Source organism: Adiantum capillus-veneris, chromosome 4, assembly GCF_014529385.1.
Source record: "Adiantum capillus-veneris isolate H3 chromosome 4, ASM1452938v2, whole genome shotgun sequence".
Taxonomy (NCBI): Eukaryota; Viridiplantae; Streptophyta; class Polypodiopsida; order Polypodiales; family Pteridaceae; genus Adiantum; species Adiantum capillus-veneris.
Window position 1 is genome coordinate 40,571,189 of NC_140934.1, and position 288,358 is coordinate 40,859,546.

General features: G+C 40.9%; 1 pseudogene; it reads left to right on the forward strand.

Moving 5' to 3' along the window:
• The first annotated feature begins 71,511 nt into the window (after positions 1-71,511).
• LOC147459020 (uncharacterized) lies at positions 71,512-73,352 on the forward strand (annotated as a pseudogene).
• Positions 73,353-288,358: the final 215,006 nt, after the last annotated feature.

The following is a 288,358-nucleotide window of genomic DNA, read 5'->3' on the forward strand; positions in this document are numbered from 1 at the left end:
GCCAATCTGATGTTCTGGATGTGCAGTGCTTGAATTATCGAGCTTGTCAATCTTTTCATATCATCAATTGGAGCTTGAGTGTGAAAGATATGACCCGTCAAAGTTTTTAGGGGGCTAGTTGTGTGCCAGATTGATCACCTTTGTCGATGTTCTATATAGTGTTTTTGGAATCCTGGAAAGGTTTACAGAGGTAGTGGATGATGTATGAATCGAGTCGAAAGTCACTATACATCAAAGACAGTCTAGATGGGCAAGTTTTAGCACTTTAAAATTCAGAACGGTTGCTAGCCTAGAGGGACTATAATGGGCGTACATCGCTCAAGGGCCTAGCAAAGTCAAAAAGTGCCGAGACAAACACGGGTGAAAGCCGAGAACCGGTAGTTTTGGTGGCAGCTGACAGCTCGGCAACCGGGCTTATGAGCACAAAGTAGTAGGGAATTAAAAGGGGTGGGAAAAAAATTACTTGGGGATTTTTTGAAGGTTTTTTGGAACTCAAGAGCTTGGACCCCTGTGGAGTCACCACGTAGTAGTAGAACTATGCCACATGGATTCTAATGGTAAGAAATTGATGGTAAATAGCTTGCATTGATGCCCCATTTAGGGGATGATGCATGTGGTACTTTGGCCTCAAGGCAAAGTAGGGGCCCTACATGCGATGGATTGGAGTGGAGGTCAAGGAAGATGAAAATACCATGGTTGTAAAAAATTAGAAGGGGATCTCACCCACGCCGATAAGGACTGAACAATTTTGGGCTTGGAGAGGTTGTCCTTTTGGAGTAGAGAGACGCCACCAAAGGAAGCTCGAGAGAGCCCTTGGTGGAGTTCTTTTTTGACAAGATTTTGGAGAAAAACTCTTGCCAACATTGGAGAAGGAGAAGTTGGGGATTTTTTTTGCACCAACGAGGGCAACAACACACAGATTTTTTCTTTCCCACTCTCAGCAAGGAGAGCTGTGCAACGGTGAACCAAAAATTGCCTCAATTTCGTTGCTCAATGTTGTTATGCCAAGTGGATCGTAGAAGAAAGTTTCAAGGTTATTGTAGTAGGTGTTTTTTTCCATAATTGAAGCAAACCATATTAGAATTTGGTGCCGTTTCTTTCCCCCCTTCTTCCCTTTGCTCTATTCCAATTCTTTGATTCTGGTGTTTGAGATGTGCATGCCTCCCTGGGCCTGTGTGTGTGTGTGTGTGTGTGTGTGTGTGTGTGTGTGTGTGTGTGTGTGTGAGAGAGAGAGAGACAGAGAGAGAGAGAGAGAGAATGGTGTGTTTTTTTTTCCATAATTGAAGCAAACCATATCAGAATTTGGTGCCATTTCTTTCCCCCTTCTTCCCTTTGCTCTATTCCAATCCTTTGATTCTGGTGTTTGAGATGTTCGTGCATCCTTGAGTCTCTGTGTGTGAGTGAGAGAGAGAGAGAGACAGAATGGTGTGTGTTGTGGAACGATTGTAAACATGCAAAATTTGGTGTGATGTGCTATCATTTGTGTGCATTTTGAAGGTTAACTCTAGTGGACTAGGGTACAGTGATTATCCTGGGCTATAGAGAGGCAGACTGTTTGGGTTTTGGATGTGTTCCCCTTCCCCCTATCCAATTTCTCTTCTCCCTCTAATGTTGCAAGTTGTACGGTACCACTTGATGATATATCGTTAATAAAAAATGGGCCATTGCCTTTCTTTTTCAACTTTTTTGAGTGTTTTTTTAATGTCTAAATTAATACATAGTCACCCTTTTCAAACTCTTTGTTGATCACATGTTGATCATGAAACTCCATGCATTGTTTTTTTTCATAGATGCTTGCAATAGCTCTTAAGTATATTTCATTTAGCTTTTCTAACTTGTTTACACTTTTTGACAGCTCATGGCCTATCCACTCTAAGTTCTTGGCTACTCAAAGTATAGGAATCAAGAATTCCATGGGCAGTATGGCATTGAGCCCAAACACCATTTTAAAAGGTTGTATCAATTTTTGTTTTGTAAGCAACTCAATATGCGCAAAGATCTAAATGTAGCTTTTGTTCCAAGTCTGCTCTTCACTCATTCACTATCTTTTGAGCACTGTACATAATTTTTGTTCATGAATCAAGATATTTTCTTGTCCATTATCTTGAGAGTGATATGGTGCTAATTTGCAATGAATTACCATGAATTCATCAAGAAGGAATTCAACCACTTTTTTTAGTAAGTGAGTCCCTCTATCACTCGCTATCTCAATCGGTATCTCATATCTTGTTAAGACATTTTTATACAAAAAAATTGTTGTCATTTTGCATCCGTTTTGTATGTCACTTTGGATTCAACCCATTTGGTTATATAGTCTATGGCCACTATAATATATGTGAGAAAGTGTGCAATATGTGGGAGGTGCTATAGGTTTGACAAAGTCTATGTCCCACTTCGCAAAAGCTCTTGTCCCCATCATAGGATGTAAACACATTTTTTCTATCTGCATCGGTACTCTTTTTCATCGTTGACATTTGTCACATATTTTCAAATATGCTTCAGCATCCATGAACAAGGTTTGGCCACCAAATTCCTGCAACGAGGATTGCTTTTCTGGTTTTATTTGTAGGAAAAATGTCCGCCTGCTTGTCTAGCATGAGCTTGCTCAAGAATTAGAATGTATTCATCTTGCATGGCACACATCTGCAATTGATTGTCCTTTCCTCTCTTGTAAAGGTGACCCTCACTCAGCACGTAACTTTCCTCTTTGGTTTGAATGGATTTTTTTCCGCAAAATATGTCGAGAAATTTGCGGTCTTGCCAGGAAAGCACCGGGCTTATGACTGTGAGAGTTTGTGAGAGAACTCAACAAAAACTATATGAAGGAGTTAAACCATAGATGCCATGAAGACTAGGGTTTGGAAAGAAGTGCAATCAAAGAAGACTCACTCTTTCTCTCTTGCACTCACACACACAAAGAAAGAACACAAAAGAGAATGTCAAAACAATACGAAAATGAAAACATCAAGGCTATGGTCATATCGTATCATGGGTAATATGAAAGGGTTAATAGATGAGTTAATGGCATTCAATCTTGGCTGACCAAATAGGCTACGAATTGTTCTTTGGAATTGTAGTTTTGTGCTTACCATAATATATATATTTTGTCTAGTGATTGGGATTAATTGTGTGTACAAATCCTCTTGGTTCATAGAAAGATAACTACGCTTACGTCAAAAGAAAAGTTATAGTCTATGAGAGGTAGTATGATGGGATCCGGTGATAGAAGTATCTCATTAAGCCTTTCTGGGCCAAAGAGAAACACTATACGTTGTTGAAAGTGTATTTTTTGGCTAATCCATACGTTAATTCTAATAGATCGTACAGAGTGAAAGCGATAGAAATGATCATCATGTGGGTTATTCATCTAAGATAGTATGTGAGATATGTAGATATGAGAGAAGTGAAGAGATGAGAAGTTTCCTTCCCAAGCCCTATTCTTGCCCGTAGGCAATAAGGATACTACGGGGAGAGATGTACCTGTAGCAAAGAGAACCTAGAGAGGATGAATTAGTAAGAATGAGAGAGATAGGTTTGGTTAAGGAGATGAGATTAGATACATATATATATGTTGGATTAGAGATGAAAATGAAAACAACAAGAAATCAAGAAAACATCAATGTAGAACACATCTTACTTGAAACCCTTCGACACCATTATTGATGGGAGAGAGAAGAAGAGGAGAGAATTCAACGTTGATTGATACGCCAAGTACAACACCTTCTTTGATAAGAGTTGATCTTCCAAGGATAGCGTGCAAGAATGGCTAGTCTTCCTCTAGGAGAAAGTGTAGGCTTGGGCTTATGTTAATGGAGCTAAGTACAATTAGGCATTACTACTCACTCCCTCAAGAATTCCTCTCATCAATGGCTTGAATGCTTGAGTTCCTTTTCAAAGAAGAAGTGGTCCCCTTTTATAGGTGAAGGGAACCTCCAAGGGTTTACACAAGAAGAGAGGAGCCAGTGTGAATAGGAATTGGAAAAGTTGGAAATGAGTTGTCCCTGCATGATGTGGGCAGACTGGGGTCCAGTATTTTGATCATATCTCCTAAACCGTGGCTCCAAATAAAAAAGTAAAAATATGGGCAGAAACTTCATCTCATTAGCTACGATTTTAATTTTAAAATCATTTTCCAATTCGGATTGGAACCTTGTGTAAAACATTCATCAAAATAGGGTCCATTTCTGGCAGCAAAAGTCTTCCCGTGTTCCCCTTAGCTTAGACTTTCATTTAATTCCAAAGGACACCTCATTCCATATGAAAGCATGACGTTGCTCCTTGATAAATTTTTGTAATCATGCTTGCAATAATGCATTAAAATAAGTGTATCTTTGAAATCATGCCACCTAGTGTCCCACTAGGATTTGATTCCCTCCTAGTAGCTATTTAAAAAGAAATATAAGAAAAGTATAAAAAATACATAGAATATATATATATAGGAGTTTACCCTAGATATAGGATCTAGCTAGGGTGTGAGATGATAATGAGATAGTAGAAATAAAGAATCAATGCTTTTTGCCCCAAGTTAAAGAGCCGGAGCTATTGAGCTTTTCTCATAGTATTTTCTGATGGTAAAGTAAGGATAGGTTACCCTTGAGAAAAATAATAGGATGAGATAGAAGGCTTATTATTATACTTAAATATGCATATGTACATTATAGGAAAGATAATTATGTATCTAAAAAGTTACAAGATAGATCTTGTAGCATGCGTTCCCGCTATGTACGTATCACAGTACGACATCCACCCCCTCTAAACCTGCACATCCTCCGGTATGTGCCACATTATTTCTTTGTAAGATCAGCCCTCTTGTACATCTTCCTTGATTTCTTCTTCACTGGATGATTCCAAATCGTCACTTTGATCTTTACCTGTGGTTTTCCCTTCTTCCTCATCAACATCTTCTGGATCATTGTCTCCTCTTCTGTTAAACATTTTGATCCTTTTTCCTGCAATGGGAATCTTTACTTTTGTACCATCTAGTTCAGACAAGTTGTAAGTAGCATTTTCTTGCACATGCTTTACAACATACGGTCCAAACCATCTTTTTGAAAACTTACGCATGACTGTGTGCTGGTTATCAAGGCTACTATCATACACTAAAACCCAATCACCTTTGTCAATTGCTTTGCCCCTGAGTTGATGTCGCTTATCAAAGTAGTCCTTGTTTTTCAACCTTGCATTTTTGAGTCGTTCTTTTGCAGCTTCAATGTCTCCTGGTCTTCTCTGTAGTTGCCTTATACGCAGTGCAAGGAGATCTTCCCTGTTAAGCCCCTCTTGCCAAGGTAGTACATTCCATGTGGGAATTGTATATTCAATCGGCATCACTGGCTTTTGACCATACATTATCTCCGCAGGCATGTAGCCAGTTACTGAACTATGTGTTGTACGATCAGCCCATAAAGCATATGGTAACAGTTTTGGCCACTCACCAACTCTTCCTTCACAAGCCTTGGCCAAAGCTTTGATGATAGGAGGATGCCCTCTTTCACTCTTTCCATTGCCTTCAGAGTTGTAAACTGTGGTAAGAGAAAGCATGATTCCTAATCTAGAAAAGAACTCCCTTGCTTCTTTGGCATCCATCTCACCTCCATCTGCAGTGATCTTTCCCACACAACCATAACGGCAAATCACCTCATCAAGAAGGAATCTACACACAGCTTCTGTGGTTTTAGCTCTTAATGCTCTTTCTTCAACCTGATTAGTTAGGTCTTCTCGTGCAAGAACCAAGTATCTCATCTGCCAAAGTCCTAAAGGCATTGTGACTAGATCCACAACCCATTTATAGTGCATGGCTAGTGGATATGTAGGGTGCAATCCATCACGATCTCGAACATTTGAATACATTTGACAAGTTACACATGACTCTACAAACTGAGATACATCTTTATACATACCCTTCCACCAGTATTTCTCTTTCAACTTGGAGAAGGTTGCCCACACACCCCTGTGTCCAGCCCATAGACTCTCATGAAACTCTTGCATGAGCTTTCCTTGAGTCTCTTTTTTGCATATAACCCGTTGTGGTGTAGCACCCTTTTGTTTAGGATGCTTCCACAAGTAACCATCCCTCAAAAAGTACCCATATTCTTTCCCGCGTATCCTCTTGAATTCTTGTTCAGTCCAATCATCTTGTTTTGTTAGAGTACTCAAGTAGCTTCCAATAAGAAGCCAATCACCTTCATAAAGCTCTTTCAAGAATGATTCAAGTAGATTAGTCATGCAGACATTGTTACCTTTGACATGAGAGATAGAATAGAACTTTGTACCTACATCATCTCCCTCATCAATCATTTGTGACTCATCTTCATACCTTGCCCTTGATAGCATATCTGCCACTGTATTGTCTTTACCTGCAATGTGCTTAAACTCGGGATTTAAGGACTTAATGTAGGCAATCCACCGCAACATAGCAATGTCTGGTGTTGAGCAGCTTGTAATCATCCCAAGAAGTGGTAGACAATCTGTTTCTACAACCACACATGCACCAATTAGGTACTCTTTCCCACTTTTCAAGGCTGTAACCATACCCCATAACTCTCTCTTTATCTGTGGATAGTTTCTTTGGCGAGCACTTAGTACCTTTGCTCCAAATCTTACCACATACCTGTGTCCTTCTTTGCCATCTTGCCCTATTGCCCATCCAATCCCTGTAGGACTGGTATCTACTGTCACAATCACTGGCCTTTGACACTCATAGTCTACCTTTCTCAAAGTCGTTGTTGACTGGAGTAACTCCTTTAGCTTTTTCATGGATTTTACATGTGCTTCTGTCCATTTAAACTTCTGATTCTTTCTAAGCAGCTGATAAAGAGGATCAGCTACATGTGCATAATGTGGAATCCAAATAACATAGAAGACACATGCTCCCAGAAACCTTCTAACCTCAGTGATGCTAGTGCACGTTTCTTTCATTCTTTGGATGGCATCTACCTTTGTTGGACAAGGTTTCCTACCATATGGCCCGCACATGGGCCCCACAATAAGCACTTCATTGACACCAAACATAGACTTTTTCCCTGACAATGTAAGATTCACTTCTTCCAACCTAGAAATTTTTTTTCACAATCATTTATGTGATTTACCACAAACCTGCGACATCCCTTGAGATCCAAAGCTTCATCTTTGTCACTTTCTTCACATCCTTTGATAGGCAAATCATCAATGAAAGGCATTGTGATTTGAGGAATAAAGTCACATAAGACCTTATTCATCCCATTCATCATATGTGCAACCGAGTTGGTTGCTCCCTGTGGCAAGGTACACATCCTTACCAAACCCAAAGGTGTCCTCATGGTTGTCAAGTCTCTGCTTTCGATTGCAAGCTGAAATTGATCATACCCTGAGTAGAGATCCCCCATTGAGTAGATTGCCCTCCCTGCAAATGCCTCTGCAAACTCATCCACAATTGGACCTGTACCTACATTTCTAATTATCACCTTGTTCACTGGTTGCATATCTTGGATGAAGCATAGAGAACCATTCTTCTTCGGAACTGTGAACCACATGTTTGAGTATGGAGCACAAGAAGGCTCCAAGATTCCCATTTTGATTTTCTCATTCAGTAGCTCTACTAACTTTGGCAAATGAGCCTTTGGAACCGGAATAGGCCGCAGATTCCAAGGCACATGAGGTATTGTGAAAATTACCATAGGAGCTACAATAGAAGGATCAACACATCCTATCTCATGTGGCTCAAATGCAAAAGCCTTACCATGCTTTGAAAGCATTTCTTTGAAGCACTTTGTCTCCTTCTGTGTTAGAAACTCCTTGCGACCGATCTGCAAGTCTTGGAAAGACTCCTTTGTGAAGGTATGCCCAATCTTTTTAGGATTCCTCAACCTTGGTTGTAAAGAAGCCTGCTCAATCTTTTCCCTGTTGTTGGGTGGTAAGGGTGAAGCTACTGGTTTCACCTTCTTTGCTACACTCTTGTATTTAGTTTCAACATGGACTTCTGGGCCAACTGTTTGGCTTTCTTTAAAGGCTTCTATTACTTGATACATTTCCATAGAGCAAACTTCCACAACTTCATTTTCAAGATGCAAATTAGACCCCATTATAGCATCAAGCTCACCCATAGTATCTAGAAAAGAAACTTGTTCACACAAACCCAAAACATTTTCAGTGGGCTCTAACAACCCACTCTTTTTCATGCCTATTTGTACATTATGCACATATTTCCTCTCACATCTCTTCAAATCTTCAAGTTTTGTAAAACATACTGATCCATTCTTTGTTGCCAAGGAGCTCGTTGAAAACGCTTCACCTATTTTTGGATCAGGCGAGACCCTTTTTCTTTTTGTACCACTGCAATCCCGCTTTACAATGGTACTTGGCCAAAACCCATCATTTCTCTATGATCATGAAACTCTTTGCTCACCTTTGGTAGAGGATGTTCTCTGAGGTTGTCACGATTTCTTTCATGGTTCACACAAACTGTGAGAAATTGGACAGCTCGTTTACCATCTTTGCTACGTATCCTAGCATATGCTGAACCATCATCCATTACCTTTGTTTCCATTAGAACTCCCACAATGTAGGGCTGTCCAAGGATGAGATGATATGAAGATGTGTCCTATACAAAGAAGTTTTGGTCAATATTTACATCACCTATCGTTACCTTCACACCTGGACATGTTGCATACAATTCACCGGATGAATTGTTTTCCACTTTTACCATCCAGCCATGATCTGTGTCCATCGGCCATTTGCACTTGTTGTAGAGACTCTTTGACATTATGTTTATTTCTGAACCATGGTCAATCAAGGCAAAAAATTGCTCTTCAAGATCACCTACCTTGACCAAAGTTTCTGTAGTAGCCCTTGCCCAGTGACTTCGTGAATAGTAGCTCCTAGGAATATCTTCAACTTCTTCATCATCATTTGAGAAATGCACTTGCTTCACTCTCCCACTAGATTGGTAGCATCCTACCACAGCTCCATCATTCTCCTTATTTTGCAGTTGCATCCCTTGTGTCTTTGAGGTTTCCCCTTCAACCTGTGGACGAGAAACTTCAGCAAGGGTTTGCCTCTTCCTCTTGATGATGTCAATGATCTCCTCATGGAATTCACGCTTTGCAATGCAAAGAACTTCTCCCAGAGTAAACTCAATCTTGCTATTCAAGATCCTTTCCTCCAAGACTTTCTTTAAATCTGTAGCAACCTCAATATCAGATTGTAGTTTATAAGTTGGGCCTTTTGTCTTACCTTTTGTTGGCTCTTTCTTCTTTCCTGTTGTAGACTCCTCCATGAGTACTTCAGGTGGAGATGCTCCTTGTGTTGAGTGTGTTTGAGAAGTCATTGAGTCGCTTCTTCCCCCACTTCTAGAAGCTCTTTTTGATGGTCCTTCATCAGCATTCTCACGTCTGCGCTTCTCTTCTATAATTGCCTCATTTTGTTGGCATTTTGTAATGTAGGCATGCACTGACAATGAGTCCACTGGATCATTCCATCTTGTTTCTAGACGTATGCAATCACCTCCTTCATGTAGAATATCTTTTGTAAGCTTTCCCTTTTTAGCTAATTGCATGAAATTTGGCCAAATTTGACCATGATGGTCACTCACCTCTTCATCACAAAAATGTTCAATTTTTACTCCATAAGTAGCTGCCTCAACTGAAGAGGTGGCATGCTTGGTTTCCATATCTTCAACTAAGGTTTGCATTCCCCCCTTCCCAAAGTTAGTTCTCAAGGGTAGACCTGTCTCTCTTAAGTGGATTTTACCATCCTTAAAAAAGATAACATCTTTTGACAAAGCATCACTAAAATCATCACAATCCCTTCTTACATGGTCTGTACTATCACACCAAATACATCTATTAACAAACCCTTCTTTGGGCTGTTGTCTTTGCCTAGGAAGTGGCCCTGATGGTTGGCCTTTTTCTTCAAGCTTTGCAAACTTCACCTTCAAGTCACGCATTCCCTTCACAAGCTCATCTAGCATGGACTCATCAAACTTAGGAGCGATAAAAGTAGGCTTTACCATTTTGTCAGAAGTTGAGGTGGAAGGACTTGTAGTGTTTACTACCATCTTGTCCCTTCTTCTTTGTCGTTTGGCAAGCAGTGAGACAGCACCTTCAACCTCATTCTAGTCGGTCTTTAGTCCTTGCTCAGCATCTTTATCTTCAAGAAGAAGCTCCAAATTTTCTTGAAACTCTTTACCTGTAGCTTGTAAGAAAAGATATGTCTTCTCTGCATCTAGTGTGGCCCTTTCTGTCCTGGTGAGTTGTGCATAGCGCCGCTCAAATTCCCTAAGTAGCTCTGTTATTGATAGTCCTTGCTTTGGATTGACTACCCATTCTAAGAATGTCCTTTTGGTCACTCTCTCAGAGTCCTCCATGAAATATTCCTCCTTTAAAGCTACTTTGAGTTCTTCCCAATTTCTCCCATGCCCATCTTTAATTACCCTAACATGCTCTCTAATTTCTGGAGCAACAACTAGCTCAAAGCTTTGAATCATCTCACCTTCTGACACGCGATGCGTAAGTACTTGGTTACATCTTTGCCATTGAACTGATCCATTCTATTGACGACTACTTGTATGGCCTTCGTTGCTGAAATCTACCTTCTTTCAGTGGCATGTTGTTGTTGCATGAACATTGCAAATTCTTGAAACATTTGCATTGTTGCTGGGTCAAAATGCGTACTCTATTGCTCAACATGATCACCCATGGTTACCCACAAAATCTCACCCTGGCAGTTTCGCGTCGGGTTCACCAAAAATATGTCGAGAAATTTGCAGTCTTGCCAGGAAAGCACCGGGCTTATGACTGTGAGAGTTTGTGAGAGAACTCAACAAAAACTATATGAAGGAGTTAAACCATAGATGCCATGAAGACTAGGGTTTGGAAAGAAGTGCAATCAAAGAAGACTCACTCTTTCTCTCTTGCACTCACACACACAAAGAAAGAACACAAAAGAGAATGTCAAAACAATACGAAAATGAAAACATCAAGGCTATGGTCATATCGTATCATGGGTAATATGAAAGGGTTAATAGATGAGTTAATGGCATTCAATCTTGGCTGACCAAATAGGCTACGAATTGTTCTTTGGAATTGTAGTTTTGTGCTTACCATAATATATATATTTTGTCTAGTGATTGGGATTAATTGTGTGTACAAATCCTCTTGGTTCATAGCAAGATAACTACGCTTACGTCAAAAGAAAAGTTATAGTCTATGAGAGGTAGTATGATGGGATCCGGTGATAGTGTATTTTTCGGCTAATCCATACGTTAATTCTAATAGATCGTACAAAGTGAAAGCGATAGAAATGATCATCATGTGGGTTATTCATCTAGGATAGTATGTGAGAAATGTAGATATGAGAGAAGTAAAGAGATGAGAAGTTTCCCTCCCAAGCCCTATTATTGCCCGTAGGCAATAAGGATACTACGGGGAGAGATGTACCTGTAGCAAAGAGAACCTAGAGAGGATGAATTAGTAAGAATGAGAGAGATAGGTTTGGTTAAGGAGATGAGATTAGATACATATATATATGTTGGATTAGAGATGAAAATGAAAACAACAAGAAATCAAGAAAACATCAATGTAGAACACATCTTACTTGAAACCCTTTGACACCATTATTGATGGGAAGGAGAAGAAGAGTGGAGAATTGAACGTTGATTGATACGCCAAGTACAACACCTTCTTTGATTAGAGTTGATCTTCCAAGGATAGCGTGCAAGAATGGCTAGTCTTCCTCTAGGAGAAAGTGTAGGCATTACTACTCTCTCCCTCAAGAATTCCTCTCATCAATGGCTTGAATGCTTGAGTTCCTTTTCAAGGAAGAAGTGGTCCCCTTTTATAGGTGAAGGGAACCCCCAAGGGTTTACACAAGAAGAGAGGAGCCAGTGTGAATAGGAATTGGAAAAGTTTGAAATGAGCTGTCCCTGCATGATGTGGGCAGACTAGGGTCCAGTATTTTGATCATATCTCCTCAGCCGTGGCTCCAAATAAAAAAGTAAAAATATGGGCAAAAACGTCAGCTCATTATCTACGATTTTCATTTTAAAATCATTTTTCAATTCAGATTGGAACCTTGTGTAAAAAATTCATCAAAATAGGGTCCATTTCTAACAGCAAAAGTCTTCCCGTGGTCCTCTTAGCCTAGACTTTCATTTAATTCCAAAGGACACCTCATGCCATATGAAAGCATGACATTGCTCCTTGATAAATTTTTGTAATCATGCTTGCAATAATGCATTAAAATAAGTGTATCTTTGAAATCATGCCACCTAGTGTCCCACTAGGATTTGATTCCCTCCTAGTAGCTATTTAAAAATAAATATAAGAAAAGTATAAAAAATACATAGAATATATATATATATATAGGAGTTTACCCTAGATATAGGATCTATTTAGGGTGTTCCTGATCTTGAACCATTTTGAACTGACGCATGAATGGTCTGCCCATAATGATGTCGAAATTGCTGCTCTCATCGAAATTCATAATAGCGAAGGTGTGTTCATATGCAATTCCACAAGAGGTTACTACAATCTGCTCCAAGATGCCAATAGGTCTCTCCAGGTACCCATCCGCTAGTTGAAGTTTCATTCTAGTTTTTCTTAGAGCAGGTTTTCCCCATTTTTCCACATTGCTTTGGTGGCTATGGCAATTCCGGCTCCACTATCCAATATCGCTACCAATTTTACATCCTTGTACTCTACTAGTAGGGTAGTATTTCCTTCTTCACCTTCACATTAGTACCCTACCTTGTTTACTGGCACTGGCTCATGTTTAGTTTGCTTTGAGGGTTGTGTCTTTAGCGTGTTTTGAGAGGCTTCGGGTGAAGGAATTACAAGCCCTATTTTTTCCAATTTTTTTGCGACCTCATCCCAAAGATGCGGTCTAACATTCAGCAATTCTGACAAAGTCAGTGTACAACAAATAGATGATGACATCAGCTCGTGAAGAGTTTTAGTATCCATCATCTTAGGATTGGCTTTCCATTGAGATGGAACTTTCCTTACCTCAGATTGAGTTTCAGGGTTACCAATAAATGAAGGTAAAGTCTTCAACGACTGTTGTGGTTTATTGTCTTCCGATATTGATGTGCCTGCATCTCCATACAATGATTGGATGTCATTTGGGTAGAGCTCAGGCTCCAGGTGGATTTTTGGGGTAGGAGCTGACACAAGTGTGGCACTTCCATCTTTCCTATTCCCAATCTGTTCCCATAGCTCTTTAGGCCATTGTTCTTCTACCTCTGGAATTGGTAGTGGCACCTGAGAATGCGTTCCATCTGTTGTATTGGCTACAAACCTCGTGTCCAAAGGTGTTTTGTCGACCACATTGGGTAGGTTATTCACTTCAATTCCCCTCTCATCTAACTCCTGAGTCTTCTCTCATATGAGTGCCTCGGTTTTTGGGGTTGTAGGAACTGATGGTTCCATAAGCGCTTGAGCGGCTTGGATGAGCTCCTTGCATATCTTTAGCCTCTCTTTCTCATAGCCTGGATGAGGTACGTTAACCACCTATCCTCTTGGGTTTGGTTAGGCTTTAGCCTTGCCTTGTAAGCTTTCAGAATTGCATCCAAAGGTTCAACCACCTTGTCTACTAAGACTGACCCTCCTGATGGCAGTTTTGGCAGTTTCTTTGTCTCGTTGTTGCTCTTAAGGTCTCTTTCCCTTTGTAGTTGTTCCTCTGTTTTCTGCAATTTGGTTTCCAATGCCGTTTTTTCCTTTTCTCTTTTGGCTTTCATCTTGTTTCATTTAGCCTTCCAGGATTTCCTAGGGGTTCGCACGGACAAGTTGTCTATCTCTGTTTGACTGGCCGGGACATTCTTTGCTACCTCATTTACTTGAGCTCTAGTGAACGCTTTTATTGGAATGTTCCGTTATGTTTCTGATCCACTTGAGCTTGGTACAATCCCTATTTTGTTCATGGTTGCTTTTCCTTTGTTTTTGGGGTTTTTGGGCACTGTGGAATAAGATGGTCGGTTGTGCATCCATCACAGAATCCAAAAATTTCACCCTCCCTCCTTTGTTTGGACACACTCTAGCCCAGTGATCACCGCCACATTCATAGCATGGTCCTACAGGTGGTGGAGAAGCTTGTGGAGCTCCCATCGGTTGTCCTGTTCTAGGAGGATAGCCTCTAGGTTTGTAGCCCTGATTTTCCATAAACATGAGCATATTCTCATCGACCAAGTAATGATTTCTGGTTGGTTGTGCTATGTATGAGGGCTCGGGCATTTTTTCTGGAATTATCCATGGATTATATACCTCTGGAGAATATGCATTCCTATCAATTTCACTTTCGTAAGTATTGTTTGAATCTTCTCGGTATGAGACTACCTGGGTCATACTCTGATAAGAAGGTGGTTCAATGGGTTGTGAGATCCTTACCATAGCCCTATTTTCCTAGGGTAAAGGAGGTTGATGTCCCAATAGTGGCGACTGAGCTTTTTCCTGACCCAAGATTGCGTTATTTGGCCCCACTTGGTACCTTGGAGGGGGCGGAAGTGGTTGTCCCCCATGTGGTCCATATTTTCTCTCTCTAACATAGTTCGTAGAAACATTCATGATTTTCCTGGTTTGTCCATTTTTGTTCTGTAGCACACCACTTCAATATCCATTGTGAGTTCACGTCTGGCCTTGGTTGAAGGTTGCACCACTGGGTTAGATGGTCACCTCCACAAGTATCGCATTTTCGGTTGGCGGTTGTCGTGTGTTTGGGTTTGTCTTGTTTCCTTGGTTCATCTTCCTAATCACTTCATCTATCATTGGATCAACGTTCAGCAAAATAGTGTTTTGCCCTCCCAATTTTGTCGTGGACTCACTCGTGGTTGAAGAGGTGCTACTAGTCCCCTGATCTGTGTCTTCAGTCACCTCCCCATATGCTTTGCAGTTATCTACAAGATACAACGTCTCTTTTTTCGTGGACTCACTCGTGGTTGAAGAGGTGCTACTAGTCCCCTAATCTGTGTCTTCAGTCACCTCCCCATATGCTTTGCAGTTATCTACAAGATACAACGTCTCTTTTGTCACTTGCTCAAAGGTTACACACGCTTTCAGGTGCAAGTCCTTTTTGAGCGTGTCATTTCGTAGTCCCTCTATGAAGAGGACTGATAGTATTTCATCCTGAGGTAGTTCTCGAGCAGGGCATCTTTCTATGTATTGCTTGAAATGAAGCGATGCTTCCTTCACTTTTTCATTTTTCTTTTGTCTAAATGCATAGACCTGGGAGACAGTGTTATGCTTGATCCCTCTTTTTGAGAACTCCTCAACGAATTCTCGGAGAAGTTTCTCAATACTTGGGAATTCTAAGCTGTTTAATGGTTGAAACCAAGTCAGGGCAGTGCCTTCCAATGTCAACCCAAATCCTTCATATTGAGTGTGGAAATCAGTTACCTGTTCTGCTCTCAATACTTGATTGAAGATTGAAACATAGGCATACAGATCACTAGATCCATTATTCTTTTTGGGTAAGCATTTTGCCACCTAAGATGGTCTCATACGCCTAGCCTCTGCAACCATTCTAACAACTCCTGGTCCCCCTGGGATGGCTTCTCTTGGTTCATAATCTCCTCTTGGTACTAGAAATGGTATCCTATCCGCTCTTCATTCATCAAGGCGATCTCGTGTGATATGGTAGGAGGGATTCTAGTGGTGTAAGTGAATTCAGGAATAGAGCTGCCCCTATGTGTGTTCATGGAAACCCTAGTTGTCCTCAACCCTAAGGGTTCTGTTCTCGAAACTCTTTCATGTCCATAAGAATCCTCCACTATGGTTCTCAAGGGACTCTCACTTACACCACTCTGATTCTAGTGGTGTAAGTGAATTCAGGAACAGAGCTGCCCCTATGTGTGTTCATGGAAACCCTAGTCATCATCGACCCTAAGGGTTCTGTTCTCGGAACTCTTTCATGTCCATAAGAATCCTCCACTCTGGTTCTCAAGGGACTCTCAAGTACAATCTCATGTCCGATGTGAGTAGTCGTGGTTTTTTCAGCTTCCGGATTTACATAGTATTGGTGGAGTGGTCCTCCAAAATATGTATATCTCTCTAACTCCTTCTGATCCATTGGGGAGTACTTTCAGCCATACTTGTCCATGATGACCACCTAAATACTTCTACCCTCCGTGTACGTATAAACATACAAGTTTTTTCGGTCTGTTAATTCTTTGATGCGGGACTCGTCACATTTGTAATAGAGTGTTTGGTCTCTATTATTGAACTTATAAAGCCCCACATATGTGTTGTCCGTGTTAAGGCGCTCTGTCTCATTGGTGTGTCTGAGTACCGCATTTTGTTTCTCCATTTTGGGTGGTGTATCGGCCGGTTCATTATCTACCTTGTCCTTGGTGCCAGTCATTCCCCATTTATCCACAATATAAGGGTTATGAACCACTAGGTACATCATTCCCTCTTGGTCAAAATATCTATCCCCATCATAATCAACATCTACAAGGTCTCTGAACTCGCTCAGTTTATTTTCCAACTTAACATAGTAGCGGTCCATTCCATCCTTATAGATTTTGGCTTTAAGCACATTTTCAAATTGAAACTTCAAATACAAAAACATCACATCAGATGTAAGTTGAGAAGGACCTGCACCCATCGAAGGTGTTCCCTTAGGGTTTGACTTGTTAAAATCTTCACTCATGAGTCCGTATGATCTCTCAGACGAAGTGTTAGAGAAACTCTCCTCTAAAATGGGTTCCAAAGGCGATAGTGGTCTCTGATTCACACTTTATTTCGTTGAGTGATTACTCCCTTGATCAAAGATGTTGTGGTTCCTATTCTGGTACAATCTTCTTGATCGTAGATTCATGAAGAATTGGTAACAAGAAAAATCCAAACCGTATTACCTCATTAAATAGTTTGAATCTCCCGTTTGCTCTTGCTTGTTGGGTAGTATCTTCTGGTACCTGCAATCTGTCGAAAATGTGCTTGATAGCTATAAGCTTACAGTTGCTCTTGTTAGTTATTTCTTTTGTTCGACAAAACTTAGCACACACTTCCCTACACAACCTCAACAATTTTGATCCAAATTCAATTTTGAAAGAAGCACCTGGTTGTTATGGCCTAGCTCCTTGTGTGGTAAGTTTCTATCTCTGTTCTGGCTCAGAGATACATGGATCGCGATCCATGTTGAAAAGCCATTTTAACTTTTGGTGATACCATCAACTTCAGCATGATTAAGGGATCTTATGGTATCAAAAATTTTAGAAAGGAATCTCTGGATTGGAGGCTAAGTTGAGTTTGTCACTTTGCCTGAGCTTCTATAAGTTCTAAGCTGTTGGAAGGGTTTCTTGCATCCAATTTCTACTTTGGAAGGACCACTAGACTCTATGTGATACCCTCTAGCTATGGTACTAGTTTGGTGTCAATTTGTGTCAGGGGAACATGGATCGCGATCCATGTTCCTTTGTGTCAAAATACACTGAATTTTGTCCCACAGCTAGTCCTTGGCCTAGTGATGCTGACTATATGGTTTTTCAATGCTTTAAAGCTTTTTAGGACAGAAAAAAGTCAGTTTTAGGGTTTATGTCGGTGGTTTCCCCCCTTGACTAGATTTTTGCCACCTTTTGCCCTCTTTTGAAATTTCTTGATAAGGGTCCTTTAGGAGAAAGTGCTCCAATTGTCATCAATTCCATGCTTGTCTTTTATCAGCTCAAACTTCCAAAAAGGTATATGGATTGCGATCCATGTTTGGAAAGATTTTGGAATGACACTTTGTGAGCTGATCACACAAGGTATGATGATGCTATTCCCCAAGTCTTTTTGGATTTGGTCAATTTTTTCCAAGTGAGAAGCAGAGTTTTGTGTCTGTTTTGCGGTTTTTTACAAACCACTTTTTTTCTGGTATTTTGACCAGCTTTTTTCACTTTTTTTCTATGGATTCTTTTGGAAAAGTTGTTCAACTAGTAATCAGGAGTACACTGGTAAAATCTTGATTTCAGATGTCTACCTGGAACATGGATCGCGATCCATGTTGGAAAGCACCTGGGCATGAAATTTGGTTCTATGGAATCCTCGCTTCTAGTTTGTCCCAATTCCCATCTCTTTTTGGATTTGGGCAATTAAAAGTTAAATTTTTCCTTTTTTCCAAGGTTTTGGTATGCTCACTCCAATCTTTTGACTTTTATGATATTCTAGCCCTCTTTTTCTTACCAAACTCAAGGTTCTGATGCTTGAGAGCCTGTTCTAAGCAAAGGAAATAATTTTAGCACATTTTGCCAAAAAGGTACACGGATCGCGATCCATGTTTGGCAAGATTTTTGACAAGTTTTTGCACAGTCCTTTTCAACAAGTGTTTTTATCCCCTTCTTGAAATTTTTACTAGGTTTGGTCTAGTTTTGAAGCTCTGACCATCACTTCTTCAATTATTCCGAGTTATGGTCTTCAATACCAAAATAGGTTTTTGACAGTTTTTCCCTCGATCCTTTTGGCCATAAATGATGGTGTAATTTGTTACCTAACCTACCCTACAACTGAAATGAATATGCAAACACAACTGAACTTAACAGTACATGCAGAAATAATAATAATGTGTGTGGTGGAACAACCCTTCCAAGCATGTGAAAAAGTCAAAGAACGAAATGCTATCTTGTATTCACTCACAACTTTCTTTGCTCTTAAGGAATAGCATTGGCTAGTCTCGGAATCCAGTCTCTATTAAGCACTAAACCTATGTCTAGTTGCTTCACTGTCTATGGGTAAGCAGAATGGGTATCAAAAGCTTGAAGGGAGATTTTTTTTTTTTTTTTTACACTGAGTCACTCACCACCTAACAATCGGTTTCCCCGGCAGCGGCGCCAATGTTAGCGGGTCGTCGTGTGATAGACGTCTGCAGCATAGCTCTTTTGTATTAACATAATGTCAATATGCAAGGAAGCAACTCGGGGTGGGGCACGGAGACTTAATGAGAGTGTCAATCTCACCAAAGTGAACTCAAGGACTACCCGTTCTTACGACAAAAGCAAATCAACCACTTCCTAGTCAGACAATCAATATGCGTCCATTCTCAACACTCAACGTAATCACACCTTTTCGGTATCCAAACGAATCCGGAATGTCACAAAACTTAAGGAGAGGTATCACAACACTTATGAGCTTAATCCTATCAAGTTCTGTCACCATCTGGCAAGGTCCATAAATCACGATCCATCACAAAAAGTGTGCAGAAAACTGAAACAGAAGTACTTGGAAAGATCCACCTTAAGCATAGAAACAGTTATCCTTGGTCAAAACATCAAAAAACAACCATTTTAACTCCCAAATCAATGCATTTAGCTCACAAACGATACGTCGCAAACCACAACAGAATTGGAAATGATTACACTTAGATTGTAGAGCAAGAGATAAGAAACGCAATGTGCTAGTCGGAATAGAATTCTGATTACCCGTTTAGGAGAAAAGATGATTACAAGTTGTAGTCACAAGAAGCCTCCACACTGCACGTTTTCTTCTTCTAGCTACTGATAATCTCCCCTTTAAAACTAAGGGTTTTTGACTTTAAAATTTAGGGGGCTTTCCCATGGCCATCCAGCCTCTTACAAGGGGTAGACTCAGAGAAAATAAAAAAGGGTATGGTCTAATCTCATCATGATTACAACTCATCTTAGGCTGAATTACAGGGTTTTTTTCGAAAAAATAGAGTGTCCACCGGGTTTGGTGTGCATACACCTGTATGCGCCCGTATCCCCCAAACACACACACACACACACACACACACACACACACACACACACACACACACACACACACACACACACAATGGGGCACCACTCCGCCTACACAACCCACCTGGCCGAGACAGGGAACACACCGATAGAGTGAGAGGAGAGAGACTATCCATTTGCCCACTCAACACAGAGACACACACAAACACACGCACCCAAAAAATGCAGCTCAAAAGAGGAATATTTTTTATGTTTAGATACAATTGAGCTTGAGCCAACACCAATGGGGCAAATAGCTCACACAATATGGAGGAAGTATTCCAGATACAATTACAAATTTGAGCATGAGAACTCACAAGAGAAAATTACACAACCAAAACAGAAAAAAAATAGTGAAGAATTTGGCAAAATAGACAGTACCATTGCGTCCGGAACTGCCTAAAACCCTAGTCTACAACATCAAAGTGGTCAAATTCGACTTCAGATGAGCAGTTTATGGCCAAAACAGGCTCCAAAAATAGTAAAAATTGAGTTGCAGTTGTTCCTCCTCTTCTCTCGATGTTTTTCTAGTTGTTTTCTTAGGTTTTTCAATGTCCACACTTCACTTTATCCCTTGGGCACCTTTGGCCTTTTGATTGATCTCAAACAAACCCCGAATAGGCCAAAAAATGGCCACGTAGTGCGTTTTTGTTACCCTTCTACATCCATCCGCACACCTAGCACTCGACTTTTTCCAATAATGCATCCTGTAATCACGTGAAGTGATCCCCAAATATAGTTCTCATGATGATAATTCTGCATAATTCATCACAAGAAAACACTCCCATTATGTCCGTACTTATCCATGTGCAAGTCTTGATCCCATTCATCCTCCTGACGCCACTGGATGCCATCTGACGCACCTGCTTACCTCATGGTGTCATCCCATTGATAGCTTCCTCAAGAAGTTCTACGCTCCATCAACTCCTCATTATTGTAGAAAAACACACTGACACTGGTGATAATGAAAATCGATGTACTATGTATACGTTGTCCTAATTGTACACATGTGGGCCCCATATAACCACCTGGCTCTGGAAAATGGGCAATTCTTTATTTGATGCACCATGCATGTGTATGTACATATATGCAATCACTTCTTCCAAGAAACTCCTAACATCGTCTTTGATTTACCTTTTTTCTTTGGCGGCTCTTGTTCAATGTCTTTTGAAACCGTCTCGAGCTTTTGCTTTATCGAGTTGTAATTGCAGGGGCTATAGCCGCAGGGAGCTCCTCTTCTACATCTTCAATCTTAACCATTCATTTTGAGATGGTGGTTTTGGCCACCTTCCATGTGCACCAATCACTTTGTATGCAATTTGTTTTAGAATTTCTCCACCTCCAATGTACTTCGGGTTGTCGATCCCCATTCCGACCACTTGTTCATGCAGATATTGAGCGTAGTTCACTTCTTTGGGTACATCCTCTTGAATGCCCAGCTGATGGTGGTGGCTACTGCATGTGGTGGGGTGGTGTACTTTTGAGGCCACTTACTGCACACATGCAAGTATTGATTGTAGAGTCTATAGATCTTAGTTACTCTCAGATCAGCTAAGTCCTCAAATGTCTTATTAATCTTCTTTTGAAAATAAACCTTGACTTTGTCTCTTCTCTCTCTGACTGAGATGCCTTCATTTCATGGCAATGATTTCAGGGGTAATGACCACCTCTATCTTCTGTCCATCAAGAGCTGTAATCAGAGCTTTGCCATTTTTCTCAATGGAATTCGCTATTTCATATATTCTTTGAGTATCCACTCCTCTTGGAGGAGCCGTGAAGAAGTTGTATAGATCAGATCTTTCAAGGTGTTTAAGGATGTCCTCCTTGCTGGCATATTCATTAAGTTCTTTGGGGATCATGGGCACATCAACTGTATTGCCTTGATGATCTTTGAAAGTGCCCTGATATAATGTGATCCCTTCTGCTTCCAGTGTGGAATCATCCATCCACATCTTAGTGGGATTTAGGGTTTTTGGTGGGATGGTGAATGGCTTTGTTGCAGCTATGATGTCCTTAAGGGCATGCCTCTTCTTCTTTGTTGGAGATTTTCTGGTATCCATTGATCATGAGTGTACTACAAGTTCAAAGTTAGTGTCGTTCCCAAAATCTGACTTTTACTTAGCTTCTAGCTACCCTAATGATTCAAAGTTGAACCACAAGCTAATTAGGACATACATTTGCTTTTCACAAGAACAAAATTGCATTTTGGTGCTTATTTCATGCTGTGAGACATCATACATGTATGATGTCTATGTGCTCAGATTGAGGTAAAACTTGTCCTGTGCATAGCCCATAGCTTGTACATCACATATATATGCCTGGTTTGAGATTTGAATCAGAGTTGAGGTAAATTTTCTCTTATAAGCTCCATAAAGGTTCTACATCCGGAAATTGGGTGTATTTAGACGATATGAGATTCAAATGGTTTGGCACTTAGTAAATGAGCTCATTGGCACATAGTTAAAACATAGTAAATGAGCTCATTGGCACATAGTTAAAACATGGGTTTGGACAAAATCTTTGTTGATGATCAATTTGGCACTAGAGACATCATAAGTGTAGATGTCTTTTATCAACAAATGACTCCAGATTCATTGAGTATGATGTCTATAGCATATACATAGTGTTTGTGGCTTTGAATTGAACTTGAGATTGAATCTGGGTGTGAAAGGCCAAGAATGTGAGTTTTGTGTGTCTTCTTTTCGTGCTTGGGCAAAAATAGGTCAAATGAGGTTCAATGAGATGAAAATTGGTAGGAAGTCTTATGGGGATTGATAAATGTGTTGGTTACTTCAAAATCTCAGCCGTAAGTCAATTTATGAAGTAGACATCAAGTATGATGTTGATAGCCGTTTTTTCGGCTCTCTGTAATTGCCATAGTGAGTTATCTCACCCTATCAAATCACTCAAACACTGTGGTTACCCTCACCCTTTCACTGTATATAGGTGCGTGTGAGTTAGGGGACTTTTCCCATATCTCCTTACTGAAATAAAAAACCCTCAATTAGCTACTCATTGGGCTAGTTGAGCCAAAAAAATAAAAAATATAAGTATATTATGGCCCATGCGTATGTAAATATTTATTTGTATATAGGGTCTAAATAAAAGATTTTTTCATAATTATTTTGGTATTTATTTAAATATTTCTACCTAGGTGTGTGTTATTTATGCTCTGTACATTGCCTCACCATTACCACAATTTTTCTTACCATTTTTCATACTCTTTATTCCATATAGAAATATTTTCATGTAAGCTTCTCTTATATTTGGTGTAACTCCACCCCCACAAAAATCCAAAAAAACTAGTTTTATTTATGTGTATATTTTTTCACTATTGTGATTTTTCCCTTCCTGCATCTATTTTGTTTTTTTTCTAAAAAATTAGAACACCAAAAATATTTATCTTTTTATGGTAGCCTCATAATGAGAGAGATTTCTTTTGACCCCTTTATATTTTTTCCACTTATATTATTTATATTTGACATGTACATATTTTTTAGACCCTCAATATTTGATTTTCTTAGTTGTACTATTCACTTATATCATGATCTCAACAATATCTTCAATTATAGACCTACCAAATAAGGTCAAGGGTAGGTGGCATGCATACATGCACTATGGAGGGCTCACTCTTGGAGGTATTCAAAAGAATCATCCAAAGAAGGACCCCACAAGGACTTGTGCAGTGGAAACAAATTGTCAGTTTTGCTGAATTTTAAAGTTCACTTGCTCTCCGAATTTGAAAAGGTGATACAAACAAAAGTTGTAGCTCGTGGGCTGAACTTTGGCCTCAAATTTTTTCATATTTTTTTGAGCTACGAGCCGTGAGCTATGATTTTATTAGTGGACCCCAGTTTTCCCATGCTATGCAGCCACACTCTCTCTTCCACTTTATCATTTTCCTCTTTCACACACACTTCTCCACTCATCATCCCCACCTCTCTCCACCCTACTCACCTTCTCCTCAACCTTGAAGAATAAGAGAAACCATGGTGAACTCATACCTCCCACACACAATTCCATTCCAAAATTGACCACCTAGTCTCATTTTTCCTCCTTCAAATTACCCATATCTATCAAAAAAACCACAAAATTCAGCCTCTTCTCTTAAAAGACAGCATCATGGTGGTTGATTACTCAGCTTCAATTACCTTGTCTCTCAAGGAAGGTCAAGAGTGGATAAAAAATGTAACGTCAAAGCTAGTGGACTGTCAACAAGCGTCAAAATTGTCCCTACTCAAGACATTTGGAACATCAACCTTGTAAGAAATCCACCTTTTCTTACCTCTTAAGAGTATTTCTTCCTTATTTGTATCCTACATTAATACTCCCATTGTAAATATCCAATTCCATTTGTAAATTAATACTAACTCTACTAACACTAACCCACTATGAAAAGTCCTATCACCTCCATTTCTCTCCTCTCTCTTTCCCCACCAACTTCTTGATAATTCCAAGCAAAAGAAATTAGATAAATTGCTGAAAATCTAACCCAACCATGGTTAGAGGAGTAACCCTAGCCTTCAAAATTGCTATAAAAGGAGGGTGTAGCTAGCACAAAAAGGGGGGAGAAGAAAGAGCACTATGCTATAGCTTGAGAAGCCAAGCTCAACCTCTTGAGAAGAAGCTCTTGAGTGGAATCTCATTGGCATTAGGCATATGTATGTGTTGTATTAGGGGTGATTAGCAAGGGAACTCTATGCCATTGTAAGAGAGAGTGATCATTAAATTGAGAGTAGGAAATCTATCATTTCTCCTACTAGAGTAAGCCCAACATTTGCTGAATCAAGGAGGGTGAATTTAGACTAAGAATGTATACCTTGTCTCCCTTCCAACGTGAAGTCATGGACAATAATGATGTGTAAGTGTCTTGGTGTTTTATTTAAGTTCTTGATAGCTTGTCTACGGGTATTGTTATCAATTTAGCCATAAATCCACATGCTGTAAGAGGGCGACAGGGTGGAGAGGACTCCCCTGGCCTTAAGACAGTGATTGGGGTGGCTTTTTTCTTGTGATGTGTTGTGGTGTAATTTATTCAGGCTATGTTGAACAAATACTAATCTCACTTTGATTGGTCATGACAAATTTGTAAGAAGGCATTAGTGCAACAAGCACCCCCTTCCCCCTTCTCTCTCTTTCTTACATATATATATTTATGTTTGCTTGATCATTAACGATACACTTCAAAGCAGCCCGAGCACCATCTCTCTCTCTCTCTCTCTCTCTCTCTCTCTCTCTCTCTCTCTCTCTCTCTCTCTCTCTCTCTCTCGTGTTTTAGTGTGTGAGAGTATTCCATTGGTGTTAGGGTTAGTGTAAATTCCTTGCTTGTTTGTGGGTTGCTCTAACGATTCTCCTCTTTTGTGTCCTAGTGAAGCGGTCCGGGGCGGGCAACAAGAAGAGCAACCTCTAGACACCCTTCAAGGCTCTCGTGCTGCTCTATGGGGCTGGGGCACAACACAACACAAACCAAAACAACAAACCCACAGCCAAATCCCAACTACACAAGGGGCACCAACTAGTTTAAGAGTGAACTAGGACGCAAAAGAGGAGAATCGTTAGAGCAACCCACAAACAAGCAAGGAATTTACACTAACCCTAACACCAATGGAACACTCTCACACACTAAAACACGAGAGAGAGAGAGAGGGAGAGAGAGAGAGAGAGAGAGAGAGAGAGAGAGAGAGAGAGAGAGAGAGAGATGGTGCTCGGGCTGCTTTGAAGTGTATCGTTAATGATCAAGCAAACATAAATATATATATGTAAGAAAGAGAGAGAAGGGGGAAGGGGGTGCTTGTTGCACTAATGCATTCTTACAAATCTGTCATGACCAATCAAAGTGAGATTAGTATTTGTTCAACATAGCCTGAGTAAATTACACCACAACACATCACAAGAAAAAAGCCACCCCAATCACTGTCTTAAGGCCAGGGGAGTCCTCTCCACCCTGCCGCCCTCTTACAGCATGTGGGATTTATGGCTAAATTGATAACAATATCCGCAGACAAGCTATCAAGAACTTAAATAAAACACCACTTACACATCATTATTGTCCATGACTTCACGTTGGAAGGGAGACAAGGTATCCATGCTTAGTCCAAATTCACCCTCCTTGATTCAGCAAATGTTGGGCTTACACTAGTAGGAGAAATGATAGATTTCCTACTTTGAATTTAATGATCACTCTCTCTTACAATGGCATAGAGTTCCCTTGCTAATTACCCCTAATACAATACATACATATGCCTAATGCCAATGAGATTCCACTCAAGAGCTCCTTCTCAAGAGGTTGAGCTTGGCTTCTCAAGCTATAGCATAGTGCTCTTTCTTCTCCCCTCCTTTTTGTGCTAGCTACACCCTCCTTTTATAGCAATTTTTAAGGCTAGGGTTACTCCTCTAACCATGGTTGGGTTAGATTTTCAGCAATTTATCTAATTTCTTTTGCTTGGAATTATCAAGAAGTTGGTGGGGAAAGAGAGAGGAGAGAAATGGAGGTGATAGGACTTTTCATAGTGGGTTAGTGTTAGTAGAGTTAGTATTAATTTACAAATGGAATTGGATATTTACAATGGGAGTATCCATGTAGGATAGAAATAAGGAAGAAAAAATCTTAAGAGGTAAGAAAAGGTGGATTTCTTACAAGGTTGATGCTCCAAGTGTCTTGAGTAGGGCCAATTTTGACGCTTGTTGACGGTCCACTAGCTTTGACGGTACATTTTTTCTCCACTCTTGACCTTCCTTGAGAGACAAGGTAATTGAAGCTGAGTAATCAACCACCATGATGCTGTCTTTTAAGAGAAGAGTCTGAATTTTGTGGTTTTTTTGATAGATATGGGTAATTTGGAGGAGGAAAAATGAGACTAGGTGGTCAATTTTGGAATGGAATTGTGTGTGGGAGGTATGAGTTCACCATGGTTTCTCTTATTCTTCAAGGTTGAGGAGAAGGTGAGTAGGGTGCAGAGAGGTGGGATGATGAGTGGAGAAGTGTGTGTGAAAGAGGAAAATGATAAAGTGGAAGAGAGAGTGTGGCTGCATAGCATGGGAAAACTGGGTCCACTAATAAAATCATAGCTCACAGCTCGTAGCTCAAAAAATATGAAAAAATTTGAGGCAAAAGTTCAGCCCACGAGCTACAACTTTTGTTTGTATCACCTTTTCAAATTCGGAGAGCAAGTGAACTTTAAAAAATTCAGCAAAACCGACCGTTTTTTTCCACTGCACAAGGTCCTTGTGGGGTCCTTCTTTGGATGATTCTTTTGAATACCTCCAAGAGTGAGCCCTCCATAGTGCATGTATGCATGCCACCTACCCTTGACCTTATTTGGTAGGTCTTTAATTGAAGATATTGTTGAGATCATGATATAAGTGAATAATACAACTAAGAAAATCAAATATTGAGGGGTCTAAAAAATATGTACATGTCAAATATAAATAATATAAGTGGAAAAAATATAAAGGGGTCAAAAGAAATCTCTCTCATTATGAGGCTACCATAAAAAGATAAATATTTTTGGTGTTCTAATTTTTTAGAAAAAAACAAAATAGATGTAGGAAGGGAAAAATCACAATAGTGAAAAAATTATACACATAAATAAAACTAGTTTTTTTGGATTTTTGTTGGGGTGGAGTTACACCAAATATAAGAGAAGCTTACATGAAAATATTTCTATATGGAATAAAGAGTATGAAAAATGGTAAGAAAAATTGTGGTAATGGTGAGGCAATGTACAGAGCATAAATAACACACACCTAGGTAGAAATATTTAAATAAATACCAAAATAATTATGAAAAAATCTTTTATTTAGGCCCTATATACAAATAAATATTTACATACGCATGGGCCATAATATACTTATATTTTTTATTTTTTTGGCTCAACTAGCCCAATGAGTAGCTAATTGAGGGTTTTTTATTTCAGTAAGGAGATATGGGAAAAGTCCCCTAACTCACACGCACCTATATACAGTGAAAGGGTGAGGGTAACCACAGTGTTTGAGTGATTTGATAGGGTGAGATAACTCACTATGGCAATTACCGAGAGGCGAAAAACGGTTATCATTAGCCCTCCCCTAGGATGATGGTATATTCATGTACCATCATAAAGAATCTTTTCCAAAGAGAGTGCTTCAGAGTCTTTGACAAGATCTTCATTGTTTGGCCCCTTGGAATTTTGGTTTGTGTTACACTCATGCTTCATGGAACAATACTTACATGGGATAGTTGCCTTTTGCTCTGGTAGATCCTTTGGTAGAAGGCGACTCAAGTTAGGCTTCAAGCGATAGCCATTTACCTTCCTGGAGTGCTCTTTCCCATTCAAGTCCATAAGTTGATAGTAACTTGAATTGAAAGCCTTCTTGACTATGTATGGCCCCTATCATCTTGTTTCAAATTTGGCATCAAAACGATTATCGAGTCGATTGTCATACCTTAGCACAAGATCTCCTTCATTGATGCCTTTGTCCTTCAGTTTCTTGTCAAGCTTCTCCTTTGTCTGTGTGGCTTTCCTCTTATAGCACTCGTATGCTGCTTCTCTTTTCCACTCAAGCTCAGCTAAGGTAAGAAGTCAATCCATCCATGCTTCTTGATCATCTTGTGCTGATTTGCCATGAAGTCGCATTGTTGGAATGTTTAGCTCAATTGGCTGTAAAGCCTCTTGACCATAGAACAAGTGAAATGGTGTGAACTCCGTGGCTTCCCTATATGTGATTCGATACGCCCACAAGGCACCATCCAAGAAGTCATCCCACAACTTTGTCTTGTTTTTCACCATCTTTCTAATGATGCCTGCAATGACACCATTAGCTTTTTCTACCAAACCATTTGATTGGGGATAGTAGGGTATACTGTGACGATGTAGAATGTGAAGTTCTTCACAGACTTCTGTGAGCAATCCTTTTCTAAACCCTAGACCATTATCAGAAACAATCTCCAAAGGTGTGCCAAATCTACAACAAATGTGAGTGTAGACGAATTTGCTCACTGTCCTCTCATTTACCTTTGCCACACTTTGTGCTTCCACCCACCTAGTCATATAGTCTACAGCCACTAGACGACACAAATTACGTTAAGGCTAGAGGTGTTTATAGATTAAGGATACAGGGCTAGAGTTCAGGCTTTATGGTCTACTTAGTAAGAAAGCTTCTAGCAGCAGGTTTCATTTATCCAGTGGAGAATTCAGAGTGGGTCTCTCCTGTTGTTGTCACTCCTAAGAAAAATGGCAAGTGGAGGGTGTGTGTGGATTACCGTCCCCACATTAGAGGCTAGAAAGAGGATCACTTTCCTATTCCAGGAGAGAGCAGGTTTCATTTATCCAGTGGAGAATTCAGAGTGGGTCTCTCCTGTTGTTGTCACTCCTAAGAAAAATGGCAAGTGGAGGGTGTGTGTGGATTACCGTCCCCTCAATGAGGCAACAAAGAGAGATCACTTTCCCCTCCCATTCCAGGATGAGATACTAAATGAGGTAGCTGGTCATGAGAAGTACACTGTGTGCGATGGTTACTCAGGTTACTTTCAAATAGGGATTGCATTGGAGGATCAATTGAAAACAACCTTTATCACTCCTTGGGGTTGTTATGCTTTTAGAGTCATGCCATTTGGTCTGACAAATGCTCCTGCAACATTCCAACGTTTCATGAATATGGTGTTTCAAGCATTCTTTGGAAAGTCAATTAGGGTGTTCATTGATGAATTCTGTATTTATAGCTCAAAATCATTGCATCTACAAAGGGTAGAAGAAGGTTTAAAGAAGCTCTACGACATGGGAGGTCAACTCAACCCCGACAAGTGCCATATAGGTGAGGATGAAGTAATCTTGCTTGGTCATAAAGTTTCTTACAAAGGCATTGAAGTGGATCCTTCAAAGGCAAAGGCTTTTATTGAGCTACCATCACCCAAGAGTCTTAAGGAGGTCATCTCATTCATTCAAAAGGTGAAGTATATGTCACGCTTCATTCACTTAGCCTCGGAGTTACTTCACCCTTTGCAAAAGTTGACACAACAAGTAGAATTTTCATGGTCTGATGAGCTTGAAGAGTACTTTTGTAACATTAAAGCCATTTTGTCAGAGCTACCAACACTCATGCCTCCTTGTTGGGAGTACACATTCTTTGTTAGCTCTAGTGCTGGGAAAGAAACAATTGGTGCAGTTTTGTTACAACAAGATCCCTATAGTACCAGGATGCGTCCCATCTACTTTGCTAGTAGGGTCATGAATGCTTTAGAGAGAGGCTACACGGAGGCAGAACTCATGATGCTTTCTCTCATGTTTGCGATAAGGAAGTTTAGATCCTACTTGCTCCCAAAACCTTTTGTAATCCTCACCGCAGAGAATTTGTTCCCTTGGGTGTCATCTCAAATGAATCTTAGTACTAGGATCTCAAAGTGGATTATGGAGTTGCAAGAGTTTCAATACTCTTTCAAGGTAGAAGAAAGTGTGCGTGCACAATTGGCAGGGATTCTCACTTATAGGGTGCATGAAAAGGAGATTAAGGTGCCTGAAGTAAAGACCCTACCATTGCCACCACCAAAAAGTATTCCTAATGCTTTTACCTTGTTCTTTGATGGAGCTTTTCATCGAGCCATAGGAAAAGCAGGGGGAGGGCTTTTGTTGCTCAACCCAAGTGGAGAGGTGGTCATGAAAGAGAAGTTCAATCTACCAAGTTCGGCTAGCAACAATGAAGCAGAATATGACACACTACTTCATGGTTTAAAAATATGCATTGGCCATGTTATACAACATCTCATGGTAAAAGGGGATGCACTTCTCATTGTGAAGCAGATTTTAGGCATCTGGGCATGCAAAAATGAAAGACTAAGGTCCAAAGTTCATACCATCCGTAGGCTATTTAATCAATTTGAGGAGGTGCAATTATATCATATTCCTAGGAAACAAAATGAAGATGCTGATTTACTTGCACAACAAGCCGTTGCATGTGTAAAGAAAGAAGTGCAGGTCATCATGGTGGCGGCTGCTGTGAAGCAACCGAGGTACCAGGGATTGGAGCCATTGGCTCCCATCATTGGCTACATTTTGGAGGGTGATTTTCCACCAGACTTCACAAAAGCTCAGAAGAGGAGACTCATGAAGAAGGCAAGCATGTATCTCTTCCTAGAAGGCTCCCTCTATCAAAGAGGGAAGGATAAAGTGTGCAGAAGAGTACCAACTATCGCGGAAATTCCAGCCATTCTAAAAGGTTTGCATGAAGAGGCATGTGGTGGTCATTTTTCCCAAGAATTAACTGTGAAGAAGATTTTGCTTGCGGGGTATGTTTGGCCAAGTCTGCATGTGGATGTCCAACATTGGTGTAAAAGTTGTCACAATTGTCAGGTAAATGGGAATAGAAGATTGATTTATGGTCTAAGGCAAATCGTGCTTGCAAATGGACCCTTTGAAAACTGGGGCATTGATGCTATGGGTCCTCTGCCTAGTACAAAAAATGGTAAACTCTGCATTCTAGTGGCTGTAGACTATATGACTAGGTGGGTGGAAGCACAAAGTGTGGCAAAGGTAAATGAGAGGACAGTCACTCACATTTGTTGTAGATTTGGCACACCTTTGGAGATTGTTTCTGATAATGGTCCAGGGTTTAGAAAGGGATTGCTCACAGAAGTCTGTGAAGAACTTCGCATTCTACATCGTCACAGTACACCCTACTATCCCCAATCAAATGGTTTGGTAGAAAAAGCTAATGGTGTCATTGCAAGCATCATTAGAAAGATGGTGAAAAACAAGACAAAGTTGTGGGATGACTTCTTGGATGGTGCCTTGTGGGCGTATCGAACCACATATAGGGAAGCCACGGAGTTCACACCATTTCACTTGGTCTATGGTCAAGAGGCTTTACAGCCAATTGAACTAAACATTCCAACAATGCGACTTCATGGCAAATCAGCACAAGATGATCAAGAAGCATGGATGGATCGACTTCTTACCTTAGCTGAGCTTAAGTGGAAAAGAGAAGCAGCATACGAGTGCTATAAGAGGAAAGCCACACAGACAAAGGAGAAGCTTGACAAGAAACTGAAGGACAAAGGCATCAATGAAGGAGATCTTGTGCTAAGGTATGACAATCGACTCGATAATCGTTTTGATGCCAAATTTGACACAAGATGGCAGGGGGCATACATAGTCAAGAAGGCTTTCAATTCAAGTTACTATCAACTTATGGACTTGAATGGGAAAGAGCACTCCAGGAAGGTAAATGGCTATCGCTTCAAGCCTTACTTGAGTCGCCTTCTACCAAAGGATCTACCAGAGCAAAAGGCAACTATCCCATGGAAGAATTGTTCCATGAAGCATGAGTGTAACACAAACCAAAATTCCAAGGGGCCAAACAATGAAGATCTTGTCAAGGAATCTGAAGCACTCTCTTTGGAAAAGATTCTTTATGATGGTACATGAATATACCATCATCCTGGGGGAGAGCTAATGATAGCCGTTTTTTTGGCTCTCTGTAATTTCCATAGTGAGTTATCTCACCCTATCAAATCACTCAAACACTGTGGTTACCCTCACCCTTTCACTGTATATAGGTGCGTGTGAGTTAGGGGACTTTTCCCATATTTCCTTACTGAACTAAAACCCCTCAATTAGCTAGTCATTGGGCTAGTTGAGCCAAAAAAATAAAAAATATAAAAAATATAATTATATTATGGCCCATGCGTATGTAAATATTTCTTTGTATATAGGGTCTAAATAAAAGATTTTTTCATAATTATTTTGGTATTTATTTAAATATTTCTACGTAGGTGTGTGTTATTTATGCTCTGTACATTGCCTCACAATTACCACAATTTTTCTTACCATTTTTCATACTCTTTATTCCATATAGAAATATTTTCATGTAAGCTTCTCTTATATTTGGTGTAACTCCACCCCAACAAAAATCCAAAAACACTAGTTTTATTTATGTGTATATTTTTTCACTATTGTGATTTTTCCCTTCCTACATCTATTTTGTTTTTTTTCTAAAACATTAGAACACCAAAAATATTTATCTTTTTATGGTAGCCTCATAATGAGAGAGATTTCTTTTGACCCCTTTATATTTTTTCCACTTATATTATTTATATTTGACATGTACATATTTTTTAGACCCCTCAATATTTGATTTTCTTAGTTGTACTATTCACTTATATCATGATCTCAACAATATCCTCAATTAAAGACCTACCAAATAAGGTCAAGGGTAGGTGGCATGCATACATGCACTATGGAGGGCTCACTCTTGGAGGTATTCAAAAGAATCATCCAAAGAAGGACCCCACAAGGACCTTGTTCAGTGGAAAAAAATGGTCGGTTTTGCTGAATTTTTAAAGTTCACTTGCTCTCCGAATTTGAAAAGGTGATACAAACAAAAGTTGTAGCTATGAGCTATGATTTTATTAGTGGACCCCAGTTTTCCCATGCTATGCAGCCACACTCTCTCTTCCACTTTATCATTTTCCTCTTTCACACACACTTCTCCACTCATCATCCCCACCTCTCTCACCACTCCTCTCTGCACCCTACTCACCTTCTCCTCAACCTTGAAGAATAAGAGAAACCATGGTGAACTCATACCTCCCACACACAATTCCATTCCAAAATTGACCACCTAGTCTCATTTTTCCTCCTCCAAATTACCCATATCTATCAAAAAAACCACAAAATTCAGCCTCTTCTCTCAAAAGACAGCATCATGGTGGTTGATTACTCAGCTTCAATTACCTTGTCTCTCAAGGAAGGTCAAGAGTGGAGAAAAAATGTACCGTCAAAGCTAGTGGACCGTCAACAAGCATCAAAATTGGCCCTACTCAAGCCACTTGGAGCATCAACCTTGTAAGAAATCCACCTTTTCTTACCTCTTAAGAGTTTTTCTTCCTTATTTGTATCCTACATGGATACTCCCATTGTAAATATCCAATTCCATTTGTAAATTAATACTAACTCTACTAACACTAACCCACTATGAAAAGTCCTATCACCTCCATTTCTCTCCTCTCTCTTTTCCCACCAACTTCTTGATAATTCCAAGCAAAAGAAATTAGATAAATTGTTGAAAATCTAACCTAACCATGGTTAGAGGAGTAACCCTAGCCTTCAAAATTGCTATAAAAGGAGGGTGTAGCTAGCACAAAAAGGGGGGAGAAGAAAGAGCACTATGCTATAGCTTCAGAAGCCAAGCTCAACCTCTTGAGAAGGAGCTCTTGAGTGGAATCTCATTTGCATTAGGCATATGTATGTGTTGTATTAGGGGTGATTATCAAGGGAACTCTATGCCATTGTAAGAGAGAGTGATCATTAAATTGAGAGTAGGAAATCTATCATTTTTCCTACTAGAGTAAGCCCAACATTTGCTGAATCAAGGAGGGTGTATTTGGACTAAGCATGGATACCTTGTCTCCCTTCCAACGTGAAGTAATGGACAATAATGATGTGTAAGTGTCTTGGTGTTTTATTTAAGTTCTTGATAGCTTGTCTCCGGGTATTGTTATCAATTTAGCCATAAATCCCACATGCTGTAAGAGGGCGACAGGGTGGAGAGGACTCCCCTGGCCTTAAGACAATGATTGGGGTGGATTTTTTCTTGTGATGTGTTGTGGTGTAATTTATTCAGGCTATGTTGAACAAATACTAATCTCACTTTGATTGGTCATGACAGATTTGTAAGAAGGCATTAGTGCAACAAGCACCCCCTTCCCCCTTCTCTCTCTTTCTTACATATATATATTTATGTTTGCTTGATCATTAACAATACACTTCAAAGCAGCCCGAGCACCATCTCTCTCTCTCTCTCTCTCTCTCTCTCTCTCTCTCTCTCTCTCTCTCTCTCTCTCTCTCTCTCTCTCTCTCTCTCTCTCTCTCTCTCTCGTGTTTTAGTGTGTGAGAGTGTTCCATTGGTGTTAGGGTTAGTGTAAATTCCTTGCTTGTTTGTGGGTTTCTCTAACGATTCTCCTCTTTTGTGTCCTAGTTCGCTCTTAAACTAGGTGGTACCCCTTGTGTAGTTGAGATTTGGCTGGGGGTTTGTTGTTTTGGTTTGTGTTGTTATGTGCCCCAGCCCCATTGAGCAGCACGGGAGCTTTGAAGGGTGTCTAGAGGTTGCTCTTCTTGTTGCCCGCCTCGGACCGCCTCAATGTCTACTGTGACTTTTTTGTCCCACGCTGGGTGAGTAGTTTCCCCATGGTATGTGTAATGCTCTAATGTGCTTAAAAGTGGGATTGGTTGAGAGTGCATGTGTCCAAGATCAAAGATGGTGTTTTTGACTGAAAGTTTTGAAAAATGATATGGATTCTGTGCATATTTTGAGCAAATGTATCCAAACTTGGTGAGGTGGCCTTTCATGAGGTGCACAACAGATCTGGATGCTCAATATGTTGAAAACACTCTATTTTGACAGGTTTAGACATCATATGCGTATGATGTCTACTGTGAGAAAATGTGCTTTTAAGCATTTTGATATGAAGTAGATGCTTTGGACATGCCATACGTGAATTGTCTTTGGGTTTGGAGTCCATTTCCTATAGGTGAGGCCAAGTCTTGCCAGGAGGCTCTAATTGTGCGTTTTTGCTCCATCGAGTGTCTTCAAATAATCCAAATTGCATGAAACTTGATGTATGAGATGTAATGAGCATTTTGGAACAGCTAGTATGGTCAAGAGGTGAAAAACTTGTGTAAATGTGGCTGCCAGACATCATACGTGTATGATGTCTAGAATGCAAAAAATGACAATGTGAGGCCTTGGGGGGGGTGTTAGTGCAGAAGCTTATCTAGCTCTGGTTCAACCTTAAAACACGTATGTGTTGGAATTAGGGTTGCAGCGAAACGCACACAGCTTGGAGAAGATGAAGGAAGCTCGAGGCACACAATAAAGAGTGTGTTACTTAGTGTGCAATGGAAAGATAGATAGCCCTAGAGTGATGGGCGTATATACAATGCATGGGGGGAAAAACCTCCTAAAGAGGGAAAAAATGCCCCAGCGGTCCTAGTGTGTTCACACACATCACTACCACATGTATATGGTAACAAATCCCCCCTGGAGTGATGCGGTGAACGAGAGCTAGCACATGATTAAAGGGAAGTGCCATGCCCTGAGGACATGATCAGTCCACAAAGGGGAGTAAGCCCAAATCTTCGCGGAAAGCTTAGAGCTTCTCACGAGAGAATGCCTTTGTGAAAAGATCTGAAAGGTTGTCCTGTGTTGGCACATAAGCCAAGCTGAGCTCACCTGCTGACAGCCTCTCCCTCACATAGTGGTAATGCACCTCAATGTTCTTTGTGTGAGCATGAAAAACTAGGTTCCTTGCAACTGCCAATGCACTCTGACTGTCATTGTAGATAGTGTTGGCGGTGTCTTGTCCAACAGACAAATCAGCCATAAGGCGTCTGAGCCATACACACTCAACCGTAGTTGTGAAGACTGCCCTGTACTCAGCCTCACAACTCAAAGTGGCCATAATAGGTTGCTTCTTGCTCAACCATGATATACATGAACTGCCAAGCATGAAACAAAAACCAGTTGTGGACACTCGCGTGTCAAAACAACCAGCCCAATGTGAGTCCAAAAAAGCATGTAAATCTGGCGGCAATGATCCCCCCTTGGGATAAAACAAGCCAAGATGTAAAGTGCCACTAAGGTAGCGAAAAATCCTCTTGACACCCTGCCGATGCTTAGAGCCTGGGCTATGCATAAATCTGCTGACCTGTCAGACTGCAAACTGAATATCTGGCCTCGTGTTGCATACATAAATGAGGCAGCCAATAGCAGTTTGGTAAAGAGTGACATCAGTAGGATCGCCAGCATCATGTAGACTCAACTTCAAACCTCTTTCCATGGGAGTGGCAATAGGTTTGCAATCCTCAAGTCCAAACTTACATAGCAATGTCTTTATGTAACTTTTCTGACACAAGGCAATACCACCATCACACTGCTTAAACTGTATACCCAAGTAATGATGCAATAGCCCCAAATCTTTTATCTTAAAAGTAGCATTCAAGTCAACCTTAAATTCAGCAATATGTCTCTCATTTGGTCCAGTGATTAGCAAATCATCGACATAAAGGACCACAATGAGAAGTACATCACCCTCACGCTTTACATACAATGTGCTTTCTGTTGGACTGTTATGAAAGCCTCGTTTGACCAAATGAGTGTCAGCTTTCTCATACCAAGCATGATCAGATTGCTTCAACCCATACAAAGCCTTCTTACATCTGCACACTTTGTCCTCCTGTCCTTTTATGACAAAACCGTGAGGGTGTGTTAGATAAACTTCCTAAAATATGTCACCATTCAAGAAAGTAGGAACAATGTCTGATTGATGTACATCCCAACCAAAATGAGCTGCCAATGCACATAGAAAACGCACAGTAGTCATACGACAAGTGGGAGAAAAAGTCTCTTCATAATCTATGCCTTTTTGCTATGCATAACCCTTTGCAACAAGTCGAGACTTATGGCGATCGATCTCACCATCCAGCTTGCATTTCAAACTTGTAAACCCACTTCATACCAATGGCCTTTTTACCAGGAGGCAAATCACATAAAGTCCATGTGTCATTTTCTATAAGTGCATCATATTTTGATTGCATGGCAGCCATCCAATTTTCTGAATTCTATGCTTCATCAAAAGATAGAGGCTCCTCAACATCATGTAAGGTAGACACAACCAAAGCATAACAATCTGATGCATAAGATGCATGGCGAGCCTGAACGAGTTCGACTAGACAAAGGTGCATCCAATTTACTGTCACCCAAAGTGTGCACCAGCCATTTTGGCATACCTCTAGCCTTCTCATTTTCATTCCTTTCCTCATCAAGTACATCATGTACATTTGCATCAGTAATAGGCTGATCTGTAACATTTTTAAAAACCCCCATAGGCTGTACATTTGCCTCATTGGAACTTACATTCATATTTCCACCACCAAAAAGAGGCAACAAAGTGTCATAAATGTCATGTGAGCTTACATTACTGCCTTTAGTACTTGACATCAAGAGCTGAACAAAATCTTCCACAAACACTACATCCCGTGACACCAGAATATGTTTTGTTTGCGGATGATACAACTTGTAACCTTTGCTTTCAGCACTATAACCAACAAAAATACATTTGACAGCCTTATCATCCAATTTTCTGCGCTGTGTTTGTGGCACCAAAGCATATGCCAAACAGCCAAAAACACGCATGTGCTCAATAGAAGGCTTTCTATCATGCCATACTTCATATGGAGTAATAAACTGCAAAGCTTTTGTAGGACACTTGTTTAGTACATAAGTGGCACACATGATGGCCTCAAGCCAAAAAGAATGCGGCAAAGCTTGACTTTTGACCATACATCATGCCATTTCCGTAAGAGACCTATTTTTCCTCTCAGCAACACCATTTTGCTGAGGTGTATACGGCACTATACATTGGTGTTTTATCCCACGACTAGCTAGAATTGCATTAAATTCATGAGACATATACTCCCCTCCTCGATCGGAATGGAGGGTGCCCATAGTACATTTTGATACATTTTCAGCCATAGCCAAAAATTGTTTGAAGCACATAAAAACTTCGTACTTCGCTTTAAGAAAAAATATCCATGCATGTCTGGAGTAATCATCAATGAAAGTCACAAAGTACAGGTAATTGCCCAAGGACGGAGTTTGCATGGGCCTACAAACATCACTATGCACAAGCTGCAACCTGCATGTGGCCCTAATTGAACCATCCTTTGGAAACTTAGAACGCTGCATTTTACCCAAAATACAGCCTTCACAAACATGTTTGATAGGTGCTTCAAGAGGCGGCAAAGAAGCAACCCATATCAAATTTCTGCAAACGCAGCAAACTGGCAAAATTCAGATGACCAAAACGTGCATGCCAAAGTTTTGCATCTGAAATAGACCTTGAATGTGCAACTGCATTTGCAAAATTTTGTCCACACTTGTCATACAAAGTGATCTTATGCAGCCCACGACACAAAAGGCCAGATGCAACAATTTCCTCACCAAAATTGAGATCATGAACTGTACATCTGTCATCCACAAATTTGACTACAAGTCCAAGTCTAGCAAGTGCGGATATAGACAAGAGATTCTTCTTGATCCTAGGTACATAAAGTGCATCAACAAGTGTGAAAGAACTGCCATTTTGTAGCAGTAAGCACAATCTTTCCAACTCCCTGAACCGGAGAAGAGGCATTGTTGGCACAAGTGACTGAATTCCCATGAGGGACAAACTTGAGAGAGGTGAACAATTCACGATGTGAGGTAATGTGCTTTGTAGCACCAGTGTCAAAATACCACACATGTGAATCTGCAGCAACTAACAAGCATGCATCATGGACAGTAGGATTGTAAGTGCACTCTGCACTAAAAGCCCATTCTGTATCAACATCAGCATCACAGTCTCCTTTTACAGAAGACTCAACAATGGCTGCATTTGTAGTGGAACCAATATTTGCAGTGGAACCATCCTCTTTCTTCTTAGCCTCTTTCGCCTTCAACTTAGGACACGACTTAATCAAGTGATCATTAACTTTACAATAATGGCAACGCATTTTCTTTTTTCCCTTATCACCAAAATTTCTAGACGAATTGCTGCCAGCAGAAGCATTAGGAACAGAATTTTTGTGACTCACAGCAGAACCATAAGAAGTGGCTGCATTGCTGCTACCACCCTTTCTTTGAGAAGCAATAAAAGCATGTTCAACTGCACGCTGCCTAGTCCTGTTTTTTTTGGAAAGTGACTCCTACAATAGCAATGTGCATAATGCATCAAACTTGACAACTTCGGGATTTCGTTCGGTCATAAGTCTCCAAGTACTAGCAAAAGTCTGGTAAGAATCTGGTAAGGCATCAAGAACAGTCTGCACAAGGGAATTGTCTGATATGACTTCACCTGCAGAAATAAGCTGCTCATTGATATCCTTGGCACCAGAAAAAAAAGTTTCCATATCATCTTCCTCATGCATAATCTTCGACTCCAGCTCTTTACGCAACAAAGCAATTTTAGCCTCATTGCGGCTTGCATACAGACCTGCTAGAATATCCCAAGCCTGTTTTGCTGATTTTGTTGAACGAATGTGAGGAACAATGGTGCACTTCAAAGACAACGCAATCAATGCATGAGCCTGTGCATCCTTTACATCCCAACGAGCTTGTTCTACCATAGGCAAAACAACTCTAATAGCAGAAATCCTTGTAGGAAGACCTGCAACATCCTCAACATCGCCTACATCCTCAGAACCAGGACGTACATCAATGCCGTGCACAATGTTCCAGACACCCTTTGACACAAGAACATGTTGCATCATATAAACCCACATAGGGTAATTGTCCCCATCCAACCTATCCTCAGCAGCAAACATCTTAAACACATTTGTGTTGTTGTCAGCCATGGTAAATGCTGCACTTGATGTGAAAACTGCCCCAAAATAGGAGAAATGAAGCGGGAACAACACGTGCTATATAGCACAAACCGTAGAAGGCACTGCCGTAAGGCATCTGTTATGCAAAAAACGGCATTGACAAAAAATTTGCACAAAATGACGAAATTGCCTATGCAGACCTGCCTGTAGTGCAAATAGAGGCCAAAATGAGCCCGAATCAAAAATTTGAGTAGATTATGCTCTACGAGCTTACCCAAAATATTTTTCAACCTGCGGACGCTGGCCAAACCTCACTGAAATAGAAGAAAGTGAGCACGCGTGTGCTGGAGCAGCTGGCGACTAAGCCCGGGAGGATGTAACCTGCTCTGATACCAATTGTTGGAATTAGGGTTGCAGAGAAATGCACACAGCTTGGAGAAGATGAAGGAAGCTCAAGGCACACAATAGAGAGTGTTCTACTTAGTGTGCAATGGAAAGATAGATAGCCCAAGAGTGATGGGCATATATACAATGCACGGGGGAAAAAACATCCTAAAGAGCAAAAAATTGCCCCAGCAATCCTAGTGTGTTCACACACATCACTACCACATGTATATGGTAACAAATATGTTTAGCATAAAAACTCCCTGATTAGCATTTCAGTCCCCAAATTTTGATTTTGGTCTTTGGAGATGACTTTCCCCGATGATTCTTCTTGAGATCATTCTACCAAGCTTGTAGTTGCAGTAGAGCACCTTCCCATGGCTTCTATGTAACCTTTGGCTTTATGGATAGTACTGTGTTTGGTGATTTGTCACTCAATTCAAGTCTTTTTGTTAGGAGAAGGTCAGAGAAGATTTCCTTTGAGGTTTGACCATAAGTTCTGGTTGTTGATGATATGTCAATGATGATTGTGAAGTTTGGTGGCAAATGAATGCCTCGCTTGGCTGTGAAGGCCAAATGACGCTTTGTGTGTTCGAAGCTTAACTCGATGTTTTGGTCCACTTTTTGATGATAGATCTATGATGAGGTTACATGGGCTTGTAGATATACTTGAGACATAACTTCTCATGAAGTTTTGTGCCGTTTTGGCGATCCGTTCCCGATCAACTTCTGTAGTTCCCGGAGAGGTTATGTTTTTTATTGTTGACCTAAACCCGCATTGGAGGTCAAAGAGGTATTATCCTAGGTTAGGGTTAATCCCCTGTCAAGTCTTGTAGCTATCAGGTTAGTGTTTGAAGCGTTACGGGTCCGTTTCGATTTCTTTCCCACGATGCCACATTGCCGTTTTTTGAGTTTTTCATGACAAAGGGAGTATAGAACAAGAAGAGCATATGGTAATGAGTCTACCTCTCATCTCTGGCATTGGTCAATGTGTTGTGTGCATTGTACAATGGCATAGAAAGCCCATGAGCTCTAGGTCTCTCAAGTTCTCTGTCACTTGATAGTGAAAATGAGCTAATAAGTGGGCCCAATTTAACTTATACCGAGGTTCCCTAGACCACTTGTTACTAAACTTGACAAGTGCTCCTATCTTGTTGCAAAATACACTTTAGGCTCAAAAATTTCTTCATTTGGACTCCTGTTTGCTCTATTTTTGGAAAATTTATTATTTCGTCCAAAAATTGGCCAAATCGGGCTTTTCGTAACTTTCTTTTAATTGCACCTTGTCTTCGCCGTAAACTGTCGTTGACTTACTGATCACTCCCATATTTTTCTTTTTTCACTATGTTGCCATTTCACCTGCTTATTCTATTTTTCTTTATTTTCACTCGCATATTTTTCTTTTGTCACTATGTCACCATTCCACCTACTTTTTCTATTTTTCTCTAAATAATTAGTAAAAAATAAAGAAAAAAAGCTAGCTTGATTCAAAAAATATCCATAATTAAAAATAATTAGAAAATAAACCAATATATACATCCATCTAAAGTACTTTTGACCGGATTGCTCCATTTTCTTACTTTATTAGCATGAAAATTGCGACTTTTACATATATACACACACCTAGAGGCTCATCTTTTTTGTTTGTCCTCTATTTCCTATTGTACTACATTAATTAAGGGCATATATACTTGGGTTTACCAAAATCCTCACAATCAAACCCAAGAAACCCCAAAATAATGGAAAACAATGCCCTTTTTCATGCTTGTAAGCCTGTCAGTTCCGCATTGAGAATGCCTCCCCCCTTCCTAGTTGGAGTCCTCATGGACGATGTGTGTATCACCCTAGGGTATGTGCTTTGCACCAGAGTCAACTATGTACTAATGTTGGCCATGTAATGCGGCCTTATATGCATACTCAAAGAATGCATGGAAAAATTGATATTGTGCATGAGGAAGATATAAGCACAATGCTTATTGGCATTCGATGTTGAGGTGTCCTATGGAAGTATGACTGTGATGACCGCGGTGAGGCAATAAGCTCTCCAATTTGACTGATCTGTCTTTGATAGACATTAGAGCCGATAAAACCATGTGGCTGTGGGTCACCTCTGTAGTTGTGTCTAGGCTTCGTTTAGGTATCCAAATCGGAGTTTGGCATACACTCTTATGAACCCAAATTTGCTTAACTTTGCATATGGTCGGACTGGGACATGCTTGTGGTTGTCTTTTCAAATCTTGTACTGAAGGAATATCCTTGGGTTGCTGATTTGGAATCCAGATTTATGCAAGCTTACTTTGGGCCATAAGGTATCGCTTTGGTACCCATATTTGCCTCCTATGCAGAAACTATGGTTTCAGCTTGCCGATTGTAGTGGAGTTCGGTGGTGAGATATATTTGAATCAACTTTTTTGAAACCTTGGAACTTGATCCTTTTTTATCCATATCTGCTTGGTATCTTTGGTAGGTAGAGTAGGTGGGGTTTGTCGTGGTATGTGTTGTGAATTCCCATTGATTGTTTCTTATCGGTTGAACTCCTTCCTAGGGAAGAGTAGTTGTTATAATCACTTGCTTTGCTTTCATTGTTGGCCTCTTTGGAATCCATTGTTGGACAATGGTTGTTTGTAAGGGTTGCTTACCTTTATCTATCGAGTGCATCACTAATGGTTTTTCTGTAGCTATAGTAGCAAAAGGGTAGAAGCATGTTAACATGTCACTAAATATGTTGTCTCGGACAATGCTAGTTACTTGTGCTTGTTAGCATATACTGAATACGGTTGGGCAAGTCCTTTGAGTTTCAATTGTTCCATAAAAAATTATTTTCCCTCCTCATGTGCTTTTGTTTTTAGTTACTGAAGACAACATGGGGAGTCTGTGTGTGTGTGTGTGTGTGTGTGTGTGTGTGTGTGTGTGTGTGTTAGACTAGCAGGCAATTTGCTGAATCTTACTCTGTGTGTGTGCACGCGCACGCATGTGCTCTCTCTCTCTCTATGTGTGTGTGTGTGTTAGACTAGCAGGTAGTTTACTCTCTCTCTCTCTCTCTCTCTCTCTCTCTCTCTCTCTCTCTTGCTCGTTCGTTCGTTCCTTTCACCGGGCATCCTGCCTCAGAGATGAGTTGTCAAAGCTGAGCTCTTTCTCTCATTCTGACACAGACCTACAGAAAGGGAGAACCAGCAGCCAATTGCCACTAGTTCCAATGCTGGAAATGAAGTCGTACTATAATGTGACGGTAAGCAGATCTTATGTGTAGCCCACCCACTCCAAATGAAGTCATTGGTTTTGTTGGTCACATCTATAGTTTTGTGAGGGAATTTGTTCATAGTATGTGTGTGTATTACAACATCAAGTGTTTACAACTATACATTTAAGTGATTTTAAGTAAGTAACATATTATGCACGTCTACAGTTCTCAGGAAAAAGCAAAAGAGAGCCACTACAGGCTATGAATTACAACTCCCAAGATCCAGCTCTTTCTGTAATCAGGGAATATGAGAGAGTAAGAAAGAGGAAACAACGGGAGCAGAAACAAAGGAAATTTGAGCGACAACATCATGCCCTCAACGATGAGGAGAAAAAGAAAATCTCCTCCAAGATTGTGAGATCTTTCAAGAGTAGGACTGAAGGTTTTAGTACAAAATCAAAGTGGGAAATATGGAATCTTGTTTCTCAACATCTGCATGTTTGGGTGATCCATGATGAGTCTTTCGAGGAGGAGGCTGTTGTACAGATCGCAATTGTCTCCAATGTCCGTAGCACACTGGCTATCGTCAAGTAGCCACGTTCGAATGAGGAGTTGTTTTTGAAAGCCAGGTTCCAATGAGGAGTTGTTTTTTAAGAATGCAGCATTGCAGATGATATTGAATTCAAAGGAAAACATGCCTATTGCAAAAATTGCCAGGGTCCTAAATGTCAATCGTTGCACCTTGTACAAGGTGAGATCACGACAGGCGAAGCCTAATGTTGATGGTCGATTGTTTTCATTGGTTTCATGTCACAGGAAACACCGTGATAGGCTGAGCCTGCGTTGCATTTATACGCCCATATAACAAAAATTATACGTATAAAACGTCAATATACGTCGTATTTCCGAATAATACCCGAATACCCGTATAAAACAGTTTTCGATCGAGATATTTTTCGATTGAAAAAATTTTAGATCGAAAAATATCTCGATCGAAAAAGTCTATATATATACAACCATCGCCGTATTCGATCGAAAGCATTTTGGACTTTTTGGGAGTTTGCAGAGCTTGGAGCTTTTGAGAGATTAGCAGATAGCGACAGCCCCTTCAGTTTACAACGGTTTTCAGGTATATTTTTTAAATTTTCAGTAAATACTAACTTTTTTTTGTGTTGTGCCAGACTTGTGTGGTGCAGTAGTTTCGACTCTCACCACAAAGTTGGCTTGCAGCTCGTAGGCCATTTGGTGTGTAGCCATATGGCTCACTCCAGAAGTGTGTAGAATATAGTCTCCTTTCCCGTGGTGTGTAGTCATATGACTCACTCCTGGAAAGGTTTAGGGTAAATTTAGATTCTCACTCATATGGTGTAGTAGTATATCTTTCACCATAGAGATGAGTTAGGATTAGAGGTCGACTCGTGGAGTGTAGTAGGCATGATGCTACACCTCTCACTTCAGAGTGTCCTATAAAATTTACAATCTTAAATGAAATCATGGTTGATTATTCTACATAGAAGCACAAAGATTAACTTTCGTCATTTTAAGAGTGCAGAGATGCATGCTTTATGCCCTCTTCATCTTAATGTGACTTTCGTTATTTTTGTGCTTCTATTTATGTAGTAACATCATTGTTCATCAGCAGATGACTTGGTGTTACTCTGAACGTAGATATATACAACAATTGACTTACATTTGATATTTTTTGATATTTTTGAGCTGTTTGTTTGCTGATGGTTGTGTTGTGCGTTCCACACACTCCATTAGAAATAGCTTATAAAATTTACAATTTTAGATTAAGTTTTTCTATCATATGTGTTACATAGAAACACAAGCGTTACCACTCATAGAGTGAAGAGATGCATATTTTCATGCCCTCTTCATCTTAATGTGACATGCTGGTTACTCGTGTGTTTCATATTCCAAAGAAGCATCATTTTTCATCATTAAATGACTTGGTGTTGTTTTGGACGTAAACACATACGATAGGTAACTTACATCTGCAATTGTTAATTTATCCGGTGATAGTTGTGTTGTGAGTTCCACACACTTTATCAGGGATTAGATTGATACAAATTATCAATCTATTTTACAACAGCATCTAGGACTTGTGCTGAGAATATCTCACACTAGCTGAGCTGTTCACATGTACGATTTTCCAATCCTTTAGATGTGATTTCTTTCATCATCTCACACTTCTGCACATAGCAGGGTCCAGTTCTTGTGTTTAGAGCATCTCACACTCCTGGCCTGTTTCTCTCTCTCTCTCTCTCTCTCTCTCTCTCTCTCTCTCTCTCTCTCTCTCTCTCTCTCTCTAATTTAATTTTTATGATCGATTTGCACAATGTGGTTTGTAATCATAAGATTTTCTCTTTAATTTGAAATAATTTAATATTGCTTAATAAATTTGTATCATCATGTAATATATATAGTGTTAACACTCATTATATAATAACTATGTTACTATGGTGTACAATCTTTTCGTAAGATTCTTAATGTATAATTTTGTCATACAAATATGGCATACACGAAGCTAGCGAAACATCAACGAAAGTTCATCTCCAAAGTGATTGTGAGACACTTTCATTACATGTCAGAGGCAGAGATTAGGCGTTGTTTAAACCCTATCGCTCCGGAGCATTTTTATCAGCTTAGAGAGACTCTGACCAAGTCTGTGTTTGAGCAGCTCTAGGCAGAGTTTGCACCAGCTATTTTTGACACAGCCCTCCTGACATCAGGTGCTTTAGTAAACATGGTCAAACAAACCATTGTACAGATCATGAAAACCTTTCAAGAACTAAAAAATCCTGCAATTACTTCCTTGCCAAACATAGCTGAGCGCATACATCTTGTGCAACAGCTTTATACGGAGTTCAAGAGCAAGGAAAAGTTAGAAAGAGCAGCAAAGCATACAAGAGTGAAAGCCAACTCTTTCGAAGCTACTGTTGAACCAGAAATCCTTCTTAGAACAGAGCCTATAGCATCATCCATTGCTGCATTAGACCTCTCTCAGCTACCACCTATTTTACACCTTTTACCCGACATAGCCGTCTTCAATATCCAAAGGCTCCACAGCTAGGAGAGGGAAGATGGACAGATGTGAAGGGTGTGGGTGTCACACATCTCGCTTTCAAAGATCAAGTGTATGCTGCAAAAGTGCTGAAAGTACACTTACATGGGCCCACCATGGAGCAGCAGGTCAAAGACGAAGCAACAATTTTGGATATTTCACATCGTGATATTATCTACCCTCTTGGCATGGTGCGCCACATGGAGCAACCTATGCTCATTTCACGATTTTGGAATGGCGGCCATGTGGAGAAATGGATAAAAGAATGCACTGCAGATGGCAACCAGCATGTCATTCGCGATTACGTACTCACTATAGGAACAGTAGAGCTATTCCAGGAGAATATTTTGCAGATCATCAATGCTCTCCTCCAAACTCTGAAGTATATACATACGCATAACTACCTCCACAATGATCTACACTCTCGCAATATGATGCTTAATTTTGGCGAAAAAGGTGTTTACGCCAGCATTGTGGATTGGCGTTCATGCACCAAAACAAATACGACAACCAATTTTCCTCCTCTACGCGATATGCAGATAGAAACTAGAAAACAATATGAGAGAGATTATCCATGGGCAGCCCCCAAATGTATATCTATTAATCCTCCCTCCTGTACCAAAGCTATGGATATTTATTCCATGTGTCATACATGTAAACGCATTTTGAAGTGCTTACCAGAGCCCCAAGAACAAAGCAAGAGACATTTTTTGAGTAATGTACTTGCTCATCTTGAAAGTGGCAAGCGCGTTCACCCCAAAACCCGGCCTAATGATTTTGATCTCTCCTTATGTTTAAATGGTGCCCATAGAGTGGGTTACAACATTGTAATGACATCTGGCTTACGACCAGTTGATGATTAATGAAGAACGCAGTCTCATGATTTCATCATTGTTTTACTTTTGGTGTCAGATTTGATTGTATGTCTAATTGAGCAAAAATTCTATGTTTTTCATTTGATATACTGTCCAGTATCAAATTAATTGAATGGGTATTTAAAAGTAATGACATGTTCACCTGATATGCAGATATGGAAGAAGAACTCAACCACGCTGAAGCTCGGGCAATTTTTAAAGAAGAACAAGTTAGATGTGGACAAGCAGATCTTTCTACTATTGCCAACATTGAAGAAGATGAATCTAAGCTGCAGGGCGAACCATTAACCCTTAAAGAGTGTAAAAAGCTTTGCCCTAATCACTTTGTACGCCATCAACTATTTCAAATAAGTGGCAATGCAAAAGATACAGCTCCGTTAAAGCTCTCTGATTTGCAACATAAAGGACTGGCACGTGTATTGCTGCAAAGGTTTATACGACAAGAGAGATGCCTACCAAACAACAACCAAGTAGCAATTTACTTTATCCAGCAATGCTATGTTCGATATGTTTTGCTGAAGAGAGTGGATTGGTCAGATCGTCCAAGCACCACTGGCGGTGGACGTGGACGCATTGCAGAAAAGGTGGCATCACACAATGAAAATAATCCAATGCCTCCTCGCAAGCGTCCTATTGTTTTACTTCTTGAAGAGTCATAAACACTGACTGAATTAGCCAGCCAAGGACAAGACCTTGCCAGCCAAGGAGAAACACCAGACATGCTTCGTGACTGGATTCTTGAGCTTGAAATAGAGTTAAGTGATGCACAAGAAAAGCTTCAACGATATGAATCATTGTATGGACCTTTGCCAGATGATACTACCACTTCACATAAAGATGTTGTTGAACCATCCCCTGAGCTAGGAATTACAGATTTTACCATAGACGAACTTATAGCAAATCTATCAAACTCATAAGTCACTCAAAAGCTTTTTGTAATCTCAAAATTATATCAAACTCTTTTCGATTGAGTAAGTTCCCATAACCTTGTTGTAATTTCAAACCTACATCGACTTTATGTAATTTTTATTCGACAAGATATTATCGGCAATTTATTATTTTCAACTGAAGAAACCACATCTCTTAATTGTGTATATATTTGAGTGTGAGTGAATATGTGTGTCTGAGAGAGAGAGAGGTTTTGATGTGAACGACAATGAGATAACACTTTCTTTCATCATATACAAAAACTTGTTGAGTAAGTATTACAATGGTACTCTCACAAATCATCTCCATCTTCAAAAACTTCAACCATATCATCTACTTCGTCCATATCTGAGCATTCTAAAACTATCTCCCATTCCATATCATCATCATCATCAACTTCTGTAGAAATAGCTTCATGCGTTTGGAAGACTCCATATCTCTTTTGAGCGGCTCTAGTTGCAATGTTTTGAGGCTTATGAATAAGTCTCATATTGCAAAAAACATACACCAAATCAGCGGCCCGTTTAGTATGAAGTCTGTTTCGCTTTTTAGTGTGCACAAAGTCGAATGCTGACCAGTTTCGCTCACAAATTCCACTTGACGCAGCTACTGACCGACTCCTTCTACCTCCCGTTCCTCAAAAACTCCAACTACTTCTACTTCGTCTCCTCACTTATTTGGTCTATGTTAGTGTATGTATGCTACTATTATGTTAACTAGTTTTATCGATATATTTATTTGATATGCTTATCAAATAAAATATTGTTACTTCTGCTATCTAATCAAATCTCTAATATTAATCACAAATTAATGAAAGCTTAATGTTAAAGGCTTCAAAGATTTTGCCAGAATCAAAGAAAGATCAAATAACAAAATTTAATGGAGTAGAAAGAATTATGAAAAGAACTTATCCGTAGTGCAAAATTTTCAAGAATCTATTTCCTGGGAAGCAAATCATAGAACTTTGCTCGGATATCCAGTTGTGGATTTCTTTGATTTGTTTACCTAGAGCGTGGCCTTGTGCTCTGATACCAGTTGTGGATTCCTTTGATTTGTTTGTTACCTAGAGAACACAAAGCCCTAAAAAATACTCAAAATAGCACATAGCAAGCCATAAATCGACAAAACTGTATACTTGGCAACCATCATTGCACATACTCCAAGCCGTACGCAATACGAGAGAGACAGAGAGTGGGAGAGGGCAAGAGAGTGCATGCAGGCACACATCCTAGAGTGGAGTGCTATGTCGGCACGACGAGAGAGAAGAGTGGAGAGGAGAGAGAGGAAGACACTGGGTGCAATCTCCCCCCGTGAAAGAGTGACCATTTACTTCTTGCACGTATTTCATTTATAGATTTCTTGAATGGTCAAATTGAGTACAAACTGGCCGGCTAGGCATAAATGGCCAAAGCTCATAAAGAGCACTTGAATAATCAAATATTCATAAAATATAATATCCTTTTCCAATAGCCTAGCTCGGTCAAGCCTTTTCCCCCTGTTAGCTGCAATAAATAGTAAAATATCAATTCCATAACAGTGACCTTATGGCCATAGAGTTTCTAGCTAATACAAAGAGCACCCTATAACCGTAGGGCTATACGGTTTATAGCTAACACAAAGAGAACCCTGTGGACTTAGGGACATTAGGTTTCTAGCTAGCAAAAAGAGCACCATGTGGTCTTAGCACCATAGGGCTTCTAGCTTACAGAAAGAGCTCCCTATGGCCTTAGGGAAATAGGGTTACTAGACATCACAAAGAGCATCTGTGGCCTTAGGGCCAGGGGTTTCTAGAAATCACAAAGAGCATCCTATGGGCTTAGGGTCATAGGTGCTCTTTGTGATTTTTAGAAACCCTATGGCCCTAAGGCCACATTGTGCTCTTTGTGATGGAAGGGTTCTCTAGCCATCACAAAGATCACCCTGTGGCCTTAGGTTCTCTAGCCATCACAAAGAGCACCTTGTGGCCTTAGGGCCATAGGGTCTCTAGCCATCACAAAGAGCACCGTGTGGCCTTAGGTCCATAAGGTTTATAGCCTACAAAAACAACACCCTGTGGCTTTAGGACCATATGGCGTGTAGCTAGCACAAAGAGCACCATGTGGCTTTATGTACGTAGTGTTTCTAGCTAACAAAAAGAGCACCCTGTGGCTTTAGGGTCATAGAGTTTCTAGCTAATAGAAAGAGCACCATGTGGCCTTAGGGCCATAGGATTTCTAGCTAACAAATAGACCACCATGTGGCCTTAATCCATAGTGTTTGTATCTAAAAAAAAGAGCACCATGTGGACCATTGGGTTTTTAGCTTACACAAAGAGATCGGTATGGCCTGAAGGCCATACAATTCTAGCTTACACAAAGAGATCCCTATGGACTTAGGGCCTACTAGCCATCACAATGAACATAGTGTGGAATTAGGGCCATAGGGTTTCTAGAAGTCACAAAGAGCACCCTATGGCCCTAAGGTCATAGGGTTCTCTTTGTGATGGCTAGAAAACCTATGGCTCTAAGGCCACAAGAGCACAAAGAGTCTACTAACCACCACAAAGAGCACCCTATGGCCTTAGGGCATCCTTTGGCATTAAGGCCATAGGGTGCTCTTTGTGGTGGTTAGTAACCTCTCTGTGCTCTTATGGACTTAGGAACATAGGGTTACTAGCTATCACAAAGAGCACCATATGGCCTTAGGGCCATAGGGTTTCTAGGGCCATATGGTGTTCTTTGTGATCACTAGAAATCCTATGGATCTAAGGACACATGGTGCTCTTTGTGATCGCTAGTGTTTCTAGACATCACAAAGAGGACCTTGTGGCCTTAGGGCCATAGGGTCTCTAGCCATCACAAAGAGTACCCTATGGCCTTAGGGCCATAGGGTTTCTAGCTTACACAAAGAGCACCCTGTGGTCTTAGGACTAAAAGGTTTTTAGCTATAAAAAAAATCACCATGTGGTGTTAGGACCATAGGGTTTCTAGATAACACAAAGAGCACCTTGTGGCGTTATAGCCATAGTGTTTCTAGCCTGTGGCCTTAGGGTTTCTAGCCATCACAAAGTGCACCATGTGGCCTTTGGGACATAGGGTTTCTAGCTTACACAAAGAGAACCATGTGGTCTTAGGGCCATAGAGTTTCTAGAAATCACAATGAGCACCATGTGGCATTAGGGCCATAGGAATTCTAGCTTAAACAAAGAGCTCTATGTGGCCTTAGGGCCATAGGGTTACTCGCAATCACAAAGAGCACCCTGTGGCTTTAGGGAACAACGATTTATAACCATAAAAAAGAGCACCCTATGGACTTAGGGAACCCTGTGACCTTAGGATCATAGGATTTCTAGCTAACAAAAAGAGAGCCCGATGGCCTTAGAACCATAGGGGTTCTAGCTAACAAAAAGACCATCGTGTGACAAATAGCACCCCGTGGCCTTAGGTCCATAGGGTCTCTTGCTAACACAAAGAGAATCCTATGGCCTTAGGGCTATGTAAATCTCTTTGCGATGGTTAGAGACCCAATGGCCCTAAGTCCACGGATGCTCTTTCTGATGGTTAGGACTTCTAGCTATCACAAAGAACATCCTATGGGCTTAGGGCCATAGGGTCTCTTGCTAACACAAAGAGAATCCTATGGCCTTAAGTCCATAGGGGTTTTAGCCATTAGAAAGAGCACCATGTGGCCTTAGGAACTCTAATTAGATTAGAGGGCACCCTATGGACCTAGGACCCAGTGACTATAGATTAGTATGTCTAGGCTTATGAAAGAGGACACATCTTAGAAATAAACCCGAAGGCAAAGGGGTTTTCCCACTACATGCATTGTCATGTAGACATGGGGGTGCACTTACGTGACACCCATGAATATAGGCACTAACCAATAAAGATGAGATTATAACCCGGTGGTCCTCACCTCTATGCACCTCTAGATTAAGGTGTGCAGGGGTCGAGCATGGTTAGAGAATGTGAGGTAGTTTACAATGTGATAATGTAGAAGCTCTAAGAGACATTTATGCTACTCAATGGCACCTACATGGGAACCATGTACACAAGAACTCTCAGTAGATTAGAGTGCACCGCACCCTGTGGCCCTAGTTCCATAGGATGCCAATGTGAAATCTTTAAAGGGCATTTAGGCCACCCAAGAACACCCAAATGAGCACCATGAACATAAAAACTTTGATTTGATTAGAGGGAACCCTATGGACCATCTTCGTGCCCTAAGAGTTGGGAGCACACTGTTTTGAAGTCGTACATAACTTCTTTGTTGGCAGATTACTGATGCATTTGAAAATTAGGATCCAATACAAAAGCTGCACAATGCAATGGCGTATTCAACTGCACCCAATGCTTGTTAACAATTGTAATCATGGTAGCTTTATCCTTTGCACCAAAACTGACATTTTCTCTTATCTTGCGTATAGCCTCTGACATATACCAGTAGACCCGACCAAAAATAAAATAATCTGTGTCAACTGCTCTCAAAAGATCTACCAATGGCTTTGACACAGTTACTATTCTTTCTACATTACTCCAAAAGACTGGTGAGTTTACTATTTGCGCACATCGACCATCTGCTTCCTGATAACTTGGATACTTGCTGAGCCATCCATCCCATCTTCTGTCTGCTAAGGTTTCCATCAATGCAGGCTTCAACTATTGTAAAGTAGCAAGAACATAGTATGCCGTAGCAAACCTTGTCGCGCAAAATATTTGCAAAGCTTTATTTGGTGACTTGGTTCGAAAAAGAGCATACGAAAATTGATGCTCTCTAATGAAAATCACCACATGATTTGCATCCAATAAATTTTGCTTCACACATGCCATTTTACCAATATCTTTTAAAAGCAAATTTAAAGTGTGAGCTGCACATGGTACCCAAGAAATCTCCGGATACTTGACTTGAATAGCTCTTCTTGCTCCTTTGTAGTTGGCCGCATTATCTGTTACAATAGCAGTCACATTCTTTGGTCCACCTGCCTTTGCAATTGCACGCTCATACACCCTTGCTAGGTAGGTGATAGTCTTATCTTTCAATGAGCTGTCCATTGCTTCCACGAACATAGCTCCTCTAGGGTTAATAAGCATTACATTGATTAAAGTTTTTTTCTGACAGTTAGTCCATCCATCCAATGCTATGGTGCATCCATATGCTGGAAAAAACTCTAGCACTGTGCATTTGAGAATGGCTTCAGTACTGTCTTTGACTTTATCAAGATATTTACTTCGCATCTTATTATAGTCAGAAAGCACAAATCCTTTTTTTGTTGTACTCATCAAAGCATGTTGAAATATTGGATTTTGCATAGCATTGAACGATATGCCACACGCAGAAAATTCTTGTGTCCATTTTAAATGCAAATCAAGCAACCATTTTTTACCAAATGCTTCAGGAATTGTATGTCCATTGGATGACGCTCTGTCGGATTTTCTTGTGCTAGGAACTGCTCCTGATGTAGAAGCATGTCCATGAAGAGGGTTCAATTGAGAACTGTGATCGTTTACTTGAGTGGTACACACCTCTTCTGTTGCCTCATTGCACACAGATGGTTCAATATTCGCATGAATATCTTTAGAAACATCACCTTTATGTTTAGCTGCAAGAATCAACTTTACTTTGCGAGAATACATGGCAAATTTTTCATGAATATCTTTTGGTGGTGCCCCGCACTTTTCAACATTGCCAGGGACTTTAAATAAATGCTCTTTAGTTCTAGTTGCATTACCACTGAACTCGTGGCCACAAGATTTACATTTAAGTCAAGATGTATTTCTCCCAGCTTTCAACTCATGCACATAACTCCACTCTTGTCCTTTCACCATGATGCACAAAAGTAATTTGCTAGTAAAAACAAAGTCAATGATCATTTTCATAATCAAAATCAATTTAAACATTAAATTAATTTAACTAACAATGATTGAATGAAATTAAAATAATTAAAAACAATGATTGAACAAAAATACAATAATAAAAAACAATACCATTGGATTACATATAAATTGCATCGATTTATCTAAAGTGCAAGCTTGTACCTTTAACACATTACGATAATCAATAATTACAATTAAATCAAGTATTAAAATGATTATCATTATAAATTGTTATACCTACAAGAGCTATAAGTGACATTTTTAAATGTCAATACGATAATCACTTACAATACTTGATAATTATCGTATCTATGTAAAGTGCGAACAAAAAGTTCTCACACTTTACCATAGATTTTTAAGCGATTATCTATCTACAATGCGAGCATGTGTATGCTCTCACACAGTACGGTAGATTTTACATTCCAAATAAAGATAAGAGAATATCAATATTTTTGGACATGTTTTTCCTAAATTTTTACTCTAGTGAGAGCATAGCAGTGTGAATAGCTCTACACAAAACGTAAAATTATAATTTTGTTTCATTATATTCATTTTGAAGTGAGAGAAAATCTCTACACATCAAAATCGAACTTTGAATTAAATAAAGTTAATTTTTATGTAATTATATTTTTAAACTAATTATCTCATGTGAGAGTACACTCTACACACAATGATAATATCCTAATTTTTTTAATTAGTCACTTTCAAGTGTCAATTAATTGAACACATTAACAAGTGATTCTTATAATTACATTTTGTATCAGGTGAGAGATTAAACTCTTCACAAAATACAAACTTTCAACTATTATTCAAAACAAATTTATAAATTTGAATCACAAAACTTAAAATCCATTGAATTTTAATTTTTATCTAATTCAAATTGTTTTATTTTTTTACATATTACTCTTTTGATTGTTTGGTGAGAATACTCACATGGAAAACATTGACTGTGAATGATGGTGTGAAAATTGGCTGTCGCGTGTTGCTATATATACTAACATGTTTGATCGTTATTATTTTAGATCAAAAATAATTTTCTTCGAAAATAATTTCGGTCGAAAAGTTTTTCGATCGAAAAACCAAGAAGTTATACATTTGGCCGTGTATGATGATGTGGCAGCGTATAATACGGCCGTATAATTTAAATAAACGAATAATACACCCATTATTCGCGTATTATACGTCTCCCGAATAACGAATAATGTAACGCCCTATTAGATGAAATTAAGGAATTGGTCTACACATTTTGGAAAGTGGAGACTGATGTTTCACCAAACAAGAAGGATGTTTGTCGAAAGAGGATGGGGAGGAATAGGTACATAGAAGACCATGTGCACATCCTAGACGAGCCTCAGGTGATCAATTAAATACTTGTACCATAACTTATGCATTTTATGCATTGCATCTCTAGTGCATAGTAACTTGTATATACTGATCAATAGCATACTGATCTTTAGACTTTTGCTAGCTAGCATATGGACTGTGCTAGTTAGCCTATTGATTGTGCTAGTTAGCATATGGAGTATGCTAGCTAGAATTTATTGGGTTCTAAATAGAATACATAGCCAGTTGGTTAACACAATATGTATGCTAGTTAACATACCTGATATGCTAGTTACATACCTAGTATGCTCAATTGCATGATAAGTATGTTGTCTAACAGAAAGTGATTATGCTAGTTAGCATATGGAGTTTGCCAGGTAGCATACGGAGTATGCTAGTTAGCAGTCCTTGAGTTCTAAATAGCATACAGAGTTAGTTGGTCAACACAAAAGGTATGCAAGTTAACACCACTTATGCTAGTTAACACCTAGTATGCTCACTAATAGCATGATGGGTATGCTATTTAAGACAAGGGTTATGCTAGTTAGAACTAGCAGTTAGGCTGGGTATTCTAGTTAGCATATGGAGTATGTTTATTGGCATGTGGAGTATGGTAGTTAGCATGCCTTGTGTTCTACCTAGCATATAAAGTTAGCTAGTCAACATAAGTTGTATGCTAGTTAACATCATTTATGCTAGTTAGCAGCTAGTATGCTCAATAGCATGATGGGTGTCCTAATGCATATACTAGTTAGCATAGTGAGTATGATAGTTAGCATATGGAGTATGCTAGTTAGCATATAGATTGTGCTAGTTAGCATATGGACTGTGCTAGTTAGCATATGGACAGTGCTAGTTAGCATATGTAGTATGCTAGTTAGCATGCCTTTGGTCCTAAATAGCATACATAGCTAGTTGGTTAACACAATATGTATGCTAATTAACATACCTGGTACTAGTATGCTAGTTACATACCTAGCCTATGCTCAATTGCATGATAAGTACGTTGTCTAACAGAAAGTGATTATGCTAGTTAGCACATGGAGTTTGCTAGGTAGCATATGGAGTATGTTAGTTACTAGGCCTTGAGTTCTAAATAGCATACAGAGTTAGTTGTTCAACAAAAAAAGTATGCAAGTTAACACCACTTATGCTAGTTAACAACTAGTATGCTCACTAGCATGATGGGTATGCTATTTAAGACAAGGGTTATGCTAGTTAGAACTAGCAGCTGGGCTGGGTATGCTAGTTAGCGTATGGAGTATGCTGGTTAGCATGCCTTGTGTTCTACCTAGCGTACAGAGTTAGCTAGTCAGCACAAGATGTATTCTAATTAACATAATTTTTCCTAGCTAGCACCTAGTATGCTCAACAGCATGATGGTTGTCCTAATGAGTATGCTAGTTAGCATATGGTCTGTGCTAGTTAGCATGCCTTGTGCTCTACCTAACATATAGAGTTACCTGGTAAACACAAGAAATATGCTAACTAGCAGTCTTTATGCTAGTTAACATACGCTACTGCATGCACATTAGGATGTTGATTGTGCTATTTAACACTATGATTTGTTTTCATGAAGTTGTTGGATATCCTAGTCATAAATCTGAATACTAATCATCATTTGGATGTTGCAGGTTGAGTTTTTTTGTAGATTCAAGGAAAAACATCTAGATTGCAAGATTGGCATGAGAATTTTTGAGATGCTGAAGCCATTCTTTTGTAGGCGGCTGAAGGATAAATACGCATGTTGTTGCGAATACCATGTGAAAATGTCTTTTTTGAAGGACACACTGAACCACATGTGCTCTCGTGCTTTTGGGCTGCATAGAGCACGTTGTGACTGTATATGCAATATCTATGCCCTAGGTGAGAACATGAGCAAGGGTTGCTTGGCTTCACATCACACATTCAAAGGTGTCACACATATGTGGGAGTGTGTTCTCTGTCCAAGGCCCACAGATGCAGTTTTCCATAGAAGAGAATGCCTGATGGGAGAGTGTTTGACATGTGGAGTGAATAGGTTGGAATTATGCTGCTTGGAGACAGTAAAGCCAGGTAATAGTATTAATGTGAAAGTATTTTCATATGTACAAGCTCAAGACAAGCATGGAAATAGTAACAAACGAAAAGATCTTTTGCACAAAGAAATGCAGTTCTGGGAGTTTCTTCAACTCTTGAAGACCGAGTTGGGAGCTCTTTATCACTCATAACTATATGGCTCCATGGCAACAATTCAAGGATTGCCTTATTCAGTTTCCGCATGATGTCGTCGTGTCAGTTGTTGATTTTGCAGAGAATTATGCCTTCAAGGAACAAAATGAGATTCAATCAATGCATTGGCACTCTAGTCAAGTAACCATTTTTGTACACATAACGTACTACCGTAGGCCAAGGGAGGTAGTCAGAACCATCCATCATATCAAATGACAAGGTGCATGACACGTTGTTCGTGCAACACTGCTTCATGCTACACCGTGATTGGTTACAACAAGAGGGTGTCACTCCTAAGAAAAATTGGGTGTGGTCTGATGGTGCGGCCTCACAGTTCAAGGGAGCGAGGCCTTTTTACTTCATTGCAAGATATGGTGGATTCACAGAGATGGGGATGAGCTAGTTCTTATTTGGATTAGGGCACGGCAAGGGAGAGCATGATGGTGCAAGAGAAGTTGTGAAAAGAACCTTGACCCATGAATAGCTAAAACCTAATGGAGCTATTGTGCAGTGTGCAGCTGATGTGGTTGCTTATTGCCAATCCAACCTGTCACGCAGGGAGCACGTTCACACTATCCTTCAAAAGAAAGGGAATGTGCTCGTGTGTTTTGGGAGGTTAAAGAGGAGGAAGTGAACAGGGAGGTGAAGTGGAATTGTGCCAATGTGCAAAAACTTGCTCTTTGCATGCTTTTCGTGGTCACAACCCTGGGGATCCAACTGCCCTTGCAACAAGATCCTTGGCATGATTCTATGATGCATGCATGCACGGAAGATGGAATCGCTGCGTCAATAAATCTCATGTGCAACCTTGGGATTATCATACTCTACTACCATTACCTGATGAGGCTGTGTCAGATTTTGAGCCGAAAGATGAAGCAGCCACCTACAATGACTTCACGTATGAAGGTCATCATGATGTGTTGAGTAGCACTCTATGTGCTGGTGACACATTTGCTGTAAATCCAGATGCTTCAACCAATGTTGAGGATGTGGATTTCTACCTGGTCAAGTGTGTTGCAGCAACAAAGGAGAAGGTGGAGAAGGGGTACCTCGATGAGTGGGGCAATGCAATTGATAGAGGCTCATATGTTGTGCAAGGTCTGTACTACGAGCAATTGGATGCACACACCTTCAAGCTAGACCACAAGCAGCCCATCGTCCACATACTTTCACATCTGGTACGATGTATCAAAAAACCCATGGATCACATATCAAGGAGATGGCAGTTGTACACAATCAACCCAGAAAGCTATGTAGCAATCTGTAATAGCATGCCCTTCAGCATTTAAGTTGTAATCACTGCATCTTCAATATACTTCTTGCTCGTAGATAATGGAGTTTTATCAAAAACTTGGGTATCTTCTATCTCTTGTGTGCTTTGTGTATACATGGCTTCGGTGTCTATCATAGAAGGGTCTCAATTTAAGAAATATCATTTGTACAACCTATCTCGTTAAACATAGAGGATCTGAGCTCATCAAGAAAATGTAGAAATCTAGATAGGTGATCAAACAAGCTCAAAGTCCACCTCCTTTGGTGTCTTACAATTTACGCTTTTTACAGCAAGACTCCATATGGTTTGGGTAGGTAGCCCACAAATATAAATAGAAACTGTAAAAGAAGGCACACCCAGCTTATAAGAAAGGCATCAGGATTTGGAAATATGTGTACAAAGAAGGCCAATGGCTTGCACAATATGATAATAAGAAGATAAGATAATTGTGTTTTATGGGTATGCTAGTTAACATAAATGGTATGCTAATTAGCATATTGTTAATGCTAGTTAGCATACACAATGTTCTGATTAGCATACCTTTTGCTGGTTTTCAAGGAGAAGAGATGGCAGCTTCCTGTATATTGTGTATGCTAATGCTAATTAGCATACTATTTATGCTAATTAGCATAAACTTATATATGCTAACTAGCATAAACAGTATGCTAATAAGCATAACTTTACTGGTTTTCAAGGAGAAGAGATGGCAGCTTTCTGTATACTATGTATGCTGATTAGTATACTATGCTGTGAGTGGAATGCTAATTAGCATATTGTTTGTGCCAACTGGCATAAACAGTATGCTAATTAGCATACCCTTGCTGGTTTAGGGAAGGGGAGATGGCAGCTTTCTATATACTGTGTATGCTAATTAGCATACCTTTGCTAGTTTCAAGGAGAAGAGATGGTATCTTTCAGTTCACTGTGTATTCTAATTAGCATATTGTTTATGTCAGTTGTCATAAACAGTATGCTAATTAGCATACCTTTTCTCGTTTTAAGGAGAAGAGATGATGACAGATTTTTGTATACTGTGTGGTCTAATTAGCATACTATGCTGTGAGTGAAAGTTAGCAAAAACAAAAATGCACAGTATGCGAATTGAAGGTATTCCAATTAGCATACTATGTATGCTAATAAGCATACTATTTTTGCCAGTTGGCATAAATAGTATGCTAATAAGCATATCTTTGCTGGTTTCAAGGACATCAGGTGACAGGTATTTGCATCCTATGTATGATAATTAGCATATTGTTTATGCTAGTTGGCATTCTGTGGGTATGCTAATTAGCATAGTTAACTGGCATAAACAATATGCTAATTAGCATAGTTCTACTAGTTTCAAGGAGAAGGGATGGCAACTTTTTGTATACTGTTTATGCTAATTAACATACTATACTGAGTGGAAGTTAGCACAAAAAGAAATGTACAGTATTCCAATTGAAGGTATGGTAATTAGAATATGTCTATGCCAGTAGGCATAGAAAGTATGCCCATTAGCATACCTTTGTTGGTTTTAAGGAGAAGAGATAACAGCTCTCTGTATATTGTGTATGGTAATAAGCATATCATGTATGCTAATTAGCATAGTGTATGTTGGTTTCAAGAAGGGATGGCAGCTTTCTATATATTGTGTATGCTAATTAGCATACTATGCTGTGAGTGGAAGTTAGCAAAAACAAAAATCCACAGTATGCTAATTGAAGGAATGCTAATGTGTTCCTCTTACTTTGCTCTTCCATTCAAGTGTAATCATTCAAGATTCGGTGTAGGTTTTTAACTACGAGTTTGAGTCTTTAAATCGTTTTTTTGAGTGTCTATATACATATTTTATGTTGTTTTGACCTAAGGAGAGGCTTTAGGGACCCTAAAAAGACCCATTAGGATCACATGTTCGCTGTTTTTGCTGACTTTGGGACGAACGATCGCGATCTTTGTACCTCTCCAGAATGCTGTGACAGTGATAGGATATGATCCTAATAGTCCCCTGAAGCTTCCCTTCAAGTTTCGTGTGATTCCAAATAGATTTGCATGGTAAACGGGCGTGACGACTGTAGAGCTGTATAGAAGGACATAGTCAGATTACTTGGCAATAGTGCGTTTGATTTTCTTGTAGAGTTAGTAGATGCATCTCATTGAGTTGACTTCATTAGGATTGACACCCTAGTGAGTTTCCATGCCTCATCCTGGTCGCTTCCCTTGTATTGATAAATATGTTGATGCTTGAGAGCTATGCTATGGACGTCCGTCGCGACGACCCGCAAACATTGGCGCCTTGCCGGGGAATGCACCTTAGGTGATGAGTGACCGAGTACGCAGTTAGATTCTTTAAAAAGAAGAACAATCCACAAATCCATTTTACACCTCAGTTAGGCTGCTAGACAAGGGTTTAGAGCTTAGTGGAGTCTAGAGTCAGTGGACCGGTTAGATCCTCTCTTAGGAGATTTAGGGAACTGTGAGTGAGAGTGTTCAAAGCATTTTTGCTCTTCAATTTCTCTAATTCGATTGAGTACTGAAATCTCACCCGAAATCCGTCGTGTTTGTTTTGTTTGATTCATTTCCTTATGTTCTTTCATTTCTGTACTTAGGAGTAGGATAAGCAAATCACATTCCAATCAGATTTGGAGCAAAAGTTAGAGTCAAGAAACCAAAAAAACATAACTTCGGCAAAAAGGCCATAAGACTCTGAAATTTTGATAATCTGACCAAACAGAGATGAAATTGATTCAAATCACAAAGTGGTAGCACCAAACACTCGGAAATACATGTCAGAGGGAGCAGACCAAATTTCATCAGATTTGGCCCAGGTACTACGATCGCGATCGGTGTACCATATTTTGACCATATTTGTTGTGCGCCTTCCTGATAAGATTCTAAACAAGTTTGTCTAAAGCAACAACACCCAAAAACATCAAAAATCAAGGAAATCAGGCCACTTATGTAAAACTATCCAGCCAGACCCAGAAAGTGAAAAATCTTGGCTTTTGATGATCCAAATGCAAAAAGACTTGGGGGATAGCTCTAAAACACCATTGTCTACAAGCATGCCAAATTTGGTCTAATTTGGGCTCAGAACTACGATCGCGATCGGTGTACCTAATTGCCAGATTTTGACCAGATTTCATCTGTGGGATCCTCAAGTATATACAAACATAAAATTCTAAAGGACCTAGAGCCAGAAACCTCAAAATACCTGTCAAACCATTTGAATACAGATCCAAGTCAAAAACTGCTAAACTAGCATAGAAATTGACTTTCAATAGACCAAAACACATCAAAACTGGGAAGAAACCATACAGAGGGATAGACTGTACACAGGACAACCCTCGATAGCTTCCAAATCCCTAATCAAGCACCAAAATCAGATTAAACTGACAGATTCTAGAAAACAGACACTTCCAACCAAGAACTGGTAAAAGCTTGACTTTTTAGAGTCTGAATACAAAAGTATCAGAGAGGTAGCCTTAAAATAGCCCAGTGAACAAGCTGGTGAAGTTTGGTCAAATTTGGGCTCAAAAGTACGATGGCGATCGGTGTACCTCTGGCCCAGATCTGACTCATTTTTGACGCGTTCATAGACCTAGACTATTTAACATACCAGGAGTTGTCAAAACCCAAATTGGACATACTGTCAATAATTTGCAAGCAAAATTTTGTTGAAGTCATTGTGAAAGTGTTGAATATGCTGACAGTTGGAATGATACAATGATCTCATAGCCATCAAGTGTATTCATTTGCAGAGACCGGTCAAGTAACAATCCATGCAGTCGCGGGAGTTGGAAGATCACTCCATCTCCAGGTAAGAGGTTTGGATTCAGTCAATAAATCCCACTTTCTTCATGTTTTTGAGATCGGGAAAACAAATCAACATCCAACACCAAAATTTAGCGGATCAAGCAAGTGTTTTATCAATGGAGGAGAGTGTAAACCATGGTGTAGTACGACCGTTAGAGCCGATCATAGAAGAAGGCATCTCCGATACTTCTTCAGAGAGATCTTACGAGTATTTCACAAAACACTTTGGACAATTAAAACTAAACGGAAGAGAAAACATGGCAGCAGGACCATCAGACCCTTCAGCCACAATGAAGCTATTGTTCATCAAGTATCAATATGACAACAAGCAAGGTGCCAAGATATACAAAGATAGTATGGACAGCTACTATGTGAAAATAGAAGATAGACCAAGTGAGTTCAGGGACTTAGTGCCTGTGAGCTATAGCGGAGATAGGTACCTAGATGACGAGGGTATCATGTACTTGGTAGTCCTGAATCCTAACATTGTAGACAAGTGGGTATTGATGGGCACGAAAGCCAAAATAGATGAGGAACATGAGGAGAAGGCACCAACAATGAGCTTCCCTAATGCCAGGTTAAGGCGAGAGAACGAAACTTTGAGAGTCAACACGGATAATGTCTACTTGGGGTTATACAAGTATAATAATGGAGATCAAGATCTCTATTATAGATGCGAGGAACCCTACGTCGGAGAGATGACTGAGCGGAAAAGACTTTATGTCTTCACCTACACAGAGGGAGCAAAAACGAGAATCGCCGCATACGACAAGTATGGAAGACGATACACAGCAATCGATAAAAAGGAGTTGGAAGGATATACGTACTTTGGGGGACCACTCCATCAGTATTATGTCACTCCAAGTCCACTAAGACCAGCACCTACAACTATCGTGCCAGACCCGATGGCAGCAGGTGGAGAGAGGACTCATGTAGCTGATTCTTCAGCCGACCTCAATATTCTATGCCAAGCCCCATGGGAACGTTAGATCCTAGAGAATCAATGGCTACGAATCGAGGTAGTGCGGTTCCTATCTCTACACATACTACAGCAGTAGGTCTGACATTTGCAGCCACACCATCACATTTGCCTCCGAGTAGTAGATTCGAGGCAAGGGAGCCAACGAGAGCAACCCACGACATCCATGATGCACGAGAACGATTAAGTCGAGACACGGGAGCAATGAGACTGGTTGCATATCATAGACGGATTAGGCTATCCCAAGTAACGGAGTGCATGCCAAAGAAGTATAGCGGATCAGGGGATCCATATGCCCATGTATCGCTCTTCAAGAAAGTCTTAAGACCAGAGCAGATCACTGATTTCCATACTCAATACGAGGAATTCAGGCTGACCTTGGAAGGGATGGCCTTAACATGGTTTCAACCATTGAACCCTAAAATTTGTCTGAATATTGAACATGTATTGCGAGAATTTGCGGAATAATTCTCAAAACGGGGTATAAAGCATAATACTGTATCACAGATATATGCTTTTAAACACAGGGAGAACGAAAAGGTGAAGGAAGCATCCTTGAGATTCAAGCAATACATTGAGAGGTGCCCAAAGAGAGAATTACCGTAGGACGAGATATTGTATGTGCTCTTCAAAGGACTTAGGAACGAAACCTTGAAAAAGGACCTTCATTTGAAGGCCTGTAGCACATTTCAAAGTAGTTCCTACGAATTTTTTCAAGAGAAATTCTCTTTCAAGGTGCAATGGAGGAAATCAAACTTTGGATCAGTGTAATCATAGCAATGTTTCTTGATCGAGTTAGGGCTTGGCAAAAACAATTTTCCTAACTAAAGAAAATAAGGGCACACCTAAAGCTCTTTTGTTTTTTTAGGTCAAAATTCAAAGCATTTTCATGTTTTCACACTAAAACTTGTAAAACTTTGTCATTTTACTTGAAGGAAAGCTTGGAATCTATTCAATTTTTTGCAATTTTATCTAGTTTGAATAACACTGGTGAAATTTTACACGTTGAGTATAAATACCGATAGAGGCTTCAAATTTTAACCCAAACCCTTACTAACTCGAATCCTAATCCATGACGTTATTTTCCATAGCACGATATCTACAAGAAAGTAGCATTGTATTATGACTTCTAAATGCTTCTTAGTGGCTATGACAAATGTATTAATGCTATCCCCAAAGCTATTGTAGCACTCCTGTAGTAGTATGTGATATCTCCCATGGACATGGGAGATGGGATCCAAGGCCTCCATTAATCTAGGAACCTGACCTTAAATGAGCGTTTTAGACCTTGTTTTTGCGAATGTACTCTTGGTCTACTTACTTTTGTCACAACATTTGTACACAAACTTTTCTTACATATATTGCTTAACAGTTTAATTTCTAGGTGTATTTTAAGGGTATATATATATATCATGCCTAAGTACTTGAATATATATATCTAACACGAGTATTTCAAATTTCTATAACACAATCCCCCGGTCTCATTTTCTCATTTGATAAATGCTCCATTAACTTTCCTTTCTTATGAATGCTCTCTTTATCTGTGACTAAAGTTGATCTATGCTATTAAGTTGAACTGTAGCGTTTTTCTTCCCGCTCAGTTGTCTCACATTTCAGTTTCAACAAGGCTATGGATCACTTTTTGTTTGTGTTCCACCATAATTTATTTTTGACTATGTAATTTGCGAGTCCAGGTGCCCAGACTGTACGTTCTCAATGTGACATCTATTTGCCTATAATTTTCTTGCGACAACAATCAGTGGTTTAAAACTTGCTCCCATATACAGTCCACCTCGCCGATATATCACACCCTCCTCTCACACAAACCCTTGGTCAGATTACCCCAGCACACTAGTTGAGACAATGTACATTATTGTGGCAAGGATCTTTAAGGGTTGAACTGAATTGGAATGGAAAACTTTTTACACATGTTAGATCTCCTACGCCTAAAGAGGGCAGGACTCTCCGCTCCACAATTATGGAAACTTATGGTTATTGACACATGTCTTAGAGTGCCTACACCTTGTGAGACAAGCCTCTCCACTTTGCAATATTGTTAAGGAAGTTTATGGATGTCAATACATGTGTACTAGAGTGCCTGTGCCTGGTCAGGAAGGACTCCTCGTTGTTACATTATATGTGGAACTGGCCCAACGCATTTTGTATGGATTGATATGAAAGGATATAATGGATTGGTATGGCAAGGTGGAAGGGTAACCGTGGTGGTCTATTTGGAACAACATTCTTGACCAATGTTGCAATCTGCACCTATGCACATTTACTTCATTTATATGCACTTCCATCACACCATACACACAAGTGTTCACTTTTAAATTTCTTCCTACTAATCATTATTTCTCTTTTGAATTTTAGTTACTCATTGTGCTCTGCAGGCATGTACATAGCGTCTTGTACCTCGCACTTGACACCACCACTTACGTACCTCGCAACTGAGAGATCTTGCTTTTTCAACCCCAAAGTATGTTATGGATAAGGGATATGTACATTTATTACTCAAGTGCTCATTATGAGCTATGGTCATTTGAGCATTAAAGAATCTATAAAACAAATACGTGCAGAGAGGGAAATGCTCACTCTTGCACGGGGGGAGATTGCACCCATTGTCTTCCTTATTCTTCTCTCCTCTCCACTCTTCTCTATCGTCTTGTCCGCATAGCACTATTCTCTAGGAGGAGCACCTATACGTGATCTCTCGCTCTCTATCTCTATTTATTTGCATGCAGTCTTGATTATGTGCAATGTGACTCGTCTGATTTGCAAATTTGTGGTTTTATCGCTTGTAGCATGTCGTCCTTTTGATATTTTGCAAGAGTCTCCACGCTCCCATCTGTAGCAGAGACGTCATCAAAGAACTAGAAAAATATCCATAGAGCTACATGCACCTAAGAGGGCGTCATCAAAGCACAAAGTAAAGCTTCACTCACCCACGCAACACACACACTCACTGAAGCATAAACTAGCATGAAAAAGAAAGACAAACATCCAAACACACACACACACACACACACACACCAAAGCATGAAATAGCATGCAAGAAAAACAAACATCCAATTGTGTAAACCTTTGGTCACCCCAATATTTCTCTACGAGCTTATTCAACAACACAAAAGCCACCATATCTTGCTACTTATTGGCACATATCCTTGACCGCATTCTTGACTGCTGCAAGAATGTGAAGGCTTTCCAAAGGTGGTGCTACCACACCAGAAGACTTGGATATGTCTTTGGGTTGTGGCAATGTTTCCTAAGCAGCATGGGAGAAAGTGGAAAAAAACCAGAGCTTGCATAGCAAACATAGGCTTCAAAAGAAAAGGAAACCTTGCAGTGGAAATCACCCCAATGTAACATCAAAGAACAAGGTTTTCCGACACAAAAGAGGGTAGTCGGGTACTCCGTAGTAGGTTAGAGAAGGAAGAAAAGAATTGTTGAAGATGATAACCCACCAACGGAGGTCGGTATAAGGGCTTCTCACAAAACAAACACACACACACACACACACACACACACACACACATATATATATATATATATATATATATATATATATATATATATATATATATATATATATATATATATATATATATATATATCAAAAGTAGTACCATGGGTTGAGACTGTTATCCAACAAATCTGATAGAGGAAATTATTTTGCCTCATGACAGCCTTTCCTAGATCATATTTAATCATTATGCTCTTAAGAACTTCGTTAGGAGGCGTCCATTGATCATCTTAGTGAAACTTATCAAGATCAAGTGTGTGTGTGTGTGTGTGTGTGTGTGTGTGTGTGTGTGTATATACATATATATATATATATATATATATATATATATATATATATATATATATATATATATATATATATATATATATATATATATATATAGAGAGAGAGAGAGAGAGAGAGAGAGAGAGAGAGAGTTCACTATTGGAGATTTGGTACAGTTCTTGGTTTTCTCTCATCCTCACAGTGGCTTGTTTTTGCTTCAAATCTGTGCTAATTTCTTCCCTCACTCCTCTGCTCCTAGCTGTTCTTGTATTGAGGCGGTCCGGGGCGGGCAACAAGAAGAGTGGCCTCTAAACACCCTTCGAGGCTCCCGTGCTGCTCAATTGGGGCTGGGGCAAGCACAATTAGAGACAACAACAACCCACAGCCCAAAACCAAACAAGAAAAGGGGCACCACCTAGTTGTAGATGCGAACTAGGACGCACGTGATATCTCCTTATACTCAAACGCACAAAGAGAGGGGAATGCAAGATAGCCACACACACCAAACACAAACATTCACCACGCCAGAGAGAGGTAAAGAGCACAAATCAACTTGAGCAACTCAGTCTTAGCCTTAAAGACTAGATGCACACAAAGCTTGATCAGAAATAGAGAGACAACATAAAACTTGACCTTGTTGCCAATACAAAAATTGTCTTAGGGTCACGGGAGCCCTCTCACTGATCACCCTCTTACAATTGACCTTTTAGGCAAACAATTCAACAAGCCCTCAAACCACCAAGCATGAAATGGCACAACAAACTTCAAGGACAATATACCTTCAACCACCTAATGAGCCAACTTATCAAGTCAATTTGGAGAGAAGAGTCGTAGTTGCAGCATACAATTGCACCCAAAACTATAAATCTTATTTATGCACAAGAGTAGGCTACAAGTGTGGTGAAGAGTATGGCATACACTCCACTCCTCTAGATGGCATAACTAACTTCAAGCTTCTCCATGCACCTATGTGTAATGATGGAATAGAGCACTCACGATGCACACATTCTACACAACTAGGCTTGAAGAGTGGTGTGTTATGTGTTGAGAATGGTGTGGTGTAGTGTGATCATGTGATGATTTACAAGGGAGAGAAGGGCTCTATTTATAGGTTTTAGAAGCCCCGATTTGGATTAGGCCTAATCAAGTTTATTTGAAGGAATAAAAGATTATGCATATTTTTATTTTTTTTAATGAGGGTGGGTCTCTTTTGTCCTTTGAGTCACATGAATGTGGGCTCAAGGGAAGAGAATTATTGAGGATGAAAGGAGAGAGGGATTGAGTGAATAATTTGGGAGGGCCTACTCTAGTAGAGGGTGCATTTTACAATAAGGTTAGTGGTTAGTAGTTAGTAATTATCACTAAAAAATATTTACAAAATCATTCACCAAATGGTGAGATATATGATGAGAAAAGTTAGAGAAGGGATAAGCTTGTAAAAAGAGGTTGAAGATTTGGAGAAGTTGACATTCACCTCTTTACAGCACTGGTAGAAGAAGCGGTCAGCATGGCGAAGTAACGCCTGTCGATGAAGCTATGTTATCTTCACACCTTGGAAAATTCATGATAAAGCCTTCATTTGCAGAGGTTAACCTTGGACTTTTGCTAATTTTTTGAAGTTCTTTACAAAGCTGAAGAGAGTATGGTAATATGGACATAATGTAGAGAGAAAGGGGGACACCTAGGGTGTAGAAATGGAGGATGAAGGCCATGGAGGTGTGAGAGAAGTGGCAATGGTGAAGAGGGTGAATTAGGACATGGGAGTTGTAGGTTTGGGAGTGAGAAGGAGAGGGAGGAGTGTGTATAAAAGAGGAAAATGATAAAGTGGAAGAGGGAGTGTGGCTGCATAGCATGGGCAAATTGGGGTCCACCAATAAAATCATAGCTCACAGCTCGTAGCTCAAAAAAATATAAAAACATTTGAGGTAAAAGTTCAGCTCACGAGCTATAACTTTTGTTTGTATCACCTTTTCAAATTCGGGGAGCATGTGATCTTTAAAAATTCAGCAAAACCGACTGTGTTTTCCACTGCACAAGGTCCTTGTGAGGTCCTTCTTTGGATGATTCTTTTGAATACCTCCAAGAGTGAGCTCCCCATGGTGCATGCATGCATTCCATATACCCTTGACCTTATTTGGTAGGTTTATAATTGAAGATATTGTTGAGATCATGATATAAGTGAATAATATAACTAAGAAAATCAAATATTGAGGGGTCTAAAAAAATATGTACATGTATAATATAGGTGGAAAAAATATAAAGGGGTCAAAATAAATCTCTCTCATTATAAGTCTACCATAAAAAGATGAATATTTTTTGTGGTCTAATTTATGAGAGTAATAGAGAATAGATGTAGGAAGGAAAAAATCACAATAGTGAAAAAATATACACATAAATAGAACTAGTTTTTTTGGATTTTTGTTGGGATGGAGTTACACCAAAAATAAGAGAAGCTTGCATTAAATTATTTTTATATGGAATAAAGAGTATGCAAAATGGTAAGAAAAAATATGGTAATGGTGAGTCAATGTACATAGCATAAATAACACACGCCTAAGTATAAATATTTAAATAAATACCAAAATAATTATGAAAAATCCTTATATTTAGGCTCTATATACAATGAAATATTTACACACAAATGGGCCATAATATAATTATATTTTTTATTTTTTTGGCTCAACTAGCCCAGTGACTAGCTAATTGAGGGTTTTTAAGAAGATATGGGAAAAGTCACCTAACTCACACACGCCTATGTACAGTGAAATGGTAGGGATAACCAAAATGTTTGAGTGATTTGATAGGGTGAGGTAGCTTACTATGGCAATTATGGAAAGCCAAAAAATGGCTATCAGTATCATCATCTTTTGTAACTCTGCAGCACCAATAGTTTTTCCATATGGTTTGTAATCATTGAATATCTCAAGGGGGGGTTTCACTTTCAAATTTTTCATCATTGTATTCCTATAGACTAATGTAATGCCTTGGAGAGAACATCTCAAGGGATTTTTATATACTTGATAATGCAAAACTAGTTTCCTCACAAACCACATGCACGCATGTCTATGTATGTATGCTTGTAGTAAGTATCACTATGTGTATGTATGTATGTGGATACAAATGCATCTAGGCACAAAACCACATGCATGCATGCACATGTGCATTTGAGTGCACATGGATGCCTGAGTGTATGTATGTTAAGTACTTCCATCGAGCTCATGATAACTCTAGGATCTTAATATGATTAACCAAGTTTTTAAGCCTCACATGATGGAGGAGAGATTCTTGAGTGTGGTAGAGCAGCATTAAAAGGCATTCTTGCATTTGTCCAAGATGACTGACTACAAAGTCTTTTGGTTCCTAATTATGACATAGACTTAGTGTGGCATGCTCATCAACTGAACCCAAAGGTGGACTCAGAAGATTTAACATGATGACACTGACACAGATAGAAGTAGTAGTTGAAGCTTCTAAAAGGTGACTGCAATGTTATGGTAGCGTATATGAACATTCAAGTGCCATGTACAGAGGTAAACCACCAACTCTAGTTTACTCATCTTCTCAAGTTGTTGCTATTGGAAATCCCTCCAACTTCACTCCAATAGCTCCAGAAGAAACCATGCAAGCCTATCTGATTCTATTTTTATGCTCAATTGATCAAGGTGGATTGGTATGATAAGTACGATATGGAAAAAAGAGAAAAAACATTGTGTAGTATGGGTAATTACTACCAATACAAAAAATTCATTAGGTATTGAATACAAATAGATGTACATGTCTACTTATGCATACTTGCATACATGCAAATGCATGTATTTATCATATGTACACAACCCTAGATGCATGCATGCATACAGTGAGGTACTAGGATACACATCTCTTTCCTAGGAGTCTCTATTGAGAACACCTACCCTTTCCTACAATGGATGGCTTTCTTTGATGCCCTCAGTTAGTGGGCCAAAGGGTATGTGTTTGTGTCTTTGACTACTCCACAACCCGCGCCATAGTGTTCAGCATCATCAACTCCATTCCAATAGATGATAAAGGCTGCATGGACATGGGTGACTTATTCAACAGGCCTGGATGCCCGAATTGTTCTTGATCATGCCAACAAACAGTTTTTCATTATTCATGCTAGGTTTATATCATCTTAACGATTGCATTGTTTGTTCAATTCAAACATGTGTGCACCCACATCGACATGATCCTCAACTTTGGTGCACAGGTATTTTGATGGCTTTACCTGTACATCAGAAGATTGAAAGTGCATCCACATCCATCAAGGTGGTTGGGAGTATTGAAGCAGACACTGCAAGAGAGGGACTACTCCAGGTACTTAATAGTAGCATGATGGACTTGTGTACAAAGAGATTATGAGCATATCGGACTTTTTTTCCAGTGTGACCATGTAGTGATCATTGTTGTTGTCACAAATGAAGTAGTAACGGACCAAGAAGTTAAACATTCCTTATCACTAATGAGGTGCTGGAATTTCTTGGAAAAAAGTAGCGAGCATATCGTAAGGGAATCCATAATAGATTCAAAATGGAACCTCCGACCACATCTAGAGCTAAATGGAAATCTGAAGTATTTAGAGACCATAACCATGTTTCTGTGAGCAAAAGTGTTCGTCGGTTTCTCTTGAATGGCTAGATTTAGATTGAGTAAGTTTTAAAGAGGAGCTTTTTGTGGTAAGGGTCATGAATGGTTGCACAAAGTCACGTGTAGTAGTAGGCATCCTTCATGGGCATCATTTATGGATCACATAATAGCAACATCAATGGCCTTTCCACTCCAGGTATGTCTCCTGTGTGGATGGAAACTAGACTATGAAGTGAAAGATGCTAATGAAGATGAGGAAGGAGGATTTAATGTGACTCTTTTACAATCTTGTTGATTCATCCATGGGGAAGGCAACCACTCTGTTCAATTGGGGGACCGGCGCTATGGAGGTACTAAAATTTTGTTGGTTTCTTCTTTACCATGCCATAGATATGGTCTCTCCCTCTCTCTCTCTCTCTCTCTCTCTCTCTCTCTCTCTCTCTCTCTCTCTCTCTCTCTCTCTCTCTCTCACACACACACACACACACACACACACAAATATGAATGTGGGAATTACTCTCTATAGGTCTCACCTCAAGAAAGTGTTGTTTTTGTCCTTCTACTATTGAGCACTATTTCAAAGTGTATGATGGATATGGAAGGAGTCAAAGTCACATTTAATGAGCAATGGAACCTCCAAATCGATCAATAGGGACAACCAATGAGTGGGGTATGGTCTTCATCACTACCACCACCACGATCATAAGCTTATTCACACACTTTGTTGCTCTTTTGTGAGAAACTATTCTGCTTGTTCTTTTGTACTCTTGACATTGCTATTGGCACTTAGAGCTTCTCTTGTTGTTTGCCTTTTGTAGGTTCCTGTTGTTTTAGAGACAAAAGATGAAAGAGATATATCAAGAAGAAAATCCATGACTTTATTTTATTGATGGTGGGGTATGTCCCCCATTGTATGCTCCTCTACATTATATACACCAAGAAATTCAATGTTTGGGGCATGGGGATGTGGACCCGCAAGGTCATGTGGAGCTGGTGGCGGTGGAGGGGGTTGTGGCGGTGGTGCTGGAGGGGGCTATGGAGATGGCGGTGGAGGCGGAGGGAGTGGGGGTGTGGGTTTCTAGTCATTTCTTGGTGTATATCTACAAGACATGAGTGTGTATAAGGTTACATGATCTCTCTCTCTCTCTCTCTCTCTCTCTCTCTCTCTCTCTGCGTGCACACACATATAGTCAAATTCAAAAAGAAAAGATGTAAAATATATATACAATTTCTTGTATCAAAGATCTATCAACTATGTAAATAATATATGCAAATGTTTTTGTTGAAGACGCGAGCCTCAATTTGTAATGGATGTTAAGAATGACCAAATGTTTTTTTTTTTGCATAACTCACAATTGTGAGTGGATGTATTAAACTCTCCAAAAGAAATGTATAGAGCAACTTCAAGCTTGTGTGTCAAGCCTTGAGGGACAATGTGATACATCAAGTAGCTATAAGGCAACAGAGACGAACCACTACCCATGATCTCGTACCTTTGTTATTAGCAATTTGCAATCATAACAGCGCTATCTGCCCTATTCCACTTGTCCAAGTTCTTCGTTCTCCCAATCGCAATGGTCTTCTTTGTTTTTTGGATAAGCTCTGTGAAGCTAGCTATTGATAGAAAATTTTCAAAAGCTTGATGGTTCCTTGCCTTCCATACTTCTTGGAGTAACAGAATCTACACTCTGTGTACATATTATAAGCGCTTGGTCTTTCATCACCTTTCCTCCTAAAAACATAGCGTTCTTAAAGAAACCTATCTTTTGGGTTTTTTGAATCCATTTGAAAATCTTTCCTGCTAGGCCGGAGATCGTCAGGCACTCCTCGAATAAGTGTGAGAGGTCCTCAATTACTATTTTGCACCTTGAGCATCCATCTAAGCCAATACCTCTCATTAGAATCTTTGCACTTGTTGGCAAGGCCCCCCATAGTACCTTCCACACAAAAATCTTCATTGGAAAGTGGCCATTATGGAAACCAAATGTTATTCACTATGACCATCCATCTAGGTTCTGACCATTGCTTTCCCCATTGCTTGTTAAGGGGGATAATGAATCAATCATAAGAGTGTGGTAGACATCTTTGGTTTGCGATTTAAGAAAATGCCTGCTCTTGGCCACCGCCGGGCTTTTCACTCAAATTTCAACTCGCATATTGGCAACAAGAAGCTTTCAAGCCCTTCAACAACTCTATTAATCAACAGTCTTCTGGTACCATTAAGGTAGAAATGGACATCCAATTGGTTTGTTCCTTTCCAGCTCTTGCTGTTGCTTTCCCAAAAATGGGTGAGTCTTCTAAGTCCTTTGTTATTGACCTTCCTATATTATTCTCTCCAAAATAGGTTTAATAAGATGCTTCTTAATTGTCAAGGGGTAGTGAGTAATGGAGTTTTGAAAATACCTTGTTAGCTCTCCTAACTCCAAAGTCTCCATAGCCCTAGTACACTTTCCTATCAGCTCTCTCGTTGTGCCACCTAGTTTCAAGATGGCCCACTGAGGGGTTTTCTTGTGCACCTATAGTTCTTTTCACTGGCCAACTTGAAAGAAGAGTTTTGCCTTGTCAATCATGTCTTTTTCCATAATAGCGCATGCTCGGTCTTGCTTTGCGATTGAGGTCACAGCATATTGGGCCTCTGTATGGATAGCAGGGTTGAAGATTCTAACCAATACCACCTTGCTCCACTGGTCTACTCCAGGACCTTGAGTCTTTTCTTTTGTTTCTTTATAGAAATATTTTCACCCATTTTAAGAAGTCTTTCCAATTGAATTTGGCTAACCTGAGGAGCGGAACAGTGAAGGCTATATATGGAAGCATAAACGAATTAATCACTTTGACCCTACTTAAAAAGGGAAGCAACACATACTCCCACCTTTACATCTTGTTCCTTATCTGATCAGAAACCCATTGGAATATTTGCTTATGCATTACGTCAACTCCCAACAGGGCTCCTAGATGACACAATATCTTTTCGTTTGAGACCGTCTTTCCAATCCACAAAGATGGATTGAATGAATCGTTTTCTAAGAGTGAGATTAGTTTTGATTTTTCAATATTGCACTTCGATCTCTAGGCTATGGCAAACATTTCCAAAATCTCTATTAATTATCTGAAGGAAAGCTTTCGGGAAGAGAATGGAGTCATCTGCAAATAGATTTGCTAGACGTTGGTCATTGTTTGGCAAGGTTGGCCCTTAAATCTCCCCCCTCGTAGCATTGGCTTGGAGAATGGCAACCAGAGGATGAGAGCCAATGGTAAACAACAATAGGGCAAGCGGGAAGCCTTGCTTGTTTGATATTTTGACTTCGAATGCATGCACAATTCAAGAAGGTATCGTGCTTCAACCTTTGGAAGAATGTGCATCTTTATATATGCAACATGGTTACTAGTTAGTAATTATTTTTTAAACAAGGAAAAATCACAAAGACCATTGCATAACCTCCACACTAAATCACACAAGTTCTGAATGATGCCAGAGAAGTGGGATAAACAACCATGGGGGGTGGAGCATGGGGATCTCGAGGTGGGTGAATGAAAAAAAAAAAAGCTGAAATCAATGCCCGAGAGGTGAATCGAACCCATGACATGCCCGTTGGAAGGTAGACGCCCTAACCACATAGATGCATGGATTTTGATGGCATCCATACCACTATATGGTAAACAAAAACAAGCAAAAGTAAACTCGGCCAACAAAAGTAAACTTGGATAGCATTTGACGATGCATGCCGATCTTGAATCACGTGCCCTAGTTGCCCACCATTGATCCCACGTCTCCGTCTTCATTCAAGGCCTCATGTGATAGTCATGGTGAGGATTGCATAGAGTATATGATCATGTGACTACTGATGGATAACGAAGTAATAATCATAGAACCATTAGGGTAGAAAGACCTTTATTTTTTACTTACACTAGTATAGCCAGCGGCCTTCGGCCGCCTCTTGTGCATTCTTCGTGTTGTCCTTTTCTCCCTCTCAGTGTGCGTTGAACGTTGGGTTTGCAGGGCACACTAGCGAATCTGGTTGTATCAACGTGCTTTCGGCACTTGTCAAGGGGGTCAGAATTCCTCCCCCTTTTATTATAGTATAGATAACAAGCACTAATAAAGGTTCCATTTTCTACACCAAAAATGTGCGCACGGTTAAGTGATAAACCTCAAGTTGCGGATTTTACCCTTAATGATATGGTATGTTTATGTGCATTTACGCGCATGCGCACACACACACGTTCATTTTCCAACTTGCATGCATCACTAAAATGACACATGGTTTAAAAAACGATTTTCAAGCTAAAATATATTTTATTGAGAATAAAAACCACCATCAAATTTTTTACTCCCAAACGATAAAAATGACATGTCTCCTGAACCGGAACGATGGAAAATGGCTGATTCGTTTCTTGAGGAAATAAACGGTGTTTCTTGTTACTATGGTTACTATGAGTTCACTTTAACACAAAAATTGTATATAAAGTTGTGCTTACAAATATGTTTTATTTGGGAAATTTAGAAATAGGTCTTTGATGTTGATCGATTGTGTTTAGATTGTTAAAGTTATAACATCTCAAGTGAATATATTTTGGCTTTAGGTCTTTATTTTAGATTGTTCCAGTATTTATTTTGGCTTTAGGTCTTTATTTTACTTATTTGTCAAAGTTTGGGTTGGGCAATTTGTTGAGGGGGGTACTTAAGACCCTCAAGCTAGTATATAAGTAGCACATAGCTTCCATTGTAATATTAACTAATTCATTACCTAGTTGGTTGGTTCATTTACTCTCTTTCTTTCTCTCTCGTGTATTCTCTCCATTGCTCTACGCTTTTGCATCGTTGACTTTGAGAGTGAACATAAGCATGTTTTTGAGCTCAAAGTTATGTACCACATAAATACAATAGCATCACCTACAACCTATGAATGATGCTGTGCAAAACTATTCGATGGCTTGAACAACAATTATGTTGACCTTTGAGCTAATACTCCTTTAGATGTTGATTTCCCCTTTACTTTCCAACCATTTTCATAATTCTTTCTTGTTGGTCAAGGTGTGCTTCTTCTTTGATTCCGGTTCAGATGAACCCTCATGATTCTCTGTTCTCTTATGAGATAATGTAACAACTTTGGTATGAGCTGGTTCAAATGTTTACCGCTACTTACAAAAACCGCCAACTATATCTGGTCTTAAATAAATTTTGATGCTTTAAATTTTCTCTTTGTGACATAACATTCTAGTACTAAATGATACTGAGATCACTTGGGCAAGATTTATCCTTGACCTATGCAAGAAATATACATAAGACTTTCTCAGATGCATACCTCGGGTTGTTTTTCATATTGAGAGGACCGAAGGGTGATTGCTGTTCAGAGACTCATGGAAGGCAACCAGTGAACAAGTTGCTGCACCAGAGCAACGAGTAGGGAGGAGCCATGATCCCCCCCTCCCCGCCCCTCCCCCCCCAACACACACACACACACACCCTACGTGGTTGCAAGGGAAGAGCCAAACGCCCCCACACAACAGTTGCACTTGCGTCGAGCAAGCTTCTATCATTAGCGTCTCGTTCCAATGATGACGCACATCATTTTCTTCTCTCTCCCGCTTCCTCTCGCTCCTCCTTCGCTTACCACGCGTGCATCTGTGTCCTTTTTTTTTTTGATGCTCAATTTAACATCTGTTTTGATGCTACAAAGCTTAAAAGGTAAAAACTTAAGTGATGCCTTGAGAAGGACTCCCTTTTCCTTCTCCAATGCCCAAGGGATCTCTTTGGATTCCATTTAATCCAAACGTTTGGACTACCTAGTATGTCCCCCCGATTCTGCAAAGCTGGTGAATTAATGGGAATCTTCAGAGATCCATTCCATGGCTTCGAAATGAAAAGGTTGGGGCCTGCCACGCGGAGGGGAGAGAAAAAGGGATGCCATCTGTCTCGGCCAAGACGCAGGAGAGAGAGAGAGAGAGAGAGAGAGAGAGAGAGAGAGAGAGATCTTTGACGTCGCTGCAGGTATTGGTTTGTTGAGCCAGAGAGCGATAACAAATGGAGCAGATGATGCCGTCGTCGTGAGTGATGGCGGCTTTGAGTGCGAGCCCAAAGGGAGCAGGAGAGGGGATATGCAGGACCTCTCTCTCTCTCTCTCTCTCTCTCTCTCTCTCTCTCTCTTGCAGAGCAGGCTACGGCTGGGGTGTATCCCCTCTCTCTCGCTCTTGGCTATAGCAGGGCAGCCTCCTTGCTACCTTGTGGGTTAGATTCACCATTAGAATACCTTGTTCACCAGCCTTTCTCTTTTGCTTCATATCTAAAGTCTCTTGCAAAAAGTTACTAATTTCTCGAGGAGTTAAAGTTTTAGGCATTGAATCATGAGGTAACATATATATTCATTTTTCTCATTCAGTGCCAGCAACATCTTAACAAAGTAAGGGAATAATATCAGAACTATTTGATTACTTGATCACCAGCTTTGTTGACCCTTGAGCTGATACTCCTTTGTACGCCAGCTTCATTTGCAACCAAGGCTGCCGGTGTGCCTTTAGTTCGTGTCCTAGTTTGTGATACTGACACTCTCCTAAAGGTGCTCGTTCTACCTAGAGTGAGTGGGGGATGGTTACGCCAGAGGGTGAAGTATTTGGGACTCTTGAACTAGTGCTTCCTTTGCAGACAGATGGACCACTTAGCAAGGCCTATCCTTGCAGGAGATCTTGACCCACAACACATGCGTAGCCTCCCAAGGTTGCGCATGCCCAGTAGACAAGTACCCAGGACACTCATGCTAGTACCTCAACAGAGGCCAATGATTAGCCAGCTAATAGCCCAGCAAATGGTCAGTAGTAGGTGCTCGATAGTCGTCGACAGAGACAGGCTCGCCACACTCCCCACCCTGGTGGTCGTCCTTCTGCATCTCAACACCATTGGGTTTCGATAGGGAACTATTTTGACCCCCTCAACACAAGTCCCCCCTCCACTCCATCTCCCCCACCTCCATCTCCTCCCCGCCCTTCACCTGCAGACTCCTACCCTCCTCCTCCTCCTCCTCCTCTCCCACCCTCACCTCGTCCTCCCCCTCGTCCTTTCTCTCGGGTGGGGCCCTCAATCTCATCTCATGACCCATCCCACACTCCTCCTCAAACGCAGGGGACTCGTGGACACACATCCGCAATGAGATGTTATATTGGTAGTGCTTTTGCTACGAGTTGCACGGATCGATAGAAATAGCCCCACCTAAGGATGCCTCTCCTGGTCTAACCTATCCTTTTGTAGCAGCCTCGTGGTTTTGACATTCATAGACAATGGGAATACTTTTACTACAACTTCACACCCTTCCTTGTTGAACCTTCTTTTGACCTGGAGGAAGCTTGCTTTTGAGTTGACGTCCTCTTCTTAGCAGCCCAAGGCACAGATATTCTAGATACATCGGTAGGTTTCTCCTTTTTGTTGTGCGACATGGACCATATAGAGTGTACCTTGCACACAGTTCTGGACTGGCTCCAGGTCCAGGCTATTGAATTCTCACACAACACAACAACCTGGGAGTGGCAGATCTGTTGTAGTCACTTTGGCCTTTAGCCAAGTAATGTGTGACACCGTCAAATGCAGTAGGCTGTAGGCACATTGTGGTACACTATTTTGCTGACACTCAAACCCCCCTTGCTATGTATTTGTACATGAGGATTCTTGGATAGAGGATATAGCCTTATGGACTGCATGCTCGGCGTGGACCTAGGTGGGATAGTCACTTTAGCAAGCGTTTTTCTAGAGTTTGCTTGGATGCGAATTACTCCCCCGGGGCGGTCACTTTTTAGAATGTGTATGCTATCACCTGAGTTAACCGGAGAGGATTATTAAAAGATCAAAATGTATCAAAATGTATACATACAGAGGGGGGTGGCGGTTTTTTAAATAGGCATGCAGTGTAAATATAGTATGTATATTGAGGTATTATTAATAACCTCTTGAACGCACGTGATATAGGAAGCTTTTGATAAGTGACCGCCCCGGGATTACTCCCCATCCAAGCTGCCCTCTAAGATAGGGAGACTCGCTACTAGCAGATCATCTGTTTTTTTCTCTCCATGAGGACCGTCTCATGGAATGTGTGGGGAATTAGGAGGGATCCAGTTTCAGCGTCAAAGGGGTTGGTTGTGTCAGGAGATTCAATGATTCCTTGTGGGTGGTGAGATCAATATTCTTATGCTATGAGAGCATCATCTCTGTGAGAGTCGCACTAGACGATGTGGTTAGATTTTGCATGTTAGCTACGATACACTTTGGTCAGCTGCATTTGAACCTATAGGTATCCAAGGAGGGGTATGTATTACTATTGTGGACTCATGATAACACGCCATTGTGGGTAGATGTATTATTGTGCCAAGCAGGGCTTAGTGGATTACTATGCAGGTTCAGGGTTGCGTCATGGGCTTTCTAAACATATATGCGCCCAATGTGGCAAGTGCACAACAAAGTTCTGGTCTCATATTATAGAGTCTCTGCCGAATTTAGAGCACTAGTGTGCTGGGAGAGACTTCAACATGTTGCAGGATTCCTTTGACAGGATTGGAGGTAGTCAAGCTATTGTACACCAGGTTGAGTTTGCAACTTGGGAGCGCCTATGTATGACTTTGAGGGTTTTTTATTTTTGACAACACTCGGGCTTTGTGAGGCCCTAGCCAACTTGCCTTTCTCTCTCTTTGACAGTAGAGTAGGAGGAGTGAATCTATCTCGAATAGATTGCTTCTACACTAGTGACCACATTTGTGACATGGGGGGATCTGTTTGCATCGTGGCAGGGACTACGTTTTTTGACCATGCACCAGTGATTCTCACCATGACAAATAGACACAAGAGGAGAGGAGGTGAAATGCTACAAATCCCTTATGTGACCTCTAGCATAGATGAGCTTAGTCGCTTCTTCCTCTAGGAGTCTGCAACTCGCTTAGCTACAGCTAGGGAGGAGGAGTAGCATCTGCGACGACAGGGAATAGTTTCCTTGTAGAGGATACAGAAGAAGAATCTAGGTAGTCCTTGGATGGAGGAGTAGATGCAACAGGCTAGATAGAAGGTGGTTAGCATTGAGAAGCAGTAGCATGAGTTTTCCTTTCATCGACAGGCATCTCAGTGGACCCAAGTGGGTGACAAAGTTACAGGGAGTTTTTTTGAGACGGTGGAGTTGCGCCGTGCACACACCAGTGTCAGCCAGTTCAGGAGACCCAAAAAGTTATTTTCTTTAGACTTTGAGGATATGCATGCAATTGCTACTGACTTTTATCATGTTTGCTTGTCAGCAGGTGAGCCTCGGTTGGAGTGTCAGTATGCATGCAAAGAGAAAATATAGGCATAGATGCCTTGCCTTGTTACTGAGGAGACACGACAGAGACTTGAGCTCCTCTCCAGCTAGAGGAGCTCCATGAGGCCCTCAAAGCACTCCCCCGTGGTAATTGTCCACGGGAGGATGGTTTTACTCCCAGCTTCTTTTTAGAGTACTGAGCCTACTTGCTTAGTTCAGATCTTTGCAGTGCATTCCAGTACATTTTGTACACTGGCTGGCTTCGTCTACCCGGTCAATTTCACGTCGGGTTCACATGGCTAGCACCGGGCCTCTAGTTGTAGACAAGAGCTTAGCAGACATTCAAACGCAGATAAACGAGTGCAGATAGAATTAAATAGGGTTTAATACATGTAATACTGACAATGAAAGAGAGTTTGAGCGAGGAGACTGCAAGTAAGAGCATTATTAATTGATACGACAATAAGAAACATGGATTCAAGACTCAAGAGTGCGATTCAATTGACAAGTGATACAACTTCAATTTTTTTGATTGTCCTTTTCACAATCCGGTTGCATACGCTGCATCGGTACGCCTTCTGAACTACAATCCTTCAACCAAAAACCCCCCGACAATTGAACCATTGTCGAGTCTTTCATGCTCTTGATGCTCTTCCCGACCTTCCCTTGTCTTCTCCAAATGTTCTCAAGAACAAGAATTTCTTTCTGCTGCAAACGACTCCAAAAAAAAACCCTCCCAATAACCCCCAAAAATGACCAAAAAAGAGAACCCTCCAAAATTTTGTGCTTCCCCTTTTGTAGAAGTGGCCCCGCCAAAAAGAAAAAATTGGGTTTTTATCTCCTTGTACAATCAACTTGAGCTCCTTTTTTTTTTTTTGCATTGCTTACACTTGCTCTGCTCGTTTTAGAAACCCTTGCATGGTGGACACCTCCCCTTGTTCTTGTCCGCTTTGAACTGCCCTCTCTCTTTCACTCCCTTTTGGTCCTTCTGCTCTATTTGCCTGGCTTGGCTTGGTCTTGGAGTTCCCTATTGATTGGTCTGACCTTGAAGCCTCTCTCTCTCTCTCTCTCTCTCTCTCTCTCTCTCTCTCTCTCTCATGCCCACATGACACCTCCCCTTTGTTTTTGTCCACCCGGAGTGGCTCTCCATTGATCGGCCATTCCCTCCGTCTCCTCTGACTGTGACTCATGCCCTACCCCTAGCACCTCGCTAGTGGGGGGGGGGGGGGGGGGGTTCGCTTTGACTTTACTCCAAAAGAGCCTTACGGGTGTGAGCAAAGGCTCCTGGGAAGGTGCCACGTCATCAATTGTTGAGTCTGCCACAGGCCACAGGCCTTAAACAACCGGTGCATGTCGCCGTCATCGCTGCTTGCACCAACCAAAACCGCCGTCCTGCATCGGACGGGCCACCATGCCTGCCTGCAAAGCGCCCGCACTAGCGACCTCGCTAGTGGTTGGGGGGGGTCGCTTTGACTATAGTCCAAAAGAGGGCCTTACGGGCGTGAGCACAGGCTCCTGGGAAGGCGCCACGTCATCAATTGCCAAGTCTACCGCACAGGCCTTTGACGACCGGTGCGGGGCGCCGTCGTCGCTGCTTGCACCAACCAAAACCACCATCGTGCGTCTGACGAGCCACCACGCCTGCCTGCAAAGCACCCACAGTGCCGCCTATGGGGCATCACCATAGCCACAAGCTTCCAAGGAGCTCCGCTTTTCATGCTCTCCAGCTTATTCACCCCGGCTCTCGATCTCCTGTCAATTCATGTGATGTGGCAACTTGTGAAATCTCCTCCCGAAGCCTCCCAAAATTTCCTTAAATCTCCATAAAACAACCTTCTCTCTTGCCCCGATTGCAATTGCCCACCGATTTTGGCTCACAAGCTTGATGACCGAGCCGTAGAGACATGCCAAACCCCATTTTCTGGACTCCAAACCCCCTCATCCTTGCTCCATTCCAAGACTCTGAAGACCACGGACCAAGGCCGCCAAAATGCGAACAAACCATCTGTAGCCAACTTTGAGCAACTGCACCCTATCTTTGATTGGTCATAGCTTGCAGTGCATACCTCCGTTTGGTGAGTAGCCAGTTCTTGCTAGCTTCACTTGATGCATACCACCCTCTAGAACCCTGTCAAGGCCAAAGAAATTCCAAGTGGCACGCTTTTCCAAGCAGTTGAATTGTCACACACCTTGCCCTCAGCACAACTTTGAAGCTCCATATGTTGATACTCGTGACTCGGATTGTCAATCTGAAAAGACGAGCATGCTCCATAAATCAAGCACTATGCATCTATACATTGAAACTGTCTCAGACAACCTAGCATCACCTACCCCATCCGTCTCAGATCTGCAATGCACTACACCTTCAAAGTCAAATATTTTGGGCTTTGTAGCTCGGTTTGACGAGCCATTTGGACCAATTTACTTAGCACTTCAAGCTCTACGTTTGTATGTAGAGTACCAGCCTCCCATACAATCTTCAATTATCAACCCAATTGGTTCACTTTAGTCTACAAAAAACCACAAAATGCATACATTTCTACTAATCCGATGCCATAAATAGTTATAACATAGATCGTAGATTTGTCAAAGTTCATAGATACAAACAAAAGTTTGTTTTTCATCTTGTGCATGCAAAGCGGCACGACAACGTGTATGATGTCTACTGATGGGTTTTTGTCCAGATTTTACTCACAGGATTCCACAAGTTCTTAGAAATGATTTTCAACACTTTTACAATTTTTATGACAACAAAAGTGCTCAAAATCACCAGTTCTCTCATTTTTTGTTTTTTATTTTTTTGGCTCTTGTCTTTTGGGTAGCTAGGGTTGGTCAAAGCCTAGCTCTCAATTTGCACTTAGGGTAAAATACCCCTCTACAACACTCTGGTGTAGTCTATTTGCAAAATCTGTCTCCTGTCATGCCCTACTGAAAATTTGTAGTTTTTTTCACATAGATCTCTTGTAGATGTATTGTTTTATGCCCAGCAACATCCAACCATGTTCAATCAACCACTGATGCTTGTTTATTGAAATTCTCTTCCTAAATTCACTTCTTAAGATTGATTGCAAATGCAAACAAGCAAAAAAGAAAATCTATTCTATGATAGTCAGCTCTAGATTTCAATCACAGGTTCTACTTACCCTACTCCTACACATCCTATGGGATTTTTGTATTCATGAGTAGAAAAACGCTTTACTGCCATACACAAACTAGTTTATGCTTTTAACATGTCACAAATGACTCACTCCCTAACTACACTAACTACAACAAAACTGTCAAACGTCGATGACTTGGCAAGCCGTATGCCCACTCAAACCACTCTACGATCTCAAAAGTCCTACCATCGGATTCTACCTAAAGTAAAGTAATAAAATTTTGGCAAACCAAAGAGACTTTTACCTCATAGGATTGGTCTAAGGTCACCTACCAAGGGCTATCGTCCTCGGCAGTGGCACCAATGTTGGCGGATACACCGCAAGCAGACGCTAGCATAGCGAGAACAAAACCAACAACTTTATGTCAGCCAAGGATGAAGCTTACCTTGTAGGCGCATGGAAACAAGGATATGGATGTCAATCACCTTCTCGACCTTCTAAGACAATCTCTACTCAAGGAAATCAAATATAAACGTTCTATGAACTAGTGAATATAGCTCAACCTACGATCATGCTATCCGAAACTAGACCAAACACATTTGAAAAGTCACAAAACTCATAGCAAACACTCTCCTCATCAAGAGGTCATTACTCTATGGACTGAAACTTGATATCCTACCTCAAACCACCTCGTGCGACAATCATGTATAAAGACATGTAGCAAAATGCAGGTCACCGCTTTTTGATTTGTATTATCCTAATTCGTAGCTCTACTTGCCGCGAACCCACAGGTATACATAAATCACCAAACGGACACACGTTTTGCAAGAAAACTCACGCAGAAGCTTGTAAGAGCTCACTTCAACGACACCGGAGTCGTGCAAGCTTGGTGTTGGATTGAAGCCCCTGGTTGTTGCTAACACATTGGTGGTGTCGCTTTTGCAATGGAGGCTCCGTAGACCACGTAGGGAAGAGAAGAAATCTCTCTCTCTCTCTCTCTCTCTCTCTCTCTCTCTCTCTCTCTCTCAACGCACAATAAAGGTAATATTAGATTAATTCAAAAGTTTTCTTAGGGTTATAAAAATTGGCTTATATACAATTCCTCATTAGAGGCTCACTCCCACAAAGAATATTGGCAGCTTAAACCATTACAATATGTCATTTTGTTTTTAAAAATAGTGATACAAAGAGTTGAAAAAATTTTCTTTTGTGTTTGGCCATCAATAGCTTACTAGAATAGTCTGGTTGTGTGCTTGCATCCATTCGTGGCTCACACACAGTGTTTGGCAAGTCCCCAGACTCTAACACGTGCAGTAGAAGCACACACGATCCTCAAGTTGTAGGTAGTTCTCTCTTCATAATCTTGTCTTCCTTACCTCTTCCAACTACTGTTGCACAAGAGTTGTTTTTGCTTCAAGCCACCTCTTGTGTTCTACTGCTTCCGAGGACATCCCATTTTGAATATTTCTTCTTGCCAAGTGAATGGAGTGCAAGTGAGCATTTTTCTTTGGTGAAGGCCTTCTCTAGTAGGTCTACTTGTGAGGGTGTTATAGTTCTATTGACAATGTTGAGAAGTGTCGCTCTTGCTTCTCCCATTTTTTTGGATCAAGCTTCTGGATGTCTTATAGTTAATTGAGCAGTAATAGTGCCAGACCATCCAGGTCTTGCACTACATGCTCTTCATCATCCGTGAGTGTGTTGATGGTTTTTCAACATCTTTTAAATTTGAGTGCTTTCAAGAAATGTGCTTGATTGACATCCTCAGGGGTACGTAGGTCTCTCTTCAAAATTTTGTCTTCCTTGCCTCTTCCAACTACTATTTTACAAGAGTTGTTTTTGCTTCAAGCCGGCTCTTGTGTTCTGCTTTTGAGGCCGTCCCTTCACTTTTGTTATGTTAGAATTTCTACTTTCTCTTTACCTTGCTTATTGTTTACTCACAACCTTCTTCACCCTTGGGCTTGATCTTTTAACTGCTATATGTATGCTCTGAGCAAAAATGTTATTTTCTATTGTCATCCACCTTGTCTCCACCCCATTGCTTTTCCCACTGATTGTTGAGGGGGATGACCAATCAATTGAGATCATTAGAGTATGGTAGATCTCCTTGGCTTTCAATTTACAAAGTGTCTGTTCTTGGGCCATCACTAGGCTTTCCACTCAAACATGGACTTGCACACCTGCATATAGTAATTATCAAGCTTATGCAAAACTCTATTGACTAGCCTCCTTTTAGCTCCATTGACGTGAAATTAGGCAGCCAATTGGTCTGCCCCTTTCCAGCTCTTGTTGCTGTTGTCCTGAAAATGGTCTTGTTGTTTGAATCCTTTATTATTGATCTCTTTAGCTATTTCTCTCTAGAAAGGGTTGAACTTGATTCTTTCCACTTTGAAGTGCCAATGTGACTATGTGGGTAATGGAGTTTTGAAAATACCTTGCTACCTCTTCCCATTCGAGCGCCTCCAAAGCTCTAGTACACTTAAGTACTACCTTGCCTGTTGTGTCTCCCAATTTTAGGCTAGACCACCTAGGAGTAAGTAGCTTGTCGTGTACCTCTAAGCCTTTTCATTGGCCACCTTTAGCGAAGAATTTTGCCTTGGCAATCATGTCATTTTTCATGATAGCCCATGCCTAGTCTTGCATTGTGATGGGCCTCTGCATTAATAATAGGGTTGAGAATCCCAATGCCTCCTTGCTCCACTGGCCTTGTGAAAGTCTCCCATTTAGCCCACTTCCATGACATCAAGTCTTTGGGTGTTATTTTTTTCAAAAGAATCTTTTCACCGGTTTTAAGAAATCCTTCTTGTACACTTTGGCTAGTTTGAGAAGCAGACTAGTGAAGGCTATGATGGGAGCATAAACAAATTAATCACTTTTAGCTTGCTCGGGGAAGGAAGTAACACATACTCCCACCTTGTAATATTTCTTCTTATGTTGTCCATGACCCATTGGAATCTTTGCTTGTGCATTACATCAATCTCCAATGAAGCATCAAGGTGACATAAAATCTTTCCTTTTGAGAATATCTCTCTGGTCCACATAGATGGATCGAAAGAGTCGTTTTTTGACAGTAAAATCAATCTTGATTTTTCAATACTACTTTTTGATCCAGAGGCTATGGAAAATGTTTGCACAATCTCCATAGCCTTTTGAACTCCTAGGTTAGATCAAATCTTTTCTTTTTTTTGCAAAACTCACAATTGTGAGTGAATTATATTAATCAACCCATAGAATTACAATGTCTTTGTCATGCTCGTGTTGAGCCATGACATCATCCAGGGACCGTAATTACATCTGCTATCAGGGCAGACATCCCAACCAACTCGCCCCCTTATCCTTGATACATAAGGTCCATTATCATGTTCTTTTGAGAACTTTTAATTACCGATAGCCAAGATTTTCCCCCACCCTAGGCATACCCTCTGCTGACAACAAGGCACAAGTAGTCCTAGACCAATCCTCCAAGTGTTGCTTGTGCCCGAACGTCCAAATTAGCACTTTGTTTTCTTGTATAATTTCTATGAATCTTGCCACCTCAAGACCTCCTTCATACACACGGCGGTTCCTTGTCTGCCATACATTATGCAAGAAGAAGTACCTGACAATTTGAGTGTTGATGAGGATGGTAGGACCCCCTGACTTATTCCCTCCAAGGAATAGATCAGTCTTGTAAAAGCCAATTTTCCATGTTCTTTGGACCCACTTGCATATTTTCCCTGTGAGGCCTTTGATAGTTGGGCAATCCATGAAGAGGGGGGGCCAGATCTTCACTAGCCAACCTGCACCCTAAGCATTGATCTGACCCAATCCCTCTTTCTTGAATCTTCACCCCCGTCGGTAGAGCACCCCAAATTACCTTCCATAAAAAAACCTTCACGTACTGCGGAACCTTTGGCTTCCAGATGTTCTCCATTACTTGCTCCCACCTTTCCTCCGGCCGTTGTTTTTTCCATATCTTGCTAAGGGGGCTAGACCAATTCTTCTTTTGCATCATTGTATGGTAAATGTCTTTAGGATGGGGTTTGCCTAAGAGACTGCTTCCGAGCCATTTCTAGGCGTTCCAGTCAAACTCCGACTCACAGATAGGCATCACTATATTGTCAAGCTCTTTCCTCACTTTGTGGACCAGCAAGACCTCCAAGCTATTCAGTTGGAGCTGGGTAACCAGAAGATCAATGGTTTTCCAACTCTTGTTGTCATTGTCCCAGAAGTGCCCTAGTCAATTCAGACCCTTATTATTCAGCTTCCTGGTTGACTCTATTTAATAGGGAATTGGTGGCGGATCTGCAACTTTGGAGAGCCAAGGGGACCAATGCAAAATGGAGTTCTTGAAGTACCTGGTTTTCCCCCCCCCACACTTTAAGACTCCTGCTACTCTATTGCATTTTCTTACCAATTCTCCTGAGCGGCTCCCAGTCTTCAGGTAGTCCACGTTGGGGCTAACAGCTTGTCATGAACCTCCACCCTCTCCACTTTCCACCCTTCGAGCCAAGTTGAGCTGCTTCTATCATATCTTTGATCATGACAGCCCAAACTTGATCCTGTTTAGCCAAGGACACAACAAATTTGGTGTAGCAAGCTTTTGCATGGGCCACAGGATTCATGATTACAAGGCCTCCTTGATTCTTCGGCCGAGCAACAGATTCCCAACGGGCCCATTACCATGGCCTGGAGGATTTCATGTTGTTTTTCCATAAAAACCTCTTCACTGGTTTTAAGAACTCTTTCCAATGACACTTCGCCATCTTGAGAAGCGGGCTAGTGAAGGCAATTTAAGGAAGCATAAAGGCATTTATCACTTTTATCCGACTTGGGAATGGTAGAAGAGAATACTATTCATTTTTGTTTTGATTTTTTCAAGCACCCACTCAAATATTTGCTTGTGAGTTACGTCCATCCCCAAGGGGGCTCCCAGATGTCTGAAGATATTCCCTTTTGTGACAATCTCCCCCGACCAGTCAAAAGGGTCAAATGAGTCATTTTCCGATAGGGAGGTCAGCCTTGACTTCTCTATATTACAATGGGACCCCGAAGCTACTGAGAATATTTGTACAATCTCCAGAGCTTTCTTGATGACCTGAGGGCATGCCTTCAAAAAGAGGAGAGAGTCATTTGCAAAAAGTTTTGCTAGGAGTTGGCTGTTTCCTGGCAAATCCAGGCCGTACAGCTCCCCTCGTTCTGCACTAGCTTCGAGCTTTGTGATTAAAGGATGTGATCCTATGGCGAACAACAGGGGGGCTAGAGGGAATCCCTGTTTAATAGACCTTTTGACCTCAAAAGAGCCCACAATTCTATCGTTGAATAGGAGCTTTGACTGGCTTCCAGCTCCCAGTACACTTACCTGACGACAAAGGTGCGGCCCAAAGCCCAAAGCTTCCATTACGGCTTCTATATATGTCCATGTTATTCTATCATAAGCCTTATCCAGATCCAATTGTAACAGTACACACTCTTGCTTTGTGACAGTTGCATACTCGATGCCCACCATTGTTGCCAAGATGTTATCATAAATGGACCTTCCGTTGATGAACCCATGCTGATGGGGAGAGATGATCTTGGTTAGTAAGGGGGCTAGTATGAGGGCTACAGCTTTAACAATAATTTTGTAGGCCACCGGCATCATTGTTATAGGGCGTCGGTGTTTCAGTTGAGAACAACACATCTGTTTGGGGATGGGTTTGATAAGCCCTCTCTTTACACTTATCTCCAACGACCCTTCGACAATTGATTTATTGGCCAACCTTGTGATTGGGACCTTGAGATTGTGCCAAATTTTTGGCTTCTTCCACTTCTTGGGACTGGATCTCTGGCCGTCCAATGATCTGACTAAGATAGCTCAGCATTAGACCAGCCATCTCATCTTGGTTATGAACTGCTCTCCCTTTCTTATCATCAAGCTGAAGGAGTACGAGCGGAAGTGCGACGCGAGAGAGAGTGCGAGAAGAAGAGCACGAAGATATGGTGAACTCGCTCTACTGTAATGTGTAGAGCATAGTGAGTTCTTATGAGGTTTTAACAAAATAATATGTGTACATACCTGGCGGCCCGCCCACTTACCTGGGCGACCACATTGGGCTTTATACCCCAACAACCTCCCACTTAAAGTCCAATGTGGTACTTTAAGTGTGACAGAAGCTACTATACAAGCTAATATACAAGAGATGTAGAGAAGTGATGTACTACCCTACACCTAACTGCTTGCGAAAATGCGCAAATCTCTCTAAGGGAAGTCCTTTTGTAAGTAGATCAGTAGGATTTTCTGTTATGTGAACTTTGACAAGCTGAAGTTGCTTATCCTCGAGCCTTTCCCTGATGAAATGATACTTTACATCCACATGCTTTGTCTTTGAGTGATAAACTAGATTGCGAGCCAATTGTATAGCACTTTGACTATCACAATATAACACAGGCATCTCTTCTTTGATTCCCAAATCTGTTACTAGTCGATTAAGCCAAATTGATTCTTTGCATGCCTCTGATGCTGCAACATATTCAGCCTCTGTAGTAGACTGAGTAACACAATCTTGTAATCTAGAACGCCATGATACTGCTCCACCAGCCAATGTAAAGACATACCCTGACGTAGACCTTTGGTTGTCTGAGTCACCTGCATAATTTGAGTCTGTAAAACCCTTTACACTTAGCTCCTGACTCCCATAGCATATACGCATACTCTTTGTAGCTTTCAGGTATCTCAATATTCCTTTCACTGCCTCCCAATGTTTCTTGCCTGGGTTTGACATGTATCGACTTACTACTCCCACTGCAAATGCAATGTCTGGGCGAGTAGCAAGCATTGCATACATCAAACTACCCACTGCACACGCATATGGAATCTTATCTATTTCAGCCTGTTCTTCCTCAGACACAGGACAATCTTGTTTGCTAAGTTTCACATATGGTGGCAATGGAACACTCAATGCCTTTCCCTTCTCCATATTGAAACGTTGCAAAACCTTGTCAATATACTCTCTTTGAGATAACCAAATCAACTTCTTTGATCTGTCTCTCTCAATGCGCATACCAAGTATATGACTTGCCTCACCCATGTCTTTCATGTCAAACGATTTTGCCATCTTTGACTTCAAAGCTGAAATTTCTTCCAAGTGCTTGCCAGCAATCAACATGTCATCCACATACAAAATAAGGATCAGCCAACTGCCATCCTTAGCCTTCTTTGTATATAGACAGTGATCGAACTCACTACGTTTGTAGCCTTGAGAAAGCATAAACTTGTGGAATTTATGGTACCATGCCCTCGGTGATTGTTTTAAGCCATAAAGACTCTTTAACAACTGGCATACCCAATCTTCCTTGCCTTTCTCAACAAACCCTTCTGGCTGCTGCATGTAAATTTCCACATCTAAATCACCATGCAAGAACGCTGTCTTGACATCCATTTGGTGCAACACCAAATCTAATATTGAAACCAATGCAAGAAAGCATCTCAATGTAGTCATCTTGACCACCGGAGAGAAGACTTCATCAAAGTCAATGCCTTGTTCTTGCTTAAAGCTCTTGGCAACAAGCCGTGCTTTGTACTTTGGCTGACTATCATGAGCGGTGATCTTATACCTGTAAACCCATTTACAGGGTAGAGCCTTTTTGCCCCGTGGTAATTTAACTAGCTTCCATGTTTGGTTTTTATGCAGAGCTGGCCAATTGCCAATTCCCGGAGTCCTTCATTTGCACTGCTTCCTTGTAACATGAAGGCTCATTGCAATTAGTCAACATGACATAGTTCATAGATGGAATAAACCTATCAGGAGGTCGCGTGACACGTCCAGATCTATGCACAATACGTGGCTCAGGCTCAGCCACAACCTATGGTTCCACTCTATCCTGTCCTTGCTCCTCTTGAGCCCTAACATTTTGTCTTGCACGTGCAGGTCCATCTTCTTGGAAGACAACTCTTCTAATCTCCTCAACCCTCTCTGGTTTAGAATGATATTTGGATTCATTAAAGTGAACATCATTGCTGCGGACAACCTTTCTGGATTCGGGATCCCAAAGTCTGTACCCCATCTCACCAGAATTACCATAGCCTAGAAAGATGCACTTTCTACTCTTTGGATCAAGTTTGTTCCTAAATTCCTTTGGAACGTGAGTATATGCCTCACATCCAAAGACTCTGAGATGCTTGTATGAGGGCATTTTGCCTGACCATACCATCTCTGGCACTGAATCCTTCTTCAAAACCTTGCTAGGAGATCTATTTACAAGATGAACAGCTGTTGATACAGCTTCACCCCAAAACCCATTTGGCAGTTGTGCATTAGACAACATACTTCTGACCTTCTCTTGTATGGTCCTATTCATCCTCTCAGAAACACCATTTTGAGGAGGATTGTAAGGAGCAGTAAGTTCACGTTTTATACCTTTTGACTCACAAAAGTCTTGAAAGGCCTTTGAAACATACTCTCCACTATTGTCAGTGCGTAAGCATTTAAGCTTCTTGCCACTCTGATTCTCCACAAGTGTCACAAACGTTTTGAAAACACTAAACGCTTCATCCTTGTGCTTGAGAAAGTAAACCCATACTTTCCTCGAGTAATCATCTATAAATGTCATAAAGTAAGAAGCTCCCCCTAGAGATAGGTTAGGCATAGGTCCACACAAATCACTATGAACAAGTGCCAACGGTGTATCTCTTCTACTGCTTCTATGCTTATGTGGCTGCTGTGTTTGCTTACCATACAGACAATGTTCACAGAATTCAAAATCATTAAATGAAAATCCAGGAAAATAACCAGAACGAGACAAGATTTCCATTCCCTTCTTGGACATATGTCCTAACCGGTTATGCCACAAAGAAACGTTCGGCTGCTCGGTTACATTGATTACATTTTTAGAGATATTTGATACATAAATCATGTAAAGTCCTCCAGACTTTACTCCATGTGCTACTGTCATAGAACCCTTGGATATCTTCCACATGTTCATTCCAAAAATGGTGACGTAGCCAGCATCATCAAGTAAACCTGTGCTGATCAAGCTCTTTGTAATTGCGGGAACATGTCTCACATTCTTCAGCATGAAAGAAGAGCCATTCTGAAACTTCAATTGAACATCTCCAACACCTAAGATCTCACATGTCTGCCCATTGCCTAGCAGAACATGATCTTTAGTGGTCACATAAGAGGTAAACCACTCCTTGTTTGGAGACACATGAAGTGATGCCCCTGAGTCTATAATCCAGTCACTCAGTGCATTTCCATCAGATGCTGTAAGAAGAGCTGAGTCCATTGTATTCTTCAACAAGTAGATGTCTCCTGACACTAGACTGTCATCCTCTGCAACAGTGTTTGTCACATTTATTTCTTGAATCTTCACTGAGGACTTGTTCTTCTCACCATGGTCTTCAGCTTTCTCTTTGCCTTTTTCTGCTTTCCATTCTCTGCAGTCTCTTTTCATGTGACCCTTCTTGCCACAATGGTAGCATTCTATGTCACTCTTGCCTTTAGCACTGCGTGACTTGCTACGAGACTGATTCCTCTTTCCACCTTTGTACTTTTCTTTGGTCCTTCCCCTGACAACTAAGACTGTTCCTTTGCCTTTTTCCATTGTCTTTCTATTGGTTTCTTCAGTAAGCAGACTTCCTTCTACACCTGCTATGTTCAAACCATCTGGAGGTGCAGAATTACTCAAAGCTGTGCGAAAAGTGTCCCACCTTTCCGGCAATGTGATCAACAGGAACATAGCTCTAACAAGTTCATCAAACTTGACACCTTGAGCTGACAACTGACTATAGATGGTGTTGAATTCATTCAGATGATTGGACATAGGTGTCCCTTCTTTCATCTTCAAGTCAACAAGCTTCTTAAGCCAGTATACCTGTGAAGCTGCACTCTGCTTCTCATAAAGATCACTCAGCTTTAACCATGCTTGATAAGCCGACATCTCGTCTGCTACATTGAAGTAAACGCTTTCTGCCAAAGTCAGCATAATGGTATAAAGTGCCAATTCATCCATTTTGCTCCATTCATCTTCGTCCATATCTTCTGTTTTTATCCCTTTGAGCTTTATAGGTTTTATCTGCTTCTTTTGTACCAACACGTGCCAAATATGCTTCTTCCACAATGGGAAATTGGTTCCATCCAGCTTCTTGATATTGTAAAGAGTAGTGTCCTGTGATCCAGCCATAGCTACGCTTCACAGTAGTTTACTTTCCTAGGAAAAATTCGGCAGAGTTTCCCCTGTAAACTGACCTCTGAACCAATATCAACCTGTCAAATGAACCAAGAAAGTTTCAGATTCTGCATAAATTTCGGTAGAGTCTCCTTTGTAAAATGGCTCTGGTGTACTGAAAAACAGACCAAAAAACAGCTCAAAAACACTGTCTCTCTGACATTGTAAGCTGTGGGTAAACCTGTCTTGCACCTTTACTGTCTCTCACTGTCCTGTCACTGTCCTGTAAGCATAGACTGTGACAATGCCTCAATGGCAGTAAAGCAAAGATGCAATCCCAACTGTCTAACTCACAGTCAATACATCCTAGCTGCCTATCTAAGGGTGCTCGAGGGATCGCTCCAAGACCTGTATCACTGAAAGGATCTCAACATTCGAGAACCCCCCAGCTCAATAAAACCTCACTCGATCCTCAACAAAGGCTACAGTAAATCTGACAGTACATAGACTTCCCACAAAGTCATACATCCACAAATTTCCCACTGTATGCTGTAACCGCTGCGGCGGTTGTTTTCTGCGTGACTCACAGCCAGCAAACCCTCAACAGACATACATCATCTCTGACAATACATCCCATGTGGAAGTACCTGCAATGTCAGGATGAAATCTGGAATATCAAGCAGCAAACACAAGCTACCTGATGAACTAGTGGATGTCGCCTACAGTCTGTGTACTATAGATGCGCCAGTGTCATATGTGACGCGCCTCCAAGAACTGTGAGCCGTCCTTCGATGTGTAGACAGCCATAAATCAACACTCTGGGAGTGTCGATATCCTTAGCACCTGCAGTCGTAGGCCGAAAAACCCCAAATTTGCAGAGTCGGATCTGCACCCGTCGAGACCACGTAGTCGAAAATGGCCTGCGCAGACCTTTGTCGAAGCCGAACGGTGGCCGAGATGACCTCAGAATGAAATTCTGAGAACACCAAGCCCTTCGGGATTTCCCACGAGATTTGGGGCCGTGTCTTCGCCTGTCGAATTTCACTCCAATCTGAGTTGGTGACTCTAGCCTCCTGCAGTGCTGCCCCGAGCCTCGATCTGAGCTCTGATACTAATTGAAGGAGTACGAGCGGAAGTGCGACGCGAGAGAGAGAGAGAGAGTGCGAGAAGAAGAGCACGACGATATGGTGAACTCTCTCTACTGTAATAATGTGTAGAGCATAGTGAGTTCTTATTAGGTTTTAACAAAAGAATATGTGTACATACCTGGCGGCCCGCCCACTTACCTGGGCGACCACATTGGGCTTTATACCCCAACACAAGCGAGTGGACCTGGCCTCGGCTCTTCTTGATTTTTAAAGCCCTAAAGAAATGCGCTTGATTAGAGGCTTCCGGTTGAAGGTCAGTCTCCCTGGAGAGAAGCCTTGCCTTTCTCATATCTTCTAACTGCTCATCAACAAGGTTAGATTTGGCTTCGAGCCATCATTTGTGCTCATCCTCAGTAGCCAGCCCCTTGGATTTTTTGGAAGTATGCAATTGTACCTCCGCTGTAAGATACAGAAGGTGTGCCTCCCTAACTTTCTTGATTCTAGGGCTTGAGGTTTTGACTGCTTTTTGGATGCTCCGAGCAAAGAGGTCCCACGCATTGTGTTTGTTGAGGTCGACATCTTTTTTGAGCTTACCTAGTGCTTTCTTGGTTAGATTCCTGAAAAGAGGGTTTTTGAATAGGTGTGCCCCTGTTACTGACAGTTTTTTCCCACCTCTTGGGGTCTGCTCCTCACCTGTATTCTTCTTAAAATGAATGTGCAGAGGTATGTGATCCGAAAGGATTTTTGTTGGAACTAACTTCATCTCCATCAACGACAGTATCCATTCAGCTTGGTGTGAGCAATAGCATCTGTCCAGCCTGGAGGCAATGCGGGCATACTGGAGGCTTGTGTATGTGAACCCAGGCGTGCTGTTCTATGGGCCGATTTCCCATAGGTCGATCATCACCCATTTTTCGCACAAACTTTTCCATTTAGACCTTTCCGAGCCAGCCAGCATACTAGAGGATCCTGTTCTATCCCTGCTCTTTTCTACCATATTGAAGTCGCCAACCAACAACCACTCACCTTCAATGGGAGTATCTCTAAGATGCATCCATAGTCTAGCTTTGTCTTTTGCATTGAAAGGGCCGTACACATTCACAATGGTGAGGGGATGTCCTTCCCATCTGATTCTAATACCCAGGATTCTGTCGGATGGGTGGTTTAGAATCAACTTCGGCTCCAATTATCTCTCCACAATGCTGAGGACGCCACTTAAACCTGTTACTTCCTTCTCCATAGAATATTAGTTTCTTTCCTAGCGCCTGCTTTCTCTTGCTATGGGCATCTAAGTGGTGTTCCTAGATGGCCTAGCAGTTGATTGCCTTCTCCTTTTTAATTTCCTCCCCGAATAGGGTACTCTTCTTACTGGTTTTCAACCTTTTTACGGGTTAGATCAACTCTTATAAACAACCATCTAAACCTAATTAATCATTAATTTGAGTTGAGTAGAATCTCAAAAGATATTATATCATACTGTTATACACACAAATAAGAGAAGAGTCAAACTCGTATCAAAAGAATCATTACCTTAAGACAACCATCATCATTTGGGACCCAGCCAAATAAGGTAAGGAGGCATTAAGGCCTACTAAGTTAAGGGGAGATGAGGGAGAGTGAGTTTAAATACGTGCCCATAATCACATGGAATTTATGTTGTGTTTTAATATGAAGTTGTATGATTTATTTTACATATAAAGTCACAAGTTGTTAATATAATATAGGAGCCCCACTTAAATAATGTGAAAGGTGCTCATTGAGTATCAACATATTGAAATAAGAGATCATGTCTTTCTATTCACAAGACTTTCAAGGCCCCTTGGGACACTTGTCAAGCAATAAAAATCAAAAGACCTTCACCCATAGCGCACTCAGGTCTTTAGCATGCCAAAAAAGGTTCAAACAATCTTGACACACTCTCCTCTTAAAAAATACATGCCCACACGCAGTGCGTGCATGCACACACACACAGTCCTTCCTTAGAGAGGTCAAAAAGTTAGATGACACTTTTAGATAGACCTTTTTTTTTCCAAAACACACAATTTGTGATTGAATTGTATTAATCACATCATAAAAATTACAAAACAACCTCAAGCTTAGGCCAAGCCTTGATATGTTGAAGATTATAATCTGAATGTCGAACGCCTCTCACCGAGGCTAATCATAACCATCTAAACAAAGTAGGTGAACTATAGTTCTAAGCTTTTACTTATTGCAAATTGACAACACCGCATGTGTAGCCCTAGACCAATCTCCTGAGTCTTGCTTGTTTTCAAGCGTATAGATCATCACTCTGATTTCTTGTATAATCTCTAAGAAGCTTGCCACATCAAGATCTCCTTTAAACACATGGTGGTTCCTCGCTTGCCATATATGGTGGAAGAAGAAGTACCTGATAGCCTGAGTGTAGATAAGAAGAGCAAGACTACCCAACTTCTTGCCACCAAGGATTAGATTAGTCTTGAAGAACTTGATCTGCCATGTCCTTAGGATACACTTGCAAATTCTCCTCGTGAAGCCTCTGATTGCCTAGCATTCCATGAATAGGTGGGCTAGATCTTCACTAGCTATCTTTTGCACCTCAAGCATCAATTGGACCCAATTCCTCTTTCCTTGATCTTTACATCCTACGATAGATGTTCTCCATGACTTTGTCCCACCGTTCCTCCAACCATTTTCTCTTCCATAATTTGTTGAGGGGGCTATACCAGTTATTCTTACGTATTAATGTTGTTATATGCCTTTAGAATGGGGTTTCCAGAAACGACTACTTCTGGGCCATATCCAACCATTACACTCAATCCCAGATTCACAGATTGGCACTACAACATTGTCATTCTCTTTTATCACTCTGGTGACTAACAATATCTCATAGCCATTTAGTTGATACTGGGTTGCTAGAGAGCCAATGGTCTTCCAAATCTTACTGTTACCATCCCAAAAGTGAACAAGCCGATTCAATCCCTTATTATTCACTTTCCTAGCAGTTTCTATCCAGTAGGGCCTTTTTAGTGGTCCTAAAACTTTAGAAATACAGGGGGACCAATGCAAGATGGAGTTCTTGAAGTACCTGGTTTCTTCCCCCCACTCCAAAACCTCAGCTACTCTTTTGCACTTCCTTATCACCTCCCATGAGATGCCCCCCTTGACCAAGGCTAGACCACATCGGGGCTAAGAGTTTGTCGTCAAACTCTACTCCTTTCCACTTGCCACCTTTCAAACCAAGTTTAGCTCCATCTAGCATATCCTTGGTCATGATAGCCCAGTCTTGGTCTTGTTTTTCCAAAGAGACTATAAATTTGGTGCACTATGTCTCAGCATGGGCAACTAGGTTAAGAATTCCAAGGCCTCCTTGGTCGAGCTGTCAAGCGACTAACCCGAGGCCACGACAAACATTTGCACAATCTCTAGAGTTTTTTTGACAACTTGTGGACACGCCTTCAAGAAGAGGAGTGAATCGTCTACGAGTAGTTTTGCGAGGAGCTGGTCATTGCCCAGTAAATTCAAGCCTTGTAACTCCCCTCGCGCAACACTGGCTTCAAGCATCATGATGAGAGGATGCAAATCGATGGTAAAAAGTAAGAGGGCCAGGGGATAACCCTTCTTAATATACATTTTGACCTTGAAGGAGCCCACAATTCTATCATTAAACAGGATCTCTAACTAGTTGTGAGTGCCCAATGTGCGAATGAGATGACAAAGGCAAGGCCCAAATCCCATCTTCTATATATGACCATGTTATTCCGTCATAAGCCTTGTCAAGGTCAAGTTGTAGTAGAATGCACTCTTTCTTGGTGGGAGCTACATGTTCAATGCCACCATTTCTACCAAGATGTTTTCATAAATGGATCTTTCTTTAATGAACCCATGCTGATGGGGAGAGATGATCCTATTCAGTAGGGGGCTAGTTTGAAGAAGGCAACAACCTTGGCAATACTTTTGTAAGCTATTGACATCATAGTAGTGGGACACCAATATTTTAGTTGAGAGCAGTAGACCTGTTTGGGGATGGGTTTCATTAGCCATCTCTTCGCATTTGTGTCCAACGACCCTTTGGTAATGGCTTGGTTAGCCAACCGCATGATAGGGACCTTGAGATCATCCCAAAATTCTCTAAAGAATTCAACCACCATCCCATCCCAGTCGGGGGACTTTTCCTTGCCAAGAGCTATCAATGCTAGTGAACATTTGTCTCCGAAGAATGCCACTTCCAAGCGGTTGGCTTCCAACCGAGGAACCTTCTTCTTGACACTCTCAAGCAAAGTCACTCTAGCTTCATCCACTTCCTCGGACCGGGTCTCTTGCTGGCCAATAATCTGGCTTAGGTAGTTCAACATTAGACCACCCATCTCATCTTGGTTCTAAACTGCATTCCCATTCTCATCATAGAGCGAGTGGATGCGGCCCCGGCTCGTGTCGACTTTCAAAGCCTTAAAAAAATATGCTTATGACTCGAATAGTGAGCTTGACATTTAGCTAGACACAACAAATGATTGACAAAATTACGTATGACATTTGGCATTTGGCTTAGTATGTCTGTTCAATTATAGATTCATGATGCTTAATGGAAAAGTAAAAGAAGAGGGGGAGGGGGGGTAGGTGGCGAGCATGGAGATATTCCGACACACGGAGCTAATTCAAGGGGGAGGGGGGGCAGGTGGCGGGCATGGAGATATTCCGACACACGGAGCTGATTCAAGGGTCACGGGGTAGGTACCTGAGAAAAATTATCCTGGGAAGGCATGCAGACCTGGCTGCCAAGAATGGCAGACACAAGTGTGGAGGGAACTGAGTGTGTGCAAGGGAGCAGGAGGGCACATCGTGCAAATGGGAGACGGCCTCGAGCGCAGGGGTAGGGAGGGAGTTGTGATGGAGCAGGGTACATGAAATTTTTTTTAAATGTGTATGAGTTACATGGGAGACATCAACACTGTTGGCAGCGGATCAGCTAGGCGCAATGACTTGCTTTCTTGTTGATGGTTGTGAGCTTTAGTGTTTAGGGTTTAGGGTTTAGAGTTGTGGTTGCATTGTCACCTTCGTAGAGGGAGGGGAGGAATCTGATGAGATTACGCCTAATGTAATAAGAGTAGAGCCATTACGTCTCCCCAATCTCGAAAAATAAAGTCTTTAAAAACATATTAAGTGCTTAAGTGAAGGGTAAGTTTAGGAAATAAACTAACATATCAAGATGGAAAGTCAAAAGACATATGTAGATAAAAAGTCAAATGACATGTGAAGGTGGAAAATCAAAAAACCATTTGTGTCCATATAAAGAAGTGGTCTACTTCACATTGTATATTTGTGTTTCTGTTCTCCTTTACTTTTCCTTTATAGTTTTCTTCTCTTTAAAGTGTCCTCTCTCTCTCTCTCACACACACACACATACACACACGCGCGCACACACACACACACACACAATCTCAGTTGTATCTGTCCTTCTTACGTCTAGTTGATATTGTTATCCGTTACAACATGCTATAAAGTAGCAAATTTTTGTTGTTGTTGTAGAGGGAATCTTTGAATTAGGAATACCTTTTAATATTTAAGAATACCATTAGGAATACCTTTTAATTTTTAAGAATACCATTATGAATACCTTTTAATGAGAGTAGAGACAATATAAGTATAATATTTAAATTAGGGACATACTGGGTAGTTTCACATTTCATTAATTTATTAGTCGCCAAGATTCCTTCTGTCTGGCCTTTGCAAAAGAAAAACTTGACTCGTTGTTGGTTCCCACCTCGCCCCTCCCGCTCTCGAACCAGTGCCTGCGTCGATAGAACCCGTGCACCATTTTCCCATGCACCACCCCCTTCCCCTAGCATCTGGTGTTGTCTCCCCACGTTTTGCGCACCCATCAGAATATGCTACCCACTTGGAGGATTTCGCCATAACAGAGAAAGAGAGAGAGACTACCCTGCTCGTCCCCTTGCTCGTCCCATGCCTGGACATCAGCACAACTCCCTCTGTGTGTGTTTGTGTGTCTGTGTGTGCGCGCGCATGCGCGCATAGGTGATTGCATCTGAATAGAGGCCCCTGCTTTGGATCCGCTAAAAACAGCCAACAACTTCTTGTCCCTGCTCCTTGGCTTCCACCCTTGTCCTCGTTGCCATGCCCATGCACCGCTTCTCGCCTGCCAGAACGCACAACAATCGCGCACAGAGAACAAAAATATATATATATATATATCTCTGTCTCCTGCATCTTCGCCAACACACACAAACCCTTTTTTCTTTGTCCTCCACGTTAAAAATCTTCTTCTTCTTCTTCTCTCTCGCTTGCCAGATGGCGTCGCCTCCGTTTTCCTATTTGACTAACAAGTGAGCATCTTGCAAGATTCGCAGTAATTTAGTAATTTGACCTGGTGCCAAAATGGTAGCAACATACTTGACAACTAAGTTTGGTATTTGACGAGGCATAGCACAGTTTTGACATGTCCACCACAAAAGGCAAATAAGTTGTTTGCCCATCTGTTTCTTGTGAGGTCTGAGCGCGCGGGGAGGCCCATGTCTACATACGGGAGGGTGCTTGTGTGTTAGGGCGAGCTAATGGTGACATCGGGTGTGGCAACTTGAGTGCAAAGCGGGAATGGGTGTCCTTAATGACAGGGCCCGGTAGTCCCGGCCATGCTGTCTGTGATCCTACTCCCTCTCTTTTTTGCTATGGTGGAGGTCGTCCTTCCATCCCCCCCCCTGTGGGCTGAAACGACAACCAGCTTCTTCTTTGCCTGCGGAGCTATGGCGGAGTGGGGAAAGGTTCCATGCTTCTAGTGGCAATCATGGTCGCCTTGGCTTTGTGGAGACGCCTTGAATAGCATGAAGTTTGGTGATCGGTTTGGTGCATGGCGGTGGCATGTTCTTCTTTTTTGGATATTGGCCCTGGGGTCCGGTGATGGAGACCCACGAGCTCCACCCTTCTTCGACTTTACTGCTCCGAGCTATTGGTTTTGAGTATCTTCCTTGATGGGGATCTAGTGGGTGGCAGATGCTAGCCTTCCTACAACATCTGTGGAATTTCGACTAGGTTTCTCCCTATTCCTCTTGCTTCTAGTTTCTCTTTCGTATATTTGATGGGATGACTCCCATGTTTGCCATGGTTATTTGGTTTGAGGGCTCCCTGTAAAAGCCCTCGGAACGTTGTCTGATTTCTGTTATGCTAGTGTGTGAGGAATGTGAGAGAGAATTGTGTGGAAATGCTAGCGCCTTCTAGTTTCTCTTTCGTATATTTGGTGGGATGGGTCCCATGTTTTTGGTTTGAGGGCTCCCTCTAAAAGCCCTCGAAACGCTGTCTGATTTTTTTTTTGCTAGTGTGTCAGCAATGTGAGAGAGAATTGTGTGGAAATGCTAGTGCCTTCTAGGTTCTCTTCTGTATATTTGGTGGGGTGGCTCCCATGTTTGCCATGGTTGAGGGCTCCCTGTAAAAGCCCTCGGAACGCTGTCTGTTTTCTGTTATGCTAGTGTGTGAGGAATGTGAGAGAGAATTGTGTGGAAATGCTAGCGCCTTAGTTGTAGAATGTAAAGTTAAAATTAAATGGAGAATTATATTTTGTGGTAGATGCTTATGTAATAGACGGTGATTTCTTTTTTTTTTCCGCAAAACTCACAAATTGTGAGTAGATTATATTTTCATAGCCAAAAAATTACATAATCTTGCCATGCTTGTGACAAGTCATGACAGCTTCAAAGGGGGTCATGGTTACATTGGGCAACAGGGGAGTCACCTTATGACACGTAATGAGCCTCCACCTTTATCCATGCAAAAGACGGTGATTTCTAACCAAAATTTTCTTTTTTTTCCAATCGATCTCACTTGGAATGGAGCTCAAGTCTTTGTTTTTTTCAAAAATAACAATGGTGAATATAATATATTAATAAAGTCAAAAAATTACATCGACAAGCCATGCTCAAAAGGAGCCATGACATCACAATCAATCCTTAAATACAATGGTTTTCATGAAAACATTCATTGATACAAAACCCACATCACAAAGCCACCCATCAAAGAAGGACCAGCCCTTGCATGAGTGCCACAAGAAGAATACCCACTGCAACCAGATAATCCCTTCTCAAGAAGGATCGTAACCCAAAAAGGCTTACATAAACGTACCGACACGGATTTTGCACACCATTGGGTGAAGACTCAGAAACAATTTACAATGAGATCAAGTCTTTACAATGTACATGCTGCCTCCAAAATTTTTAAAACTCACCATTAAAAACTAGTATGTGATCCGCGTGTTGCTGTGGTCATAAAATTTTAAAAGAAGAGTCGCAAAACCATGGGTTCTCCAAGGGCTTTGTGGTTCTAAAAGCAAAGGCAAGGCCCCATGGCTTAGGTGTCCCTAACATCGGGGGATTAGCAACAACTATAGAAAGCCAACTTTAGGGCGTGGTCACACGAGGCTAGCTATAAGTAAGTTCGGCGGATAACTAAGCCTCATAAGTGTTAGCAGCGGCTATCACAGGCTACATCGAATATGCATCAAGCCAGAGATATCTATGGATGTCAGAATATTTTCCACTCATTTTGTATAAGTTTTGGACTCATTTGGAGTTCCAAAGTTGTATATGGTAGTTGGAGGGCTCAAGCTTAAACCCATAGTAGAAGGGATTGTGGTGAAAGCCCTTAAAAGAAAGCCTTTATGCAAAGAGGTTTCATTCTTGAGTATCCACTCTTGAGGATCCACTTTTGAGAGCTCTCTCTCTCTAAAGTGTTCACTCTTTGGCCTATCCTTGAGCTTAATGTCCATGCTTAAGAGGTTAGTGCTAACCATTGTAATTAGAGTAAGCTCTTCTTGATTAATCTAATTCTTATTTTCTCATTAGTCTATTTCTTTTTTACATTTCATCTTGTCATTAGTAGTATTACACTTTCATTATTCTAGATTTGAGAGATGTATGTACTTCTTGCTAGTAACCACTCTTATCTCTCTACGAGCAATTGATTTGCGATATTTAGCATCACAAATTAAGTTGATTAATTTGGGTTTTAATTTTGTAATTTGTGTGTGTCCTATTCTTTGCTTGTGTGTAGATAGGTTTTATGAAGCTTTAGCATCATTCACCTCCTATAGTAGCTATTGATGAAGTGTCGTAATTGACATGTGGTAATTAGTGTGTGCTTATCATTAGTGTGCTTGGGATTTTTAGTCTATGGAAGTTGGGCTTTGGTGGGCTTGATGTGTGTAGGAGTTGTTTGATTAGTGATTAGAGTAGGTTTAGAGTTAGTCTTGCCATGGCTAATCTCTACTTGCAATGGAAATGTGATCTCTTGAATCCTCTATTCCATTCATCCGATGTTCATGCTTTCATGCCCTAGTCGGGTTGTCGATCCAGGGATTTGATAATTTTGTGTGAGTTGCGATTAGGTCGTGCTACGCCTCCCAACATTTTGCGTCGTTGTTGGGGAACGATAACCTAAGCTAGTGAGTTTAAGATATGTAGAATAGAGTAATTTCACGACTAGTTTTGTTGGTTTTTGAGTGTGTGTGTGTGTGTGTGTGTGTGTGTGTGTGTGTGTGTGTGTGTGTGTGTGTGTGTGTGTAACTCAATTTTGGTGAACCTCATTAATCAATCAAGAATTGACATAACATTGACATGACAAAAAATTCACTTTGCATGATTGTTCTATGTACTTCATGACAAGATGAAATGTAGAGAAGGAGTAGACTAATGAGAAAATAAGAATTAGATTAATTAAGAAGAGCTTACTCTAATTACAATGGTTAGCACTAGTCTCTTAAGCATGGGCATTAAGCTCAAGGCTAGGTCAAAGAGTGAATACTCTAGAGAGAGGGAGCTCTCAGAAGTGGATACTCAAGAATGAAGCCTTCTTTCATAAAGGATTTCTTTTAAGGGATTTCACCACAGTCCCTTCTACTATGGGTTTAAGCTTGAGCTCTCAAACTACCATATACAACTTTGAAACTCCAAGTGAGCCCAAAACTTATACAGAATGAGTGGGAAATATTGTGACATCCATAGATATCTCTGGCTTGATACATATTCGGTGTAGCCTGTACTAGTCGCTGCTAACATTTTTCCCTTCCTAATTTGGCGCACGTCCTCGTGTGCCGGTGAAGCAAGACATTGTGACATGGTAGAAAGCAAGTCCATGGAAGAAATGTTGAGCTGCAAAACATAAGAACAAGTAATGAGCATCAAAGGTCACCAAGAATGAATAAAACATGAAGCACAATGAACAATCATGCAAAGTGAATTTTCTGCTTCCAAAAGATGGATGAATCATAGTAAAAAACTAGACAACATAAATCAAAAAAGACGCCTATACTATTGTGAAGATTAAACCACTTGAAATTTCAGTTGAAGATTAAACTAAACAACCTTATTAATCAATCAAGTTCAATGTTATGTAAAAAATTGACATAACATTGAATTTGATTGATTAATGAGGTTCAACAAAATTGAGTTACACATACACACACTAAAAAACCAACAAAATTAGTAGTGAAATTACTCTATTCTACACATCCTAAACTCACTAGCTTAAGTTATCGTTCCCTGACAACGGCGCCAAATGTTGGGAGGCGTTGTAGCACGATCTAATCGCAACCCACACAAAATTATCAAATCCATGGATTGACAACCCGGCTAGGGCATGGAAGCACGAGCATCGGATGAATGGAATAGAGGATTCAAGAGATCACCTCTCCATTGCAAGTAGAGATTAGCCATGGCAAGACTAAATCTAAACCTACTCTAATCACTAACCAAACAACTCCTACACACATCAAGCCCACCAAAGTTCGACTTTCCATAGACTAGAAACCCCAAGCACACTAATGATAAGCACACACTAATTACCACATGTCAATCACGGCACTTCATCAATAGCTACACACCCGAGGTGAATGGTGCTAGAGTTTCATAAAACCTATCTATACACAAGCAAAGAATAGGACACACACACAAATTACAATATTAAAACCCAACTTAATCAACCTAATTTTTGATGCTCAATATCACAAATCAATTGCTCGTAGAGAGATAAGAGTGGTTACTAGCAAGAAGTACATACATCTCTCAAATCTAGAATAATGAAAGTGTAATACTACTTCATGACAAGACGAAATGTAGAGAATAAGTAAACTAATGAGAAAATAAGAATTAGATTAATAAAAAAAAGCTTACTCTAATTACAATGGTTAGCACTGGCCTCTTACGCATGGGCATTAAGCTCAAGGTTAGACCAAAGAGTGAACACTTTAGAGAGAGGGAGCTCTCAAAAGTGGATCCTCAAGAGTGGATACTCAAGAATGAAACCTCCTTGCATAAAGGCTTCCTTTTAAGGGCTTTCACCACAATCCCTTCTACTAGGGGTTTAAGCTTGAGCCCTCAAACTACCATATACAACTTTGGAACTCCGAGTGAGCCCAAGACTTATACAAAATGAGTGAAAAATATTGTGACATCCATAGATATCTCTGGCTTGATGCATATTCGGTGTAGCCTGTGTTAGCCGTTGCTAATAATAAGTGAAGCAGCTCAGTTCTACTATGCCAAGGCTCTTGTAACTATGCCAAAATCGGCATAGTTGCAAAGGCCTATCACATGTACCTTTTATTTTGATTTTTTTAAAGCTTGCGCATGTTGAGGATGTTGTATTCACAGCCATGACATCTGCAGCACATGCAGAGCAGACGTTTTGTCGTGAGGTGTATCCAAGGCCAACTATCGGCTCGTGGCTGGAGCTCAAGCGCCGGGTGGTAGCAGCGCAAGTTCAATTTTGGCTCAGTCTTTTTGCACAACCATGGAATAGGCTTAGTAATCATTGAATTTCTCAAAATAAAGCATAGTAGGCACAATTATCAATTACTGATAGTTGTGCCTTGCGTGACCACGACCTTAAAGGTGTGGCTGACTCTATGTAATGTTTATGTAGTTTGTACAATGAGTTTGGGCCAGCCAAGGAGTGTTTTGTATGTTGACCACATTCCGTGTGTGTGTGTGTGTGTGTGTGTGTGTGTGTGTGTGTGTGTGTGTGTGTGTGTGTGTGTGTGTGTGTGTGTGTGAGAGAGAGAGAGAGAGAGAAAGAGAGAGAGAGAGAGAGAGAGAGAGAGAGAGAGAGAGAACTCACACACACATACATGGAATGTGATCAACATATAAAACACTCCTTGCTGGCCCAAACTCATTGTACACGCTACATAAAATTACATAGAGGAAGCCACACCTTTAAGGTGGTGGTCACGCGAGGCACAACTATTGGTAATTGATACTAAGTTCAATGCAATGGGTAATGCAAGAAAAAGAAAAACATGTCTCCGTGTTTTTATAAGAAACACTATGAAATTTGTCAACTATGCTATTTAATAGCAAAGAAAAAAGATAAGCAAGAGAAAAGGGTATTTTTAGAGGGTTGCATGCTTTTACTATATTGTTAATATCTATGAACAACATATTGTTTTATATGATTCATATCTCAATGGTAGAGTTTAGTGTTCTACTATTTTTTAGGCATGCAATAAGTCACAACCTACGATCCTTCATGAAATATCCAGATCCCAAATTTCCATTAGCTTATCTGATTCACGCATGTTATTGCAATGCCAAGAATATTCTACATCTTATTCACACTATGTACATCTCTATCTTAACATAGTAGCTTTGATAAGCAACAAACACAAAATTTATTAGCTTGCCACCATTTCTCCTTTGTGAATTTGTCTTTGTCAGGACAAGGGTCCTGTACCCTAAGAACTAGGATAGTCATGGACTACGGCCAAGGGTCGGGCTAGGCAGTGTGGACAGGGGATCCTTCTAGGGCAAGGGGCTAGGAGCCCGCCCATATATAGGGAGGTTGGAGGAGGATCTCGGAGTCTCAGTTCCCTAGTTCTTACACTGGTATCAGAGCTTAGGAGTCTCTCTTCCACTCTCTCTTGGCGTGATCTCTTTAGGTCCCTAAAATCAAGCTCTTTAGGTGAGAACCGTGGCTTTTTGGGGGCTTTTCCAAAAATAGCCTTTTCTGTTTTGGAACAGGGTGTGTGGTGCATGAAATCGCGAGGAGCTGGGCTTGGAAGGAGCGCCATGGGGAGGTAGGTTGTTTGCAACCAACTCTCGGCCGCTACCGGCTTGGGCAAGCACACACACAGTCCATTCGACTGAGCGCTGTGAAGGTCATGCTGCTGCTCGTTTTTTTTCCTTCATAAAACTCGTTATTTTCACATTGTGAGGCCTTTTGGCCATTAGCCTTAAGCCTTGGCCATTGCTAGTGGCCTTTCCCACAAGCAAGGAGGAGATTCACGGCAGCACAAGCAAGGCGAAGCAAACACTCGGGTTCCCATCGAATCTCACGAAGTCGGACTACGCTCAGTAATTGCAGGAAATTCCAAAACCTGCGTATTTTTCCGATTGCGACGAATTCCAAAGGTGTTGAAGCAGCATAATAGCCGAAGCTTCCAACAATTACGATTCTTTTCAAAGGAGAAGCTTCAACCATCTACACGGAACGCATTTGGTCATCTTTTGAACCACGGGAGATAGTGCAGAGTTCGATTTGTACGCCGTCGGTGCAAATTATTGTTTATTTGACGATTAAGTGCTACGACGCACAAAGGGGAGGTCGCTATACTTTGCAAGTGCTACCAAAATCATTTATTTTTTTTGAGCACTTCTTTCAATGCACTGTGTAGTCATGGATTCGGATATCAACATGACATTCGATTTTGAGCAAATTACTCCCGACCCTTCCAATGACGGCTCGCGGCCGGATCCTCTCAAGGAGAGTATCTGCGACACTACGGCAGGAGAAGATACTTATGAATTACTCGATATTCAAGAATTTTGTGCACTTCACACACGCATGACAGTCATGGATGAAAATTTTAAGGCTTTAAATGAAAATGTTACTAAACTTTCCACATTAGTCATTCAATTGATGCAACAGCAGACTAAGAGTCCAGCTGACACCCACATGCATGAGCATGTTGGAACACAAGGGCAAGGCCCAATTAATGAAACACTGCATACTCTCACTGCCAAAGAGGTAGATGATTTATTGAAGAATTTTAAACCACCAGTTTTCAAAGGCGAAGACCGGGACCGCAATAAGGATGCAGTGAACATCTTTCTCAGTAAATGGGATGGAATTCACGCCTTACGGCAAACTCCGGATGCAGTAAGAGCTCTGCAAACGAGCTTAACTCTGGAAGGCAAGGCCTACAAATGGTGGATGTCTCTCAAGGAGAAGAACATCATAACACAGAGTTGGGAAGCCTTTGAATCAATGTTTAGCAAGGAATTTTTGCCTACAAACGAGGCCGATCAGAATTGGACCGCTTGAGACACGTGTTCCATGCGCCAATATCCGTCACTCTTTGAATATATCTCGCACTATAGGGATGTCATCCTCAAGTTGGAAGGCTTGGATACCTTTCAACAAGTACGAGGGTTCATACGAGGTCTGACTCCAGAACTTAAGAAGTATGTCAAATCCCAGGGCCCTAAAATACTTGAGGAAGCCATAGTGAAAGCACATATTCATGATGATCCTGATGATAAGAAAACACATAACAGTAATGTGCCTGCTAGTACACATAGTACCACACGCACTCAGTACGGACACAATAAAAGAAAATTTATAGTTGCTAATTCAGATGCATCTAAAAAACCCAAGGGATCCAGGGGTCCACTCTCCCCTGAGGATTTTGATAAGGCCAAGAAAGAGAAGCTATGTTTTCAATGCTTAGGAAGAGGCCATGGCAAAAAGGATTGTCACAAGGGGAAATCTGCTGCCCAGGAGAAGGAGAAAGCAGTGCACACAGTGCAACTACTACCTCTCGAGTCTTCCTCCAAGTTCTCTACAGTGGAAGTAACACACACTGAGGTGGTGCATGAATGTTGTCTCACAGCTTCCATGTGGCAACAAACCTTTGGACCACATGAGTTAGTACGTATGCACGAATATCTACAAGGGCACAAGGTGCGCATCTTGGTAGATGACGGTGCTACGCACAATTTCATCAATTACGGATTGGTGAAAAAGCTCAAACTGCCTCAAACTCCGAGTACCCACCGCTACAAGGTAGCAATGATGAATGGACATGATAGTGAAATATGGGATACTCAATGCCGAGCTATTCCATTGGAAGTACAAAGGTACTCTACTTGTTTGGATTTTCAAGTTATGAACATGGAAAGGGCTGATGTGGTTCTTGGTAAGGAGTGGTTTCATAGCCTAGGACCATCACTGATGCCTAGCTATGAGCAAAACAGTTTGATGTTTGATTCCCATGGCACACATGTGTTGTTGTTAGGAGAAAAGGATATACCATCATAACCACTGATTTGTACTACCGAGCTTATGCAGCTCATTTCTGATAATAAAATAGAACAGGTTTTCTTGTGTTACTCACTGTCTCATTTTCTTTCTAACATTGAGTCTGTTGAACATTCCTCAACACCGCATGCTTCTCTCTCCTCTATTCCCCCAATTTCTAATTCTACACAAGCAAACGTTGCTAATCAGTTACAAAAATTGTTAAAGGAATTTCAAGATGTCTTTCCTAATGATTTGCCATCAGGTTTACCGCCGACACGCTCATTGCAACATGGCATTGACGTGGCTGCAGACTGTAAACCTGTTAGTAAACCACCTTACTGTATGAGTTACTCAGAGGCTGTTGAGGTGGAACGCCAGCTTGCTGACTACCTTAGCAGAGGGTTTATACAACCCAGTTCTTCACCATGGGCTTCGCATATCCTTTTGGTGAAGAAAAAGGATGGCAGTATGCGCATGTGCGTAGACTACCGGGGTTTAAATGAGGTTACAGTTAAGAACAAATACCCATTGCCAAGGGTAGATGAGTTATTTGATAAGCTAACTCATGCTCGTATTTTTATGAAAATCGACTTGCGGTCAGGATATCACCAAGTCCGTATTCGGCTTGCCGATATACCTAAGACTGCATTCCGCACATGTTTTGGACATTACAAGTTTTTGGTGATGCCCTTTGGGTTAACCAATGCGCCCGCGACATTCATGACACTTATGGATAGTGTCTTGAAACCATATTTAGGCAAATTTGTCATTGTGTTCCTCGATGACATTCTAGTTTATAGTGCTTCTGAAGAAGATCACTTACAACATCTCAGGCAGGTGTTTGAGTTGTTACGTGCACACAAGTTATATGCTAAGGAATCTAAATGTGATTTTCTCAAGGAAGAAATTCATTATTTAGGGCATGTGATCTCAGCTAATGGCCTATACATGGATAAATCCAAAGTGGATACCATCCGAAAATGACCACCTCCTAAAAATCTGGAAGAATTACAGATCTTTTTAGGCTTTGCAGGTTTTTACCGAAGGTTCGTTAAAAACTATGCTCGCATTGTTGTACCTATGACGGACCAACTAAAAGGCAAAGGTAAGGCTTTTCAGTGGGGTTCCTCTCAACAACACAGTTTTGAAACACTCAAAGATGCATTAGCTACAGCTCCTATACTGGCTATTGTAGATCCTTTGAAACCATTCGTTTTGGAAACGGATGCCAGTGACCGTGCTATTGGAACAGTCCTGTTACAAGATGGACGGCCAATTGCATTTGAAAGTAAGAAGCTGGATGCAGCTCAACAGAATTATTCTGCTTACAAACGTGAACTCTATGCAATAGCATCTGCCTTAAAGACATGGTATCACTATCTGTATGGTTCTCAATTCGAGATTGTGTTCGACCATGAAAGCATCAAATGGTTTACACAACAAACAAATTTAAAGGGTTGAAAAGCCAGGTGGGCTGAGATCCTTCAGGAATATGACACCAAGTTAAGGTATCGCAAAGGCCGATACAATATAGTGGCAGACGCTCTCAATCGAATGCCAGAGATCAATTCGCTCTTGTTCACGGAACTTCATAGTGAATTTTTAGAATCTCTCAAGGGCAAATATGAGCAAGATGAAACATATTCCAAAGTGTGGAGCCATGTTCAAAAGAGGGATCCTTCTCACTCCAATGCAGGTAGTGTACAGTTAACCTCCACACCTAGTTCTCCTTTATCAAGTGATGAACTACATCGATGGAAGCATTTTACCATCGACAATGGGTACCTACTCCACAAGGGGAGAGTTTGTGTACGGAAGTACACAAACATTCGGCGCCAAATTCTTTATGAATGTCATGATAGTCCAAGTGAAGGGCACCCGGGGATTAGAAAAACTTATTCTCTCGTACGACGACAGTTTTACTGGCCAGGTCTACATGGCTTTGTTCAAGCTTATGTCTTGCATTGCAGAAAATGTCAAGTTAACAAAGCAGAGCGCCTGAAAGCAGGAGGACTCTTACATCCTTTGGAAATTCCCAATGGAAAATGGGAAAGTATCTCTATGGATTTCATTGTAGGTTTAACAACCACTATACGAGGTCATGACTCAGTATGGGTGGTCGTAGACAGGTTGACTAAACTATGTAAGTTTATTCCGACCAAATCAATGGTTAAGACACCGGAACTAGCAAGGTTATTTGTGGACAATCTATACAAATTATATGGGTTGCCAAGTAATTTTGTTAGTGACCATGACCCCAAGTTTAACAGCCACTTTTGGAGAGCTATATTTAAACGATTGGGTACACAACTCAACCTCAGTACAGCTGATCATCCAGAAACATATGGTCAAACAGAACGGGTTAACCAAGTGCTAGAGGATATGCTAAGAGCATACGTCAGCAAAAAACAGACAGACTGGGAATAATACTTACCTATTCTTGAGTTTGCCTACAACAGTTCTAAGCATGTCACAACAAGCTTCAGTCCTTTCATCCTCATGTACGGGTTTCAACCTATGTCACCAGTTACGGTGGGGTTGGCAACCGAAAAACTCCAACAGGTTAAGGATTTTCTCCAAGACCACATGGATATGCTGAAACTTGCTCGTCAGAATGTCCGACAAGCACATGATCGGTATAAGAAATACGCTGATGAGAAACGTGGCAAGTTACCTTCGAAGAAGGGGAGGAAGTATTTTTACGTGTGTCAGAACATTCAGAAAGTCTGAAAACTGGACCGACACCTAAATTATCTCCCCGATATTGTGGGCCTTTCAAAATACTCAAGCGAGTTGGTGATCGTGCCTACAAACTACTATTACCATCACAGTCTCCCATTCATCCAGTGTTTCATGTAAGCCGTCTACGAAAGCGGTTACATGGGGACGACAACGTCATTGACCAACAGGTTTTGGTCGATTACATTGAACCTCCTACTTTACCGCATGAACCTGAACGTGTTATGGATTATCATGAGTTGCGTACATGACATCATGTACGATAACAAGCCTTAATCAAGTGGAAAGACCGACCTGAAGAAGGTTCCACTTGGGAAAACATTAGTGTTCTTAAGAAGAAGTTTCCCACTTTTGTTTTCGAGGACAAAAACTCTTCTTTAAGGAGGGAGTAATGTCAGGACAAGTACCCTAAGAACTAGGATAGTCATGGACTACAGCCAAGGGTCGGGCTAGGTAGTGTGGACAGAGGATCCGTCTAGGGCAAGGGGCTAGGAGCCCGCCTATATAAAGGGAGGTTGGGAGGAGGATCTCAGAGTCTAGTTCCCTAGTTCTTACAGTCTTTGCCACCATCCATTTGATGGATTGTACTCAATCTTTATGGGTATATAGACGTGCACATCCACACTTTGCTACAAATTAGTCCATTTTGACTATAAATTAAACTACCACAAACCTACTTTGCCATATGTTTTCCCTCTTATGCGTGCATCAAAATGCATTGGTCTCACTATTGGCTTGAATATGTCACCATGCCTCACATGGACCCCTTACATATTGTCATAACCAATAGCGACATCCTTCTTATTCTTTCACATATTGACATAGTGACATATGAGGTATCTTTTTGGTTAGCTCCCTACCTTACATAATCCCCTATCCCTTTTACTTAGTTCCCTTTTATACATACAGGAGATTACTATTATCTTTGAATTATCTTCCCCTTTCTTGAGATAGGCCCCAAGAAAGGTTTTTCACTTAAATATTGAGCTCATAGTCCTTAGTTTATAAACAATTCCTAGTTCTTCAAAAGACACCTCAGATCCCAACATAGTCTAAACTCGCTCTTCATTACATGATGTTTTTCTTTTAGGGCTTTCTATACCAACAGGGCCTGATCTTTCTATTGTCGTAACACATAGACACTTGCCTATCTTGCTTCCACTTCTAAGTAGGTGTCTATTTTCTTGGAAAGGTAGAAAAAATGGTTTCATTTTTCCTTGAGAACTAAATAGTTCCCACAATATTTTTATATTTCAAAACCTTGAGCTAACGCACTCCAATGGAAGATATGTTGTGAGTGTGTAGGAAGGAACTCCTCTGCTCCTAACGTCCATCGCGTAGCTGAGCAACACGCAAGAAGAGAAGCCACCAATGACACAACTTATGTGGCAGGGAGCTGACACACTCCAATGGAAGATATGTTGTGAGTGTGTAGGAAGGAACTCCTCTGCTCCTAACGTCCATCGCGTAGCTGATCAACACGCAAGAAGAGAAGCCACCAATGACACAACTTATGTGGCAGGGAGCTGAGAAATAAAAGTCCGAAAAGTATAGTCGCAAGGCCAATCTTGTCTCATGCAGAGGAGAAGCGATGAAAGGGAACTAACACAGTTGCCATGGGGGTTGGACGCACGTGTTGTCTCTCTCTGTGTCCCCCTCTCTCTCTCTCTCATAAACACACACACGGGCGAGAGTTGTGGCCATCGAGCTGGGACCAGGAGCCCTAGACTTGTGGCGATGTAGTTCTAACTTCTTTCGCAAGCCAATTTGCCAACCTCATTCTCCCTAACCAGTTGTGGCATGGGAAAAGTGAAGACAATAGTCTTGATTGTCGATACCTGTGAGGTTCTACATTCCTTAAAAAAGTGGTGCTTTCATCCACACACGCGAGAGAGAGAGAGAGAGAGAGAGAGAGAGAGAGAGAGAGAGAGAGAGAGAGAGAGAGAGAGAGAGAACTTTTTGATGCGTGGAAGGCTTCAGTGCTCAAGGATTTCGCACGAGAGAGAGAGAGAGAGAGAGAGAGAGAGAGAGAGAGAGAGAGAGAGAGAGAACTTTTTGATGCGTGGAAGGCTTCAGTGCTCGAGGATTTCTCAAGCTCAATAAAGAAGTAGTATAGATATCAAAGTATTAAATTTGAGGGTTAGTGTTATTTATGGCCTTCAAAAGGAAAAGTAGAGTAACCCTTTAAGTGACACATGGATGCCTCTAGGACTCATCTCTCTCTCTCTCTCTCTCTCTCTCTCTCTCTCTCTCTCTAACACACACACCAATGTCCCATGCAAGGGTAGAGCAGATTTTCAATAGGTTTGCTCGGGGTGGTGAGAAAGTGATCGTGGATGTATTGGGCATTCAACTTTTCTACCTCTATCATGCTCTTCTATTTTGGGACTATTTGAGATTCCCAATGTCTGCAATAAGCCAGGTCTAGTGTATTTTTGCCACTAAAATTGCAAATGTTTGGCTAGATTTCAATGAAGAAAATTGACAAAATTTTGCAAGTTTTAGTGTCAATACAATCAATTCTTCAAATTTCAACCTAAAATTCAAAAGCTTGATTTATTGTGCAATTTTTTATATTAAGATTTCTTCGATTATAAAAACCCTATTCGAGAAACCCTCCCCCCCCCCACCACCACCTCTCTCTCTCTCTAAAATGTTTGAGATTCCCAGTGTTTGCAATAAGCCAGGTTTAGTATATTTTTGCCACTCAAATTGCAAATTTTTGGCTAGATTTCCAACTTGCCAATGAAGAAAATTGACAAAATTTTGCAAGTTTTAGTGTCAATACTATCAATTCATCAATTCAACCTAAAATTCAAAAGCTTGATTTATTGTGCATTTTTTTTATATTAAGATTTATTCAATTAGAAAAAATATTTTTGGTAGGCCCTATTCGAGAAAGCCTCCCCCTCGCCCCCCCTCTGTGTGTGTGTGTGTGTGTGTGTGTGTGTGTGTGTGTGTGTGTGTGTGTGTGTGTGTGTGTGTGTGTGTGTGTGTGTGTGTGTGTGTGTGTGTGCATGCTCATGCGGTCCCACATAAGGGGTAGGTAGCTCGTAGATAATGCCAATCGACTTCGAGATCATTCGACTCTGAACCTTTGTGCAAAGCTACAACATGTAATGTGCACATTCTCCGGGTTAGAAGGAAAATTATACATGAAGGTGCCAAGTACTAGATTTTAGCTCAACATTATACAATGCGTGAAATCTTTGAAAGTTCTACATTTTTTGAAGTTAAAGTATAAATTTCAAGGCTAGAAAGGAAAAGGGAGTTATTTATGCTCCATACAATCTAGCTCGGGTAGATCCCAATGGGATCGACATTGGTGGTCATTCAAACGGTCGAATTTGGATTGTCGAGTAAATTCAGGGCAAAAAAGTAAATTCGAGCCAGCAAGTAAATTTGAGCTAGTTAAGATTGTCTCCCACTTTGCACGTCAAAGCCATGACCTATCCTATTCAATTGGTGGACTCTAACCACCACGCTCACATGCTTTCACTAAAGATCATGATACTCCTATGCATTACATTGTAAGTATAGACTGATTTATAAATTTGGGTGTCGATCACATGGTCTACAATGCATATGTGTCATGATCTATCCCCTCCACCCTTGATCCCATTTAACCACGCTCATGCCATATAGTGCTCGATGTTCTTTTGCGGCCTTCAAAATGCAATGTAGAGCCACCCTTTACAAAAACAAAAGTAATCACCCTTCAAGATTAAAGGCTAGAGTGAGACTCCCTAGCCTTGCTAAAAAGTTCTAATAATATAAATATAGATATAGTACTAAGTATTGTAACTTTTTCAAAGAATTAAGAAGTCAAAACTAAGTCTTTTCATTTTCTATTTTCTACCATCACAATACTTACTACTTAGTACTTACCCTTCACTTTTACATTTCAAACCAAATGTTTCTTAAGGTTCTTCAAATGAACGTGATTCGTCTTCCCCAAAACTTTGAATATATTGTCATATAGGATAGGAGGCTTTGCGAAATCCGGTTGGATATCATACAGGTCCAGCACAAAAGGAGCCAATGGAAGAGGACAACCTGAATGGAAACTCTGGTGAAGAGTTCTTAGAGGCAGAAGAATTTGTCCCCCTGTCCCAATGATGGATACTCTCTCAATTCAATCTTGGAACGTGAAGCTCACAGAGGAGGTAACACAATTAGCCTCTAGGAAGATTGCCGGACTGGCTTCCAAAGAGGAGCACAAGTGATGGCTTGAAGCTAAATCTCACCTGGCCAACGAATAGATGGAGAAAATCAAGAAGGTGAGATTGGTCTCTAGGGAAACATTCCTTCAACTAGAGCCTTCTAACCAAGCACACTTTTTTAGGGCTCTGAAAGTGAGAAAAAGCCGAGACCGCATGCAAGTGCTCGATGATGAGAAAGGGAATACAATCCAAAACCAAGATGAGATGGATGCAGTTATGCTCAAGTATCTCAGCCAGATTATTAGTCAGCCAGAGACCCAATCTTAGGAAGTGGAAGAAGCCCGTGCGTCTTTGCTTGGAAGTATTGAAAAGAAGGTTCCCCAGGAGGAAGCCAACCGCATGGAAAAGGCCTTCTCTGAGGAGGAATGCTCAGCGGCACTAAAATCTCTTGTCAATTGATAGCGGGAAAAAGAGCAGTGCAATCGGGTGGCCTCTGTACTCGTGCACACTCCACAAACCACGCCTCATGCAAACAAGCAAAGAACAAAACAAAGGGGGCACCTCCCTAAATTAAGAGGTTTAGGGACCTCACACATAGTGCACATAGGCAAGTGAGACTTCTGGCATTATGATGGCATCAAAATATATGGCAAAACACATAGAAACGAGGCTTAGGGACCTTATGTAGCATGTATATACACAAGACATCAGCTTAACAATACAACGGCATCTAATCATACATAAAAAGGATATAGAGAAGCAAGCCAAGGATGGCATAATCCCTTGTCAAAAACAATCAACCCAGCAAGTAGGTATGATCCTACTAGCAACACATCAATACCTTAGAGAATGATGGCGAGGATGGTGGCCATAATGTGAGAGGGGAGGGTAAATGCTGATTTTTTTGATTGTGACACATGGGGATAAGGCCTTGACCAGCATTTAAGAGCAGGTAAGGTGGCTATTGAAACTGGAGGTTCTGCACATGTCAGGGGGGGACCTGCAGGGGGGGGGGGGGGGGGGGTGGCAGCTAGGTCCTCCTGAATATCAAATTCTCAAAAAATCCTCAACCATGGCTTCTTTTGACATGTGTTCTTTGAAAAAATCAGCATGTCTCTTTTCAACTCAAAAGTCTTTATCCCTGTTGACTCACCTTTACCATAAGATTTTCCCCTTTTCTCCTCCTGTAACTGCATTGTTGATGCCCAATCACTGCTTCTAGTAACAGTGAACTGTTACCTACCAAATACTTATGGTGCAGTAAAAAATATTTACCATGGGTAAAAAAAGTTACTGTAGATAAAAAGTGATTTGTATTTACCATGTAGGTGAAAAATATTTACTGTAGGTAAAAAATATTTAGTGTGGTAAAAAATATTTACTGTCGGTAAAAAAGTGAAAACGAAGTATGCTGTGCTGTGAGTCCACACGAACATCCTCGTGTAAACTTCACTAGAAATTCACACCTAGAATGGGCTATTCTGTAAGATATAGGTTGTAGGCATGCATAAGAGCTCGTTCCCACGTATCTTCTGTCCATAGCACTTTTTACTCTTTGGTGCTTGTGAAGTAGATTTTTCTTCTCTTTCGAGATCCCTTGGACTAGAGTATCCTCATCTCCCCAACAACTGACTGTGCCTTTATTGCATCTTCAGAAGGGGTCCTAAAAATCATGCATCATATAGCCCTCCCCCTTAAGCTAGAGGTATTTGATGCCTCTAGCTGTAGGTCGTGCTACAATAGGGTTCTCTTGAATACTTACCCACCTGGTACCAATTGAATTTGCCATGTTACTGCTTTCTTGGCTGATGCACCCTGTTTAGTCCTTTCTGATGAATAATTGTATCCATCCATGACTAACAACTGGTCTCCTAGACCCTTGAAAGCCATACCCCATCCATTGTCAATATCCGCTTTCACTGGTAGCATTCTCTTTTTTCTTTTTTTCTTCTCTTTTTTTCCTTTTTTTTTTTCTTTTTTTTGTCTTCTCTTTTTTTTTTTTTTTGAAACGACTATGTACATGATTGTTACCTTAGTTGGAGGTCGAATATGATGAGCTCTCCTCTAAACCATCCTTAGCATTGATTTCACCAGCATATGGCTGTGAAAGACGACATTGGTAGGCCTTCAATCGCCAACCATTTACCGGGGTCTGATGTACCTTACCATCTAGGTCACCTAGTTGGTAACTACCATTTGAGAACCTCTGTATCACTACAAAAGGGCCTTCCCACTTAAGCAAGAACTTACCATCCTTCCTGCAATCAAAGCGATTGTCGTATCTGAGCACTAAAGAACCTTCCTTGATACCTTTCTTGACAAGGTTGCGATTGAACTTCTTTCGTTTCTTCTCTGCCTGGGCTGCATAGTACTTCACTGCTGACTCTCGATCTAGCCCTAACCTCTCCAAATCAATGATTCTTCCTTCCACCTGCTTCTCTTGACTATCCTCTTGATGTGCTTTTAGAACTCGGAGGCTCGCTAGCTCCACTTCTATAGGCAATAGTGCCTCTTGCCCGTAAACCAAGTGAAAAGGTGTATACCCCAAGGATGTTTTAAAGGATGTTCTGTAGGCCCAAAGTGCCGCATCTAGGTGTTTGTCCCATGCTTGAGGATGTAAATGCACTTGCTTAGTGATGATTTTACATATAAGACCATTTACCTTTTCCACAAGACCATTGCAATAAGGATAGTATGGTGTAGAGTGCCTGCGCTTGATTTTTAACTTGCTCATCAATTGCCCGACTAAATCAGCTCGAAATCCCGGTCCCCTATCCGAGAGAATCTCCAAAGGTGTGCCAAAACGGCAACAAAGGCATTCAAAAATAAAATCACTCACGTCCTTGGCTGTGATGCGCTTTGTGGGACGAGCTTCTGCCCATCTGGTCATGTACTCCACCCCCATAATGATGTATTCCTTCCCTAATTGAGTGCAAGGTAGTGGCCCTATTGCATCTATCCCCCATTTTTCAAATGGCCCATAGGTTTTGATTGGATGCTGATTTTCATGGGTAAGACGCCTTGGTCCAGCTTTTTGGCAAACCTCACATGTGCGGCACCAATGTTGTACATCTCGATGGAGGCTTGGCCACGTGAACCCTGCTTGTAAAATCTTTTTGCTAGTAATCTCTTGTGCAAAGTGGCCACCACACACACCTTCATGACAACTAAACAAAATATCCTTTATCTCTTGGGATGCAGGAACTCTACTTAAGAAAGCATCTTTCCCTCTACAATACAAGTCCTCATTCACTAAGCTATAGCTGGTAGCCTTTTTTGCCAACCAGCTACGTTCACTTTTACTCATACCAGAGGGTGCTTCACAATGCTCAAGAAAGTAAAGTAAATCATGCAGCTCCTCCTTTCCTTGGTATAAAGGACTTTTCACAAGGATAGCACCTACTATGAGAGTTTGTAGTTCTTCACCTGCTAAGGCATCTGCTTCTCGATTTTGATCTCTAGGTACAAAGTGCACTCGAATTTCTTTAAAACCCTTCAACAAGGCCTTTGCTTCCCTCATCTTAACAGACAATTTGTCATTTTTACAGGCCCATACACCAACCATTTGCTTAACAATCAACATGGAGTCACCAAAAACATTTAGCTTTGTGATGCCCTGAGAAAGACAACATTGCAACCCTAAAACAAGGGCATGGTACTTTGCCTCATTGTTAGAATGAACCTCTTTTAGATGAAACCCTTTTGCAAAGATCTTCTCCTTCTCTGGACCTAATATTACTATGCCTGTTGATGCCTTGTCTTTGGTCCTCTTGTAAGCCCCATCAAAATACAGACTGTGTGCTCCCAGTAGAACTTCAGGCTCCGGGATAGGCGATACCTTACTAGGTGCCTCTTTCTTGGCCTTCTCATAACACCTTTGTGTGAGGACATCTGCCAAACAAGCACGGGTGGAATCCTCTACTTGTAGTGTGTAGTCAAACTCTTGAAGCTGCACCACCCACTTTGCTATTCTTTGAGACAATTCCATGTGTTGTAGGGCATATGGAAAAACCTCCTCAGTTGTGATCACCACAAATTGTCTTGGAAGTAAGTAAGCCCGAAACTTCTCCACTGCAAACTTAAGAGCTAGCACCAATTGCTCAGTTGCGCTGAAACCCTTTTCAGCAGCTGTCATCACTCTACTAGAGAAGTAGACTGGTCTCATGAGAGATGTCTTTGGGTCTTTTTGCATCAAGACAGCTCCTAGAGCTTCTGGACCTACACTAGGATTTACATAGAATAATTCACCCCATGTGGGTTGTAGGACGACAGGCAATGAGCTCAAAATGGTTTTAACTTCTTGAAAGCACCTTTCACCCTCCTCACTCCATGTCAATGTAGTGTGTTTAGTGAGCTGCTGCAAAGGATAGATTGCCTGAGAAAGGAGATGTATGAATTGTCCCATGTAGCGAACCTTTTGAATGAAGGAGACTAGTTGCTTCACGTTTGAAGGAGTAGGTAAAGCTAACAATGTCTTTACCTTTTCAGGGTCAGCCTCAATACCATCTTGAGACACAACATGGCCTAGTAGAGTGACCTTGCTCTCACCTATGTGGCACTTGTCTTTATTCAATTGCCCACCCAATTGGGCCAGACGGGTGAAACCTTCATCAACCTTGGACAGATGTACTTCCCTAGAGCTGTAAATGCAAAAATCATCAATGAAGACTCGTATGGACTTACCAAAGTAAGTTTGAAACACCAAGTTCATAAACCTCTGGAAAGTAGCTGGGGCATTAGTTAAACCAAAAGGCATAACTCTATAAGCAAAACACCCCCAAGGTGTTATGAAGGTAGTCTTTCTTTGGTCTTCATCTGCAATTCTGATTTGGAAGTAGCCTAAGTACCCATCACACACTGTGTACCTTTCATGACCAGCCACTTCATTTAGTATTTCATCTTGAAAAGGCAAACGAAAATGGTCCCTTTTTGTGGCTGCGTTTAGAGGCTTGTTATCCACACATACCCTCCACTTCCCATTTTTCTTTGGTGCTACCACAACTGGAGACACCCACTCAGAATCTTCCACTGGGTAGATAAATCCTGCCTTCAGTAATCTTTTTACTTCTTTTAAGAGTGCATCTTGTTGCACTAGCCCTAATCTCCTTAGCCTTTTCACCACTGGTTTGGCACCTTCCTTTAATTGGATATGGTGTTGGGTTACCGTCACTCCTTTAATGTGCTCGTAATCAGTTATAAAGAGGCCAGCATGCTTCTTTAGTACCTGCAAATAGGGTTCTCTCTCTTCTTCTAGTAGGTCCTTAGCTAGCATCTCCTCTAAGCCTGTGGCTTCTTCCTTGTTTAGAGAGTCCTGACCACCTTCTCCTTTTGGGTTTCGCAGTATTATACCCATGACTTCCAAAGAGCTAGCATCCTCCTCAGATGACTCATCCTCAGATGAAGAGCAGCTGCTTGTACTCCATTCATCCATAGAAGTCTCCATCTCTAGGTCTTGTTGTCTACCCTGCTTCATGTCATACACAATTTTTTGTTGCTTGCCACCTACCTTATGATTTGGTCGCAACTCAAGGGAACCTGTCTCCCAATCTTGCCTAGCTTTCATAGCCATAAGCCAAGGTCTTCCAAGGATTAGCGGATAGCCCTCCCCCTTAGTTGGGATCACATAAGCATCAATTGAGATTGCCACACCAAAAGCTGAAACCTTCACTCCATTAACCTTTCCCACACAAGCCACCCTTACATTATTTGCCTTCTTAGCTTGTAAGGAAGTTTGCTCGTTTACTTCCAAACCCAACCTGTGCATTAATTTCTCTGTCATAACACAAATCTCGGCTCCACCATCTACGTACACATTGGAGACTCGCTGACTCTTAATCTCTGCATCAATGACTGGCACGATATCCTTCATGCCTCTTGCACTAATAGACCCAATTGACTTTGCCTTAGCCCTCCTGGTGCTGACCATCTTAGACCAGGTTCTACGCATCTTTGGGGAAAGGTGGAGGAGTTGCTGCCATGAAATCTTTGGTCCTTGCTTACTCACATCTGCTACCAGGTCGTAAGGTATGGATCCTACCCCAAGTGGAAAGTCTTCTACTCCTATGTGCCTCCTTGACCTACTCTTCCTTTTCTTGTCTCCTATCACTTGGGAGGAACCCTCATTCCCTTTATCCGGCTCTGAAGCTTCCATTTCATCAGTTCTTTGTCTCCTAACTCTCTTTATTGGCATGGCAACAGCTTCCTCCATTTTTTCTTTCCCTTTATCCTTACCATTGTCAAGACTTATGACAGAGACAGCCCTGTCCTCCCCTCCCGATGGTAGTGGAGGGATCTCTGCTGGTGCTTGTGGTGGTGGAGGAGGGGGTCTCAATATTTGGATTGGTGGAGCCACGTGTGCATTTTGTCCATTTAGTGGCCTAGCTCGAGGAGGAGTGACTTGCTGGCGAGGAGGCCGTCTTTGATTACCATTTCCTTGATAGCGTCGTGGATGGGGGCAATAATACATGCCGTGACCTACCTCTCCACAGTTGTAGCAAATGTACTCACATGCTTGCCTTTGTCCTTCTTGTCTATTTCGTTCATTTCCTGGCTGGGGAGCCCTTACACCTTGAACCAGATTGATGGACAGGCTCTCTAGTTGATTGGTGATTTGTTGAAGTAATTCTTGTTGAGAGGACTCTTGGTCTGTTGCTCCTGTCCCTGCTACTACCCTTGCCGTAGGTTGAGCTAGCGGTGGAGGCTCCATTCCCCCTTGTAGTTGAGCTTGGAATTTTAACTTCCTATCCTTCTCCCTTGCATAAGTCATAGCTTTATCAAAGGTATCTGGGAATTTACCTTTTACCTTTTCTCGAAGGATGGGGTAAAGCCCTGCCAGGAAACAGTCCTTCTTTAGGCATTCTGGCGCCCTTTCTCCTTCACCTAGTGATGCACACCATTTCTCCCACAGGTTGGAAAACTTTCCTTCATAGCTTCTATAGTCATTGGGTGATGTTTGGCGTAGCTCTAAGAGCTGTCTCCATATCTCCTCTGGAGGCTCATGGCGGTGAAATTCTTCGATGAAGGCCATCTTTAAGGACTCCCAGTCTCTTCTTTCTTCAGGTGCCAAAGTTTGATACCATAATTTTGCACCTTCCCTCAAGACCAAAGGAAAGGCCCTTAACTTAGTAGCTTCGTCATCCCTTCCCGATACCAGAAAGGCCATTTCCAAATTATCCAAAAAGTCTGGAGCAACCTCCCCCGGCATACCATAAAAATTAGGGAAGGCCATAACTGAGAGAGTAAACAATTACACAAACAGCTCCAATTTATTTTAAAATAGAGTATGGTAATTACAATTTGGAGCTTTAGCACAACTTAGCTCAAAATAGGATGAAGATCGACACATCAAAGGAATGGTAATAGTCTAGTAAGGGTAGAATGACAGGATGAGGAGAGCGCAAGATTTCCCCAAGTCTCTCGGCTCCAAACAACAGGGCTATTCTTTGCTGATAAAAGATTTTTCTATCAATACAAATATTCACACGGATATGACGCACAAAATGGAAAGGAAACATGCGGGGATCATCATTCTCATTATTGGCATCCATACTTACACACAAGAGCCTAGCTTGGTTGCACCACCTTGGGACCAATGAGCCTGATCAACCACAGAAGGTCAGCACCTCGGATCACTTCGACTCTTCCTGATGCATCTGTGAAGACGTAAGGCGTGATGGCAACACTTTGTACAATGCTGAGCCTTTTAGCAAGCAACAATTGGATGCTATTACCATAATCAGCATGACGAATGAAAGTGACATCATTAATGTGCAACACATCATCAACTAAGATAGTTTCCTTAGATTGAGATAACTTCTTGAAAATTAGCAGCAAAGGTAGGGCAGGGAGGCTTTTCACCCGGTCTCCAAAGCACTTTGGACAATATCCAAAGTGATCTTCACGCAGACAGGAGGTTGGCTTGGGATTGGTGGTGTCTGGATTTACAAAGTGCACTGGGAGCACTCGCAGACGGGCGGCAATCTTGTAGGCAAGCCTTCGCCTCTTTGCTTCAGAGGATTTAGGGGTGAGAGTCATGGTTGCAAGTTGGAGGTTAAAGTTGGTTGCTCACTAGCCTTTTTCTTGCCTGTAGTGGTCATGTAATCCCTTATTAATGAGATTAAGCCAAATGTTACCTTACGCTTGAGCACGCGCTGCGGCCTTGGGCCACTTAGGTGTAGAGGTGATCTTCCTCCTCTTAGTCGGCTCCTCAGGAAAGAGAGGTCTCGTGATGCTTTCTCTTCCCTTAATGTGTGTCACAGTACCTTCGTGTATGTTGATGTAGAATATTTCAAGCTCGTGTGCGTTGGAGGTTTCTAGAGCACTCATAGGTTGAGAGAAGAGGTATATCAAGCTCTTCTTCTTACTCTCCTTCGTTGGCGACGATCACGAATAAGGCATGTATAAGAACTTACTTCTTGAATTTCAATGACACTGCAACCTGGTAACAAGACCTCGATGAAAGCTTTTAAGGCCTCTAAAGCCTCCTCCTCTTCTGTTCTCCAATTTGCAAACTCCTCACGCCATTCGTCCATGTTGTAGATTGCACATCTTCATTGCTTGTGGACTGAAGGTCTGTGTAGCCCTCCTCAGTGGGGGCACCAAAATGATAGCAGGAAAAAGAGCAGTGCAATCAGGTGGCCTCTGTACTTGTGCACACTCCACAAACCACGCCTCATGCAAACAAGCAAAGAACAAAACAAAGGGGGCACCACCCTAAATTAAGAGGTTTAGGGACCTCACACATAGTGCACATAGGCAAGTGAGACTTCTGGCATTATGATGGCATCAAAACATAGAAACGAAGCTTAGGGACCTTATGTAGCATATATATACACAAGACATCAGCTTAACAATACAACGGCATCTGATCATACATAACAAGGATATAGAGAAGCAAGCCAAGGATGGCATAATCCCTTGTCAAAAACAATCAACCCAGCAAGTAGGTATGATCCTACTAGCAACACATCAATACCTTAGAGAATGATGGCGAGGATGGTGGCCATGGAGCATGAAAGAAGACTCCTTATTTAGGTTTTAGGGCTAGTAATGTAGCATACTAGAGGGAGAGAGAGTAGAGCTCCATCCATAGCTCCTCGTTGTGAGCAATGTCGTCATAGCTTCGTTGCTTGGTGAAGTGGGTGAAGTGTTGGTTTTGAGTGAGAGAAGGCCTCCTTATATAGGTTTCTGAGAGGGTTTAGGATTAGGGATAAACATGCTTAAATCCGTTGATTGGGGTTACTTTTTGCTTAGGGTGGTCAACAGATTGAGGTCACCTGATATGTCACCATCAAGATATTCTCTAGAGTGATGTGAGAGGGGAGGGTAAATGCTGATTTTTCTGATTGTGACACATGAGGATAAGGCCTTGACCAGCATTTAAGAGCAGGTAAGGTGGCTGTTGAAACTGGAGGTTCTGCACATGTTAGGGGGGGACCTGCGGGGGGGAGGTGGCAGTTGGGTCCTCCTGAATATCAAATTCTCAAAAAATCCTCAACCATGGCTTCTTTTGACATGTGTTCTTTGAAAAAATCATCATGTCTCTTTCCAACTCAAAAGTCTTTATCCCTGTTGACTCACCTTTACCATAAGATTTTCCCCTTTTCTCCTCCTGTCACTGCATTGTTGATGCCCAATCACTGCTTCTAGTAACAGTGAACTGTTACCTACCAAATACTTATGGTGCAGTAAAAAATATTTACCATGGGTAAAAAAAGGTACTGTAGGTAAAAAGTGATTTGTATTTACCATGTAGGTGAAAAATATTTACTATAGGTAAAAAATATTTTTTGTCGGTAAAAAAGTGAAAACGGAGTATGCTGTGCTGTGAGTCCACACGAACATCCTCGTGTAAACTTCACTAGAAATTCACACCTAGAATGGGCTATTCTGTAAGATATAGGTTGTAGGCATGCATAAGAGCTCGTTCCCACGTATCTTCTGTCCATGGCACTTTTTACTCTTTGGTGCTTGTGAAGTAGATTTTTCTTCTCTTTCGAGATCCCTTGGACTAGAGTATCCTCATCTCCCCAACAACTGACTGTGCCTTTATTGCATCTTCATAAGGGGTCCTAAAAACCATGCATCAGCAATGAAAAGTCCCTCGGCTGGGATGGACTGACAGCTGAATTCTAGGGAATTTTGGGATGATCTCAAGGGTCCAGTCACACGGATGGCCAATCAAGCTGTTTCCGAAGTGCCGTTGGATGCAAGTGTTAAGAGAGGGCTTATCAAGCCCATCCCCAAACAGATATGTTGCTCTCAACTTAAACATTGGCATCCCATTATGATGATGTTAGTAGCATACAAAATTATTGCCAAGGTGATAGCTCTCAGACTTGCCCCCCTCCTGAGTCGGATCATCTCTCCCCATCAACACGGGTTTATTAAAGGGAGACCTATATATGACAATATCTTGGCAGCAATAGTAGGAATAGAGTATGCATCCTTCTCCAAACAAGAGTGCATCTTGCTGCAGTTGGACCTCGACAAAGCCTATGATAGGATAGAATGGTCCTATATAGAAGAAGTCATGGGAGCGCTAGGCTTTGGGCCTTGCCTTTGTCGCCTCATACGCACACTAGGCGTTGGAAGCCAATCAGAGCTCCTGTTTAATGACAGAATTGTGGGCTCTTTTGAGGTTAAAAGGTCTTTCAAGCAAGGATGTCCCTTGGCCCCCTTGCTTTTCACCATCGGGTCACATCCTCTCATTACAATGCTCGAAGCCAGTGCTGTGTGGGGAGAGATTCAAGGTCTAGCATTGCCGGGTAACGACCAGCTACTACTGGCCAAAATGTTTGCAGATGATTCGCTCCTATTCTTGAAGGCGTGCCCTCAAGTTGTCAGGTGAGCTCTGGAGATTGTGCAAACATTTTCCGTGGCCTCGGGATCCAAGTGCAATATAGAGAAGTCAAGACTAATCTCCTTGTCGGAGAACGACTCTTTCGACCCTGCAGCCTGGACAGGAGAGATTATCTCAAAAGGGAGTATTTTGAGACACCTGGAACCACAGTCAAAGATTTCAATGGGTCCTTGAAAAAATAAGCGCCAAAATGAGAAGGTGGGAATTTGTTCTCCTACCCTTCCAAAGCCGGATTAGAGTGATCAATACTTTTATGATCCCGTATATTACTTTCCTCAGCCCCGTGCTCAAGATGGCGTGTAACTGGAAAGAATTCTTAAAACCAGTGAAAAGGTTTCTTTGGAAGAACAACAGGAAACCATGGCAGTGGGCTAGATGGGAGGTAGTTGCTCGCCTGGTAGACAAAGGAGGGCTCGACATTCTTAACCCTGCATCCCATGTTGAGGCCCTTTGTGCCAAATTTATGGTCTCATTGGCTAAACAGGACCAAGCTTGTGCTATCATGACCAAGGAAATGCTTGAAGCAGTAAAACTGGGATCGAAAGGGGGAAAGTGGAAGGGGGTTGTGATGCACGACAAACTTCTCGCCCCGAAGTGGTCTCATATTAGATCTAGTGGACTATTAGGGGAGCTGATAAGGAAGTGCAGGTGCAGCTGAGGTTTTGGAATGGGGGGAAGTAACCAGATACTTTAAGAACTCCATGTTGCATTGGTCCCCTTGGCTCTCTAAAATATTGAGGCCGCTGCAAAGCACCTATTTGATAGAAATGGCCAGGAATGTGAATAATAAGGGACTCGTTCGACTAGAGCAATTCTGGAATGGCAACAAAAAGTGTTGGAAAACTGCTGACTCTTTAGCCATCCAATTTCCATTGAATGGCTTTGAGATCTTACTAATCTATAGGGTGATGAAAGAGCTTGATAAGGTGGTGATGCCAATTTGTGAATCCAACTCTGAATGGGACCCTTGGAGATGGCCCGGGAGTAGCCTCCGCGTGTTTGAGGGGGATGTGGCTATGGCAAGCTTTTGTGAAATCATACAAGAGAGCAGAGTGATGATCCACATGATCCGAGGCAAACAAGCCTCAGAGGACTGGTCTAGAACAATACAGAACATCTTGTAATAAGTAAATCCTAGGGGTAGTAGTGGATTCTCTGCCAAGCAGATTACCTGTAATCCTTTGACCCTCAAGGCTCGGTCTGAGCTCGAGGATTGGTGTAAATTTCTGATGTTCTTAATACTATCCACTCACAATTGTGAGTTTTTTTTTTTTTTAAAGGTTCTTCAAATGAAGGAGAGAGTGACACATGGATGCCCTCTCCTTCCTTGAGATTTTTTTTTGGCAAAACCCACAGTATGTGGGTGATTATATAATAAAAAATTAAAAAAATTACATCATCATCCGTGCTTGACACGAGCCACGGAGACCATCCGAACTATGAGAGTCATCAGACCCAACATCAAGAGGATGCCACCCAACCCTACCCGGACTGCCACTCTGACACAGGATTTCCCTCAAGATGGGAACACTTACATACTACAATCACAAATCAATAGACACATACCTGGCTGGCAAGGGAGCCACCCTAACACAGAGACCTGGCTGAAGAGGGAGCCACCCTACCGAGAAGAGAGTAAAGCTCAATTATATATAGTATAGATGTACACTCTCATGCACTAAAAGAACCTTTTTTTTTGTGGATGAGGAGTGCCTTGTTTGAGATTGCTATTCTTAAGTTTCAACCACTCCATTCCGATTTGGGCAAACCTTTGTAATTTTGCAAATGCAATATTTTCCCTATTTCTTGACCTCTTGTTTGTGCTTGTGAGTCTTAAAACTCATCCCGCAAAATCCCCATTAGGGCTAGGTCACATGATCTCTACCCTTTAGCTCTTTACCCGTTTGCTTTTATTTTTTTTGCGATGTTATTTGTAACTTTTGACTTATCTTTTGATGATAATCATGATGTAGTCTTCACCTATAAATAACTAGATGATAACAAAAGAACATTGGAGAGCAACTTGCAAGTGACCTAGCTCTTATAAATTTTGGTGATGGATGAATGGTCATTGGTAAAAGCTGTGAAATTAAATTTGTTTCACCACCAACAGAAAGACATGCCATAGTTCGCAACTTGGCACACTTTTTGAAAAAGGAAAAGCTACAAAGACCGATGCCCTTTAAGACTTCAAGAAGAGATTGTCAACTTTTGGCATACTTCCATGCTCTGTTTGATGATGGGAACCCATACCTCAATCTCTCAATAAGACAACAAGTCTTTTCTTGGAATATGTGGAGATTCTTCCACCTCTTCTTGGTAAAGTAATTGCCTCAAAATTGGGGACGATACCTTGAGTTTCCTTCTCAGTTGTCACCCTTTCAATCGATCGTAGCCTAGCACTATGACCTAACCATGGAAAACGTTTTTGGCCTGCTACAGGCTTTAGTATCCATACGGAGGAAGGTAACTTCAATTCTAATTATTTGACATGTGTCCCTCAAGGGAGTTCTTTTTAAAAAAAACTCACTTTATATGAGTGGTTTATATTATAAAACAAGGTGAAAATTCACTATGGCTTACAGAAGGCTACTGAAAAGAAATTTTCAACAAAAAATTTGTTTGAAAAAAATAAAAAGTGACAATATTATTATTAAACATGTAGTGTCACAATATAATATTATGTTTTTTTTTTAAAATAGGTAACAATAAACTATTTACATTACAATATATTTCAAAGATATAAAAAGTAATGTTTGACACAAAACTCCATGTCTCTCTTTAAAGACATAGAGGTACACAAATGTCAACATCCTCTCACAAGGCTCTATAAAAAATAATTTAAAATTATTATTAGCTTGACATGTGGCATTAATCGATAAGCTTTTTCCAATGGTCCATATTTGCACCCAAAATTCCACTCTTCACTAAGGGCTCTTTATGTACTCTAACAACTAAAAACTTTACACCAATAGCCCTTCTCGACACGAGCTAGCACTATAAGAGGAGTTGTTTATAATCGCTAATATTGTCGCAGAAAAACAAAGGAAAAAGGAGAGAGAAAAATTTGCGGGGACGGCAATAACCGCGGCTATGAACGCGGGAGTGGTTTCTCAGCAATAAGAGAAGTAATAGTCGCGGCAATATATCCGCTGCTATTATCGCGACCTTTGCCGATGTTATTACTGCGCTTATTACCGTTAAATGCCAATTCAAAAATAAAGGTGCTCATTTGGGCCACCCAAATTTGAGTGGCCCAAATGAGCACCTTTATTTTTGACTTGCATAAAACAATAAAACATCAATTGTTTTTTGGAAGAGTATAAAAAATACCAAAGAACTGAAATTGAATTTACTTTACCTTGATAATTAAAAATGTAGAAGATTAACTATTTAAAAAAATTACAATAAAAAGTAAATAGTTGTATATACATTGTGTCACATTGGGACTTTACGAAAGTTTTAACAAAACATTTTTTAATCTAATCCTCGTCGCCGTCCAGAGGCACGTATGCTGGATAACTTTGACTCTACATAAACCCAAACCAAATTAAACAATTATCCACAGCTCAAAACAATTGATACAAAATTACTTGTTTAAACTTACCGCTTGTAGTGGTCCAACCGCCGCGTCAAATTTCTCGCGAGAGATGTGGTTGTTTTTGAACAACCATCGCCAAGTATCAAATTCTATATGTTGCTCCCGATACTTGATTATCTCTCTGGTTGGTCGAGAGAGAGTGACATTTTCTTAAGTTAGCAATAACAATACCAAATCATCAACTACAATCTTTATAATCACCGATCGACGTTATAATTCAAATAATCTTACATATTTATCATTCCAAGCTCCCTTGCCTCCTGAGCCATAGTGCGTGGGAGTTTGTCTTGCGCGGGCCTTGCGTTGTTGTTTATATGATGAGCCCGTCGCAACTTGATCGCTCTTCTCTTGAATTGCCCATTCCCACTCCGCGTCTGCCATGTTGCCACCGCGGTAACTCCTGTCTTGATCTCTAACCTGGTTGGTTGCTGCGCATCGCACACTGGACTGCTTGTTTTTTAGAAATGTCTTTATGTAGCCCTCCAACCATTGTTGTGAAAAACGTTGATCGGAGGCGTTTCGAAATCTAGCTAACAGAGCGTCCTCAATGTATCGTGCATGATAGGGCAGTTGGTCTCTAAACTTTATAAAACAATTTTTATACGCTGAATGTATAAGAATTTGTAGATGGCGTCGAAATGCCTTGCCCTGTGCTGTGCCGAAATCCATCTCTCTGCCATATTTAACCCTGTAGTAGCGTCCATGCGTGTCTGGCATGGGTGTGTCAGTATCTCGTCCTCTCCGTCAGGGACGGCACGCTCTGAAAGTGGGGACTCCGTTCCCCTACCACTACCAAAACATGCGAAACCACAAGATCCACCGCCGCTTCGTCTCTCACGGCGCTCGCTGCCCTGAGACGAGCATCGATGCGCGTTGCCAGAGGAAGCCCGTCGACGATGTTCTGGCGAATCCGGAGTGAAATGGACTGGCGTAGGACCCTGTGATGCCATAGGAGTAGGACCCTGCGATGGAAGAAGAGTAGGACGATAGGAAGGGAGAGTAGAGGGAGGTGTCGTCGGTGCGAGGCTCTGTAGGTAAGGAGTCCCTCCCTGACTCCCCCATGGTGTACCTATTCTATCTCTAGTTTGTGTGTATGACTATCACTCACTTTCCCTTTCCCTGATTTACATTGTAGTTCATTCTGCCGGTGAGTATGTGTATATGTCGGGACAAGAAAGTCAGGGACGCTATTTTCAAATTAGGAGATCTAGTAAGGTACACCACAAGACTCCACTCAACTACACCTTTTTTATGTATACAATAATTTCAACTAGCACTTAGTGTATCCTTGTGTGTTTTCTTGCAAATTTGTGAGCTCTAAGAAAATCGAAATAGATGTTATCCCTGCTGCTCAAACACTTGCAACAGAAATTGTGTGTGACATTGAAAATGCATTTCCTCGATCGGTCCTTCTTAGTCAAATTCACCTCTTGGTTCACGTGGTGGAGGAGATAGCTATATGTGGAGTAGTGCATGCACGATGAATGTTCTTCTTAGAGAGATTTCTAAATACTCTCAAAGATTTTGTGCGGCTACGGTCTCAACCAGAGGCATGTATGGCCGAAGGGTGGATTGTTCAAGAGGCATTTGTTTACATATTAGAGTATTTGGCACAAGTTGATCTTTCAATGCCTCGCATGTAGTCAGACGAGGAAGATGCAAGGATGACTTCACACTTGACAAGTGGAAAGGGGAAACTACTTAACATGGATATGAATCTATCCCGAGTGGTCGATAACTTTTGCATTCTCAATGCAAAGATTATGACCAAGTGGGTGGACTTGTGGACAGTGGCAAAGGCCAGGCGTTTGCAAGAGAGGGAAGCATGGACACAAGCACATGGAGGAAGGAGGGCACCCCCAGTTCCTAGACACCTTGCATGTTTCCCAGATCTCATTTGTGCAGAGCGGATTCATGAGAGAATGACCGAGGCAAAAGCGCGCGGAGAAGAGATCACCAACAAAGAATGGGAGTATGCACGAGGCTGCGTATTAAAGGTAGAGTACTCATATACCTAAACCATATTGTCTCGCTATTTCTTAAAATTATCTTTAATATGTATTTGATAAATTAATATATTTTTCTATTTTGTAGTGCCTTTCCTTTAACTCTATGTGGTCAAAGGGTCGTCACTTTCGTACGCGCCACATTGACGAGCGTAGAACCACATGGATTGTGCCATCATGGGCAACTTTGACACAGACGGTGATGAACCCAGGTACTGCGGAACTATTGAAAGGATACTAAATGTTAATTTTAGAACCTTTCATAGCTTCATCTTCGAGTGCAAGTGGTTTGAAATGTGTCTGGACGACATGAGAATGGCCTCTACATGGTGGACTCTAGTATGCATCACACAGGGAGGTATGACAATTTAGTTTTACCGCACAATTGTGAGCAGGTGAGTGGCATGTATCTTTTTTATTCTTATTTACTTGTAGCTTCAGCTATACCAGTGTTACTCACTTTGAGCTTCTATTTTATGGTCATCTATATCCCAGCAATCCACCAACCAAAACTTTGGTTCGTAATTCCCGTAACACCTCGGGGGAAAACCATTTTTTCCACTAATGAAGTGGAGACTATCTTCGACCCTCTTCCACCTTCGACTTTGGATGAGGTGGAAACAGAGGAGAGGGAGGTCGATGAATCAAGTCCGGTGGCAGCAAGTCTTAGCGAGGATGATTGTCATGATGATGAAGATGATGAGATGGAGGATGAAGAACTTGAAGATGATGAAGTTGGCAATACATCCACAAACGACAATTCCGTTTCTCTCTTTATTAATTTAGGAGCCATGGGCTTAGAATTGGATGATGCTTCATGTAGAGATCTTTTGGAAGATGATTCATAAAAATTTTGCAGTTATGAAGTTTTTTGGTCGTGTAATCCATTCACCTCTCTCTCCCTCCTCTTCCTCTCTTTAGATTTGAGAATATGCTCAATTATGTTAATCAATTGACAATGATTATTTTAGTCGTAACCAAGTGTAATTTTAGGCTAGGTTCAGACGAGGCTGGAGAAAGAAAGGCTTTTTGCAGGTCTACCACCACCTCGTCTGAACGGTGTTGGAGGAAGAAGAGCAAAAAACAGAGAGAGGTGGAGAGAGGCCAGCAGCTCTTCCGGGGGGGGGGGGGGTGCCGGAAGAAAAATGGTGGGCCCGGAGGAAGATGATATGCCTGCAGCAAATAGGCTTTTGCCACCCAGCTTAGATGCCCCTCTAGGAAGCATTTCCGTCGCAGTGTCTGAACCGGGCCGTATATCCCCCGCCTCCTTCTCCCCCCTTTTTCTCTTTCTGTCTCTCTCTTTCTTTCTCTTCTTTTTTATATTTGAAAATTATATACAATATTCTTTAATTTTTATTGAGAGGAGGGAAACACCAAAAATTGAATTGGGGGGGGGGGGGGGAGGGGGGGTTAAGCCAGAATTTGAAAGTTTAGGTGCTAAATTTAGGCAGCGGATATAACGATGACAATGAGCATGGTAATAACAACGGATAAAGTCGCGGTAATAATTTAAACACAAAAAAAATCCCCTACCCTCCTCTCTCTTGTTTCTCTCATTGAATTTACACCTTCTCTTTACAAAACGCGGTAAAACAGCGCGGTAAACACTTGGAGATTTTCATAGTGTAGGGCATCACTCGTCACAGGGCTACCATTGGAGACAAGATACACGTGTCTTTCAAGAGAGTATTAAAAGTTTCGAAGAGAAAAAAATCATGTTCTTTCAATTGTTATCTTTTAAAGCTGCATTCATTTTTTGCCATGTTGAAAAAGGCTTTAGAGAACAAAAGATTAAAGAGTATTCATAGGAGTTTAATCCATGATATGAATTATTGATTCAATGTTTTTTTTTTCAGTATTTTGATTTGCAAAGGGTCTTTTCATTTAAAGACTTCACAAAGATTCATTTCTTTGGAAGATACTATGGGGAGCCTTGTCAACTGGTATAGCTAGGGGAATTGGCCCGGATAGATCCTCTCAATGTAGTCCCACTTGTTCAAGGAATGCCCTGCAATCATCGGCCTTGTGGGAAAGGTATGCAAATGGGTGCAAAGAACTTGGAAGATAGGCTTCTATTAAGAACGATCTGTTTTTAGAAGCCAGGAGCTGCTTATTGCAACACAAATTGTTAGATTATTCTACGTCAAATAGGTCTAGAAGGCTAAGAATGATCGTATGTTCAACGACACCATGGAAATAGCTAGGTTTACAGAGATAATACAAGAAAGCAAGGGGCGATCCTACTCTTTGGGAAACGTAAAAACTCTGATGAATGGAATAGGTTAATTGGCATCACAATGATTGACTTTCAGAGTTAAGGGTCCTATGTTTGCCGCGATGTGGCTCTCCTATTAGTTGATGTATCAATGACTTCTTAGAGATGTCATGGCTCAGTACGAGCATGGCAAGAATTTGTAATTTTTGGTGGTTGTCAATATAATCTACTAACCATTGTGAGTTTTGCAAAATAAAATAAAACAAAATTGTTTTATTTTTAAGTATGCTTACTAAATCTATCTTTTTTTATGAAGACATTAAAATATTCTTTTGTTTAATTTTTCAATGTGTCTTTTTATAATTTATTATTTTTATTTTATCTTATCTTTATTTTTATTTCATAATGATAATGTGCAATGTGTACCTTTACTCTTATTATTATCTACATCGAGTCTTTCCTAATATATAAACCATTCCTAATTGTAATCAAGTTCACAAGAGCCAGCAAAAGACATTAAAAAAGGAGTGCCTCCACCATGGAGACTACCCATTTGCGCAAAATGAAAATTACAATTCTCCAGAGGATAAAATATCCGCGAGCCCCCATCCTCCTCGTAAGAGCAATTCTATCACACAATTTTCAGCACAAAACGAGCATCGATGTGATTAAATTGAATCCAATGGCTACGCATTCAATCGCACTACCACTACACTACAGCTCATTGGACGTCAAAATCTTGCATAATAAATTTTATAGAGCTATCTCCATCCCTTGTGAACGAAGGGAGAGGTGAAAGAAAGAGTGTGAGGTTTCTGCTCCTAGCTCTTGTGAACCCAACATATGTATGTATAATGAATAATATAATGTGTTTTTTCTTTAATTTCTTTTTCAAATGATAATGTGTCATGTGTACCTTTCACCTTATTATTTAAGTGGTGTATTTTCTATTATACAAACCATTTGTGATTATATATGTATAATAATAAATATAATTTTATATTAAAACAAAACATATATTTTTTATTATACAAACCATTTATGATTATATATATATAATAATAAATATAATTTTATATTAAAACAAAACAAAAATTTCATGTGATTATAAGCACTCATTTAAACTTTTTCTCCATAAATCTCATTTCCCTTTTAACTTTTTTGCCTGGTCACCTTGTTTTCTAATGGTCACCTTGTTTTCTAATAGAGAGAGTTGTATTGTATTAACCATCAACATATACAACTAGAAGCCATGAAGTCCAAGTCCAAAAAAATCCGATCGTTTAAGCTTACTCTCCATAAATCTCATTCCCCTTTAACTCAGCGTCCCTTCTTGCCAACTCACCTTGTTTTCTAATAGAGAGAGTTGTATTATTGTATTAACCATCAACATATACAACTAGAAGCCATGAAGGCCAAGTCCAAAAAATATTACCAGGATATCAGAAGGCTAACATGGGAGCTATCTATTGGAACCTTTATAGGCTAATCACGGAGCTACCCTATACGAGAAAAACCACCAAACAGATCTTGCACGGATGCCACAAGAGGCAAATCCCTCCCATATAGGACCCACCACCAAAGCGGAATATTGAAGAATACCATACATGCAATCTGCAAAATGAGGGGAGCCTTAGCACTCTATCACCAGCTACTATCGAGGAGCCTTCACCAATGGTGGGAGACTGAACACTCTATCACCAGTGGAAAGGGAGAAAGGGGAACACACCCAACACACATAAAAATGCCTCTCTATAGCCCAAGGCTTCCACAACACCCCTATCGATTAGAAAACACTATCAAATCTACGCACCTCCGCATACAAATCATTGTTTGCACGCATACTAATGGAGGCATGCCTCCCACGATTGATGACATCATACCACCCCAATTTTGCTCGTTTCTAGCAATCTCACAACACACACATCACTCTCTTTCTCTCTCACACATAGAAATGGTTTGGGAGGCACACACCACTCACACATTGGTACCATACAACTTTGAGTAGAGCAAAGACGAGAAGGGGGGAAAGGGGGAAGAAACCGCACAAAAATTGGCTATGGTTTGCTTTAGTTTCGACAAAAAAACACCATCTACAAACACGATACTTCTCGACTTGGTCGGCACAACCTTGACGAGCATAAAGAACACCTTTGGCAGTCCTCGGCTTCTTCTCTATGGAGCTTTCCTCGTTGAGATCTCGAGAACCTTCTCCCCAAAACGAGCAGCCTCCATCCTCCAAAAGAACCTCCTTCAAATGCAAAAAAATGTTGCCCTTAAGGGCGTGTGCAACTCCCTTCTATTTTGATCGACCACTTCTATTTTCGGCTCCAGTTTGCATGAGAATCACCTCTATTTTTGGCATCCCTTGTTTGGACTCCAAGTCTCGTGGGATGCCCCCCCCCTTTGGTTGTCATGGCGACATGGCAAGGGTGAAGCCCCTACTTTCCTTTATAAAAGATGTGCGCCCGAAACCCGCGGAATCAGGTCCATGCCATGTTAGCATTGTATTGCCCCTCCTGAACAACTCGCCACTGTCGTCGTGTAGAACAACGCCATCGCTAACACAAAACCGTCGACGACTACCGCCCGGCAGAGCTACACGTGCAACGCTCTATAAGGGTCGCCATAGCCATGAGCTAAGAGGACCTCCCTCTCTCTTTGCTGCTTTCCAAGGGGGTCACACCCCGGATCATATACCCCATGTTCTAGACCCACGGGTGCGCATGTGGGCTAACTTTGGTGCCATGTGGCACGTACAGAGAGATCCAACTCCAAACTCCTTTGAAAAACCATGCCATGCCTTTGAAAACCCCTTTTCTTTTTTTCACCAACTTTCAAACACCACCGTTTGATACCTAGAGGTCCAATAATCAGTTGTAGAAACCAATCAAAAACGCATCTTGTCGATTGCAAGCTGTACAAACCCTATCACTTTTTGGCTTTTTCGTGCCTACCAACCGAACCGACCGGAATTGAGAAAAATCATCTCGCACTTCATCACCGCTAGCTGCACCCAACTTCAACTGTGTGTATCTCACTCTCGCGACTCCGTTGACAAGCCGTTGATTCCTACAACTCTATATAGTGCACATTATCCTCCAGAACCTCGTTGAGGCCCAGGAACTCCTAGATGGCACACATCCGAGCTCCGATGGGCAAATCAAAAGGGCTGGCATGCTCCACAACTTGAGCGCTGCACGTCTATCTGTTCATACCAGCTTTGACCACCTGTCTCCACCCACCTTATCCGTTTGGGATCTGCAAACCACTCCAACTTTAACCTGGCACAATTCTCACATCGTAGCTCCGTTTGATAAGCCGTTTGGACTGGCTCACACAACATCTCAACCACCACATTTCAAAGCAAGAGATAGCACTTCAAACTCCCAGAGCTACCATTCCAATTGGCCCACTTTGAAGCTCTTTAGGCCTACGATGAAACCACATCAAGCATATATTTCAACCATTGTCTGCCTGCCCAGGTCTCTTGTACCTGCTTTAGCCCTTTACCATGCACTTGTCAGCATACATATCCCTGCTTGTGCCCGCTGCTATGGTCGACAAACTTTGGTTGCATCGTCAGCTGTCGAGGAGCCTTCACCATAAAAGACAAGAGAAGAGACTTCGACTTCAACCACTTGTCCAAAGCTTAGTCATCACCAATACATAAATGACCTCAAAAGAACACCCGTTTAAGTCAATTTTGTATCGCCTAATCTATTTGTTTGTACATCTCTATCTCTCTCTCTCTCTCTCTCTCTCTCTCTCTCTCTCCAAGCCAATTGCCTTTTAAAAACCATCTACAAACAAACACCTCCAGGTTCATATCAAGATTATTTCAATGCATTGAAAAGTTGGCAGAATTAGGGGGCACCAGCTGGGTAAATTCAAAAAAGCTGAGAATCAATTGAGATCCCTTTTCAAAGGGGAATTGCATGTCGGGTGTCGAAGCAAGCAGAGAACACGAGAGGAATCTACGAAAGCTTTTGGAACGAAAGGAGATGCAAAAAGAAAGAAAAGGGGTTTGGAGAGGGGGGAGGGGCAGGAGACATGGTGGGACCTGTGAATGAATTTACATCACGGGAATTGAAAACGAGCACTGGACAATCCAAAAGGCACTCTTGGAAACAACAACAAGAAGCTTCTTGGAGGGTTCCAAAATTGCGTTGTCCCTTTGGGCGAGCCTTTTAAGTTGGATGTGAAAATTTCATCACATATGAATATGACGAAGAAGGTTCATGGATGAGTCCAAAGTTTACCTTGCAACTATGAATAATCACAAGGTGAAGGGTCACATTGGCATTCTAAACTTTTTTTGAAAAGGACCCGCATGAGGCTGTTCACACCGAAATCAATCATTCAATGCTTCACATTCAAAGGTAGCATGTATGCTTAACTCCCTTCGTCATTGAGGCTTGTTTTAGAACTTTGAAGTTGCACAAGCTCAGTCTCAATTATTGTGTAAAATCTTTTTTTTTTTTTCCCAAAACTCACAATCGTGAGTGGGTAGTATTAAAAACATCAAAAATATACACTAATCTCGAGCTCAGATCAAGCCTTGAAGGTCAAAGGATTACAAGTTTTCTGCTTGACAGAGAAACCCCAACTACTCCTAGTCTTTACGTATTACAAGATGTCATCATGACATGTATTGTTCCAAACGAGTCCTCTAAGGCTTGTTTGCCTCTGATCCTGTGGAAAATCTATTGCAACGATAACTAACATAGCAAGAAAGGCGATCGAATACTCATGCACCATCTTGAACAACATAACCACAATCCATCAAAAGTGGAGTCCAAATTGAACCATGTACCTACTCCGCAAGAATCAGATTGGTATCTTGTGATGGTCATCTTCATGTCAAAAGTTTCACAGCTTGATGTCATCTCAGCTTTAGTGTCGATTTCCTGATTGAAAATAAAAAATTTAGTCTATAATCTCATTGGTCCTTAATTTTTTAAGGTAAAAAACTTGGGCATACCAGTTATAGATCCTAGTAAATACCTTAAGTTTCTCCAATAGACCCATAGCCTAGAGTGTGATTGTCTAACACTAAGCCCTTAGAAGTAGCTTACATTATTTTGCAGACACCACAATCGTCTAATTTCTTTCTTAAAAGTAGTTTACATTATTTTACACACACCACAATCGTCTAATTTAGGCTAACAAATTCATGGCAGTGCAAGTGTCACACATGCAATGATCCAGCTCATTCTGAAAGCTTTTAGAAGGCTTTAAAAACACCTAGAAGAATCTAGAAGGTGTAGGGAATGGTGGTTTAGTGACCATTTTCTCTAATCATGGAAATCGATGGAGACTGGAAGCATTGATTATGGGAATGCTTACTAAGCAACCATTCCCAGCCTTCAAGGGTTGGGGAGAGGGGGCTAATAGTGACGAGGTCACACCACACAACACTATAAAGTGGCATACATGCCATCATTTAGAACATTGTGTTGCCATGCAATGATTGGCAATGATTGGAAGAGACAAGCCATTATGTCGGATACTAAGTTGGACACAACTAATTGGCTACGGATTGCCTCTAACATTATGAACGCTGACCTATCATACATCTGAGAGCTTCGCAGGCTCATTCCGTCCAGTAATTGGGTCGAGTTGGACGACCAAGATGGCCTAACCCCCGACCTTCGACCCTCGACCTTGAAGGATCTGAAAGGTTCACGACGATTCTAAAAGCATCGAAAATATTCTAAAAGTTCAAGCAGGTTCCATAAGTATTTGAAAGATTTCAAAGTAAAGGAGCCAATTTATAAATGTTTTGTGTAAAGCTAATCATTTTTATTTTTTATTTTTTTTTGGGAGGGGGGGGGGGGGGGGGGGGTTTGCAAATCTAATCATTTTAAATATTTAAACATTGCACCCACATCCTCATGAAAAGGCAATTCAGATGATACCATGTGTTAAATATGAACCTTAACTCACCCCTTGTATTTTTTATTCTAAAAAATACACATTTTTAAGCCCATGTTATAAGGAAAATCCATCGTGCGTGAGAAAAATCACTCATCGGAAAACCAAAAATTCATGCCCATTCAAGAGCAAAAATATTCGTTTTTATCCAAATATTTTGGTCAGATGACGATACGAAAAGTAACCAAAAAACGGTCGATTGAGTTGGTAGAGGGAAGTCTATGGTTGGTGGCCAGCATTCAACATCCGGTGGTCAATTTCTAGGCAGACTACAAATAGGTGCATGGGAAAGTTCTACTTAGACTTTTCTACACAAGCGCAGTACACACCAACGAAGACAACCCATAGAGGCTCTTTTTGGTCTATAAAAGGAGGCCTCTTTTACACACAAAACGGTTGTATGGTGGAAAGTGTGTGAGATGGTGTAAGAGAGTGAAGGAGGGTGGGAGTTTATTAAGGGTTAGCAATCCCTTTGTAATTACTTCTAGTTTGAAGTGCAAAGCCATTGAGTGGCTACTTTCCCATGGGACATAAACCCACACTTGGGTGAACCATGTATATCGTGCGCTCGCTCTCTCTCTCTCTCTCTCTCTCTCTCTCTCTCTCTCTCTCTTGTGTGTGAAAATAGTTTCCCCCCCTTAAATAAACCACTCTAATCTCTACTTAGCTATTCCTTAATTCCCAACAAGTGATATCAGAGTGAGATTTACTCATAGCTAAAATATCTAAAGAAAAGGATTTTTGGAATCGAGAGGGTGATGAGAGAGAAGGTAAGCTCAAAATCGAGAAGTTCAACGGAAAAAACTACCAACACTGAAAGATGCAGATCGAAGACTATCTCTACCAAAAGGATCTGTATTTGCCATAGTAGGCGGTCTTGCAAAGAAGCTTATAACAATGGCGGATGAAGCTTGGAATGTCCTTGATCAAAAGGCATTGGGAAAAATCCAGTTACGCTTGGTGTCAATAGTGGCTTTTAACCTTTTGGAGATAAAGACCACAGAGAACATGATGAAGTCCCTTGATGGCCTCTACGAGAAACTATCCACATCAAATAAGGTATCTCTCATGAAGTGATTGTTTAATGTAAAAATGACAGAGAGTGGTTCGGTTGCAGAACACCTAAATGAATTCAACACCAACATAAGTCAGCTTTGATTGGTAAGTTCAACTTTTACGATGAAGTGCGAGCTCTCCTATACTATTGTCTTTGCCAGATAGTTGAGACAGCCTTGTAATGACTGTAAGTAACACAATCTATGGTTCAAGTACTATCAATTTTGATGATGTTGTGAGTGTTCTCTTAAGCAAGGAAATGTGAAGGAGAAGCACAGGTGAATCATCAAGTATTGCACCATCAGTGGAAACAAGAGGAAGATCGAAGGAGAGGTTCAAGAACCAAAGAAGTTGTGATCGCTCAAGGCGGAGCAAGTCACACACAAAGTTAGCTGTTGAGTGTTGGAACTATGACAAGAAGGGCCACGTCAAGAAGGATTGCTGGTCCAAGAAGAATAAGGAGTCGGAGTTTCAAGACAACAAGCCAACATCAAAGGCCAATGTGGCAGGTAAAGGAAAGCAAGATACTCCAACTCTTTCTTTAAAAAATATGTCCACTTCTTGGATAGTAGACTTCGGAGCTTCATTCCATGCGACACCTCACAAGCGATATTCCCAAGATTACAACAAAGGTAATTTTTAGTATGCATACTTGGGAGATGATAAAGCTTGTGAATTTATTGGCAAAGGTACAATTTCTATCAAAACTATAAACAGAATCTTAAAGATGTTAGGCAAGTTTCCTCTCTTTGTGGAAACCTAATTTCTACATGTCAATTGGATGATGAAGGTCACAATGTTGAGTTCTAAAACAAACATTGGAAGGTCTCGAAAGGATCTTTGGCGGTTGCAAGAGGAGAAAACATGGGTTACACTTTACTTGTGTAGGATCAGTGCAGAATCTTCAACTTTGCAATATCTATGGAAGTTGATGGTACGGTGTGGCACTATTGTCTTGGGCATATGAGTGCCAAAGGAATACAAATATTTCAGTCAAAGAAGCTTCTATCAGGTTTGAAAGAAGTGGATTTGGAGTTTTGTGAGAATTGTGTTTACGATTAAAAAAAGAGGATAGAATTCCTTATTCAAAAAAAAAAAGTTAAAAACTTGAATTGGTTCATTGTGATGTATGGGACTGGTGAGTGCACCATCCCTTGGTGGATCATTGTAATATGTAACATTTATAGATGATGCAACTAGGAAACATATGGGTTTATTTTATTAAAAATAAATCGGATGTGCTTTCCATATTTCAAAGGTGGAAAGCCTTTGTGAAAAATAATATAGGTATTACGCTAAAATGCCTCAGATCCAAAAATGGAGGTGAGTATTGCAGCCAAGCTTTTTTAAAAGCTTGTGTTAGCAATGGCATTTGAAGGCAAAAGACAATTCCAAGGGCACCTCAACGAAGTGGATTTTTGAAAAGGATGAACATGATAATCATGGAGCGAACAAGGAGCTTGATGCTACATGTAGACCTGCCACTTGAGCTTTAGATGGAAGCGGTAAGTACATCTATGTACTTGATAAACTAGTCACCCTTAATGGCATTGGATGGAGGAATTTGAGAAGAGGCATGGATATGGAAACTATTAAATTATGCATTGCTGATAATGTTTGGATGTGAGGCTTTTATGTACATAGATAGAAGTCTAAGATCAAAGCTAGATGAAAATTCCAAGACGTGTTTCTTCATTGGCTATGGGGAAGCGGACTTTGGGTATTGCTTATGGGATCCCGAAGATGGTAAAATATTTTGGAGTAGAGATGTCATTTTCAAAAAACAAAATGTGTAAAAAGATTAGTTGGAAAGAAAACAAACAAAGAATGCAAGTGACGAGTACATGGAGCTTGAGGATAGTGAAGACTCAAGGAGTGTAATTGGTGACAACCTGCATCAATGTCAACCACACGAGGAACCTCAACCTATACTATGAACATCTACAAGAGTAAGTACACCTCCAAAAAGGTTCATTCCTTCCTTCAACCATCTCTTGGTCTCAGATTCTAAAGAGCCGGAGTCATACAAAGAAGCCATGCAACACAAGTCCAAAGACAAATGGATGAAGCGCATGCAAGCAAAGATGGACTTATCGCATCGCAATCAAACATGGGAATTGCTTGATATACTTAACTAAAAGATAAATGGGCACTACAAAACAAATGGATGTACGAGCTGCAGGAAGAAGCCGATAAGAAGAGGTACAACTGCAGGCTTATGGTAAAGGGGTTGTCTCAAAATAAGTGTATTGACTTCAATGAATTATTTTATCCTGTTGTAAAAATGAATTCCATCATACTTGTATTAAGCCTTGTGGCTACTCATGACTTGAATCTAGAGCAAATGGATATAAATATGTCATTTTCTCATGGAGACTTGGAGGATGAGATTTGCATGCTTCAACCAAATGGGTATGAAGGAAAGGATAAGGAGAAAATGGTTTGCATGTTAAAGAAGAGCTTGTATAATCTAAAGCAAGGATCAAGAGGCTGGTACCTAAAGTTCGATGGATGGATGGTGGATCATGGATTTAGAAGATGCAACTCAGATCACCGTGTGTACACAAAGAATTCTGGAGATGCAGGATATTAGAGACCTAAAAGAGGATTTGTCCAAGTCTTTTCAATGAAAGATTTGGATGCTGGAAAGCAGAGACTCGGTCTGAAAATATCAATGGACATGATGAAGAATATACTAAGGCTATCTCAAAAGGATTACATCAAGAAGGTACTAGAAAGATTTGCAATGCAAAATGCAAAACCGCTTTCTACACCTTTGATGAGTCACTTTAAACTAACCAAGGACATGTGTCCAAAGACACAAGAGGAGATAGTTTATATGTTTTGAGTTCTATATGCTGTAGCGATAGGTTCTCTAATGTATACTATGGTATGGACAAGGCCAGATATTGGACATGCAGTGGGAGTTGTGAGTAGGTTCATGGATAGTCCATGTAAAGAATATTGGCAAGCTATGAATAGATACTTAGGTATCTAAAGGGAATAACCACTAATGCTTTGTGTTTTGGAGGCACTGATATTTTCTTGCAAGGGTATGCTGATGCAAATATGGTAGGTGACAAAGATACTCGAAGAAGCACTATTCGCTATGTCTTCATGATTGGAGAACAATCAATAAGTTGGTCTTCAATGTTTAAAAAAGTGGTCTCACGTTCTACCACGGAAGTAGAAAAAGTAGCTCTTACAGAGGTTAGCAAAGATATTTTATGGCTTCACAAATTCTTGGAGGATTGTGGAAATAAATAAGAAAATTGAAACTTGTGTAGAGTTAGTTAAAGTGTCATTCATCTTGCAAAGAATGCATCCTTTCGCTCAAGGACGAAGCATATAGAGGTGAGATATCACTTCATATGCTATGTTGCATCGTATGTTATACAAGGTACACATAATATACTTAAATTGGAAGTATTGTACAATCCTCCCAGTTAAACGGACATATCATATGGTGCCACATCATCCAAGTCACCGTCTCGTATAATTTTTGAGTAATTCAATCAAAATATAGTTCGATAAAAAAAATGTTTTATATATAGTTAAGGTTCCGCGAGCCTTTTACCATTGTGGGCATCCTTAGTGAAAAGTTTTCCTTGCGTTCACCTCAAAGGTGAACTCTAGAAACCCCCCCCCCCAAAAAAAAAAAAAAAAAAAAACTTTTTGTTTATTGAGCTATCAATTAGAAATAAAGCTTATTTTAACAATAAATAGAAAGTTTAAACTTAAATTAGTAGTTACTTCTTTGTGTAGAGCCATGCTCACACTTAAAAATAACTTAGGTAGACTTAGATCGTGGTTTCTTGCTAAGTGTAGAGCAATCAATGCTCACACTAGAGGTGATTTAGTTAGGTAGAATAGCAATCGCTTGCCTTGTGTAGAGTTTGACTCACATTTAGAAGTGATTTAGCTTAAATTGGGAATTAGAAATTACATGTGTACAACTCGACTCACACTCGAGGTGATTTAAGTAGGTGAATAGTAATTGTTTGCCTTCTGTAGAGTTTGACTCACATTTGGAAGCGATTTAAGTAGGATAAATAGAAACTACGTATATACAAAAAATACTTTATACGGATGAAAGTGTATAATACAAAATATGGTTAATTGAGTTTTATATGTATAAAAATGATTATACAAATGTTTAAATGCAACGTAACTCATACGAACTCTTTTGAAAGAGGGAAAACTAAATCTTAGAAAGGTGCACACAAGCGAGGATCCTACAGCCCAAGGAGAAGCTGAGCTTTTTCTCATTTTCAATTGGCATTCAAGGATAAGAAGCTAGGATGGAAAGTAGTCACAGTAGTTTCGTGTCGAGATCAGTCTCCAAGTGGGAGATTGTTAAATATGGAGCCTAATTCACCCCTTGTAATTTTTATTCTAAAAAATCCACATTTTTAAGATCCATGTTATGAGGAGAAGCCATCATGCATAAGAAAAATCACTCGTTAGAAAACCAAAACCTCATGCCTGATCAAGAGCATGAATATTCCTTTTTGTTGGAATGTCTTGGTCGACAGAAAGTGATTGAAAAATGATTGATCGGTTGGCCGATGATCAATGGCTTGTTAGCTAGTAGCCAGAAGTCTATGGCTAGTGACTGACGTTCAACGACGAGTGGACAATTTCTATGTAGACTTGTCTACCCAAGGGCGGCTACACATGGACACATGGGAGAGGTCTACTCGGACTTCTCTACATAAGGGTGGCTACACACAGCTGTCTCTCATGAGAGAGGGCAGCTTGTAGAGGCTCCTTTTGGCTATAAAATTAGACCCTTCTACACACAAAATGGTTGTAAGGCAGAAAGTCTGTGACGTGGTGTAAGAGACTAGTGAATTAAGGCAGGGGTTCCATTAAGGGCTGTTAATCCCTTTGTTATTTTTCTAGTTTGAATTGCAAAGCCATTGAGTGACTTCTTTTCCATGGACATAGCCCACATTTGGGTGAACCATGTACATTGTGCTCTCTCTCTATTATTTTTCTTGGATGTGAAAATTATTTATCTCCATTAGGTAAACCACTTTAATCTCTACTTAGCTACTCTTAATTCCCAACAACATGATTAATATATTTCTAGATATTTTTTTTCAATGCGCCATTTGGAAAAAAATCACTTTTAAGGTTTTTTCAAGCATTAGAGACACTCAAGGCCCAGTGATGGCACACTTTTTAGCAAATTATAACAATGATAAGCAAGATTCTCAGAATATTCTAAATTTTTGGTCTCTAAATTGGGGATGAATACCTCTCTAGCTTGGGGATCAAAATTGTTTGTCTCGAAATTGTCTCCTTTATCCTAGAGTTAGCTAGAAGAATGTAGAAGATAGAAGATTCTAGAATCTTCTATCTTCTAAATTCTTCTAGCTAACTTTGAAAACTTTCAAATACTTCCAGAACTTTCTTGAACTTTAAGAATCTTCTCAATGCTTCTATAACTTCTAGAATCTTCTACCTTTCATAATCTTCTAAAACCTTCTAGATTCTTCGACGTGTTTTTAGATCCTTCTAGATTCTTCTTTCTAGAAGCTTCCAAAATGGACTAGATGTTCTCATCCTTGACAACAAGAGGCAACAATAATTGAATTGTTGGATAGCTATGATCTCACATATCTCCATATTAATGAGAATATTTTTCTTGTAATTTTTAGCTCCTACTAATTATAATTTGCATTCTCTTTCTATATTTAACAGTGCTTTTGTCATGAGGACTTGTTTTCATTAGAAAGAACACCATAGAAGACTTGCCTATTGTGTAAGGGAGAAACAACTTCTAGTCTCCTAGATTCCCAAATATCATCCACGAACATTTATGAGAACAATTGCACTTCCAATGGGATAGTGCCACCTCTATGGACCTTCCCAAAAGCTTTTGGTACACATAGTATAAGGGCTAGAGCTAGCAATTGATTCACCTGCCCATGAAATACACCTCACTTGTATGAGGTTATTTTTTTCAAATGTTTGTAGCTAAGTGCATAAAATAGCTTTTCAATAGGCAAGGCTACTAAATATGGACATCATTCACAGACCTTTGTGTATCAAGCGTAAGGGTGCTGTCTCATAGCCATAATTTATCCACACCTCCAAACATGAGCAAAAACTGCGTGAGAGTTACCAATTCTATTGCAAATATAGCAAAGTCCCTTTTCTACACCGTCTTCACAAATGGCGTTCATGCTGAATTTTTCATTGTTGATGTTTGACAAGGATTAACCCCAACTTGTGTGAAACCACACACACACACACACACACACACACACACACACATATATATATATATATATATATGCGCACGCATGCGCGTGCGCGCACACACACACACACACTTTCTCTTATAGTATCTCATAGCTTGAGGGAATGGCTAGTTTAATTTTTTGCAAAATCTCTCAACTTTATCCAAAACCTGTTTAGATTAGCACCTGGCCGTCTCAAAATTTTACAAGATGGAAGCGGGCTAAAATTTCAAGATATCTAGTTTAAAAGTTCAAAGTTGTGTAGAATTTTCCTTGTCAAATATGGTGGTGACAGGTAGGCTCAACCAGAGGAAAAAAAGTGATAAAATCACGAGGCCTGCCACAAGAACTAAGGGCAACAACAAGTAGTGAGTAATTAACTTACATTAAAACGGACAAGACTTATACAGAACTAGTAAAGTATTATAGAAAAGTTGTTTGATCTTGTATTGCATAAAACCCCTAAGGAAAAGTAGTTTGACCTTGCACAAGTTGCCCTCAATTTCATGGTTGAGCCCACGTCGTCCAATGGCCTCATGGGCCTAATGCAGTGTTCGAGAAAAATGTGTCTCAGCTTAATATCATGCCGTTTTCGATTTCAAAAATGCTGGTTGAAGGCAAGGGGAAAAAGAGAAATTCCGCCCCAAAATAGAGAAAATTAGTGTAAAAACCTGAAAAATAAACCTAATTTTCTAAGATTTCCTCTTGGAAAATTACATAAAGGGAATTTTGTATGTTTGGAGAAATGATTTTTCCCGAACACTGGCCTAATGCCTACAAAGCTCATTGTTACCGATGCACTATCACCACCAAAGACTGTTGAAGGGAGCTCTTTCTCCGTGCATCTAGAACCGATTGGTGATGGTATTGTTGGCCATTGATTTCTAAACTCACAAGTCTTCGCTACCCTCCACACCAAAAAATTGGCCCACCATTTCTCGCCTGCCACCTGCCCTGCTCTAGCCTGGTACTACAGTTTCCCTTCCCCATCGTTGCAACAGGTTGATAGCCGTGGCCTCGCCCCTATGGAGACTATGATTGACACACCCACCTTAATCTATCCGAAGTCCCTTGTTCAATAGCCTACAAGAGTTCATACTCTCACCCAGCTTCTTGCACCACATCTTTTACGAGTAGTCATATTGTCATGCACCAGCTACGGTTGCACGTTGCCTCCTTAGTTCTTCCTATGCCAATGATCTCAAATCAAACCCTTGTGCAACCATGGACAACCCTCTCTCTTTGTGTGAATGTGTGTGCACATATGTTGCTGGCTATTTCGAGTGTGGTTGTCTGCTCCAGCATTGTTTTCCACTCAAAACATCTCTGCAACAAAAGCGCATAGGCAAGCTTGAGTGAGATCTCCTCAAATGGTTGCAAGGCAAGTTTAGCCATTTTGCTTGTTCCCAAAATTAGCTTTATATTGCTGTACAATTATCTGCCAAAACTAATAGTACTGATTAGTAGGTCCTTACAATGATACTCTCTCAACAACCAAAGTCAACTGTTAATTTGTTAATTACAAATGCGTGATGACCTTGATTTGCTTGCAAAGGATCCATAATCAAAGGCTTAAGGTGTGGATTGCCTGCTATGCTGGAAGGAAGTGACCAGCTTGTGTTAGGGCTCAAATTGCAGTGCATTTGATGCGCTCAAGAGAGCACGACAAGAGATCTGCAAATCCTCATACCTTTGCAGATACTCACCATGTAGAGAATAGTGAAAACACGTTGCTTGGACTCTAATGAGAAATCAAGCAACAAAAGTGGATAATAATTGAACGGCCAATAGTTCTAATGACGCTCAAATCAGTAGAAAAGCAAGCAATGCCAAACACACATATGAAAAGCTCTCTCTCTCTCCCCTCTCTCTCCACACACTCACAAACACCCACAGGAGCCAGCCCTTCCTCTCTCTTTCAACCCATACCTCGCGCGTATAAATTAGCCACTATGGAGAACGTTGAAAGAGGTGGCATTACCGTAGCCACAACAGCACTCAAGAATGGATGCGGATGGCTTTCAAGCAAGAGCACCTTGTTATGTCGAACACTCATCAGAGGGACTGTGAAGCTGCTACTCCCTCTCTCTCTCTCTCTCTCTCTCTCTCTCTCTCTCTCTCTCTCTCTCGCACAAGCTTGTGAGCTTCCATGGAGCGTGATAATGTGACCTCCTTGCTCCTCACTTTCTCTCTCTCTCTCTCTCTCTCTCTCTCTCTCTCTCTCTCTCTCTCTCTCTCTCTGTGCGCGCGCGCATTGAAGTCAGGACGGCACGAGTGAAGTTTGGGTAGGCTTTCCATGATTCAATGCAGATATGAATATATTGGTTGTCCTCGTAATGAGTATCTTGTATCTCTTCTAGCCAATCAAAAAAATTGTGCATTCTTTTAAAAATTAACCTCCTTTTTCGTTACCAAAAAGGGAAAGCATCACTAAGGCCTTATCCTTTGGGGCAGGCCAAAAAACGGAATCCAATGCACCTATCCTCTCAAGAGCCACTCAAAACTATGTACGTTATTTTTTATTTTTCACACTTATTTATAAAAGACATGTGACATTTTTCCCTAAGAAAAAATGCAAACCACCACTATGGCCTTAGCCCTTTGGGCAGGCCAAAAAACCATTTTCCTAAATCTTTCACAAACAAATCACTAGCGCAAAGGAATGTTAGTCGAGTCTCGATGCGCTCTCTCTCTCTCTCTCTCTCTCTCTCTCTCTCTCTCATGGTTCCACACGCAATTGTCTTTGTCAGTTAAGGATGTAGCCACCCATTACTCGACGGAGATGGATGGTACAGATCAAGCCATTTTTGTGCGCTACCTTGCGAGGGGGAAAACTCTAGGCGGAGAAAACATCATGTGCAGGGAGGGGGCAGGGATCCAATGAAGAGGGGGATCAGGAGGAAGAATTTGGGTGATGGTATCAGCAGGAGCGGTGGCTGGGGTGATTGTGGTGATGTGTTTTGTGATTGCCATGATGTGCATTTTCATGAAGAGGCCGTCGCCAACCCCGACGCCGCGGCCAAGTGCAGCGGCACCAAGGACATCTAATCAAGAACAAGAACAAAGCTTGCCTGTGGAGGATGCACCGGCAGAGTCGAGGGGGCTTGAGCAAGATGTGATGGAGAGGCTGCCCCTGTACCAGTTACCTGCACATCTTCATCTTCATGCCCTTGCTCATCGTCAGAGAGGTCATGGGGAGGCTTGCCCCATTTGCCTGTCACCATTGCTAGAGGGCCACTTTGTGCGTGTGCTGCCCCCTTGCTGCCACACTTTCCACTTGCCTTGTATTGATCAATGGTTCCTCACCCACTCCAACTGCCCCCTTTGCCGCATGGGCATAACCTGCCCTCCTTGAAAACCCCCACCAACGTTGATCTTTGGATTTGTAAAATCAGAATCTTGGATGTGAACCTTCCCACCCATTCATTATATTAACTTTGTTTTACTTGGGTTGTGCCTCATGCGCCAACCATTGTATCAATCATTTATTACAAGCTTATCAATTGTGATGTAAAGAATTGAGCTCCGTAAAAATTTTGCTGCACATATGGTCTCATAATCTTTCTATTTTGTGAAGAAACACTTTGTCCCCCCACCCATACTAGTATGTTTTGCCATGGCCAGAAAAGTTTTTTTTTTCTATTTTTGGGAAATGATCAAGAATTTGTATTAAAAAAAGGAGTTACAACTGTGCCCCACATGTTGGGAGAAGCGCATCCCACAAAAAAAAAGGAGAAGAGGATAAACATTACAAAACCATGTAGGAGCAAACCATGGACAATTCCTCCTTGGAATATAATTCCAGTATGATATCTTTCTAGCTCTGCCATCTATGGCATTTTTGAATATCAGATAAAGGCATCGCAGATACATAGGGTAGAAAACTTTCTGAGCTCAAGGATAAAGGAAGTTGAGTTATCTCCAAAACTGAGTTGAAAGATGACTTCATTTCTTTGAGTCCAGCAAGACCATATGTAAGTAAACCCTAAACCCTATACCATATGGCCAGAAGTTAGTCTTGAATGCATCCACAATTTTGCACATCTAATGGCTACAAGTGGCATATGCATGATGACAATTTGGCTTTGCAGTTAGCACTTTATTTATCTACCTATAGGACACACATAGAAAGTGGGTTTGTGCCACTCATACCCTTGATGGGAAAAAGAGCAAAAAAATGCAAGCTATGCTTCTTTGAAGCCCACACATTTATTGAGCAGTGATCATGGCTTGTTAACATACCAAGTTTAATGCTAAGTGTATGCCATATGCAGCTTTAAGGGGCCATAACTTATGTTTTTATGCTAAAAGTGGGTATATACAAAGTGATAAGAAATGGGAGTTTATGGACTAAAATTGTAGTGCTGAAAGCGCTCTAGGAGGTTGTCTTTATGGCTCGTCAATTGGAGCTACGGCGAGGTAGTTATGCCAATTTGAAGTTTGAGTCGATTGCAAATATGTACCGGATTTGGGCAGCTGCAGATGAGGGATCAGGGAGGAAGTGAATGAATGGGATTGAAGTGCTCGACTTGTGGAGCACGTCGGTCTTTTTAGATCGGCAATCAGAGTTCTGGTTGTCGAGATATTGTCAGTATAAGTTCCACCGGGGGCCAGTTCCATACCAGTTTGGTTGCCTTGGTCATTGTTCCATCTAGGAGTTTTGAGCTTTAGCTAGGTTTTGGAATGCAATAGAATAAGTGCTCGAGGAGAACCTTGCCCAAAACGTCATCACTTGTAGTGCATTGGTAGGTGGGTATGCTCGGTAGGCAAAAACGGTGCTCATCACTACTTTGGTCAACATTTATGGAAGCTCGGTAATGTTTTGGCCAATCGATGCGTGTACCAAATGTGGTGCCGTTATGAAAGCACATAAAGTTCTTGATGAGATTCCGGTTCAAAATGTTGTTAGATATACCCAAAAATGGTTGCGGCAAAGGAGCTCTCGACTATTTTCATCGAGTGCAAACGAAAGGAAATTGGTTGAATGTTGTGCTTAGCAGTTCCTTGGTTGATGTGCATGTTAAATGCGGAGCTAGGCAGTGCTCTGGTCATTATGCATGCCAAACGTGGTGCCCTTTGAGGCTCGCCCACCCAAGAGGCTATGGCCGCCCATCAACCCAATAGTTAAATGGCCGCCCAAAGCCATCAAGGCCGCCCATGCCAATTAAAAGAAGGGGTTAATGAGTGTGATTAGGAGGGGAAAAGGAAAGAAGCAGCGTGCAGGCGCAAACAGCAGCGTGGTGGGAGCAAGGAGCACTCGGGTAGAGCCGTATAGCGCTCGGATGAGCTCGCATGGGAAGGAAGACTTATTCAGCATGTCTTGGAGCTGCCTTTTGGCCCTTCTCTCGGTAGTTTTCAATCGCCCGACATCCGATGATTGCCACATCATCAAGTTGCTTCCCACCTGGCAACGACGGCGCCGCCCTTGATTAGGGGGAGGGGGAGATTAAAAAAGAGGGGATATAAGGGGAGGAAGCAAAAGAGGTGTGGCGAGGAAGATAAAAGAAAATAGGGTATAGCAAGGGATGAGAAGGTGTGTAAGAGCGAGGAAGATAAGGGAACGGGAGGGGAATCGGAGCCCTAGGGAAAGAAGGAGCTCGAGAGCACGTGCAATCGGGAAGAGCTCTCTCTAAAGATCTCTCTTGACCTTGGTGAGCAAGGGAGGCGAGCCCTTTAAGCACGAGAAGAAGGAAAAAAAAGAGGAGGAATATAACGGAGGTGAAGAAGAAGCAAAGGGGGGGAGACTGAGCTCTCTCTCTCTCTCTCTCTCTCTCTCTCTCTCTCTCTCGGTGCGCAAGAATGTAAGGTCTCTACTTTCAAATTGCACACAAGTTCTATTACGCATTTGTATTTTTTTGAACCATCACTCCTTATTTAAGATATTCGAGTTCAAATTATGAATCATAGGTTGAGAAAACCTAGAAATTAAAATTTATGCTACAAAATTCTGACATGTTTAGCTATATGAATCACTAACTAACTTATTGCAAGACTTATTTACTGATTGTAGAATTTTCTTTTACTACTGTAAAGTTAATATAAAACTGTAAAGTTTAACTTAAAAATGTAAAGTAAATTATCATTAAGGAAATGAATAAAATAATTATAAAGACAAAAGAATACACAGGGATGACAAATGAAGGCACATGGATCACATAGGAGGGGACAAAGTGGGACACACTGTCACATGAAAAAGGAGAGGCTACTCTTGACTGATTTTAATGAGGGGGGGCTTGTGTGGCCTTATCTTTTGATGATAATGACAAAGTGGTCAAGCTCATGGGTACCACAAACGCGGGTATGATTTTTGGAAAAAAATAAAAAAATATTTTTTATTAAAAAAAAATTAAATTTTTTTTTGAAAAAAAAGTTGGACGTTTTTCTTTCTGCTATAAATAGAGCATCCATGCTCACACTTTAGACATAGAGATTGCCTCTATAGCGCTCACGAAGTGCTGCCACTTCTCTTAGAGAGAAGGCGTCCACAAACCACTAAGAGAGCAAAAACTCTAGTGGACTAATAAGGTGTGTATTAATTGGGCATTCAATTAGTTTTAAGAAGGATATGTGTGAATGTGTGCTATTTCCTACTGTAATCTCTCTAATAGATTAGTAAGATTCAATTAGATATGTGTGTGTGTGTGCTATCTATTACTCTAATCTCTAATAGATTAGTAAGATTCAATTAGCTTTAAAAAGGTTATGTGTGTGTGTGTGTGTGTGCTATCTCTTACTCTAATCTCTCTAATAGATTAGTAAGATTCAATTAGTTTTAAGAAGGATATGTGCGTATGTGTGCTATCTCTTACTCTAATCTCTCTAATAGATTAGTAAGATTCAATTAGTTATGTGTGTGTGTGTGCTATCTATTACTCTAATCTTCTAATAGATTAGTAAGATTCAATTAGCTTTAAGAAGGATATGTGTGTGTGTGTGTTATCTTTTACTATAATCTCTCTAATAGATTGGTGAGATTCAATTAGCTTTAGAAAAGTATGTGTGTGCGTTCTCTTTTACTCTAATCTTTTCAATGGATAGTAAGATTCAATTAACTTTAGAAAAGATGTGTGTGTATGTTTTCTCTTACTCTAATCTCTCTAAGTATACCTACTCTCTAGTTAGTACATCTTCACTATTAATTTATACATTGTTTATTGAAAGTTAATACATAAGAGAACTCATCATATTCTTATTATACATGATGAAATTCTCATTCACCAATTTTATTGTCAATTAGATTAAATAGAATTTTGAATAATACTAAAAATTGATTTAGTTGAAGTATAGAATTGAAGTTAGAATTGGATTAGAAATGTCATGCATAAAAGTAATGCATTCCTAAACTTTCACTCGTAATTTACACACTTAATTTTTGATTAATTAAGATTAGCAAATATTTGATGTATAGAAATTAGATGTAGAACAACAACACTAAGTGTGAATCCGAGTTGGCGAGGGTTCAAATTATAGACTCTCTTTGAAAACAAGGAGATTACTAGGGAAATTGACCAATTTAAAGTTCTAAGTGTATAACATAAGTGTAGTACAAAAAAAATGGCTCCAAAGCGTGCTCGAACCCAAGGCGCTAATGATCATGAAGCTGGTACAAGTAACGGTGGAATCTCTGTGGAAAATGCTATGTCTCCACCAATCGGACCAATCAGAGCTATGGTACAGGTTAGTATTGCAATTTCAAGTTATGCATCATTGCATATGCGAAACCATAGGAATATATTATTTACCTTATGAAAAGAAAACACGGACCGAAACCACGGGGCTTAACCCCAAGAAACTCGTCATATGTTTGACAAGTAGGAAAGATTTTCTGGTTAAACTGGTTGCTATAGGAAAGAATATTTGTCCAAAACCTTCGGTATGGTTTCTCTCAAGTCTCTCTACTTATTAGCGCTGATATTATGTGGCAGTTACCGAGGCGTGAGATGACATCCAGGATGGCACCGCTGATGATGTGGTCGGAGTACACCCAGATTAGCCCAGTTGGATACTGCGGTTTTGTTTTGCCGTGGCGTGAGGATGATGCCCTGATTGGCACCGTTGTTGCTGTGACGGGAGTACGTCCAGATTAGCACAACGAGTACTTGTCGAGCGGTATGGGACGCTCATAAGGACAAGGGTTTTTATAAATAATGTATATACCGATTAGACATAATAGCGCCAGTAGAGATTCTTTAGTGAACTTAATCCAAGGGTTGTTGGTTTAAAATTGGATGATTTCTTGTTTGACTATTGTTTGTAATACTGTTTGAAGGGCTGTTTTAACGAACCAGTAGCATAAATAAAATAAAAGAATATGTATGTTTTAACAGTGTGGTAGTAATTAGATAACAAAAGAAGGGTGAGTGTGGTGTGAAAAGTGGGAGGATGATACCCGACGGTATCATTCTATGGACGGGTGGACCCGATGAGTCGGGTAACTTTCCAACGCTATAATTTTATTTTTTTAGTCATAAATGTTAAAAGAGACAAACCTTGGCGGCTGTGCTTCTGAAACATGGGGAAAAAAGCGCACAGGTTGGTCACTCTAAGATTTATAATTTTAGGTATAATTGATTATAGATAGTTTTTAGATAAGGTTATGGTGGTCACGCACCGCCATAGCGAGATAGGACCAATCCTTCACTAATGGTCCATGCCCGTGGCTACGTAATAGCTAAGGCAATGTTCGTTGGTTTTGTCCTTCTCAGGATTGGATACCTATCAAAGGTACTCCGCTCCTATCAAAAAGGGGCAGGGACCTCACACTGGTATCAGAGCCTAGGTTAAAGCTTGGGGAGATTTTTAGATTGATGTTTGGATATTGAAGGATGCGAATGCTTGAAATAATAGAAGAACCTAGAATTTTTTTTTTGAGTTTTTATATGGTATTGAAGACTGAACTTTCCTGGTACAGAAAAATGTTCATTCAGTTTACCAGAAATTCCAGGTGTTCACCATCATGTTTGAAAATGCATGCCAATCACCAAATTATCAGTTTCGAAAAAGGGTGATGATGATTTTGGATAGGGTGTTTACATCACCTATTCCAAGGGTGCATAGAGGATGGGGCATCAACTGGAGTCCATCTGGAGGAATCTATACCATCGATGCTGACAAGATATGGTACATGGATACCAATCTCAAGAAACTTTGATGGGCAGAGGAGTTAAAAGTCATCAAAGTTTATCTTTTCAGTGGTACTAAGAATCCGGATGCTACCATTACCTTGGGAGGAGAAAAGATATCTCAGACTCAATGGGTCTATAACCAAGTTACAAAAGTTATCCATGGTGGTAGGATTCGACCCATATGTGTATCTCGTAGCTTTCAAGGGTCAAAGGAAACTTATTATTTTGATCCTTTAGCCTATCCTTTTGTAGTCACTAAACTCAAAATATAGAGACATTACAATCCTTGTACCTAAAGACTACCAACCTTGGTAGCAAATAATATGTGTATAAATAAAGTTTGGATTAATATTATCTTTTGTTTGTATTATTGTCTGATCAAGTCTTGCCTTAAAGTGGATTAAAGTTAGAATATCCAATAAAGTTTCACTTAATCTATATTGCACAGAGTGCGGTGTACACATCTCTTCAAGAGAAAAAGCTACTTCTCAAGTAAGCTAAACTTCCCTCTTTCAAAGGGGAAGGAGCCCTAGTTGAGCACGATGCTGAAGTGTGGCTCGAAGAGATGGAGGATTATTTTGCTGCTGCTGGTACTACTCCCGATAACCAGGCAATGTTGGCTATGTTTCGTCTCACGGGGGATGCCAATCTTTGGTGGAAACAACACTGCAAAGATAATCAAGTAGCTCAAAACACTCAAACTTGGGAAGACATTAAGTATGCTGTCAAAGGACGTTATCTTCCACCTGCACACGAATCCCTTAAGATGAATGAATTATTGAACTTACGTCAGTTTCATCTTACAGTGGAAGAATACTACTCCAAATTTGTAACTCTTAGGTGCTATGCTCCGCCAATGACCGCAGATCAACAAGTAGCCCGCTTCTGCCAAGGGCTAAATTCTCATTTAAATACTCGTCTAGAAGCCATGAGGCCTGTAAATTTGCAAGATGCTCTTTTAAGAGCTAAACCCTTAGCTAAAGATATGTCAAACTCTCAAAGGGTACGAAATGGAAATTTAAGGAATGCTGGAAGGAGAGGACGGTCTATGATGTGGAACCAAAGGCAAGTTCACCCAGTTCACCAAACTCATCCAATAGGTACAGCTTCAGCAAATGGAGCTCAAAATGCAGATCTTAGATGCTATGAATGCAACGAGCTAGGACATTTCAGGAATGTATGTCCTAGGCGAGTCTCCGCAACAAATACACCTACTCGAGCTAGAGGACGAGGACAAATAATAAATCGTGGAGGAAGAAATGGAGGACGAGGTCGAGGCGCGGAATGACTGCCAGAGTCAATGCTATCATAGGAGAACCAACATTGGGAGAAGAACAAGAGGAAAGAGAAACTCTACATGCTGCAATTGATAACCCAAGAGCAAGACAACAATATGCTGTCATTCAAACACCTGCAAATCACCAAGGTGAAAAATTTGAGCTTCTTATTGATTGTGGTAGTACTCATTCTTTCTTGTCACCTAAATGTTTAAGGAGGTTAGGACTTAATCAGCACCCTGCAAGAAAGATGAGAGTTGAATTAGCCAATGGAAAGGAGGTGTTATCTCAGTACACTGTGGGAAAAATAGATTTCAAGTTGGGAGAATACTCTACTTCTGCTACTTTTCGAACCTTACCCATAGGAATCTATGACGGAATTCTTGGAATGGATTGGTTAGCCAGTCATAATGCCAATATCCATTGTGCCCAAGGAAGTGTTACTTTTGTGGACAACCAAGGTCAAGAAGTCACTATTCAAGGCCAGAATGGACGACCAAAAGCTTACTTGGTCAAAGCTAATCGTCTTTTGAAAGGGTTACGCAAGGGTCAACAAATTTTTGTAGTCAAGCTAAACAAAGTAGAAAAATCTTCTTCCAACCCTGAACCAATGTGGCTAGAAGAATTTTCGGATGTTTTCCCTGCTAAACTTTCTGAACTACCACCACCTAGGGAGGTAGACCATGAAATCAAAATTTTTCCAGGTAGTGAACCAGTCTCAAGAGCGCCGTACAAGATGTCACTTCCAGAGGCTATAGAACTCAAGGAGCAGCTCAAGCAGTTGATTGAGGAAGGGTTTATCCGACCCAGTACATCTCCATGGGGTGCACCTGTTCTCTTCCAAAAGAAAAAGGATGGCTCTCTTCGACTTTGCATAGATTATAGGGGCTTAAATCACGTTACCATCAAGAATAAATATCCAATTCCTCGTATTGATGAGATGCTGTACAGATTACATGGAGCCAAAATATTCACGAAGATTGATCTTCGATCTGGCTATCATCAAATTCGAATCCAGGAGGCTGATATCTCCAAAACAGCTTTCAACACTCGTTATGGTCATTACGAATTTACAGTGATGGCTTTCGGACTTACGAATGCTCCTGCAACTTTCAATCGTCGGATGCACGATATCTTTAGAGAATTCTTGGACGATTTTGTCCTAGTATTCTTTGATGATATCTTAATTTATTCCAAATCAGAGGAAGAGCATGAAGGACATGTTAGGAAAGTGTTAGAGCTTTTACGCCGAAATAAGCTGTATGCAAAGAAAAGAAAATGTACCTTCTTTACCCCTAAGGTCTGTTACTTAGGGTTTATCATTTCACCTGAAGGAGTCTCTGTTGACCCTGACAAAGTCAAAGATATTGTGGAATGGCCTCAACCCACTTCACAAACCGAAGTCAGAGGGTTCTTAGGTATCACAGGGTGGTACAGAATCTTTGTAAAGGACTATGCTCTTAAAGCTGCACCACTAACCGACTTGCTAAAGAAAGGAGCAACGATACTTTGGGAAGAAAAACATGAATCTTGCTTCAAACAGCTTAAGGAGTATCTTGCTTCAGAATCTCTCTTAAAACTTCCAGACTTCACCCAAGAATTCGAGGTGATCACAGATGCTAGTAACCTTGCATTAGGAGGAGTCCTTACTCAAGAAGGAAGGCCTGTAGCTTATACTTCTCGGAAGCTTAGGATTCATGAAGTGAATTATGCTACACATGATTTAGAATTGCTAGCAGTTATTCATGCTCTCAAGCTATGGAGACATTATCTATTGGGACGCAAATTCCAGTTGGTAACAGATCACAAGAGCCTTAAGTGGATTTTTACCCAACCTAACCTTAACATGAGACAGAGGAGATGGATAGAGCTCATGCATGAATATGATTTTGATATTAAATTTAGACTAGGTAAGGATAATGTTGTGGCAAATGCCCTAAGCCGTAAAGCTTTTCTGGGGGCAATTTCCATGGCTAACAACCCTATTTTAGACAAGGTCTCGGATGTTGCTGTCAAAGATAAAGATTACCAGATGCTTGCTAGTATCCTACATGAAGAGAGGGTATCATCAAATTAGCCTAAACCTCTACATTATTCCTTAGAAGATGGGAAGATTTACTATAGGAATCGACTATGCATACCTAAGGATTCTACCCTAAGGAATGCTATCCTATATGAAGCACATGATGGCCCAACTTCAGGACATCCAGGTTATGCCAAAACCATCAATGAAATTCGCAGAAGTTACTATTGGCAAGGTATGAAGGGTGATGTCCTTAGCTATGTCAAGCAGTGTTTGTCTTGTCAAAGGATTAAAGCAGAGAGACTAAAGATGCCAGGTAAATTACATCCTTTAGATATTCCCCAAATGAAATGGGAATGTATTAGTATGGACTTTATCACCGGGTTTCCTTTTGTCCAAGCTGGCTATGATTCAATCATGGTCATAGTCGACTTGCTTACTAAAGTGGCTCACTAAATCCCAGTCAAGACAACCTTTACAGCTTCAGATATTGCTCATTTGTTTGTGAAGGAGGTTTTCAGAATTCATGGTTTACCCAAGAGGATTGTCAGTGATAGTGATGCGAAGTTTACTTCAAAGTTTTGGGTATCATTGTTTCAAGCTATTGGAACCCAGTTATGTTTTAGTACTGCTTATCATCCTCAAACTGATGGACAAAATGAAAGAGTTAATCAAGTAATTGAAGACATCCTCAGAGCCTACTGCAATAGAGAACCTCGCAAGTGGATTCAATACCTACCCTTGGTAGAGTATGCATACAATTCCTCTACTTATAGAAGTATTGGAATGACACCTTTTAATGCTCTTTATGGTCAAGAATGTTTATCACCTCTTAACTTTTCTGACCCCACTACAAGGGTAGAAGCCTCAAAGAAAATGCTTGAAGAAATGGACTCAAACCAAAGCTATTCGAAGGGATATTCAAGCGGCTCAAGATCGACAAAAGAAGTACGCCGACTTACAAAGATCTGATCGGATTTTCAAAGAAGGTGACAAAGTTTTCTTACGACTAAAGCCCAAAAAGAGCAATCTGTCTCTCAGAAGGTATAAGAAGCTTAGCTACCGATATTGTGGACCTTACAAAATAATCAAGGTTGTAAGTGATCACGCTTATAGACTAAAACTCCCTTCTCATCTCAAAGTGCATGATGTATTTCATATAAGTCTGTTAAAACCTTATGTATATAACCCTGACCATGTCCTTGATGATGAGCAAATCATTTTACCTACTCAAGATGTTCTACAACTCCAACCTGATACTATCCTAGAAACTCGGGAGAGAAAGCTTATGAATAGATCCATCAAAGAACATCTTATCTTATGGAAGGATTTACCTGTAGAAGATGCTACTTGGGAAGATGAGACATCCCTTCTTAAGGATTACCCTTCACTGTTCTTGAGATGAGGGCATCTCAAATTCTAAGTTGGGGAGATTGTAAGGTCTCTACTTTCAAATTGCACACAAGTTCTATTACGCATTTGTATTTTTTTGAACCATCACTCCTTATTTAAGATATTCGAGTTCAAATTATGAATCGTAGGTTGAGAAAACCTAAAAATTAAAATTTACGCTACAAAATTCTGACATGTTTAGCTATATGAATCACTAACTAACTTATTGCAAGACTTATTTACTGATTGTAGAATTTTCTTTTACTACCGTAAAGTTAATATAAAACTGTAAAGTTTAACTTAAAAATGTAAAGTAAATTATCATTAAAGAAATAAATAAAATAATTATAAAGACAAAAGAATACACAGGGATAACAAATGAAGGCACATGAATCACATAGGAGGGGACAAAGTGGAACACACTGTCACATGAAAAAGGAGAGGCTACTCTTGACTAATCTTAATGAGGGGGGGCTTGTGTGGCCTTATCTTTTGATGATAATGACAAAGTGGTCAAGATCATGGGTACCACAAGGGTACCAAAAACGCGGGTATGATTTTTGAAAAAAAATAAAAAAATATTTTTTATTAAAAAAAAATTAAATTTTTTTTTGAAAAAAAAGTTGAACGTTTTTCTTTCTGCTATAAATAGAGCATCCATACTCACACTTTAGACATAGAGATTGCCTCTATAGCGCTCACGAAGTGCTGCCACTTCTCTTAGAGAGAAGGCGTCCACAAACCACTAAGAGAGCAAAAACTCTGGTGGACTAATAAGGTGTGTATTAATTGAGCATTCAATTAGTTTTAAGAAGGATATGTGTGTATGTATGCTATTTCCTACTCTAATCTCTCTAATAGATTAGTAAGATTCAATTAGATATGTGTGTGTGTGTGTGCTATCTATTACTCTAATCTCTAATACATTAGTAAGATTCAATTAGCTTTAAGAAGGTTATATGTGTATGTGTGTGCTATCTCTTACTCTAATCTCTCTAATAGATTAGTAAGATTCAATTAGTTTTAAGAAGGATATGCGTGTATGTGTGCTATCTCTTACTCTAATCTCTCTAATAGATTAGTAAGATTCAATTAGTTATGTGTGTGTGTGCGCTATCTATTACTCTAATCTTCTAATAGATTAGTAAGATTCAATCAGCTTTAAGAAGGATATGTGTGTGTGTGTGTTATCTTTTACTCTAATCTCTCTAATAGATTGGTGAGATTCAATTAGCTTTAGAAAAGTATGTGTGTGCGTTCTCTTTTACTCTAATCTTTCTAATGGATAGTAAGATTCAATTAACTTTAGAAAAGATGTGTGTATGTTTTCTCTTACTCTAATCTCTCTAAGTGTGCGCTCCTTGCCACACTGTCGAAGCAAGGGACTTGCCAATACACGGTGTGCGAGCCACAAATGGCTCCAAGCACACAACAAGCCTAAACTAGCAAGCTCAAGGAAACAAAGGGTGTGTCACTCACCGCTCTACGCTCGCCTTTGTGGTGGATTCCTCGCCGCGATGAAGAAGAAGCTGCAGTCGTGCCGCGCTCAACCGCTTCGCCGCCGTCGTGCCTTCGTAATGCTCGATCGCACACACACTCTCCCTCTCTCTCTCTCTCTCACACACACACACACACACGAGGAGGTGAAGAAGAAGAAGATGGAGATGGAGCAAGAGCACTCTTCTATTGCACAAATGAGAGAATGAGTAAAAATTAGGTTTAGTTGGCTTTTATAGGAGCTCACCCCATTCACACTTGGGCGCCCATGCTTAGCCAACTAACCCTAGCATGTTTGTGTTAGAGTGCGCCTCTCATCGGCGATCACTCTTACCCTTTTCCTATTGGTCCGACAAGCCCGGTACTTGACTCTAAATAATACATAATATGGTTACAGTGTCCGTCGTAGGCGATAGGGTGTCCGTGAGCCACGAGGGTTAACATGCCCCCCTTCCTGATGTAGATTCCGTTCTCGGAAGCTATTGAGTTGAAGCTTGGTATGTCCATTATGTAGAGCATCTAGATTTGAATCTGCAAGGCAAAGTCAGTGTTTTAGCAAGCGGAATTATATTGCCATAAATCATGAGGGGAATGTAAAGTACATGTGGAAATGAGTAATTGCAAGACTTATGAAATGTTAGACTGCCATTAAGGACAAATAAATTGCACTTTGAGTAGATTAATTAATCAAGAGTTTTGAGCTTATGGGTGAGTCTATCAATTAGTTAGCTATGACTAAGGTTAAAACAACTACTCTAGTACTAGCTAAGCTAAGAAGATTATCTAAATGCAAGATTCCCTAATTATGCTTTTCAGCTTTGATTAGCCAACTTGCTCTCACAACTGCAAACAAAAGCTTGAAATGTTAACTGTAAGCTCAATGGAAGTCTTTTAATTTTTCTTTCTCTTTTTTTAATACTTTTTTACTTTGGGTCACAATCATGTGACGTGTGTGCTTATTTTGTATTTCCGGGGTCTTTTGCTTCTCAAGGAAAAGCGCCCACACTGGGAACCTCTAGGGCTTTAGTACCATAGACAATACATGTGAGTGAAGTACCAATTCAAGCCAGGATTTCTCTTCCAGCATAAGATTTTTCATTTGTGGCACTTATGTTTTTTTTTTTTTTTTGCTTCCATTTCCTTGGTATTCGCACTAGTGTTTTTTGTTGTTTGAGTGAGCAAGCCTTTCTCTGCCTAAAACATTCCTAAGGTCTCAAATACTCGGATAATTTTATTAGCTAGGCCTAGTGGTCAAGTAAATGAGTTAACCTAAAGTCACGGTCTCCTAATCTCCAGGCTCATCCATAAGATTAAACTGGAGTTCAATCAACTTAAGCAAAGACAAATTTATACATTTATAATGGCAGATAACAATCATAACTATTGCACTCAAACAAAGAATGAAAAATCATTATTAGCAATTACACATATCCACCAACATGAATCATGGAAAGTAGTACACCTGGAGGTATGGAGTGGCTCATTTCGTTGAAGCAGATGTCCTCAGCCATGTGGATGGAGATCCATATAAGTCCTACCTAACATATCCAAAAACAGGCACTATACCTCTAGGAGGCATGTCAGTGTGAAAAATTAAAACTCCTAAAAAACAAACTCAAAACACAATCTAGACCCCTAACCTACCTATCTGTCACCCCTTTTAGAATCAAGGAAAGAGGATATTATATAAAGCGGGTGGCCACCCTAAGGCTAGGCCTCTATCCTCATCATCTAGATAAATAAAATCGTTGTCCGTGAGGCCATAGTCTTCCTCGGTCTCTATTAGTTCCTCTTCATCATCCTCTTGTGCAAGCATGCTAATCAAGAACCTCGTGATGCGTGGATACTCATCTTGTGCAAAAGAATAAGCATGTGCCATTGGAGAGACATTCGCTACTGGGTAGGGATCACTAGTTAGCCATAGACGTATCAGCCATTCTAACTCCTCAAAATTTCTCTCACATGCAAAGCTCTCTATCAAATCCCATTCGCAAGAAAGTATAGGGTAGCATACGTAGAACACTTGAGGAAAAGACAAAGGGTACCTTTCATCAAAAATAGAAGTGCATGCCTCTGGTGAAGTAGCCATTTCTGACAAGACAGATAGATTTGGTTAGGCCTTTAAAACATAAGAGTTGTTTTTGTGTGTTGCTTGAATTGACACGGTGAATTTGGACTTATATGTAAGATCTGATAGGGTGCTCTCTCATTGCTAGGCGCTCTTGCTCTTTACTATTTTTGTTTTTCTGTGAGTATAAGGCTATATATATACATTCCCTAAGATCGGAGATTGAGAGGTCAGGGAAAAAGGTTGAGAGGGAAACAAATGAATGATGACTGTCAGCAAACACTCCCCCCTTCCTTGGGTAGATCATACCGTTTGAAATGAGCTTGTCACCCTTTGAAACCAATTGTTCCAGTTGGTAATAGGTGAGGATTTTAACCAATAGTTTTCAACCGCCCTATGCGTTTCATCTAGTTGCAAGGGTGGTAAGGTACTCTCCCATGATTTTATTTGCAACGTTGTTGTAGGTGGTGAACTTACCCGGGAAGGTGCAAACTCTTTCGTGCTTGTATGGATATGTACAGTGGTAGGTGGAGGTTGTGTCGAAGCTTCTATTTGCGTATAGGAACTACATGAAGAGCAAGAAGATTCATTTGATTTCCCTGTTCCTGAGCTAGGTGGAACAAATCGTTCTTTCTTTGGTACCCAAACTAGCTCTAGAATGGGTGTGTAACATTCCATGATTTTTTCCTTTCCGCGATTTTCAATTTGTTTTGGAGCCACAGGATTGGGTTTACATGGGCCAGGTGACAGGTAAGAGTACACTTTACGTTTGGGCACCCAGATTTGATCATTTCCTTCATAGTATCCTTGGGCTTCCAATAGTCGTTTAGGAATCCAACGCAACATTTTCTTACTTTTCTTGGAGCGAGTGGTACGTTTCTTACAAGGCTTCTGTCTTTTAGCACTAGCTATGGTCACTAAAGAAGCTTTAGGGACCCACTTGTATGTTTTCTTCGTGACATTAGGATGAGTCTTGTCGGAAGCGATATGCATTTCTTGTAGCATATTTAAGGGTATAGGCATTTCATCCCCCTCAGGTGTTACCCAGGTCGTCCCCCTATTTCCCCAAGTGTCTATGGTTGATGCTAGGTGGACCCAATCCACATTGTCCGACTCAGTCATCCCAGGTAGGATATCCATATAAGGAGAATCTTGGCCAATGTCTGTATCCTTCTTACAAGTGTAACAATATTGTAGTGGGGCCGAGTGAACTGTGGTGTCAGAGTGATGATCAATAATGGTTTTACTCCCTAAGGGGTGTACCTTACCAGTCACCAAATCCACTCTAAGGACAGAGTCTTGGAATTGCAAATAGACATGATTTTTAGACCAATCATGAACCATTTGTGCTTCCCTCATGAATGGTCGTCCTAAAATCATTTCATATGACATAAGGTGTTTAGAGAAATCCATTACAATGAATGTATGTCGTACCTTGTGTCCTAGAACTTTGATCTTAAGATCCTTGAGCATCCCCATAGGTTTGGCTATGGTACCATTTGCCATCTTTACCACAATGTTAGTAACAATGAGGCGGGGTTTTCCCATGGATTCCCAACAATCTTTTGTAACGATGCTAACTCCTGCACCACCATCAAGAATTCCCTTTATAGTTAATCCCTTGGTAGTGATGGGTAGGGTCGCATTAGACTCGTCGCCTTCAAAATACTGCCCTAATTCGTTAATGGGTACCTCGATCACAGACTCGTGTCCATCTAAGTCAAGTGATTGCACATGATTTTCCTCATCAATCATAATCGAGTCAGGCCTATTTGGTTGCGCAAACTGCGGTAATCCTGCTCGTAGCTCTCCGTTAAGGAATGCTCGAAGTGCAAGGAATAACTCAGGATCTCCATACAGCTTTGCTATGATCGTGGTTCGGACCTCAGAAGACATGAAGTCCATTAGTTTGGCAACATTCATTGGCGTTTTGCAGGGTGTAGGTCCTTGACTAGGAACTGGTGAGGATGGAATCTCATATTCCTCAATGGGATCAGGTATTCCTTCGTTAAACATCCTTTCCAACAAGAAGGGTGTATGCTCACTTTCTGATGTCCCGTCCTCACTCCCTTCTTGGATGATACTAGATATGGCTAACGGTCTATGGTTCATGTGGGGTGGATGAACTTGCGTGGGAAACACTGTGTCATGAATTTTGACATGCATGGGTTCTGGTTCTAGTTTCCTTTGAGTCTCCTCCACTAAACCTCTTAGATGTTTCACCTGCTCAATCTCGTCTACTGGGTTTGGGTACGTCCCAATCTTCTTTTTACGATTTTTCCCTTTTTGCCCCTGCGGTTTATTTTGGGGGTCTTGTATTGGATTTGGAAACACTTGTGGTGTTTTCAGAGGCTCTTTATGATTTTCTCTTATTCGGTTTTCATTTGGTTCCATGTTACGGTTTTCTTTGTCGGTCTTTCTCTTTGTGGTATTGGTTCTAGTCTCCATTGTCTCGACTGAATCTGAATCATCCTCGAGGTCATTCATATACACGGGGTCATCTCCTGTTCCTATGTTTGTTTTGGAACTTGGCTTTGAATTTTCCGTATTCTGCGACTTCTTCCTTCGTGTCTTCTTTTTCTTTGCTTGGATAACTGACGCGGTATCTCTCTCTTCGAGGATATGGCCTGGCCCTTGAAGCATGGACCGCGTAATCGCATAAGCGGGTGCAACGGGTGGTATTGGCGATGTCACACTAGCAATTTCGACCAAATTTAGGGGTGTGATTTTAGGCGCATTTGGGTTATAGGGGCATTGGGCAATCAAGTGATCTATGCCACAACGATTACATGTGAGTATTGGCATTGTAGACGTGCTCCCTTGATTCACTTGCATCTGTGCAGCATTCTTTTGCAGCCTAATAGGGCACTCCGCTGCTCGATGTGGTCCACCACACTCGTAGCATTGAAGAGGTGGCCTCCTAGCCTGGGTGTTGATATTTTGACCTCTGGACGCGAGAACAGCAGCTTGATAAACCGGCTTGACTTGCCCCCAACAATCTTCCATGTAGTATATAGGACACTCTTCCAATGTATCAAGTCTGTAGGCAATACTAGTGTCTATTTCCTCCTCACAGCCATCTGCATAAGCATTTGATGGCTCGCAACCCACTTGGTTCATAGGGGTGACTCTTGGATGCGGGGGCTGCGGTCCTAGCACAGGAGGTGGTAGCGGTGTAGCTTGTACAACATTTTGAGATCTAGGGACCATGTGTTGCGGTAGTTGCTCAACAGGTGGAGCAGGCATCAATACAGGAGCTCGAGGCGCATCCGTCCAGGCTACAGGTGGTCTATTTTCCATCATACGTTTGATCATTAAACAATCCTTAGCTTGGTGACCATACCTACCACATGCGTTGCAAGTTCCATTAAATTTTACTCTAAACGTAGGGCACTCACTAGTGCTATGTGGACCTAAGCAAATGGAACACCATTGTTGCTCCCTTCTTGGATACATGTGACTATTTTGAGGGGGTCGATTATCCTTAAGAGACTCTTGGATTGCCTTGGTGAGGTCTGTCAAGAATGTCTCAAATACCTTTGGCTCATTGGCAATGGGCTTTGCAGTCATGGGTTCATACTCAATGGCTTGTGAGCTAGTGGATCTCGTGTCAGTAGACACCCTCATGCCTGCTATCATCAAGTTGTCCTCTAATTGGATTGCATTGGCAGTGACATCTTCCCAGGTTGTGATACCTCTAATCACTAGTCCATTATAGATTCCTTCATTCCTCAACCCTCGAGTGAATCGATCAAGCAGTTGGTTATTGTTGAAGCGCTCATTTACAGGGCAGCGAGAGTTTAAGTACTTTAGACGACTAATGAAGTCCCTTACTGACTCTCCTTCCTTACGTTCGGCCTTCTATAGCTGAGATGCTACACCCTAAAGCACACCTTCTCGTATGTACTCCTTTAGAAACAACCTTCGAAGGGTAGGGTAGATTGTTTTCTCGTCCACCCTTAGGGTTCTATACCAATCTCCAGCCTTCCCACTTAATGTCAAGCTTAAGGCATTGCACTTATGTAGTTCGTTGCGTTCCCCTAAGGAATCACATACTTGTTCAAACACTTCAACGTGTTTCCTAGCATCTTCGTCCCCATTGAATTTTTGCGTGAGTTTGGCAATTTGTACTGCCTTACTTCTAGGCTCTCTATCAGATGCGTGACGCATATTTTCCGCGATAGATCGACCTATGGTTTGAGCAAACGCTGCCAAGTCACCTATGTGAGGAGGTAGGGCCGGTGGAGGTACTCTTGGAATCATATGTGGGAGAGGGACGGGTACCGGTCTTGGCATATGTGTGGATGATGCAGGATATGGAACATAACCGGGCATAGGTCCACTCGGATAAGAGCTAGGGAGCGGCACTCGAGGAGCATAAGCAAGTGGTACAATTGGAGGTGTGGGGGCCATGTGTGCATAAGGGTCTAGAGGCACATATGGTCGAGGCCCCATATTAGGTACTACGACACTAGGTAGTGGCACTGCGCTAACCGTAGATGTCATCGGTACATTCTCTGTCAGGCTTATCCCTAGAGTGAGCACTGTGTTTTCCTTGATAGAGGGTTGAGCCAAGTTAGGGAAGCTAAAGTTTTCGCTCGGAGGCTCAGATTGCATAGAGACCCCAGGTGAAATGACGTAAAATGGGTCCATGGGGCTCATTAGAGGAGTCTCCATTTGTGATAGAGTAGGCTGTTGAGCCTTGCTCGTATCCAGAAATCTCATGGGGCCAGTTGAGAGTATATTTACCCCTCGGTTTTGCCTTTCTGATTGAATAATGCCATGGATAACATTACAGATCATTTTGTGTTGATCTTCGATGCTCGTGGCACTAGAGGTGGATTGTACAATCTCTATCCATCCTACATGGTAGGCGTGGCCAGAGTGTAGATTCGTCAACACCTCAGTGTGGAGGTCGTATGTCCAATGATCATTAATGAACAATCCTTCTAGAGTCGACGTGTTAACGGTTTCTTGTGAGGTAGAAGCAATGTTGCTCCCCGTGGTTTTACTTGTCACCAACGGTACTCTAGAGGGAACTTCTGAAGGAGGCAGCTCAACAGGGCCTTCTTGGTAAGAAGTTGGTAGGATATCCACATGGACACTCTTTGGGGGTGTGGGGTCCACGTACGATGTGAAAGGAGAGTCCACTTCCCCACCCCCTTCGTGTGCTTCATTTGCATCAGGTTCCGAGCGAGTAGCTCTACCTAATGTTTCCATGAAACGGCTAAACATACTAGTACTAGGCTGTGGAGCTTCGGGAGGTGCATGGCCTTCTCTCTCAGTGTTTTGGGTAGGGTATGCTTCCATGATTTCTGAGTCGGAGGAGGAATCACTAGCGGCTATTTTAGGGTCTTGGGTGGTGCTACCTTGTGTCCCCGCTGAGGGTCTAGAGCTTATCGTGGATGGGTAATGGGTGTCCGTATGAACAAAGGCACCCTCAATATGCTCGTGTTCTAGCACCCGCCCAGAGCGTAAGTGCATGTGCTTCTGATACCCTAAGGTGTCAAAAAGCTGCTCTAGGAGGCCTTGTGACTAGTTTTTAGCGTGTTTTTTGTTTGTTTTTTTGCTAGATTTTTTAGAGCGTGTCGTGGAATGGGCCGTGTGATAGCTCGAAACGAGTGTATCGGTCAGAGGGTCGTGGCGTGCTTTACAGCCCTCCGTTTGGTCACTCTATGCCCTCGGAATCCCTAAAACTGTCAATTTCCAGTAGGGAACTAGGCCCAAACTAGAAAGTCTAAGGGTGCAAGTGGGAAGAGAAAGGAGGAGAGTGGAGGACTTGTCCCACATGCTCTCATTCTCTCTTGAGGGAGTAGGCTATATATATAAGAGTGAGTCTAGTATATATCATAAGACTGAGGAGTGAGGCCTGGGCCTGGGCCTGGGCTTCGTGATCCCGATCCCGATCTATCTTTTATACCAACCAACCCGTCCGTTTTAAGAGTCATGTTTTTTATTTTCGAAAAATTTCACCGCCCGCTCACTCGCGTTTTTAATTTCCTTTTTTTTTTAATTTTCTTTTTTTTTTTCCAGAAATTTTTTTTCCCCCAAAAAAAATAAATAAATAAAAATTTAGAAATTGAAAGCGCAGAAATTGAAAATGCAGAAATGCAGAAAATTGAAAAAACGCAGGAATGCAGAAAATTGCAGAAATTGAAAACGCAGAAATTGAAAATGCAGAAATTCAGAAAATTGAAAAAACGCAGAGATGCAAAAAATTGCAGAAATTGAAAACGCCGAAATTGAAAATGCAGAAATTGCAGAAAATTGAAAAAGCACAGGCAATAGCAGAAATTGAAACTTGACAGAAAATGCAGAAAACGCAAAAAACAGAAATCTCCACACACTCCTTCCCTGCCTTTCCTATGATAGAAATTGCACCACAAAAAAGCGTAAAGTGCTAACCGAGCTTAGTGTAGGGCATATCCCCGGCAACGACGCCAAAAATGTGCGCTCCTTGCCACATTGTCGAAGCAAGGGACTTGCCAATACACCGTGTGCGAGCCACAAATGGCTCCAAGCACACAACAAGCCTAAACTAGCAAGCTCAAGGAAACAAAGGGTGTGTCACTCACCGCTCTACGCTCGCCTTTGTGGTGGATTCCTCGCCGCGATGAAGAAGAAGCTGCAGTCGTGCCGCGCTCAACTGCCTCGCCGCCGTCGTGCCTTCGTAATGCTCGATCGCACACACACTCTCCCTCTCTCTCTCTCTCTCTCACACACACACACACACACACACGAGGAGGTGAAGAAGAAGAAGATGGAGATGGAGCAAGAGCACTCTTCTATTGCACAAATGAGAGAATGAGTAAAAATTAGGTTTAGTTGGCTTTTATAGGAGCTCACCCCATTCACACTTGGGCGCCCATGCTTAGCCAACTAACCCTAGCATGTTCGTGTTAGAGTGCGCCTCTCATCGGCGATCACTCTTACCCTTTTCCTATTGGTCCGACAAGCCCGGTACCTGACTCTAAATAATACATAATATGGTTACAGTGTCCGTCGTAGGCGATAGGGTGTCCGTGAGCCATGAGGGTTAACACTAAGTATACCTACTCTCTCTAGTTAGTACATCTTCACTATTAACTTATACATTGTTAATTGAAAGTTAATACATAAGAGAACTCATCATATTCTTATTATACATGATGAAATTCTCATTCACCAATTTTATTGTCAATTAGATTAAATAGAATTTTGAATAATACTAAAAATTGATTTAGTTGAAGTATAGAATTGAAGTTAGAATTGGATTAGAAATGTCATGCATAAAAGTAATGCATTCCTAAACTTTCCCTCGTAATTTACACACTTAATTTTTGATTAATTAAGATTAGCAAATATTTGATGTATAGAAATTAGATGTAGAACAACAACACTAAGTGTGAATCCGAGTTGGCGAGGGTTCAAATTATAGACTCTCTTTGAAAACAAGGAGATTACTAGGGAAATTTACCAATTTAAAGTTCTAAGTGTATAACATAAGTGTAGTACAAAAAAAATGGCTCCAAAGCGTGCTCGAACCCAAGGAGCTAATGATCATGAAGTTGGTACAAGTAGCGGTGGAATCTCTGCGAAAAATACTATGTCTCCACCAATCGGACCAATCGGAGCTATGGTACAGGTTAGTATTGCAGTTTCAAGTTATGCATCATTGCATATGCGAGACCATAGGAATATATTATTTACCTTATGAAAAGAAAACACGGACCGAAACCACGGGGCTTAACCCCAAGAAACTCGTCATATGTTTGACAAGTAGGAAAGATTGTCTGGTTCAACTGGTTGTTATAGAAAAGAATGTTTGTCCAAAACCTTCGGTATGGTTTCTCTCAAGTCTCTCTACTTATTAGCGCTGGTATTATGTGGCAGTTGCCGAGGCGTGAGATGACGCCCAGGATGGCACCGCTGATGCTGTGGTGGGACTACACCCAGATTAGCCCAGTTGGATACTGCGGTTTTGTTTTGCCGTATTGTGAGGATGACGCCCAGATTGGCACCGTTGTTGCTGTGACGGGAGTACGTCCAGATTAGCACAACGAGTACTTGTCGAGCGGTATGGGACGCTCATCAGGACAAGGGTTTTTATAAATAATGTATATACCGATCGGACATAATAGTGCCAATAGAGATTCTTGAGTGAGCTTAATCCAAGGGTTGTTGGTTTAAAATTGGACGAATTCTTGTTTGACTATTGTTTGTAATACTGTTTGAAGGGCTATTTTAACGAACCAGTATCATAAATGAAATAAAGGAACATGTATATTTTAACAGTGTGGTAGTAATTAGATAACAAAAGAAGGGTGAGTGTGGTGTGGAAAGTGGGAGAAGATACCCGATGGTATCATTCTATGGACGGGTGGACCCGATGAGTCGGGTAACTTTCCAACGCTAGATTTTTTTTTTTAGTTATAAATCTTAAAAGAGACAACCCTTGGTGGCTGTGCTTCTGAAACATGGGGAAAAAAGCGCACAGGTTGGTCACTCTAAGATTTATACTTTTAGGTATAATTGATTATAGATAGTTTTTAGATAGGGTTATGGTGGTCACGCTCCGCCATAGCGAGATAGGACCAATCCTTCACTAACGGTTCATGCCCGTGGCTACGTAGTAGCTAAGGCAATGTCCGTTGGTTTTTCCCTTCTCAGGATTGGAGACCTATCAAAGGTACTCCGCTCCTCTCAAAAAGGGGCAGGGACCTCACAAAGAAGGAGGCTCGAGGGCATGAAGCCAAGGAACGTGAAGGGCAAGTAGATGAGGACAAGAAGGAAGGAGTGAAGAGAAGGACTGAACGAGCATAAATCAACCAATCACTGTGTGTGTGTGTGTGTGTGTGTGTGTGTGTGTGTGTGTGTGTGTGTGTGTGTGTGTATGTGTGTGAATCAATTAAGCAAGGTGAGGGCGTGAAGCTCGAGGAATAGCGTGGCGATGAGGAAGAAGAGGTAGAGGGGGAATCTCCTTTTCTCTCTCTCTTTCTTGACCATGCTGTCTCTTCTCTTGACTAAGGTGAGAATTTAAGGAAAATCACTCTCTCAATTAGGAGAATCCTCGAGAGCAAACAAAGGGAAATTTTTGCAGAGATCTTGAGGGAAATCAAAGAAAGAAATTTGGAGCAGAAGTTTGAAACTTATTGATGGTAATTGAAGCAGTAGGAAAGAGAAAGCTGTTCAGGGCTATTGAAGCAAGGAAAGATCAATATAAAAAGAGAAGATCTGCAGACTCCAAGAGGCCATTAAATCAAGAAGATCAACATGGAGGAAAATTATCACCATTATCAGCTTAAAATTGATTAATCATCATGATAAGTCTTGGAGCTGTTAATGGCCCGCTTAATCCTGTAAAGGGAGCTTAAACTCCTAGTTATTAGTTAACCCAAGTGACGATGCCATTAATGACATGCCTTGGCTAATGATTAAGTTGTACTTAAGGATTAATTAATTTATTGATAATCACGGTGATTGTGGAGCTATCAGTGTCTACTATTTTCTCTCTCACACACCTCTCATAGCCAGGGGCCCCGCGTCTTCCCGGCTCATGTTTCGAACCCACATCCCCTGACATCTTTGGTGAACCCGATGCGAAACAAGCCGGGGTGGGAGGTGAAGATGGAGATGCCAGAACAGTTGATGCAGTGTATTAAAGATTTCTATTCCAATGGATTTGATGAAAATCTTGCAATTGCAAATTTGCCAAAAATTCTAGAATTAGTTCAGGGATGTCTGTAGGAAGCAAAAGCCATGCAGATAAAAAAGAAGATTGATGATGCAATAGAGATGGCACTTGATGCTATTTGGGAAGTATCGTGTTTTCAAGGATATACAAAAGGTTTTATTGCATGTCATGAAGCCGAGATGAAGAGCCAAAATGTTCCAAAAAATTGAATAATTGCATCTTTTGATGAGTTTGTAAACTCAGATTTTAAAAAGTAGGTTCAAGAACTGGCAGAAGTATATCCCACACAGTGGGACTATTTTGCAAAAGAATTTATTCGCAAAAGCTCAAGGATTTTAGGTTTGGAAATAAAGGAGATTATTGAACGAAGCCAAATTATTTTCACTAGAGGTGAAGGGGATCAGATGCAGTTCCTTAATTACGATCAATTTTGGGAGCATATTTTTGCAAGAAGCAAAGCCAAAGCAAATGCAGACTTGGAAGTATGGTTACATGGATATCTACCAATTGACTTCTTTGGACAATTGATAAAGTATCTTCACATCATTTAGTTGGTTCTGCTGCTAGAACTTGAAAAGAAGGACTTGACGGCCATTCCGTGTGCAGAAGTACTGAGGCATACTTGAGCTTGACAAAGTTCCCTAAATCGAGCTTGATGGTCAAGCTGTGTGCATAATTAATTGGAGCACTTGAGTATGGCGGGGTTCACTAAACATGTTTTCCATAATTGAGTGCTTTGGAGATACGACGTATACGGTTCAAAGATTTGCGATGGATAGCTACTTGATGATTGAGCCAGACCATTGATGATAGGGTTTAAGCCTTATTTTGTTTAACATGTACTTACCAATCATGTCAGCTTGATGATGGCAGAGAGCTTTAAGTGCTTATAGCAGATGCATGTTAAAGACTAGCTGGCACACACCGGAGGCAGTGCAGGTTCAGAGGGGGTGGATGTCATGCAGCTCCGCTTCCATGATGGGAAAAAGAGTGGAGGAATGCAAGTTAATCTTCTTCAAAGCCTATACATTTATTGAGGAGTGAACAGGGCTTGATAACATGCAAAGTTGAATGCTAAATGCATGCCAGATGCGGCTTTAAGGGGCTAGAACTTATGTTTTTAATGCTAAAAGAGGGTATACTTGAAGTGATAAGAAATGGAGTTTTATGGACTAGAACTATAGTGATCAAAGCGCTCTACGAGCCTGTCTTTATGGCTTGTCAATCGGAGCTACGGTGAGGAAGTTATGGTAGTTTGAAGTTTGAGTTGATTACAGATCTGTACCCAATTGGGTGATTGCAGATGAGGGATTAGGGAGGAAGTGAATTCATGGGCCTAAAGTTCACAACTTGTAGAGAACACCAGTCTTTTCAGATTGGCAATCGGAGCTATGATTGCCAAGATATTAGCAATTTAAGTTTCCTTGGGGGCCAGTTTCGTACCAGTTTGGTTGCCTCAGTGATTGTGCCAACTCGGAGTTCTTGGCTTTTGAGTGGGTTCTAGAATGCGTTGCACTTAATAGGGTAATACTTGATCTAGAAACATCGCCCAAATTGTCATCTCCTACAGTGCATTGATAGCGGGGTATATTGCCAGCCAGGGATTTCATTAACGTAATCACGATCGAGTGATTACGTAAATAACTCTAGTATTTACACAGAAAATCACGTGATCACGTTAATTGTTAACGTGACCTTGATTTTGACCTGCAAAAACCTAAAGAGCTGGTTAGCCCTTCGGGTTTTTTCATTTTTCCTGCGGAGCCAGCCGGGCTGTTTCATTTCCGGCGGGCCCGCCGGGTAAATGCAGTAGCCCGGTGGGCCCGCTAGGAAAATGAAAAAGCCCGGCGAGAGTAATTTTATATAGTAAATAGTGTGATAACCCCGGTCTTTTAGCTAGGCAAATCCTTGGGGAGTGTATCCGAGTGCCGGGTAGTGTCATCTCCTTGTGAATTGACCTAAGGTTACAGAGTCACAGGTCCTTTTTTTGGGCCGAACCTGATTCTTAATTCGGTAACCACTTCTAAAATTTTTTAATTCGTTTACCGACATAAGGTACGAAACCAAAACAAGTGAAAACTTGGAGAATCATGCTCATTGTGAAGAAGCCATTGGTCCAAATGAGGGCTGTAATTGGTTTTAGAAGATGTGCACATGTAAATGACGAGTCGATAGTCAAGGGTCGCATGTCCTCTACTAGTATACCAGGCATATAAAGATCCTTGAAGTCTTGCATTTGAGTTGATTTACAATATAAGAGCTATAATCCTTGAATGGGTTAAAATAACTTTTATATATTGAATTGGTTGCATGGGTGGGCTACAATCCTTTACTAGGTACAAGTTGTCCCCAATTGGGTGATTATATTGAAGATTTATTTGCATTAGTTCATACATTGGTTTATACAGAGAGTGCATTATGTATTACGATAGATTATTAGTGCATGAAATGACCAATCATATATTTTATTGCCTTCGTTTTTTTTTTTTGTAGCAAATGAAATTAGATGTGTCTTATTGTTTGCAAATCAAAGTGGACATATAAATAATCATTATAATAATAATTGCATAGAGAGATTCATAGCATTGTTATAGTTATTATGCCATGTATAGACTACATTGCAATGTGTATGGTTGCTCACAATATAGGTGATCGATATGTGGATTGACTAGCGTGCATTGAAAATCTCATATTGTGCATCATGGTTACTTTCATATTGAATGGTTTTTAAATTATAATATATATTGAAAATAAAAAAAATGTTTTCAAAACTGAACACCTTGTTCTTTTCTCTTCAGTTTTAATTTAAAAGCAATGGAGCAAAATGTGGGCACAAGTGGTACGAAGAAGCCAAAGAATAAAAAAGCTCCTGGCAAAGAGTGGGATTATGCTTAAAACATATGCGGCCGATATATGGAGTGGAAATGTAAATTTTGTCACACAACAAAATCTGGCAGTGTACCACGTATTAGGGATCATTTTCTGGGTAGCGCTAAAAACACTTGTAAGAAATGTGAACATTCTCAGGCACCTGCAGTTGCAAAGCGTTTGAGAGAAGAGCTCGCCAAAAAGGGTGGCAAGAGACGACAAATATATAGATCTGTGCCTTCGAGTCAAGAGTTTCCAGAGCCAAATATTAACTCCGCAGATCCTGTAGTGATGCCAACTAACCTTGGAGAACAACCTACGCAAGGAGAGGAAATTCTAGGCAGTGTTCCTTATAAACGTCACAATGAAGGTGGACTTTTTCAAATGCGTCAAAAATCACACTACAAGAGGCTATTCATATTAGCGACGCTCACACAGCGACGCTCAAAAAAATATATTTCTCGGCGTCGCTATGAGCGTCGCAAATTTACTTGTAAATTTGCGACGCTCATAGCGACGCCGGTTAGGCTAAAAAAAATAACAGAGAGCGTCCAAAAACTTAGATCTCAGATCTGAGTTTTTCGGCGCCCTCAAGCAAGGAGCAGGTAACGCTCTCCCTCTTTCTCTCTCTCTCTCTCTTTCTTCTCCACACACACACACACCCACACACGAGGAGAGGAAGGAGAGCCAGGTATGCTCCTTCCCTCTCCTCACTCTCATGTTCCCTTCCCCTCTTTCTCTCTCCCTCTCTCTCTCTCTCACACACACACACACACACACACACACACACACACACACACACACACACACACACACATAGTGTTTTTGAGAGAGAGAGAGAGAGAGAGAGAGAGAGAGAGAGAGAGAGAAAGAAAGAGTACAAACATAAACAAAAACGCACACACATACATAAACAAAGAATGCACACACACATTGAGAGAGGAAAAGAGAGAGAGAGCATGCATAAACAAAAAACGCACACATTGAGAGAGGAAAAGAGAGAGAACATGCATAAACAAAAAACACACACATTGAGAGAGGAAAAGAGAGAGAAAACATGCATAAACAAAAAAACGCACACACATTGAGAGAGAAAGAGAGAGAAACTAATTTAACGTCGTAGGAAACTAATTAAAATTAAAAGACCTAAAGATCTAGCCGACGAGGAGTTGAACTCAAGACCTATTATTCAAGAGGGAAATGGCATAACCAATCTATCATACTTGGCATGGGTGATAGAAAGGTTATACCATTTATCTCTTTTTATTGGCACACACATCCACACACGCGCACACACACAAGAAGAAGAGAGTTATAACGTCGTAGGAAACTATCCTAAAAGACGTTAAAGATTAGGTTAGATGTAGACTTACGTTAAATTAGATTTATGTTTATTTAAGTTAAATTAGATTATATTTAGGTTTATTTTTAGTTAGATTTACGTTTATTTACGCTAGATTTAGATTTACGTTATATTAGATTAGATTTAGGTCTCCATAGACTGCGATGCCTGCATGAAGCGGGTGAAGAAAGCCCTCAATGGAATATAGGGTATTGCTGCCTTCACTCATGGTGGCTCCGTCGATCCAAGAGTACTGGTGAAATGTCTTCAGAAGATAGGGAAGAAGGTGGATCTTCAGGGCGGCAAGAGTCACTACATCCCCGACAATGACCATCTAGACAACCTCTAGTCATTCAACAACAACTTCAAAGTTAGTAACAAGAGCAAGAACGGTCCAAAGGGCCAATTGCTGTCGTTAGATGTGGATGGAGATGAGGCAGCGTCACCGCCGGAAGTTAACTCTCACATCTTCAGTGATGAGAATGCCAACTCTTGCCGAGTTATGTGAAAAATTATGTGTTAAATCAATTTTAAGGTTCTTATAATCCCTGTTAGTTTAGTTCTTTGTTTTTAATATAACATAATTTGCGTTAGATTTAGATTTATGTTATATTAGATTAAACTTAGGTTTATTTAGGTTTACCCACACACACACACACACACACACAAGAAGAAGAGAGTTTTAACGTCGTAGGAAACTATCCCAAAAGACGTTAAAGATTAGGTTAGATGTAGACTTACGTTAAATTAGATTTAGGTTTATTTTTAGTTAGATTTACGTTTATTTAGATTTACGCTTATTTACGTTAGATCGAGTCCACGCAAGAATTACTTACGGTTTAGGGTTTAGAGTTAGACGAATAGTGAAAAGATCTACTATGAAAAGATATTAAGATGCTGTGAAGTGCTACAGCTAGAGAAGAGGCAAAGGGGTTTTGTCCACTACATGCAGTATCATGTAGACGTGGGTCTGTAGATTTCTTGTACCCACAAATATAGGTATTGACCAATAAAGACGAGATTATAACCCGGTGGTTCTGATCTCCGTGCACCTCTAGACCGAGGTGTGCGGGGATTGGACATGACTAGAGAATGTGAGGTAGAGAGAGAGAGAGAGAGAGAGAGAGAGAGAGAGAGAGATAAGACGAAGAATGCTAATAGAATATTAAATTTGTTGTCCAGGTTATAAGATTTTTATCCTCATTATGAGTAGTGACGAGGATGTGGGACCGTCCAACCGAAACACCTATCTCTCAACGAGGGTCTTATGTCCTTGTAATCAATGCAAGCATGCTGTGCGACGGACAAGACGTGTTTCTTTGCAGCACGTTCGCAAATTTGGCGAGTTCGATCCATCTATTATAGATCGAGTTGTTGCCAATTATAACTCGTCGGACTCTGACGCTGGCCAACAAGCAGCAATCTTGCAACCCAATAGACGTGTTCGCAGGGCTTTGGTCAAGCAACATATGTGAGGCCACAAGATGTAGCCTCTGACAGCTCGGGGGATGATCATGCAGAGCACATTCCCAACGAGGCAATGTTTGAGCCCGAGATTGATGAAATGATCGAGACGATCATGGATTCAGAAAGGCTTATCTATGATGATATGAAAAGTGAAGCCGATACGCCATTGTATAATGGAGCACGTATGTTTAGATTGAAAGCACTCCTGGTTCTTCTCAACATGCAGGCAAAGTTTGGATGGAGTGACACTAGCGTCACAGCGCTTTTCAGGTGATCTATTACAATTAGTTTACTTTAATAAAACTCTAAATGTATAATGATCTGATAGATTTTTACACGACTGTATCGTATTTTTATGTTGTGTAGATTGCTTAAAGAGCACATACTACCAGCTGACAATGTGATGCTAGATTCCCGAGATGAAGCAAGAAAGATTTTGCAAAACTTGGGGATGGATTACAATTCTATCCACGCTTGTCCTAATGATTGCATTCTTTTCAGAGGGGAATACATAGACATGGAGAAGTGTCCGAAATGTGATTCCGAAAGATATCGAGTAGATCTCCACAGGACAAAAATTCCACAAAAGGTTTTGCGACATTTTCCTCAGCTTCCTCGCATCAAGCATTTCTTCGAATGTAAGTCCATGGCCACCCTAGCATCATGGCATGAGGAGAATAAATCTTCGGATGGTGTGCTACGAATTCCTGCAGATTGCGCAGCCTGGAAACATATAGATGGAACATGGTCGGATTTTGCCAGGGAAGCTCGAAATTTGCGCTTAGGCCTGGCTATGGATGGCGTAAATCCATTTGGTCAAAGATCAACATCTTACAGTGTATGGCCCGTTGTCATCGTCAACTACAACATTCCCCCGTGGTTGACTACGAAGAAGGGGCACCTATGGCTAAGCTTGATTGTGCCAGGGCGATATAAAGTGGAGAATATGGATGTGTATCTTCGTCCACTATTGGAAGAGCTACAACAATTGTGGATTGGCATAGAGGTGGTGGATATGAGCCGACACACAGGACGACGGAATGCTTTGATCAGAGGCATTCTAATGTGGACCATGCATGACTATCCCGGGCTAATAGAATGCTCAGGTGATCTATTGACACTCCTCACTCAGACACTGTAAATCTTGTTTTTTGCCATAGTTGATCTATTATCATGTGTATACATGCAGGGCTTCAAACAAGCGGATACAGAGCATGTGTCACATGTGGACCTAGACTGAATGCACGTAGGGCGCCCTCACTAAAGAAGCAAATCTACGAAGGTCATCAAGCGTATCTTCCAGAGAATCATGTGTTACGCGATGAATTTTTGGGAAGAGAGCCACCAAGGATGTCTGCACAAGCATGGTTAGAGCAGAAGGAGATGTGCGATGACGGATTGCCTCAAGGGATGAAGAGACTATCTCTATGGTACGAGTTACCATACTGGCCCCGACTCATGATCAATCACTTGCTCGATCCAATGCACATATTCAAGAATGTGGGTAATCTACTATGGGACCATCTCACCGGCAAGAAAGATACTTTGGGAGCCAGAGTTGACCTTAGAAATGTGGATCGTATGGAGCAATATTGGCCGCAAACAGCGTCTGATGGATCAATAAAACTCCCTAAAGCACCATGGATTTTCACAGGAGCCCAAGAACGCAAAGTAAAAGAGACCATTCGATCTTTACGGACCCCCACTGGCGTAATTTTTTGTCGACTTGTTCGACGTGCAATGGTTCAAGATAATCATGGAGGGTCGCAACGCTACTGTGCGTAGAGGAGAGTCTGGATTTCTTGAGGTGGATTCTACTAAGAAATGGACTGACCTAAGAGACACTTTCGTACTACCCGAGCATTGTGAACAAGTAAGTATGTAAATAGTTAACATCCCCCTTTTACAAGTTATGTGCTTGAAAGCTCTCATGTAAGTTATGTGGCTCTCACAGGTAATATTTCATCCTACAAAGTCTACATCAAACTGGTGGTACGTCATAGAGGTAGCCCCTCGTAGTGCAAGGACGTATGAAGGCTCACGCGTCACCGGCCAGAGGGCTTGCCTTACTTTGTCGACTTCAGCGGCGGCATCATCATGGATGATGACAGCAAGAACGTGATCTCGCGCATGCGTGGTCTTTGCTCTCAGCTATTTAGACACTACATACTAAAGAAATGGAGTGAAGTACCAAGTGATTTAAAAGCCAGAGTCATCAGCATACTTCATGATGAGTTTCCCGTTCCAACACGGGATCAGCGCTTCAATGAAGACCTGATGAAGATTCGAATGCGCGAATACTGCAAACACAAGTGTTCCGAAGTGCAAAAAGCAATCAAGCATGGGTGGAACAGGCCAGATTGGCTGGCCAAAGAAGATTGGAAGAATGCGAAGAAAGCAGCGCGCGAGAATCCCGACAAGTGGAAGCAACAAAAGGATGCAGCCAGAGCGCGAGTAGAGGCAGGGAGCTCGCACCACTTGGGGAGCGGTGGATGGGCATCATTTGAGGCCGATTTTGTAAGTGTTTTCGCATTGCTCTTTATGTTCGATAGTTTAGGGTTTATGAGTTTTTTAATTCTAACATAATGAAATCTTTGTATGTTTTGACAGTGGTCGATGACAGGACGTGATCCCACACCGTACGAGCGCGAGTACGCAGGCAGGAAGCGCTTAAACGCCCTGATGGACATTCTCAGTTCTCGCGGGGACATGGTTAGTATTAGGGTTTACTCTTTTCTATTTTTTGTATTGTTTTATAAATGTCGTTATATGTTTATACTTACTGAAAGCTGTCTTATTGTCTTTTTTTGCAGAATCCGACAGATACGCTGCTTGGACGCGATGAGACGTCTGACTAGACGACGTCAGTTTAGCCGTAGCTAGATAGCATTAGTTTAGGGTTTCTCATAGCTTATGTATCATGAGACGGATTTTATATGTCTTTTTGAACCATGTATATTATTACATTTGTCACCGTAGTTCATTTTGCCAATCAATTCTTTATGCCTATGATGTTGTATAATTGTCATTATTACATTTGCCAATCAATTCATTTTGCCTATGATGTGTACAATTGTCAATTTTGCAAACAATGCGTCTTGTGGGTGACTATTTTGGGTCTATTATCTACCCTTGTACTTTTTTTAAAAAGTGAATCAAGTACAATATGGTTGATGGGTGGCAGGGCATTCAATGCCCTGTCACCAAAATAAATTTCTCTCGGGCGTCACTATAACCGTCGCTATTTATGGCTCTGGAGCGTCGCTATAGACTTCTGTGTAAACGTCGCTATGAGCGTCTCTATATAGCGACGCCTATAGCGTCGCATATAGCGACGCTCTCGTAGCGACTCTATTAGCGACGCTGGGGGTTATAAAAACCCAGTGTATTTCCGTCGCTAACAGCGTCACAAGAGCACACAACCTCTTGTAGTGTCATTACATCAAATCTTTCGAGTGCAGTCTCTAGAAGAAGCACAAACAACACTCGCCAAATCAATATTCTTTACTGGAACTGCTTTGGTCATGGTAGACAGCAATCATTGGAAGGCTGCTTGGAAGAAAATCGGTGAGTTTGGTCCAAGAATTTCAGCTCCTTCTTATCACACGATAAGAAATGTTTTCTTGGATAAATGTTACATCGAAGTCAAAGAGCAAATTGACAATAATACTTGGGAATATTTCGCTTTGAGGATGTACGATTGTGAGTGATGGCTGGTCAAATGTTGAAAGAAGATCGCTGATCAATGTAATGCTGGTTTGTCCAAGGGGAGAAACGTTTAGAAAGGCGATTTATAGTTCTGGTGCAATTAAAAGTGGCAAATACATTTTTGAGGTCTTGATTAATGTAATTAAAGAAATTGGTGCTGAACATGTCGTTCAAGTTGTCATGGACAACGTAAACAATTGTAAAAACGCCAGTAAATTAATAAAGAAGTGCTTTCCACACATTTTTGCCAATGGTTGTAATACGCACAGCTTGAACTTGGTGCTGAAAGGTTGGTACACTAGCGCAGAAACCACATGGTTCGCCAAAATAATTGATACAACACATCAGGTTGTGAAATTTATCTTGAAACAACAAAGAGTGATCGAATTGTATAGGATGCGCATGTCAGTGATGCCGAAACTTCCTGCTGAAACTCTGTTTTGCACACACTTTTATACCTTGGAATCACTTCTCCATAATAAATGTGCTGTGACTGACACATTCAATTACGCGGCCTTTGATGAATGGCAGCTTGAGCAGAAAGAAACAGTGAAAGATAAAATTACATGTCTACGTGGCAATGTAAACAAGGTTTCTTGGTGGAGGAGCGTAATGGATGCATACCATGTAATGATGCCCGTTATGTTTGCGATCCGCAATCTTGATCAAAGTGCGCCAAACTTGGGTAAAGTGTGGATGACATGGTGCTCAGTCCAATGGAGTTTTAAAATCCTGAAGAGCTGAAAGAGTCTGTAGTAGAGAAGGAGTGACGATTACCATTCTCTGGCAAACAACGAAAAATTTTGGCTAAATATTTTCATGCAAGGTGAAGAGCGCTCATAGTCCACTCCATAGCGTGGCTTACATGCTCGATCCAGAGTATTGGAATTTAGATCTGATGTCCAATACAGAGGTGGTAGGCGATTTCTATCACATGGTCAACACGTTCTACTCCAACGTTCAGGACCAAATTGATTGCATCAAAGAAATGAGTGCATTTAGATTAAAAGAAGGTCCTTTTGTGAATGATTTTGTACAAGTAATGGCAAAAGAGAAACTTGCATGGAAGTGGTGGATGATGAATGGTGGAGAGCATTACTCTACCTTACGTCCCCTTGCAATGAAAGTACTCGCACAATGTGCAACAAATTCAAGTTCAGAGAGAAACATGAGTATGTACAAGTATGTTCACAGCACTATTCGCAATAGACTATTAGCAGATAGAGCAGAGAAATTAGTGTAAATGTATTGCAACGAAAAGAGACTGAATCACATAGAAAGTGCTGGCTACGAGGAGGAAATGCCAACCTGGTTGTATGACTGTGAAAATGAAGATGAAGAAGATTTCAATGTTGGTGTATCTCAATGCACTGTAGACGAAATAGAAGAGAATTTGATAATAGATGTGGAGGTTGAATTACAAGGAGAACCACAACACTCAGACTTAGAACCAGATAACAACTCAACTGATTCAATATCGCTTGAGAGTAGAATCAGTAAATGTCAAAAACCATTGTAAAAGACCTCGTATTCAAATGTGTTTTGAGTAATTACAATGCTTCATATTCTCGATAGTACATAGTTTGTCGCGTATTACATAGTTTGTCGATCTCAATTGTGTTGCCCTGAAGCAGCATCTTGCTCATCAAACAGATTTCTAATTGTGCTAGGGGTATCTGGGCGTGCTTGCTTGAATTTATATGCGTTTGCCATGCCAAACATAATATATATTCCTTGTGGAATATCTTGTGAACAGATTGCACATCGACCACTATTTTGCATCAAACGAATAAGACAAACTAAATGATAATAATGACCACATGTCAATGTATAGTACCCACTCCATCCATCAAAATTCTTGTAGCAAACTGGACATTGGAAAGATAAGGATGCATCTGAAGTAGATGAAGGGACCAAATCTGGATGCAAGACAAGGTGGCTGATGTGTGTCCCTTGTACATGTGTTGGATTCACTCGCTGTGTCAGGTTTTGAACGTCCTGACTTATGCGATGAATGTTTTTCTCCATCCGGACTTGTGAGGGTTGTGGTGTCTGGGTGGCTATAGAAAGACGTGTTATTTTTGCATCTTTCTCTGCCAACTGTGTCGTGTAAATATCCTTCTCTCTTTAACTCTAGGTCGGCGCCTTCCACTATCAATGCCAGCTCATCTCGGGTGAAAGTGACACAACTCTCCCTTAAATCATGAGTGGCAACAGTTGTCTCCTTTGACGAGAAGTCTATTGGTCGCTGTTGCACAAAGTGAACATATAACATTTTTGCAAAATATAGCGCACAATCTGCATTGTGCAGGGGATGGCCATAAACCTCCAAATATCCTCTCAACGTTATCTTTGATACCATCATGGTTGCACTTCGAAACCTTCCACCTTCCTTTCTTGATCTCTGCGTTTGCACATGGCCATATTGTCTTGATCATGTCCTTTGTCACTTGTTTATTGATCTATTTCCATTGCATATGGTTTGGATTTTTCCACTTCATTAGGAAAAATATGAACCCTCTAGGGGCCCTTTGGGATTAAGGTTAATTAGAGGCCAGCCAATGAGAAGAGGGTGGTGGACACACTCTATGCCCTCAAAAATGTAGAGGGAGAAAGTAGTCTTACACTTCTTAAATGGGCTCTTACCTAGTGAGAAGGTGGGGTGGGGGGGGGCGTAGGGGGGTGGGTGGGTGGGCCATATGGAGCCTCCAACTTCCCTCCTTTTTGATCCGGTTCTGAAAAAATCCCAAAAATTTGAAAATTTTCAAAACTCAAATTTCATCTTCTTAAAACCCCCCTAAAACTATTTTATGGTCAAAAAAGCAATCTTTGACCTCAAAAAGTCAAAACGTGTACCCAAAAACCCTAAAATTCAATTTTTAAAAAAAACTTTTGAAAAATCTTTTTTTGCTATCCAGAGCTCCCCCAAAAGTAGTTCTTAGGCAAAAAGTGATTTTCTCTCTCTAGAACTCCTTTTCCAACCCCTCCTTGGTTGCAACTGTCGCACTCATCCTCTACTCCAACACACTCTCTCTCTACACCATCTCCATTGCTGCAGCAAGGAATCTCCTCTCTCCTCCCCTACCACCTTCCATTTCCACACCAAGCAAAGGTTATCCACCTTCTCCTCCCATTGCCACACCAAGCAAGGGTTATCCACCTTCTCCTTCCATTGCCACAAGGGTTAACCACCTTCTCATATTACTTTATCCCACCTACATTGTAGCAACAAGCAAGGTCCTTCTCCTCCTCCTAGTTTTCTTTGCTCAACCATGGCCAACTCTACTTCGCAAAGGCGGCCAAAGGATGAGGTCACATCACTTGCATGCCACAACACTGGAGGTGTAGATGATGAGTGGGCACCACAAGAGTTCACCAAAGGTTCTTGGGTATACATGCAACCATCTGCTATTGGCCCTCATCGTGTGCGGAATCGGGCAAACTTGGATCTTCATTGGAAAGAAAAGGTCCTTGGCTTCAAGAACCGCAAAGACAAGGGGACCGTAGCCATTGTGCAACATGTTTTCTCAATGTCAACCATGCATTTGCAACAACCACCTCGATTTCCAACACATTGTAAGTACATGTTTTGAGAATACAAAGCTAGGTGTGAAATCACAGTGTAATGTTATTATGGATTCATACTTAAGATTTGTCATGCATTTATAGTCATATTTCCATCCATGTTGGTGGAGGAGCAGCCAATACATAGTCTCTCCGGCACATTCAATGCTATACATGCGGATATTGGAGCAATAATGTTCCCACATCTTTATCCAACCAAACTGGTTCAAAGAAGGATTTTCTTCTATTCTCACTCCTATATTGTCCCTACTTCTACACAAGTGTTTGGAACGCTTGAACCCATCAAAGTAACTTCCTTATTAAGTATGGAGTGGCCGGTGCCAGTTTTGTGGTCGGTAGCATCTTTCAAGCAAAAGATGATAATGGATGTCCAAAACTCTTTGAAATACTCTAAAGCTTCTAGGTCTGTGGGCTTGAGTTGGTGTTTGCCTATTCATTGTTTTGTACACATTTTTAAAAAGTTTGGATTTGTGGAGACTACCACAATGCTTGTATGTAAAGATGCGCATTACGAGGAATTAGGAAGGCTTTTAGAAGAGGAATGGGGTTTTGTGGAGGGAATGCACAACGCGGACCGGTACCGTTGTAAGGTTAGAGCTTCAGGTATTGGAATGCGCTATTTGAAATCCCGCACCTCCTTGTACATACGATTTCACTATGATCGTTGGATGTGCAAGCTTGGAGTGTGGACTCCCTTACAGAGTGTAGACGGCGCTATTGCAAGCTTTGACATTGCAGTGAAGATGCCCAACGATGCTTTGGAGGCAGTCCAAGTGAACAAGCATTGGACTCTCAGTAATGTTCGAGAACATTTGGTTATTATGGGTTTTGAGGCCCTTCAACAAGCACAATTTCGTTTACAAGGTCACAAGGTGAGAATCCTTCCATCACATTTTCAATACATCATGGTTTGTCGATCATTGGATGCTTATTGTAATGAATGTCCGCAGATTGGGAAGAGAATGGAAGACAAATTGAAGGTCGAGGAGGACTGGGGGATGGATGGAACTATGCTATCAATCTTATAACTTTGTAACTCTTGCAATTTTCAAACTGATCCCCGCTGTAATCAACATGATTTGCTTCGGCAAATCATGCCTTTGAATATAATTTTTTGCATTGGGATGAGAAATCATTTTTTGGTGAAAGTGCCTTTTTTTTAATGTCTTAAAAAAAGGGTCCATTATAAAAGGGGGGCCATCTAACTCATTCACTATTTTCACTTTTGCAATTCTTGAGCTCCTCCACTCTCTATCTACACCCCAGGCTAGACATGGATGCTTCCACAGCCTCTACATCTGCAACCACATCCACCCCTTTGTCACGCTTCATCCTCTTCCTCGAGGACACCAAATACAAAGGGAAGTTGGACCTCCACACCTTTTTTACTCGTCTCCTTGACCTTGATGCCACAATTTCCCTTCACATGGATGCATTTGCTGAGATTTTTGCATTCATGGAGGAGCACATCATAAAATATTTTGTACATATCCCCCCACATGTAGGGATCTGGGTGCCTTGCGATCTTTTGCGCTATATACACAAAGGTGATCTCCCATTCTCCAAGCGGTTGCACCGATTCCAAGAAATTGCAACCGATGCAGATCATTACTTGGACGAGCAAGCCCCAGGGGTGTCAGCGCTCAAGAAGCGCAAGTTGGGGGTGGAGTACCTTTCTTGGCTCGCAACATTTATCTTCTTGGTGAGCGAGGAACCTGATTTGGAGGAGCTCCGCTTACCACACCTTCAGGTTGGGTCCTTTATCAAGGATGAGGAAGTGGTTGAGAAATCCATAGTTGCGGCTGGCCCTAGTGACACTCTAGTGCCACTACCACTAACGGATGTGGCTATCCCAGAGGTAGAAATCAGCCGCTTCTCCTCAGTGTTAGTGGATAGGGAGAAGTATGTGTTCTTGCATGATTTGGAGAAAGCATTTGGGTTGCGCATGGATGAATGCTTGAGCGTGCTATGCAACAACACCAAATGTCCCTTAGACAATACGCCTGATGCCCTAGAAAGCAAGCTCTTGCCAGATGAGGAATCTATTGCTGACACTATTGGAGTTGTATGTGCGGAGGTCCTGGCAGCAGAGCAGTTTCACGTGGCTGATGAAGAATTCCAAGCCACGCAAGCCAAGGTTGAGGCTGCTAGGATGCATATGCCATTATGCAACCTCCCATCTGATGATCCAAAGCTCGTATCTGTGGTGCATGGGAGCATTGACTTGGATGCAAAGTGCAATAGGGAGGAGGACGACAAGGAGCACGAGGTAAACTGTATCCTAATTTTCATGTTACTATTTTATCCTTCATTGTCTTTTTTCTCAACCTTCATCGGTTTATGACAGGATGTCGTGGAGGTTGATGATTTTGCTGCAAGGACGGGTGGCAAGCGGACGGGCTTTGGACCTCAAGCTTCCCTTGCGCATTACCTAGTACAACTCCCCCCTGGCGATGTGGCCATTATCCATAATGAATTTACTCCCCAAGCCCATTTTATGACTTGGTCGTTAAAAGCTTTGAGCAAGTTTTTGTGTTTGAGCACCATTGCTCAAACTGCACATCAAGTGTTCCTAGTGCGTAGATCCCTTGTATGCACAGCGTTTGGCACTGGCTTTCGTGGTAAAGTGCTTGCCCAGATAGGGATACATGCTTCCATTGGCTCAACTGACCCAAAGGCCACAGCGCAGTCCCTCTTGACTACGGAGTTGCCTTATGCGCAAAATAGGCGCCAGGAAATGGTCAAAAAACTTATGAACTCCTCAGATACATGATGTAAAATCACCGTTTTGGAAGTAATAAAAAATATTTGAAATTGTCTCTCTATCTGGCAAATTCTTTTGAATGTGATTTGTCAATCTTGAAAATTGTTTCAATTGGTGATATGAAAATTGTTTTGATTGGTGACTTTGTAATTTCAAGTTCTGTATGTAATTTCAGTAAATTTAGGTATTTTATGTTCCCTAGGGGGTAGATAAGCCTACCAAAGGCCAAAAAAGCCTGGCCACAAGGGCGCGCAAATGGCCCATCCATCAGTTTTGGATGGGCCATTTGCGCGCCCTTGTGGCTAGGCTTTATTTTGCCCTTGGTAGGCTTATCTACCCCCTAGGATACTTACACCAGCACAAATTTATTGAAATGAATTGGTTTTGCATCATTAATTTAGATGCCTTTTTATGGAAATTCCAGCATATGTTCACACTCAAGGACACTAGAAAAGGTGAAATCAATTATGAAATGACGTTTCCAGCACACTATCACCTGCTTTAGCTCTACCTAGTACACCCCTATACCAAAAAGTCCAATTACATTGGACATTTGAAAAATCCAAATTAATGTTGCATAGACACTTGGTTTCACAATATGTTATTTTTTTTGATATCCTATAGGGAATTCAAAGCTTGAAATGGCCAAAAAAGGGTGTCCACAAGGATCCATGTAAAATAATGTTGCAAAACCAATAGGTTTTAGTAAATTTGTGCTTTTTAAGTACCCTTGGGGATAGATATGCCTACAAGGGGCAAAAAAAATCCTGGCCACAAGGGCGCGCAAATGGCCCATCCAAAACTGATGGATGGGCCATTTGCGCGTCCTTGTGGCCAGGCTTTTTCCCCCCCCTTATAGGCTTATCTACCCCCAAGGGTACTTACAAAGCACAAATTTATTGAAATTGACTGAAATTACATACAGAACTTGAAATTACAAAGTCATTTCATTACAAAGATAATAGACAGTAGACACAACTGTTGATCATATAGTCATTGGAAAGTCAAATCATTACAAAGATAAGGGTGTACAATACAAAAAGAGGGGTAACTTCGGCTAATGCTCGAAGTCTCGTCGCAATCGACGTGCAAGCTGCATATCTTTTGGCTGTATTGTCACTCGCTTTGCATGTATGGCGCATAGGTTGGTATCTTCCAACACCGAAATGATGTGGACCTCTGCAGCTTCTTGAATAGCCTCTAGCGCTATTGCTTGCATTCTATACTGATTTCCATAGCTTTGAAGCACCTCCTTCACAGTGCGAGCAAAGGGGGAGCGTTGAATCAAAAGCTCCATCGTCTTCTGGTAGTGGCGGATTTCTGCAAATGCCCTTGCTATTTTTCGACGCCGCTGCGGTTGTCTTGGGGGCACTTTCACATTTGCTGGCGGTCGGCGTTTAGGCTTCTTGAAAAACTTAGACTTGCGCCTGTTTACATGCTTAGGGGCTGGTTCTGCAGCCTCTTCTGATTCTTCCTCTTCCCTTGGCTGCCGATCTTGTCATGTGGGGAGAGCTCCCTGGCCTTGAGGCAATGTCTTCCCCCCAACGGCCACCCGGTGTGTGCGCGGTATTTTATCTCGCAGCCATGGTGGCTCACTCTCTGATTCAGTGTCTGTATGGACCACTCGAGTCCTGGATGGTCTTGCTTGTGATTGGTGGCGCGACGGCTGCTCCCTACGGACTCTGTTGTTTGCTGGCCCTCTTCTTCTCTCCAGCATTGGGCACATTGCTTCATTCTCCTTCTAGGTGTTATATCTTGAGGAGGTGGAGATTCAATAGTCCTCGATGACTCTCGTGCCCTACCACCATGCCCACTACCAGATGAGTTCCTGGAATGGCCAGGCGTTCGTGGCCGTTTTCTTGTGCCTTTAAGCCATGACGGCTTCTCACATCCTCAGTGGAAGGTGTTTTTGTTGGCAGGCGGATGCTCTTTCGTGGTTTGTTTGGTGCGCGCCATTTTGTTGGTAAGAGCTCACCTGTTCTTAAGAAATGAGTGGTTTATGAGAGCATGCAATATTTATAAGGACCCATTTAAAAAGAGCCCTGTTCACACTAATTTTTTTTTAAAAAGTATTATTTTTTAAATAAACATGTCGCTAAGAGTTGGAACCTGCGTTCACGTTTAGTGACTCGTGCAATATCCACTTTGATCCTTGTCGCACTCTGCATCGCCGCCATGCAGCATGCTTGGTGGGACCTTGCGACATTTGCCAATTGTTGCTATGCTCTTGACGACTCCATTTCCGCACTTCAATAGCAATCTTGGATTGTCGTGCACGCTCCATTGTGAGCTTACGAGCAAATGTTGTGCAAAAAAACCAATTAAACATCTCCTCCAAATAATTGGATTGCACCATTCCACCACCATGTCGAGTATTTTTGAAGTACACTCCCCTTGCTCGATAAAGGGACTTCTCCATGCCTTGAGTGCTAAAAATTTCAAACGATCCATACATGTGTATAAAAAATGCACCATGCGCAAACAAGATATGCTCTTCCCATGAGTAAACGATCCACATTATTAAATAAAAACAATCCCTTGTAATGAATACACCATGTAAAATGACTTACCATGTAATGTGTGATGTTATTTTCACCCCAAGAAAGGGTGAAGACCTTGGTAAAATCCGCCAAGTCTTCTTGAAATGATTGGCGTTGTTCTTCTGTTGTGCTGTTCCACTCATTGACACTTGTTGAGCAATTTCATGGGCCTCCCCTGTGTTCTTTGTAGCAACGATAGACACATTTCCACCGTGACAGACAATGGAATTCAAGAGTACCTCCACTCTTTCGATTGCTTCTTGGGACTTTTCCAACGGTTTCATTGTGAAAGCATAGTCAATGTGGAGCTTCAATAGCTTATCAAAAATGCGCATGAATGCGTGTAATGTACAAAAATGTACATTCGATAGAGAAAATCGAAAGATTGGATTCCAAGCATGGTCCTTTTGATCACGGTCTGGGGCATTGAGCATGGGACATCTCAGAATAGACGCTTCCTATTCTCTAACTTCATCTCCAACATCACGACAATCTAACCCTTGTTTTCCATGCCCTTGCCATGGAAGCATGGAACCGGCCTTTGCAGTGCTCTTATGTGATTTTTGTCCATTATGTTTGTACCCTCGAGTGCAAAATGGACAAGGCATGAGAGAAGAATCCCCTTGTTTGCAGCCAAGCAAACACTTTATGGTCTTCAAATCCCCCGATCCAAGGAGCTTCTGTAGTAAACCCAATTCACCTTACAATGGAGGGGTGAAGCGTTTGTATTCCTTGCTCTGTCTGAAAGCTGTCAAATGTTGCCTCACTCGCTCCCTTGTAACATTTTCTCGAAAAAATGAAAAAAATGAGATAATGTGCACACACCGAAGGAGCCTGCTCCAATCCTCATACCTTCTACCAAGGCTTCGTGAGGGATGCCGACAAGATGAGCGCACTTTGCATTCAAAGCAGTGCGCATGATTGTGCCGGTGCCGCTGGCATCGGATCAACCTCCCAAAGCTTCTTGCACATCTTGGGCCATCTTCAATCTCTTGGGTAGTCCTGCGCTTTCACACGCTTCATCTTTACCTTTTGTTCTTCCCACAATTTATCCCAGAGCTCTAATTTTGACATGTCGCAAGCAGGTGGAATATCTTTCTTTAAGTCTTTGCAAAACAGACTTTCATATTGCCAAACACTGTCCCGACCTTGTGGTGGGGGTCAAATTCTTGTATCCCAGCTGGACGCAACAACTCGTATTGGCCTTCAAGTCGCAACCTGCGCTCTGTGTTCTCCCATATAGCGCCAGTGATGTCTTTGATGTAGACATCGCTACCGCTAATCTGCTATATGCGATCAGCTACACATGATGAGATTACCAAAATACATTCTTTACGAATGGAACGCATAATACATTTCTTTTGATATGGCATCATATTTGCACTGGACAATTCAAAAACAACATATCAAATACAAATTCATGGTTGCGAACGACACTAACACTCTCACACTATCTCAGGTAAACTCTTAAACACCACTTGAAGACTTTAACAAATGTGCAAGGAATTATTGATAAAAATTGAATATAATCTTCACTTAAATTTGCAATCTGTTACACGTGGAAAAAGAAATTCAAACAAGTGGTTTATAAGAACTTAATTCAGATCAAACAATACATGTTAACGGTCTTTAACATTTCATCATATAGTGAAATTTTAACTTATATTTTGCTCCGTGCGCACATACTAATTCAAACAAAGCACACACCAACTTAAAAACTTCAAAACATTCAAAACATTGGAAGTATACAAATTGGACTAGCAAATTGTGTTCACACACTTGTTTACATAGAATTTATGTAAATGTAGCAATCAAAAAGCGATGATAATTGATGCTCTTTAAAAAGATACAAAAGAATATTTAACATGCAAATTGTGTGCATTTAGATTTTTTACAGAGAATTTATGTAAATGAAGCATTAAAAATAGCGATAATTCTTGAGAGTCCTTTAAAAAGATGAAAAACGAATATTAAACATGCAATTTGTGTGCAAATACTTTTTACATGTAATTTATAAAAATGGAACATTTAAAACAGCGATGATTGATGAATAAAGTATTCTATATAAATGGAACATTTAAAATAGCGATGATTGATGAATAAAGTATTCTATATAAATGGAACATTTAAAATAGCGATGATCGATGAATAAAGTATTCTTTTGAATATGATTAGCTAGTATATAATTTCAAATGGACAGTTAAAAACAACAAAATCAAACAATTCATACATTTTGTATATGAAATACTCTTCACAGCCGCGTTACAGACCAAGTATTTCATATACTTAATACTTAAACAACTAACTACACATGCACATATAAATTATATGACGTTCGTATGGCCGGGTTAATGACTTGAACACCACATTTATGCAAAAACATATGCTTCTAACAATCGACACTCTATTAGCCGCATTACCGACCTAAGGAAAAACAATGGCTTACATACGAACATCATATAGCCGCGTTATCGACCGATGCCCATATGTTTTTTGGGAAAGGGGAAGGGAAGTTGACTTACCATAAGGATACTAGATTCGCCGCGTTACTGACGTAGTACCTAGACTCACCAGCCAATACTTACCACAAGGACACCATCTTCCCCGCGTCACCGAGGTGATGCCCCCGTGATAAGCACTATTCCGTAGAACAGCTTACACACACTCCCATTGTGAGTTAAGGTACCTTATTACTACCACACACTACGACAAAAGGCACGCTACCACACAACACATACACACAAACACACAACACATACCCGGATCTTGTGGTCATGTACTCTGCTCTACTGCCGCGCACTGCGACAGAGAGGATGCTCCCACACGACCCCCTCTCTCCCTCTCTCCTCTCTCCTCTCGACGTACCTGAAAAGGTGGTCGCAAGCGCTCTCTCTCTCTCTCTCTCTCTCTCTCTCTCTCTCTCTCTGTGAAGATGAAAGCAAGACGCTAATACACCCAGTGGGTCCGATCGGCCCCGTGTATATATAACACTGATAGCCTGCCGGGATTTTCAGTATCCCCGGCAAGCCCGCAGGGAAAATGATAAACCCCGGTGGGCCCGTCGGGGATACTGAAAAGCCCGGTGGAAATTTTGTGGGTTTGCAGGTTACCATTAACCGGGTTCTGTGTGATCATGTAAATGTGTCAATAAGACCTTGTGATCACACAAAATTTGATGTAATTATGTAAATATTAGATCCCTGTTGCCAGCTGCACTATGATAGTCTACATGTATGCCAAAAGTGGTGTACTTCATGAAACACAAAAAGTTCTTGATGAGCTTTGAGTTCAACGATGTTGTCTCTTGGAGCGGAGTGCAAAATTATTCCTTAAGGCTATGGCAAGAAATTTTGGAAAGTTTTAATTGAATGCAAAGGGAAGGCCTTTAGCCAAATGCATTCACCTATACTTACATCTCGAAGGCAAGTGGCACTATACAAGCCATTAAAATGAGCAACTAAATTCATGATGATATGCCTGCCGAGGGCTTCAAGAGGACATGTTAAGTCTCATATATGCTATGGTCATTATGCATGCCAAATGTGGTGCCCTTTGAGGGCCGCCCACCCAAGAGGCTATGGCCGCCCATGAGCCAATGGTCAAATGGCCGCCCAATTTAAGTGGGGGTGATAATGTGAATACGAAGGGAAAATAGGGATGGCCAAGGTGTGCAAGAAGCAGGGAGGAGATAAAGGCGCTCGTGATGGCCTCTACGGGGCTCGAAAACGCATGGCCATAAAGCGAAAGTTGGAGAGGAGCGGCTCAAGCCCGATTCGGCCCAAGTCTCGGAAAATATTGTGTTGCTGTGTTGTCGACTTGCCACATCAGCAAGAGTGCATTTTTATGCTCCCTAGCAACAACCCGCCGTCATTGCTTAGGGAGGGGAGGATATTTACAGACTCGACATCCAAAGGGAGGGGAATAATCAATGAGGGCATTGCATGAAGGGGAGGAGGATTGGAACATGAGGAGGGGGCAAGTTAAAGAAAGAAGACTAGATCTCTCTCTCTCTCTCTCTCTCTCTCTCTCTCTCTGTTTCTCTGTATGTGTATGTGTGTGTGAAGTTTGTGCTCTCTCTTGGCAGCTCAATCTCTTTCTCTATATTGACTATGAAGGCTCTTTCTCTCGACCTTGATGAGAAAGAAAGGAAAGAAATAAAGAGTGTCATGGAGGCTTGAGAGTCGGTCTTCTTGAGTTTCCTATAGGAAATCACTAAGGAGATTCTGGAAAGTCTTGGAAGATCTAGGAAGAAAGTTCTGGAAGACTCTAGAAGACGGCATCATCGCTTATGACATCACCTACATCATTGTTGATGTCATTGCTTGTGTCATCATCTGCATCATCGTCTATGTCATCACCTGTGTCATCGCCTACATCATCATAGAAGGCTCTAGAAGAATCTAGAAGGATCTAGAATATTGTAGAAGGTTCTAAAAAGTATCAAGGAGATTCTAGAAGTTTCTAGAAGCATGGAGAAGATTCTGGAAGAATCTAGAAGTTTTTGGAAGCTCTAGAAAGTTGAAAAAGAATTTAGAAGGTTCTAGAAGAACTAGAAGGATCAAGAAGGTTCTAGAAGATTCTAACCTCCTCAAGAAGAACCTACAAAGTCCTAAAATCCTCAAGTAACCTCCTCAAGCACTAGTATAAATAGGGTTCTTGGTCCACAAGCCCCTCAGTCTTGCCAACACCAGTTGTGAGGCTCCTATGAGGAAATCCCACTTCTAGTTCTTATGTTCAAGTCTTGTCCTTGCAATCAAGCCTTGTCTTGTACTAAAGTCATGTAATCCAAGTCTTGTATCTAGATCTCTTAATAAAGTATTAAGTCTAATAATCAATATTAAGCTTATCATCAAGTCCAAGTTCTTATACATTGTGAGCGCCTCCTCTTGCCCAATATTTTGGAAAGCATTGCATCCACCTTGCAAAAGGTGCAACAACAAATTCAGGAACTACATGCACAACAAAAAGAAGAGCAATCACACTTGCCAAGTCTAGTGATGCAAGCGCTTCAACCCCCATGCCATTCCCAAGAGCTTCAACCCCCAGTGCAAGAACTCCATAAAGCTACTATATGCCAAAATCCACCCATGATTTTGGCTAGTCCAAGGGGTCAAGTAGAGAAACCACACTTTCAAAATCTAGTAGTGCAAGAGACTCAACCACCAGTCCAAGAAGCCAATACATTCAAAAATATTCCCGTGGTTTCAGCGAGTTCACCATAAGAAAGGAAGGAGCCTGAGAACAACTTACCTGAAAAGTATGATGGGATAGGATCACATTTTAGAGGCTTCTTCCAACAAGCGGAGGTATTTATATGCATGCAACCAAAGCTTTATTCGGATGGTGCTTCTCAAATTAATCTCATTGGCGCACTTCTCTCAACACGCTTTGAAGAAGTAGTTGTTGAAACCAAGCTTAGCAAGCTACGTCAAGGCTATCACCCTTCTTCATTCATTGGGAAAGGAATGGGGAAGATTTTCTTTGAGGATATTTACCGCTATCATGGACTTCAAGGTGACATTGTTTTAAATCAAGGACTCGAGTTTCTATCAAGCTTTTGGAAAGACTTGTTCAAGATTCAAGTTGTAAAGATTAACCTCTCTTTATCCAATCATCCACAAAGTGATGGACAAACAAAGGGGGTGAATCAAGCCATAGAGCAGTATCATCGATGTACAATCAACTATCATCATCACCTAATGTTGGATGTCCACATGAATCATAGAGTGAAGAATCGGACTGCCACAAGTTTAGCCACACATCTACAAAGCATTCACAAAGAATTGACAATAAATATCAGAAGAACTCAACACAGGTATAAAACTAGTGTGGACAAATATTAAATGCAACATCCACTATACGACATTAAGGATCAAGTGTGGCTTCTCCATTGTGATCTACGTTCATCTCACCCTTTGAAAAAGCTAGATTATCAAAGGCTTAGACCATTCAAGATAGTTGGACAAGTGAATCCAGTCACATATCCTCTCTAGTTTCCACAGTCTATGCGGATTTATGAAATCTTCCATGTTTTAGTACTCGGATCTTGCCATTGGTCAAAACTTCATAAGTACCATCAACAACCATCCATCAATTAAGCTTTGCTCCCATGCTAAGAAGCAAAACCACTCCTTGTGGAACTCGTCATAAGAGGAGAGGATAATGTCATGGAGGCTTGAGAGTCTGTCTTCTTGAGTTTCCTATAGGAAATCACTAAGGAGATTCTGAAAAGTCTTGGAAGATCTTGGAAGAAAGTTCTGGAAGACTCTAGAAGCTGGCATCATCGCTTATGACATCACCTACATCATTGTTAATGTCATCGCTTGTGTCATCATCTGCATCATCATCTATGTCATCGCCTGCATCATCGCTTGTGTCATCGCATGCATCATCGCTGATGTCATCTCCTACATCATCACTAGAAGGATCTAGAAGAATCTAGAAGGATCTAGAATATGCTAGAAGGTTCTAAAAAGTATCAAGGAGATTCTAGAAGTTTCTAGAAGCATGGAGAATATTCCGAAAGAATCTAGAAGTTTTTGGAAAGCTCTAGAAAGTTGAGAAATAATTTAGAAGGTTTTAAAAGAACTAGAATGATCAAGAAGGTTCTAGAAGATTCTAACCTCCTCAAGAAGAACCTAGAAAGTCCTAACCTCCTCAAGCACTAGTAGAAATAGGGGTCTTGGGCCACAAGCTCCTCAGTCTTGCCAACACCAGTTGTGAGGCTCCTATGAGGAAATCCCGCTTCTAGTTCTTATGTTCAAGTCTTGTCCTTGCAATCAAGCCTTGTCTTGTACTAAAGTCATGTAATCCAAGTCTTGTATCTAGCTCTCTTAATAAAGTATTAAGTCTTATAATCAATATTAAGCTTATCATCAAGTCCAAGTTCTTGTACATTGTGAGCGCCTCCTCTTGCTCTCTTCTAGGTCTATACGCGCTCATAACAAAGAGAAGCAGACGGGGTTTGAAGCAAAAGTAAGGGCTCTCTCTATCTCTTTTGACTAAGCAAAGCTTTGTGCATATGATCTTCCTCTCTCGATCTTAGAGAGATGAGGCAGAACCGAGAAGTCCGAGCAAAAGTGGTGGCCTTAGACCCAAGGTCGGCAAAGCATGAAGAAAAAGGGTGCAAACCACATAAATTTTGAAAGCAAACAGAGGAGGGAGCTTTGAGTGCTTCGGATGGCAATTGAAGAAAGGAGAGAAACACCATCGTTATCAAGACCATCATAGTTTTTTTTGTTGAGGATAATGTAAAACCCTGGGATTGCCATGTCCAAACTCTCCACCCAAGCCTCATGGCCCTAGGATCCCTTGCCATTGGCAGCGGAGCCCTTGGCCTGCCCGTCCCTGACCTCCAGGGTTGTTGCTTGGCGTGACATTACTCCCCCCTTGGAGAAGCGTTTTTGTCCTTGAAAACAAGAGTGATGAAATACTATTTTTTTCCGCAATGGAATCCGTCATGGATCCAGCTGGTTGCTTGATCGGAATACGGTTCAGTAGGAGCTTCAACAAAACCAAGAGTAACATCTTGATTTTACACCTTGTTGTCCATTTGCAACCACTTGATTGTACCAATTCCTATCCAATCATAGTGTGTAGACTCCATTTAGAACGCACATGAGCATGCTAAACAAGTTATCACAACAAAGATATACCCAAAAGAGTACCACTTTCCATGAAAGTAACTTTCTGACATAACTATCAACCAAGTTTAAGTCCTTGACTTGTTCTCAAATTTCATCTTAGTCGACAACCCCACCATAACTAGTGTTCAAGGTTGAGAACCAGACTTAAACATGAAGGGACTAAACTAGTCCCAAACATGCTTTAACTGATGGTAAGCAAACTCCAAGTAGAACAATAAATGCGTTGGATTGCTTGGTGCTAATGTACACACTTTGCATATCCTTTTGCACAAGATTACTTTGTAAGCTGCCTATCCCCCTGGATAACTGACAGTTTTGAGGTGTGTTTCCCCTACGGTTTACATACAGTCTTCCCAGATGACTGGTAAATCTAGATCACAATATCAGACAACATTACTGAGGAAACAATAGTGTCCTGAATAACCATCTTGGTTAACTTGAAAATTCCACAAGCACACAAACCGAGCCATGACCTCTATTGGGGATTGGTAGACCCAACAGTAATCTCATAGAGATACTGCACATAGAATGCAAAATGCTTCATAAGCAACAACTTGATGAATACACATGCCGTTCCAAATCAGTATTTGCTAAACACTAGGGTCCATAACACCTAGTGTGCATGCATTTAGCAAAAAGTAGATCAGAACCTGTGTATCCATAATCATCCTTGACAATACTTATGGCGAATGCGATGCGCCTAGCACACATTGAAGAGGAGTGTAAATAGTTGTAAAAAGAATCTAAATAATTTCTATTGCAATCAGTTGCAAGCCTTGCTAAAACATTTGACACTCATAGCCTCGTTATATGTATAAACAACCATCTGTAATGTTGTTTAGCAGCACTTGTACCTTAACAAGTCATTCTAAGTATCCGACAATTTTTGGCCACTGAAATTGCTCCTGATACGTCATGCAAAAAATGGTCTAGAAAACAGATCTGACTAGCACCTAGAGACTTTTTCATGACACATACTTGAAATAGGGGCACCAGTGCCAGTCCCAGAGACTCATTTTTGCCACATGTGGAATATGTCTCAACTAAGGATGTCTAAAAAAAAACATAGGCTACAAGTACAAGATGTACTTGTGTGTGGAGGTAACAGAAAACACTCTATGACGGGAGTGAGAGGGACCCTCATTAGCCTTTCTCCACACTGGCTAAACCAAACTCCTTGAGTTCCTAGACCATGTTGCATCCCATGTGACAACATGTGCCAAATAAACCCTACAAGTGGGTCTATAACTGCACAATGCAAAAACTTATTTTGGACACTATAGCACAAATATCTTTGGCTCTGACATGACCTTGTCATCTCTCTGAAGAGAAAAAATGGATATGCATCCTACGTAGAAAAAAAAAAACAAAAGAAACAAAACCAAAATGGATGCCTACCTGTAGCGGAGTGAAAAGCACCTACCCAAATTTCCCGTCGGCAAAGGCCTAGGGACACTAATTGAAAATTAGTGAAAGGCAAGTAGTATTGCACATGGAACCTAGGGTGTTTCCTTTGCAATCCAAATCCCTTGGTTAAAATCAGCATTGTCAAACCCCTTGGTTAAACGTTGCAGGAAAACTGCTCAACTAGCAGCGGATAGTATCTTAAGTCAACTCTGGGAGATGAAATTATCCATGAGCCCTTGGCAGCTTATGGATTTCTGTCCTTGGAAGTATAGGTGTGAAGATTCCAATAATTGACCATCAAACTTAATAAGTGATTTAATAATCACAAGTTGGGTCTTACCCCAAAACTGGAGTCGTACAGACACTCTTAGTGCTGTACATAAAATAGAAGATCTAGCCAAGTTGGAATCATATTCACCACCGGATCTTGTCTAGACTCAAAATCCATAATCGAGGAGTTTTGTGAACAGCCGTGCTGTCTAAATTGCTTGCTTCATCTATACACCTTGGTAGAGAGACACATTTTTGAGTTTGAGAGTTGCAAAAGCTCAATTTGATCTTCACACTCAAAGTGTGTAGTGCTAAAGTAGTAGTAATGGCAAGATGGTTTTTTGAAATCAATGGGTACTCAACTAAAGAGATTCGTGCAATCTTGAAAGCAATGACAAATGGATTACAAACAGATGGCTCTTAGCCATTTCAAAATAGGTGGCTCTTAGACCTTAAAAAAGAGATGGCTCTTAGCCCTGCTTGTTACCATATCGACATAGAAAGATGTTAGAAAAATCATGCCTAATTACATCTCCCGCATAGAAGTTGGAAAGAGAGAGAGAGAGAGAGAGAGAGAGAGAGAGAGAGAGAGAGAGAGAGAGAGAGAGAGAGAGAGAGAGAGAGAGAGAGAATGCTGGGCTGAGGAAATCCCCTGAGGTGATTGTGTGGTATGCCCCATGCAGACCATGGCTGCAGTGTAGCTTATCCTATAAGCATACAACTACACGCTCTAGTAGAGAGAGGCATAGCGTATCCTATGTACGTGTACCACGCCCGCATAGAGAGAGATACCAGAAGTCACATCGTGACTCACTGACCTTGTATGTGAGCGTGACCGTACCAGGGTAACTTTAAACACGGCACATTGCCTCTTGAATAACATAAAAAATATTTGAAGAGATCAGTTACTTACCTTGTCCTTGATAGAGTATGTAGTGTTATAGTGGAAGCGTATGCAATGATGGGTGTTGGACAACCATTGTATTGGTATGCCATGCATACAGAGCAGAAAATAGAAGAATAAGCCCCGGGCTTCAATGATTGTCTTAACCCTGGGGAGCCCTTCTGATACGTGCCTTGCACGATTACACTGGCATGGATACATGATAGTGCGCCGTTGCATACTATGAGCTTATATCCACATAGTGCCAAAGATGGGTGCCATTATCATTGATCGGAAATCAATCGATAATAGCTTGGCACATAAGAGAAGTTGTGCTTCACATGAAGACAAGCAAAACACTTTGCTTTGTACAATGGCATCTTATGGAGTCTGCCCAAGCACATTGCTTTGCACAGCAGAGAGATCTTTTCCAAAATTAAAAGTGCAATCACAAACTAGAGCAGAAGCTTCGCTCATAGGAGAAACTTACACAGCCAAAACAAAAAAAAAGAGTGAGGAATTTGGGAAAATGGACAGCGCCATCGCGTCCGGAACGACCCGAAACCCCAGTCTACAATGTCAAAGTGCTCAAATCCGACATCGGATGAGTAGTTTACGGCCAAAACAGGCTCCAAAAACCCCAAAAACACACCTGCGGCTGTTCCTCCTCTCTTCTCCACGTTTTTTCTGGTCTTCTCTCTTGTTTTTCAGTTCCCACACTTAGCTTTATTACTTGGGCACCCTTGGCCTTTTAGATGACCTCAAACGGACCGCGAACAGGCCAAAAATTGACCTCGCAGTGCATGGCTGTCACCTTTTTGCATCATCCGCACACCTGGCACTCAAATTTTTCGAATAATGCATCCCGCCACCACGTGAAGTGGCCCCAAAAAGATGGTCCTCATGATGACCTTTCTGCATAATTATCATAAGAAAACACCCACGTTGTGTCCGTCCTCATCCGCGTGCAAATATTGACCCCGTTCAGCCTCCTGACGCCACTAGATGCCATCTGACGCACCTGCTTACCATGTCGTCGGCCCGCGGATAGCTTCCTCGAGAAGTTTTACGCGCTACCAACTCTTCATTATTGTAGAAAAAACACACTGGTACTGGTAATGATGAAAATCGATGCACTATGTACATGCTGCCCTACCTGTACACATGTGGGCCCCACATAACCACCTGGCTCTGGAAAATGGGCAATTCTTTATTTGATGCACCATGCATGTGTATGTACATATGCGCAATCCCTTGCTCCAAAAAACTCCTGACAACGTGCAAAAAAAAATCTTTTTTTGTTTTTGTTTTTTTTTTCTTACCCCAAATTTTTCCAAAATGAGTTTTTAAGTCTCCTGGTCAATATTGCACCAAAAAATAACACACTTTTTTCGAGCGAAAATTCTCTAATTTTGATTGCTTTTTAGTGTATTTTTTAGTATGCGATTTTTGGTCCCGGGCCGGTGATTTCAACCATGGATATCATTCTACACGTAGCGAGAAGATATGGACGCTGACAAAATCTCATGCCAACTTTTTGAAAAATTCTCATACTTCCCCCTCCCAAAAAAGCTCTTTTAGTTTCCAATCCACTGGTATGACTCTCCCCCTAAGAAAACGATTATAAACCCTTCAAAAATCAAAATAAAGAAGAGCGGAAAGTTTAAGTTTAAAATTTGAAATTCAAAATTTGAATTAACAAAATTATTTTTCCTTATCTCTCTCTCTCTCTCTCTGTCTCTCTCTCTCTCTCTCTTCAAAACCCTACCATGCTATCTCTGTCGTGCGCCCTCCTTGCGCCTCCTCTGCTCTCTCGAATAGCGCTCTCTACGCGCTCCCTGTGCCTCTCCCAAATGCCCTCTTTGAACCCTCCCGGTGCCTCCTCTGCTCTCTCAAAGAACGCTCCATGCACCTCTCCTAAATGCCCTCCCTCCCCACCCCTCCTTTGCACCACCTCTGTTGCATGCCCTCCGTATGCCTCGAACTGCCTCCTCTCTCGAACGCCTCCTCTCTTGAATGAACAGAGCGCCTCTATCACCATTCATGCACCTCTTCTCCCAAACAAACAGCGCCTTACGGTGCCCTTTGCCACCCTCCGTGTGCCTTCTCTCAAGCATGCAGCACCTCACGACATCCAATGCCTCCCTGAGCGTCTCTCTCAAACGTGTTGCGTCCTGTGGCACCGCCTCTTCCGCCTTCTCTCTCCCTCCTTGCACCTCTCTTCCAAACACGGCAGTGCCTCACAACACCGCTCGTAGTTAAGCTCAATCTTGCCTTTTACATTTATTTACCTCTCTCTATAAAAAAAAAGTAAAACAATAAAGACCTAACCTTCGTATTGTATGCTTTTTGTTGGTGTGAGAGAGGTCCTAGAAATACGAGACGTGGTAGGGGGTTCTTGAATGACAATACTGCAGGTAAACCGGTAGATATTCATGCCCAAAATTGACAAGGAGAAAAATAGTTATTTGGAGTGAGAGAGAAAGGAGAGGAAGAGAGACAAACAAACGAGAGGAAGCTGAGAGGGAGGGAGGAGAGTAAGAGAGGTAATTAGGTCAAATAAACAATTTATATCCGAGGGCGAGAGAGAGAGAGAGAGAGAGAGAGAGAGAGAGAGAGAGAGAGAGAGAGAGAGAGAGAGAGAGAGAGAGAGAGAGAGAGAGAGAGAGGGAACCTTGTGGCCTTGGGGCCGTAGTGTGTCAACATAGAGCATAGAGGGGTTTTTAGTAGCATAGAGGACACCTGGGACGGCCATATGGTGTGAATGTAGAGCATTTAGTTCTTTTTTAAATCATTGGCATGGAGGATGACACCTTGTTGCCGTAAAACAATAGGAGATAAACATAGAGTAATGGTGGTTTCTTATTAGCATAGAAGACAATGGCCATAAGATGCCAAGATAGAGCATGGAGAGTTTTTCCTAGTATACAGCAAACCCTACGGCCATAAAGAGATCACCCTTGGACATAGATTGCCAAAAAACCCTCATGAAGGGTTTTGTTAGTAGCCGCTAACACAGGCTACACCGAATATGCATCGAGGGGGAGATATACTATGGTTGTGCATAATATTTTCAACTCACCTTGTATAAGTCTTGGACTCACTTGGAGTTCCAGAGTTGTAAATGATAGTTTGAGGGCTCAAGCTTAAACCCATAGTAGAAGGGATTGTGGTGAAAGCCCTTAAAAGGAAGCCTTTAGGCAAGGAGGCTTCATTTTTGAGTATCCACTCTTGAGGATCCACTTTTGAGAGCTCCCTCTCTCTAAAGTGTTCACTCTTTGGCTTAGCCTTGAGCTTAATGTCTATGCTTGAGAGGCTAGTGCTAACCATTGTAATTAGACTAAGCTCTTCTTGATTAATCTAATTCTTATTTTCTCATTAGTCCCTTCTTCTCTACATTTCATCTTGTCATGAAGTAGTATTACACTTTCATTATTCTAGATTTGAGAGATGTATGTACTTCTTGCTAGTAACCACTCTTATCTCTCTATAAGCAATTGATTTCTGATAGTTAGCATCACAAATTAAGCTGATTAAGTTGGGTCTGAATCTTGTAATTTATGTGTGTGCCCTATTCTTTTCTTGTGTATAGATAGGTTTTATGAAGCTCTAGCACCGTTCACCTCGTGTGTGTAGCTATTGATGAAGTGCCGTAATTGACATGTGGTAATTAGTGTGTGCCTATCATTAGTGTGCTTGGGGTTTCTAGTCTATGGCAAGTCGGACTTCGGTGTGCTTGATGTATGTAGGAGTTGTTTGATTAGTGATTAGAGTAGGTTTAGAGTTAGTCTTGCAGTGGCTAATCTCTACTTACATTGGAGAGTTGATCTCTTGAATCCTCTATTCGTATTCATCCAATGCTCGTACTTCCATGCCCTAGCCCGGTTTCCGATCCACGGATTTGATAATTTTGTGTGGGTTGCGATTAGGTCGTGCTACAATGCCTCCCTCCATTTGGCACCGTTGCCGGGGATTGATAACCTAAGCTAGTGAGTCTAGGATGTGTAGAATAGAGTAATTTCACTACTAATTTTTCGGTTTTTGAGTGTGTGTAACTCAATTTTTGGTTTGATTTGATGATGTTACGCAAGAAATTGATGCTAATGTTGAGTTATGAATACCCCAAACTCCCAATTCCATCCCCAATTTTACTAATTTCATACTAACCCTTGCTAATTTTGCTTCGTTTCCATGCTAATGTTACTAATTTCATGCTAATTTCTACTAATTTTGACTAGCTTTACTAACCTAACCACTAACAATTGAAGTGTAATGTATGTTTAATCCCCCTGCAAGAGGTAGAATCATCACTCTAATCAAGTTAATTGTGCAAGTGGTCAATTTTGGAGCCGATTTGATGGTGTACACACTTATGTGTGCAATGACGCATCTTCGAGGCGTGGAGCAAAGGAATAGCTTGGAGTGTAATTACGATGTAAGTGCACTCACTTGTTATGTCAATTCTTGATTGATTAATGAGGTTCAATGTTGCTAATTATTTGCTAAAATAAGGTGTGTAACACAAATTGACCTACACTTTGCACCTAATTTGATACACTTGGAATGAAATTGATAGTCAAATTGTGACTAATGAACTTGGGTGTATCCAAATAATGCTTAATTCCCATCAAGAATTCATGTGTGTGCATAAAAATCATTGTGTGTGTGCATGCACCAAAGAGGAAAAAAATCTGTCAAAAATTTCAATTGTGTGTGCACCTAATTTCGAATGTGTCCATACATAAAAATTGATGGAATTGATGATACATGAGTATGCAATCATGTAAATGATGTGTATGTTAAGCTAATTCAATCATTGGATAAGCTTAATTGCCAAAAAATTGGGCAAAAATTGAGTGTGTGTGCCTATCCAAGACCACTTGATTTTCTATGATAGATGGTCAATTAGGGCACCTAAATGGTTTTTGATTATGAAATGTGCACAAAAATTTTGTGCAATCATTATGTGTAAGCCAAAATGCATTGCCAATTGAGCAAAATTTGATCATTTGTGCTTAATTTTTGAGTGTGTGCATTGCTTGATTGGGTCAAAATAGTGTTAATTTTTTAGAAATTGAGCATGCATGCATTCACTTATGCTTGATTGAGTTTGCAATTTGAGCATTGTAATGTGAAATTGATGTAATTTTTTCATAAAAAGTTTCCCTAAGTTTGAGTGTGTGTGCCTACTCAATGGCATGTGCAATCTAATGGGTGAATGAATAATTGGTAGTTTGTACTAATTATGTTGATTAATTTGGCCAAATAGTTAATATATGAATCACAAATTGGCTTCAAGAATTGAGATTCATCACTTCATTAATGCTCAATCGTGGATATTTTTCACTCATGAGTAGCCATATAAGCCAAATGACAAATTCAATTGGGTTTGAATGATAAGGACTATTAGATATGAGCAAGTGATTTTGCAATGATTGTTGAACCGGGTTTGAATTGTCAAAGGAAAATTGATCACTTATCGGGTGTGCATGCATTAAACCAATTGATGGAACCGAAGTTAATTTATGCATGAAATTTTTCCAATTCAAAAGGTATGGCCAAGCAATCCCCAGGTGGAAGTCATATGGATTGACATTGTGCTTGATATTTCATTATTTAGATAAGTGTGCACTATGAAATGGGTCAAGAGTGGATCGTGATCATTAATTGAAACCAAAAGGAGGACTGTTTGCATAATGTGTTTGCAAATGGTGTTTCATTGGTGGAAAATGGCATTCCAATTAGTTGCGTGAAAATGATGTAAAATGGAGCAATAAACTTCTTGTATGCATACTTGGGCATCAAGCTTATGTGCTTCGATCTATCAATGCCAACATTAATCGATGATTTTTTGGACGTATGAAGCAGAATGAGATTCTCATTATTGTGAAAGTTTTTTGATATGTTACCCTTCTCTTGGTTATTGTGGAAAAAACTCTCTCTCTCCCTTGCTCTCAGGGATGTGGAAATCCCCACTTCCCCTTAAAGGCAATATTTCCTCAAAAAAAAAAAAAAAAACGGGTACAAACAAAACAAAACTGGCCAATAATGGCATGCTTGTCATTTTACACACACACACACACACCCCTCTCTCTCTCTCTCTCTCTCTCTCTCTCTCTCTCTCTCTCTCTCTCTCTCTCTCTCTCTCGGCCAGCTGGAGACTCAAGCCCTCTTGAACGTAAACCAGGGAGCTAATTAGGCCTTTACACAGCATGTCAGCACGATCTCCAGGTTGCCTATTCTTGGTATGCAGCTAAGGCATGAATGCCACCGAGAGAAATAGATTGTGCCACAAGCACAACAGGCTGCGTGCCGTTTCTGCCTTGGTCCCGTCTTTGCTCGCAAAAAGACACACACACACAAGGGCAACACTGGCTACCGAATATGGTGTAGATCACACAAACACAACCCACTCGACCGCTAACTACCAAACACACACGTGTCCCATTAGCAACTGCTCGGTGTTCTCTGCCAACTAGCTCCCCGACTACGTGGCTTGCTCCACACCTGCCTGGCTTGGCGCACCCAAGACACACACACACACACACACACACACACACACACACACACACACACACACACACACACACACACACAAACAAACGCCTACCCTTACTTTCCCTCAATTCTTCCCTCTGTCGCCTGCCTTCACAGACCGCCTCCATTGAGAATCACTATTTAAAAAAAAGAAATGAAGATGTAAGGGATGCTTCCCACGGGATTACCCTCCACCTGATTTGACCTTCAACAAAAAAATTAGAAAAAGCAGTGATTAGAAAGGACTAGTCTCCATTGACTAAAGGAAGGTAAGATACAATGCTTGGCCATGCCAAGCTCGCATAACTTCATGGCTAGCATTTTCCAAAGTCGAGTTTCTTATGAAATATGCATGTTATCCTCAAGAGACCACTCATGATGAGGGAGTTCAAAGTGAAGATCCATTTCCATGGTAATAATCACTTTCCTGTTATATGTGCTAGATGATGCATGAGAATCAAAGTTACTCATTTTGTGTGTCTTCATTGCCCAATGCCAATTCCCTTTGATCTCCTTCCTTCCTTGTATGTCAAAATTGCTACAAAAGAGCATGAGAGCACATTGGTGCATCTAATGTGTCATGAATTAATGTTTTGTACGAGGATCGGGTTATGATTGAGCATGTTGTGATGTTTGTTTTGATCCGATCGAGAGCTCTTTTGCAGTAAAAAAATAAGCTCTTTCTTGATATGGGTCTCACTTTTGAGAGATTATATTGACATGCATGCTTGATCAAAACACTTGATGCACAAAATTGGATTTGAATGTTGTATTTTAGTGCTTGATTTGAATGAAAACCCCCTACATAGCACTAAAATTGAGAGTTTTTGAATGGCCATGAAGCATTAGATTTCGGGCTTGTGTTAAATGACCAAATGCTTAAGAGCACTAATGATTTGATTTGTTTTGAAGGGTTGTGTGATAGGAGTGTACTTTCAATTGATCCAAGAAGGGGTCATCATTGCAAAATATTGCAAAATCTGGCTATTTGAGACATTCCAAATTCTTTGGAATAAAAGTTGTATACATACTAGCTCATAGTTTAGTCAAAAGTTAAATTTTTCATTTGAGCTAGTGTTTACCCAGCTTTTTTGAGAGCTTTCAATTCGGCTAGTAAGAGCCATTCATTTTTATTTCATCAAGTTGCTAGTCATCTCTAGCTCATAGATTGCTCTAAAAAATGTAAAATTTCATGTGAGCTAGTTGTAGCCAACTTTTTGGAAAGCTTTAAATTGTAAAATTTGGCTTTCGAGAGCCCCTTCATTTCATTCAAAAGTTGCATTATTTTCAGCTCTTGACTTGTTTTTCTATATTCATTGAGCTATAAATTAATCAAACCTTTGAATCATGCATGAGAGATGGTAAAAATTGGAAATTTTGCTTATGTAGAAGCTCATTTTATCTCTCATTTTTTATATGTATGCATAAATTTGCTATCAAAGAGCATCATGTGCATAACCAAAGGCACTTTTTTCCCTTGGGTTTTTTCCCTTTGGCAAATTTGGGTATACAAGACCCTAGCTTTAGGTTTTCATTTTTGTGTGGCTTTTCAATAATTGAATTTTGTAGCTTGTGTTTACAATTAGCTTCAAAAAGCTTCTTTTGCAAATAAAAAGATCAAGAGGCTTCTCTACAAAGGGGATGCTTGTTCAAGGATGCACAAAGAGCATGAATAGGTGTAATCCTTCCATGATTTTTCTCTTTTGTTCATCTTTTCATTCTCTATGCTTGGCTTAAGTGATTTTTTGCTTCTAAGCTATGGTTCTTACATGTTCAAAAGCTAAGCATACTAAAGTTTCAACCCTTTGCTTTGTGAATATTAACTCATCAAAAAATTAGGTTTTATGTGTGTTAATCATAGGTAATTGGGCTTGACCTTAGATTAATGTAGGTTCATTTGTCATTAGTCATAGACTCTTAGTGATAGACTTAATACTCCATTCATTTTTAACATGACCTAGGGCTATGATTAGGCTTGAGGCCTTTAGTCCAATTTCCATTAGCATCTCACATTGGAAAAAATAAAAAAGTACTAAAAAATGAATCAATAAAGCAAAAAAGTGTCAAGAAAAAGTAGCAAAAATGCTACTAGACACATGAAAATCAAAGTTTTTATGTTATGTTGTGTGTATGTGAGGCCTAGCGCTTTATTGGTACTTGTCAGGCGAGGGGAATCACCTTGGCTTGCTTGGTCAAGGCCTTAAACCGATGCCCTGGGCTGATAGGGGTTAGCCGTCACCTTGGTAGGCTAGTAGGCTTTTGGAACACCTTCTTGAGGGTTCAAGGAGCCGAGAGTTGCACCTAGACTTGCCTTGGGGTGGTAGCCTTGTATTGTGCTTTAATGTTTTCAATGAATGACAAAACCAAAACTTCCACGAGCTTCAAAAAGCTGTGACAATGTACTAATAGATTATGAGCTTTTTTATAGCCCTTAGACATGATAGGCTTGAATGATTTATTAAGATTGGTCACATAGCTTTTAGGATAGTAGGATTATGAACTTGCATTAGCTTAGGGTCATAATTGATTGTTTGTGTTGCATGCATAAAACTAAAACTTCAAGTGGTTTAATCTTCATGATAGTTTGAGTGTTTTTTTTGCTTTATGTTGTGTAGTTTTTTACTATGATTTACCCATCTTTTAGAATAAAAAAATTCACTTTGCATGGTTTTTCATTGTACTTCATGTTGTGTATCCTCGTTGGCCTTTGATACTCATTACTTGTTCTTATGTCTTGCAGCTCAACATTTCTTCCATGGACTTGCTTTCTACCATGCCACCGTGTCTTGCTTCACAAGCACACGAGGATGTGCGCTTAATTAGGAAGGGGGAAAGTTAGAAATGGCTAACACAGGCTACACCGAATATGCATCAAGCGGGAGATATACTATGGTTGTGCATGATATCTCTCGCTCACCTTGTATAAGTCTTGGGCTCACTTGGAGTTCCAAAGTTGTAAATGCTAGTTTGAGGGCTCAAGCTTAAACCCATAGTAGAAGGAAAGCCCTTAAAAAAAAGCCGTTAAGCAAAGAGGATTCATTTTTGAGTATCCACTCTTGAGGATCCACTTTTGAGAACTCCCTCTCTCTAGAGTGTTCACTCTTTGGTTTAGTCTTGAGCTTAATGTCTATGCTTGAGAGGCTAGTGCTAACCATTGTAATTAGAGTAAGCTCTTCTTGATCAATCTAATCCTTATTTTCTTACTAGTCTCTTCTTCTCTATATTTCATTTTGTCATGAAGTAGTATTGCACTTTCATTCTAGATTTGAGAGATGTATGTACTTCTTGCTAGTAACCACTCTTATCTCTCTATAAGCAATTGATTTCTGATAGTTAGCATCACAAATTAAGCTGATTAAGTTGGGTCTGAATCTTGTAATTTATGTGTGTGCCCTATTCTTTTCTTGTGTATAGATAGGTTTTATGAAGCTCTAGCACCGTTCACCTCGTGTGTGTAGCTATTGATGAAGTGCCGTAATTGACATGTGGTAATTAGTGTGTGCTTATCATTAGTGTGCTTGGGGTTTCTAGTCTATGGCAAGTCCGAATTTGGTGTTCTTGGGACCATAGGATGTCAATATAGAGCAAAGAGAGTTTCTTACTAACATAGAGGGGACCCTATGACCTACATGCCTTAGCGTGTCAATATAGAGCAAATAGTGCTTTATACCGGCATATAGAGCACTCTATGGCCCTGGGGCCATAGGTTGCCAAACAATGAGGGTTTTTTGGAAACAATGAGGGCACCTTGTGGCCTTGGGGCCATAGGATGTCAATATAAAGAATAGAGCATAGAGCATAGGAAGATTCTTACTATCAAAGAGGGAACCCTATGGCCTGTAGGCCACAGGGTGCCAATATAGAGTAAACAGAGGTTCTTACTAGCATAGAGCAGACCCTATGGCCTTCAACCCACAAGATCTCCTCAATATAGAGAAAATACCTTGTGGTTTGGGGCCATAGGATGTGAATGTAGAGAATAGAGAAGTTCTTACTAGCATACAGGGGACCCTATGGCCTGAAGGCCATAGGGTGCCAATATAGAGCAAATAGTGCTTTCTACTAGAATAGAGAGCACCCTATGGCCCTAGGGTCTTAGATTGCCAAAAAACAATCATGAAGGGTTTCTTCAAAACATAGAGGGCACCTTGTGGCCTTGGGGTCATAGGATGCCAATATAGAGCGTAGAGTATAGAGAGGTTCTTACTAGCATAGAGGGGACCCCAAGGCCACAAGGTGCCCTCTAGCATAAAGTGTATAGAGAGGTTCCTACTAGCATAGAGAGAACCCTATGGCCTATGGGCCATAGGTTGTCACAAAACGATCATAAAGAAATTCATCAAAGCATAGAGGGCACCTTGTGGCCTTGGTGCCAATATAGAGCATAGAGAGATTCTTAGTAGCAAATAGGGGACCCTACGGTCTTTAGGCCACATGGTGCCAATATAGAGCATAGAGAGGACCTTCTTACTAGCATAGAAGGGACCCTATGTCATTCAGGCCAGAGCGTGCTAATTTAGGTTGCTAAAAAAGGATCATGAAGGGTCTCTTCAATACATAGAGGGCACCTTGTAGCCTTGGGGCCATATGATGCCAATATAGATCATTTAGAGGTTCTTACTAGCATAGAGAGGACCTTATGGCCCTTGGCCCATAGGTTGTCAAAAAACCATCATGACGGGTATCTTCTAGACATAGAAGGCACCTTGTGGCTTTGGGGCAATAGTATGTCAATATAGAGCATAGAGAGATTCTTACTAGCATAGGGTTTTTAGATTACACAAAGATCTCACTATGGCCTTAGGGACATATGTTTTCTAGCTAACACAAAAAGTACACCCTGTGGCCTTAGGGCCATAATGTTTCTAGCTAACACAAAAAAGAACCCTGTGTCCTTATGGCCATAGAGTTTCTAGCTAACTAAAAGAGCACCCTGTGACCTTAGGGCCATAGGGTTTCTAGCCATCACAAAGAGCATCCTATAATCCTAAGGGCCACACGGTGCTCTTTTTGTTAGTTTAAAATCCTAGCCATCACAAAGAGCACCCTGTGTCCTTACGGCCATAGAGTTTCTAGCCATCACAATGACCAGCCTATGGCCCTAAGGCACTCTATGGCCTTAAGTACATAGAGTTTCTAGCCATCACAATGACCACCCTATGGCCCTAAGGCACCGTGTGGCTTTTGGGCCATAGGGTTTCTAGCCACCCTATGCACCTAAGGCACCCTGTGGCCTTAGGGACATAGCTTTTCTAGCTAACAAAAAGAGAACCCTGTGGACTTAGGGCCATAATTTTTTAAGCTAACAAAAAGAGCACCATGTGGATTTAGAGCCAATCAGTTTCTTACACAAAGAGCACCATGTGGACTTAGAGCTATAGGGCTTCTTGTAAAGAAAGAGAATGCAAGAGAGCTACACAAGACAAGCACAAAGCACACAGAGATGGAAAGCTTCTTCTTCTTCTTCACTAAGAAAAGAGAGTACAAAATGACTAAGTGCTAAAGCTGAAAAGTAGCGCATATGTACATGCGGTCACTAAGTGTGAACACGCTAGAAGCGTACTAGGCTGGCACTATAAGTGTAGTCCAGCTGTAGAATCACTGGCAGAGATCCTCTGTGTCAGTCACCTAACGTGCCAATGAGTAAATGCCGTAAGCGGCCAAGACCCGTAGTGGATGCCAACTCAAGATGTAGAGCTCGACATCTCAACACTCCCCCTCGAGCTCTGCATGTCGCAGAGTCCAAGCATAGTCCGGAAACGTCGAAGCTTCTCAGCTCCGAGGGCCTTGGTAAAGATATCCGCTATCTGCTCCTTTGTGTTGACGTAGACCAAGTCGATGTCGCCCGCCAACACTCGCTGTCCAACGTAGTGGTAATGGACCTGTATGTGCTTGGTCCTGGCATGGAACATTGGGTTCCTAGCCAAGTGCATGCTGCTGAGGTTGTCACAATGGATGACAATTTGCTGGTCCACCTGCATTCCCAAGTCCTCAAGTAATGTGCGTAGCCAAGCTACCTCGCACGCCGCAACTGTAGGCTGCTTTTTGCTGCTCCAAGTAACAACAACACTCCCAAAAGAGAACATGAAGCCACTCGTAGATCTCCTATCAACAATGCTACCTGCCCAATATGCATCTGTATACCCATACAATGCTAATGGCGCATCTGCTGCATAGAACAATGCGTAGTCAAGAGTCCCTTGCACATATCGAAGTGTGCCTCGTACTCCATCCAAATGTGGCTTCCTCGGAAGCTGCATGAACTAACTCTCCAAGCCTACTGTGTAGCTCAAGTCTGGCCTCGTGATAGTCAAGTAGATTAGACTACCCACAATCTTCCTATACATCTTGACATCCTCAACAACATCACCCTTCTCTACAGTCAGCTTTGCATTCACATCCAAGGGAATAGAAATTGGCTTACAATCATCCATACCATACTTTGACAACATGTCCAAAGCATACTGTCTCTGTGATAGCCATACACCCTCTGGAGTCCTGATCACCTCAATGCCAAGAAAGTAGCGCAACTCGCCCAAATCTTTCATTTCAAACTCCTGTTTGAGAAGACCCTTCACATGGTCAATCTCCATAGCATTGTCACCCACAATAATAAGGTCATCTACATATATGGTAATGACCACAATCCCCACATCACTCTCACGTACATAGAGTGAATGATTAGCATGAGCTCTCCTAAACCCAATATTGACAAGATACTTGGCAATCCTGTCATACCATGCTCTAGAGCCCTGCTTCAAACCATACAAAGCTTTGAGAAGCTTGCATACATAATCTGGGTAACCTGGATCGACATAACCAGGTGGCTGATCCATATACACTTCCTCTTGCAACTCACCATTCAAGAAGGCATTCTTTACATCCATTTGATGCATAATCCATCCTCTAGATGCAACCATTGCTATGACAGCTCTCACAGTCGTCATCTTTGCCACTGGAGCAAAGGTCTCCTCATAGTCTATGCCATACGTCTGTGCATAACCCTTTGCGACCAGCCTTGCCTTGTGACGCTCAATGTTACCATCAGCCTTATGCTTGGTTTTATACACCCATTTACAGCCAATAGCTTTCTTGCCACTTGGCAATGGCACCAACTCCCATGTGTCGTTTGCTTCCAATGCAGCCATCTCTTGATTCATTGCATCATCCCAATGCACATTTCCAACTGCATCCTCAAAACATGTGGGTTCCACATCCTATATCACCTTAGCCATGTAGGCTTGGTGATGCACTAGATACCCATCATAAGTCAATTTCTGAACTGGAATTCTAACTCTGTTAGATCTACGCGGTCCTGGGTCACTCCTTTGCCCTCTAGCATCTTCTTGTACTTTCCTTACACCAGGTTATCTGACAGCCGGAATTCCAAATTCCTCATCAAGACTTTGTTCAGAACCATCTGAATCCATGTCTACATGTGAAAACCCTAATGATGCATCATCCATAAAGGGAGGTTCATCAAACTTTTCCTTTCCTTTTCGTGATACATTCCGTGTACCTGCTGGTGGAGTAACTTGCATATGTAGTCTACCATTCCATGGCTTCTCAACAGAGCCACGAGAAGGCGACTCTTGTGGTCCACTCAAAACCTGTGATTGTGGCCTCACATTTTGTACAACCACATCATCTTTTACATCAGCCCCAATAGTGCCATGTGCATGAATGTACCAGCTGCTCATCTCATCAAAGACTACATCTCTGCTCACTCGTAATTCTCGTGTAGTAGGATTGTAGCACTTGTACCCCTTTTGTTCAAGGGAATATCCCACAAGAATACATTTCTCTACTTTAGGATCCAATTTCCTACGCAACTCATCTGGTACATGTACGTAAGCTATGCAGCCAAACACTTTCAAGTGTGCCAAATCAGGCTTTGTACCTATAAACTTTTCCTCAGGTGTTACATTATGCACCGCAACTGTAGGTGTCTTGTTCATAATGTACATAGCTGTATTTACAGCTTCAGCCCAGAAATGATGAGTCATGTTCTTCTCATTCATCAATGCACGTGCAACCTCTGCAATGTGCCTGCTTTTCCTTTCTGCGACCCCATTCTGCTGTGGAGTATATCTGCATGTAAACTGCCTGTGTATACCATGCATTCGCAGAAAATCTGAAAAATCATTGGAGAAGTACTCTCCCCCTCCATCTGACCTCAATGTCTTGATTTGCATATTTGTCTCCTTCTCAATCATGACTTTGAAGTCTTGAAAGTGACCAAACACTTCACTTTTGTTATGCATAAAGTAGACCCATACTTTCCTTGTATGGTCATCAATGAAAGAGACATAATACCTGAAACCATGTATACTTGCAGTATCGGTTGGACCCCAAACATCTGTGTACACCACCTCAAGTGGCTTTTTACATACATTGCGCTCATGTGGAAGTGAGCCCTTTGACTGTTTTCCAAACTGGCATGCTGTATACACTTTATGCATACCATCGACCTTGAATTTGGGCAAACCTTTTACAATCTTTTTTGATTGCATGCTGCGCAATCTCTGCTCATTGACATGGCCAATGCATTTGTGCCAAATGTTAACATCAGCCACAACACCTGTGCCCTGTGCAAATAATGTATCTTTTACCTCAGGCATGTCTACATTCAGCGTAAACATTCTGCCCACACATTTGCCCTCTGTGATCAGCTTACAACCATTCTGGAAATCTTCTACATAATAGCCATTGGGATTGAAGCGAACCTGCAAACCCTGCTCAACCATTTGTCCAATAGAAACAAGATTCTTTGTAATGTTTGGGACATGAAGTACATCTGCTAAGTACTTTGATTTCCCACTCTTTGTATTTAGAGGTATGTCCCCTACATGAGCAATGGGGTGAGTTGTGTCATCTAGTGTCTGCACATAGCCTGACACATCTGGTTTGCGCATATCTCTAAACCACTCTCCACAAGAAGTCATGTGATTAGAGGCACCTGAATCCACATACCAAACATCATCTTGGGTGGAATTCTCTGCAGTCATTGTATTCATTACATGCTACATAACAAACATGCGCTCGTTTTTGCTGTCATCTGCATCTCTGCTAGTAGATGCATAGTTGCCCTGTTCTCTCTTTCCACTTGTTTTTCCCTTTGGACAGTCACGTGACATGTGAACTCTTTCACCACAAGTCCAACATTCTCTGTTATCTGCAGTATGTTGCTGCCTGCTTGATCCTGCACCACAACCTCTTTGACTCCCCCTGCCTTGAGACTGGTTTCCCCTGCCACCTGTATTGTTTTGATTTGATTGACCTTCTTGAAATTGGCCCCTGCAACCCCTTGGGCCTCGACCATGACCTCTACCTCTACCTCTGTTGGAGTTAGAATAGAAGGCCTGTTCAGAATTATTTCTGCCATGAGAAGAAGATGTGTCAAGGTTCTTCTCCTCAAGAATAAGCATAGAAATCAAATCTTGGAACACAGGGATGTCGTCTCTTGTATTCATGGAAGACCTAAAATGTACATACTCATCTCCTAGGCCATCCAAGCATGCACGGACAATGTCATCGTCTTCCACTGAGACTTTAATAGATCCAAGAGCCTCAATGATGCTCTTGATCTTCAAGGCATAATCATTGATGGAGAGGTTGTTCCTCTTAACCTGATTTAGCTCGGACATTAGTTGAAGCTTCCTGGCCTTGGTGTTCACCTCGAACAATCTACCTAAGTTTTTCCATGCAATGGCGGGGGTTTCAGCATCCTGTAGATAGCCCATCATGCCATCTGTGATGCTCATAGAAAGCCAATACATCACTTTGCTCTGGCCTTGTTGCCAGTCCCTCAAAGCTTTCCTTTGTTCTGCTGTAGCATTTGCCTCGGGAATCTCTGGTTCCTTTTCATTGTCTCCTTCTACATAGTCCCAATAACCTTTTCCTTTTAGGAAATTTATTATTCTGAACTTCCATGCAAGGTAATTATTTTTCTCAAGCTTCTTAGTGACAATCTGACTGAAACCGTCAGACATCTTGAAGCACTAAGACAAAATAGCTGCAATCTGCAAAAACCTGCAAATCTGTTGAACCTGCTATCGTGGTACCTGTAACGCTTTCTACACTCAACGAGTGTCCACAATCAAGCGTACATACAACCACTGTACTTGTACAGTAAATCTCAGTATACTGCACTTTGGAGACCTATTCAGAAACTTGTACGAAAAACCCCTAAAATTGCATCTGGTCGTGGATTGCGAACGAAGGGATTGTGATGCTCTTGCTCTCCTAGCCTCTCTTGCCTGCACCAGGCTCTGATACCATGTAAAGAAATAGGATGCAAGAGAGCTACACAAGACAAGCACAAAGAATACAGAGATGGAAAGCTTCTTCTTCTTCTTCACTAAGAAAAGAGAGTACAAAATGACTAAATGCTAAAGCTGAAAAGTAGCACATATGTACATGCGGTCACTAAGTGTGAACACGCTAGAAGCGTACTAAGTTGGCACTATAAGTGTAGTCCAGCTGTAGAATCACTGGCAGAGATCCTCCGTGTCGGTCACCTAACGTGCCAATGAGTAAATGCCGTAAGCGGCCAAGACCCGTAGTGGATGCCAGCTCAAGATGTAGAGCTCGACATCTCAACACTTCTTACACAAAGAGCACCATGTGGCCTTAGGTCCATAGGGTTTCTTACACAGAGAGCACCCTGTGGCCTTAGGGCCATAGTTTTCTAGCTAATAAAAAGAGCACCATATGGCTTTAGGGCGATAATGTTTTAAGATAAATAAAAGAGAACCATATGGACCTAAGGCCATAGGGTTTCATATGCAAAGAACACCATGTGGCCTTAGGGCCATAAGGTATCTTACACAAAGAGCACCATGTGGCCTTAGGGGCATAGTGTTTCTAGCTAACACAAAGAGCACCCTATGGCCTTAGGGCCATAGGGTTTCTAGCTAACACAAAAATCATCCTATGGCCTTATGACCATAGGTTTTCTAGCTAACAAAATGAGCAACGTGTGGCCTTAGGGCCATAGGGTTTCTTTCACAAAGAGCACCCTATGGCCTTATGACAATAGGGTTTTTAGCATTTACAAAGAGCACACTGTGGCCTTACGGCCATATGGTTTCTAGATTACACAAAGATCACCCTATGGTCTTAGGATCATAGGGTTTCTAAAAAAGAGCACCCTATGGCCTTAGGGCTATATGATTTATAGTTTAACTAAAGAGCTCCATGTGGCCTTAGGGCCATAGGGTTACTAGCCATTGCAAAGAGCACCCTGTGTCCTTAGGGCCATAGGGTTTCTAACCACCACAAAGAGCACCATGTGTCCTTGGGGCCATATGGCTTATAGCTTACACAAAGAGCTCCCTCTGGCCTTAGGGCCATAGGGTTACTAGCCATCACAAAGAGCACCATGTGGCCTTAGAGACAAAGGGTTTCTAGCCATCACAAAGAGCATATTTATAGCCTTAGGGCATCTTGTGGCCTAATGGCTAGTGGGTTTCTAGCTAACAATGAGAGCTCCATGTGGCCTTAGGGAGATAGGGATACTAGACATCACAAAGAGCACCTTATGGCCTTAGGCCATAGGATTTGTGGCCATCACGAAGACCACCCTATGGACTTAGGACACCCTGTGGCCTTAGGTCCATAGGATTTGTGACCATCACAAAGAGAAGCCTATGGCCATAGGGAACCCTGTGACTGCTACAAACGGGAGCACGGAGAGCCCTGCAAAATACTTGAAATAGCACATAGCAAGCCATAAATCAACAAAATTGTATACCTTGCAATCATCATTGCAGATACTCTGAGCCGTTCGTAATACGAGAGAGATAGAGAGTGGGAGAGGGCAAAGAGTGTGTGCAGGTGCACCTCTTAGAGCGGAGTGCTACGTCGGCACGACGAGAGAAGAGTGGAGAGGAGAGAATAATAAGGAAGACACTAGGTGCAATCTCCCCCCGTGCAAGAGTGGTCATTTCCCTCTTGCACGTATTTCATTTATAGATTTCTTTGATGGTCAAATTGAGTACAAACTGGCCGGCTAGGCATAAATGGCCAAAGCTCATAAAGAGCACTTGAATAATCAAATATTCATAAAATAATATCCTTTTCCAATAACCTAGCTCGGTCAAGCCTTTCCCACCTCTCAGCTACAATAAATAGTAAAATATAATATCCTTTTCCAATAACCTAGCTCGGTCAAGCCTTTCCCACCTCTCAGCTACAATAAATAGTAAAATATCAATTCCATAACATACCTCTCCGTTGGAAAGCAATTGTCCTAAGTTGCAAAGATAAGAAATCTGCAAACGATCCTTGTCAAAAACAGTGAGTAGAAATCCGTGTAAGAAAAAATAGAATGTAGTAAAAGTAATGAAACTAAACAACATTGCTTATGCCTGTCATCATCCACATACTACCTATTCTAGTGTCCCGTACCACTAAAATAAGCAGTATATGTCATACCCTGATGAATTAGGATATCATTGGTCACACTCATCAGTCAATAATCCATTTTCATCATTCTCAAGTTCAATACTATCGCGATAAAAATCATCATATATCCATTCCAAATCCAAATCCAAACATCCGTCAACATGTACCCATTTCAAATCCAAATCCAAATATCTTTCATTTTGTATACTCGGGGAACAAAATCATACCAGTTGCAGTGGTGGCCAGCTACTGCAACATGATTTTGTGATTGGTGTTACCTCAATCGGCGAGTCTACACCAATAAGACATGCTGCCTAAATCGACGAATCTACACTAATGTTTCCTAAATCGGTGAAATTGTTTTTTAGATTGTTTAAAAATCAAGAATTTGTAATTTATCAATGTGCTGCCTAAATCCGCAGATCTGCACCAAGATGAGTATCTACACACTGCCTAAATCGGCAAATATATGTGTCCGTGACCAATGGACTAGACTAGGCATAAAAAGAAAATGTTTGCCACCTATTTTACACCAATTTAGAGTATGTTCCAATAGCAAAGCACTTACAAAATGTGCTCGATATCCCAGAGCACTCTAGCTCATATGAGAAGCTGCATAGCTCATGAATAAGCACGTCAATAAAAATGTCATACAGTGCAAGTAGTAAGTCTTGACTATAGTAGTGTTGGAGTATTCAGTTGACAAGACAATGCAGATAAATAAATTTAAAAAAAGTTCGACGTATTGGAGGGACATACCTAGAGGATATTCTGCATCTGAAAATGTATGTACCTATCAGTGCATGCGTAGAAAGCTATAATTGAGAGAATGACACTTTGGATTAGGGGGTCACACAAAAATAGAATACTCGTACAAGATGGAGAGAGTTGGAATTGTGGTGTTTTGAAGGGGAGTAGTGAACACATCTAGAGGTTGTCGCAGTTTTAGACAAGAGAGTTAGCATACTTAACAAATGAAGTGCTTAGTAAGAGATGAGGTAGATAGTGGATCGATACACAAAGAATGCCAGATGAGAATCTTTTAGAATGGTGCTAGTGGAATATCACCTAAATGTGATAAGTAACATTGTAAAAATAAAAGAAGGGGATTTATGGTGTGATTAGTAAGCTTCATGACAAATTATCCTACTTATTAGTGAAATATACATACTTAGGATGATCGACAAATTAGGAAATATAGACGTGGTTTGAGTAGCAGCCAATGGAGATAGACTATTAAGCAAGTAAGTCATAGGAAAGTCTTGTGAGCAATGATAACATTCTCAAAGAAAATGGGAAGCATCCTGTAATAAGTGAAGTACACGAAGGGGGAGTGTTGGTATTCAATTAGTAACTAAAGTAAAAACCAGAACATGCAAGGAGAAAGAGAATAATCATTACAAAATCCATGTCGTAAAGCTCTTTTGGTTCTTACATTGTTTGAGTTAGATTTTCTTCTACTGTATTTCTCATCATTTGAGATAGATTTCTGTATGGCAGAAGCAGAGATCTACCTATGATATTAGCTGATAATGTGTGAACAATGATTGGATAGAATAATGGAAACTTAGGACGAGTAGTGGGTATTAGACATATAGCCTCATTATGGTGGTGTATGTAGAGAACAATGAGGGCCATTTCTAAAAATGAGGATTTACCTACACAATCGTCGGTAAGGGTGTTTGGTATGTGTTGTGTGCTACTACGTAAAAATAATCATGTTTATTGGTTGTGTGCTACTACGTAAAAATAATCATGTCTACTTGTGTGATCTATGCACATTGGGTGCTACAACATGATAATCCCGAGTGGGATTTGATTGACAAAAAGGATTTAGATTGTCCTATTGCAATTATCTAATCCAATGCCTAGGTATTAAAGAGAATGACGTAAGGTGAAATTTTAACAAAAAGTCTAAGAATGTTCAAACTAAAATCATCATCGTTGTCGTTGTCCAGTCCCGTGGATGCCCGTCATTGGTCGTCATCACAAAAAGTATTGCATTAGTCATGGAAGAGTTTTGTGGATGTCCACTTCTGTAAGTAGTCTCGGGGTGTGTGGGGTGGGTGGGGGTGGGGGGGGGGGGGGGGGGGGGGGGGGGGGGGGGGGGGGGGCACTGTTGTGGAGGTTTCAAATGCAACAAAAAGACGGGAAATGAAATGAAATAAGATGTTACATTAAACCCCTTCGAAGGCCAAAAATACATTTTGAGTCAAAACTAATACAATCAGTGTGAATCTAATCCAATGTTTGGGTATTAAAATAAAATGAAGTAAAGTGAAAAACTAAAATTAAAACCCTAAAAGCATCATACTAAAATCTTCATCATCATTGTCGATTCTCATGGATGGTTGGCATCGAGCGTGTGTCTGAGAGAGTATTGCAGTGGTCGATCGAAGAGCGTCCCCAATGTCCGTCGCAGAAGGAGTCGTTGTGGGAGGGGGAAGAGAAGTAGCGAAATGAAACGAAATGTGATAATAACCATCTGTAAAATGTGTATGGGAACAAACCCATAAAATCCTTAATCCTTGTGTATCTAATCCAATATCTGGGTACAAAAATAAAATGAAGAAAAGTGAAAATAAACCTCTTCAACTACCTACCCAAGAAGTTGGAAGCATAGATGACAATGTAGTGGCCGAACCTGTTTTGTAGGTGGTGCTTTGTTGAAACCAGATGGGAATGAGAATGTAGCTGATGAGAGTGCTATCTATGCACAAGAATCCAGTGGTGCAAGCGGTACTGATGTGGTTATCCTGCTCGAAGGTGATAAAGGTGCTCCTAGCACATCAATTTCATATGATATTTTGAATGCAGCTGACGCCAGTAGTGGACATTGCAGTGAATATAAGTGATAGCCCTATACAAGATGTTGAGGGTTTTGTGAATGTTGTTTTGTGTGTATAGGAATTTGTGAAGGAACTAAATGATGGTGCTCTTCAAATTGGAATATCAGAAGTGCCCATGCAAGATGAAGGTGAATCTGTCGAGGCAATAGGCACAACACTAGAAGTGCCCATGGTTGAAGCTCTTAAGGAGCTAGAAGTGCCAGTGCATGAAGAAATGCAACGCATTCTAGTGAAGTCCAAGTCAGGTGTGCATGAAGAGTCTACAGATATTGAGATGTGTGAGGCTCATGAAGATTTGGCGTCAAACCAGGAGGTTTTTGATTCAAATCTTCCCAGAGCTGTAGTGGAGGCTCTTGAACTTTTAGCAGAGATAAAAGGTGAGGATAGTGATCATCCTGATATGGTCGACACTGGGAATCTCAAGGAAGGCAGTAGATGACAGTTAGCAATCTACGCATGCACTATGTACCACAGCTAGAGTGAGGTGCAGAACTATCTCGCCATGACATTGCTGCACTACAGCATGTGGTAGAATTTTCCATAGCTAAAGTTGTGTGTGTCGATTGGCTATAGGAAGAGATAGCGAAAGATAGAGCCGTTGCATGTACTAACCATTGGTGGAGGGTGTGGATGGTAGAAAGCGGCACTGAAAAGCTAAGACAGAGAAAGTGAGAAAGATTTAGGTGGACCGCCGAGGGGAACTAGTTTGCCTTGATTGCTTCACTATGTATATGGTAAGAAGTAAAAAAGTGATAGCACTGTGGATTTTACTGCATGGCACAGCTTTCGATGAAGGCTCAACAACATCTTTCCTCAAAGCTTTCACCAAAAGCTCTATGACCTCGCATCACAAATGATTGTTTACATGATTATGGATGCAAACATTTTCATACTATAATAAAAATGAAACGAGATACATTATGTGCATTTGAGATGCTTGTGCCCAAAAAAAAAACCATACGTATGTATGGTGTGGAGTTGGCACCGTTCTCCACATTTATAAAGATATCGTAAGGAATGTGCCCTTCCCCCGCCACTTGTATCCCTTCCAGTGTTGGAGGGACTTTTTATTGTAAAAGTATCATAATTGTACAAGGAAGAACTTATTACCGATGTTTTATAAACACATGTATCATTCCACGTTGCCATGTCATGGTGTATTGTCCGTGTGTCCCTTTGTTCGGCATAACAAGTCCTTGTCACCTTCAATTGAAATATTGGAATAAAAATAATATAAATTTATTGCTTTATTGTATACATGATGTAATCTAAGAACTTTTGAGATCACATAGAGGAAATCAAAACACGAAATATAAGTGCACCTTTGCTATTGGTTGGCTGCATGAAGCACATTGTTGGATGGATTGGCTGCCAGACCTCCCTTGCATTGTTGCATCACCTTCCCACCTTTATGTGTTGTGTCATCATCATCCCTTCCGCGATTTTTGCCAACATGTCGGCTTTCACATTCACTTTTTCTATCATGCATACCATTACCTACATTAGTTTTGATGTCCATGGTCTTAGAGTAGGTTGAATCTTCTGGATGGTCCATCCGTAAGCTCACACACATACACATACACATACACAAACTCGTAGTCTTTGGGGCTCCCCATCTGGCATACATATTGATCAAAGCACGGCCAAGCACAACATCTTTCCCGAAGAGCCCCAAGCCCTCAATTAACATTTGCTGAGAATAGCCTAGAGGTCCCGCAATCAGGAGAGAGGTCATCGTTTTGCATCTACCGAAAACTGCCCCTATGGGGAAAATATTGCAATCGGTGCATTCTAGCTGCGGACGGGAAGCTTTTAGAGAAGTTCTGGTGCTCTCTAAACTGCACCACATTTAGCAACCGTGTCAATCAAGGCATTTCCAAGCACGCCATCTTTTTCAACAACCCCTGACTAACAATATCATCATGATTTTTTATGCCCCTACCAACATCTTGCATAGAGCCACATGCTTTCAAGATACACTCCAAGAGACAGGAAGCTCCTCAAGCACTTTCTGTGCTTTCTAAAGTGCACCACGTTTGGTGCACATATCAACCAAGCCAAGCACGACATTTTTTGCAACAACCCTCGGACTAACAATATCAGAAGTGAATTTTTAAAGTGCACCACATTTAGCAAACATGTCAACCAAGGCATTCCCAAGCATGACATCTTTTTCAACATTCCCTGACTAACAATATTAGTGTGAATTTTTATGCACATATCAGCATCTTGTGTAGAGCCACATGCCTTCAAGATGCACACGTATGTGAGTGCATCAGGAGAGAGGCCATTGATTTGCATCCGCTAAAAATAGCCTAGAGAGTTTTGTTCTTGCTCATGTTGTGCATATCTTGTAATCAATGCACTCCACGAGACGACATTCCAGACATAAATTTCGTCAAGCACTTTCTGTGCTCCCTAAAGTACACAAGATTTGGCCTACATATCGACCAAGGCATTGCAAAGAACGATAACTTTTTGCAACAACTTGAGACTAACCATATCAGAGTGAAATTTGAAGTCCATATCGGCATCCTGCATAGAGCCACATGCCTTCAAGATGCACGCATAGGTGATTTCATCTGGACAAAGGCCCTCACTTTGCATCCGCTAAAAAATAGCCTAAAGCTTTCTGGCCTTGCTTTTGTTGTGCGTATCCTGCAATCAGTGTTTGGCATACATATCAACCAAGGTAGTGCAAAGTATGACATCTTTTTTCAATAGCCTTTAACTAACAATACACTTGTGAATTTTTGTGCCCACATCAGCATCTTATGTAGAGCCACATGCTTTCAAGATACATACGTAGGTGGTTGCATTTGGAGATAGGCCCTCGCTTCGCATCTACTGAAAACAGATTGGAGCTTTTTGGCCCTACCCTGTGTGGAAAATCTTTCAATCAGTGCATCGAAGAGTCCATACTCCAGACAAAAATCTCCTTGAGCACTTTCTGTGCTCTCTTAAGAGCACCACATTTAGAAAACATGTCAACCAAGGCATTGTCAAGCATGATACCCTTTTTCAACAGCCCCTAACCAACCATATGAGAAATAAGTTTTATGCCCATATCAGTATCTTGCATAGAGCCACATGCCTTCAATATGCATGCGTATATGATTGCACTTGGAGATAAGTCCTTGCTTTGCATCGGCCGCTCAAATCAGCCTGGAGTTCTTTTGGCCCTGCTTTTGTTGTGCATATCCCGCAATCACAATGCACTCCAAGAGACGACATTCTGGACAGAAGGTCCTCAAGAGCTTTTTGTGCTTTACAAAGTGCACCACATTCGGCATACATATTGACCAAGCATTGCCAAGCACAATAATATTTTGCAACAACCCCTCACTAATAATATCAGAGTAAATTTTTAAGCCCATATCAACATCTTGAGTAGAGTCGCATGCCTTCAAGATGCATGCATAGGTGATTGCATATGGATGGAGGCCTCGCCTCACATTCGCATCTTGTGTAGAGCCACATTAATTCAGACGTAGGTGATTGCATCTGGAGAGAGGCCTCGCTTCGCATCTGCTGAAAACAGATTGGTACATCTCCCATACATCTCTTTTTAGTAGCCTTATACTAACAATATCATTGTGAATTTTTTTATATATTAGCATCTTGCGTGGAGCCACAATGCACATTCCTTTAAGATGCACGCGTAGGTGATTACGTCTGGAGATAGGCCCTTGCTACCCACTAGCTGAAAACAGCCCACAGCTTCCTAGCCATGTTTGGGCATATCTTGGAATCAGTGCATTCCACAAGATGACATCCCGCACAGTAACCTTGTCATGCTTTCGTTGCGCATATCTCATAATCATTACACTCCATGAGACGACATTCTAGACACGAATGTCCTCGAGCACTTTCTGTGCTCCCTAAAGTACACCAGATTTGGCGTACATATCGGCCAAGGAATTGCAAAGAATGACATTTTTTTGCAACAACCCGAGACTAACATATAGAGTGAAATTTGAATCCCATATCGGCATCCTGCATAGAGACACATGCCTTCAAGATGCACGCATAGGTGATTTCATCTGGACAAAGGCCCTCACTTTGCATCCGCTGAAAACAGCATAGAGCTTTCTAGCCTTGCTCTTGTTGTGCGTATCCCACAATCAATGCTTGGCATACATATCGACCAAAGCAGTGGAAAGTACATCTTCGTTTTCCACAACTAACAATACAATTGTGATTTTTTGTGCCCACATTAGCAGCTTGCGTAGAGCCACATGCTTTCAATATGCATACCTAAGTGATTGCATTTGGAGAGAGGTCCTCGCTTCGCATCTGCTGAAAAGAGACTGGAGCTTTTTGACCCTAACCCTGTGTGGAAAATCCTTCAATCAGTGCATTCAAAGATTCCACACTTCGAACAGAAAGCTCCTCGAGCACTTTTTGTGCTCTCTTAATTTAAGGGCACCACATTTAGCAAACATGTCAACCAAGGCATTGTCAAGCACGATACCCTTTTTCAACAGCCCCTAACCAACCATATGAGCAATAATTTTTATGCCCATATCAATATCTTGCATAGAGCCACATGCCTTCAAGATGCGGAGAGAAGTCCTCGCTTTGCATCCGCCACTGAAATCGTTCTCTAGACATAAGACAGCAACCCCTGACTAATAAGATCAGAATGCATTTTTAAGCTCATATTGGCATCTTGCATAGAGTCACATGCCTTCAAGATGCATGCATTGGTGATTGCATCAGGACAGATGCCCTCACCTTGCATTTGCTGAAAGCAGCACAGAGCTTCTTGCCCAGCGTAGCCTGAAATCACCGCAGAGCTTCCTACTCGCAGAAAGCTCTCACAGGTAGTGTTTGACAATTTTTGTCTTTTAGTTTAGCCTTTCATTTTACTGCTTTTTTATTCTACACTCAGATATTGGATTACCTCCACAAAGACTCAATTCTCTAGACATTAGACAACAACCCCTGACTAATAAGATCAGAATGCATTTTTAAGCTCATATCGGCATCTTGCATAGAGTCACATGCCTTCAAGATGCATGCATAGGTGATTGCATCAGGACAGATGCCCTCATCTTGCATTTGTTGAAATCAGCGTAGAGCTACCTACCCAACGTAGCCTGAAATCAAAGATAGCTTCTTGCCCGCCGAAAGCTCTCACAAGTCGTGTTTGACGATTTCTCTTTTTAGTTTAGTCTTTCATTTTACTGCTTTTTATTCTACACTCAGACATTGGATTATCTCCACAAAGATTTTATTATTTTGGTCTCAAAGGTCGTTTTGGCCTTTTCAAGGCATTATATATATGATTAAATTGTCAGCAGATCTTCTACCCAACACATGCTGAAATCAACACAAAGCTTCTTACCAGCGTTGCCTCAAATCAACGCAGAGCTTTCTGCACGCCCCCAAAGGTCGTTTTGGCCTTTTCAAGGCATTATATATATGATTAACTTGTTAGCAGAGCTTCTACCCAGCACATGCTGAATCAACGCAAAGCTTCCTGCCAACGTAGCCTCAAATCAGCACAAAGCTTCCCCCCCCCCCCTCTCTCTCTCTCTCTCTCTCTCTCCCCGGCTTGTAGAGAGCCCAAGATTAAAGGAGGGGAGATGAGATGAAGGCAAAACAAGAAGGTAACAAAGTAAAAAAATCAAAATTACATGTGCAAACGCTCTCTGTCTTTGCTGCAATAGATGCTCTCTCTCTCTCTCTCTCTCTCTCTCTCTCTCCCGCTCTCACAAACACAGACACACAATGTCTGTGCAGTTGACCTCTAACGACTTCAAGCCCCTACTTTTTTCAAGTACCCGCTTTATTTTCAAAAAGATAGCTTCATAGCTTCCATACCTTTTTCAACTTCTCTGTCCAATGAAAACCAACTAGTTGGACTGCCTCTCCTTTCAAGTTTTTCAAAATCGCTCTTAGATAATCAAGGTAAAAAATTGACTGCCGCTTGTGTGGGTGTGTACTGGGTTGGCAGACCACAGAAATATGGGCGCTATTGGTCGCGAAAGTGAGAGAGAGAGAGAGAGAGAGAGAGAGAGAGAGAGAGAGAGAGAGAGAGAGAGAGAGAGAGAGAGAGAGAGAGAGAGAGAGAGAGAGAGAGAGAGAGAGAGAGAGAGAGAGAGGGAGAGAGAGAGAGAGAGAGAGAGAGAGAGAGAGAGAGAGAGAGAGAGAGAGAGAGAGAGAGAGAGAGAGAGAGAGAGAGAGAGATAAATTTTATTATCGTCCTCGGAGGTCAAATATGACCTATGGGACCAAAGTTACATGTGATGTAGTATGTGTATGGCTGATGAGTGACTCTCAATGCTCCAAAATTTTAGTGATGAGAGTCGCAATGGAGAGACCACACTTTGGCTGGGAGAGGAAAGTGTGTAGGTCTAAGTTATGGTTGAAAATGTGAGAGAAGCAAGTTCGGATGTGATCAAAATTTGAGCACTCTAGTAGTGTGTGGTACTCAGACACTCGAACTTGCAGTGAGCATAATGTGCACAATCGATTTGACTCTTCTCCATTGCCCCAACGCCCTATCTCGCATCGAAGGAAATGGGAGCTAAGCCGAATTGCTGCGATAGTGCGTATCGCGGACAAGGGAATAGGCTCAAGCATGTAAGTGTGAGTACGGTTTCCTCTCTCAGCGAAGAACATGGTTTTGTAGTTGGGGGCAATATAGGTGGTGTAATGTATGAAGCGTGACCCACCGGATTTCTCCCAAGCCGTAATACATTGGCATTGTAGAAAAGCTTCATTCACTTGAGAGTCAATTGAAGGATCATGTAGCAAGTGTAATGCATCCCATCTCCCAAACCACTTCTTTATGTCTTGCATCCATCCCGTGCTCAAGATCTTGCTTTTATTCGTCTTTTGAACTTTTTTGCTTGCTTCCCATGCAATTGTAGGAAGTCGATGTGAGGGGTTTTGACGCATCTTTATCATGTACTCCACAACCCTTTCCATGCCCATAACCTCAATTGGAAGAGATCCCGACTCAAGAAGTAGGAGCATATATGGTGTTTGTGTCTTAACTTGGAGAAAGTTTGTAAGAAAACGCTTTTGGACATTCTCAAACTCTTTCCAAGTAGACTTTGAGATGCTCCCGCCCCACACTTCAACTCCATAAAGAAGAACCGGTGTCACAAATGCATCAAAAAGATACTTCTTGAGAACCCAACACTTGATGTTTCCCGCATTACACATGTTCTCAAATGCATAATATGCTCTCTTTCCCGCTTCCAAACGACGCATAGCACATTCATGCCACTTGTGATTGGATGGAACCTCAAGGCCAAGGTACTTAAAGCTCTCAACAACTTCAAGTGTCTCATTGTTGTACACAATGCATGGCTTCTCCTTATGGTTGGTTTTCACAAGCATAACCTTTGTTTTGGATTCATTTACAATCAACCCACTATGCAAGCAAAAGTTCTCAAGGACAACCATAAGCTTTTGTGCATCTTCTAAAGTGTGTGCTAGAAGCACTACATCATCCGCATACAACAAAAGCATAATTACCGCATTGCAAATAGTGACCTCTTCAATCCCTTCTTCTTGAATAAAGTCAAGTACCATTTGTTCCAATTGATCGATGCATAGACCAAAGAGAGTTGGTGACAATGGACATCCTTGTTTAACCCCAATAGTGCTTACAAATTTTTTTGAAATTTCTCTTCCCATGCGCAATTGACAAATCACCTTCTCATAGATTCGAGAAACCGCAAGCATAAACTCACTTGGCACTTGGAGTTCTTCCATCCTTCTCCACAAATTGTTACGTGGAATCATATCAAAGGCTTTCTTAAAGTCCACAAAACAACAATACAATCGCTTGCCTTTCAACCGACTTTCCTCCATGAGAACACAAAGAGTAACAAGATGATCAATGGTGATATGGCATCGACGAAAACCCGCTTGTCCCTTTGCACGCTTGTCATTCTCTTCAGCCCAATCACTCAATTTCATCTCCATTATGCACCCAAACAACTTTTCCATAAGAGACCCAATCATTATAGTCCGGTAGTTGCTTACATTCTTTACATCCCCTCCTTTATGCAAAGGCTTAACCCAATTAGTACTCCAATCATAAGGCATACCATGTTGAAGTGCAAGGTTGAACATATCACACATCCACTCATGGGTAAAATCTCCCGTCCATTTGATCATCTCCGGCTTGATACCTTGAAGATCTCCCGTTTTGCGAGTGGCCAACTTTTCAAGCCCACCGCATACATCCTCAATAGTAAAAAAAGACGGCATACATGGGAGTGAACCATAAAATGGCATTTTTTCAGTATTTGCTTGCTCATATAATTGCCTACAATGTGTGTACATATCCACTAGACTCAAGTTACCAAAATTCTCAACCCGCTTGCCTATCAAGTTTCTCCAAAATCTTCCACATGCATGTGCCTTTTCTTGGACTTGAAATTCTTGTTGCTTTACTTCCCATCTTCTTCTCTTCTTTTGAATCAATGCCTTGTATGTATGCAAATGACTTTGATAGTTGTCTTTGTCCATAGTTGCATCAAGCTTTATCAAGGACTTTCGAGCATCTTGACATTCTTTATCAAACTACCTTTTGCGTGATCTATCTTTGTTGATACCATGGAGATGCTTTATGGCAAAGCATTCTTCCGCACAAGAACAAATAGCTTTCTTGAAAGCTTCCCATTTAGTTTCCAATGGTGCATCACATTGAAGCTTTGTCATCCATAATTTTTGCTCAACCATTTCAATGTACATTGGTGTCCGTTTGAAATCCATACATAGTGATAACTTCTCTTTCCTTTGGCTGAGATTATCATGCTTAGTTGCTTCTCCACATGAAAGGTCAATACATAAGGTGCGATGGTCGGATTTCGGGGTCCATTGACCAAACATAAAACTCTTTATGCGATACATGATGGCTTCAGAGAGTAGCATATAGTCAATCACACTATCCCCATTATGTCTCCTACATGTAAATCCATTGGTTCCACTCCACAAAGATACACCATTGGCAATGAGCATACCCGTGCTATTACACATGTGTAAAAGTAACTTTCCATAGTGATCCGGCTCTTTCTCATCCATTGAAGTACGATCATACAAGTGAACTTCCTCCAACTCCCTTGAAATGTATGGCATATCAAATTGTTGAGTATCATGTTGCAATGTTTTTGTGCGAGCATTCATATCCCCAAATACAATAACATCACCTTCACCTTTGAAATAAGCAAAGTCCTCTTCCAAATTAGAAAATGGTTGATCTCTATCCATGCAAGCATAAAAGGGAGAATCATGATGAGGAATGTAGCAACCGGCTACAAAAATGGGTGCTCTTTTTGGTGTCATAATTTTCAACCATACATAACGTTTGTACTTGTCATCTTTCACAATTGATACAAAATCTTCCAATCTTTTCTTAACCATACATGCTAACCCTCCTTGTCCTCTTCGTTTCTTGAGATTCTTTCACCACATCAATGAATGTACATTGTAATCCTCCAAGCCGTTAATCCTTTGTGTATCAAGCTCCCAAGTTTCAACAAGAAGTACAACATCGGCTTTGCTTGTTAGTTCATCAATGCCAACCCCCGCATTCCATGGATATCCATTACAATTCCAAAAGCATATTTTCAATTGTAACTCGGTCTCATAGGTCACGCATCCCTATTTGCTTGAGAGACTTGCCTCCTCCTTGGGCACATTTTCTTCATGAGAGATCTCCTTGTTTTTATTATTCTTTTCCTCATATGCCTTGCGACGCATATTTTGTTGCTTAATAGTGCGATCTTCACATACAAAACATTTTGTATCCCTCAAATAGATCCAACTATTATCAAGGATAATCTTTCGCTTGGTCTCATCCGGCATGGTGCATACAATTGGCCGTTCTCCCCAGCGAGGAGCTCCTTGCTTCCCCACTCTATGTGCTCCATAGACCATAACTCCGGACATGCCAAAGTGGGTTTTGAAGATATCTTCAATAACAATGGCAAGAGAAGGAGGTGTCTCTAACTTCTCTTCGGGAATTCCACGAATAACAATGTTCTTGGAGCGTCGCTCCCGTTCCTTCAACTCCTCCACATCCACATTCTCAACATTCTTTGTTTGAGCCATAGCTTGCATGAGTGAGGAGTTAGAAACCACATTGCTACCACATACATCAGCCCAAGACTTGTTTGTGCATACATTTTTCATGTCGCATACATCCCGGCTCATAGTGTCAAATTTCTCCTCTTTCAATACATGGTCATGCTCTACTTTGCTCATCCGCTCCTTCAAAGCATTCAAGTCCACTAGAGAGCGTTTACATTCCTTGACTTCCTCTTCAAGTTGCATCAAACGTGTTGTTTGCATCTCAAGTGTCCTCTTGAGATTCTCATTCTCAACCACAAGTACCCTTAGTGTGCCATTCTCCATTGCAAGTGCTCGTAAGTCTTCGCCTTGTTTGTTTACAGTCTCTTGCAATGATACCAAGTACGCCATGATCATGGTTTCCGATGTCGTTGGTTGGGTGGTTGTGTTTTTATCTCCACACTTAGGAGATTTTGGATCATTTTCCACAATGGTTCTGGACCTTGTTGAAGAAGAAGGGCCCTTGCGAGTGCCGGAAGACATTGTATGTAAAATAAGAAATGAGAATCAATTTTGTTGAACCTGTTCACTTCGGAAATGCTACTACAGAAACGCCTTCCATAACTCTGAAAATTTCTATCTTTACATCAATGCGTAGAGGACTTCGTGCTCTTCGATTGAGAGAGAGAGAGAGAGAGAGAGAGAGAGAGAGAGAGAGAGAGAGAGAGAGAGAGAGAGAGAGAGAGAGAGAGAGGGAAGCCTCCCTCTGCATGGTGTGGGCAACAATGAGAGAGAGAGAAAGAGAGAGTTGGTCACCTCACGAGAGAGGGGGGTGGCGGCTGAAAAGATCCATAGAGAGAGAAAGGGCTCATCGATGTATGCATGAGAATGAGAGAGAGAGAGAGAGAGAGAGAGAGAGAGAGAGAGAGAGAGAGAGAGAGTTCTGTGGTTGGGTGCAGCTGCACGTGAGCATGGGTGGTGGGTGAGATCGAGCAGGTGAGTGGTTGCACTCACTTTGTCTGAGTATGAGAGCACCCATCACCTACACCATAATTTGTTATGCAAGAAAAGGAGCGAGGACAAAAAAAAAATCCACAAGTTTTTTTACTTCTTGTGCGTAACGGCTGCATGCAACCCACGTGAACTCGCAGTTGGAAGAGATGGGGTAAGCATAGTGTACTGCTTCAACATTATGACCTACTTCTTGGAAAGCTTCAGCTGCTTGAATGTAGATTGATGCAAGGCTTGGATCATCTCGAGCAACTAGTCTTTCCTTCAACTTCTGAATGGTTTCCTGCACTCGGGCTCCTCGAAAGCCAACGATCTCCTTAGCCTGTTTGTGACGATGCCGGGGTGCTGAGGTTGCCTGTAGCTGTCGCCCATTGACACGTCACTATCAAGTCACATGATGACGTTAGAGCAAAAATTGTTGAGTCTGAGTGGCGTCATTTGCTACTCTGTGGCCCATCGCAAGAGCCGCACTGTGTGCTTTCTCTATATATATAAAATTAAGGGATCCTTCACCTTTGGAGGTTCTCGGGCTTGTATCCCACATGAATTTGTTCATTTAGAATTCGATCTTGACCTCCACTCATCCAGGTAGCTCCTTGAGATACCTAGGATTTCTTACCGACTCCTTCTACCTCCCGTTCCTCAAAAACTCCAACTACTTCTACTTCGTCTCCTCACTTATTTGATCTATGTTAGTGTATGTATGCTACTATTATGTTAACTAGTTTTATCAATATATTTATTTGATATGCTTATCAAATAAAATATTGTTACTTCTGCTATCTAATCAAATCTCTAATATTAATCACAAATTAATGAAAGCTTAATGTTAAAGGCTTCAAAGATTTTGCCAGAATCAAAGAAAGATCAAATAACAAAATTTAATGGAGTAGAAAGAATTATGAAAAAAACTTATCCGTAGTGCAAAATTTTCAAGAATCTATTTCCTGGGAAGCAAATCATAGAACTTTGCTCGGATATCCAGTTGTGGATTTCTTTGATTTGTTTACCTAGAGCGTGGCCTTGTGCTCTGATACCAGTTGTGGATTCCTTTGATTTGTTTGTTACCTAGAGAACACAAAGCCCTAAAAAATACTCAAAATAGCACATAGCAAGCCATAAATCGACAAAACTGTATACTTGGCAACCATCATTGCACATACTCCAAGCCGTACGCAATACGAGAGAGACAGAGAGTGGGAGAGGGCAAGAGAGTGCATGCAGGCACACATCCTAGAGTGGAGTGCTATGTCGGCACGACGAGAGAGAAGAGTGGAGAGGAGAGAGAGGAAGACACTGGGTGCAATCTCCCCCCGTGAAAGAGTGACCATTTACTTCTTGCACGTATTTCATTTATAGATTTCTTGAATGGTCAAATTGAGTACAAACTGGCCGGCTAGGCATAAATGGCCAAAGCTCATAAAGAGCACTTGAATAATCAAATATTCATAAAATATAATATCCTTTTCCAATAGCCTAGCTCGGTCAAGCCTTTTCCCCCTGTTAGCTGCAATAAATAGTAAAATATCAATTCCATAACAGTGACCTTATGGCCATAGAGTTTCTAGCTAATACAAAGAGCACCCTATAACCGTAGGGCTATACGGTTTATAGCTAACACAAAGAGAACCCTGTGGACTTAGGGACATTAGGTTTCTAGCTAGCAAAAAGAGCACCATGTGGTCTTAGCACCATAGGGCTTCTAGCTTACACAAAGAGCTCCCTATGGCCTTAGGGAAATAGGGTTACTAGACATCACAAAGAGCATCTGTGGCCTTAGGGCCAGGGGTTTCTAGAAATCACAGAGAGCATCCTATGGGCTTAGGGTCATAGGTGCTCTTTGTGATTTTTAGAAACCCTATGGCCCTAAGGCCACATTGTGCTCTTTGTGATGGAAGGGTTCTCTAGCCATCACAAAGATCACCCTGTGGCCTTAGGTTCTCTAGCCATCACAAAGAGCACCTTGTGGCCTTAGGGCCATAGGGTCTCTAGCCATCACAAAGAGCACCGTGTGGCCTTAGGTCCATAAGGTTTATAGCCTACAAAAACAACACCCTGTGGCTTTAGGACCATATGGCGTGTAGCTAGCACAAAGAGCACCATGTGGCTTTATGTACGTAGTGTTTCTAGCTAACAAAAAGAGCACCCTGTGGCTTTAGGGTCATAGAGTTTCTAGCTAATAGAAAGAGCACCATGTGGCCTTAGGGCCATAGGATTTCTAGCTAACAAATAGACCACCATGTGGCCTTAATCCATAGTGTTTGTATCTAAAAAAAAGAGCACCATGTGGACCATTGGGTTTTTAGCTTACACAAAGAGATCGGTATGGCCTGAAGGCCATACAATTCTAGCTTACACAAAGAGATCCCTATGGACTTAGGGCCTACTAGCCATCACAATGAACATAGTGTGGAATTAGGGCCATAGGGTTTCTAGAAGTCACAAAGAGCACCCTATGGCCCTAAGGCCATAGGGTTCTCTTTGTGATGGCTAGAAAACCTATGGCTCTAAGGCCACAAGAGCACAAAGAGTCTACTAACCACCACAAAGAGCACCCTATGGCCTTAGGGCATCCTTTGGCATTAAGGCCATAGGGTGCTCTTTGTGGTGGTTAGTAACCTCTCTGTGCTCTTATGGACTTAGGAACATAGGGTTACTAGCTATCACAAAGAGCACCCTATGGCCTTAGGGCCATAGGGTTTCTAGGGCCATATGGTGTTCTTTGTGATCACTAGAAATCCTATGGATCTAAGGACACATGGTGCTCTTTGTGATCGCTAGTGTTTCTAGACATCACAAAGAGGACCTTGTGGCCTTAGGGCCATAGGGTCTCTAGCCATCACAAAGAGTACCCTATGGCCTTAGGGCCATAGGGTTTCTAGCTTACACAAAGAGCACCCTGTGGTCTTAGGACTAAAAGATTTTTAGCTATAAAAAAAATCACCATGTGGTGTTAGGACCATAGGGTTTCTAGATAACACAAAGAGCACCTTGTGGCGTTATAGCCATAGTGTTTCTAGCCTGTGGCCTTAGGGTTTCTAGCCATCACAAAGTGCACCATGTGGCCTTTGGGACATAGGGTTTCTAGCTTACACAAAGAGAACCATGTGGTCTTAGGGCCATAGAGTTTCTAGAAATCACAATGAGCACCATGTGGCATTAGGGCCATAGGAATTCTAGCTTAAACAAAGAGCTCTATGTGGCCTTAGGGCCATAGGGTTACTCGCAATCACAAAGAGCACCCTGTGGCTTTAGGGAACAACGATTTATAACCATAAAAAAGAGCACCCTATGGACTTAGGGAACCCTGTGACCTTAGGATCATAGGATTTCTAGCTAACAAAAAGAGAGCCCGATGGCCTTAGAACCATAGGGGTTCTAGCTAACAAAAAGACCATCGTGTGACAAATAGCACCCCGTGGCCTTAGGTCCATAGGGTCTCTTGCTAACACAAAGAGAATCCTATGGCCTTAGGGCTATGTAAATCTCTTTGCGATGGTTAGAGACCCAATGGCCCTAAGTCCACGGATGCTCTTTCTGATGGTTAGGACTTCTAGCTATCACAAAGAACATCCTATGGGCTTAGGGCCATAGGGTCTCTTGCTAACACAAAGAGAATCCTATGGCCTTAAGTCCATAGGGGTTTTAGCCATTAGAAAGAGCACCATGTGGCCTTAGGAACTCTAATTAGATTAGAGGGCACCCTATGGACCTAGGACCCAGTGACTATAGATTAGTATGTCTAGGCTTATGAAAGAGGACACATCTTAGAAATAAACCCGAAGGCAAAGGGGTTTTCCCACTACATGCATTGTCATGTAGACATGGGGGTGCACTTACGTGACACCCATGAATATAGGCACTAACCAATAAAGATGAGATTATAACCCGGTGGTCCTCACCTCTATGCACCTCTAGATTAAGGTGTGCAGGGGTCGAGCATGGTTAGAGAATGTGAGGTAGTTTACAATGTGATAATGTAGAAGCTCTAAGAGACATTTATGCTACTCAATGGCACCTACATGGGAACCATGTACACAAGAACTCTCAGTAGATTAGAGTGCACCGCACCCTGTGGCCCTAGTTCCATAGGATGCCAATGTGAAATCTTTAAAGGGCATTTAGGCCACCCAAGAACACCCAAATGAGCACCATGAACATAAAAACTTTGATTTGATTAGAGGGAACCCTATGGACCTAAGGCCCAAATACTATAGATTTAGTCATCCAAGCTTACAAAAGAGGTCACAGCTTAGAGATAAACCAAAAGGCAAAGGGGTTTTGCCCACTACATGCATTGTCATGTAGACATGGGGGGTGCACTTACGTGACACCCATGAATATAGGCATTGACCAATAAAGACAAGATTATAACCCGGTTTTCCTGACCTCCGTGCACCTCTAGACAGATGTGTGCAGGGATCGGGCATGGCTAGAGAATGTAGGTAGTTTACAATGTGATAATGTAGAAGCTCAAAAAGGGACATTTATGCCACTCAATGACACCTATAGGTGAACCATGTACACATGAACTCTCATTAGATTAGAGTGCACCTTGTGGCTATTGTAGAAACTCTAAAGGCATTTTGGCCACTCAAGTGCACCTAAATGGACACCATGGACATAAGAACTTTGATTTGATTAGAGGGAACTCTATGGACCTTGGGCCATAGGGTGTTGGTGTAGAGGCTCTAAAGGGGCATTTAGGCCATTCAAGGGATACTACTTTGGACCCCTATGGCCTTAGGGGCCACAATGTTCCTCTAATATCATAAGAGAACCTGTGATCCTAGTACCATAGGGTGGCCTAGGTACACTTGTAGAACCATTTTGTTGGCACCCTTTGGACCTAGGACGCATGGTTTAACATAGAGGGGACTCTATGGCCCTAGGTCCATATGGATGTATTAATATTCACCTTGTCTAAGTATATGTCATTCTTTTTACATAAAATGTCTCAGAAGAGAATTTCAAAGTCAGTTGATGCAACAGGCTCAACACCATGTTCTTGGTATCTAGATTTGCACTTGCCAAATGGTAGAAGTGATGGGAAAGTACACTTATTCTTTCAAGATAAAGAGCAATTGCCCTTCAAAAATTGTGGTATTGTTAAGGAGATAAAGAAAGATTGTTCAGATCTTGAAATGTCTCCATACCTTGGAGTAAAGCTACTCAATGGTGACTCCTACTTGTTGGAGCCTGTGGCCTTTGCTCAAAACTTGGTGAAGGTTGATTATGAAGGAGTGAAAATGACAAAAGCAGGGTGAGTGGAGCTTCAAGATGACACTCCAAGTGAGAACTTCATAGACTTATTTATTGAGGTCTTTAAGAAAGTTAGTCAATATCTAGGTAAATTGAGAAGCACAAAAAAGAATAAGAAGCAAAAGAATGAAGACACATGTAAAACCAGTCAAGCTAAGACTCTCAAGGAGAGTCAGACTCCCTCACTTGGAGACAATAGTAGAAATGTGGTTGAAGAAAAAAATTCAATTAAACCCTTATAAACTCAAGAAGCAAGAGATTCTAGTGGATTTGCAACCCTAACAGTTGAAACCCCCTCAGTGGCAATGGTTGTGGACTCAATATTCTTAGTTGTGGTGGACTCTATTATACAGCCCAAAGAAAAAGATCTTGATAAAAGAAGTTGCCAAAACTTCTAACAGTGGGCTAGATGGATATGTTGGAATTAAACACTATTTTAAATTTGGTGTAAATTTTACCCAATTGATCCCAGTTGAGCAATGCAACCTTGCACCAGATGGCTATAAATGCAGACCATTGTCAGATGTGTATGTGAAATACCTCTTTAAGAAATTTGCAAGGCACTCTAGGCCAGTCTCCAATGCAACAGACGTGATGTCGTATAACCCAATTACCAAAATGCCTTTACAAATAGCTGAAGTGCTTGGAGACAAGATATCAACTTACCACTACAGGATTCTAGTTCAGCATTCCATTATAATGGCTATATCTTTTTGGCGTAACAACAACAGTAAGTATGCTTCAAGAAATGATTTCTACAAGTTTATAACTGCAAGAATAGTGGTAGATGCTCCCAAAGAGGTTGCTATTTGAATATCCAAAATGGAGAACATGGAGAGAATAACAACAATGAAACACCAACCTTATGTGGAGGTCTTGAAGCATTGTTGTAGTCAATGGTTTGCATATTCTAAACCAACAAAACCCAAGACAGGAGTTCCTATCGGTCATCTGAGTTGAGCACCTAGGGATGTAGTTCCACTTTCCTATGCTTGTTTTTTTTACTAATATGTTTTGAAATAAAGTTAATTTACTTTTCTTTATCTTGAAGGCCTTTGTAAATGTGGCAAAGATCACGTTCAACCATAAATCATTTGCCAACAAAGAAGCACACATGGCCATGTACAGTGATGGAGAAAATAACAACAATCAAGCACCAGCCTTATGTGGAGGTCTTGAAGCATGGTCATAGTCAATGGCTTGCATATTCTAAACCAACAAAGCCCAAGAAAGGATTTCTTATCGGCCATCCGAGTCGAGCACCTAGGATGTAAGTTCCAATTTCCTATGCTTTTTTTTGTTACAAAAATGTCTTGAAATAAATTTAATTTCCTTTTCTTCATTTTGAAGGCCTTTGTAAACGTGGCAAACATCACGTTCAACCATAAATCATTTGCCAACAAAAAAGCATACATGGCCATGTACAATGATGAAATCTATGATCAGTGGATAAACATCTTGGAGAAGCCTCAGACATCAGCTGCTTGTGGACGACAACCAAGCATAGAAACTTTTAGATGCCAAAACAATTTAGAAGATAATGATGTCAAGTTACTACAACAAGAGCTGACAGAAGAGAAGATCTTCTTAGTGAAGCAACCACATCAAACAGGCATTCTTTCACTCACTGCACGTGCAACGAACTTAAAGAAAACCAGGGTTTTTGAACCTCAAATGTTGATGGAATTTCAAGAGCTAGATCCATCAACAATAGCAGTTACTTCATGGGATGAATGTAAGTCTCATTATAACATTATGTAGGAGATCTACAAATCTCTCTTCGCGAGTTGTATGCAATGGCTAAATCTCCTGCTTACAAAAAGCAAAAGCAAAAGAGCCAGTTCTTGAGATCACTAGGGGATATGTGCAATGGATCATTGCACAAATAATGGAACTTCTAGTTTGCAATTTATTTTACCATGGACAATCAAGTGTGTTGGAAAGAATTTGGAAGGCATTGAGCTTCTCTGTAGTGAGAATAGCTCTACAATTCGTGTTGGTGTTTGTATCATAGATACAACAAACAAAAGTCCTACATCTAGTGGTTGGAGTGCTACCCAATTTGGTAAATTAATTAATGGAGTATGTGAGGTAGCACATCAACCATCAGAGTTTTTAATTGCCGGCCTAGTCAAGTATCAGCATGCTGCTTCCCTAGAGAGGGCAATTTTTGAGAAAGCTAAATGGTATGAAATGCATGTTCTCTACCTTTGAGCTCCTTAATGCGATCAAAGACCGTCCAAACATGTGCTCTTTGCGAAGTAATTTTTGGGGTTTGGGTATTCTTTAGTCAAGGAGAGCAGTACACCAACTACTTTAGTGTTAAAGAGTCACTGTTGGAGCCAACGCATACTCTGTGCATCAACGATGACAAGTATGATGCTGTGACCACAACCAAAGATTTTTTTGTGCGTCGTGCAATCAAATGCATCTGTGTCAAAGAAGATGATCAAGTAATAGACATCTTCTCATTAGGCTATGGGACTAAAAAGGCACTACAAAAACAAAGAAAGGTGCTATCAGTTGCATGTACTAGTGATCAAATGACGCAATTGGAAGCTCTTTGCCATTCTATAGTGTAAGGAGACATTGATCTTAGAAGGTGGGCAAGTGTGGATACCACAAAGAAAGTCAATGCCAAGGATGTAGAGGAAGAAGAAATGAAAGAACCATTGGATGCAAGTGCTAATGCCATTCTAGAAACTCTACAGGAAATAGGTTAAGCTAGCCACCCATGATATTACATTACTGATATTTAGATTATTATTTTATCATTTTATTTTATTTTTCCCATCTCAAATCCGCCCATGATGTTAAAAACATTGATGTTTGGCTTGTTATTTTTCTCAATTTATTTTTTTCACAATAAATGAATTAGACTTAAGTGTATGATATTATATGGACATGTTGTGGCAAATAGAATTCTGCATATATATGGTCATACGATATATTTTTTAATACTTTAAAGTTAAGTGAACATATGAGGTTTGGGAAGAACATGCTATGACTTGAGGATCATAGAGCTCTTTGTAGACATGGCACCCTATGGCTCTAGGGCCATAGAATCCCCCAAAAGAAAATGGGATACCCTACAACCTTACGGACATAGGGTGATTACATAGAGTCTCTAAAAGGGAACGTAAGAAAGTTAGGCTACTCTATAGCCTTAACTATCATCTAAAAGTTGGTGCAAGTCAACATGTTTCCATCTAAATGTATATGTTGGAAAAATCCCCAACATAGAGATAGTAGAAAGTTGTTCTCTGTGTAAATAGCATTACAAGTATTAAAAAAGACAACGTTCAACTCACATATGCACCCCTCTCCAAGACAATTATAATCTCCTTCATGGCCATACTAAAGAAAGTTTTTTCTAGAATATTTAAAAGATACAATATCTCTCTCTCTCTCTCTCTCTCTCTCTCTCTCTCTCTCTCTCTCTCTCTCTCTCTCTCTCTCTCTCTCTCTCTCTCTCTCTCTCTTTCTTTGTGTATGTGACTATATACCACTCACTTTCTCCCTAGACTATAGAGAAAATATCATGTTTGATCACTTTTTCCACTCACATCCTTCATGTTCCCTATCCAATGGTATGACACTTTGAATGCCCTTGGATTGGTGGATGACCATCAAATCCTATTGTTTAGGGAACCTATGTTCTATTGCTTTTATTTAGGAATTGAGAGTTTGTTAGGCCTTAGAGGTTGAACCACTTCTATAGGCCTCTTTTCTAGGAATTGAGATCTTTTCAAGCCTTAGAGGTTGAACCACCTCTATTGGCCTTGAGGTTTTTGCAATCCAAGGTGCCATATACTTCTACTGGCCTCTTATTTAGGAATTGAGAGCTTGTCAAGCCTTAGAGGTTCAACCACTTCGGGTGGCCTTGAGGTTTTTGCAATTCAAGGGGCCATATACATGTATTTTTCCTATGTGGTCTACATATGCACCCCTCTCAACCCTTCCGTTCCTCTCAATACTGTATTAACCAAGTACCATACATTTATAAGTTTCTAAATAATAAGAAAATCTTGTCCATGTGTGTCCATGCATGCATCAAATGTCAGTATTCTCATCATGTGTCAAGCAACAAAGGACACATTTTTATGGAAACGATGTGTTTGAGACTAAAATGGTGAGATTATATAAAAAATAAAAGACTTCTTACAATGATTGTAAACATACACCTGCACATGCAAAGTCAAGAAAGCAATAGATTATACTTCATAGTAAGCTAGCTTGTGGCGATGAGAAAAGAGAGATCAAGGGAGTACATTTTTAAGGGATTTTCTTTTTCAAACAACATACAATTGAAGGCGCTCTCTCTTTCCACTCAAAATACTACATAACCAATGTAAAGCTAAACAAATAACTACATATAAGGATAAACTGGTTGTGCAAGAAAAAAAGGATAAACTAATTTTTTTGATATGACATTAGAAAGATACAATCCAAGTCATAAGGATAAATTGAATTTATTAGTATGGGCTGAAAGCGAGGGGTGGTGGTACAAAATTGGTTGTCATTGACACCACCTAGGCTTGGTGGGATCCTGAGTAGAACTAGATTAAAGTAAAAGAGGGAAAAAGGGAAATAAAAGAAAAAAATCAAATTCAAAATTCTTTGAGGTGTTTTACTTTAGTCTTATTTTTTGAAACATCTCGTAACAAATTGACGTGGGTGCAAGACGTCAGTGGGATTCACAATTCCTCTCTCTCTCTCTCTCTCTCTCTCTCTCTCTCTCTCTCTCTCTCTCTCTCTTCTCTCTCTACATCCATGGCAGATCAGGACAATACCATATCTACAAAGACAATTTTGGAAGTTGAGCGTGATCGCTTCAACAATATTCAGTTAGGGTTAAGTGCATTTACAAAGGGTACTATAATGGGAACCATGAGCATTCATGAACCTGTTAGCAACCAAGAATTTATGTGGGGCTATTGGGTGCAAAATAAGTAGGAGAAATGATGCAAGGAGTGCAACCCTTCTAAAACTGCAAAAATTTCCACAACCATGTCAATGAGAAATATATGCAAATCCATGGCTAGATGTTGGTGTTGGAAGACCCAAGGACTAACAAAAGTAAAATAACAGGAAATTCTAGACCAGCTCATGCATCATCAGCCATTTTCCAAGTTGAGGAGTTTGGATGTGCAATCGAGTCTTGTTTCTAGCGTTCACAACACATTGACTTAGATAAAATTACCCCGCTCTTCAAGTGTGAAGAGAACCTCTTTAACAATGATACTGAACAATGGTGATCAGAGAGTCTTACCATAGGCCGGGCTAGATTTCATGAGCGAACTAAACCCCGAGAAAATATCTAAATGGGATCTACCCATGTTGTGCTATGTATGCTCTTGATGTTTTTCTTACTTACATTTCATTCCATGTCTTGAACATATATTTGAGTCAATCTTTGTAGAGACGGTATGAATTAGAGCCATCAAAAGGTTGCATACGCAAGATGGATGACATCTTGAACACGATCCTCTCTACAAAGGTCCCAATGAGGCATAATAGTGGAAGTCAATGTTATGTATCAAGGTGAAAACTCAAAAAGGTGAGGCTACTAACCCGTAAAATGGTCCTATACCATTGTGGATGAGCAAAGATCCATCAAAGTATGCTTGATTCATTTTCTCATAAATGGGGATGCAAGTCAAATGGGCACACCCATTGTAAAGTCAACTGTTATAGCAATGCAATCCCCACACATAGCCATGCATCAAGAATTATGCAAAGAGAATAGGAAATGCATGAGAGTCTCCACAAGCTAGATGAAATAAACTCTCTTTGTAGCTACAACTATGAAAGCATTTACTATGATAATGAAGTAAGATAGAATCAAAATTTGGCACAGCAAGGGCATAGCATGTCAAGCAACCTATGGAAGAGGTAGCTGCAACTCATCACGCATGAACATGAACTTTGGACATGTCTATCCACCAGAAGCAAGCATTTATCTCTTAATCAATGAGAGAATGCATGGAAACACAATACATATATGTGTCCACTCTGGTTTTTTTTGTCCAATATTGTGTCACAAGGAAGGGAATAAATCATAGAAAACTCTTGCTCGCCAAAATTGACATGGGAGAGAATGACACCAAGAATGGGGCACATTGTCCTACTACTATTTTTCCTTATTTCTAAAGCATGGAGCTATCACCACATTGATGCTTGTCATTCTACTATTATTAATCCACGCAATGATGCATGGGGCTAGAGATAAATAACAATCCCCTTCTTTTGTGCATGTCGAGTACCTATAAGCTAGGCACTATACTTTTCATGAAGTTTGGTACTATATGGCAAGTAAGCGTACTTGAGGCCTTTAGGTGTGTGCTTTCAAAAGAACCTAAACTTATAAAATTGGGATCATTTGTAATCTACATTGAAAACTTGGGCTTCCTTATGTCATGTGTTTATGTTTAGCATTGTGACCATGCAATGTTGTGTGATGCTTTGAAATAATGGACAGATTGAGAGACTATGTTGACAAAAAAGGGGAGACTAAGAGTTGTCTTTAGCCCCTTGCACAAACATGAGGAAACCCAGTCTCTAGCTTGGAGCTTGTCTTGAAGAAAACCAATGAAATTTTTAACTTTTTAGTATAAATACCATTTGCTTTATAATTTGACCTATAAACCGGAAGAATTAAGAATTACTAATCGTGCACATCGCATGTCTTTATTTTCTTTCGTTTAGAGAGGAGATGCACACACCTTATGGAGGGAGGTAATTTTCCTAAAGCTATTCACACTCTGGTATACCATAGGGTGATGTGATTAAGAGTAATTCTTCGGGCAGTACTTACCACGTGGGGTTGCAACTCATGCGATTTTTGAAATAGTCAATAATTTATTCTGGTAACACAAAATCATGAGTTGCGGGCTTAGTAGATAGAGTCTATTGATGACAGTACTGAGAGAGAGATGATGATGATGATTGGACTTGGAAAACCCTGAGGATGGGTTTCTCCCTTACATCATCGTCATGTTGTGGCCACCTATCATTGATAGTTGTCCGCTCCTCCCGGCCATGACTGATTTTTTCCAATAGTCCTCCCATCTTCCCCCAACTCATCTAGTTTAGCGTTCTCTCCACAGCGATTGTTGCTACTCTCTAGTACTAGTCAGAAAATGGTTAGTTGTTGCTGATGGTAACTGTTACGGCATAAGCCGCACACTGCGAGTCTTGCGGATGTCCGGACTCTACGGAATAGGACTTCATGTGGATACAGACAGTTCTTCATGGAATATCATGAGACAGGATGGGGTTTGCACCGTTCTCGATGTGCACTGGAGCAACGGGTGTATTTGGGGGGCATACCAATCATTGTGGAGATATGTAACCATCAATCAATATGTTATTCTCATGTAATCCTGTGTTCTACTGTGTATCAATGAAGAAGATGGTGTTCTATTCCTGTGTATTGTCTTCTATTTTGTCTTCTTATACAATATATTATTCTCATGTAATCCTGTGTTCTGCTTCGTATCAATGAAGAAGATGGTGTTTTGTTCCTAAGTATTGTCTTCTATTCTATCTTCTTATACATCGTTGTTCATCTAATGTAAGGAAGCGTGAGAGTATCCATTCCCATAGTGCTTATTGCTCCACTATGGAGCTATATGCATTACACTCACGAGAGGGTATCTTGCAAGACGTAGTACTATTATCCACACAAAAGTGTAACTATTTCGATTTTGGCATAGCTACTCTTGTTACTAGCTCAACTTTAATGAAGTGAAAGGCACTGAGGTGTTTTCTACCTTTGCAATGTTGCACAACGAGTGTGTCTCACAGTCATTGCTGCTGCACTTTGCAATGATACTCAGCCTTAGTGTCATGCAAGGTATGGGCTTCATAGGAATTGTTGCTGCACTATTTCTCTCTACTGACCTTGTCTATTTAGTGATACAGTCCCTAACTCTAGGTGCTAGTCATGTAGCTAAACATCAACGTACATGAAAACATTATAGGTTCATTGTTGCAACCATTTATTAGCAAAGGCCTAGTTGGCCTTAGTCACACCATATTCTTAGTTTCTTATGGTAATAGTAATATTGAATGATAGCGCGGGTAACTCTTCACCGAGGATAAGTAACTCTTTAACAAAGATGGGCGTCATGGAACTAGCAACTTTGCATCGAAGATGGGTGTCAAACAATGTTCGAGAAAAATGTGTCTCAGCTTAATATCATGTCGTTTTCAATTTCAAAAATTCTAGTTGAGGGCAAGGGGAAAAGGAAATATTTCACCCCAAAAATAGAGAAAAATAGGGTAGATAATAATAAGAATAACCCAATTTGTTGAAATCTCCTCTTGGCAAAGTCAGGGAAAGGAATTTCCTATATTTTGGAAATTGAGTTTTCTCAAACACTAGTATCAAACTCTCCACCGAGTAACTTTGTAGCTAGGACAAATGAGCTTGCTGGCGTCAAACTCTGCATCGAGTACTCTACAACAAGAACAAGCATCAACTTTGTCTTGCATTATTTCTTGCAGCAAGGACCTCACGCCAGCATGCAGACGACCCACCTTACCAAAAGTAGGCATGATATGCCGTGTGCAAAACAAAGCTTTGAAACTCCTTGCGTTGAAATTTTGCAATGAAGACGATGTCAAACACTGCAACGAGGATGGCATCAAATTTTTTTTGCATCAAGGACCACACACAGGTGTGCATACAAGCCCTTGGCCCACTGTAAACAATGCTCCCAAAAAACTTTTTTCCAGTCACTCAAACCTATGTACGAGGAATACTCATAAAAGTAAATTATCTACATCAAGGACCGCACACTGGTGTGCACACTCATATTTGCTTCCATAAAATTAAATTATTTGAATATTTATATTGGATCCCATAAAAGATTATCTGCACCAAGGACCACACACCAGCATGATTACAAGTCCAATGTGAAATTCTAGCTTAAAAAAAACTTGGCCAAACACGCTACCCTGACAACATCCTGCCCCGCTTGATTAACTAATGCATGCTTTCGTTTGTAGAGCTATCGTCTACTAGTACATACTGGCTTTAGATTAAAAGAAATGCTTTAAAATTCTTACTAGTGTATCAAATTGTCTTCCAGACGGGAGAGAAGAAGCAACAGAGAATTTGAAAAGGGCCCTGCACTTTGCGAGCCGCCTCCTGAAACACGTCGTAGATTTTGAAGCTGGCTACTGGCCATTGCTGTTCCGCCTAGCTTGAGCCACCACTACCATCAGCGTACTAGCTAGTTATAGTAATTGAGGGAATATGATGTTCTTTAGCGCCACCTAGGACAGTGTGCTACCCATCAAGAACTGTACTCTCTCTCTCTCTCTCTATCTCTCTCTCTCTCTCTCTCTCTCTCTCTCTCTCTCTCTCTCTCTCCCCAATTGGCATGTAGTATTTTCTTTGCATACTCGGTACCTCTGTAAGACGGGTGTCTAACCTCACGCCTATCTTATTGCAGACGTAGCAAGAACCACGGATATAATTGTCAATCCATGGAATGAAGCTGACTTGACCAGCGCATAGAGGCTACAAGAGGTTGTTAATATCTTGGAAAACAACAAACAACTCGCATCTAGCTCAAGCTACACTCAAATGACAGAAATCACCAGAAGTTAATCGCTCATCGGCAAACAAATCACATCCGTTTACAGAATCAAACGACATCCAAACGTTAGGAAACTTTTAGGACATGCTTATAAGACCTAAGCATTAGGAAAATTCTAGAACATGTTTATAAGACCTAAGCACACATGCTTATGGTCTCAAATCTCACTTTAAGTCAAGTGAAAAAATCACAATTATTAAGAGCAGCGAGTTTTTGACCTAGTTGTTTTCGACCCAGAATGCATCTAAATGCTTAGCAATGATGTCTCAATACTTGACCTCTACTTCGTTTATGATTTTGAAGCTGCATTACAATGTTTATCTAGAAAGTAGGAGTTACAATATTTTCGATTCATCAAAATAATAAGTGTTTTTACAATAAAAGCTCCAAAAAATGGTATCCGAGTTAGCTTGTTGCTAACATTCTCCCCCTCCTCGATTGTGTCGTCCCTTGACACAGCTTCATGGGCTGAAGTAGTCTTTGGGTTGACGGCGGCTGGCGAGGTGGTCTTTAACTACGTGTAAGGCTTTCTCATATCTGATTCTTCTTTCTTTGTCAGGAACCTGCAAGAACTTCATGGTGACCCTGTTGCCTTTGAGGAACAACATCCATGGATCTCCTGCTTGCTCTAGCTCATGAAAGGATTTGTTTGGTGGAGACAACGATCCGACACATGACAGATGGATCCACACCAAACCCTGTAAAAACGTTGAATTTTTCAAAAAGAAGCCGTGTAATTCAGCTTATGATGATTTGTAATTGTAATGTAATTTGACATACCCTCTCAGCCTCTCTGAGTCTACACCCTTGTAAGTGGCAGAATGGCCGTGGGAAAGCTCCCTTAGCCTTTAAGTAAAAACCCTTAGTTTTGGAAAAAAAAGGGATCATTAGGAAGGAGGATTTTTTAAAAATGTTCACTATGAGAGCTTCTTGCTGCTACAAATTGTAATCCTCTTTTCTCCTGTACTAGTAATCAAAATTCATTTTTGAATAGCACATTGTGTTCCTTGTCTCTTGCTCTACAATCTAAGTATAACCATTTTCAATTCTGTAGTGGTTCGCGACGTGTTGCTTGTGAGCTAATTGCATTGATTTAAAGGTTAAAATGACTATTTTTTTTATGTTTTGACCATGGATAAGTGTTTCTATGCTTAAGGGGGACCTTTCCGAATAGTTCTGTTTCAATTTTATGCACATTTTTTGTGATGGATCGTGATTATGTACCCTCCCAGACGGTGACAAAACTTGGTGGGATTGTGTCCCTAGGTGTTGTAATGCCTCTCCTTAAGTTTCGTTGCATTTCAAATTCGTTTGGATGTCGAAAAGACGTGATGTCCTACAACGGTGAGATTGGATACATACTCATTTTCTGACGAGGAAGTGGTTGATTTTCTTTTTTCGTAGTATGAGTAGCCCCCTGAGTTCACTTTGGTGAGATCAACACTCTCATATTAAGTCTCTGTGCCCCATCCCGAGTCGCTTCCTTGCATATTGACATTATGTTAGTACAAAAGAGCTATGATGCAGACGTCCGTCGCGGCGACCTGCTAACATTGGCACTGTTGTTGGGAAACCGATCCTAAGGTGGTGAGTGACTCAGTGTACAAAAAAATTCATTCCAAAGCTTTTGACAACCATCCCGGTTACGCATAGATACTGAAGCAGCTAGACATAGATTTAGTGCTTACTAAAGATTGGAGTCAGAGACTAGCTAGTGCTACTCTTTAAGAGCAAAGAAAGCTTTGAGTGAAGTACAAGATAGTATTTCGTTCTTTGATTTTCCCATGCTTGGAAAGGACTGTTCCACCACACACTTCGTTGTCATTTTTGTATTGTTAAGTTATTTTATGTTTGCAGATTTATTTCAGTTTATAGGAGTAGGTTAGTTAACAAATTACACCATCATTTGGGGCTAAAAGGATCGAGGAAACTGTCAAAAACCTTATTTTGGTGTTGAAGACCATAACTCTGAAAAGTTGAAAAATTGATGGTCAGATCTTCACAACTGGACCAAAACCAACAAAACCTTCAAAAAGGGGATGGAAACACTTTCTAAAACAGACTGTGTAAAAAAATTTCAATCTGCTTGTCAAACATGGATTGCGATCCATGTACATTTTTGGCAAAAATTGCTAAAACTGTTTTCCTTGCTTAGAATAGGCTCTCAGGCATCAGAACCTTGAGTTTGGTCAGAAATAGAGTGCTAAACGATCACTACAATCAAGAAAATAGGTTGAGCAGAGCAAAACCTTGGAAATTGAGAAAAGTAAGGAAAAACTGAACTTTTACTTGTCCAAATTCAAAAAGGGAAAAGAATTGGGATCAACTAGAAGCAGGGAACCAATAGAACCAAAAAACATGGCCAGATGCCTGCCAACATGGATCACGATCCATGTTCCAGGTAGACATCTAATAGTGAAATTTGACCAGTGCACTTCTGATTACTAAGGGAACAACTTTTCCAAAAGGAGCCATAGACAAAAAGTGAAAAAACCTGATCAAAATACCAAAAAAGGAGTTGTTTGCAAAAATCCACAAAACAGACACAAAATCTTGGTTTTGACTTGGAAAAAGGTGATCAAATCCAAAAAGATTTGGGGAATAGCATCACCATACCTTTTGTAACAAACTCACAAAGTATGAGTCCAAAATCTTGCCAAACATGGATCGCGATCCATGTACCTTTTTGGAATTTTGTGCTGATATTGGGCAAGTAGAAAAGTGATATCATTTGAAGTACTTTCTCCCAAGGGACCCTTATCAGAAAAGTTCAAAAAGAGGGCAAAAGGGGGTAGAAATTAGATCAAGGGGGAAACCACTGGAACAAACCCTAAAAGTGACTTTTGGTTGACCTAAAATACTCCAAAACATTCAAAAACCATATAGCCAACATCAAAAGGCCAAGAACTGGCTGTGGGTCAAGTTTCACTGCATTTTGACACTAAAAAACATGGATCACAATCCATGTTTCCCTGACACATTTTGATACCAAACTGGCACCATAGCTAGAGGGCATCACAGAGAGTCTAGTGGTCCTTCTAAAATTGAAATTGGATGCAAAAAACCATCCCAAAGGCCCAAAACTGGCAGGAGCTCTCGCAAAGTGACAAAATTGACCTAGCTTCCAATCAAGAGGATCATTTCTAAAAATTTTGATACCATAAGACCTCCTAATCATGCTGAACATGATGGTATCAAGAAAATTCCATTTGGCTTCCCTGGTGGTTCTTTCAAAATTGAAATTGGACCTAAATTGTTGATGTTGTGTGAGGAATTGTGTGCGTCGGAAAAACCTAGCTAAGTTTTGTCGATTAAAAGCTAGAACTAGCAAGAACGGCTGTAAGATCACAGCTATCAAGCAATTTTTGACAGATTGTAAGTACTAGAGGATACCACCCAGCAAGTAAGATCGAATAGGGGATTCAAAGTATCTAATGAGGTAACTCGGTTTGGATTTTGCAATACCAATTCTTCATGAATTTGTGATCACGAAGATTGTACCAGAATAGGAGTTCCAACATCTTTGACCAAGGAAGCAATCACTCAACGGAAGAATCGATTTTAGAGGAGAGCTTCTCTGAAAGATCATACAGCCTCATGATTGAGGATTCTAACAATTCAAACCCTAAGGGAACAACTTTGATGGGGGAAGGTCCTTCTCAACTAGCATCTGATGTAAAATTGTTGTATTTGAAGTTTCAATTTGAAAATGTGTTTAAGGCCAAAATCTGTAAGGATGGAATGGACCGCTATTGTGTTAAGTTGGAAAAATAAGCTGAGCAAGTTCAAAGACCTTGTAGATGTTGATTATGACGGGGATAGATATTTCGACCGAGAGGGAATGATATACTTTGTGATTCATAACCCCTTTATTGTGGATAAATGGGGGATGACTGGCAGCAAGGACAAGGTAGATTTTGAGCTGGTCAATGAGCCACCCAAAATGGAGAAACAAAACGTGGTGCTCAGACGCACCAATGAGATAGAGCGCCTTAATACAGACAACACGTATGTGGGGCTATTTAAGTTTAATAATGGAGAACAAACACTCTATTATAGATGTGACGAACCCCATATCAAGGAACTAACTAACCATAAAAACCTATATGTTTTCACGTACACAAAAGGGAGAAATATTCAAGTGGTCTTAATAGACAAGTATGGCCAAAAGTACTCTCCACTGGATCATAAGGAATTAGAGAGATATACATATTTTGGGGGACCTCTCCACCAATACTATGTAATCCGGAAGAGGTAAAAACCATGACTACTCACACAAGACCTGAGACTGTACATGTGAGCCCACCAATGAGAACCAGGGTGGAGGAGTATTTTAGACATGAACGAGTCCCAAATACAGGCCCTTTAGTATCAACGGTGTCTAGGGCTTCCATGAACACACATAGGGGCAATATTGTTCCTGATGTCACTTACACCACTAGAATCCCTCTGACTATTACACGAGATTGACTTGACGAATGTATAGCGTATAGGATACCACTGGTAGTACCAAGAGGATATTATAAACCTAGAGAAGCCACACCAGGAGGACCAGGTGTCATAAGAATGGTTGTAGAGTCTAGAAGAATGCGACCATCTGAAGTGGCAAAATGCGTACCCAAAAAGTATAGTGGATGAGGAGATCCGCATGCCCATGTTTCGATCTTCAAACAAGTGTTGAGAGTGGAACATGTAACTAATTTTCATACTCAATATGAAGGTTTTGGGTTGACGTTAGAAGGGACTTCTTTGACTTGGTTCCAACCATTAAACAACTTAGAATTCCCAAGTATTGAGCAACTTCTCCGAGAGTTCGCTGAGGTATTCACAAAGAGGGGAATCAAGCATAACACTGTCTCCGAGATCTATGCATTTAGGCAAAAGGAGAAAGAAAAGGTGAAGGAAGCATCACTTTGTTTTAACAATATATAGAAAGATTCCCTGCTCGAGAGCTACCTCAAGATGAGAGACTGTCAGTCCGTTTCATAGAAGGATTGCGAAATGACACTCTCAAAAAGGACTTGCACTTGAAGGCATGTGTAACTTTTGAACAAGTCACAAAAGAGGCATTGTATCTGGTAGATAATTGCAAGGCATATGGGGAGGTGAGTGTAGACACAATTCAGGGAATGAGTAGAACCTCTTCAACCACTAGTGAGTCCATGATGAAATTGAGCGGGAAAAACCCAACTATGCCGGACGTTGATCAAATGATCGAGGAAGTGATCAGAAGGATAAACCAAGGAAATAGGTTGAACCTGAACACACAACAACCGTCCACCCAAAAATGTGGCACTTGTCGAGGAGATCATCCAACCCAATGGTGCAACCTTCAACAAAGACCACGAGTACTGAAGTGGAGTGCTACCAAAAAAAAATGTACAAACCATGAAACCCACGAATGTTTCTATAACCAGAGCTATGTTAGAGAGAGACAATATGGACCACATGGAGGGAAACAATTTCCACCCCCCCAAGATACCAAGTAGGGTCAAATAATGCAATCCAAGGGCAGGATAAACCTCAACTTGTGTTGGGACATCAACCTCCTTTACCCCAGGAAAATAGGGCCATGGTAAGGATTTCTCAACCCATAGAACCACCTTCTGATCAGAGTATGGTCCAAGTAGTCTCATATCGAGAAAATTCAGACAATACCTATGAGAGGGGATTTGATGGGAATGCATATGCTCTAGAGGGACACATTCCATGGATAGTTCCTGAAGAGATGCCCAAGCCCTCATACATAGCACAACCAACAAAAAAACATTACTTGGTCAATGAAAATATGCTTATGTTCATGGCGAACAGGGCTACAAACCTAGGGGGTATCCTCCTAGAGTAGGACAATCGATGGGGGCTCCACAAGCTTCTCCACCACCTGTAGGACCATGCTATGAATGTGGCGGTGATCATTGGGCAAGATTTTGTCCAAACAAAGGAGAACGAGTAAAATGTTTTGGGTTCTGTGATGGATGTACTACTGACCATCTCATTCCACATTGTCCAAAAAGCCCTGACAACAAAGGGAAAGAAACAATGAACAAGATGGGGACTGTGCCAAGCTCAAGTGGATCCGAAATAGAACCAACCATTTTGATAAACGTTGTAACAAAATCCCAAGCACATGAGGTAGCAAGGAACGTCCTAGCCAACCAAACTGAGATAGAAAATTTGTCTGTCCAAACCCCTAGGAAATCCTGGAAGGCAAAACAAGACAAAATAAAAGCCAAAAGCAAAAAAGAAAAAATGGCATTGGAAACCAAATTACTACAAACAGGGAAACAACTGCAAAGGGAAAGAGACCTTAAGGGAAACAACGAGGTAAAAAACCATCGGTTATACCATCGGGAGGATCTGTCTTGGTAGACAAGGTTTTTGAACCTTTGGACACAATTTTGAAAGCTTACGATGCAAGGTTAAAGCCTAACCAAACCCAAGAGGATAGGTGGTTAATGTACCCTCATCCGGGCTATGAGAAAGAGAGGCTAAATATGTGCAAGGAGCTCATCCAAGCTGCTTAAGCACTTGTGGAACCATCAGTTCCTGTACTGCTCCAAAAACTGAGGTGTTAATCCGAGAAAAATTTCAAGAGTTAGAGGGGTGGGAAATTGAAAAGGAAGTCTGACCAACTAGATTTTATAAAAAAAACACCATTGGATACGAGGGTGGTAGCCAATACGACAGATGGAATATATTCTCAATCACCACTGCCAATTCCGGAAGTAGAAGAACAATGGCCTCAAGAGCTATGGGAACATATCAGGAATAGAAAAGATGGAAGTGCTACACTTATGTAAGCTCCCATCACAGAGATCCATTTGGAGAACGAGCTCTACCCAAATGACATCAAATCACTATATGGAGATGCAAGTACAGCGATATTGGAAGACAGTAAACCACAGTCATTAAAGACTTTACCTTCATTTATTGGTAACCATGAAATCGGATCGGAGGTGAAGAAAGTACCATCTCAATGGAAGGCCAATACTAAGATGATGGATACCAAAACTCTTCATGAGTTGATGTCATCCCCTATCCGTTCTACACTAACTCTATCAGAGTTACTGCAAATCAGACTGCAACTTTGGGAGGAGGTCAAAAAAATAGGGAAAAATAGAGATGATAATTCCACAACCCAATGCTTCTCCAAACACACTGAAGACACAACCCTCGAAACCAACTAAACATGAGCTAGTACTAGTGAACAAGGTAGGGGATTATTGTGAAGGTGAAGAAGGAAATACTACCTTGCTAATGGAGTACAAAGAGGTTAAGTCGATAGCAATATTGGATAGTGGGGCTGGAATAGCCATAGCTACCAAAGCAATGTGGGAAAAATGGGGGAAACCTGCTCTCCGAAAGACTATAATGAAACTTCAATTAGCATATGGGTATCTGGAACGACCAATTGGCATCCTGGAGTAGATTGTGGTAACTTCTTACGGAATTGCATATAAACACACATTCTCTATTAGATAATTTCAATGAGAGTAGTAATTTCAACATCATATTGGGCAGACCATTCATGCATTAGCTCAAAATGGTGCAAGATTGGGGTTATGACTATATCTATCTAACGAACAAGGAGGTCACTACAAAAATTAGTGTCACAGATCATAGCTATAGAGATGTAGAACGAACCCCAAGAGAAGACTTGAACTCCACAACTCACCAAGAAGCGGGAATACTGGCTTGGCTACAAAACAAAGCTCAGCAGTGGACAGGAGAAGCTTCCAAAGGTGGAAGTTTAAAAAGGGAAGATTTCATTCTTAATCGGACTACACAAGACGAGGCATATATACTAGATCCTTTTTCAAAAGAGATATTTGAGCCTTTTGGATGGCAACAGGTACTAGCCACTCTTGATGTTTGTGTAAATGAGGTGACCCTCACCAAATTTTGTGATGAGGAAGGATATGATATCATTCCATTCCAAATGTTGGGTGTCAGTCTAGATCAGAAATTAGAATGGGAAGTCCCTGATGAGGAGGGGGTTGCCGAGTGTCGACGCATAGACGAAGATAATTTCTAGGACTCAACTTATCAGCTGCTAGAGGACAACGCAGACGAAGAGGTGTCTAGTAGTTCAAGTCAGAACATCAAACGGAAGGATCGATGGGTGATCTACTTTGATTTTATGAACCAAAATCCTTGAAGACAACGCAGATATTGAGATAAATGCGGAAACAACCGAAAAAAAACCAAGAAAGACTCAGTACCTCTGTTAACCGACAAAACGCAGTACTTAAGGTTAGTAGAAGCATCTGATTGCCTCAAAGACAGGATATCAAAGAGGTACATGAAACTTGACTCAACCAAAACCAAAACAAAAAAGAAGAACACACAAGAACAAAAAAAAGAGGGCAATTTCGAGATATCGACGAAGTTGTCCAAAATGGAGCGCAAAATCAAATACAATGAACTGAAACGAGCCTTCAAAGAAGTTTGGACAACAGAAATGGAAATTGATGAGGAATCAAATGATGATAAATTTGATGCACCTTCCCACTATAAGACGTTGAGGCGGTCCGGGGCGGGCAACAAGAGAGGCGACCTCTAAACACCCCTCAAGGCTCCCATGCTGCTCAATGGGGGTGGGGCACAACACAACACAAACCAAAACAACAAACCCACAACCAAATCCCAACTACACAAGGGGCACCACCTAGTTTAAGAGCGAACTAGGACGCAAAAGAGGAGAATCGTTAGAGCAACCCACAAATAAGCAAGGAATTTACACTAACCCTAACACCAATGGAACACTCTCACACACTAAAACACGAGAGAGAGAGAGAGAGAGAGAGAGAGAGAGAGAGAGAGAGAGAGAGAGATGGTGTACAACTTAGCTTCAACTTTATATTTTGCACAAAAAGGAACTTAGAGCTTGCGGAATCAAGTGACAAGATTTGGTTATAGCATCACTAGCACATTGTCTTAGAGTTATGGGAGCCCTCTCACCATCCACCCTCTTACAATGGTAGCCAAACAATAGCCAATGAATCATAAGCAACAAAACAACAACCTTCAATGAAACAAGTCACCTTATGAAGCTGAATGAGTTTGCCAAGCCAAATTGGAGGAGAAGCGTGAGCCTTTGGACATGAATTGCACCCAAAACTACCAATTCATTGATGTTGGGGTAGATACAACAATTGTAGGAAGAATATCTTCTACTCGCACTCACTCAAACTAGCTCAATCTTTTCTATGCACCAAGGTGATGGTGAATAGAAATCTTACTCTCTCTTTACAACCAAGATAGAACTGGCGTGTGGTACGTTCAATCTAGTGTGCAATGGTATAGTGCTATCTTTTACAAGGAGGAATGGGTTCTATTTATAGGTTTTAGAAGCCTTGATTAGGATTAAGCCTAATCAATTTTATTAGGAAAGATCAAGGATTATGAATTTTTATGAATTTCAAATGATAATGGGGTCTCTCTTTTCTCTTGAGTCACATGGATGTGGGCTCAAGTAAGAGAATTATTGATGTGGTGAAAGGAGAGAAACTTCCATGGGAGTGAGTGAATTTGGTTTACTTGTGCGGTTGCCTACTCCATATGTTGATAGTGTGGGTGCATTTTCACAAGAGAAGTTAGTTGTTAGTGGTAATAATCACTAGAATTGTTAGTGATACATTTACAATGGGTAGGATGAGTTGATTTGATGAAGGAAGAGGGTTGAATTAAAAGAGAATAATTGAGATGGTGAAGCTTTGAAGAAGCTTGAACTCACCCTTGTGTAGATTGTGGAAAAAATGACCGCTGGTCTTCTTCTTCTTCTTCGCTTCTTTACGCTGCCGCCACGGTTGACCACCACGATGAAAAGAGGATTTGTTGATGAAAAATACTCAATTTGCAGAAGCTATCATGGTTAAGATGCTGAATTTTAGATATTTTTAGGAGAGGTAAATGAAATTGTAACATAGAAGCAACAGAGAGAGACATGGAGAGGGTGTATGTATGTAGAGGTTCATAAAAGAACTATAGGGATGAGAGATAAAGGTAATGGTGAAGAGGGTGGGAGAAGCCATGGAAATTGCAGGTTTGAGTGAGGGAAGGAGAGGGAGGGATGTGTAAGAGTGAGTAGGTGTGTGGAAGGGTGAGAGAAGACTAAGGGCTACTTGTGAGAAAAGTGGGCAGACTGGGGTCCACTCAAAATATCATAGCTCACTGCTGGTAGCTCCAAAAATCATGAAACAATTTGAGGTGATTATTCAGAGCGTGGGCTACATTTTCTCTTTTGACCACCACTCCAAATTCGGAGTGGAGATAGGTGCCAAAATTCTCAACAAAAAGCCTGTTTTTATGCCTGCAAAAGTCTTTTAGTGGCCCCCTCCTTTGTTGAATTTGTACAATGCATCCAAGAGTGAGCCCCTCCTTTGTCATATTATAATACAAAGCATCCAAGTTTCCCTTGACCCATGCATGGAGGAGGATTATTGGTGAATAAAGAAATATATACATGGTGGGAGTAGTGTATGGACTATTCATGGACTTTAGCTCAATGAGCACATGGTGTTAGAATAATGAGTAAAAACAATAATAAAAATATGGAGGAGTTATGGATATGGAAAGATATTGGAATCATATGATATGGTCCCTCTTTGAATTATTTTGGGTGAAAGAGGAAAAGGTATGCAAGTAAATAATATAATAAACGTAACCAATGAGTAGAAATCAATTTTTTGTTTTCACGAGGGTGAAGGTGAAAATGTGGGAGTGATTTGTATAAAGGAAAAATATGAGGTTAGAGTATGTACATATTGGCAAAAAATATAATTATGGTGTAAGAGGATGAAAGAAGGTGTACATAGGTTTAATAAAACACACACCTAAGTAGAAATATTTAAATAAAATACCAAAATAATTATAAAAAATCCCTATATTTAGGCCATATATACAATGAAATATTTACACACAAAGAGGCCATAATATACTTTTATTTTTTATTTTTTTGGCTCAACTAGCCCAGTGACTAGCTAGCTGAGGGTTTTTAAGAAGATATAGGAAAAGCCCCCTAACGCACACACGCCTATGTACAGTGAAATGGTAGGGATAGCCATAGCGTTTGGGTGAATTTGGTAGGGTGGATTAACTTACTATGGCAATTATGGAGAGCCAAAAAACGGCTATCATTAGCCCTTCCCCAAGATGATGGTATATTCATGTACCATCATAGAGAATCTTTTCCAACGAGAGTGCTTCAGAGTCCTTGACGAGATCTTCATTGTTTGGCCCCTCATAATTTTGGCTGGAGTTACACTCATGCTTCAGCTAACAATACTTACATGAGACAGCGGCCTTTGGACAGATCTTTGGTAGAAGGCGACTCAAATAGGGCTTCAAGCGATACCCATTTACCTTCCTAGAGTGCTCTTTACCATTGAAGTCCATAAGATGATAGTAACTAGAATTGAAAGCCTTCTTGATTATGTATGGCCCTTGCCATCTAGTTTCAAACTTGGCATCAAAACGATTGTCAAGTCGATTGTCATACCTTAGCACAAGCTCTCCTTCCTTGATGCCTTTGTCCTTCAGTTTCTTGTCGTGCGTTTCTTTCGCTTGTGTGGCTTTCCTCTTGTAGCACTCATATGCTACTTCTCTTTTCCACTCAAGCTCCACTAACGTAAGAAGTCGATCCATCCATACCTCTTGATCATCTTGTGCTCCTTTGCCATGAAGTCGCATTGTTGGAATGTTGAGCTCGATAGGCTGCAAATCCTCTTGACCATTGACCAAGTGAAATGGTGTGAACTCCGTGGCTTCCCTATATGTGGTTCGATATGCCCACAAGGCACCATCTAAGAAGTCATCCCATGATTTTGTTTTGTTTTGCACCATCTTTCTAATGATTCCTGCAATGACACCATTAGCCTTCTCCACCAAACCATTTGACTATGGGTAGTATGGTGTGCTATGACGATGTAGAATGTGAAGCTCTTCACAAACTTCTGTGAGCAATCCCTTCCTAAACCCTGGACCATTATCAGAAACAATCTCCAAAGGTGTGCCAAATCTACAACAAATGTGAGTGTAGACGAATTTGCTCACTGTCCTCTCATTTACCTTTGCCACACTTTGTGCTTCCACCCACCTAGTCATATAGTCTACAGCCACTAGAATGTAGAGTTTACCATTTTTTGTCCTAGGCAGAGGACCCATAGCATCAATGCCCCACTTTTCAAAGGGTCCATTTGCAAGCACTATTTGCCTCGGGCCATGCACCAACCTTCTATTTCCATTTATCTGACAATTGTGACAGCTTTTACACCAATGTTGAACATCCACATGCAAGCTTGGCCAAACATACCCTGCAAGCAAAATCTTCTTCACAGTTGATTCTTGGGAAAAATGACCACCACATGCCTCTTCATGCAAACCTTTTAGAATGGCTGGAATTTCCTTGATAGTTGGTACTCTTCTGCACACTTGATCCTTCCCTTTTTGATAGAGGGAGCCTTCTAGCAAGAGATAGAAACTTGCCTTCTTCATGAGTCTCCTCTTCTGAGCCTTCGTGAAGTCTTGTGGAAACTCACCCTCCAAAATGTAGCCAATGATGGGAGCCAATGACTCCAATCCCTGGTATCTCGGTTGCTTGACAGCTGCTACCACCATGATGACCTGCACTTCTCTCTCAACACATGTATCTGCTTGTTGTGCAAGTAAATCGGCATCTTCATTTTTTTTCCTCGGAATATGATATAGTTGCACTTCTTCAAACTGATTAAACATCTTACGAATGGCATGAACTTTTGTCCTTAAGCTTTCATTCTTGCATGCCCAAATGCCTAAAAACTGTTTAACAATGAGAAGTGCATCTCCCTTTACCATGAGACGTTTTATCCCTTGGCCAATGCACATCTTCAAACCATGAAGTAGTCTGCTTCATTGTTGCTAGTTGAACCTGGTAGATTGACCTTCTCTTTCATGACCACCTCTCCACTTGGGTTGAGCAACACTAGCCCTCCCCTTACTTTCCCTGTGGCTCGTCGAAAAGCTCCATCAAAGAACAAGGTAAAAGCATTGGGAATACTTTTTGGTGGTGGCAATGGTAGGGTCATTACTTGAGGCACCTTAATTTCCTTCTCATGTACCCTATAAGTGAGAATCCCTGCCAATTGTGTATGCACACTATCTTCTACCTTGAAAGAGTATTGGAACTCTTGCAACTCCATAATCCACTTTGAGATCCTAGTACTAAGATTCATTTGAGATGACACCCAAGGGAACAAATTTTCTGCAGTGAGAATTACAAAAGGTTTTGGTAGCAGGTAGGATCTAAACTTTCTCACCGCAAACATGAGAGAAAGCATCATGAGTTCTGCTTCTGTGTAGTCTCTCTCCAAAGCATTCATGACCCTACTAGCAAAGTAGATGGGTCGCATCCTTGTACTGTGGGGATCTTGTTGTAGCAACACAGCACCAATTTTTTCCCTTCCAACACTAGAGCTAACAAAGAATGTGTACTCCCAACAAGGAGGCATGAGTGTTGGTAGCTCTAACAAAATGACTTTAATGTTACAAAAATACTCTTCAAGCTCATCAGACCATGCAAATTCTACTTGTTGTGTCAACTTTTGCAAAGGATGAAGCAACTCCGAGGCTAAGTGAATGAAGCATGACATATACTTCACCTTCTGAATGAAAGAGATGACCTCCTTAAGACTCTTCGGTGATGGGAGCTCAATAAGAGCCTTTGCCTTTGAAGGATACACCTCAATGCCTTTATAGGAAACCTTGTGACCGAGAAAGATCACTTCATCCTCACCTATGTGGCACTTGTCGGGGTTGAGTTGACCTCCCATGTCGTAGAGCTTCTTTAAACCTTCTTCTACCCTTTGTAGATGCAAGGATTTTGAGCTATAAATGCAGAAATCATCAATGAACACCCTAATTGACTTTCCAAAGAATGCTTGAAACACCATCTTCATGAAACGTTGGAATGTTGCAGGAGCATTTGTCAGACCAAATGGCATGACTCTAAAAGCATAACAACCCCAAGGAGTGATAAAGGTTGTTTTCAATTGATCTTCCAATGCGATACCTATTTGAAAGTAGCCTGAGTAGCCATCACACATAGTGTACTTCTCATGACCAGATACCTCATTTAGTATCTCATCCTGAAATTGGAGGGGAAAGTGATCTCGTTTTGTTGCCTCATTGAGTGGACGGTAATCCACACACACCCTCCACTTTCCGTTTTTCTTAGGAGTGACAACAACGGGAAAGACCCACTCTGAATTCTCCACTGGATAAATAAAACCTGCTGCTAGAAGCTTTCTTACCTCCTTGAGTAAAGCCTGCGCTTGATGACTCCTAGCCTTCGTAGCTTCTAAGCCATAGGTGTGGCCTCTGGCTTCAACTCAATTTTGTGTTGAACAACATCTACTCCACGCACATCGGTGTAGTCTTCTAGCATTCTTTCATCTTCCACCTTTTGGTTCTCTTGGGAACCTACCTCCTCCAAACCTTGACAAGAGGTCTCTTGGTTGGTTGGCTTAAACCTTACCTCCATGACTTCGATGGAAGACTCCTCTTCAGTAATGCTGCTGCTACTTTCTTCTTTTGAAGTGTTATCGGTCCAACCTTCTTCCGTCTCACTTTGAGATGATTCTTCATGGAGCTCCTCTTGGCGTTGCTCCTTCATGCCAAAGACAACCTTCTTATGATTGTCGTTCCTGCAAATTAGCTTTCCACTCTCCCAATCCTGCAAAGCTTGCATTTTCATTAGCCATGGTCTCCCTAGGATAAATGGGTAACTATTTCCTTTGGTAGACATGACATAGAAATCCACTGCCTTCTTAATGCCAAAGGCCTCCACAAAAACATTTTTACAAATGCCTACACACCTAGCCTTGCTATTGTTTGCCATCTTGACCTTAATTTCAGGTGTCTCATGGATGTGCATGCCTAGTTTTTGCATGAGTCCCTCTGTCATGATGCAAATTTGTGCACCCCCATCCACTAGACCTTTCCTAACCAATCTCCCTTTTATGTAACAATCTAGCATAGGTGTAATGTCCTCATTCATTTCAGCTTGTGCAATTTTTACAACAGGCACACTCTCTTTCACCTTTCTCCTAGTGCTAATTGCCCTTGTTAAGTCTCTCCTAACTTGTGGACATAATGCAAAAAATTGAGTCCATGAGATATCAGGACCCTTACCTCTCATGTCTTCCAACAGGTTATATGGAGCCATTTCATGTCCAAGAGGGAAGTCTTGGAGGTTGATACGATGTCGAGTCCTCTTAGCCTCCTTGGTCTCCTTTGCCTTCTTTTCTCGTCCATGGTCACTTTGTGATGTAACTCCTTCTTTCTCCTTACCTTTCCCTCGGCCACGCTTAATGCCATTTGATTCCATGTCAACCTCTCTTGAATTTGTCACCTCTACCACATGCACATTTGGGTCTGGCAAAGGTGGAACTCCTTCCACTCCTTGTGGAGGTGGTCTTGCTCCATTTGGCCTTTGTATAAAACGTGGTTGCTGACTAGTTCCTTCACCTGCATTCATCACTGGGTAATTCAAGTTAGGTCTCCCTGGATCCCCACGGGGCCAAGGACAATTATACATCCCATGTCCAGACTCACCGCAATTCCAACATTGCAAGACTCTCCTAGGTCATGGGTCTCGCTCTTCAGACTTCTTTGCTTGTCCCTTTGGACCTACGGCTTGTGCAAGGTGAATTGACAAGTTGCTTAAAGATTCATTTAACTTCTCAATCACTTCCGTCGTTACCTCAGGAAGCTCCTTAGATGTTGATGCTTGTGACTTACCTTTGGGTCTAAGACCTTCTATTGGAACCTCTCCCCTTAAGCACTTGAGTTTCCTATACTTCTCAACAACCCTAGTTTCCACTGCATCAAAAGTAGCAAGTGCACCCGCCTCAACTTTTACCTTAAAGTCAGGAAAGAGTCCGGCTATGAACCTCTCCTTCTTTAGAAATTCTGCACCATCACCAGGGTTAGCAACATTTCGTATCCATAGAGCCCAAAGATGTAGAAACTCTTGCTTGTGCAAGTAGTAGTCATCTAAGTCTTTTTGCTTATGAGAAACAATGTCTTGCCATAATTTCTGAGTGTTTTGGGGATCAAAGAAGTATTTCTTGAAACGATTCAAAACTTTCGTGTAATTCCCTTTAACTTCCTCAGGCAAAGAGTCAAACCAAGTGCTAGCATATTTCCTAAGGACCACCTCAAACATTTCTACACATTCTTGATCAGTTACTATCCTCTTGATACGGCAAGACATCTTGAAATTTGCTAGAAATAATTCTGCATCCTCTCCAGGCTCTCCAAAGAAAAGAGGATATCCAGACATTTGGCATTGGCTCTCCATTGAATTGATTTCAAAGTGACGCATTTTTGTTTTTTCTTTCTTTAAAAGATTTACACAATAATATTTTCTAAATTGCAATCTATTCTACAACAAAATAAAAATATTCACATCAAATGACCTATGATAATCAATAAGAGGTAGAATGACAAGGTTTGGTGACGCGAGAATTTCTCCTACTCTTTGGGCACGAAACATGAATACCATATGTTGTTGAAAATGGATTTTTCTACTAATTGCAATGTTTACTCTAATGTGTGGAGTGAAATGAAAGGGAAAAACCTGTATTCCTGGTCCATTATCCATGGTCTATGCATGACCTAATTCTTAAAACAAAACAAAAATATAGACGTCCAAACTAAGGTCGTACCAAATGAGAGGCAAAATAAAAGGATTTACTGATGCGTTTATCTCTACCAACCTAAGAGGACCTAAAATTCTACGAATTACTCGTTGAAATTGCAACTTAGTACTAACAATTATGTGTACCTTTTGCCTTGCAATGGGAATGAAGGGATCATACAAATTCTCGTGATTCATGCAAGCTACTTGATTATGCTAAAGGTTGAGCCTTCACAAAACATACACAAGCCGTTCCTCAGTGGGGGCACCAAAATTGAGGCGGTCCGGGGCGGGCAACAAGAGAGGCGACCTCTAAACACCCCTCAAGGCTCCCGTGCTGCTCAATGGGGCCGGGGCACAACACAACACAAACCAAAACAACAAACCCACAGCCAAATCCCAACTACACAAGGGGCACCACCTAGTTTAAGAGCGAACTAGGACGCAAAAGAGGAGAATCGTTAGAGCAATCCACAAACAAGCAAGGAATTTACACTAACCCTAATACCAATGGAACACTCTCACACACTAAAACACGAGAGAGAGAGAGAGAGAGAGAGAGAGAGAGAGAGAGAGAGAGAGAGAGAGATGGTGTACAACTTAGCTTCAACTTTATATTTTGCACAAAAAGGAACTTAGAGCTTGCAGAATCAAGTGACAAGATTTGGTTATAGAATCACTAGCACATTGTCTTAGGGTTATGGGAGCCCTCTCACCATCCACCCTCTTACAATGGTAGCCAAAAAATAGCCAATGAATCACAAGAAACAAAACAACAACCTTCAATGAAACAAGTCACCTTATGAAGTTGAATGAGTTTGCCAAGCCAAATTGGAGGAGAAGCGTGAGCCTTTGGACATGAATTGCACCCAAAACTACCAATTCATTGATATTGGGGTAAATACAAAAATGGTAGGAAGAATATCTTCCACTCACACTCACTCAAACTAGCTCAAGCTTTTCTATGCACCAAGGTGATGGTGAATAGAAAGCTTACTCTCTCTTTACAACCAAGATAGAACTGGCATGTGGTACGCTCAATCTAGTGTGCAATGGTATAGTGCTGTCTTTTACAAGGAGGAGTGGGTTCTACTTATAGGTTTTAGAAGCCTTGATTAGGATTAAGCCTAATCAATTTTATTAGGAAAGATCAAGGATTATGAATTTTTATGAATTTGAAATGATAATGGGGTCTCTCTTTTCTCTTGAGTCACATGGATGTGGGCTCAAGTAAGAGAATTATTGATGTGGTGAAAGGAGAGAAACTTCCATGGGAGTGAGTGAATTTGGTTTACTTGTGCGGTTGCCTACTCCATATGTTGATAGTGTGGGTGCATTTTTACAAGAGAAGTTAGTTGTTAGTGGTAATAATCACTAGAATTGTTAGTGATACATTTACAATGGGTAGGATGAGTTGATTTGATGAAGGAAGAGGGTTGAATTAAAAGAGAATCATTGATATGGTGAAGCTTTGAAGAAGCTTGAACTCACCCTTGTGTAGATTGTGGAAAAAATGACCGCTGGTCTTCTTCTTCTTCTTCGCTTCTTTACGCCGCCGCCACGGTTGACCACCACGATGAAAAGAGGATTTGTTGATGAAAAACACTCAATTTGCAGAAGCTATCATGGTTAAGATGCTGAATTTTAGATATTTTTAGGAGAGGTAAATGAAATTGTAACATAGAAGCAAGAGAGAGAGACATGGAGAGGGTGTATGTATGTAGAGGTTCATAAAAGAACTATAGGGATGAGAGAGAAGGGTAATGGTGAAGAGGGTGGGAGAAGCCATGGAAATTGCAGGTTTGAGTGAGGGAAGGAGAGGGAGGGATGTGTAAGAGTGAGTAGGTGTGTGGAAGGGTGAGAGAAGACTAAGGGCTACTTGTGAGAAAAGTGGGAAGACTGGGGTCCACTCAAAATATCATAGCTCACCGCTGGTAGCTCCAAAAATCATGAAACAATTTGAGGTGATTATTCTGAGCGTGGGCTACATTTTCTCTTTTGACCACCACTCCAAATTCGGAGTGGAGATAGGTGCCAAAATTCTCACCAAAAAGCTTGCTTTTATGCCTACAAAAGTCTTTTAGTGGCCCCCTCCTTTGTTGAATTTGTACAATGCATCCAAGAGTGAGCCCCTCCTTTGTCATATTATAATACAAAGCATCCAAGTTGCCCTTGACCCATGCATGGAGGAGGATTATTGGTGAATAAAGAAATATATACATGGTGGGAGTAGTGTATGGACTATTCATGGACTTTAGCTCAATGAGCACATGGTGTTAGAATAATGAGTAAAAACAATAATAAAAATATGGAGGAGTTATGGATATGGAAAGATATTGGAATCATATGATATGGTCCCTCTTTGAATTATTTTGGGTGAAAGAGGAAAAGGTATGCAAGTAAATAATATAATAAACGTAACCAATGAGTAGAAATCAATTTTTTGTTTTCACGAGGGTGAAGGTGAAAATGTGGGAGTGATTTGTATAAAGGAAAAATATGAGGTTAGAGTATGTACATATTGGCAAAAAATATAATTATGGTGTAAGAGGATGAAAGAAGGTGTACATAGGTTTAATAAAACACACACCTAAGTAGAAATATTTGAATAAAATACCAAAATAATTATAAAAAATCCCTATATTTAGGCCATATATACAATGAAATATTTACACACAAAGAAGCCATAATATACTTTTATTTTTTATTTTTTTTATTTTTTTGGCTCAACTAGCCCAGTGACTAGCTATCTGAGGGTTTTTAAGAAGATATGGGAAAAGCCCCCTAACTCACACACGCCTATGTATAGTTAAATGGTAGGGATAGCCATAGCGTTTGGGTGAATTTGGTAGGGTGGAGTAACTTACTGTGGCAATTATGGAGAGCCGAAAAACGGCTATCAACATATACTATTCAAGATAGGAAAATCGTGGTGCAGAAACCCAAACGAGATCCCAAAGAACCAGGAAATTCATATGATGGGCTTGAAAAAGCCAAATGCATTAACTTAGCAGAACCAGGCAAGGAGCCTAAACTGGCATACATCACCACAGACCTCACTGAAAAAGAAGAGAGACTTCTAGTCGATACGCTCAGACAATACAAAGATGTTTTTGCATGGTCATACAAAGATCTAAAGGGGATAGATCCTGTGATCTGTCAGCACACGACATCCTTACACATACCATGAGACTTTTGCCAAGAAAATTAAGGAAGAGATAGACGAACTGAAGGACGAGTTTATCTACAAGATTGAACACACGGATTGGGTGTCCCCTATTGTGGTAGTACCCAAAACGAATGGCAAAGTGCATGTCTCTGTAAACGTCAAACAGGTAAATGTAGCCACCATCAGACTATCCACTACCAATAACGAATCATGTTATTGAGAGGGTAGCACAGAAAAAGGCCTATAGTTTTCTGGATGGGTTCTTAGGCTACAATCAGTTGACAATTAAAGCAGAAGATAATCGTAAGACAAGTTTTGCAGTAGAGTGGGGTATATATACCTACAGGGTAATGCCTTTCGGCTTGACCAATGCCCCTGCTACATTCGAAAGACTAATGAGTCATGCATTCAAGGAATATCTTAGACAATTTCTAGAGATATACATGAATGATCTCTGTGTTCATTCTCATCAAAGAAATGACCACATAACTCATCTAGAAAAAGTATTTGAAAAGTACAGAACATATCGTATTTGCTTAAACCCAAAAAAATATGTCTTCATGGTAAGACAAGGTAGAATTTTGGTCCACATTCCTCTAATCACAATCAAGTCATTACAAATAGAAATACAACCATCAATTTTAAGTCAAACATGCAATCTCCAGCTTTTAGCCGGACGAATGTACGAACATGGTAAGAATGGGATATTGAGACTATGTGTACAGCTCAAAGAATCCACCTACTACCTCAAACAAGCTCATATACAAAATACGGGATTTCACAATGGAGAAACGCAGACATACCAATGGCTAAAGAGAGTGTGAGTCTACTAAACAAACATGGCACACACTGTCCATACATATGTAAAATCGTGTGATAACTGTACAAAACAACCTCCAGTGGAACATGCCACCCTTTTTAGAGTAGTACAAGCACACAAATGGAGTACTCACATAGAGGAGTACTTAAAAAACAAGACCTTCCTAGAGGGATGGGGCAAGGCAAGAATGAAAACTGTAGAAGAAGAGGCCAAACATTATCTGCTCATTGCAAACCAACTGTATAGGTGGGTAAAGGACAAACAACTACGGCTGTGTGCTACAGAAATAAAATATTACGCTATCTTAGAACACGCACACTCAGAACAACCAGAAGGACATTTCTCTGCTAATAAAACGGCAAAGCTCATGCTACACTCAGGCATATGGTGGCCAACCCTGTTTATGGATGCAGAGACCTATGTCAAACGATGTGATGAATGTCAAACACAAAACCATCCGTACGGAGAGATGCCCTAAGGCCAATGATGGGAGTACGTGCTTTTTCCAAATGGTACATTGACTTCATTGGTCCATCATACCTCCGAGATACAGATCTCATGAAAAATCCATCATCGTAGCAACAGACTACATGACGAAATAGGCAGAAGCAAAGGTGACCCCAAAAAATGATGCACAAAGTACAGCTCAGTTCCTTTTCAAACACACCTTTATGAGATATGGTCTACCCATAGAAATAACAAGCGATAGGGGAACAGTCTTTTTAAACGACGTCATTGAAAGCCTCCTTGACAAATTCATGGTGGCCCATCGCAAATCAGCACGCAAGCTAATGGGAAAGCAGAGACTACCAACAAAATCTTATACACTATACTCACCAAAATAGTCAGCGACTCAAGAAATGATTGGGATCAAAAGCTACACACAGCGTTATGGGATTATAGAGTAGCTTTAAAACTTTCATCGTGAAGACTCCCTTTAACCTGGTATTCGGGATTAATGCGATCCTACCATTGGAATTATTAATTAAAACCCTACGAGTGGCAACACAATTAGGATGGGAGGGCCATGAGCTATCAGAGAGACTAGACACCCTGGAACAATTAGATGAAACCTAACTTAGAGCGATAGCTGGGATATATGCTCAAAAAAAAAATGAAGGCTTTCCATGATCAACACGTGATTAGCAAGGAGTTCCAAATAGGGGATTATGTTTTAATATATACCCTCAAACAACACTCCAAAAAACCTCAAAAGCGAGCGATGGGGCCTTTTGTAATACATGATATATCACAAAGCGATGCCATCAAGCTTGCAACATTAGCAGGTGAGGAGATGCCTAATTGGATACGTGGTTGTAGATTAAAGAAATATCTTCTTCCCGCTGACACCAGAAGAACTCAACATTATACATGTAGTAGCTCAGCACAGAACTCAAGCACATGACATTCATGAACCAGCACAACAGGAAGCCAAAATCAGAACAACAAAGTGCAAAGAGCAAGCAAACTTTCAGAGAAGAGCACATCAGAAGGATGGTATCGATCCTACTCCAATATTGTCCATACAAACGGCAGCTACATGGTTAGGAGGAATGGATCTACGCATTGATTTACGTTTTGCTGATGACACCACTGAGCGAGCATTAGTGGACACTAGGGCTAGAGCTAATCTTGTTAACTACTCCACTTTCAAAAAAATCATGCGGGAACCTCTAATGCCAAACACGATGGGGTTCAAAGTAGCAAACAAAGGCACAATGGATAGGCTGGGACACATAAATTTACCAATCACTATTGATGGAATAGTTTATCCACATCAGTGTCATGTGGTCACCGATCAACATCTTAACGAAGCAGTTATTCTGGGAGTGCCGTGGATGCTCACTTATCAAGTTGTGCCAAACTGGCAGGACAATACCTTACAACTCAAACAAGAGGAACAATCTTTTTCCATGCCCTTTGTACAAACAGACCATGTATGGGAACCTCTACCATGGCCACATACACCAATTCAACGATATTCCACAACCATGGTCAAGAAAATATGGGTTAAAAAATCTATCATGCAAACCAATCCTAAGAAATTGTGGATAACAAAACGACTAAGAAATACAAGTCAGCTTACATTGCCTCCACAGAAATTCGACCTCGCCAAATTGCCTATGGCTTTTGTCGGACAACCTAGGCCAATCCAACACCACCCTCGACAACCAAAAAATGTCAAGTGGGTATGGAAACCAAAACAAAGTTGTTCATACAATGCCTCTTCTAGGGAATCCACAAACAAAAAAAGCTCTCACGAAAAATAACTAGCAGCATCACAACTTCAGCAGGTCACCGTCAAACACAGGCGTGTCTTCTACAATTACTATTGTTCAAACCAAGCATCTTCAATGTGACCTCGCCACCAGAAGCCACTGAACATATTGTTCAACACCCCTCTCTTGCACAACATTTTGTTTCCCCATGGATATCTTCCATCAACATCATAGAGCCACACTATATGGCTATACATAGACACATGCTTTGTTCCCATGCACTCTAACACATGTTCGTCAGGGATGACTCACTCTAGGAAGGGACAAAAATGCGGTAGGATTATCATCTATATATATTATTATAATCATATTATTTCTTTTCTTTTCCTTTCCTTTCTTTTTCTTTAAAACAAGTTTTTCAGAGCTATAAACTCTTAACCAACATAATCATGAGCCATACCGACACCATCTAATATCAGGATAAGAATATGTATGTAGGGGAAGTTACACTAATTTTGGCTAATTTTTGGCCAACTAATAATAATTGTAAATAATTTTCTTTTACAAAAAAGCAAAAAACAATAGATAATCAACAAAAATTGATAAGTCAAGTTAGGAAAATCGAAATTGACTTTTGAAAGAAAACGCCAAAACTTCAAAGCAAGGACTTCAAACATGGCAAATATGGAAAGATTCGGTACAAGATGGATTTTTAGCCAGCTTCTAAAGGATCAAAACTGCATTTCAAATGCCATTTGTCAACTGTGGGTCAGAATGAAAAACGGTTCAAACCGTAGGTGCTATGAACAACAAGATATGATCAATGGAGGTAAGTATGAATGGGGCACCCCTCGTAGACTAGGAACATATAGTCAAATGGGGCAACATAAGCTCATTTGCATTCAAAGAGAGAGAGAGAGAGAGAGAGCCACAGAAGCATAGAGTTTCGGATTTGTTTCTGCTGCTGTGACCACCTCGGTAGATCTTACTACACCAGATTTAACAGGTATGATCATTAACCTTGCAAGAACATGTGTGTATGCCCCATACTCCATCAACATTGCCAAAACAACAGATCAGAGTAGTACAAAGTCATGAAATCGGCAAACTAACAGGGCCAATGGGGAGTTCCAAAACTCATCAAAAACCAAAAACCTTTCACCAATAGACCCCAAATAGCTGACAGAATCATGCAGGACAAAACAAGCAGCAAAAGGTGTTGGAACATGGATCGCGATCCATGTTCCTCAAACCCTAAAATCAGCAAAATTTGTATAGGAGCACCCACAGGTGGTCAGCAACAAACTCCTATTGCTGGAATTTCCAAATGCATCTCAACATGGACGTGATCCATGTTCTTTTTTGCCAAAATCAAGGTAGGAGTGGCTCACTAACTGAGGAATGCAAAATATGACTGGTGCGAAAGACAATTGGTGGGATGCCAGCAAAACTTATGAAGAAGGGCTAAAAGCAGACTTCTTGAGAAGTTTTCAAATTACTGCTTAAGCTAGTCATGAGACTTCACAATCTCCTTGAAGACTATCAACAAGGAAATGTAGCTTAAGGATGTTTGTAGGATCAAAACCAAGCAAAAAACTACTTGCTAAATGGTGAAATTTTCCAGAATCAATTTGTCTCCTCAAATGGATTCAAATTTTGATGGAATTTGACAAGGAGTCAGGCAAAGCTGTGAACTACAGGTCCAAATCATTGGGAATCAAGGAAATGACAGATAACAGGCAAACCATGTGTCCAAAAATGGTCCCAAGAAACAGATATGGTCAAGACAGAAAAAACATGGCCATAAACTAGAAAATGGGGTAAACTAAGGAAAAACATGTCTAAATCTGCAAAACCATTCACCAGTGTGCTAGGAAGACCTATATGAACAGATGTGCAAAGAAACTATGTCAAAATTCCTCCCAACATGGATCGTGATTCATGTACCTTTTTGCCCAATCAAAGAAAAACCCATGCCATCTGATCTTGTATGTTGAAGAAAGCCAAGCCATGAAGTTTCAAGCCATTTGAATTCCAAAATCCACTTCAAATGCCAAAATTCTCTAAGTCTGCAAAAGATTTTGAAAAATAGCCCAAGTGTCAAACCATTGATGCACATCCCCAAATTTTTGGACCAAGGCATCATCTAGATGAACCCTACCAGATGGTATAATCAGATTTTCAAAATGTTACCCAACATGGATCCTGATCCATGTATCTCAAACCCTAAATTTAGAGAAAATTGCACAGTAGCATCTCCATATGCCTAGGAACAACGTCCCCTAGTTGGAATTTCAAAATTCCTCCCAACATGGATCGCGATCCATGTTCCTTTTTGCCATAAATCATCTGTTACACTATATCCTTGTGCCTATAGCAATCCTAGATGCACTAATGAAATTTGGTCAAATTTGGGGTAGTTTTGACAAAATTATGCTCATTTCTCATTTTATGGTCAAATTTGCAACTTTCCAACAGTTTTGATCAATGGCTAAAACCTATTTTCAATGCTACAATTGACCACTGGATGCCTCAAAGGAAAGCACAAAGGGAGTGGCATGCTACGTCTAATGAGATAAATGATATCTCCTCAAATGAAAAAGCTCATATCACAGAACAGGTACTTGAAGAAGTACCGGCTAACATCTTCATCGGAAGGTTTCAAGCCACGGATGGAGAAATAGTAAAGGCCACCATCTTCCCATGGGAAATATGAACATTGCACCAAAAGCCAGAAGTACAAGCAGGGGGAAGATGCCTACAATTAGACATCTTCCTACGATTACCTCCTTGGGGAACGAACTTTAGACGAGCTCATGAGCTGATAAGTTCAATTCAATACAATGGGGAATCCACTCTGACTGACAAAGGTGGGGAAATAGTCAAGGTAAAGATCACATCAGAAATAATCAATGAATCCCTCCACTTGCAACAAGGGATGCACAATCTATTGCAAAAGACAAAGGCAATAAATAACAATAAAGCTTTCCTAAAGCAAAGAGGCCACAAGTTAATATATTAGGATTTGATATACTCAAAAATTGAATTGCCGTTGTGCCTCATATCGCAACACTTCAAAGTGCAAGAGCCACCCAGATATACTGAACCATTGTTGCACATGGCGATAGTAATGGCAATGGGATTAGCAGAGAGAAGAGCGATCAACTATGATTTTGGAAATTACCTCCTCGACAACATTATCGAAGCAAACCTAAAGGGGAGCCAAAAAAGCAAGGGATACATGAATGCGGGACCAATGCTGATGTGGATTGCCTATAAGGAACTAGGGATGATTGAAGATCTACCACTTGCAAAAGTGCAGATAGATTTGATTCACAGGTCTAAAAGAGAAGTAAGACCTGTGGCCCTGACCTTCCACCAGGCCGAAACCAAAAGCTAAGAAAATAAGCCAAAGTGCAACCATAAGAGATTTTGACAGCAAAAAGACAGAGTCGTGATGTGGATTTCCTATCAAGCAGTAGGGATGATTGAAGATCTACCACTTGCAGAAGTGCAGATAGATTTGATTCACAGGTCTAAAAGACCAGTAAGACCAGTGGCCCGACCTTCCACCAGGCTGAAACCAAAAGCTAAGGAAATAAGGCAAAGTGAAACCATAAGAGATTTTGACAGCAAAAAGATAGAGTCGGATGCTCGGAGTAGCTAGGAAGCCGGGTCCCAACAGAGAGACACTCCTTTGGAGTACCAGTCTTTAGAGGAGGAGGATGATAGCCATTACTCTCTCGGATATACACGATTGAGGAAGAAAATTGCGCACGTGGCAGAAGCTATCCCAATTACTCATGCCAGGAGGACAATGGAAGAAGCGCAGGTGTTGAGGGAAAGGCTCCACCAACAAAAGCACGAAGAAAAAAGAACCCAAGGAACAGAGGCTGATGATGAAAACGAGAAAGAAGAAAAAGAAAACATTCCATTGCTATGCAGGTAGACATTTTCTCTGGAAAGGGTCAAGCAGCAAAAAAGGCAGGAAGCTGAGGAAAAACGAGAGATTGCCAGCGCCATGTGGCAACGAATCCATAACAAGATCAAGAAAAAGATGGAGCAAAGGGAGAAAGAAGAAGCAAAGAAACCACGCGTTGATGATCTCAAATCATCTGACGAATCTACTCAAAGTAAAAAAGAGGAAGTTAACTCACAAGAGGAGGAACAGCAAGACACTCAGGACGAGTATGGTCAGGAGTTAGATTCTCTTAAGGACACTGGGGTAGCTCCAGAGACTGCAATAAAAGAAAAAGAAAAAGTTGAAGACCTGCCAGAGCAAGGAGCAGAGAAGAGGCAGTCAGAAAAAAACACAAATGAGGAAACGGAGGCAGCACAACCAAAGCCTACCAAAACTTCCGCAGCTATAGAAGATCCGAATTTGAAAGTAAAGATGATTGATGAGGTTGAAACATCAGATCAGGGCCAATAAAGCCAGCACCAGCCAAGATCACCTCGATCACAAGCTATAATAGAGGAAGGGGTGGAAATAATTGAGCAATTTGACATTGATGCTCACTTAGAGTAGATCAAGCTCCAGTTTCAATACCAAAGGGCTCTTTACAACTTGTGGGGACTGGAATTGGACGATACTAAAAGGGACGGGTCTAAGGCAGTTGAAGATGGCCTACAACTAAAGCAAATAACAGAGGCGTTAGAGAAATCACAGCTCCAAGCCCAATCTGAGTTGCAAAGGGAAGAAGAAAATGCAGCCTACTATTACAAGGAGGTGCAATAGTTTAACGAGGCAAATTTGCACTACAAGTTTAGCAGCAACGCCTCGAGGAGGAACTAACGAAAGAAAGGGAATAGAATGAGAAGCTGCAAGGCTCATATGCTGTGGTTAGCAGGACTCTGACTCAACTCCTTGCCATACAAGAGACCCCCACCTCCTCAATGGTGACTACAAGATCAGCCTCCATGAACCAAGAGGTTAAAGATTTAAAAGAAGCCCTCGCTCAGGAAAAGTATGAAAGACAGATCATGACAGCAGGACATAGGACCCTACAATGAGCCAAAGATGAAGAAATTGAAAAATTACGGAAGCAGTTGGCTGAGGCACGAGGGTCCTTAGAGACTCTGAGGGCCAATCAGGCAAAGCATCAACAAACAATCCCAGTAGACTTTGAGAAAGAAGGAGGTTTTGAATATCCCACATTTAAGGCTCATCAAACAGAGGTTCCCACTACCAGCACTGGAAAAGCAATCAAGAATCTGCAGGTCTAGCCACCACATCCACTTCGGATTCAGCCAAGGACGAAAGTAGCGCTGGATCTCATAAGTCAAGGATCCCTCCCACAAAGCATATCTGGAGTATGAACTAAAAGTGTTGGAATCGAATGCCCTCCTCATGATTACTCCAGATGAGGTGTTAAAGAACCTCAAGCATGAGATGATTGCCCTACCAATGATGCGGCAAGAGGCTAGATTATGGTAGCAAAAAATGCTACCAAAACTTGAACCAAACAGCCGAGGGGATTACAGAGAGGTTTCTGTCATGGAAATTCACATTCAAACGATCATTGACAATCAACCCCTCTAGCAAAAGAAGTGGTTTGAGCAAAGACCAACAGACAAAACCTATTACAGGAACGCTCCACAGCATCTCAGGATCGACCCAACTTACTGTCCCATCAACAAACGTTGATCCTGGGACAGCTTTTACTCTTGGCAAAGCAAAAGGCCGACGATACTGAACTGCCCAGTTATTGTAAGGTTTCCAGTTTTTGAAACCTTAGAAATTATACAAAGCCTGATCAAATTAACTTGGTTGTTAAGAAAACACTGTAGAATGATCCAACTATGGCAAATAATGGTATTTTTGGAATCGTAACCAGAGCTTTACTATGGTTCTAATTTTCCAGAACAGCATTTCGATAAAATCTGGAAAAGTTACGGGCTCTGAAAGGTTACACTATGAATTTAATTAGTTAAGTAAAATTGAATGGTTTCAGTAATTATTACTGCTAAAGACTTTTTATCCTAAGGTTCTAGAAATTGTAGATATTTCCAAAATTAATCATTAAAAGTCAACAAACTAGCAGAAAATCGATTATGTGTATCTGGGGGGTTGTGTGGGGTAATGATGAACTTTCCTAGACTAGATTTAGCAGCAGGGGACGTTTTTGGAGCTGTAGGGCTGCTTGGGATGCAAGTTACTGCCATTTCCAACCTGTGAGTGCCCAGAAACCTATAAATATGACCCCTTGCTTCACAATTTCAAACAGACTCAGAGACTTGGTACATGCTCTCTCATCTAGAGGGACCTCTACACAAAAATCACTAGAGAGCAAAGCTCTAGTTGGTTAATCAACGGTAATTAGCACTAACCTTTCTGAATTAGCAAAGATAGGTTAACCTATTTACAAATTTATTAATTAATTGAAGATTAAACCTATGTATACTCAAAAGTCCTCTCTTAATTCAGAATTCTCTGTTGATTATTATGATTAAGCTTAGGGATACTAAGCTAATTATTTATTATATCATATTAGGGATGAAATTACTCATTTTAACCATAATTAATGATAATTATACTAATTAAGTTTAGATTAATATGAGATAATTATTAGAGCTGTGTTAGATTATCATTATGCTAGAAAAAGTATCTTGTAATTTTTTGAGCAATTTTCATAATTAATTAAGTAAAATTACACTATTTTCAAGAGAAAAGTAAAGAGGGAAATGATCAAACTAATCCAAAATGATTTTAGATAATTATCAGACGTAAATCACATCTTAGGGAACCCGTGATAATTATCTTAATCTCAGATATTTAGTTTAACTAATTATCTCAGCAGGATTACACTATTTTTAGGGAAAAATATCAAACCAATACAAAATTCTTTGAGATAATTACCAGATGTAAATCATATCTTATGCAACCCATGATAGTTATCTTAACCTCAAATAATTAATCTAACTAATTATCTCAATATAATTACACTATTTTTAGGGAAAAATAAAAGGGGGAAAACAACAAACTAATCCAGAATACTATGAGATAATTATCAGAGGTAAATCACATTTTATGAAACTCGTGATAATTATCTTAACCTCAGATAATTATTCTAACTAATTATCTTAGCAGAATTACATTTTTTTTAGGGGAAAATAAAAGGGGGGAAATAGCAAACTGATTCAAAATGCTTTGAGATAATTATCAAAGGAAAAATACATCTTAGGAAACCCGTAATAATTATCTTGATCTTATATAATTAGTTTAACAATATCTCACTAGGAAAACACTATTTTTAAAGATAAAGTAATGGGAAAAAATAGGAAATCAAACTAAAAACCTTTGAGACAATTATTAGAGGTAAATCACATTTTAACAAACCCGTGATAATGATCTTAACCATAGATAATTAGTTTAGCTAATTAGCTTAGTAGAAAAACACTATTTTGAGGGTAAATTAAAGGGGGGAATTAGTAAATCATGTGATATGATTACATGCTATTTATCAGAGTTAGATTATAGGATAAAGAGTCCGTTATAATCATGTCAAGGTTAGAAACATAGTATAGGTATTTATCTAAGTCAAATTATAGTAATTCTAGCTGAAAACTAAAAATTAGTAATTCATGCTATATGATTACATGATATTTATCAGAGCTAGATTACATGATGAAAAGTCCGTGATAATTATGTAAATGTTAGAAAAGTAGTATAGATATTTATCTAAGTCAAATTATACTAACTCTAACTGAGAACTAAAGGGGAAAATTAGTAAAACATGTGAAATGATTACATGCTATTTATGAGAGTTATATTACATGATAGTGAGGCCGTGATAATTATGTCAAGGTTAGAAAAGTAGTATAGATATTTATCCAAGTCAAAATTATACTAGTTTTAGCTGAAAACTAAAGGGAGAAATTAGTAAATCATGTGATATGATTACACACTATTTATTTGAGATATATTACATGATAAAAAAGGCCGTGATAATTATGTCAAGGTTAGAAAAGTAGTATATATATTTATCTAATTCAAATTATGCTAATTTTAACTAAAAATTTAAGATGGAAATTAGATAATTGAGTTGGAAAATTAAAAGATAATTACCAAAGGTCACGAACGTCCTTATCTCCTTGTGATAATTATACCATAGTTAATTAGTGAGTTTAAAAAATTATAATTGACCAAAAGTCCTATTTTTAGCAAAAGATTAATTAAAATAAATAGACTTTGCGATCAAAAGTTTTTAGGAAAATCATAGTAAGTGTAAACTTATGATATGAAGTGGAGAAAATGAACTCTTTAAGAGAAAATAAATAGAATAGATATTAAGCTCAAAATAAACAGATTCCAAGCTTAAAATTCGATGAAAAAACTAGGAAAAAGATATACAAAATTATAAGAAAATTAGGATAGCTTAGAAAACCCTTAGGGAAGGTGTGGCAAAAGTTATCATGCCTATATAGGAAAATAATAAATTAGTAGGTCAAGAATTTACCAATTAAGACTAAACATTTAACATAGATTTGGGTAAAATTGGATACAAAGGTTAAGTCTAGCTTTCGGATAATTTACGTAATGATTAGATGTCCTTTTTATAAGGATAAGAAGTTATGGCACCTAAAAGGACCCGTTCAAATCCTACATCTGATAGTTATGGCCTACGGAGGAGAGTCTTCCGACGCCAGCGCAGCAGTAGATGGCCGATCAATCCCAGGTGGGTTTCTCATTATTCAATTAAGTCTTTAAATAGTTTAAGTTCTTTTATAAGTTAACATTGCATACGTAGGGAGTGAGTAAGAATAAGAAAATGAATAATTGACCAAAAATGGAAGGTAACTTCCAAGAAACCAACGTCCATTTGTTTATAATGTAGAAAAGAATTGTGTGGGTTAAAATTGGTTGAATTAGGAAAGATATGATTGATCATCCTTAAGATAGCTTGTCTCAAGACACCTCCGACTCCTTGGTATAAATTGATGATAATGATGGCTTTCCAGCCAGGGTTAAGTCAGTTACCCCCATGACGATGAGTTTCTACTCCGTGTCATGTCTTGATGTTTCTACATAAGTTAGGATACTGTTTTTATTCTAGGGGAGCCGCCCGGTTGTATGGGAAATTGGTTTGGTGTATGGGCACCCGGAACCTTGGGTGGAGGTTTATCCACTCCGGATTGTGAATAAGAAATGAGTGCCATTTTTTCACCCTTAGGTGGTCTTGAGACAAGAAGAGTACTGGTCATGGTTATTATGGACAATGTTTTGATTGACAACACCCTGTCTTAAGTTTAAAGATGTCCGTTTGTTAAAAGGATGCTTTACAATGCTGTCTTTAATACTTGATTGAAGGAGTTACTGTGACGAAAAGTTAAAAGAAACCATTATTTTAAATGTTAAAAACAATGTGATAGTAATTAAAAAATAAATGAATCATGTGTGAGTGCGGGGTGGTAAGTGGGGGTTGACTAAGGTTGTCAATCAAGGATGGGTGGACCTGATTAGTCAGGTAACTATCCATCCTTGCGCACTAAAACGTTTAGAAAACTTCTTCACTTGGAAGAGGAGTCCACCAGCGGCTGTGCCCTGACATCTGTTAGGGGGGAAAAAGCGTTGGTTGACGATACCTTAGCCCAATTGTGACAGTTATAGGGCCGAAATAGCTTTTTGGACTTTTAATACGTTGTCCCGTTTCCGCTGCGAGACAGGACTAGGTATTCTTCTAAGGTTATAGACCCAAGCCATTGTCAATGGTAAAGGTCTATTCCTTGGATTTTTCTTGTTTAGAGACATTGATTTTTATCAAACCTAGAGACCTGTCAAAAATCCCATCCTGCTTTTGGTATCGGCAGGTTTGGGGTCCTTACAAGTTATCACAAAGCCACTCAATAACAACCCACCGTCCAAGCAGTATATGGTTCATACTATCAAAGGGGTGATTAACATGATGAAGGAGATCTCGGATCTTGCATGCCAGATGCTCGTGAAAATTGCCAAGATACTAATTACCTGCATCATAGCTTTTAATGATATAGAGGCAGCAGAGCATCCCTCACAAATTTTCGTGGAAGGCATAAGAGGGATTTGCTGGAATATGGAGATAGAAATCCCGAGCAGGAACATCATCATGGGATTGTATGCAAGAGTCATGTTCCTACCCTCTCACTACATGCAGACCTTCGAGGAGGCGTTCATGCCCGGCTTCTTCAAAGTGGTATCCTCTATATTCAATCCCATGACAAAAGATCTACCATCACGTCATATCGCATAATAAAGTACCTTCAGCAACAACCCTTTCAGAGAGTTGGCCACCAAAGTAGAGATTGAGGCAAGAGTGCAGAAGTTCAGACACCTCACTGAAACGCTCAAGAGAAGACAATAGACTACACTCAAAGACGGATAGCACAAGGACGTGCAATGAATAGGAAGGGGATTTAAATGTTTGGTGGAGACAACAATCCGACACACGACAGGAAGATACACACCAAACCCTGTAAACACTCACTCCATTTTTTGAAGGAAACTGTATAATTCACCTTATGATGATTTGTAATTGTAATGTTATTTGACATACCCTCTCAGCCTCTCTGAGTCTACACCCTTGTAAGTGGCAGAATGGCTGTGGGAAAGCTCCCTTTACCTTTAAGTCAAAACCCTTAGTTTTGGACAAAAGAGGGATCATTAGGAAGGAGGATTTTTTAAAACGTTCACTACTATGAGAGCTTCTTGCTGCTACAAATTGTAATCCTCTTCTCTCTTTGACTAGTAATCAATAGCACATTGTGTTCCTAGTCTCTTGCTCTACAATCTAGGTATAACCATTTTCAATTCTGTAGTGGTTCGTGACGTGTTGCTTGTGAGCTAAATGCATTGATTTGAAGGTTAAAATGGTTGTTTTTTGATGTTTCGACCATGGATAAGTGTTTCTATGCTTAAGGGGAACTTTTTCAAGTAGTTCTCTTCACTTTTTTGCACATTTTTTGTGATGAATTGTGATTTATGTACCTTCCTAGATGGTGACAGAACTTGGTAGGATTTTGCCCCTAGGTGTTGTAATACCTCTCCTTAAGTTTTGTTGTATTCCGAATTTGTTTGGATGCCGAAAAGGAGTTATGATCTAGAGCGGTGAGATTGGACGCATACTGATTTTTTGACGAGAAAGTAATTGATTTGCTTTTGTCATAGTATGAGTAGACCTCTTAGTTCACTTTGGTGAGATCGACACTCTCAGTAATTCTCCTTGACCCATCCTTAGTCGCTTCCTTGCATATTGACATTATCTTAGTACAAAAGAGCTATGATGCAGACGTCCGTCGCGGCGACCCGCTAACAGGCTTGAATACATGTGAGCAACATTCTGCAAATTTTATATAACATGGCGTATGATAGGTTAGGAAGGCTTTTGAAGAAAGTCATGCCACCCATTAGGGTTTTCACCATGTATTCCTCTCCCGGTGTTCCCTGCTTTGGAGCTAGCAATCATGGATAGTTTAGCCATGTAGCCGCTTCTTTTTGAGTGCTTCAAATGCTTGCCATGTCCTTACCCTTGGTACATGAAAAAATGTTGGGTCTTTTTGTAGTGCGACAAGTGCTCTTGTGAACAGAATTAGATATCTTGGATTCTTGTTCAACCAAATCTTTCTCCACTTGGGGTGGACATCCTCTATGCCTTCTGCCTACATATCTTTGTATAATCTTTCTTTGACCTGTAATAGCTCTACCTTGATCAAAGGTTATGGCAATGATTGCTGATGCCATTGTGCATTGATTTGGTTGGAGTTGAGTGACATTGACTGAGTGAAGAACTCTCAACTCCCAATCCATCGTTGCTTTCCATTCAACATCTGTCTCCTGGGAAACCTGCTCCTTGAGTGCATCTTCCTCGGCTTTAGAAATCTGGACAATGGGCACTTGTTCATCATTTGTGAGTGGTACTTGAAAGTCTTCTTCTTCTCCTAGCCCTTCTGTCGGCTGTGTTTCCATCTCAGCAAAAGAGACTGACGAAATTTCGATAGTTGGTTGCTCTAAGGGACCTGCTTCTTCTTGTGTCTCTGGTTGTCCTTGTCGCAGCAGATGATTGACTCTCTTTAGTTCAGCTATCTGTTTAAGCAGTTGTTCTTGTTCTCGTTGTAACCACATCAGTGCAAGGTCTCTTCTCTCTGGTTTCTCTAGCTTCAACTCTAGCTTGAGTTCCTTGTTTTTCTTTTCCAAAGTCTTATAGACTTCATATGTACCTTTTATTGAAGCGATAATAGGATTTTCTCTGATCTGTTTCCAAAAAGTTGTCTAAGTATTGCAGTGAGGC